Source organism: Crassostrea angulata, chromosome 9 (assembly GCF_025612915.1).
Source record: "Crassostrea angulata isolate pt1a10 chromosome 9, ASM2561291v2, whole genome shotgun sequence".
NCBI classification, from domain to species: domain Eukaryota; kingdom Metazoa; phylum Mollusca; class Bivalvia; order Ostreida; family Ostreidae; genus Magallana; species Magallana angulata.
Genome location: NC_069119.1, coordinates 32,888,685 through 33,171,561, shown reverse-complemented (window position 1 = coordinate 33,171,561; position 282,877 = coordinate 32,888,685). Strand labels below are relative to the sequence as shown.

Here is a 282,877-nt window from a genome sequence, read left to right as displayed (position 1 = left end):
ATGTTCATTTAACTGTTTGAGTTGAAAGCTTTTGAGATTTCATTAAATTGACATTACGTGTCTAACAAACCTGACGTATTTATGTAACTCAATTTTTGGCCTCAAATTGAACATAAAAGATAAATATAAAACAAAGAAGTCATTACTTTTGTTTGATTTTGCATTTAAGAGAGTCGGTGTAAATATTAAAGAAAACAAATAATCTGTATTATTTTGATTTGATATATATAATAGTTTTTTTCCCAGTTTCTGTGTACAGACTTGTCAGTCCAAACTAAGAAGGCTGTTTAAACCCCATCATTCTCTCAATTTTGACGATAATTGAGTCATCATTGGGCTAAAATGGGAAAGAAATGATATTCATTATAAAATAGCAATTTAGGCAAAACATGTAAAACAAAGCAGCTCACATATCTATACATTACAAAATAGAGAGATATTTATTCTCAATAATTTTTTGATAAGTGACACACTATGCATTACAAAATAGAAAAAAATGTTTTACAAAGGTTATAAGATTTTTCTTCAAAAGAAACAAAAGAAAAGCTTAATGAAAAAGTCAAAAGAAATCGTTGTATAATGGTGGAAATTAAATGCCAACGTGCCTTATGATAAACTAAGATAAGATAAAACTAATGAATGAGTCATTATTGTTTACGGATTTTGATAATATACTCTTATTAGTAAGGTCTATAAACAAAATTTGCAATAACTTTATTTCTCCATATTTAAAGTGCTAAGCATATCTCAGTGCTTTATTGTCGTTAGACTTCTACTTCTGGTGCATCGAATAACTGCCCCCTATGAGCAGAAATATATACATTTAAACTGGTTAAGGGGGCCAGTTCCAGGGGTTTATGCAAATAAATGCACGAGTTAATCAAATGTACGGGCTATTGTGAATTTAATGCATGGGGCTTAAATACATCACTGCAGGGACTGTCATGGGACTTTGTAATGCATTTTCGCTTACCACGATAAAAGTGTTGTTTGGGTCTATTTCACGACGATCTCCATCGAAGCTTACGGTGTAGCTGTACAACCTTCCATTTAAAGGCAGATTCACTCCCACATACCTAGAAGTATTATTTCAAATAAAACAAAAGTTTTCTAACATATTTCTTGATCTATATCTGATGAATGATTTATATTATAGATTTTAAAAATTAATAACGTAACACTTTCAAAGTAAACTGAACATACTAGTAAATGGGTTTTTTCTCAAAAAGCATGCTTATAAAGATTAAAAAATGTAATAATATAAATATTTTTTATATAATATATATATAATTTTAAATAAAATAAAATATAAAAATAAATTTTATATTACATGTATCAATATATATAATTTTATATATATAATTTTAAACACAATTATTAGCAGATGTTTTCAAATTATTGTATCTTTCACTTCAATTTTTTACAATAGCTTTGTTTGTTATGGTTTACCTGAGCTTAAAGTTTTGGTAAACACAATGCAATATAATGTTTAATACTGTCATTTTCGAAAAAGTATAAAGGAAAATTAACAAATCTTGGAGTTTTACCCATTTATGAAATATACCAAGAATGCCCACAGTGTCTTAAAAAACATTGAACAAGCTCTTGACCTCCTCTTACAAGTGCTGTAAAATTGAATATAGGTATTGGGATCACCCTTCTCATTATTTGATATAGACTGACAAGAAACAGTGTAATTAAGGTTTTCCGCTCTCAGCGGAAAACCTTACTATTATTCTGAAAATTTTTCAAATTTCTTATTATTTTTTTTTTCTTCTAGACGCCAACTTTGATCCTTAATATCTCGCTCGTTTGTTCACCGATTGTTTTGAAATTTTCAGGACTGATAACATGCCACGTGATGTTGTCGTTGCATATTTTAGTTGAGGAAAATTCCTATCCAGTTTTGAGTTATTCCCCTTTTAGTAAAATTCAACGACTTCTTTTGTCCAGGGGGTTTAGCTTTAACGATGACTGGCAGAGTCTCAAAGATGGGCTGGTTTGGAAGCTAATACATATAATTTGTGCGAGATATATTTTATTTATTATTTAAATGCAAATAAAAGGGGTGGTATAGATGTTGAAACAAAGGTAAGAAAAAAAATCAAAAAAATTCTCGTATTTTCCGTGTTAGTTTTCTACCTGATAAAAATTTGCTATAACATGTTTTTTAAAAGTTCTTGGTCTTACCCAGACCTTTCATTCGGTATACCAAAAAAGGGGCTGGCCCTTATAATTAGGGAGTTAGAGGCGTCCAAAGTTTCTTGTCAATAACTTAAAAAGGAATAAATATTTCTAAAGCATTATTGAAGCAAAGTTGTAAAGAAATTAATTTTGAATCCTTCTATAGTATTCAATTTAATGTTTTCGTAATTTATAGTCAGTATTTGCAGAAACAATTGTTGTCGGTTCGGTCCATTATTGTGGGGGTGCGCACGTTTATGAGGTTATGAAAGGGCTTCTTGTAATGCACTAACTGATACATGTAGCGCGCAAAAATAATTCCACATAAAATTCCCAAATGTTTTTATACATATGTACATTTTCATTTCATATAGATAAACCTCTTTGACCTTATTTTTTTGTTTATTTCATAACTGTGCCCCTGTCTATATTTAGATGCATTACGAGACTCAGGTAACCGATCGATAGGAGAGTCGCTAGCTGTATTCAGGCCGTCGCCTAGACGACAGTGCATGTGCTTGTAGAGCTGGACGTACACGATTAACGCCCCACTGTGTTACTGTAACAGAGACATTTTGAATTGTTTCAGTACTGGGAGATGTGTTAATAAAATGGTTCCAATGCATGGTAATTAAACTCAACTTTTCTACAATACGTATACACGGCCGTCATATAAAGCACAATGTGTATTACTGACATGACAATTTAAACGAACGCGGGATTGCTCAATTCTTTGAACAATTCTTTTAAAGCAAAAAAAAAAAAATACTGATTTGCAATGGATATAATATAATTATCATCGTGGAGATGATTTTAAAAAGTGAACTTAATATTCGTATACGATAATATTTGAATCCAAAGCCGCTAGTTTTAAGTTACGGTTATTAGGGATATTAATTATGACTTGCCCTGCGTTTCATGTTTTTTACTTGCAAAGCATCTACAAACGAAAATACCAAACAACCTTCAGCAGCAACTTATAAATTATTTATTCCATACACAATTCTAAAGAGGTAATTAAATAAATTTTATAAATGCTTTATACTTGTATTCGCTCTCTTCCATGGAAAAAAGTGGCATGGAAAAAATGTTGTTCATTGTTCATCAAATACGCTGTAGCCTTAGCAATCGAAAATAATTAACAAACTGTATATTGATAGATTGACATATCAACAAACATTCAGACCCGCATTGTGTTTTCTTACAAGTTCTATAAAACGTAGACTCAATGACTGAATTCTTTACCGTTTTCCGTCTGGGTTATTTGAATCACGTGTGTACGTTATGTGTAGCCATATAGATGAACACTTTAAGTGTTTAAATTTTAAAAGAAATTGTGTACATGCAGAGCATTGCAATGCTAGGACAATAAAATTCCAACAATGTATATGATGAGGCCGGTCAGACTGATACTGGTTCTGCTTGTTCTACAAATAGCGAATGTAAGACGAAGTATTTGGGTGTTATATTTTAAACAAATGTAAGTATTGCTTTCTTAAAAGCTTGCATTACTCAACAAAGTATTTTATTTGGATCATTCTTAGTTATCTTAGCTGCATATATGTACCGCTCTGTCTGTATCCCGGAAAAATTGACTACCATCCGAAAATTTTCATACAAGGTCTACAGACTTGCAGCTAACATTACCTTTAAAAATACATTTTAGAATTTGCCGTTGTTTATAAATTCATTAAAAAGACGCGCAGAATCAAGTGGTTATATGGCGTTTGATATGGGATTTATGACGTCTATTTATATTGTTTTCATTAAAATTATTTTATTATTTCAAGCTTGTGGGTGGAATGAAATCAGTTTCACATGTTATATGACATAAAGATGTCCTCTCCCCACTTTTTCTCGAAGCAACTATTTTTATAAAATTTACATTAAAAAATTGAATTATCATGGAGTTGCCCCCCCCCCCCCCCCCCACCCCATTTTGGTAGCATTAAAAAAAATGGTATGAAAATCATGAAATTATGAGTGAAATTTTGAAAATTTTGGAAAATTCAATTATTTTTCTTTTTTTGCTTGTCAAGATTTCTTGGATGAGTTTGCCCCCCCCCCCCCCCCCCACTTTCAAAAACGATGCTACGTGCTTGGAAATTACTCATTTCTTTATTCCCCTCTTTAATAATCAAAACAAACTAACAAACATAACCGATCCAGATAAATATAATTACATGTATCAAAAATAAACTTAAAAAACAAACTACATATTCATCCTTTACCCACAATATTGCCTTTTCGATATTTGTCATCGTTGTAGACCCGTGTAACAATCTGTTAAGTAGGTGCTTGCACGAAAACGAACCCCTTGCTGATCTACATTTTCATTAACGCATACAAAGAAAAAATATATATTTTGATTTATTTTTGAATTTCTTTTGATGTAAAAAAAAAAAAAGAGAAGGAATTGGTTCTCAGTCTCTCTTTATGCCTGTTTGTTAGCGGTTAATCCAAGTTCATTTTGAATATCCTTTTGTAATTTAAAAAATGCGATGTAAATTTTTTTCATGCAATATTTCGGATAAAGCAATGAAGAGTTGTTTCTTGAAATTTTATTAGACCATAAAATTGTAAAATGCTAACATTGAAAATTGTGCCCGATTTCTTTCTTTTTTTTAAGGTAAAAATTTATTGATTCTTTGAGACAAACAAATTGACATAATCAATAAGAGTTTGAAAATCTCTAACTGCAGGTCTGTAGCTTTTAGTCAGAAAAAGAATCGAATGGACGACCTAGGACACAGATCGTCCATCCGAATTTCTTGAAAATTGCCATTATTTTCGTACGCGGACGCAATACTCACCGAGACTAAATGGTTCGTATCTTAAGTTTTAAGTTTTAACTGCTTTGAAAGGTAATATTGGTTTTCTGATAATCATGAACATGAATAATTAAATAAAAATGGTTAAAATAACAGTAAAATTACCGGCATCGGTCTTCTCCGTGCGCGGATCTAGAAGGGGAAGGGTTCCAGACCGCCCCCCCCCCCCAGCGAAATTTCTTTCAATTACATGTACATTATAAACTTACCAAATATGCCTCGGACATCCCTTGGCAAACTCAAATAACCGTCTGACTTTTCAACCCCCACCCCGGAAAAATGTTCTGATCCGCGCATGTTCCCCCTCCTCGAAATACAAAATTATTCTTCAAAACCCCTTGTAAAATTTCCAGGATCTCTGCATATATACTAATAGATTCATTGGCGCTTGCGTTCGATAAAAATGAGTGTAAAACGTTTGCCAGTGGTCTTTTTACCATCGTACCGGGCATAACCACAGTCCTACTCTGTGAATAAAATGCGGCGAATCAAACTAGAGACAACGTGTTAAGATCTGTATTTGCTTATAAACATGTAGTATCATCGTGCAAAATGCACTGTTTAATTATAATTTTTTTTTTTACTTTACTTGTAAAATTCAACATCTGTTTCGTAATTTTTTCTCACAGTTTATTTCTTACATAGTTACTTTTTTTTATTTAGTGATTGACACTTATTAGACTTTATAGAGACAGAGTGTCATGTCTCAAGGACTGTTAATCTCTTAAAACAACATTGTGCAATTATCAGATTTTCATTTCTTGGACATCAAAGACTCATTGAGTTTATTTAATTATTTTATATCTGTGAACCTTTCACTCAGCTTACTTATATCATTACCTGTTAATTGCAATTTATTCTCATTGTTAAGATTCTTATGAATAGTTATGTACAATTGTCAATGCGCAGTCTGGAATACGGCGGCCAGCCCCGGCCACGTCCGACTCTCCCAGAGTCTTGAGTCCAGAGGCCACTTCTGGCCATATCCGACTTGTTTGTAACATGTCTGTCTGTTAAATTGTTATAATGTTGCCATCGTTGAGTCTCGTCCAATAATATGGAATCCTGCATCAATTGCCTGTTTATTTCTTTGGAACTGTATACTGGTGGACCTTCGGGAATACGGCAAACCTACCCTTCGTTTTAGCTTACGGCCCACAGCGCGCCCCAACCTTTTACCTTATACACTTTACGCCAACATTCCCTCACCCGGTTCGTACTGCACACGACCGATGCAGATCCAGACGAATTCTCTATCACCGTAAAATCTACACGGTCACAGAAATATAATACTTTGTTTTTCAGTGTTTACACATCTAATATTGTACGATGGTCAGCTATCAATTTTTTGTAATGCGTCACAAGTATGACGCAGCTACGACGGAAAACCTAATCGTTGCTTGCAACGAGCTCGTCTCTAGTTTTCTATATAATTCTTATAATGCCGTTAAGTACGTGAAAAGGATTCAACAATCCAATTTAATTGTTCTAGCTATAGAAAGACACTCTGGAATCATTTATTAGATCTTGACCTTAATAAATATATATCACAACATCTGGCATGTTGTTCAAATCAATACAGTTTCATCAAGTATAAAAAATGAGCAACTCATTCTTATACTCCAAAAATATATACAGTACCTACAAATAATTCAAATAATGCAAATTGAGTAGAATACGAGCTAATGATTCGAAACGTTATAAAGGGACTGTCGAAAAATTAAAACCAAACCATCTAATTTTTTTAGCGGATTTTAAGGATGGACGAGGAGAGACAAAAGTGACGTTGTCAAAGACAAGATCGCAGCAGGATGGACCTTTAAGGAAGGAGTCTTTTCTGGTTTTCGACTTGTCAAACGTAAATTTGATTAATTGTTCATTAAATCAAGATGAAAGGAAATTGAAATAGTATATTTTTCTTTCTCTTTTACTATCATACAACTTGGCATAGAAAAATGTAATCAATGTTTAGAATGGAACAAGGACTATATTTTTGGCGTAATATTGGCGTAGGAAAATATCACATGTTGCGCAATTCAGAATTGCTGCAGATGATGTATATATATTGAGTCTGTTTTAGCATTTTAAAAACAATAACAATAATGTTGGATTTTTTTTACTAATGTGAACTAATAATATGATACTTGGGTTTTAGAATATGTTTTTAAAATATGATTTGCCTATCAAATAACATTTTTATAAGCTTTTTAAAGCGCCCATTCTATACATTGATTTTTGTGAAAAAATCACTAAAATCAGTTTTTCTCTCTTATGAAACGGTCAATATATTAGCTTTTCTGTCAATTTATATCTTTATATAAAGTCTTCATAATACATAAAAATTAGAAATATTTTATTATTGGAAGCATAAAAAAAATAATCAAAATTTCTTCAAAATTTAAGAAAATTAGAGGAAATGCGGGCTAAGCGATATCAATTTTAGTATAAATATTTATTCCAATTTAGTAGTATAAGCTGATAGACACTCTCATGGTCTATGATTTCATTGAAGATTTGAATCTTCAAATCTTAAACAAATGTCTACAGAACTATAAAGAGCTACACTTATTTTTATCACTCTTTACGTTGAGGAAAAAGGTAGTGACCTTGACCTGACCTTTATCCGAAAACAAAAAGGTCAAATTTAATTAAACTGATAGAATCATTAAGTAATATGATCCGTTTGACTGTGTCAAAATTTCATGCATTTCTTATTATAAGAAGTATATTTGATAATAAAAAGACTCCTTCCTTAAAGGGAGAAAAATTCTCAACTCACAGCAGCACCATTAAAGCAAACTCTACGATCACGTCTACGTGAGTAACCACGTGAACAATGCACGTAGTTCTCACCTTATATCCGCCTTATATTCGCGTATGGTATTATAAATGGCCTTCAGCTCTTAGTGCACAAATGAACAAAATAAAAAACATGACTTTTTTTGAAAGTGTATATTATGTATACATGTACATGTACATATTGTTACACATGATACCTTCAAAATATATATCAGACGCATTACAAGTTTAAATGTTCTGCATATGCGACAAAGCATGTGATATCTCACATCTATCTGATATCTTTATACGCAAACATCACATGGTCTATGTGAGATTTGGGTTTCGTTCCACGACTTATGCCAAAGATATCATCATGTATGATTGATGTACTTGGACAGGTTTCTTCTATATGTATTAATTTGTGATGCCACAGTATAAAATTTCTGTAAGAGTAAATTTTTGTTTCGGCAATGAATTTCAGATGTGTAAGAGTGCGACTGCCACTGAATGGAGAGTTGTACGGCTATGACGTTGAAATCCCGGATGGTCATCAAATAGACGTCAACAAGACTGTTATCACGGTGAGCTGACATAAATATATATAAGTACAACTAGAACGTGCTGAAAAACAAATCTTCATTGGTTAAATTAAAATTATACATTGATATTCGCTCCCCTGCCATACGCTTGTATAGTGTATTAAGTATATTCACTGAAAAATACATGCACAATTCCCCACTGTACCAAACTATTTTTTCAAACATTTAAAAAAAATACACTAATGTATCTGCTATTGTAAATAATAAGAGAGATGTATTTTATTCACATTAGTCTATCCAGTACTTTTTCTAACGCAAGTTGTTAACATGTAATAACTTTAACTAATTCTATGTTCCATTGTTTTAATCTAAATATGTATTATATTTTGCTAGCCTAAGAGTGACGTCATTGAAATCAAGATTGTCAAAATTGGAGAATTTACTCTACCTGCCTAGGTTGGAATGTCAAGTCCGTACACAGAGGCTCTAAAAGAACGATCAGACTGATATGCTTCTATATATCATTGTTTAATTTTTTAATGGTTTTTTTTATATACTGAAAAGTGTTTGTACCGCCGTTTTAAGCTTAGAATGAGTATTTACACAGAAACTATCAAACATATTATGACGTATTCACTTCATACTGTCGTGGAAAATTTTTATTTATCATTTTGAAAATATTCATGATCTCTCTTGTCAATTTAATAATAAATAATTAAATAATAATTTAATCATTAATTTAATAATAAATTTAATAAAATAAATCACTTTATATCTGTTATTCATCTTTTATAATCATATGCATTTTAGGTAAATCATCGAATGAAGATTTCATGTATTTGAGAGAGTATTATATGAAAAAATCCTTTTCAATCTTGGAAAATTTAATGCATTTGGGCTATTGTTTTATGTTTTTTTAAAAATCCTTTTGCATAAAAATTTGCATATAGTAACACTATTATAAACAATCTGCAATCTCATAGGAGAGTTTCTTTTATTGGAAAACTGGGGAAATTCGGGTAAATTTTAAGATTGCTTTAACAGTTGAAAAAAAAAGAATTAAAAAAAATATTTATAGATAACCTTTACGATGCCTCAATGAATTAAGACCCATATAGCATATACAGAGAAACAATACACAGTTTTTGACTGTGTCTCGGGCAACAGTTGATCTGTCGGACCGGCTTGCAAACTGTTGCCCGCGGCCTTCAGCCTTGGGCAGATCAACTGTTGCCCGCGACACAGTCAATTACTGTATTGTTATACCCCTACTAATCAATAACTCGTTTTTCGCGGAATGTGACGTCACCAGTGTACAGACTTTTTTAATAATCAATTTTAACACTTCCAATCAAACAGTTTCAGTCCAACAGTCAAAATGCTAGAATTTTTTTCGTATAGAGTTACATAGTAACTGTTTTACAGGGTGTAAAAATTCCGTTTATTACCAAAAGAAAATAGTTAATTTAGTTATACCAGTGATTAGGTGTAAAATCACACATTAAATAGGACTGTTTTTTACATTCCCTTTTAGCTATTGTCTATTTTCTCGGGTCACTCTTTAAGTCCAGCAAGTTTTACTTTTGCAATCAAAACAAAGGTAAATGGTGATTTTGAATAAAACCTGCCTGAAGTACAGTAGAAACACATATTTTCGTTGGGTCAAAATTTCGTTGTTTTTAAACGAAATAAGATTTCGTTGGCATTTAATTTCGTCATATAGTATTATCTTTGTATGCATTAATACTTGGTTTAAAAATTCGTCATGGATTTAATTTCGTTGATTGATACTGCCAACGAAAATAACGAAATTTATACCTCAACGAATATTTCTGTTTCTACAGTAATATGGCAGCACCTTTATTTTTTTTCTTAAAAAAGGCATGGCGTTTCAAAAAAGGACATGGCGCTAATAAAAGGGGGACTACACTGCGCCACGCTAGTTTGCTTTAGATTTAACAATAATTCTAGTATATTGAGTCTGGTTTTAAAAGAAGCATGGTCAGATTGTGGTAAACTTTTTTTGTTTTTATTATTTAAAATGCTTTAGGAATGCATTTCTAGCGATCGATGAAATGAAATTTGAGGGTCAGTTGTAGAGTTACAAGCAAAATACAGGGGTCACAATTCTTTGTCATGTAAACAAAGCTTGTGCCCTGTTTTATTTACATAGGTTCAAAATATATTTATCTCCTTATTCAAAAGTTTGACAAAATCTTGACCATGCCCCTTTTAGATAGAAGGAAGATTGAGCAGGGATGTTATCGTTTTGTTTAGAAGTGAGGTACAAGAAAGGAGAGAATTGGTAGTAGGTTAATTACTATTGAGGTGATTTATAAGGCAATTTTTTCCAAGCATACTTAGTGTCATTTTTCCCCTGTATTATTTGCTACGTTCAGATTGGTAAATTTCTATTTAATTTTAATTTCTATTCAATCTTAATCGAAACTAAAAAAAAATACTAGTTAACTGGCAAGTAAAATTTCACTCTTTAATTGAGTGCTTTTTAATTAGTTATTAATTGTAATTAAGTGCTTTGCATGGACAAACAAAGTTTTTTTTTGTAATATGAAATATGAAAATGACAATAACAAACTGTCAACCATCTCAAATATCCATTAAGCGAAATACGAATTTAAGGCAGAGCATCACGGACTCCTAAAAAGAGGAGTAAGCATTCCCTGTTGACCGGTCGCACCCGTTATGTGCTCCTTGTTACAATCGTACAAGTGATCATGATCGAGGTAAATGTTAAAATCGGGAAAATGTCATAAGAGGGAAAAAACGAAACATTGATGATTAGGTTGCTTGTAACGGGTGTAAACGTATGCATTAAACTTGGTGTGAGTATATTTATTTATCTTTTTTTTTTAAAAAATAATTCCTTGAACATCATAGTGGGCAAAGCTCAAACAGCAAAGCGTAGGTTTCCAACGACGGTTACGAATTTGAAAACCTTGCCTCTAGTATATGGTATTAGTTTATTAGATGTAAAAGATTTATCTTCGTACAACAATTTTAGACCCTGATTGAAAAAGCAGTCTTTTTAGCTCTGTGCATGTTATTAGAAGAAACAGATTGTGTTCATATTTTTTTTCTTCAAAATATGTATGCATTTCAAGCTTTCATAGAAAGTCTTTTTAGGATAGATCTTATACTTTTTCAGAATATATATTGATTTGAAGTCTTTGGTAAATATTGCCATTTCCGGGTTACATTAATAGTTGACAAACTAGAGAATGTCAATGAGAAAATGATTAAAGTTTGCATATAATTAATGAATATTTAAATGAATGTGTAATACATGAGTGATTTGGAAAAATTAAAGAAATTGAATTCTCAATGAATCCATTACAAACTCAATGACGATAAAACTTTTATTGATAAAATACAATATTGTAAAATATTAAATTCAGTTCAGTGTCAATGTTAATCAATATGATAAGTACCGATTAAATTTCGCTAAAAAAAGAAAAACCGAGGCGTGCTCTTTCCGGTGAAAGGTTTGGATTTCCCAATTCAAATAAAAACACTTTACTAAAGTCCTTCTCAGTCTTAAAAATTATGTTAAGTACTCAATTGGATGATGTGTCAGAATTTGATACTAGTTTATCTATTTTTTAATTATCTTTAAAGTATACACATAGAAAAAATGTGATTTAGATTTTTTAAAATAATATGCTCTATAAAAGAAAAGAATAACCTTCCAAAATTGCCCTTACATATGTATGGTATTAAAAGATTGTTTTTCTTTTTTAATGGAGGCGGGTTGCAGAAGTTTTTTATATAAAAACATGACATAAACATGACATAAATGTGAATTGATTATCAAATTAATTTTGAATTATATCAAATTGTTTTTTACCATAAAATAGTAACATAATCACGACAATGATAAAGAAGTTTGTTTAAATATAAAAATTTCTCTTTTCTTAGACGTCGGACTTCGATGAAAAAGTATTTAAGGGTCTCGATGATCGTGGAATTTTAAAGACTGTTTTAGTATCCTTTTAAAAAAGAAAATACTCAAATTAATTGGTAAGATATAAAAATTTATTTCTTTACTAAATAATTTATAGCTTAAAGGAGCATGGTCACGATTTTCGTCAAATTTTGTTTTTATGTTCTTATTATTTATAATGCTTTAGAATTGCATTTCTAATAAGCAAATTAGATTTGAGAGTCATTCGTAGAGTTATAAGCAAGATACAGAGCTCACAATTCTTTGTCATGAAAACAAGGCTCGTGCACTCTTTTTGCGTACATAGGTTCAATATACCAGTAAAAAATCTTTTTCCAGCTTATTTGTCTATCTTTTTATTTATTTCAAGCATAGATAAACAAATAGATAAACAAAACGCTTTGTTTACATAGCAAAGAATTTCAAGCTCTGTGATTCGCTTATAATTCAACAAATGACACTCAAACTTCGGTTGCTTATTAACAATGCCTTTCTGAAGCATTTGTAAATATTAAAATCGGAAAAATAATTTTTGACCAAAATCGTAACCATGCCCCTCTAACCATTCACATTTTAACATTTTAAACACATCTGATGGTAGTTTTGTTGACCTTACAGTCTCCTTAAATATCTTATGAATAAAATACATTATTGTAGTTGAATGATTTATTCTCATGTCAAAATCATTGACCAAATGAGCTTTTTAACATTGGAAACAAAACCCGATTATATGATTCGGAGGAAATTCTGTAACAAATACGGCTACATGTACGTTTGAGTAACCTCAGACAAAATTGCTATAATATATAATTTAAAATCTGTTTATTCACCTTTTGAGTTTGGACAATTTTTCACACAATAACCGTCAAACTAGTTTACACAGACAATTGACGTTACGTATGTTTCTTATAATGAATATATATATTCCCTTAATTAGGCAGGGATGTGCATATTTTATATATTCAACTTACATGTACCTTTTTAGACTATATTTTAATATCGTTCAATCACATATTAATCAAGGGAGAGTTTTATTTCATAAATATTGGTTTGATTAAATATGCATGAATGTAAAAACTAAAGAATTTGAATTCTTAATGAGTGCATTATAGATTTAATGACAATAAAATAAATAAAAGAAAATTTATTAATAAAATATATTGTATCAAAGCGACGGTAATTTAGTTCTCCCTGTACTTTATTATGATTAGTGTTAATTAAAGTTTGCTGCAGAAAAAGGAATTCAGGGGCGTATTGTTTCCGGTGTAATGTCTAAACTTTCTAATTCAGATAAAAACACTTTACCAAAGTCCTTTCCTGCCTAAATTATCAATGTTAAGTACTCAATTAAATGAACTTTCAGTATTTGATATTAGTCTAATGTATTATTAATATTTTTAAAAAAAATACATGTAACTAAACACAGACTTTAAAATAAATTGAGAAATACATACATCCTGTAAAAAGAAATTTAAACATTCATAAATTTCCCTTTAAGATTCACGAGTTTTTAAAAATGTTCTTTTAACGAGTTTTAAACATAACAAGTCAAGTTTTGTAAATACTGGTGTTTTTTCGTATAAAGCTACAGTTAAGAAAAAGATGTAGTGACAATCGGACAAACTGTTACCTATCAATCGAAATACAATTATTTCACAATATACTATTGTAATATAAGTCTAAAACACAATTAATTTTCAATAGTGTGAAGGTCATTGACACCCACAGAATTCTTCTGTCCTTCATTGCTATAAAATATTATTCATATTCTTCTTTTGCTTTACTCGCGCAATTTTCTGTCTTGATAGAAAAATATCTTAAAATAAACAATACATTAATTAGGATAAAACAAAAAAAAATATTTTGAAAACTGTGAACGATATGAGGATTGTCTAGTTAGATTTCGTTGTATTTATTTTATGCACACATGTGAAATTTATAGCGGATGAGTTCTTGGAATATAAAGGAGATAATTCTATTTTTATTTTAAGTTGAAGAATCAGATTTGACAAAAGAATTTATTTTGTTTCCTTGAAGGGGGTGCAAATCGTTATAAATCAAAACATGGCATAAATGTAAATTTTTAAAATTATTTTTAAATTTACATATCAAATTAACTAATGGAGTATATTGAATATAGTTTTATTTTACTTTAAACTGATAATACAAACAAGCCAATGATAAAGTAATTTGTTCATAACAAATTATTTCACATATAAATATCTTCTTACATCTCTTTATTTGGGCGCCAGGCTTTACGGTAATAGTCTTTACACCCCCTTATGAATTATTAGTGGACATGCACTGCTGATTAGCATGCTTATTTGCACTTTTATCTAAAAGCAAAAAATTGGTTATACTAATTTTATATATTCTTTGTCATGAATTTAGAAAAACGCAAACACAAAAAGGTGTTTTTCTCTTTCTAACCATGAGTGCTTGTTTGTTTATCGATGAATACACAATTACCATTAAATGGAAAACAATAGACAAACATGCAATGACTACGTATAAGGTTTGTTAAAATTGGGCGTCCGCATTATCCTATTGAGATTTAAGAAAATGCAATGACACTTATCTATCAAACGATTTCGAATTTCGAACACGAACTTTCAGTTTTGTAATTACATAAAGGTGCCGATAAGACGATGTCTATTCCTAAAATTTAAATAAATATCCCAATTTAAATTGTAAACTTTATTTTGTTGCAATTTTAAGATGTGTAGACTTCCTTTTCGAACAATCTTATAACCTTCTTGAAACAAGAATTTAGCTTCCCAATGCTTTTGCTTCTATTTAAAGATATCGCTCGTATGCTGATCTAGCCAGATCAACTGCCTTCGTGTGTTCTATTAAACGAGTCTTAAGATACATTTACCTAAAGAACAATTTGAAAACCTTCCATCTATTGACAACAAGTTTCTTATCTTACAGCATTTTGAAAATAAAAACATGCAAAATTTTCAGTTACAATATTAGATTTTGTCATGTAAAATGTACCAATTTGGTATGATTTTTATTGATGCATCATACTTTGCCCTGAGGATAAAATTCACACAGCACCAACAAATGACAATGATAAAACTATATGTACAACCAAGTTTGAACTTTAGAGTAAGCTTTATTTGCCTTTAACCTCCAACTACTGCCATACTAGATTTCGATTTCTATTTTTTCGCTTATTGCTTCAGACACCCTATAAATGGACGGGAGCATTATTCATGTTTCAGCGCATTAAGGCGCATTTTTTTCATTAATCTGAACACGTTACTTTGAAAGCAAAGATTTGTATAAATGCATTTATAGCCACTGCACTGGTAAGGAATATCCAATGAAAGGCTAAACAAAACAGACTCAAACACCGATACAAGTATTTCAATAATCATTTTTCATTGTAAAACGTTTTCCAGTATGCATGTTGTAATATTAAATTATCGCACATGCGCAAACCAGACACTGTAGATGATATTGCTGCGACTGCATTGACTTCAGAAAACAGAATGCTTATTTTTACAAACTAAACACAACATGTAAAGAAAATGACCAGACTTTATTACTTTCTTTTTTTATTGCGTATTTAGTATGTTGAATATAATGTCGGTGACTACTACATGATGCAGACCTACTGCACTTTTTATAAACGAAACACGTGTTTGATGTCCACGCAAAGTAATGCAGCACAGCACTATTTGTGCATTTTAAATCTAATACTTTGGTAAAAATTTGCAAATTAATGTCATATTTTTTATATTACGATGATTTGTTTGGGTGTCGTCATGGGAATTGTCAACTACCGAAGAATATTTCTAATGTTCATGACTTCATTTTAAATTTTGAATATCATTATATTAATGACTATTTATCATATTTTAGTATGAGCATAAGTTAATCATTTTATGTGGATATAGTATTTCCAAAACAGACTCTAATTAGTTAATTACTTTTTTTTGCTTTTCCTGATTTCACTATATACTTATTTTTAAACATCCTGTCCACTTACACCCTAATTAATTTTTTTTGTTTTCCTAATATTCCTTTGAGTTATGTGACATGCAATCCATAATCAGATTTTAATTAGTCATCTGTTATCATCCTTCACTCGTTTCTCATAATTAACTTTCTCCACAAACAAGGAAGTGAAAAACAATGTAATTGAATGGGATGTGATATCGACCATTTTTTTAAATAAATTTAAAATAAAATTTTAAATACATGTAACAGTTTGTTTGGCTGTATAAGGATGGATAAGCTATAAGAAAATGTCGTTTATAAAATTCAAATGAAAAGACACAAACAAATGCACTGAGAAATTGACAACAATTTTAATTTTCGCATTCATCAACAACTTTTCTTTATTGCTGTCATTAGAATGACACATACAAATCAAAGTACTGAAGTACTGAAAGCCGGGCTCTTATGGTGTGTCTTTATGCATACTTTGTAGTAAAGACTAAATATCTCTCTCTCTCTCTCTCTCTCTCTCTCTCTCTCTCTATCTCTCTCTCTCCCTCTCTCTCTCTCTCTCATGCTTTTAATATTGGCAAAGCGTCAGATAGCGACCAAATTTTGTAAGCGGCTATAAACAAAAATATGTTCAAGGCAGTTGCTGCCTTGAATTTTGCAACAAGCGTTATATACTTCTACGCGCAGCAAAGTAGTTCATATAAATTCATGCGCAATGTATATCTCCAAAATGCATAGTCTTGTTTTTAAAACACGTTATTAATAAGAAAACTAAAAAAGATAGACAATTCTCTCAAAATAAAAAAAAAGAAACAAAATGCCAACACTTTTGACAAAACTTTGTGTAACTATTTGGTTTAACGGAAGCTTTTACTTTGATGTTGTTTAGGTTTTTTTGTTTACTTTTGAAGTTGTGCTATTTATGGTAACATTTGCGATTTTCCTGACTACAGCCAGGACTCTGCTTTCAGCAGAGCCCGGCTAATAAAAAGTTGCTCTTTTATATGAAATGCATTGCACTTTAAAAATCTCATAAAGCATTCTGTTATTATGAAATAGAAGTTTTGATATGTTCAACTCAATCTAAAAACCTGTATTAAAGCTTATATAAAATATGATGAGGACAAGTTAATAAGCAGTTTCTGCAGTTGTTGGGAAAACGATTTACTTTGGAACAAAATAATTTAGCTATAGCAATACAATTAATGTCAATCAGTTAAAAAATTGTACATCAACGCGTATAAAACTGTTTTACACACTTTACATTTATAGTATATGTTGTAACCAGCTTATTGTAATGCATAATATTATATGATTTATGATGTAAGAATATAATGCAAGCCTACTGTCTGTTTTGCTTCTGATCCAGTCCAGAACATGGCTAAATCAAATTTGGTGTTAAACAGTGATTTTTTTCAGACTGTTCATATAGTTCTTACGGTGTGTACCGTTTTGCACACATTTGATTATTGGGTATAGACCAATATGTGTGATTTGTGTTGTGAAAGCAATTATAATTTGCTTTCAAAGATTTTATCTGGATTTTTACCTGGGTTTTATTTGCGACTTTACGATGAAACCAAAAAATAAATATATATTGATGTGTGTTAGGTTTTATAACTAATAACTATCACCATTTCTTTCTTTGATAAATTACAGATCATAATAATTTTCGTCTTAAATTTCGCCTACTGATAAGAACAATAATTATTACATAATTAGACTCTTAACTGTTTGCTTTACCTTAAATATAAAATTAAACTAAATAAACTGAGGGGGAAATTGCTAGTTCAAAGCCAATTGGAAGCTGATTCAATTGATAAATGTGTAATGAAGGGGAAAACTACATGTACAGTCAGATGGGGTACTTTGTGTCTCTTTTTACAACTTGGTTGCAAATATGTAAAATGCATGTTTATAAGTGGTTGTTTGGTATCAACAGAAAGAATATTATGAAAGGAAAAAAATCTTTATCACAAAATATTTCAATCTTTAAAGTAGCGTCTAATTGAATATCAAGGATTTCTCTCCAAATTTGCAAAAAGTACACATACTTCCTATAGACAGCAAGTTAAAAACAAGTCCTACATTTTTGCAATAATCTTTCTTGTTTAAAAAAATTAATGAAATTCTAAATGACCATATTGATGTTTGGAATTAAATTCAAGAATATGGATGTCAATTATTATGTGAATGTGCTATAATGCAAGTTACATTGTAACATAAAATAAATGTAAATATCAATTGCGAGTAGATATGTTTTATTTATTTTATTGTCAATTGCCTTCACAGGCACTGTGATTTAGACTATAGCAATTAAGCAATTATTTCACCTCGTCAGATTCCCGTTTTGCACACATTTTTTTCGATACATAATTTTCAAATGTGTGCAAAACGGGAATAAACCGTTCTCACAAAGCAACTCTCAGATATTCCCATTTCTTAGTTTAAATTCTAAGCCTAATTTTCCCAGCTTAATATTAACATTTATTAACATGGGCTGATACACGTTTATGTAAACAAAGAGAGAATTAAGATTGATTCTGTTTATCTGGTACAATATATAATCGCTGATAATAACCTAATAATTAAAAGCAATTTACAATTCACATTGAGATTGTACAGTGTACTTAACCTATTGCGACATTTATATAGATTAGCTCCGCAGCTATTACCCACTGATTTATTATCATAGCCAATATTCTATTTGACCAAAACAAATTAAGTATTTATCATTATTTAATGTAAATTATAATGTTGTCGATGCGCAGAACATAAATTATCTAACTCAATTTCAGCCTCCCAATACTGACTTCTAAACTGGTGATAATTTTTGCAAACAATAAATGATCAGAATTTATACGGAAATCTATTGTTCGCCAGCTTTTCAACTACGCTGATTCATTAATGTATAGTTCCCGTACCGCGAACTATGGGTTACTATTAATCTGTGTTGCTCTTTCTCTGCATTAGAAAAAAAATCATTGAATCATCAGTTTTTCAATGCTACTTTTTCATATGGTAATATTTTTTTCCGTACTGGAAACTATATTCTAACTTCCTTGTTTCAATCTATAAAATGTGTGATGCCAAAATTTCATTTATTTTGTTTACCTGTCGTATACGAAGAATGTTATAAGTATATAATGATGCATGTATTGATTTTATGCTATGGATTGTCGATGATCACTTATGGTGAGTTAAGCAATTGATAGTGGTAACAATCTTGATTTACTTTTTAGGGACACCCGTGCATTTATAAAATGTGCAATAGGTGTCATTTTTAAATTTAATAACTTTTCGAATGCTGGAATACTATATTGACTATTTATTTTCGTTTTTAAACAATCTGACATTTTTTTTTTTACAATAGAATGTTATTCATTGAAGGTAGCTAAAATTGGCAGAAAAATACAAAACCCGCGTTAGCAGGTTATTTGGTCTATGTAGGATTAGGCCCCCTAAGATGAACATCATTTTACTTTCATTCTTGTTTTTTTTTCTCGTACAGATATTCATGTGAAGTATTTTTATAGTTTTCATTTTGATCCAACAAGTTTTAAATACTAGAGTCGAGCTCGTTGCAAAGCAACGAGTAGGTCTTCCGTTGCAACTTCCTGTCGCGAAAGGATTGTCCATCAGTCTGATTAAAACACCTCCTTCTCACACTTGTCAGAGCCTGACAGATCCTGTATTGATAAAAGGTCATCTTTACATGACCATTTTTTCTAACCAATTAGAGCTTTAGAAAAGTGAATGGAACTCTTCAAATGGAGACAAATTAATTAATGCCTTTTTTTCTGTAACCTCTAGACTGAGTATTGAAAAGTTGCGCCACTCAATAATGATTAAAGGCATATCTTCGGTAATTAGAAGTATATTTAGATTATATGCAAATGTGGAAGTCAAATGGAAATGATCTGTTATTGTTACAGGTCTATCAGACCATGACGAGTGTAAGGAGAAGGGAAATGGTTTAAATGAGACTGGATTATCAATATGATAATAATAAGTTCAAAAAAACCAAAACGAGACTCAATTTCAAAATATATTTTTTTATACCAGGCAAGTTCTTCGTTTAATTTACTTCACGTTTAGGATAACTTTAAAAAGAACATCATATATGTATATGTATATAATTAATTTAATTATAATAAAATATGTGTGGCGGTGGGGGAGGGGGGGTGCCCCAAAAATCAATTTTCTAAACGTTAACTTAAGGGAAATTTTGGTTGCGAGAAAGGGGGCGGGGGCAGTGCTCCCACTGGACCATCTAAAAGGCACTGTTAGCAAGCTCACAAATGATACCCCCGCTAAGAAAAAAATCATAACTCACGTATTTTTCTATTAGAGAATAATGGATGCATCTTTTTCTTATAGTGAGTCAGACAAGACATGGTATATTTACAGGTCACAAGCAATTTTTATGTCAAACTTTAGATTTTACTCATTTCCATTAATACAAGATATGACACAGACAGGAATAAAGCATTTTTTAATATGACTTTGAACTTGCGCAACTGACCCTGGATCAAGTTCATGACACATCATCGGTCATAAGGAATCTTTTATTTTTATGAAATAGAAACTCCCTTAATGACTTAGGGACAAATCATTATATAATCTCAGGTGGTCATAAGCAATCTTTGTGTGAAGTAAGAAATTCAAAGGTGGACCGGAAACAAATTTTTCACTTTTACTGCCAGTGACCTTGTCCTTTGTCCTAATGACCTTGGGTTAATGTCATGACGGTAATAAGGTAATAAGTAATATTTTCTATGAAGTATTAACTTCCAATGTTTCTCTATCAGAAAGATAAAGACCGGACTCGAACGGACACAGACGGACGGACGGACAAGGTGATTTTTATTTTACCCCGCCCCAAATTAATTTTCGTGGGGTATAAAAATCCTTTTCGCCCGTTTTGTGCGGCAGAAAAACGACCTATATACTTGTATTTCAATTATTTCTATCATATCACATATAAATATATTCATGTAAATGTATGAGTTGTATGCACATTTGAGTTCTTCTCATCATCGTCGGAAAGGATAGGAAACCCTTGTGTTCCAATGATGTCTTTTCATTGGCATTTGTCAATTTGCATCAATAAATGATTTCCAAGTGGTAAGGTATCAAAGCTTTTAAGAAGTTATATGCTGAATTTCTATAGATCTAAATTTTGGGTTAAGAAAAACAACACTTTTTATATAGTGAATTAAAATCTAAAATAGCTTTATGTATTCGTACACATAAATAAGAAGATGTAGCGAAGGCCATAAAGACTTTATTTCTTCTGTTCTAGACTTTTTCAAAGTTAACAAGCTACAAGTTAACAATCTCCCATTTCGACAAGCCATATTTAAAATAAAATATTCAGCTGAGTTTTAAGTCAATTAATTTGCATTACAACCTTATACTACACAACTTTAATGATTTTTTTTTATCAATGTGCATATGGCAGTTAGTATTATCCCCAAGAACACATATCTACCGCAATTAAGTGCATACATTTTTGGGAGGCAAAAAGTCTGCAAGTCAATTGAACTATGGTCTTTCAAAGAAATAACAAACTGTCGACACTTGCAGTACTCTGATGATTTCTATGAAGACCAACTTCATTGCATTATGTAGTCGTATATCTGAGAACAAATTTTATTTAAAACTTTTAACTTATAATATCAGAGACATAAATAACTTCTTAAAAGTTATTTATGTCTCTGGTAATAATATTGATATATTTTATTCTGTTTATAACTATAGAAGTTTATTTAGCGTGTTCAACAGGTTAATTGTTTAGCCACATTCTCAGATTCCGATATCACACCTTAATGTGACGATGATTGACATCCAATATTTAGATACTTATTGTTTAACAATTGACCACTGCAGTGAAAGCACCTTTCAATATGTTACTCAATTATATAACAATTGCTGATCTGCAGCCCGGGGGCAATATTCTGAGCTCATGTGCGCTGAAGCGACACGATATTTTCGGTCGCACGTGGAGCGGATTGAATTAGCATAGACTGTCCGAATAAACACACGGGTGGGAAAGTGACACACATTGCGGAGTACACATGTTAAGTAATCGCCAAAAAATTGATTTTCGCCACATTTTGAAAAAAAATTAAGCCGTTGTACTGTGATCATGTAACCGATAAAATCTAAACAAAACTTATTTAAAAACTCATGTGAACATTCTTAAAATAATCACTGAATCCCTCAATCTGGACAATGCTTTTATCGTCAGCCTCTATCGCATGTGTTAATTCGATATTTGATTTGATAAACGCTTGGAGAGTGTTTTATTTTCTAAATTCTGCTTCCAATGTTGATCTCTCTCTCTCTCTCTCTCTCTCTCTCTCTCTCTCTCTCTCTCTCTCTCTCTCTCTCTCTCTCTCTCATTTTGTGCAACCCTATGAAAACGTCAAATTTTAATCTACTTTCTACGATATCTGTAAAACCTATCAGCAGTATTATAAAGCGGAAATATTCGTGGGTAAATAAAAAAAATCTAAGTTGAAACACAAGTCAGTCTTACATGTACCGGTCAAAATCTCGACTAAACAAATAGTTTAGATCGTACAAAATATCAATAAACATGCACGTGTGATAACGTACATGTAGAAGAACACGAAGCTACCGCAGAACCTGTCAGCTCGCGCAGGATCTCCTTGGCTATGTGCGAGGGGTGATCATTATTTTAAGGGTTAATCTTTGTGGTTTTTCGTTGTTTATCTAAAACATTATTAGTATAATTTGTAAAACATTTTAGACTTAAAAATTCACCATTGATTTACGTCTGACGATTTTTCTGATTTGGAATAATATCGCTTTTATCAATTTTTAGAACGACTCCTAAATTTATTTTTTTTCTATATGTTTAATTAAATAAATTGAAGATGAACAAACTTTTAGAACATAAAATAAAAACAGTTCTTGTATATAAACTCAAACAAGTCTATCTTGTTATTAGATAACCGCTGACCTTTAGGTAGTGCGGCCGCGACCAATCTCCTCGGCCGCAGATGAAGGATTGGATAGCTTACGTAAATGGTAAAACACACATAGAGAGCTCAGAACCCAGAAAAGTTTGCAGTATGATGACTAAACTCTAATAAATAAAGTGTTTTTCCCCTTAAATCCCGCAGCTGATCTACCTGTCTGAGAGTCGCATTGCTTTTATAAATTAACAGAGCGATTTCTTAATTGACACTCTATCGTTAAATTCAAATTAAGAAGTGTAAGCTTTAATGTGTAGTCAATATTAAAACGATTCTTGTTTGCGGCTAAATAAAATCACATAAGACAGACGCGTCTTTTGTGTAATAGATACCCGCTGACCGCTAGGTAGTCAAGCCGCGACCATGGCGACCGATTTTCTCGGCAGCGGGCGAGGGATGAGATACGTAATGACGCACACAACTAAGAATTGAGGTCGATTTAAAATGCTTGCAGCAAAATGACCCAAATCTATTTCATGGAAGTTATTCTTTTTTAAATCCATTTTACGTATTTCACTAGATAAGAAAAGGAACGTTTATATTTACTCGTTTTTGTTTTTCTTAACGGTTGTCCACTATAAGAACTAAACAGAGGTGACTCCAAAAAAAGGCTGTAAGAAAAACATGTACACATATACTTTCAAGACACTTTTTCTAATGAATAAAAGTATCCAGTATATGCTGGTACACTTCCAGCTGTTAATTTATGCCCGTTATACGCACGAAGACTATTCACTTACTTGCCAAATGAAAACAGGTACATGTTAACAAGACAAGCTTTTTACACTCATATTATGCATTACCGGTACAAACTAATTTTATAACGACATTGATAACACAATAATAAACAAATTTTCTATCGACAGCTATGACAAAATATTAACCATTTTTGAGTCATAAAGCGAAGACTTTTAAGGGCTCTAGACCCCTAATGTAAAGGGTCAGCCCTTTTTCAATGGTGTCAAGTAAAAGTCCTTGATATTTTGCACATATTTTGTTCTATATGTGTTAAGAGAAAATTTTAAACTAAAGAGCTACGAGACAAAAACATAACCAAAAATCATCATTTTTGAAGCACAAAATTCAAATTAATTTTTTGAAACTTTAAAGGGGGGAAATTGTAAAAATAAAACTCGGAGGACAACGTTCAAAGTATCTATTTTCAGGATTTGTGACTTTGTAATACATGCTATGGGCGGTTTCAGAGCCTTTGCGTGCACAGGAATGCCTATATTTTCTTGAAAAAGGGAAATAACTCGGTACCGGAAGCATTGATTTCAACGATTTTCCCTCGATATTGAGAAGTAGTAATTACAAATAAGCCCTGGAAATTTGAACTTTATGGAACAACAAACAAGCAAGATATTCGAGTTTTAAAAAACGTCTAGAAGAAAAAAAAGAATAAAAAGAATTATCAACAGAATCAGTACAAGGTCTTCCGTTGAAAACGGAAGACCTTAATGACATTATATAGTTAATCTTTTCCCGCCATGTTCGAATTTTAATTAAAAAAGGCTTGATTTCTTTTTGAAACCATTGCCTGAACAAACTTTTTTTTCATCAGAGTTGTATCCATCCAAGACTAATAAGTGACAAAAATTTCCTTGTTCAACGTGTCACTCTATATTTAATATTCGAAAAAAAATGTCAATTTCATAATTGATTTTGATTGAATTATCAAAATAGCGTCACTTCTGACGTAATGTAATGCAAGTGAGTGTAAAAAATACGTGAAAAATATATCATATATCAACTGTTATAAACGATAATATAGCAATTTAATGAACCTGAAACACTTTAAAAATGGTGAGTTATGGGGACCAAATTTAAATCATATCATATATACATGAAGGTTTTTTTGCGATGCTATCTCCATAGCCCTAATGAAGTACCAAAGAAAGAATCTTATCATTTATAATTACATTAACCTTTCATTCATTAAATAACATATCTATAAAAATTGGTAAAATCACGTAAGTTAAAATCATTGTCTATTAAAACGTTTTCACATATGTGTAAAGGTTGCATTGGTAACTACAGTCTATTTGAAAGTCGGACTTTAGTTCATGCAAGTCTGTAGAAACCGTGCTCTCAATGTAGCTTTAGTTTTGATCGATTTAGAAATAATCCAATTAACATTAGCAGTAAAGTATAAAGATGTAACGATTAAAAAAAAAATTATAGCTTTTTGAATTACAATTGGCATTTGAAATGAAACACATATATTAATGTATCTATAATTATAGTTTTTCAAGTTAGAAGAATCAGTTTATTTATTATATGCCGACAGCTAGGTCGTGCTTTGGATTGCCAAGTCATACATGTATGAATTACAATTAATTTCCGTAAGAAATAGAGGGACATATACTTACTAATGAATGCAAGTATAATCAGGTTAACGTTTAATTTAAAATTTGGATCTCCTATCTACAGAAGATAGCTTGAAAAATAATGTTATGTGTTTGCATGTCAGGCAAATCAAGTAAGCTGACATCAAGTCTTTGCTTAAAATTGCACAAAACAAAAGAGAGAGAAAAAAAAGTTTACAAATTTAAAAAAAAACCAAACAAGCCCCTAGTTTTCGCTAAAATTATTTTTATCCATTTCCTAATTCATTGTGCACATTCTTCATTATTCATTAGAATACGCACGCTGTTTCCCTTAAAGTAAATCCACCCTGCTGTGACGTCATACATTTTACATAAACCATGAATTTATTAAGATTCTTGCAAGTAGATTTGTAATTTCTATGTTATCATAGGTGCACATCAAAACTCAAATCATTGTTTACTTGGAGATATTTAATAAGCGTTTTTCATCCTTATATTCGACATAATTCAATAATGACAAAGGGAAATAACTCTTTTCTACTTTTCTCTAAGTGATATATCTAAATGCTATAATTTTTCTAATGTTTTAAATTTTTTCTTTTTTTTTAAATTAATTTTAGTTTTATGGCAAAGTAAGCAATACAATTTAAATAGACAAACAAGTATCCATCCACTTATATTTAAGTTTTAAACAAAATAAGTGTGATTTTCATATGATAATTTCAGCCTTTGGTTTTTATTACCTTACATCTTAAATAGTATGGAAATATATATATATATATATATATATATATATATATATATATATATATATATATGAAATTCAAGTCCAATAAGTTAAAAAAAAGTTGTTTTTAACTTTGAACCCATGATTTTATAGATAAGGAGTTACCTTAAATTGATATTACAGTTTAATATACATATTCATATTAAGTTTTTTGTTCTCAGAAGTCCTGTGGAAAAAAAGGTTTCTGATTATATCATTAATACTTAAATAATTTAAGTTGTATATCAGTTGTGAATATTTTGATGCTTTTTTTTAATTTAACGTATATATTTACCGGGATTGAATAAACAGAATGAATGTTAAAAATTCATTCATTTGCCTAAATTAGAAAAAAATCCTTAAAGATAGGACACTGTACACCTGAGTTGAACAACAGTCCTTAAAAAAATTATAAACTATGTGAAAGGTATCTACAGTTGTTAATATTTTGATTATTATTCAAAATCCCAATGACCAATGTTTTTAAATGAATATTGAAATACATCTAGTTCTCAAAACTGCTTAAATTTTTTGGCTTGTAATATACAAGAGGAAAATAAGGGGGAAAATGTTTCAATATATTTTTTTTGTCTTGAACATTGTAGATTTTGCTTTTTTGACCAGGTGACGCCAATAAAGTTCGATACAACAACCGAATGGGTAGGAAATTGTATGAAGGTTTTTGTCAACGTGCAGTAAGTTACCATTATGAGACCATCTGGACTGTTCAATTGAACAGCATCTTCAGTATCCATTACATAATCTTCCACTTAAGGAAAGGTACGACAAATCATTTTGGAATATAGCTATGGTCATTAAGTCTCCATCAAAGTACGGTTATTTGTATACAATATTATAAATAACTAAAGATAATATTAAAATAATATTGAATCAAGTGTTTGTGTGATGACTGTTCGTTATTACTATTTACAGCAACTCTGTGCCTTAATAACGTTTTTTATTTTTCATGACTTGTACAGATTTATTTGGTACGTACGTTTTCTAACCAACACTCCTACAATTCATTTTTAGGGTCTTCCGTCTTCAGCGGAAGACCCTACTATTATTCTATTGTTTCTTTTTCACTTTTCTTATTATTCTTTTTATTCTTTTTTTGTCTTACAAATTTTGTGCAGGCGATTTCTCGAAGATGGCTCATTCGATTTTCTTCAAATTTTGAGGGTTGATGTGGCGGTATCTGAAGTTTGTACCGCCGATTCAATTTTTTGATAATTACTTCCGGTCGGAAGTTATCGTCCGTTTACGATTTTTAAAAGTCAATTTTGTCGGCTAGAGATCAAAAAAACGAATAAAGATATAGGGCTGAAATTTTCAGTGAAGATAGACATTCACTTTACCTGTTGCAACATGGTCATAAAAACGTCCGCCGTCACTTCCGGTCGTCACCTGAAGGAAAGATAAAAAATCGGTTTTGTAAACTTTTTGCTTTTTATATATTTTTCTAACGGGTTGATAGAGATTCTTTTACTGATTAAGAATATGTAAAAAAATTTAAAATCAATTGATGCGTTCCCGAGATATTAAGCATCAAAGTCCTGAAGCGAGAGTCCGATTAGCTCATTCGTTAGAGTGGTGGACATGTGCCCAGGCGACCTGGGTTCAAGCCTTGGGTGCCGAAATTTTTTTTCCCTATTTTTTTGCGTTGATTAACAATTTAGTCTTAAAGGTGAAGGATTTTATCTCATTTACTCAAAAATCGGACGGAAGACCCACTCGTTGCTCGCAACGAGAACGATCTAGTTATAGATATATTTACTACATATGCATATTGCAGTTTCCTCCGTTAACACTTCATATAAAATTTTAAATTGCACTTGCATGCTTTACGTGTATATCGTATACTGTAAAATTGAATTTCTTGTTCACAACATTTAGTGTAAATGAGATAATATCGCATAAAATATTGTAATGTAAAGAGAAAGTCTTTACATGTAGAATTAACGATGAATTACAGTCATTAAGACATTAATAATACCAAAATTAAAATCATTTAATAATATGTTTTACGGTGTAACCGTTTGGAGAGCGAAGCCAATAATGGGGCTAGATCAGTAGATTACCTTTTATCATCCGAAATGTCATCTCATATATTGTTTGTTTTGTTTAGACTCTTATCTTATTGCTGGCCCAAGAGCATTGCATCCTTGTCAAATTTGTTTAAGCCCTAATATACTTAAGAAATAAAGTTCTTGTTTTCGTGAATGTTGCAGAATAATCTCCGAGGTCGAGAAATGTTGTTTTGAAATATAAAAGCTGAGGCTTTTATATTTCAATCAACATTTCGAGACCGAGGAGGTTATCATACAACATTCACCAAAACAAGAACTTTATTTGTATTCTACTAACAGCCCCCAGTATTTCTACAGATCGTTTCTCTTATAGAGAGACGATTTAGGTCATTTTGACGGCTGTTCCGTGTAACCCCAACGGTTTTGTTAGTAATGTTTACATGTGTATCGATCAAATGAATCACATGCAGACGACAGACTTTTTCTGAGGATTTTAATACTCTTCACTTATTTATAAAATATCTTTGAATCACATTATTTAATATCTTAAGGGAAATTTAATACGATTATTACTACTATACGTTATATATTTTATGTAAAAACACGCAGTGAAAATGTGCTTGGGAAGTCCTAGGAACAGCCACATTGATCTCTTAAAAAATACACATTGTTTTGACTGGAACTAACACGTGAAATTAACATGGTTTTAAATCTTTTTACGGTTTGAAGTTGTACATATACTTCCATGATCAGTGCGAGACAAATAGATATTTCTGATCTGATAATTTACTGATGACGTTCGTGGTATATCGGAGAATAATGTCCGCGACATCTCTTTGATCTCGGCAATAACTGTAGTAGAATATATACTATAGTCTGTCTCAAGTCTGACTGTTTACATCACATTTTGATTTTTGACGTTACACAGCTAAAAGAAATGCAACTGAAATACAAATTCAATATCATGTAAATAAATATTGTTTAAAGTAAACCCCAAGATATTTCATCTCTGCTAGCCAAAGGTTTCTGATCCGCGTCGCTCCTGAGGATCACAAACCCTTGGCTAGCAAAGGTACATGTAGGGGTATTTATGAATAACTAATAATAAAGTAAAAAATCTTGAGACAGACTTAGCTGCATTTTTTTGTTATTTTAATTCTATCAATATACATGCATATTGTTTTTTTGGTCGTCACTTCCGGTACCGAGATATTAAAGATTTTATGTTTTTGCTTGTTCACGATATTTCTCAAAAAGTATTCAAGATAGGACTTTCAAATTTTCAGAGAAGGTAGAAAGTGAACGGCCGCAGTGCCCTTTGTATATCCGACGTCCGCCGTCACTTCCGGTTGTCACCGGAAGGAAATGAAAAACCTTAATTTTTTAATTTTTTGGATTTGAATTTTTTCTATTTTTTCATTAGACAGAGACGCTTTCAAAACTTCTTAATATGAAATTTGTTTTAAAATCGATCCACGCATTATTGAGATTTTTTACTCCAAAATTCTGAAGCGAGGGTCCGCGTAGCTCAGTCGTTAGAGTGGTGGACTTGTGCCCTGGCGATCCGGGTTCATTCCCTGAGTGCCGAATCTTTTTTCTCTCTTATTTGTGTTTTGATTAATGGTTTTATCTTTAAAATGATGGATTTGAATGTTTATCGTTTTATTTTTGTCATAAATAAATAATGTTCGACCGCATTAGAGTTTACTGGGTCGCTTTGCCGGTGTAATGAAGAATAATGAAGAATAATGACCCCCGTAGAATAATGACCGGGGGTCGTTTTTCGGCGTAGAATAATGACCCCCCTAGCTGAGGAATAAGTTGATTTTTCTGAAGAAAAAAGAACCAGGGGTTATTTTTCTTCACGTTAAACGTGAAGAAAAATGACCCCCTATAGTAAAAAATGACCCCTGAAAATAAAAAAAAACCACTGAACTTGTAAATAAAACACTGTATGTTGTTTTTCATATCCGTAGCAAGCACACGCAAAACATTAAAACACTCTGATATTGCCACAAATTGATTGTTAACAGTTACCTGACTTCTCTCGTCTGCATACGGCGGGAAATGACGCAAATAAAGAAAAATTCATACGCAATGAGGATATTGTGTGAAAATTAACGAACAATAAACATGAAAGAATAATTGTTGTAATAATATATTAAGCAATATTCATTGGTGAATGAATTGTCAATTGAAGAATGATACATGTATATATCTTTATGGAAAAAGACGAAGGGGGCAGGTAACGTAGGAATATGAATATTTCTTATTTACATTTCTTGGGGAAAGTGATTTTTAAAAAATCATTTTGCGTTAGTTTTGTTTTCTTCTACGTAATACACGAACATCATAATTCTAAACATTTGTTGTAATGTTGTATTTGTGATCATGAATAGACTTTATTCTTTTAGAGCAAATGTGTGAAGAGTACCTGACTATAGTAAATCTAAATAGATAATAAACACTGATCGATTATAATAAGAAAAGATTCTTTCTAATGGCGTTGATAAGAGGTTAGGGTCCATGTTAAGGGTTTATATCCCCCTTGATTTTAATCACACGACCTTTATTGTATCTAAAGTTACCAATGCTCATACAAACTATTGATGCTTTAATGATCTTGATATTAACTACTTACTAAATTATGCCGATGATAAAGTAAAATATATTTTCTGTACGAGTACTTTCAGTACTTTGACGATTTTCCTTATTGGCCGTTCACCACTACTGGCGTAATGGCTCCTGTCAGTGCCTACTAACTTCAGCTTGGTTATAATGCCTAACAGTGGAGTAAACTTTTCATAATTTTGGTTTCATCATTAATTCTGGCGAAAGTGCTAAGTTGCGAAGGCGAAGAAGTGATACTACTATCGCTCCTTCGCCTTCGCAACTTCGCACTCTCGCCTTCAAATCTTCGCACTTTTGCCTTTTTAGTTCACCGAGACAAAGTCAACTTCATCAAACTTGCATGGATGATGCCTCTGGACCTACTGAATCTGGTTCCTAACTTTCAGATGCTGGAGGAGGTTAAGATTGTTGGACCAGGTTAAAGTCTTTGTTGCAGGTGCCCCTTGATAGCAATATCTAAGTTACTGCTAGTCCGTACTTCACCAAACTTGCATGGATGATGCGTCTTATGTTACTGATGCACCTGACAGGCTTGAATGCTGAATCTGAGCCATAGGTTTATGATTCTTGATGAGGTTTAGGTTTTTAAAACAGGTCACATGTTTGTAGATGATAGCTTGCATATTTGATTTAACTATGTTATAAATGAAACGCAGAGGTTAGGTTGCTTCAGATGCAGATCCTGATCTCCATAATCAGGGATGCTAAAGAAATCTCCTACCTCCCCAAACCTGCTTGATGGATAGATGTGGTTGTTGTTAAATGATATATCATGATTCCTATAATATAGTATTGTATGATATGAAACACTATTGTTTAATATGATACAATATAATACCATATGTAATATTGTAAAACGTTACATGTATATGATATGATATGATATTGTATCATTTTTTTTTATATTTAATGATATGATTTTGTATCATGATATGATTATGTATAGTATTGTATATTATGATACAATATTGAATAATATTATATTGTATTATTAATTTATTATTTAATCATATGATTCTTTAACATATGATATTGCAATATATAATATTGTATCCTATGATAAAATATTATATATTCTATGATATTGTTTCATACATAATTGTATAATATGATATTGGTTTCTGTAATATAGAATTATATCATATAAAAATTGTATATATGATATTGTAATATTATAAAATATCGTATCATACGATTTTGTATAATATGATATTGGTTTATATGATATGTTATCATATGACATGAAATTATATTTTATGATGTTGTAATATATATTATTTTATCATATAATACAATATGTATAATATAACTATATTATGTAATATTTTACTTTTTCCCATGATATTGTAGCATTTGATATGTTTACAATGTTAAATCAAATTATATTGTATCATATGATGCAATATCATATTATGTATCAAATATGATACAGTATCATACAATACAATATCATGCTATATTATACAATATAATATCAAATGTTTCAATGTTATGATGTATTATTGCAATATGATATTGTTTCATTTAATACTATATTGTATTATGTTTATGACAATAATGAATAACGCAATACAATGTCATATCATACGTTACAATATCATATCTCACTATTTTTAAACGTTTTTTATGGTATTATATAATATATATTGTAAGTATGAAAGGATGCAATTTTAATTTCATATTATTGTATTGATAAACGTATGAACATATGATTATCATACAATTTTTTAACAGATTATATACGATATTGTGTCAAAACAGAATCCATGAATATCCAAGATTATTAAGGATGATTTTTATATGATATGATAAAGTGGTCTCATTAAGGTGATGCCTCATAAAGGTGATGCCTCGTCTCGGTGAGCTTTGTAATTTGTGCTTACCTATGTTTTATAATTGCGGAGCTCTCTATCGTTTAAAGGGTTCCGAGGCATATTTTGGAAATTTTCTTTTTATAAAATTAATAAAATCAAATTATCCAGGGAGAATAGGATCCGGCCCTCCTCTCCCCTTTTACTGCGTGAAATTATTCATATTGAATTTTCCAGGTGGACCGACCCCCTCCCCCCTCTAGATCCATGCATGAGCAAGGAGTGTCGCATAATGAAATTAGAATGTTACTGTGTTTGGTCCACGGTAAACAGACGGCTGGTAAGCAACAGGAGTCTGGAAGTGCATATGTACACATTATGGCGGACATTACATTTTATGTGGATTATATAATGATTAGGCATGGCCAGCACTAGTAAACATATATGTCACATGTACACATTAAAATATTTATAAACATTCATAGTAAGCACGATGGCCTAGCGCATGCGCACCAATAATAGCATTGATTAATTTGAAAACCGTGGCGAGTACGGTGCCTGCATTAAATTCTATGTAATCGACCGAGACTTGCGGAATGCAATCAAAAAAAGCGAAGGCGAAATTGCAAAGATGCGAAGGCCAGAGAGTGAAGTAGGGAAGGAGCGATAGTAATATCGCTCCTTCGCCTTCGCACCTTTGCATTTTAGGCATCACATCTTCGCGCTTCGTCGTCGCTTCTTTTGCTCCATCGCCTTTGAAACTTCGCATCTTCGTCCTAAGGTCGAAGTGGCCCTATCGGAACACCATAGATATATGTAAATGTAATTGTTAAAGGGGAATGGTCACGATTTTGGTCAAATTCTATTTTTCTGTTGGCATTATTTGCAATGCTTTATGAAAGCACTTCTACTGATCAAATGAGATTTGAGGGTCAGTTGTAAAGTTACAGGCAAGATACAGAGCTCGCAATTCTTTGTCATGTAAACAATGCTCGTGCCCTGTTGTTGTTTACATAGGTTCAATATACCGGTAAAAATCTTTTGCAAGTTGATTTGTCGATATTCTTATTCATTTTAAGCATAAATAAACAGTTTCTTACGTTTAACACATTCATTAGGTCTAGAATTGGAATTTTCGCTTCAATATTCAAAATGTAAAGAAAAGCTTTGTTTACATAGCAAAAAATTGTAAGCTCTGTAACTTGCTAATAACTCAATGAATGACACTCAAATTTGGGTTGCCTATTAAAAATGCCTTACTTAAGCATTGTGAACATTAAAATCGGAAAAATAATTTTTGACTAAAATAGTGACCATGCCCCTTTAAGATGACAACCATGCCCCGATGCAATATGTCAATATTTTGTTATAACTGAAGGATTTTTATTTTCTAAGATATAACCCTTCTTTCACTTTAAGTTTGTTTGAATATGAATTATAATTTCTGTTGCTTTCTGTAAACTGCAGCAGTAAAAATTACAATAGTGTAAAGACTATTTCACAAATAATAAAAAAAATATACTGAAAAACTTTAATCTACAAGGGGGTCATTATTCTACAGGGGTCACTTTTCTTCATGTGGATTGTGCCCATTTTTATGAAAATAACTTATTCTTCAGGCAAAGGGGTCATTTTTCTACGTAGAATAATGACCGGGGGGTCATTATTCTACGTCGAAAAATGACCCCCGGTCATTATTCTACGGGGGTCGTTTTTCTTCATTACACCGGCATCAAAGAAATGCCGCCATCTCAATGACTGTATGCACACAACATTTAGCAATGCACCCACGTTATTCTACTCGGCTTAAAAAGGAGGACTGCTTAGTATTTAATCCCATGTATATATATACACACATGCATGTATACATGCGTTTATTCACATAGGTTGCTTGTACATTGATTTCCTGAACATTATAAAACACTATGTTCTCTCTCTCTCTCTCTCTCTCTCTCTCTCTCTCTCTCTCTCTGTCTCTCTCTCTCTCTGTCTCTCTCTCTCTCTATCTATCTCTCTCTTTCTCTCTCTCTCTCTTTCTCTCTCTCTCTCTCTTTCTCTCTCTCTCTCTCTCTCTCTCACTCTCTCTCTCTCTCTCTCTCTCTCTCTCTCTCTCTCTCTCTCTCTCTCTCTCTAAAGTACAAATGTTTTAGCATTTGAATAAGAACTAGTACAGGTAACATGGAGTAAATTAGATAGAAGCTAAAGTACATTGGCGTCCAAAAATTATACATATTTTATATCAAGTTACGGGATATGTCTATGGATTCAAATAATTTGAAATTCATTGTTTAATGATTGTATTCTTATTGATTGGAAGTCAACGCTAAAAGGTCATTTTTATTAAAGATGGTGTACTTTTTCCTTTTTTTTTGTGCATGTCTATATACTGATACAAATCTGTTACCTGTCGGGATTAAGAAAAACCTCCGAAGTTTATACACGTAACTATACAAACGAACGGGTGACTGCGCCAAGGTTTAAAAACTGACCAGCCGTTTATGAGTGTTTAGGCCTAAGAATAAATAGATGTAAAAAAAAAAATCAGTAGTTACATCTTTCAAACAACGCTTATACATTGTCCTAACATATGTAATTTATTTAGAAATTGTGTAATATGTGATATTTAGAATTTGATATTCTACGTTTAATATAGAAGTCACTGACCGACCCCCCCCCTCCCAATTCATAAAATCATTTAGTTTTTCTGGCCCGATTTTACTTGATCTTTGATCTTGGGCCTTTAATTTCAACTAATTGCCATTCTAGATTACTGTACTAATTACCAGACCAATTCGTTCATTAAGAACAGAGTTATGAAGTTTTTGGCATTTGAGTTTCAATTGTCGTGTTGACATGTACTAAAAAAAAAATTCTAACTCCCAAGCCCTTCACTCAATCCTAAAGAAAGTTCGTGAACACGAACCTCGGACCCCATTCTTATTGGCTGTGAAATATGCAGCGGATTAAACAATTAAGACAAAATTCCTGAGATTAAACGGCGCTTATTGCCTATACATGGAAATTAAATTTACACAGAACACCCACCAACCCCCCCCCCTACCTATTTACAAAATCATTTAGTTTTTAGCTCACCGAGACGAAGTCAGGGGGAGCTTATGCTATACCCTCGGCGTCGGTGTCGGCGTCGGTGTCCGGACCTGGTTAAAGTTTTTGTTGCATGTCCTGTATCTAAGCTATTACTTGTCCTATCTTCACCAAACTTGCATGGATGATGCATCTGGACCTACTTATGGACTTGGAAGACTTGGATGCTGAATCTGAGTCCTAAATTTCAGATGCTGGAGGAGGTTAAGGTTGTTGGACCAGGTTAAAGTTTTTGTTGCAGGTGCCATTTTGATAGCAATATCTAAGTTACTGCAGGTCCGTACTTCACCAAACTTGCATGGATGGTCTGTCTTATGATAGTGATGCACCAGACAGTCTTGAGTGCAGAATCTGAGCTATAGGTTTTGGATGCTGGAGGAGGTTAAGGTTTTTGGAGCAGGTTAAAGTTTTTGTTGCAGGTGCCCTTTGATAGCAATATCTAAGTTACTGCTGGTCCATACTTCACCAAACTTGCATTGTTGGTGTGTCTTATGATACTGATGCCCCAGACAGTCTTGAGTGGTGAATCTGAGCTATAGGTTTCGGATGCTGGAGAAGGTTAAGGTTTTTTGAGCAGGTTAAAGTTTTTGTTGCAGGTGCCCTTTGATAGCAATATCTAAGTTACTGCTGGTCCATACTTCACCAAACTTGCATTGTTGGTGTGTCTTATGATACTGATGCCCCAGACAGTCTTGAGTGGTGAATCTGAGCTATAGGTTTCGGATGCTGGAGAAGGTTAAGGTTTTTGGAGCAGGTTAAAGTTTTTGTTGCAGGTGCCCTTTGATAGCAATATCTAAGTTACTGCTGGTCCATACTTCACCAAACTTGCATTGTTTGTGTGTCTTATGATACTGATGCACCAGGCAGGCTTGGATGCTGAATCTGAGCTATAGGTTACAGATGCTGAAGGAGGTTAAGGTTTTTAGAGCTGGTTAAAGTTTTTGAAACAGGTGCCCTCTGAAGATTATATCTTAGTATAATATCGTATCATACGATATATTGTATAATATGATATTGGTTTATAATATGATATATTATCACATCACATGAAATTGTATTGTATGATATTGTAAAATATATTATTGTATCATATGATACAAAGTGTATAATATAATGTTGTATTATATATTTTACTTTATCACATAATATTGTATCATTTGATATGATACAATGTTGTATTAAATTATATTGTATCATATGATACAATATCATATTATATTTCAAAAATGATACAGTATCATACAATATCATACTATATTATACAATATAATATCATATGTTTCAATGTTATGATGTTTTATGTAATATGATATTGTAATATAATACTATATTGTTTTATTTTAATATATTATGATATTGTATTATGTGATCAAATACAATAACGTATAACACAATACAATGTCATATCATACGTTACAATATCATATCTCATCATTGTTTATTATGGTATTTTATTGTATTATATGATATATGTTGTAAATATGATAGGATGCAATATTTAATTTTATATTATTGTATTGATTAACATATGAACATATGATTATCATACAATTTTTTAACAGATGATATACGATATTGTGTCAAAACAGAATCCATGAATATCCAAGATCATAAAGTATGATTTTTATTTAATATGATAAAGGTGGTCTCATAAAGGTGAAGTCTCATAAGGGTGATGTCTCGTCTCGGTGAGCTTTGTAATCTGTGATTACCTATGTTTCTGACCTGATTTTACTGGATCTTTCATCTTGAACCTTTATTTACAACCTAGTTCAAGTCTAGATTACTGTACTAATGACCAGACCTATTCGTTCATTTTTAAGAGAGATATGAATTTTTGGGCATTCGAGTTTCGATTGGCGTGCTTGACATGTACTGTAGAAAAAAATTCTAACTCCCGAACCCCTTACTCAATCCTAATGAAATTTTGTGTAAATGTACCTCGGATCCCATTCTTAATGTCTGGCAAATACGCAGCGGATTGAACAATTAAGAAGAAATTCCTGAGATCAAACTGCGAGTATAGCCTGTACGGGGACTTAAAATTTACAGAGTACAAGGGATGTAAGCAGCCACGTAATATTTCTGTTGCATGTATATTTCTTGTGTATCTACGATAGCGTGTGAACTACTTATGAATGTTAGAACTGTGGAAATTACTGTCATCAAATTTTTACCGAATAAATTTACATGTACGTGTTACTGATTTCGTTATTTCTACATTTATAAAGATTTTATCAATCCTGCTGAAATAAAACAGTCAAACATTCTCAACACTGAAATACATGGGTAAAATGCATCAGTCATTGTTTTAGGACTTCCCCTAATTGTTGTTAACCGAATCCGAGATCCACACCTCAAAATTCTATTTTCGATTTATTTACGACGAAAATCAAGCTCGGGTCTTTTCACCCCCCTCCAGACACAAACACGCATCAATATTTCAAATAACCCTGCACCAAACCTAAATAGTCCGACATCTTACACGTTGTTTTTCATCTCATACAAAAACTAAGCTCCTCTCCCGCGCGGAAACGCCCCAAATTCAAACACAAATTCGGGAATTATTTCGCATCAGCCATGTTTTGAGAAACCTGCAAAGGCTGTGTGTTCTAATCTCGCCGGAGCCAAGATTTGTTCTTTCTCTCTATTTCCTTCTCTCCTTTTTATTTAATTTTTTAACTAAAATATTCAACTTTAAAGGGTTGTTATATAGACTGTAGTACAAGTGGAAAAACACTCTTCAATTAAGATTTAGACAAAAACAGTCTTTTATTATTAGGGTCTTCCGTCTTCAGCGGAAGACCCTTCTATTCTTATTGTTATTAGGGTCTTCCGTTTACAAAGGCAGACCCTCTTTTTTTTTTATTACAGGTCATTAGACCTGTTATTAGGTCAAAAGACCTCTTATTTAATATGAAATAAAATGGGGCTGGTCCTTTAAATCAGGGATCCAACGGGGTGTATAATCCTTCATCCATCGCTCTTTTAGATCACATCTGCATTTCCTGATATGTTTCGTTGATGAAGATAAAAGGCAAGGTCATTTCCTCTTCTAAAAATCGAACGGAAGACCTCCTCGTTGCTCGCAACGAGATCGTGTCTAGTTTTTTTTCCGTTTGTTCAATGAATGGGAAGAGTAGATGTCAACAAATCTAAAACATTAAATGGATTCGAATAGTGATTTTGTAGAGGGTAAAATAAACTTACATCTGTTAATATAAATAAACCTTTTTGCTAACAATATCAATAGATTAAGTGTTCTATACAATACAGGGATGGCATGTTTACATCCAAAAATTACTGTTTGTTCATTTAAACACATCAATACTGCACAAGTTCTTTAATTTTTCCTGCATTGTAATCCAAATGTTTCGTGCATGCAGACAACCATAAAAAAGATGACTTATTGACTCCTTAATTTCATGGCAAAATGAACACATTTTGAATATAAATAAACGAGAGTTAGTGCACAGAATTCTATTTAAAATTTGGAATTGGAAACTTATCAATTTTGTGTTCATTGTGACATTATGAGGAATCATAAAATATTGCCCCCATTCGTTTTCTACGATATCTATAGACATTTTCTCTTCCCATTTGTGTTTTACATTTACAGGGGTTTCGGCGACAGATGATAAAAATATAGGGTAAAAAAGTTTTGATACCTTTTGAGCCTTTCTTAATTTTTCAATATTGCCATCAGATATTTCTTCTCTCGGGACATTCTTTATCAATTCTTTCCAATGTTTTGGGATGGCTGATATTAACCCATTATAAGTTAAAAAATTAGTATGAACATTGAATTTGTCTTGAAAGTTTTCGAGAGAAAGAAAATTACCGTCGTCATTGATAAGATCATTGATAAAGAAAATCTCCTTTTTGATCCAATGAGATTTACAAACATGTTATTTATTAATTTATATTTCATTATTGTGCCATAGTGACTGGCGTAGAATTTCTGATGGGGCTGTGGTAGGATGCTGCATAATTTCGGTCCAAGCTTGCATTACGCTTTGCCAAAAAATATTAAAAACTTGCATGGCAGTCGACAACCCTTCAAATCTTAACTTTTAATATCAAAGTACTGCCAAAAATTGTCTCAAGTCGTCGCAAAAATGGTATTTATCTTTTATCTTAATATTTAATGCAAATTGCTACGGCATTCGTTTGATGATTTAAAAAAAAGGGACTATAAGTTGTGTAAACCATTTAAAATATATATTTCAAATCTTGCTTTTAAATGATCAGTATTTTGTAATACACTAAAAGGCTTAGTAAATTTTACCTTAGCAACTATAATTGACAAATATTTCCTTGTATATTATATATTTTAGAATTTTAAATAGTCAGGTAAAAAAATCCTTATACTTTTATATTTTTGAAAAAAAAGATTATTTCTAAATATAAAAAACCCAATCTTTTAAAAAGCAGTATTTATCATCACTGCTAGAATTTTGTTCCAAACAATAAGTCAGTGTTTTTGCAAAACGACCCAATAAGATCATGGGTCGGCACACTAAATGTCCTTGTAGATATATTAGATTTTTAATGTTCTTACCAGATGTATTAAAAAATATCATTGGTATTAGCATTTGACCTTTGAGCTCTCTAAATCTATAGCTCTTTCAAGACAGATATTTCGTTTATCATTTTGATTGACGCTAAGTTGGTTTTAATCTTATCTCTATTGCTCCTCTTGAACTGCGGAGATTTTTTTTCTTTTCACAATTACTTTTAAATATTTACACTTGCAAATGTTTTCCCTTATATAACACTGTTTGCGCAATCCGCTGTTATTTCTGCATAACATCATTATGGGTCAAGAGGTCACGCTACGTGCGTGTAGGAATACAATGACCTCGTGAGAACTAGGTTACTACTTTTACTACGAAAACAAATCCGACTGAAATCAACAGGAAGGCGTTTAAAACATACTTGCACATAAAAACCACGATAATTTTAGTACACAGAATAAAATCTTTTCAAAATACATTTATTTTTCAATTTATTAAATAACTAATTTGCATTTTAAAATATCCGTCTGCTTTTGGCATTCACTTCTCAAAACATGGCAGAATATGGCGATTTCAATATTAGTGAAAACGAGCCAGAACTATATCTATTGTTAGATAATGATATCTTGGCCTCATTGGATCTCCCATTTATGGCTCCTGTAAGTGTAGAAGAAACTAAAGAAGTCGAGGCTGCGCTCGAAATTTCAGATATGGAGGGCCTTCCTAGACCTGGGGTACCTGCCCCCCCAAAGAGATTTAAATCTATGACTGAGGAACAGATTCAAATGTTTGAGGACTCCCGACAGTCTAATTCCACCAAACGAAATACGAAATGGGGAGTGAAACTCTTCCAAGGTATATGTTTGGCTCATTTAAAAATTATATCAGGAAACTTAACATGTCTAAAATTAAATGTAAAAAAACAACAACACAAATTTATTTACAGAAACTGATGATTAAAATTAACAATTTGAAAATAATTAACAAAAAAAGAATAAAACATACAATGATGATGTAGATATATTCTTGAAAATAAGGCAAATGTATGTTCTACAGATTTAATTCATGTATAACAAAACATTGACCAGCACAAAGGCATATCATTTTCTTTGATTGTACTACCTTACAGTAACAGATATAAAAATTCAAACCAAATCAAACAACGTTAATACAAACAAAACCAACAAATGAAAAACAATTTCAAAAATGTAAACAAAATAATAAACAGTAAAAATTAAACAACATTTAAAACAATATTAAGAATTAATTCATTTAAAATTTATAGATTGGCACTTGGGGGCTTTTTCTGATGTCCTTGATTTCAAAACTGTCAGTCCAGAGGTCCTCGCGACAAAATTAAGGAGATTTTATTGTGAAGCCAAACCGAAATCAACTTCCAAAAGATCAGAAGAACTGACGGATGTACAAGCTGAAAATTACCACAAAAATTCTTTGAAATCTATCCGTTCGGCAATCAATCGGTACCTCCAAGACCTTAAAAGGTCCATGGATATTGTTCGAGACAAGTAATTCAAATCAGCAAACCATACATTGGATGGAATGCTCAAAGACATGACGAAAACTGGTGCATCAAGAGCTACCAACCACAAATCTGTCATTCATCCTGAAGACCTTGAACGAATTTCTTCTTACTTCCTTTCCGCTCCTTACAATCCAATTGTTCTTCGACAATGTGTGTGGTATCACTTGTCTATACATCTTGTTACGCGTGGATTAGAGTTCCACCATCAACTGCGTACAGACTCGTTTCTTTTTCAAAAGGATGAGAACAATCGCCAGTATGAAACTCTTTGCCACGAAACACAACAGAAAAACTTCCAGGGGGGTATTCGATCAGAAGAAGCTCCATCTGGAAAGAGAATCTATGAGGTTCCTGAGAGTGAGATCTGTCCAGTTAAAATGCTACGTCTGCTTCTCTCTAAGACAGACAGCAGTGCTCTTAGTTTGTTCAACTCTTGTTTCAAAGATGCACTGCATAATCCTAGTGCAGATCTCTGGTACACATCAAAACCTCTAGCAAAGAGATCATTCAGTGGCTTCATGTCCGACATTTGCAAGTCATCCAAATGCATGAACACTTACACACCTCACTGTCTGCGCGCAACATCAATAACAGCCATGAGTGATCAGGGATTCGAGTCACGTCAGATAATGTATATGAGTGGCCACCGTTGTGAAGCTTCTCTTAAGACATACAATCGTCACCTGTCAGATGAACAAAAACGCTCAGTAAGTTCATGTCTGTCAAATGTTACTAACCCTAATCATGACAATCGCAAAATCACCAACCTTTCGTGTAGCTCATCCACTATGTCAATCGCCACAACACGAGCTCCATCTGCATCTCTCTCTGTTGTTCCACGAGAAGAACTCGAAGGTAACCCGACAGAAATGCCATCCTATGACGCTTCATGCAATTCTTCGGTCAGAACCACAATGTCTTCAGAAATTCTCGCCAAGTCCGTCTTCAATCACTGTGTTTTCAACTTTAACAAGTAATGACCGACCGGATTACTTTAACGGAAGTAGTGATGTTCCGCGTTAATCCCAACCGTCATTTAATGAGTGGACGTTAATAATCTTTTTAAAATTTCTACTTGTTGTTAAGAATTGAATTGTTTGCACACAATATTGTTAAATTCATTCCTATTGTTGATTAAATTTATTACAACCGGCAGAACAATTTTTTGTGACGCCATTTTAAACGAAGCGGCTATCTAGGTCAACACTGGAAATGAAGTATGGAGCAATGTTGGTGTCATAACATTGCAACAAATATAAATATAAGAAATAAGGTATCATTTTTTGATGTCTATCGGGATATAAATACGGGTTGGTACGTGACCAAATCTATCATAAAGCCCTTCGGGCTTTATGAGATTTGATCACGTGACCAACCCGTATTTATATCCCGATAGACATCAAAAAATGATACCTTATTTCTTAATCATAATCAAAGGCATGAATGGTGTATAATGTTGATCGTCTTCCTTTATGCAAAACTGTTCCTAAAAATACTAAAAAGATTTGATTCATATCACCTTCGATAATTATTTCAGGGAATGAAATAGCTCTGCTGGGCAGAACTATTTTTTCAAGCTGTGAACAACATTTTATTCTTATTTATATATTGATATATTTATTATGTTGATATATTGTATTTTATCTAGATGATAGTCCTTTTCATAGAACCTCTTTTCGTGGAACATCTGTATACGTTTCAAATACCACAAACATATTAGATGGAACCTTATTATACGAGAACAACAACATTATAATACACGATATGCCGTTTAACATCAGAACGACATGCCATTTACAGGGAAAATATATAATGTTATACAGCAGAGCAATGCAATGTGCTGGATCCCCATGTTCGTTTCCTCATTGTGCAGCTTTGGTATATGGTAATATGTTTTATTGTTATTATTTATTTTGGCATTCTTTTTAGCTCACCTGAGTTAAAAGCTCAAGTGAGTTTTTCTGATCACATTTTGTCCGTCTGTCTTTAAATATTTTCAATATCACTTCCAGAACCACGTGGCCAATTTCAACCAAAATTAACACAAAGCACCCTTTGGCAAAGGGGATTCAATTCTGTGAAAATTAAGGACCATGTTTTTTAAGGGGAATTAATTAGGAATTGTTGAAAATTTTGAGAAACTTCTAAAAACCCATTTGGCCAGGGAAGCTGAAACTTATATAGAACCATCCTCAGGTATTGTAGACTCAAAGTTGTAAAAATGAAGACCACCAGGGGTAGGGTGGGGGCCACAATGGGGTCGAATTTTACATAGGAATATATAGAGTAAAATATTAAAAATCTTCTTCACCGAAACCAATCAGCCAGAAAAGCTACAACTTATTTGGGACCATCCTCTGATAGTGTAAATTTAACGTTGTTAAATTTATGACAACCCCCCTCCCATCGGAGTAGGTTGGGACATAATGGGGTGTCATATTTTTACATAGAAATATATAGAGTAAATCTTTTAAAATCTTCTTCCCAGACACTAATAAGCTAAAAAAGCTGAAACTTATATGAAAGCATTATCAGGGAAAGTTTATTCAAAGTTGTGAAAATCATGACCCCCAGCAGCAAAGTTGGACCATAATGGGGTATCGACGTTTTACATATATATATATATATATAGAGAGAGAGAGTAAATATATAGAGTAAATCTTTAAAAGTCACCTTCTCAGAAACGAACTAACCAGGAAAGCTAAAGCCTATTTGGAACCATCCTCAGGGAGAGTTGATTTAAAGTTGTTCAAATCATGACCCCTGGGGTAGGGTGAGGGTCACAATGGGGGATCGAATTTTTACGTAGGTAGATATAGTAATTCTTGAAAAATCTTCTATGAAACCAATCAGCCCGGAAAGCTGAAACTTTTGTTTAAGGCAAAGTAGAATCAAGTTTGTTCATTTCAAGATCCTTAGGGGTAGGGTTGAGCTGAAATGGGGGGGGGGGTCGAATTTTTACTTCTTAGGAATATATAAAGAAAATCTTTAAAAAAAATTCTTTTCAGAAACCGATCAGCCAGGAAAGCTAAAACTTTTATGGAAGCATCCTCAACTAGTGTAGATAAAAAAGTTTTGAAAATCATGGCATCCAGACTTAAGGGTGGGGCCACAGTGGGCGGGGTCGAATGTTTATTTAGGAATATAAAGGGTAAATCTTTAAAAATCAACTTCTAAAAAAAAACCAACTGGCCAGAGAAGCTGAAACTTGCGTGAAAGTATCTTTAGTTATGGTAGATTGGAATCTGTTCAAATCATGATCCCCAGTGGTAGGGTGGAATGTTATAATATATGGTTGTACTTAAATGCGAGCATTTTGACAAATTGCTAATTTTTTAAATTGTTTAGACTTTTGCCCCTTGGTGATTTTTGGGCCCCACAAATGTTCAGTGTTCATTGTTTGATGCAAGTTGATATCCTATATATAAACATTTGTTTAGGATCTTGTTGAGAATTGCATTGCCCATCATGTGATATGACTAAAAAACCATCCTGTTAGAAAAGGAACTTGATTAAAACATAAGAATTAATGATTAGGAATGGATTTGGGGGACCAAAGCGACCAAGCCCCTTCCCCTTCTTAAGGGTTAAAATTTTACTAAATTTCATCAAACCTAGTTACAGGTAGAACGTAACCTTTTTTAATTGGCTGATCTTCTTCAAGTTGTCAATAAAAAATTTGGCGCCGCCGTGAAATTGTAGGAATTTTTTAAAGCATCACCTTATTGAGTATTTAGCGACTGCTGATTAGATGAAAATTTGAGTTATTTTCTAAACTTACGTACATATATTTCAATTTAAAACACACGTTGTACACAAAAAATCGTGGAAAGACATAAGGTACAATGAAGCGCATTGAAGTGGTAAAAATGTTCGTTTGAATGGAATGTTCTAAACTTTGTATCGAACGTCAATTGTTACACAAGACACACCCATTTCTTTTGAAACGAGGAAAACAGTAATCGTCACAATGCTTTCGGAACCGCCCCTCTTCTAAACAACACAAGCTGGAATTTCACACACGTACATTATACACAAAAACAAGAACACAAACTTTCTTTCTTTCTTTCCAACTATGTTCAGAAACAGTGATATTGTTCAAAATAAGAATATTTTTTAGTAACTTATTTGTGTTTTGAACTTCCTGTTACATGTACTGGATTGCAAATAAAGAAAAGGGTTTTTTTACAACATATATGCACATGTTTAAGTTTTTCGTTTTAGAGGGGTAAGCTAGGTTCTTCGTCTTCTTCGATCTTCTGCATTTGTTGCTGTGTTCGCAGCTTGTTGAGGGGACTGGGATATGCGCGGGGCATGGAAAACATATACGGAGAAAATATCAGCTTGTGTCCACATCTCGGTCCGCAGCCCTGTTTGTGTTGTTTAGAAGATGAGCGGTTCCGAAAGCATCGTTACGAATACTGTTTTCCTCGTTATAAAAGAAATGGGCGTGTCTCATGTAACAATTGACGTTCGATACAAAGTTTAGAATATTCCATTCAAACGAACATTTTTACCACTTCAGTGCGCATCATTGTATGTTTAAATCTATAAAAATGCACGTTTCCGATATATTCTTGATCAATCCTTATTATGCATTTGATATTAACAATGGAATTAATATATTTATATATTAACAATGTTTATATTTATATATTAACAATGGAATTAATATATTTATATATAGGATGCCAAACAGCTGGTTATTTCAATGGACCTGAATGCTGTCCATTTGATAAATGTCAGCGGTGCAACATAGGACAGGGGACGTGTCTGGAATGTCAACCAGGATATAAAGGACTACAATGTGAACAATGTAATACAATGCAAATATGTTACATATAAAATAATGTGCATTAAAACTATACTTAATGAACTAATTGCAATTGATATCAGATACGTAGGCAAATTATCCGAAGGCGACAGCGCAATAGTCAGTAGTACTCATTCGAGTTGGATACTTAGTATGAATACGTTTGTGCGTGATTTATTAGTCCCCTACCGGTTTTCACCGGAGGGAACTATAGCTTTCCTCTGCCTCTGTCAGTCCGTCTGTCCGTCCGTCCGTCTGTCTGTCTGTCCGTCCGTCTGTCTGTCCCACTTCAGTTTTCCACTGTTTTTTTTTCTTTATGCGTTTGACGAATGATATGAAACTTGCTGGGCAGCTTCAAAATATCAAATTACAGATCAAGTTTACACTTTTGTAGCGTCTGGTTGACATATTTTTGAGAAAAATAATTTTTTATATTCCAATTTTTTAATGTTCGGGTTCGTTTTCGGGCTCGGTGTGTATCAAATAAACTAAGAAAGTATGTTGTCAGTAATAATATCGTTCATTACTTGGACCATTCCTTTTATTGTTTCTAACAAACAAATACGTTCTGTAAAATAGTGTCAAGCATTGTGTTGTAAATTTAATCGACAGGTATTTTTTTTGTATTATTACAATCGGGTTCGTTATCGGGTTGGTCTGTTGAGACGGTTAGAAATGATATTATGCATAACAGTGCATTGTTTTCACAAATTTCTACAAAACGATAGGGGACGTGTATTGCTTATGCAATACTCTCAAAATGCTTGTTTACCATTAGAAATGTTCTTACGGATGTATTTTTTAATTCGGGGTTTTTAATTTTACGGAAAATTTATTTCTGGCGCTAAACTCGGAAATTTGATAAACAAATTGTATTTATAGGCAAAGCATGCATTCAGCTTGAACAATGAATGGTATTGGTCCTAAAATCCCCTCGCCACCCATTTGGTTCTAGGTTTTCTATCTAGTTGCGCAGACAACTCACGGAATCAATACTATGAGTTCGAGAAATATTGAATACGGGTTTTTTTTTAATGGGGATGTGAGGCACGTTTGGACTTGATTGAATAAAAATAACCTTTGTTAATCTTTTCCTCTCCCGAATGTACAGAATTAAAAAAGGACTTAAATGAAATTTTACCATGTCTCTATCCCAAAGCCCGTTTATATATATATATATATATATATATATATATATATATATATATATATATATATATATATATATATATATATATATATATATATATATATATATATATATATATATATATATATATATATAAGAAGCACTAGCAAACCAACAACATATATATATATATATATATATATATATATATATATATATATATATATATATATATATATATATATATATATATATATATATATATACACTCATGTTCGTCTATAGAATGTGACATGCGGACACTGTGGTGACGGAAACTAGTGTTCCAAAATAAACAGGACATGCTTGACTGGATGTACTGTGGGTTATTAGGAGGACTTGTGTAAAACATATAACATCAGCCACGTTCGTTTATCTTCTAATATTTGATGATTATTAATTCGTTATTTGTAAAAGAGTAATAGCGCTTTTTTGCTATGTTGGAAACCCGACCCAAACTTTGTCACTGTGATGATCTCTATTAAAAACACTGTGATGAATGCAAAAGGTTATTTATTGGTATTAATTGAATATTCCATTTTTTATGTAAGGAAAAATGAAAATGTGCTATGCGTATTTAAAAACGATTCACGTATGAGTGCGAGAAAAGTAATCAAGAACAACAGCGTGGGGGGTAAATGAATGACAAAACAATTGTTTACAAATTTAAATAATGAAATACTTTTTTGACGTTGAAAAAAATTATTCCTTTAAAACTTTTGTTAGAAAGAATAACCATTGTGAATAAAACTATAGACCACCATTTTAATTCAAGCCTGATCAGAGAAATTGAAAAAAAAACCCACCCAAAACGTCGATCAGTACAACCACTTTCGGGGCCCATTGACTCAAAAAATTATTGTCTATAATTGTTTTTCCTTCTATTGTCTATGAATGCGTTAGCCTTCTACCAGCATGCTGACCACGTTTTTAAGTTATGTGGATCACCACACTGACAAATTACGGGTCGGTTTTCTAACATACTAAAACACAGCGTTATAAACACGTATATTACTTCAAATAAATCTGCGTTGTTTGTGAAGAAATTATATTAACGGTACATGATATTATATAGAGTGTAAAATAGCCTCGCGTCCCTGATTACATATCGTTTTAGGAGTTTTCTGACAAGGACTGAATGTTGTTAAAGAGATTTTAAAAAAAGTTTAATGCCCGGTTTTCCCACTTTTGTAACCATACGAGGTTACTTGAATTTTTCTTGTCTGTTGTTTCGGAAAAGGGATGAAAAGGCCTGGTATCGATTTGAAGCACATGTAATGTAAACAAAATCTCTGGCATTCGTGCATAGGTTTGTTTCTAATTGTTTGCTTTTAATTAAATTGCCTCGGGAGTATTTTTTTTAAAAGATGAAAAGAGGGATTCCTTCAGACGATTGTTCTAAACTCATACCTTGCACCTATCGGTATATATCTTAAGTTACGCAATTTTGGTAAGAATACATAGTACAATTAAAACTGGTGTACATCCTGAATATAACATATCCATGTGTATATGATTAAAAGGGTTACAAGACTTTTTTTTCTCATATGCACGTGAGTAGATTATCCTTGTAATAGAATATTCTCTTTTGAGAAGTGGACAGGCATAGCCTACATCCACTTCTCTTTGCAAGCCCTAATATTTTTATTCTGGAAAACGTGTAAATGTCGGAACCAAAGACGGTTTACGCTTCGACCCATGTTTCGACTCCAGTTTTCCTGAAGTTTCGTAACAGACATACTATTTCTACATTTTAAACATTATTGCATCCATGTATCACAAAAAAATCAACACTAACCCGCTGTCATATCATGTTCGCAACTTCTACATCCCGGCTTTAAATTTTGTGTATCACATTGTTTATCTAGGTCAGCGCAGATCAAATCTTTGTGTTTCGGATTCAATTGGAAAACTATTTAACACAATTATGTCGAAACCGTTACTTGGTCAACTTAATCTTGCAATGTACAAACCAATACTGAGACACAAAATCACAAAGTGGTATTTCTTCCCGTTTTAAGCATCTCTTATCTTGACAAATTTTGCTTAACAACTGTTTTTAAACATTAAAACGAACTTTGATTAACATAGCATACACGAGAGATTAAATTAAAGGGTTTTATTGTTTTATGTGACACTATTACTTATTAGGTTTGCTACTGACTGTGTACAGAAATGTGTGGGGTCGGTAAAGTCCATAGAAGGCGAGGCGGGGCCGAGCCTTCTATGGACTTTACCGATCCCACAAATTTCTGTACACAGTCAGTAACAAACTTAATAAGTGTTTTGTTTTGTCGAGGACCTAAAGTTTGATAAATTAAACAAACAAAAGATAATACATAACATTAAAATTCATAGCTTAATTCTCTATAATTTTTTTACCTTCCTCGTCAGTCGTCTGTGCAAACCTGGATGCCATATTGTAGGATCATAATATTACGTCACGGGCAAAGGGGGGTCACTTTAAATATTTTGGGGCTTAAAAACCGTTTGTGTAAAAAATCAGCTCAAATAACGTTACGTCCGCCACGTTGCCGTATAAATTTTGACGCTTGCCGTGTAAAGAAATTTACAAGGCATTCAGGTGACGCTCTTCATCCAATGACGTCGAGACATTCTAGTCCGAAGCAAAACAAAGTTACTTATATAATTTATGTATTTTGTCAATTTGTCTTAGATTGTAAAACCATTCTTTATACCTCTTTAAATTATAATAAAACACCTTTAATCTAATGTTTACAATCAGAACATTATTTTCCGTTTTATCTGACTCTAAATTTTCTACTTTTTAAACCTCCTATAGCGAGCGATCTCATAATTTAAACCCGGAATGCAGAAGTTGGGAAAATGATTTGACAGCGGGATAGTGTTGATTTTTATGTGGTATATGGATGCCTTAATGTTTAAAATGTAGAAATAATAGGTTTGTTACGAAACTTCAGGGAAACTGGAGTCGAAACATGGGTCGAAGCGTAAACAGTCTTTGGATCTGACATTTACACGTTTTCCAGAATCAAAATATGAGGGCTTTGCGAAGAGAAGTGGATGTAGGCTATGCCTGTCCACTTCTCAAAAGAGAATAGTAATAGAATAGCTCGATGTCTTATAACTCTCATCTACGTTTGGTAGACAGCGTTTGGTTCAAAATGAACGAAATGATGGTTTGTGGGCGTTCTTATGACACTTTCGTCAGTTTGTTTCATATGTGGGGTTTTTTTCGCGTTGTATTTTTAGATTGTGACAAAGGAATGTATGGACATGAATGCAACGAAACATGTGGACACTGTGATGACGTAGATCGATGTTCTCCGATCAACGGAACATGTTTAAATGGATGTGACGCTGGATATCTGGGGTACTTTTGTAACACCAGTGAGTTCAATCAAGTTCTCGTTACAAGACATCTTTCGCTCGTTTTAGGTTGTAAAAATAAACATTCACATGTGATTTGTAAATGATGTTTTAATTATAGGTAAAACACAAAAAATAAATAATTATTTTAAAATGTTTAAATCTGCATTAAAACAAAGTTTTATTTGTAATTGAAGTACTATAAAAGTACTATAAAAAGAAAAATCACAATGTTTTACAAAGTAGTCCCCCCCCCCAAATAAGGGAAAATTTGCAAAATCCTACAAATATTCATTTAATTTAATAGAGTGTGACAAAGGTAGGTATGGTGATGGCTGCAATGAAACATGTGGACACTGTCGTGATGTAAACCAGTGTTCTAATATCAATGGAACATGTTTAACTGGATGCAGTGCTGGTTATCAAGGGGAAATGTGCAAAGAAGGTGTGAAAACTGATTAAATATACGCAAATTAAAACTTATTTGTTCTGAATGAACAACTGTAATCGGTTTGCGGCTGTTCTTTTGATACTTACATCAATTTGTTTCAAATTTTTCATATGTAAAACAAATGTTTTATTGCTTTTTAGATTGTGACAAAGGAATGTATGGTCATGAATGCAATGAAACATGTGGACACTGTGATGACGCAGATCGATGTTCTCCGATCAATGGAACATGTTTAAATGGATGTGACGCTGGATATCTGGGAGAATTTTGTAACACCAGTGAGTTCAATCAAGTTCTCGTTACTAGAAATCGTTTCGTTCCTTTTAGGTTTTAAAAATAAACATTCACATGTGATTGGTAAATGATGTTTTAATTATAGGTAAAACACAAAAAATAAATAATTATTTTAAAATGTTTAAATCTGCATTAAAACAAAGGTTTATTTGTAATTGAAGTACTATAAAAGTACTATAAAAAGAAAAATCACAACGTTTTACAAAGTAGTCCCCCCCCCAAATAAGGGAAAATTTGCAAAATCCTACAATGTTCATTTAATTTGATAGAGTGTGACAAAGGAATGTATGGTGATGGCTGCAATGAAACATGTGGACACTGTCGTGACGTAGACAAGTGTTCTAATAGCAACGGGACATGTTTGACTGGATGTGATGCAGGTTATCAAGGGGAAATGTGCAATGCAGGTGGATTAACTGATTTAATAAATCAAAAATGAAATTCTATCAAATGAAACCTATTTTTTCTAAATGAACATTCACAATTGGTTTGCGGACTTTCTTTTGTTTTGACACTTGCCTCAATTTATTTTACATATTTTTTTGTTTTGCGTCAAAGGTATAAAACATTTTGGTTTAATGTTTAGATTGTGACAAAGGAATGTATGGTCATGAATGCAACGAAACATGTGGACACTGTGATGACGTAGATCGATGTTCTCCGATCAACGGAACATGTTTAACTGGGTGTGATGCTGGTTATCAGGGAGAATTTTGTATCACCGGTGAGTTCAATTAATGTCTTAAAACAAGACATCGTTTCCCTGGTTTTATGTTTTAAGAGTAAACAATACCATTTTTAATGTCAAATTGATATGTTTTTCTTAAAGGTAAAACAGTTTACGACAAAAGAATATTGATAATCAGTTTTTTGCGTTTTAATTTCGTTTAAAAAGTTATCCTAACAATCCTACAAATGTCTGATTTGAATCATTCTAATCAATAGAGTGTGACAAAGGTACGTATGGTGATGGCTGCAATGAAGCATGTGGACACTGTCGTGACGTAAACCAGTGTTCCAATATCAACGGGACATGTTTGGCTGGTTGTGCTGTCGGTTATCGGGGTTATTTGTGTAAAACAGGTGATATTGCATATCCAGCTAGTCCGTTTATCTAGTAATATTTGTTGAGGAAAAATCTTTGTGTGTGAAACAGTCAAATATATCTAGTTTGTTTGAAAAACAGTTTTTTTAACAATTATTGTAATTTTCAGTCTGACACACAAAGCATACATGAAAAAAAGGTTATTTATTAAAGTACTCTAAAAAATTTGCAAAACCTTACAAATATCCGTTTTCAATCATATTGCTCGATAGAGTGTAGCAAAGGTACGTATGGTGATGACTGCAATGAAACATGTGGACACTGTCGTGACGTAAACCAGTGTTTTAATATCAACGGGACATGTTTGGCTGGTTGTGATGCTGGTTATCAAGGTGAATTATGCAATACAGGTGGGTAAACTGATTCAATATACGCAAAAATGAAATTCTGCCATTTCAAGATCAGCTGCATGTTGCTTAAAAATGAATGCCTATAAACACGTATACTAATATCAAAATATGAACGGTGTTACGTGATTCTGCTACAATGCTTATTTTATCAATACATGGGATTAATTTAAAAGATTATCACTTAATGTAACGATTGGTTTTAAGAATGATACATACATAATCTATTTATTGGAAAAAAGCATATCATAAACAGAAGCACTAAGCTTTATATTGTATCAAACAAACAAAATCAAGTGATGAGGTAAAACAATATGATTAATATTGTTTCTAAATGTCGTGGTAATAATGCATTTAATGCTTTTCATCTTTAAGAAGCATCATGATAAATATTTGATGTGAAATGTGATGTTCAAATACTGTTTCAGTGTTTGTCTTTTAAAATCGGCCACTTACTTTATATGCTTCGTGTAGCCTTCTGTATTTATACATTGCTATTTTGAGAAAAGAGAGTCAATGTTATTACATGTATTCATAAAAGTATTTTCCCTTTCATTGGGAAATATGACTCTTTAAATGATATTTCACGTCATAATCAAAATATTGACAATAAAGTTCTTAATGAAAAACACCAGAGAAATGTTTGGATGACCATTACCAAATTGACCAAAAAACAAAGGTATGGACGCATAAATAATTCAAATGGTAAGTTGTTTTAAGTTTCTGTGTATTGTCTATTTTTAATGTTATGCTCTTTGTGTAAAAACATATAACGTTTATTTTTTTTTTTTATCAAGGTTTAAGAATTTGCTTTGAAGAATTTAGAAATTGTTATTACACCATCTTATTGATTTGGAATGCTGGGACATGGTACCGATGATTTAATTTGACTTTGCTTTTAACTTTGAACAGTGTGTCATCACTATTAATAAAATTATTTATAGATATAATTTTTCTTTAAATTATAATTTTAAATTTGTTTATTTTTTTTTATCAAGTAACGTTAATGATTAAATATGTAAAACTGTTTTAGCGTTGCTGTTTTCCTCGCAAAAAAAATATTCTATGCGCTCTGTGTTTTTCGTTACGAAGACTAGTTAGTTTTGCTTATTTATATACTAAGTTATATATAGGCATCTCCGAAAAATCAAACGCTTAATTGAAATTTCATTAAAAAAAATGTTAAATTGCTTTTCATTCCATTATAACCTTTAATATTTTAAACCCCTTTAACAATGGGAATTGAAAATCACGCTAGGTGGGGTCATTATTTTGCTGTCATAGTTCTAACCCCCTCTCAAAGGCACCGAAAGTCAAAGGGAGGTTCGAATTCAATATTTTGCACCATAATATTTTGAACCCCGGGTTAAATATTTTTAAAGGACGTTGGGTTTCAATATTTTGCAGCGAAATACCAGTAATAAATGAAAATCAAATTAAATGCGTTATGCGCGGTTAAGAGGGGGTCGCTTTTAAGCATGTTGTTGCGGAAGCAGAAAAAAAACATTTTCTATTGTCACAATCATTCCTGTAGTCATTGTTTACCAATTTAAAATAGATAATGTTGAATTAAGGAATAAGAAATCATTCTTTGAGTAATATGAGGTGATAAAATATGGTCGGGGAGTTCGATACAGTAAAGCCCGAAGACCAAACGGTTTAGGATAGATTTGATCATGACCGACCGTATTTGATCATCTCATAATGTTCGAAGACAAAGACATTGGAAAATGTAAATTAAATTTAATTAAAATCAATAACAGTCTAAATTTATATCCGACTACAAGTACATAGACTTAATTCTATGCAAATCACCATAACCACGAGGCAAATTTTCTTGCGATTTTTTATGCGATTCTGATAGAGTCAAAGAAACCACGTGATCTAGATTCAAATGAAAGTAACATTCTCAGGAGTGTAAAAATTCGGCATTGGGTAATGAGGATTTTGACCATCAAAGATGCAGCAAAATATGACTGACCTGCGACGGTAACAGGCAATGCAAATGACTCCAAAGTGAGAGAAATAATTGAAACTGATGTCAGAGAAATAATTGAAACTGATGTCAGATACACGATTTGTGATGTTACAAAACCTGTTTGCATATTGCTATTGCATTTCATTTTGAAGCATATTTTGAAAGTACAAAAGATTTTTGCCAGATGGATACCGCATTCATTGATAGATGACCAAAAACGGACACTAGTATTAGCCTCTATGCAACTGCTAAAATTAATTCCCAAACTAAATCAAAGCAGTAAGAAAAAAAGGTAATTAAATATGGCCAACTAAACACAGCAAGCATGTAGTTGCCCAAAGAATAATAAGCAAAAAGAAAGTTCTTTATTGCATATTCTTATCACGTGATGGTATAGCCGTACACATTCCGGTGCCGAAGGTCGAAAATGTTATGGGTTGTAATACCGAGAAGTTCAATTAAAATAGCTAAGACGTATGATCAATATGGCCATGTTTCAGGATTTAGGCATAGAATGTTCGTCTACTGCATGTCAATGCTCCATCACATACATCCGAGGATGTGAAGCAATTTTTGAAGTCGAAGAAGGTTACCGTCTTGGCACACCCACCATGCCCTCAACACCTAGCTAGTTCCATGCGACTTTCCTTTTTCCAAAATTTAAAAAGTTATCTGGCCGTCGTTATAAATCCCGATAAGCCCTTGGCCCAGCCATCAGACAGTGCCTTTGGGGTCTACATAAACTAACGTAACTTGACGCATTTCAGAAATGGATTAAGTGATGGAAATTATGTATGCCAAACCGTGGTAAATACTTTGAAGGGATTTAATGTTCATTTAACTGTTTGAGTTGAAAGCTTTTGAGATTTCATTAAATTGACATTACGTGTCTAACAAACCTGACGTATTTATGTAACTCAATTTTTGGCCTCAAATTGAACATAAAAGATATATATAAAACAAAGAAGTCATTACTTTTGTTTGATTTTGCATTTAAGAGAGTCGGTGTAAATAATAAAGAATACAAATAATCTGTATTACTTTGATTTGATATATATAATAGTTTTTTTTCCCAGTTTCTGTGTACAGACTTGTCAGTCCAAATTAAGAAGGCTGTTTAAACCCCATCATTCTCTCAATTTTGACGATAATTGGGTCATCATTGGGCTAAAATGGGAAAGAAATGATATTCATTATAAAATAGCAATTTATGCAACACATGTAAAACAAAGCAGCTCACATATCTACAATCTATACATTACAAAATAGAGAGATATTTATTCTCAATAATTTTTTGATAAGCGGCACACTATGCATTACAAAATAGAAAAAATACTTGAGTAAGTGACATGTTTTACAAAGGTTATAAGATTTTTCTTCAAAAGAAACAAAAGAAAAGCTTAATGAAAAAGTCAAAAGAAATCGTTGAATAATGGTGGAAATTAAAGCTCAACGTGCTTTATAATAAACTAAGAAAAGATAAAACTAATGAATGAGTCATTATTGTTTACTGACATTTTGTTAATATACTCTAATTCGTAAGGTCTGTAAACACAATTTGCAATAACTTTATTTCTCCATGTTTAAAGCGCTAAGCATAGCTCAGCGCTTTATTGTCGTTAGACTTCTACTTCCGGTACATCGAATAACCGCCCCCTATGAACAGAAATATACATCATTTAAACTGGTTAGGAAACCAGTTCCAGGGGTTTATGCACATAACTGTACGGGCTATTGTGAATCAAATGTACGGGCTTTAATGTATAAGGCTAACATAGATCACTGCAGGGACTGTCATGGGACTTTGTAATGCATTTTCGCTTACCACGATAAAAGTGTTGTTCGGGTCTATTTAACGACGATCGCCGTCGAAACTTACAGTGTGGCTGTACAACCTTCCATTCAAAGGCAGATTCACTCTCACTTACCTAGAAGTTTTATTTCAAGAAAAACAAAAGTTAAGTTTTCTAACATATTTCTTAATTAATATCTGAGGAATGATTTATATTATACATTATAAAAATTAATAACGTAACACTTTAAAAGTACACTGAACAAACTAGTGAATGGGTTTTTTTTCTCAAAAAGCATGCTTATAAAGATTAAAAAATGTAATAATAATTTTTTAGCAATTGTAAACACAATTATTAGCAGATGTTTTTAGATGTTTCTAGCTTTCACTTCAATTTTTTACAATAGCTTTGTTTGTTATGGTTTACCGGAGCTTAAAAATTTGGTAAACACAATGCAATATAATGTTTAATACTGTCATTTTCGAAAAAGTATAAAGGAAAATTAACAAATCTTGGAGTTTTACCTATTTATGAAATATATCAAGAATGCCCACAGTGTCTTCAAAAAACATTAAACAAGCTCTTGACCTCCTCTTTCAAGTGCTGTAAAATTGAATATAGGTATTGGGATCACCCTTCTCATTATTCGATATAGACTGACAAGAAACTGTGTAATTTTCTATATAATTCTTATAAAGCCGTTAAGTACGTGAAAAGGATTCAACAATTCAAATATAACTGTTCTAGCTCCAGAAAGACACTCTGAAATCATTTATTAGATCTTGACCTTAATAAATATATATCACAACATCTGGCATGTTGTTCAAATCAATACAGTTTCATCAAGTATAAAAAATGAGCAACTCATTCTTATACTCCAAAAATATATACCGTACCTACAATTAATTCAAATAATGCAAATTGAGTAGAATACGAGCTAATGATTCGAAACGTTATAAAGGTACTGTCGAAAAATTAAAACCAAACCATCTAATTTTTTTAGCGGATTTTAAGGATGGAAGAGGAGAGACAAAAGTGACGTTGTCAAAGACAAGATTGCAGCAGGATGGACCTTTAAAGGGAGAAAAAATTCTCAAATCACAGCAGCACCATTAAAGCAAACTCCACGATCACGTCTACGTGAGTAAGGACGTGAACTGAACAATGTACGTAGTTCTCACCTTATATCCGCCTTATATCCGCGTATGATATTATAAATGGCCTTCAGCTCTTAGTGCACAAATGAACAAAATAAATAACATGACTTTTTCTGATAGAAAACTTCAAAAGTGTATATTATGTATATATGTACATGTATAAATTGTTACACATCATACCTTTAAAATAGATATCAGACGCATTACAAGTTTAAATGTTCTACATATGCGACAGAGCAGGTGATATCTCATATCTATCTGCTATCTTTATAAGCAAACATCACGTGGTCTATGTCAGGTTTGGGTTTCGTTCCACGACTTATGCCAAAAATATCATCATGTATGATTGATGTACTTGGACAGGTTTCTTCTATATGTATTCATTTGTAATGCCACAATATAAAATTTCTGTAAGAGTACATTTGTGTTTCGGCAATGAATTTCAGATGTGTAAGAGTGCGGCTGCCACTGAATGGGGGGTTGTACGGCTATGATGTTGAAATCCCGGATTGTTGTCAAATAGACGTACTGCTATCACGGTACTGTTAATTCGTGCTATCGGGACGAATAATTATTAAATAGCTGTGACGATCAAACATGCGTTTATTCAATACACATACAACATAATTCAATCATACACCAAACCCGACCTGAATTCCGAACCCGTTCCAAATATAGTATACAGCATTTCATCAACATCCCCTTTTCTTAAGAAAATTTGTCAAAATTTCATCAAAACTTCATCAAAACATCAAATTTCATCAAACAAAATAGACTTTCATCATGTTACAAACATAAAATGAATAGTGCACTTATCTAGCACAAAATGTCACTGAAAATGGTGAAGTATCTGACCTATAGACACAAAATGATCATTTGAAAATTACATGTACAACAAGTGACTAGAAAATCAATTAATTTCATAAGACAAAGTCCATTAACCAGTAATATAGTCTTTCAGATAGGCTGGTTTTCTCCTTTCGCGAACAGGTCTTTCTTCACGGAGTGGTTCATTTTGCGTTAATACGGTAAGTTCAACGGACGGTGTTTCTGGTGCTCTTCCGCTAACAGTAGAGTTCGGATTGTTCATTGGCTTAGAGTCTGTTACAAAGTGTCTCTGTATGCCCTCTGTATCATCATCTGGGACTGAACGCATCGGTGAGCGGTCACGACTGTAGAAGTTAACTGTGGTAGGTCGCAAATGAATTCTGTTTCTACGATAAGTGGTTCCGTTCTGGTCCTTGACGATGTATGTCTTTGGTCCAAGAATACCATTGATTTTTCCGCGTTTCCAGTTGCGTCCCTCTAGATACTGGAAGAATACTGCTTGACCAACGTCCAATTCACTCTACTCGCGAGACTTCTTGTCAAACGATTTCTTTACTGTCTGTCTGCGCTGATTCCTCTTCCTGATGAATGCATCACTTTCTGGTTTCTCCAGTTTCTGTGGAAAATGTGGAATCATGCCACGCACTTTTCTGTTAAACATGATTTCTGCAGGACTTATACCAGTATCTTGTTTTGGTGTATTTCTTTGTTCAAGAATTGCTTCATAAGGATCAGTCTTCTCCGCTTCACATTTTATTAACAAAGTCTTCATGATTTTTACAGCGGACTCGGCCTTGCCATTGGCTTGTTGATGCATAGGCGATGATGTCATGCGAGTGATACCCCACTTCTTTGCAAAATCTTGGAATTCTTGGCTTACGAACTGTGGTCCTCCATCAGACATGATTACATTTGGAATTCCAAATCGAGCAAATTGTTTCTTGAGTAAAGATATTACTCTGGAGCTTGTCAAAGATGTTAGCAAGTCGATTTCGATGAAACTAGAAAAATAGTCAACTGCAATCAAATAATGCTTTCCATTTAGCTCAAACAGGTCAAGTCCTATTTTCTGCCATGGAGTAGATCCTTCTGCATGATGCATCAATGGAGCATTTTGGTTCATTGGTTTTCTCTCTTGACATATTGAGCAACAATCAGCCAACTGCTTGATGTCTGAATTCATTCCTGGCCAAAATATTGTTCCTCTTGCCCTTCTCAGCATGCTATCATATCCAAAATGAGCCTTGTGAAGTCTGGCCTTCATTTCACTCCTCAAAGATTTAGGGATTATTACAGCTTCCCCTTTGAGCATAAGTCCATCACTGTATGATATAGTGTCTCTAAAGTCAAAGTAATGGCGAATTCTCTGTGGCGTTTCTTGTTTCTGCTCCAGCCACCCGTTCATCACAGTTTCCTTGAGAATTTGCATATCCTCGTCACTCTCTGTTGCTTCTTTTATTTCACTAAGTCGAGCATCAGGAATGTCACATGGTTCGTCACTTTTCAATGCCATTATTCTTAGTCTCTCACTAAAATTACCTTCCTCACTCTTCAGATATGCGCGACTCAATGTATCTGCGATTGTAAGGTTAGTTCCCTTGACATACACAAAGTTAAAATCGTACCGGTTCCATCTCATCATGATGTCCTGTAGTCGCTTCGGTGCCATTGCAAGAGGTTTCTTCAGGATGGCCTCTAATGGTTTATGGTCATTCTGTATCGTCACATTATGGCCATATGTATATTGGTCAAAACGTTCAAGACCGTATAACACAGATAACGCTTCTTTCTCGATCTGCGCCCAGTTTCTCTCTGACACTGTCAGTGATCTAGATGCATACTCCACTGGTCTACCGTCTTGAAGGAGAATTGCACCAATGCCGTCTTTACTACTGTCCACTTGTACTACTACTTCCTTCCCAGGGTCAAAGTAAGCTAGTACAGGAGTTTCTGTCAGCATCATCTTGATCCTCTGAAATGCTGCTTCACAGTCTTTAGACCAATGCCATGCCTTATCTTTGCGAGTAAGTTCTCTGAGCGGCTCCATTATGGTAGAAAGGTCTGGAAGGAACTTCGCCATGTACTGAACCATGCCGCACAGTCTCTTACTTCCTGAAACATCAGCAGGAGGTTGCATGTCATTAATGGCTTTTACTTTCTTGTCATCAATTTTCACTCCATCTCTGGAAATAATATGTCCATGAAATGAGATTTCTTCCAGTCCAATCTCCTGTTTTTCTTTATTCAAGATGATGTGTCTCTCCTCACATCTCTCCAACACTTTTCTCAATTTTAAAGCGTGGTCTTGCTCAGCTTCTACATCGTTTTCTCCACAGCCGGCTATTATGATATCGTCCACCACGCTGAAAACACCTGTCATGTTTCCGAACACATCATCCAGTTTCCTCTGGAATATTTCACTTGATACCTTTAGTCCAAAAGGTAGTCTTGCCCATCTGTACCTCCCAAAAGGGGTTATCATTGTCGTTAGTCTGCTGGATTCCTCATCCAACTTCACATGCCAAAAAGCCTCCTTGACATCAAGTTTTGTGAAGGTTCTGGCCTTACTGAGCTGCGGTAGAATGTCATCAAGAACAGGTAGGCGATAATGTTCTCTCATCAACGCTGTGTTGAGTGCTTGCGTGTCAATACACAATCTTAGCTTGCCGTTGGCTTTATGAGCAATAGCCATTTGGCTGACTCATGGAGTAGGCTCTGTAATTGGAATAAGTACTCCTCTATCTTCAAGCTTCTGAAGTTCCTCATGTACCAAGCTCTGGAGTGCGATAGGGATCTTCCTGCAGGGAAGAGCTTTGGGTTTCACATTTGGGTCGACATGTAGATGGGCTGTTCCCAAATCACCTAAGTCACTGCTTGATACACTGGATATGAATTTCTCGTTATTTATGGTAATCAACTTCAATTTCTGTACCGCCTCAAGTCCAAGTAAACATGTGTAATGATTTGGAACAACAATGAAACTGAGTTGGTGCTTCTCATTTGTACGTGGATTGACGACTGTCAGATCTGCCTCACCAAGTGGTTTCATGTTTGTCTTATTCCACATGTTCAAGTGGATTTTGGTAGGCTTGCATTGCTCCTTGCGGACATAACGCTGAGAAATTGTATTCACATCTGCGGCACTGTCAAGTTGAAATCTAATGTCACACTCATTGATACGCATTATTGCAGTCACTTCTTTGCCACCAGAACTAACAGCTTTCAACCATTGGTCCTCGTTGAATTCTTCTTCCTGACTGACTGAATGTATCTTCTTGCACTTTGCTTTGAAGTGATTCCTTCCACCACACTGTTCACAACATTTTCCCCATGCTGGACACTTTTGTCTCCCTGGTTCGTGTTTGTACCCACAGAATTCATAGTCTTTCTTCTTATACTGAGTGTGTTTAGTCTTTGGAATTTCCTTCTTTTTCTCTGTTTTCGGTTTGCTGTGCATGTACTTTTCAGATTTCTGTAGTTTGTTCACTTGCAGAGTGGCTTCACGTAGCTCCTTTACTTGTCTGTTAGTTTGTTCATACGCTCTACAAATTTAAACTTGTATGGTTCTTTCGAGTGTAAGTTTGTCCTCTCTGAGTAGAAGTTCCTGTAACTTTCCGGTAACTGTGAACACTATTTTGTCTCTCATCATTCTGTCAGGTTCTTTGAAATTGCAAGATGCTGCACGGGTCTTCAGATCTGTGAGAAAACTATCAAATGGATCTTGGTATGGGAGCTTCCAAAATCTGTGTGATTCGAGTACTTCATTTGATCTGGGGTTACAATAAGATTGTAATTTCTGAAACAGTTTATCAGGGTCATTCTTGTCATTACCATCGTCCCGCTGGAATTGGTCATAAATTTCAACCACGTGGGGGCCTCCACAACTTAGTATTATGGCTACCTGCACTTCTTTGGCCTTCTCTGTGCCACCGGAAGCTGCGAGATACACCTCGACCTGTCTTTTCCATTTCTTGAAATTTTCTGACACATTTCCTGTTGTTAATTCTAACTCAGGGGGTAATCGAAAAGGACAGTTATATACCTGCACTGGGGTTGGTTCTGCTTCGCCCATGTTTCATATATGCAAATGGCGGATGCACGTGGTTGCACAAAAAGTCAAACTTTGGCTTTCTTTGCTCTTACAAATATCAGTTTGTAATGTTCAAAATCACCTTAAGAATGCCGATATGGAGCGTTGAGACGTTATCAGAGTCCACACATCGCTGCCACCATGTTAATTCGTGCTATCGGGACGAATAATTATTAAATAGCTGTGACGATCAAACATGCGTTTATTCAATACACATACAACATAATTCAATCATACACCAAACCCGACCTGAATTCCGAACCCGTTCCAAATATAGTATACAGCATTTCATCAACAGGTACGTTGATATAAATATATATAATAATTAGAACGTGCTGAGGAACACGTCTTCATTGATGTTTTACTTAACAAAACGATCTAATTAAAATTAAACCTTTATATCCGCTCCCCTGCGATAGGCTTGTATAGCGTATTAAGTATATTGACTGAAAAATACATGCACATTTCTTCACTGTATCAAAAAAAAAATGTCAAACATTTTTGAAAATTGAAAAGAAATACACTAATGTATATACCAACGTATATAATAAACGAGGTGTATTTTTATTCACATTAGTATATATATTCAGTACTTTTTGTAACGCAAGTTGTTAACAAGTAATAGCCTAACATAGTTCTATGTTCCATTGTTCTAATTTAATGATGTATTATATTTTGCTAGCCCAAGAATGACGTCATTGAAATCAAGATTGTCAAAATTGGAGAATTTACTCTTCCTGCCTAGTCTGGAATGATAATTCCAGAGTACACAGAGGTTCTAAAAGAACTGATTTACTTCTATATATCATTGTTTAATATTTCAATGTCTTTTTTTATACTGCAAAGTGTTTGTAGCAACGTTTTAAGCTTGGAAGGAGTATTTACACGGAAACTATCAAACATACTCTGGCGTATTCACTTTATAATGTCGTGTAAAATGTTTGTTTTTTTTAAATTTTAATTGATATTATTCATGATCTCTCCTGTTAATTCTATTATTCTATTTTCAAAATAAAAGGAATCACTTATGTCTGTTATTCATCTTATATAATCATATGCAATTTAGGTAAATCATTGAATGAATATATCATGTATTTCATGGGGTTTTACATGAAAAAAAAATCCTTTTTAATCTTGAAAATTTAATGCATTTTGGCTATTGTTTTATGATTAAAAAAAAAATCTATCTGCATAAGAATTTGCTTTGCATAGCAATCAACTATTATAAAAACTGTCTCTGCAATATCCAAGGACAGTTAACAAGGTGGAAAACTGGGAAAATTCTAGTTAATTTTAAGGTTGCTTTAACAGTTGAAAAAAAGATACGGTTAAAAAAAAACTATTAATAGATAACCCTTACGATGCCTCAATGAATTAAGATCCATATGGCATATACAGGGAAATAATACACAGTTGTTGACTGTGTCTCAGGGAACAGTTGATCTGTTTTGACAGGTTCGCAAACTGTTGCCCGCGTCCTTCAGCCTTGGGAGATCAACTTTTGCCCGAGACACAATCAATTAATGTTTTGTTATACCCCTACTAATCAACAACTCGTGTTTGCAGAATGTGACGTCACCAGTGTACATACTTTTTTAATAATCAAATTTAACATTTCCAATCTAACAGTTCCAGTCAAACAGTCAAAATGCTAGACTTTTTTTTCGTATAGAGGTACATCGTAACTGTTTTACAGGGTGTAAAAATTTCGTTTATTACCAAAAGAAAATAGTTAATCTAGTTATACCAGTGATTAGGTGTAAAATCACACATAAATAGGACTGTTTTTTACATTCCCTTTTAGCTATTGTCTATTGTCTCGGGACACTCTTTAAGTCCAGCAAGTTTTACTTTTGCAATCAAAACAAAGGTAAATGGTGATTTTGAATAAAACCTGCCTGAAGTAAAATGGCAGCACCTTTATTTTTTTCTTTAAAAAGGCATGGCGTTTCAAAAAAAGGACATGGCGCTAATAAAAGGGCCATTGCACTGCGCCACGCTAGTTTGCTTTATATTTAACAATTATTCTAGTATATTAAGTCTGGTTTTAAAAGACGCATGGTCAGATTGTGGAAAACTTTTTTTGTTTTTATTATTTAAAATGCTTTAGGAATGCATTTCTAGCGATCGATGAAATGAAATTTGAGGGTCAGTTGAAGAGTTACAAGCAAAATACAGGGATCAAAATTCTTTGTCATGTAAACAAGGCTTGTGCCCTGTTTTTATTTAAATAGGTTCAAAATATATATATCTCCTTATTCAAAGGTTTGACAAAAATCGCAATTATTTCCAAGCATACTTAGTGTCATTTTTTTACCCGTATTTTTTGGTACGTTCACGGTTTAACAGATGAGTTAATTTCTGTTCAATCTTAATTTTTAATTCAATCTTAATCGAAACCGAAAAAAAACTACATTTAGTTAACTGGCAAGTAAAATTTCACTCTTTGAGTGTTTTTTAATTAATGATTAATTTAATTAAGTGCTTTGCATGTACAAACAAAGTTTTTTGGTAATATGAAATATGAAAATGACAATAACAAACTGTCAACCATTTCAAATATCCATAAAGCGAAGTACGAATTTAAGGCAGAGCATCACGGACTCCTAAAAAGAGGAGTAAGCATTCCCTGTTGACTGGTCGCACCCGTCGTGCACTCCTTGTCACAATCGTGCAAGTGACCATGATCGAGGTACAGGGTAAAATCGGGAAAATGTCATAATAAGGAAAAAACGAAACGTTGATGATCAGGTTGCTTGTAACGGGTGTAAACATTTACATTAAACTTGGCGTGAGTATATTTATTCATCTTTTTTTAATAAAAAAAATCATTCCTTGGACATCATTGTAGGCAAACCTCGAATAGCAAAGCGTAGGTTTCCAACGACGGTTACGAATTTGAAAACCTTGCCTCTAGTATATGGTATCATTTTATTAGATGTAAAGGATTTATCTTCGTACATCCATTTTAGACCCTGATTGAGAAAGCAGTCAGTCTTTTTTGCTCTGTACATGTAATAAAAAGAAACAAAATGTGTTCATATTTTTTTCTTCCAAATGTGTATGAATTCCAAGCTTTCATAGAAAGTCTTTTTATGGTATGTCTTATACTTTTTCAGAATATATATATTGATTTGAAGTCTTTGGTTAATGTTGCCATTTCCGGGTTACATTAATAGTTAACAAACTCGAGAATGTCACTGAGAAAATGATTAAAGTTTGCACATAATAAATGAATATTTATTTGAAAGTGTATTGCATGAGTGAATTGTACAAATTAAAGAATTTGAATTCTCAATAATTCCATTACAAACTCAATGACGATAAAACTTTTATTGATAAAATACAATATTGTAAAGTATTAAATTCAGTTCAGTGTCAGTGTTCATCAATATGATAAGTACCGATTAAATTTCGCTGAAAAAGAAAAAACCGAGGCGTGCTCTTTCCGGTGTAAGGTTTAGATTTCCCAATTCAAATAAAATCACTTTACCAAAGTCCTTCTCAGTCTTAAAAATTATGTTAAGTACTCAGTTGGATGATATGTCAGTATTTGATACTAGTTTATCTTATTTTTCAATTATCTTTAAAGTATACACATAGAAGAAAATGTAAATTTTTTGTATATGCTCTATAAAAGAAAAGTATAACCTTCCAAAATTTCCCTTACAGATGTATGATATTAAAAGATTGTTTTTCTATTTTTAATGGAGGTGGAGTACAAAAGTTTATATTATAAAAGACATGACATAAACATAGCATAAATGTAAATTGATTATCAATTAAACTTTGAATTATATTAATTTGTTTTTTTTACCATAAAATAATTACATAATTACGTCAATAATTAAGAAGTTTGTCTGAATATAAACATCTTTTTTTTTCTTAGACGTTGGACTTTGATGAAAAAGTATTTAAGGGTCTCGATGAACGTGGCTTTTTCAGACTGTTTTAGTATATTTTTTAAAAAGAAAATACTCAAATTAATTGGTAAAATATAAATATTTAATTCCTTACTAAAGAGTTTATAGCTTAACCATTCACATCTTAACATTTTAAACACATCTGATGGTAGATTTTTTGACCATCCAGTCTCCTTAAATCTCTTATGAATAAAATAGTTACATTATTGTAGTTAAATGATTTATTCTCGTGTCAAAATTATTGACCAAATGAGCTTTTTAACATTGGAAACAAAACCCAGTTATAAGATTCGTAGGAAATTCTGTAACAAATACGGCTACTTGTACGTTTGAGTAACTCCAGACCAAATTGCTATAATATATCATTAAAAAGTATGTTTATCTACCTTTTATGTTGGACAATTTTTTTCACACAAAAACTGTCAAACAGATTTACACAGACATGTGACGTTATGTATGTTTCTTATAATAAAAAATGTACCCTTTATTAGGCAGAGATGTGTTTATTTTATATATTCAACTTACATGTACCTTTTTAGACTATATTTTTATATCGTCCAACTACATATTAATCAAGCGAGAGTTTTATCTAATTAATATTGGTTTGATTAAATATTCATAAATGTATCGTTAAAAATCGTTAAAAGGGTTTCATTTCTCAATAAGTGCTTATAGACGTATTAACAATAAAACAGTTTAATAATGAAATATATTGTTACAAAGTATCAAAACGACGGACATTCCGTTCAAACTGTACTTCATTATGTTAAGTGTCAAGTAAATTTCGCTGCAGAAAAGGGGAATATTTTTTCCAGTTTAAGGTTAACATTTTGAAATTGAAATAAAACACTTACTTAAGTCCTTTCCTGCCTAAATTATCAATGTTAAGTACTCAATTAAATGATTTTTCAGTATTTGATATAAGTCTAATGTGTTTTTAATATTTTTTAAGAATACATGTTACTGAACATAGACTTTAGATTTAATTGATAAATAAAAGAAATTTATAAAAAGAAATTATAACTTTCATAAATTCCCTTTAAGATGCATGAGTTTTTTAAAATGTTCTTTTAACGAGTTTTAAACATAACAAGTCAAGTTTTGTAAATACTGGTGTTTTTCTTGAATAGCTACAGTTAAGAAAAAACGGGGTAGCTGTATATGATTTGATATATGGATATGTTGGTATATATTTACGATTATGATTAACATATTTTTTTTAAAATATCGTATACTTATTAACAATGGTCAAAATATAATCCATAATTGTAATTAGATTCCAGTTAAGGATAAAAAGAAATGGTCAATAATTTTTTTCCATCAATGTTCATTTATCGATGTGATACAATTATATTTTGTATTGGTAGTTTTTGTACATGTAGTATCGTACGCTGATATATAAGGGAGGTAAATACACTTCAGGTATTAATACATGTAGGAAAGACATGTAGTAATTGCTTATCTAAAATGCACCACCTCTTTTCCCCAAATTTCAAAGCCCCAATGGCTGTGGTCATTATTACATTATAAAATCTCCTTGAGGCAAAATTCTGTGTACTGTATAATGATATAGGAAATACTAAATAGCCAGAACTATCACATTCAATTTTTTTAATTTGTCGGGTATTTCTTAACCATTCCGCCTCCTTAAGTGTTCTTTTATTATAAGAGTAATGCTATTTAACCTCTGCTGCAACATAGCCATTTTTTTTGTAAAGCCCGATATTTTATGGTTTATTTATGTTACAATGTATTGATGTCGTTCCTTTTTCATCAGATTCTGAAGACCAATAGAATAATGATATTTAGACAATATTTTGATAGAGGTATATTAAATTATCGGTGAATAAAATAAGAATTGATTGCAATATGTAGAACAACAATGCATTACATGTATAGCATTCAAACTTAATACATGTATTCAAGTCAGCATGTTACTTAATACCCAAGTCAGTATTTAACTTAATGTTCAAATCAGCATTTAACTATATACTCTAAATACTATAAATTCCCTAATTTACGCGAGTACTTTATTCCGCGATTCCACTGTTTTGTATTAAATCGCAAATATAAAGTCGTAACCACCAATATTTAGGTCACCTGAGTAAACTCAGCTCAGCTATACTCAGCTATCCCTTTTCGTTTTTTTCGTCGTGCGACGTGCGTCGTCCGTCGTGCGTGAACAATTTTACAATTTTAACTTCTTAAAACTACAAAGCTAATTGTTACCATTTTTGGTGTGAGGCATCTCTATGGTAAGAGGAATCTAAATTGTGAAATTCGTGGCTCTACCACCTTGTGCACCACAAGTGGGGCCAAATATACAAAAAAGCCAAATTTTGTAAAATCTTCTCTTCTTCCATACATGTGAAGAAAAACTGTTTGCATGGTTATGATGTCCATGAAGCCATCTACCAATATTATGAAATTCATGGCCCCTGGGTCAGGGGCTCTGGCTCTAGGGTGGGGCCAATATGGCCATATAGAAAAATGTATTGAATCTTAGAAAATATTCCTCTCTACTCCCATATATATTTGTTAAAAACTAAATGCATGATTATGATGTCCATGAAGCCCTCTACCAAAATTGTGAAATTCATGACCCCTGTGTCAGGGGTTCGGGCTCTTGGGGAGAGCCAATATGGCTTCATAGTAAAAATGTATTAAATCTTTAAAAGAAATTCTTTACCGGCAAAAAAACTGAATAAATGGTTATGATGTCCACTAACTCCTCTACCTAAATTGTGAAATTCTTGGCCCCTGGGTCAGGGGTTCAGGACATGGGGGGGGGGGGCAATATGGCAATATAGTGGTAATGCATATAATGTTATAAAATCTTCTTCTCTATTCTCACACATCTGTATGAAAAACTGACTTCATAATTATGTTTACCAGGAAGCCCTCTACTATAATTTAAAATTGTATGTCCCCTAGAGTATGGGTTTTGACTCTATGACAGGGCCAAAATGGATGTATAAGTGTAAATGCATATATTGTTTAAACATTATCTTCTTTACTCCCACACACCTGAAAGGAAAACTGAATTCATGATTTTGTAGAAGTGAATTTCAAGTTTTTCGCCAAAATTATAGGTTTCATAGTTCTTTTTGAAAGATTTCAGGCAGGGAGGTAGTCGCCATTACAAATTTATAATTTTTCTACTCCATAATGAAACCAAATTAAATGAATATATGAGATTCCTCGACATGTTTTTGTATGGGTTATATGCTACTTGGGTGACCGTTAAGGCCTATTGGCCTCGTGTTTTAAAATTATATTTTCATGTTATATGATATTTTTCTATTTGGATATATAGTTTCAATTGAAAATATATTCTGTGACTTTATAAATAAGTCTCTAGTTGCTTTTGGCATGCAATTAAAAGAAAATAAATCAAAATATTCTACCTGGTATGCACCCTTAGTTTTTTTAAGGCATTAACAGTTTAAATGCAAATAAAGAGAAAATAATCTATCAATGAAAGTTTTCTCCAGTTACATTGGTCTGGCGTAAGCATTTCTTTACGCATATCATGTTTATGAACTGCATTTTTCCATCCGTGGTTTAGTTGTTGGTATTGTATGATGAAGATTACTTGAACAGGAAAAACAAAATCTTTACTTACCTTTGACGTCATACAGTTTCTGTTCTTGAGAATATGTTGTGCATTTGATGACCCCTTTTGTAGCAAATCACATATTTCGTGTTTTCATATACATGTATTTCATTTTCACACCATGACTGCTTTCCTACAAATTTCAGAATAAAAATAAGAAATCAAAGTTAACTATAACATAGATATGCGGTTAATTTGGGTTTGTTTTAATTGTTCGTGTAAAAGAAAGTTGCTACTTTAAAAAATACTCTTTTCATTTTTAAATAAAATGCAAAAATAACACTAATTGTGTTTTTAAAATATGATTGATTGAAAATTGATTGTATCTCTAACACACTGACAAAAAAAATGAATGTTTTCAAAATCAAACTCGTATCAACTGGATTGGAACAGTTTACACTTTCTTTTTAAACCGTAACAAGCTAAAATGAAATTTATTCTCGTATATAAGGTATTTAATGATCAAATTTCTTCTGAAATCAAAGGAGATTTAAACTTTTGGTCAGTTCATTGCATGATGTGTGAAAGAAAAATGAAATTTAATCATCTAATGTAAATTAAGCCGCTACATACAACATGTCTCTTGTTTAAAAAAAAAAACAGTGATTACATCACATGACAAATATCAATTGAAATTTATATTAAATGAACATTATGTAACGTTGTCATGGTATACCCATTGAGTTGAATAGAATGTATACGAATGTAAATAGCAATTACCTTCGAAATCTTTAATGTGAGTTTGAATGTGTAGGATCTATATGAACGTTCTCTTTTTTGTGGCTTTAAATCGTAAATCGAGTTCTCTCAGAATTAACATGCACAAAGTTTTATAGTGATTACTGATTTTTACTGTTGTTTTGACTAGCTCTTACTTTAGACGATATATACTTTTCCTGTGGTAAACAAAAAAATACTATTTTGCTTTTGTTTGTTTTCAGAAAAATATATTAACATTGTAAATTAACGCTTATGTAACAATAAGGTATTTCAATGGTGAATTATAATTTGAGTGTCAAAGCTCACAATTCTTTGTTATGTACAGAAAAAAAAGAAGTTCAGACAAGTTTTTTTGCTAACATGTTAAATGGTGAATAGAAAAGATAAAGACCAGGCCCCAATGTCTCAATAATTTTCAAATCACTTAACTCCATTTTCACCTCAAAATTAAAAACAGTACTTAAATTTAATTTGAAGTATATACTCAGACTTGAAGTTGAGTATTAACTTGAGGAGAGTTGATGAGTGTGGGGCCTGGTTTTACACAGAATGAACCTGTGCCATTCAGTCAACCGAATGTTAACTGAAAGGTCTGAAAAGTAACTGAATGGCAAAGCTCTTTCAGTCACTTTATGTCAACTTAATGTAAAATGGAAAGTCTTGAGCGGTGATTGAAAGGCATTGTTCTGCCATTCAGTCACATTCAGCCACCTTTCAGTTGACAGAATGGCACATCTTCGTCCTGTGTCAAATATAATTGAATTTCACAAATGCTAGAAACTCTAACAGTTTCCTTCCTTTTTGTATGACAAACAAGCAGTTTGAAACTGAAGTTTTACCAAATGCATCAATGTAATCAAGACATGTTTAAACAATTTATTTTCTTATATTGCATGAGGTTAGTAATTTTGTAACTTAAGTTAAATTTATACAACCGAATATAGAGAATTTTATTTCCTAAATTTTGATTGACTGAACATTGCTTTAAGATGTCTGCAATTTAATTTTCTCTGGACTCAGACAATTGCAATGTTATCAAAGAAAAACAATCCGACCAAGTAAGATTTTCAAAAGTTTTCCAAAAAAGACAATTATTCAGAAACAAACGCTGAGCATGCTTCGGAACTGCACGGAATGTAACGTTATATCTGCCCAGTCAATAATCAACCTCTCCCCAATGTCTGATTTCTTTATAGAAGTTCGACATTTCACACCTCGTTGTATATCTGATGAAAGGAGTCTCATGTGCATAAAAGGCAGCGATAATTACAATTACCACGTCTTTATACCTGTAAAGTATTACTGGGGCCATCGCATGCAGCTTATAGTGTTTGTTTTACAAAAAAATGTATATTTATACCTACATCTTTTATTGGGCTGGTACATGTACTCTTATTGCATGACATATATTATGCTCAAATAATATTTCTATGCAGTACTTATGGATAACACTTGTTGGCCGACCTCATGATATTTGTAGATCCGTAAGAGTAAATGTACCTAATATTTCTTTGAATGCAAAAAATTCTTTTATATAACTGAATACCGTAGAATGTTCTTAAACTACAGAGCATACATTCCAAAGAATCGTTCAAGATAATTAAAAAAAAAGCAGGGTTTCTCGAAGCATAAGTAAAACTATATGCACGGATTTCGAACATTATATGTTTAGTGAATTCGTGCATAAATAGATAAACGCTTCTTTTAAATGATTACCATATAGTGTAAACCAGTCAAGACCACAGCAGAAAAATATGGCTAACAAGAATTGGTATTATTATGGTGTCCAAGTAGCGTTGTGGACAATTCACTCGCTTGTCATTTCTGCGACTCGAGTTCGACAGTGGCTGTATGTGATAGGGTACGGCGGTCGCCCGCTTGCACACGTGGGTTCTCTCTGAGTACTCCGGCTTCTTCCGACACCAATGACCCCCTCCTGCCAATATCGGTGCCAACGAGATATACTAATATAAATTTAAGAACTTGCATACCAATCGTTGTAAAATAGATAAAGTTCAGTTTTTTAAAACATTATCATTTTTGTTTCTGAAATGATAGCATAAATTAACCAGTATGTCGTAAAAAATAAACAAAATCAGACAGCCTTTCAGTAATTAAAGATCTTTCCGTCCCTAATTGTAGCAAAAGTCTCAGTGACAGATTTAAAATGAAATATTCACCATCATATCACACAAGAAAACTTATAGACCTGGCATTGAGAGCCTATTTGAACAACAAACTGAATTGCTCAATGATTGCATCAATAACTTGGTCTGATGCCAGAATTCTTTTGTGAAACAGTATTGAAGACTTGGCCTAATGCCAGATATCTTTTGTGCAACTTCAGCTTTCGAATAGACAACGTTGCAACCTTCATTACGTAGTGGGACTACATTTTTAGGTTACACGCGTCGTCTTGCTGCATACATATTCCGCCATCTTAACAACACAGCTTCTGTTTTGTTCTTAAGACCGAGAAAAATCACAAGCCTGTCTGAAACATTTTAACTTATAAACACCTCAATGTAAGGATAAGATAATAGGTTTTTCTTCTGTGAACAGAAAAGAAAAGTTAACGACCTATTTGTTTTCACTTTTATCTGTTATGCAATTTTTCTATGTCAGCGTAAAGGGACTTCTGTAGGTAAAGATGACAATACTTCACAAACTTGTGGACATTTTTGTTGCGATAATACAAGTATATACTGTGGAATCACTCAAATTCGTGGAGGCCAATTTTCGTGGATTATGGGATTTTTGCTTACTCATGGGGATGCAATTTCATGGTTGTGCCGTTTTTAAGTTTAAGTAAGAAAATTAACTTAATCCAAATTATGCTTGGTCGATGAGGTAAAATCTCAGGGAGGGCTACTCACAAATACCACAAACACTGGGCCACCACGAATTATAATGATTGCTCTCTCTCTCTCTCTCTCTCTCTCTCTCTCTCTCTCTCTCTCTCTCTCTCTCTCTCTCTCTTACAGTTAAATGTCATCAAGACAAAACTTTTGCAACAAAATTAACTGTCACCAGCGGGTTTAAACAAGGAGGAGTTCTCTTCACTATTTTATTCGATATAATTCACATAACGATTTCGATAAGGTTAACAGCAATCTAGGCGGGCTTTCGATCTTCATGCTAAGACTTGCTTGGTTCTAAAACAGAGAACATGCGCGCGTTTCTATTTTTCTTTTATATTCTTGCATTTGTACATTCTAAATACATCACTCATTATAGAAATAAATTGATTCGTGTCATATGATATGTTTGTTTAACCCCTTTCTTGTCTTTTTTCAACGTTTATTTTGAATGTAATCAAAATATTATGTTGTTTCTATGGTCATTAAGGCGTACTTGGCAACCTATATTTTGATTGGTTACTTTTTGCATTGAATTTTTAAATTGAAAGGAGGTATACCCCAAACTTCCATGTAAAATCCCCAAACTAGAATAATTGGTGTTATTGGATAGTTGCAAAGCAACTTTCTTTACACAATCAGTAAGTAATTCTTTGCAATTAAAAGTAATCTTGCGGATAAAATTGTAAATAATAATACACTAAAGATAAAATATTTTGAAAAAATTAGGTTCTGCTTACAAAATTTAAAAAAAGGTATTTAATCAACGTAAAAAATAATTTAACCCACTCTTTTAAATTTCATAGCGATTAGAGGTTTTTTTTATATACATTAGAATTATTTAATTATGATCATTCTTTATACGACGAATGAGATTTATGATCCTTTTTGCAAAAAAACTGTTTTTGACATGTAATTAAACTCATTTTAAGAATATTTTGAGTCTATTTAAAAAAAAAAAAATTCACCTTTTCAAGGAAGATGAGACTTCCCTGACATTTTCTTTTATTAACGCCTGTCATGTAGTGTTATCACAAAGAAAAAAAAAGCAACAAAAGTCAGATCTACTTGTAATATATATATATATATATATATATATATATACTGGGCCAGCAAATTTTATAGATAAAAGAAAGTAGTGGCCAACGACAGAAAAATGCAAATTTTCATAATTTTAGAACCAAGAAGCCATTATACAGGCCACAAAAATCACATGATAAAATTTATTTTTTAAAAGCTACAAACACTCACCTCTCCAAAACGACACCCCTATAAAACCCTTTTGTTCCACAATTAAAACTATCAAAAAAATTATTGTTTTACTCTTTTAATAGTCGATGAACTTGGATTAATATACATGTAATAACTACGCGTTTACCTCAGAGGCTATTCATATAGGTGTTTAAGATAATAATATACACATTTGTTTATTTTTAATAAGACATTTGAAAGTTTATTGGCAGTATTTAACTTGCTTTACAGCGCTGACCTCTTTTCTTTTCTTTTAAGCAAGGATAGCTATTTTTATAATTGCACAGCAAAGCATGGTTACTTTTATGTTTCCACAAATGCAAATAGATTTTGAATTCTGTTTTCACATACTCAGCTATGTTAAGGGCGTCCTTAAAAAAATAGCGATATTTATCACATGAAATGTTAGCCTTTGAACAATCTTGGTATTCTACTCCAAAAAATTGTAAACAAAGTGATATTTTATCGATTATACAAATTAAATAATTTGTTATCGCATGAGCAATTTTTGAGTCTCTTGGGAATACCCTGTCACGTGATACTGCTAAAAATAGATGAACCAGGAATAATACGAAAAAATGCAAAGTGCAAGGGCATAAGATAAACAAATATCGTTATTTCTGTTTCTAACTTGTAAAATGAACCTTCAAAATTTCGAAAAGTACTGGGAGCTTAAAATATTCAAGTAAGAACAATTATTAAATTCAATGTAAACAGTGTATGAACAGCAATTTACAGGGATTTCCCGCAATTAACGCTTATTTATATCAAATGCGTAGCTATTTCATACAGCTCCCAGCACTTTTTGATATAATGGGGATACAATGGTAAGACATGGAAATTTTCAATATACTTGATCAAGTGTATGCCCTTGCACTACTGCATTTTATCTGACCCATTTCACTTTCAGCGTCATTTGCGTGAAATTCAAACGCAACACTGACAAAGATCATGATTTTAATTTTCATTCTTAAAATAATTAAACACTGTGAATTTCACTAAAATAATGTTAAAATGTTGTTTCTGTTCACACCAATCATCATTACAAAATTGTTGAAATTGGAAAAAAATAATTTCATCAGTTGCCTTTATTGGGGGGGGGGGGGGGGTGTAAGTGATGTTTCATAATAATTTATGTTACTATGCTGGTGAATAAATTCTTTTAATGTATAATCAGGTTTACTTGTATTATAATTGATATTTTAGTACTAATTAAAGAAAACAAGAAGAAACATTATATCAATATAATCAAGAATTTATTTTAATAATCAACTTTACAAATACTATAGAGATTGCTTTTCTGTGACAAACTGTTCAACACGACTAGTGTTTTCTGATTTTTAGTATTTTTCAGTCATAATGTGGAATTTATGGAAATTGACAATTCTTCTTGCACACTACATGTTCTTCTCTTCTGTCTTTTTGATATTAGGAGGTAGTCCAGTTGATCAGAAAACCAATACCTGAAATGATGAATATATAATATCAATTTCAAATTTCATTTCAATAGAGTAGATATCAATGCAAATTATTATAATAGGTTACATTAGTATCATTATCAAAATGATATTTAAAAACAACAAACTATACATGAAGTTGAAGTTAGTGAGTAAAAGAAATATTTATATAGTACCTACTTTTTATCAACATCCCAACAAGTGTTTTCAGTGGACCATCTACTGCCTAAGTAACCCTGAAAAGGAATAATTTGTCATAAATAGCTAGCTATTGTGTTAAAGATAACATGAAAATGAAACATTTCTTTATTATTGGGCTTTTTAATGGCGGTTTCAATTTCAGTGATATTACAACAGGCATAATCAAATGTTTATTCTTTAAAATGTGTGGAAATTCAGTTTGAACACACTTTAATTTTGTCTTAAATAAAATTAATTAGTATAGATTTTCATAAAAGAAAACTGAATAAAATAACACATTTCGATTTACTTAAACAACATTACAATCTTGTCTATAATCATCATATTATCATTCCAGATCCTCACAGTAATCTTTGTAGTGCTAGCACATACAGTGTTTGGCCATGGACTTTTTATTGTGTACTTTGAACATGGAGGAAATGCGATCTAATATTATCGCGATATGAGACCAGTAAAAAGCTACAATGAGCCTCAATGCTCTTTATGATCAAAACTAGCGAAACGCAGAACAATTACTTTGCCTGACTGAGTCACCAAACTGATGTTTGAACACAATATTACATGAAAACAAATGTAAACAAATAAAATCGAAGCCGACGAATTTCACTTCGTTTCCGTTCCATCCAACAATATTAAATAATATAAAACAATATCTAGGGGAAGTACATATAAATCCTACCTTGTTCAGTTGAATCCTATGCCGATATCTGTCCACGCTGGTTGTAAACGAGTTAAATTCCGAGATGTATCACTGAATTCCACATGTTTATTCTGATCACAGCTGCAAGCGCCGATGTGACGTAGTCAGCCTTGACACGTCATCAGACGACTTAGTAATTTCATGATTTCGTGAGATATAAAGAATAGTTTATGATTTTATTTCAGTACACCTTTCTTGAACCATTCAAACCCAATAATTAATCATATTCATTTTGGTAGATGTTTGTTAATTACCGAAATACCCATATCTGGTAAAATCTCATGAATAAGGGGCGGGGCTTATGCAAATTATTCTAAATCACACGTGGTAGAATTCTTAGACCTTCCTTAACATAGCTGAGTAATTGTATTTGTTATTAAATAATTCAAGTACCATGTTAATATTTAATGCATGTTCATGCTAATTACCAAAGCATGTTATATTTTAATACGTTTATATTTCAACTATGTTGTTTGTTTTTTTGTTTTTTATCATTTAATACCCATTTTACACTGACAGTGCATTGTAGTAATCTTAAATAATTATTTAAGGGCTTTATACATTTGAATTAAGGAATAAGGAATCATTCTTTCAGTATTTTGAGATGATCAAATATGGCTGGGTTATTAAATCCAATAAAGCCTGAAGGGATTTATGATACCGTTTATCACCCTTAACCGAATTTAATCACCTCGTATTATTCAAGAAATGATTTCTTAGTACTTATATTTATAAAATGTTCACCCAGGGATCAATCAAATATTAAATTATTTTGACGTTATTTTCATTTTTCATTTTTATGCAAACCCCGTCTTGCACCCCAACCGCGCATTGAATATGAACTGTTTTGAACTATACGATACAAAATCGATTCGTAGCGATATCACAGAGAAATTTAAGACACTGGAAAATGTAAAAGTGATGATATGTTTTATTATATTAATTTTTAGCGTTTAAGTAAGATCAATAGTATAGCAAAGTAAACATTTTCAAGTAATGTCTTGTTTTAGAAGACAGTGCCTATTCTTTCGATGTATGCGTCATAGATTTGTCATGAGCTTTAAACATGATAAAAACTATTGAATTTCCATTTACAAAGGTTTGAAAGGAGGCCTGCTTTTCATAAAAAAAAATCGTTAGGAAACAGCCAAACAGTGCATTTTTAAATTAATACAAGTCCATACATATTGCATACCATTTAAATAGCCTCAATGGCTCAGTGGTTAGGCTTTCAGACGTAGCAATACTTTAAGGCATAGATGTCTTGGTGATTCAACGCAGCCACAATTATGGACACCTTACTGAATATCGTTTAAAATTGAGCAGCTGCATGGTTTTGTTATCAAATAAAGCAGGCAATTTAAAAAGAATTGTCTAGTATTTTACATACCATTTTAATGAAAACCTTACATTTTATCTATGTTAACATGAGTGTTAAATTACAGATTAATTAATATGAATTACAACTGAATAAGATGGAATTCATCAAAACAATCTTAAATTTAAATAATCCAAGACCCTAGTTACAAAATCATTACAAAAGAAATCTTATTAAAAATGGTTGGACCAACAAGTGAATAAAAAACATGCTATTAAGCAAATAAAATATAAAAAGTATGCTGCAAATAAAACATCAAAATAAGATAAAATGAATTGAGTTATCATTATTTTTAAATTCTAGAAATGGCCGATGGAGCAATGAGCGAATTCAGAGGTGCGTATGCAACTTATATGTATAGATATGTCATGAATAAAATTCAGTTAAATAAATATATAGTCTTTTTTCATTGCGATATTGGGGTGTGCATAGTTTCATTGCCAACGAAATGACTGTAATATTAACGAAACAATTGATACACTTTCATTAATGCTGGACATATCGAACGCTTGTGAAGGTTAATTTGGCATCTCTTTGCCGATCTATAATTAATTTAAAAGGAATGATTTAAAAAAAAAAATGACATTTTGTATTTCATTTTGTTGTGTCGTTGTTAGTTGCGAAATATATCATACATAATAGTTTAAAAAGAACTTCCAGAAATTCTGGAAAACAGCAAAACTGTTGCTCTAAGTGTGTGTTGGTAAAATTTTTGTGATCGGCTTCGGCCGATCACTGTTGTGTCCATATGAGGCAACCGACAAACGCTTTCACGTGCGCACACATTCCGCTTGCATAAGTCGTTCTTATAAAAACTTGAAGCTTTGGTTTAATATTTATATAACATTTTACTCAGTTTTATTTCAATTCATTTACCTTAAGAGATGCAAACATACATTAAATACAGTTCGACCTGTTAATTCAAGAATGCACATTTTGTCTCACGCGTAAGAATTTTGATCGAAAGATTCACTCAGTAATGCAGTTGACCTCGATGAACTGACCTCGATCACAAGAAGATGCTCCATGAACTGCATGACCTCGATCTATTGATGTTACATAATAGTAGCTAGGAAGAAGGCTTGATTTATAAACAAAGTTACGTTATAATGCGACCTCAATAGCAAGTTATGATGGCATTCAATGTTTTTCGGTCGCATTAAATTATTTTAATACAACTCTTTCTTTGTATACGTGTTAATGCTCTTTGAAGAGCCCTACCTAGTAACCTGAAGAAGAAGAAGAAGAAGAAGAAGAAGAAGAAGAAGATACATTAGCATTTAATAATTACGTTAAAAATTTTAAAACTAGACAGAGAGTTTACGAACGGCTTTCCCCAAATTTATTTCAAAATTGAATTTGTTGACGGTTTATAATGATGAAATTATGGTTTACAGATTCAAAATATTCTATATTTTGTAAAAATACAGTATTTTTTAATTATTTTACATCAAACTGATCACATTGATTGCTTCTAGCTATCTATATATCATTATTGCCGATCATCCCTTTAAAAGGAATACTTGTCTCGAGTGCCATGGGATTTGGTGACGAGCGAAGCAACGAACTAAACATATAGGCGAGGAAACTGTTGAATAACATACTACATGTTTAACATGAGAAAAGAAACTCTGTGATTCTATTGTGACTCACGGAAAATGTATAAGTCGATCGGTTTTCGTTTGACAAGATTTATAACAATATTCCGCGAGGTCGGGAGTCGGTGGTACGAGCGCTTTGACTGTCGCTCTCCAACTGCCGAATAATTGAACATGGCAACCAATTACATATAGATAACAAAACATTTTTAACAATAGATAATAATAGAAAAGTAAATATACAGCGTTACTTCAATTAACGGATTACTAAGATAAACTGTGAGTCAATTAAGGGTGTTCGGATAAAAGTCACTCAACGCCAGTGACAGGGGAAAAGGTGTCATGTCCAAGGGGAACATTTCACACGGTGATACTATCTTTACTTTTACAATTATCATGTTTTAGTTATTATTAGATCAAAATTCATTAAGTTTAAAGAATGGCAATTTTGTATGGTAATTGTGATTATCAAACAATTCCCTCTGGTGTATTTACTTGTATTTAAAAACAGATTAACACCTGTATTTAAAAATAGTTTAACACACTTGATATTCAAACTGAATTGAAATACAATGTTGAGATTTGATCATTTGCATTTTGACTGGTCTCTCGAATTAGAGGGTAAGAGATGTGAAAATGCACTAAGGATAAACTCGTATTGACAGACCGTAAATTTACGTTTACTTAAAATTTTGATTTAATAGCGCGAAACTGTAAACTAATAGAAGACATGTAAATAATATGTGTTAGAGTTCTTTGAATTTTTTGGCTTTTTATTTGGAAAAAAAAGAAATATCTCAGGACCAAGTGCTGAAATCATTTTATTTGAGAATAAATCAAAGAAATAACTGCAAAGAAATATGTACTTTTGTGACAATTTCTTTATTTTCTTTTATGCTTCTAAAAAACTAAATGAATATTTATAAATACTTGTTTTATGACCTTAGAGAAGAGTAAAAATTATTATTGGTTTGTTTTTAGAAAAGATACACAGGGAATACAAGAAATCTCTTGGAGCTAAATTATTCCTATCCCCTTTCATTAAAAAAATCATACGATTTGGAACAAAGATTTATAAGGATCAACAAAAAGAAGAAGTGAAATTGTTGTTTTTTTTTAAATCAATATGTGTTACTAGTTTGGGATATTTTACGAATCAGTAATAAACGCTTACAATTGTTAAATAAATGTACAACTCAATCCAAAAAATTATACATAATTATATACGTAAAATTTAAAATCAAATAACTCATCTTTCGTACAATACTAGGTCATAATAAGCAATTTGAATTTTGAAATGATCCAAATGAGCTGCCAACAATTATAACTAAACAATTTTCTATTAAATTATTTTTCTAGCGGATTTTATAAAGGATGAAAAAGTAGAGTCAAAAGTGACGTTGTCAAAGACGAGGGCGCAGCAGGATGGACCTTTGAAGGGACAAAAATTCTCAAATCACAGCAGCACCATTAAAGCGAACTCCACCATCACGTCTACGTGAGTAACCACGTTAATAATGCATGTCATTGTCACGTTATACATAAACACATTGTGCATGGTGTTTGTTTATATAGACGGCATCCCACTCTTTGTGCACGCGTCAATATTTTTTTTTTCTACATGAGAGAGCCTCATAATTTCAGGAGAAGTTTTAAAGTTGAACTTTAGATTGCTATGGATCTTTTTACCTGTATAAATCGTTTAACATAAAATCTTACATATATATGTATCAGACGAATCACACGAATTAATCTACATATGCTAAAGAGCGTGCGCATTCAAGTATCTTTGTGATATCTATACACTCATGAATGCATCACACGGACTTTGTGCGGGTTAAGTTCTCGCTGCACAACTCATGCCAACAATATCGTCATTAATGTTTTATACACTTGGATAGGTTTAATCTTATTTTTATTTGTGATGACACAATATATGTTTTCTGTAAGAATATTATTAATCTTTTTGTGGAAATAAAATTTTAGATGTGTGAGCGTGCGACTGCCACTAAATGGAGAGTTGTTCGGCTATGACGTTGAAATCCCGGATGGTCATCAAATAGACACCAACAAAACTGTTATCACGGTGAGCTGAAAAAATATATTCAACTTAGAACATGCTGAAAAACAGGTCTTCATTGGTTAACTTGAAATTATACATTTAAATTCGCTCCCCTGCCATACACTTTAATAGTGTATTAAGTAAATAGACTAAAAAATACATGCACAGTTCCCCACTGTGCCAAAATGTTTTTTCAAACATTTAAACAAAAAATAGACTAATGTATCTACCATAAAAACGCATAATATAAATACATGTATATGCAACTCAGAGCTTGCTTGAATTCAAACTTTTTCGGTGTTTTAATGAAAAATACATAACAATTTAATACTGTACCTAAATTAGTAATTTGCATTTCACTAACTCAATAAAAATATAGTGAAAACTAGATATTGTCTTATTTTGATATATGAAGTATGTACCATAAATACTTTGTATTGCAAGTTGCCAATGTGTACTAACTTTGATATTTTTGTGTTTCATTTTTCTAATTCAAAGATGTTTTATATTTTGCTAGCCTAAGAATGACGTCATCGAAATCAAAATTGTCAAAATTGGTGAATTTACCCTTCCTGCTTAGTTTGGAATGCCAAGACCGGATACAGAAACTCTAAAAGAACATTCATTCTGATAAGCTTTTAAATATCGTTCTTTAGTTTTTGTTGCTGCCTTGCTATGAATTTTTATTAGCAGAGCCATGATGTACCATGTCAATTAAACGTTTTAATACAAAATAAAAGAAATCATGTTATGTCTGTTCTTTATCTTTTACATAGAATTTAAGGTAAATCGAATGAATAGTGCATATTCTTCATATAGTATTTTGAGATTGGTTTTAAAAAAATTAAAAAAATGGAGTAGAAATGAAATAGGTATTATTAAGAATTATGGTAAAAGAGACAGTGTATGATTATTAGTTAGTAGCCATTTGGGTTTTAAACAATCCTTGAAGGCCACAGTTGGAAAGACAGACCCTCTACTATAAATGTCAAAATGAAACCTTTTCTCATGAGGAAGAAACTTCAATAGTTTATGCAAAATGTTTTTAAATCTGAAATTTTTATAGAAAGTTTTTCTGAACAGGTCCCGTTTTTATTTAGAACACACATCGGTAAGGATTTTATGATCAGATAAATTAATTTTGAAAAGCTTGGTTGATATTTCTGTGTTACATTAATTAACATTTAAAAAAAAGAGAATGACAATTTAAAAACCTAATTAAATATCAGTACAAAATTTGATTTTGAATCCTTTGGAAATCAAAAATTCAACGTTTCCCTGTATCCTTATGTTTTAACGTCTATTTTTGGTGGAATAATATTAACGTCGATTAGTTGATATCGTTGCAGAAAATCAGTCTGTTTTTAACTTACCTCAAAAATGTATTTAAAAAAAATAATTGCATGTCGTAATCGAGGTAAATGTCAAAATTATATTAAATACATGGTTTAATTGATGTGTATTACATAAATTTATCTTTTACGAATAAGATATTGTAAATGACGTCCTGTAGATTTGTCAATTTAAGGAGATTGCCAACAAATAATCATAAAATTTTTCTTAAATTTTAAGACTTGTTTAAGCCGTAAGCTATTGCTTAGTAAAGAAAGTCCTAATATTTTAGTTTTAAGATTTGAATAATTTTTTCTTAATCTTTATTCAAAGATCTTGTGTCATAGGAGATTAATATATTTTTAAAAAAGCCACTTCCATATAGCTCTCTTAATTTCGCTGAGAAAAAAAATGTAGAAGTTTGATCTGACATGTTTCGTAGTGTTTGTTATCAAAGTACTTTATTTACATCCTTGAACATTAAGGGTTTGCAATACTTCATGAATATCCTTGAACACTAAGTATGTTTTTGACAATTTATGGAAGATGCTCTCTCCAACACAGACCGATATATTGACTTATTTTATGCAGAAAAGCACGTATACACATGCACTTACCCACAATTGTGCAATCGAGGAAGAAATAAAACACCAGGTCATCAATATTTACTTGTTGTACTGGAAGAATTCACAAAAATGCTATTATCAAGCAGCATTGTCAACAGGTTTACTTAATAATATCCATTTATTCAACAAAAAGGCCATGTTTTAAGTCTCAAACTACCCATTCTGTGATATTAGGATTTGATCTTTACCCTACTGAGCTCGGTCATTTCTTTCTTTCACTGAATAATAAGATGTATTGTTATGTTCTAGGCATACACCAGATAAGTACAACTTTTGTAATATACATGGTGTTCAGATGTAAATATAACTTTTATTTGACTGTGTTCCATTGTTCTTATTTAATTTTTTTAGATTTCCTAGCAAGGAGACGTCATCGAAATCAAGATTGTCAAAATTGATAACCTCGATAATATTGATAATTCTCTTCATCGACGTAATAAGCTCGTAATGAAAAGTATTTCAACACAAAAAAACTGTCAAAGAACCTGCAGACTAATTTACTACGTAAAATCTTGTTTAATAATTTTTAAGAATATCCATAATCAATTTTGTTAATTACATGTTTCATTTCAACAGAAAAGAAAGCACTTGTCTGATATATGTCTCTTATTAACAATTTTGCTTATATTGGAATGTCAAGTACACAAACTGTCAAAGTACATCTAGACTAATATTATATTAGAAAATATGACTGTTATAGTATTTTCTATAATTTTTACTCGGTATATATTGCAATTTCAAAATTCATGTATCAAAATAAGGAAATCACCGCTTGTCACTTATCTATTATGTCCAATTAAAGAGGTCTGGATGGTCGTGGCCATTTTTAGGGTATATTGATCTTCTTTAAAAGAAGAGCTCTATATAAGAAGAGCCCTTAATATATGGACTTTTTCTTATCAAAGAAAAAATTATAGCTTTAAGGTAGCCAAGGACACCTGACCCCAAAAAAACTATCCAATAGATTTTTTTAAAATTTACATATTTCATATATTGGTGTGTACTGAGCAATATGTGAAAATATGAGCATGGCATTGAGGGTTCGTTACTGAGCTGTGATGTGATGAGTTACCCCCCTTTCTTTGCACTCTATAAATCATAAAGAAATGTATAAAATGACAAATAAAAAATTTATTTTGCAACATGCACTCAAAATCAAATGAGATTTGTCATCTAGGTTCTTAGCTTAAACTTATATGAACAGTTAATTACTTCAGCATTATTAGAATTTAAAAACCAAGCTCAAATAAGTCTTAAAATTCCAAAAAATTGACAAACTTGACACACACAAATCGACTTTTATTTGGTTGTAAAAAATTATCTGTTCAATAGAATTTTTATTTTTTATTATAATAAGAATTATTTGACCAATACCATTTCTCACTAAAAAAATCATGGCCACATTGAGGGCAAATAAAGGCAGCAGATGGTCATTAACAACACCCCCCCCCCCCTTTAAAAATTTGAAAAACTTGATGCACACAAATTGACACTAATTTAGTTGTAAAAATTATCTGTTAATTATAATATTTTTTTTTTATTATAATGATAATTATTTGACCAATACTATTTCTCACTGAAAAAAAAATCCATGGCCACATTGAGAGTTAAAAAAAAACATAGGGGCAGCAGATGGTCATTAACACCCCCCCCCCCCCCTTCTTTAAAAATAAATAAGTGACAAACTTAACAAACACACAAATCGACGCTAATTATTTGGTTGTAAAAAAATTATCTGCTCAAAAAAAACATTTATTTTTTATTGTAATGAGAATTATTCCAACAATACTATTTCTCACTAAAAAATTCATGGCCACATTGAGAGCAAATAAAGGCAGCAAATGCCCCCCCCCCCCCCCCCACCCACCCACACACACACCTTTTTAAAATTCAAAATAAATTAACAAACTTGACACACACAAATTGACACTTATTTGTTTGTTAAAAATCATCTGCTCAATATAGTTTTTATTTCATATTATAATAAGTATATTTTGACCAATACATTTCCTCACACTGTATTTCATGGCCACATTAATAAAATGAAACAATATTCACACGTTTGCCAAGAAGAATGAACATGTACATGTATGTCGATCAAACAAATTTGACATGAATACACTTTGATAAGGTAAACAGATGATTTAAAAATCAAATACAGTTTCAAATACACATAATGATTATTACATATAATCATGTTCCTTACCTTAGACATATGACAATATTTGTCCTATACGACATAACTACAAAAGGTACAATTATGTCACAACCTGAGACATTGAGTATTTCTGACATGAAAACACCCAACACGATGAGCAAATAAAGCAAGGTAAAGTTACAATGTAAAAAGTATGATTGCATGTATGTCCCTGACTTTAAACATGTTAAACAATGTGCACATAAAAAAAAAAAACAATTCATTTAATATTAATTTAGAAATTCAATGTACCGGTAAATAAAGAACTGCAGTATTACTTGTAATAGTATAGCTATGTTGCATACTTCATCAATACAATATTGATGTTTACAAAATATTACAATTATATACATACTTTAAAGATAGACAAGAAATGCACTTTTATGACACTGTCCTTTTTAACAATGCTTATTCTTCCTGTTTCTCAAAGTACAAATTGATGCCTTTCGATGTTTTTGCATTGAAACCATGTTCTGACAAAATAAACTTAACCCCCTCTTGGTTGTCTCGTTGGTACGCTAGACTAAGGTGTCCAAGTCCTAGACCAGAATTTGCCAGTTTTCTTGAATTTGCACTCGAAATAAGCTTCCTTTCAACAAGTGGTACGAATGACTTCTGAAGGACATGGAAATTGAAAGGAAAAGCATCTGTTTCTTTGAATGTGAACTTGGATACAAAAAGTTCGTAAAGATTTTTAACATCTGCAAGAGCATCATGTGCTTGATAGGATTTTCCTAGGAGAACTTGTACCAGTGTCTGCTGTTTGTAGTTGCCCACAGTTTCCTTACTGAATAACTTACGTGCTAGCCTGAGTGTGTCCAAACAACCACTGACATGCCGCAAAAATTCTTGAAGAAGACCATGCTCTTGAAGTTTCTTGCTTAGAATTGGAATGTCAAAGGACAATACATTGTGGCCTACAAGAATTGGCTTTTCTCGCTTGCTAACATAATCTATAAGTTTAAGGAGAGCAAGTCTAATATCAATGCATTCTACTTTCTGTCCCCCAGAAAACATGCATCCAGATTCAAAATCATATTTCAGTCCTGTAATTTCACTTGCTTTCTTCGTTATTTCCTGGGATGGGGATATGTAAATATTTAACTCTTCTTTCCCATCAAAAGCTGCTAATTGGATTATGTCACTGTTGCGGGACAGTCCTGTTGTTTCCAAGTCAAAGACGACCATATTTTCGTCACCAGTGAAGTTGCGCTTTCCTGGTAAAGCTTCTATATCACATGGGTTTACATCTGCTGATGAAATGCCTTGTTCGTAAGTTTTCCCTTCTTTGACATAATTTGCTGACTCCCTCCAGTGTTGTCTTTTCTTTCAAGAAAAATAGAAATTTAAAAAATTTAGTAAAACAAGTTTGACAATGTGTGCTGCATTGTACCTACCCTTTTGAAACTCATTTGTAGCCTAAATATAGAAAATTATACTAACAATAAAAAAAAATCATACAGATTCTGTTCAAGCTAACAAAGCATGAAGACTAAGGTTCAGTTTATCTACTGCACAGAGCACACATACTGATCTTGACCAACTGGTTCTTCCATTGAAATTGGTTAATTTTGTGATTAGTTATGCAAAATATGTAGCTCTGCCATTGAAACGAATGGTGAACATATCATTTTGTTATAAAAGTATAATGTATAAAACAATACCTTCAATAACAGGCGTCTCCTTTTGAAGGAAACTGATGCATGCTTTTTTTTATGCCACAACTTCTTCTTATCCATGCTAATTCCATGCTTCTTAGAAACCTCTCCTGGAGATAAGAGGATGTCTTTGTTTACCTGGAACAAAAAATAGTTACAGTACCAAACAGACACATATCTGCAACTCTAAATTGTTGATATGGTACTCAACTTTTGGTAAAGAAAGAAAAAGGTCAAAGACCTATAAAGGTTGAGCTTTGACCATAATTTATGATTTTAGAAAAAAAGCTCAGGTCACAAACTGCACATATATATTACCCAAGAACATTCTTTTGCAGTTGTGAGGTTTGAGCCAGTTTTGACTAAGGAGAGCAAGAGAAACTACATAGTTACAATATCTTTAAATAAACAAGTACCTCTTCAATGTATGTGTATCCAACATTCTTCTGTAAGACTGCTGCTGAGACTCTAGTGACTAGGGATGCTGTGCTGCCATATGACCTTAATTGTAAAGAAAATTAAATCATTTACACATTTATACTTAAACACCTTACACACCCTGCTTTTGTCAAGTTCTACTTGGTCAAAAAATGATAACATTTCTTTTTCCTCTCATTTATCTCAATTTTACATTGAACGTGACAGAAACTGGAACCTTGGGCTGAGTATAACAGGTTTACATAATAACGTGGTTGTCAAAATTTATTATTTTATGAAAATAAATACATGTACTCGTATCTTCAGTATAAAATTTAGCTACATTACCTAATGGAAATTCCATTTCACAAAACAACATGATTACATCATACCTATTCTTTGGGGCCTTGCTTGCCACAATGTTGTTAAAGTTTTCATTGCTTTGTGTGGATCCAAGCTTTTGCAGCTGAGAGGCCATGCCTTTGAAATTCTCCGTTATGTTATCCAGTGCTGCTCTTAGCTGATCACCTGACAATGGTTGGCCTTTTGGAAGGTGCTTGAATCTGAAATAAGTAAAGAAAGAATCATAAACCAAGGTATACCATAGATCAGAAATTTCCACTATAATCCTCTTATGATTAAGATGCTGCACTAAATCTACACACTGTGTTTACAGTTATTTCAGCAAAGACATAAGTTTGTCAAAACTACATGAATCTAAACAAGTCTCTGAAATGTGGTTCACACCAGTACATGTACTTAGGTCATTCCTGTTTACAAAAATATCTAACCTGTGAAACCATACCATACCCTGGTCTAGCTTCATTGATGGTTTAAAGACTTCTTATCATACAAGTACAAACATATATTTTTATCCACTGAGTACCAGTATGTTTTTCTCTACAAAGTCAATGTGACTGATGATTCATGCAGGCTATGAAGGTAGCTATCATTGCAGAATTTTTTTTTATCACCATCAGCTGATGCAAGTTGTGCATTTATCTATTTTTTCTGTAATGTTGTCTACATTTATATCATCATGAATCACCAAAGAATGCATATAATTGTTTAAATACATGTAAGTCCTATTCTTTTAGCATCAAATAAACCATCTTCTTGTCTGTTCTAATGATATGAAATTTTAAAAGTACCTGAATGTCTTTGGATTTTTCTGATATGTACACCATGCAGCCTCTGCACAAAGACTGTGGTCTCCAAACATGTGAGGGACAACCCTCTCCAATTTTGATGTCAGCTCTTCTTCAGAATTATGTTTTGAGGAGATTGCGTACATAAAGCATCTGGTCACATATGAAATTGTACCAGTTGGTTTCAGTTGCTTGTGATCTTTGGCTAGTTTATACAGCTGTTTTGTCAAGTTCTTTTTCAGATGATTCTTGTCCTGTTTTTTTTGAAGGGATGGAAAGTCATTTCTTAGTCGAGCGGCAGTGGTGGAATCATTATCAGCATGTATGGTCTGAACCTCACATCCATCTTCCTTCATCCGATATAGCATTGCTGAAGCCATATCTGGCTCCATGGCCTTACTAGAACCTAAAACACAAAAATTAATTCATATTAATTATGTTAATACTGATAAATTAAAAGTGCTATGACTTTACCTCAAGAAAATCATTCATTTTCTTTTCTTTAATGTTGGTCTTGACTTAGTGACACTTACCAGTATTTACATTAAAAATATCATTTATAGTAGCTCTTTGCTAGCATATATACTTACACTAAATTAACATATAAACAATTTCAAGATATACAAACCTGACCAATTACTGGTGCAGTTGTGATTTGGTACTGTTTCATTTCTATCAAAATGATACTGACAAACTCTACATGTCTTTGACCTCACATCAAACTCAAGGACCTTTCCACTTTGAGCACCTATAATACTGGCATGGCCTGTTGATTTATAAGACAAAAATTTTAACTAACAAATGCTTACTGGAGTCCACACCTATTAATTTATTAAAGATATTCAATAAAATGTCTACCCTACATGTATATAATATTGTCATTTTTATAATTTTGAATTTATCACTTATGTATGTAGGGCATGATGTATTTTAATCTCCATAATAATTTTATGCTTTCTACACTAAATAAATCTAGCTTTATAACAATCAATGACAGGCAGTAATGTTCATACCAGTGCTACTATTGTACTGACAGCCAGATCCTCTGGTCTGCCATCCAGCATCAAAACTGCACTCCAATTGGTCTGATATAGCATCCATTTCTTCCTCTCTAGCTCTACGACAAGACTCTTTGGCCTGTTTTACAATTGATGCTGAGATCTCTTTTTCTTTTTTCTTTAATGTGGTGGTATCAATTGGTGGAATGTTACAGGTACTGAGAAAATTGATGACATGAGTTGGTCCCATACCAGAATGTATCATAGCTGAAGATATTAAATAATACAATTATAAGATATATATCAGTAAAAAAAAATTAATAAAACAATACATGAACTTTTTACATGAGCACTGTATGTTCATGTGATTTAGTATGCATGTGAAAAGTCAATTCTCCATTGGAAACTTGAAGTGCCTCTGGTGTACTGACTGTACCAGTGCTCAAAACACAGAGCTACAGCTGAGTTTGATATTTAGACAGTCAGATACTTGTTAACCCAATGACATATCACATAAATATGTTAAGAAAATGTTACCTTAACAATCTCAGATCCTCAACAATGTTTGATAACTCTAAACTATCCATATTTTTTTTTATTCCTGTCATAAATCTGCCTTTCATATTTTCACATTTACTTAGTATTGAAGTTTAAAGGGACTTAGACACAATTTGAACTAAAAAAATTATATTTTGGTTTTCTAATTTTAATGTTTAGAATGGTTAATTTGGGTATTTTTGATGCTTTGTCAAAATTTGAAAGTCAAATATTGAGTTATAAGCAAAATGTAGAGTTTGAAAATTGATCGAAGAACCTTTAACTTTAAAGAACTTAATATTTCAATCCAACTAACTTCAAGGCTCAAAATTAAAAAAAGAATTACAGCGGGACAGCATAAAACATCAAAAATAACAAATGACTCGCATAGCTGTTTAAGATAGCATTTATAATTGCTAAAAATTGACTGATTTAAAAAGTTTTTGTATGTGCACACACACACACACACACACACACACACACACACACATATCTGCAATTTTTTGCTCATTATGGGTAAATGAGATGCATTTAACTAGGCCTGTCCCGAGACACAGTTAAATTATTCTAACTAAGCAGTGTAGTGAAATAATTAGCATTATTGTAGGCTTGGTTATGTTAATGTCAACAATATGGTGTGTTGATGTATCTATTTCGTAAATGTCCGATATCATATGCAATGTCCACCCGTGCAGGCACGGGTCAAAGTCTAGAATATATATATATACAACTGGTAATACCTGGTATATACACACACTACTATAGTCTGTCCCAAGCTATTGTTTCCATCACAGTTTTAATGATTTTTAATAAAAATACACATACATGTGAAAGAAATACAGTTGAAATTGATAAAAAGGAATAAATCCAAGATATCTTCATTGAACAATTATCATTTTCACTCATAAAACTTCACAGGAACAAAAATAAATTTCTTACGGAAATTTATAATGGGAAAAGTTTACATCTTTTCTCCATTCGGGAGTACTAGGGATACCTTGGGCGATTTTTCAACATTATCATTAGGGCTTGTTAATGGCTAATGCAATGCAAAATCCCCGTACTGCTGTAGACTTTCCAATTTGGGATGTGTATTGAAACCTGAGGCGGTAGAGGTGGCATTTCAAAACAGATAATCTGGACATTTTTCATATAAATGGATGAACATAGTTTGAGCATAAAGATATTCATGATTATCGAAATATCAAGCAAAAAGTTGTGGTGGCAAAAACTCGGGACAGAGTATAATAATAAAGAGAGAGAGAGAGAGAGAGAGAGAGAGAGAGCAATCATGTCAAATTAAACTTACCAAGTGTAACTTTTGAATTGATATCAAAGGCACCTTTACTGTTTCTTTTTCCCGTGGAAACTGTGTTAGTAAATCCACAAGTAGTGCTATCACATTTGATGTATAGCAAGCTACCGAGCCCGTAACGCTTTTCACTATCAATATTCGACAAATGCAGCCGATTGTTACAGTGTACACATACAAGCTGATCGGCAAGGTGCTTAAGTTCCACAACCCTTCGGCCTTCATTCCACTGAATACCGTCCACACTTTGAACACATACGTTTTCCAGTACATCGAAATCGTCAAGATTGACAGATGTGTCGTCTGCCTGGGAATATGGCGCCGAGTCGTTTGCATATGAATGTTCAATGTTAGTGGGGATATTATCGTTGTCGTTCTTATGAACGCTATTAAATTGTTTCATACGCGATGCTTTTTTATATTTACCTCTACTACAAAATTTCCCTTTGACTTTTAGCGGCAAATGTTGACAGTCCGCCATATTGATTACTGCATTTCCGGATTAAATGGACCGAGAAGTTCTTTTTTTAGAATTCACATGCTTTGTCACGTGATCGCTATCTATAGCTACGTTAAAAAACATTAAAGAATTTATAGTAGATATCATTGTTAATTTATATACCACATAGCCTCCTTAAGGCCAAAATAAAGAGTTATATAGATATGTATCACTTTAAATGTATAAGATTTGGTTTTGGGAATCAAAAGAGGAAAAGATTTGATATTGGAATAGTCAAAGACGGAGATCCAAAGGACGATATATAATTAAGTGTATGAACACTAGTGGGATTTTTTGCCATTCTTTGAAATAAGCTTGAGATTTATCATAAACATACCAAATAATGCTTGGAGGATAGAACATTGTATTATTTATCGGCTCTACTTAGAGTACATTTATCATATGGCATACCATTTAATATCCTGGTCATAATCATAAACGCAATTCAATTCAAACTGGTAAGGAAATTGTATCAGTAAAGTGAAGGCAATTTTATGTAACTTATATTCTGAAACTGAAAACTAGAACTGAAACTGAAAAGTTTGTCAATTAAGTGGGAGCAATTTTGTGAAAGAACAAGATACAGTATTGGCATTATTTGGCCGCAAAATTTACGATTCTTTCAACGTCTTTGTCTGCGTTATTGAAGTTGTGCATTGTACTGTTTATGTTATTAGCGAAATCCTACAGGCACTAAAATGACGTCATTTTTCATTATGACGTCACTAATGTGCGCTAAACATGGAATGCTCGTTTAAATGCGTTACAATTTGATGTTTTATGAGTAGTTTTCGTTAAAATTAGATACTTTCACATGCGACAACCACTTTTATAGTTTACGTGCCGGCTCATGATTTCATCATTTATTCTTACACTTAAAATGGTGTTGGTTGTCACGTGTGAACAATATGAATTTTTAAGAAAATGAATACAAAAAATGATATCTTACTGATGTCAATAACATTTTTATCTATTGTTATCGACGTCAAAAACGCTATCGACGCTGAGTGAGAAGCTGATTAGTAGAATGCATTTAAAATTGACAAGTTACTATTTAGCCCTAAATATTATTCCACTGATTCTTAAATCATGCACACAGTACAGCTTACGAATACGGACGGTGCGACACGGCTCAACAATGTGTAACACCCGGTGTATACATATATATGTAAAAAAAAAAATATGGAGGATTCAAGAGCAATACTTTTTGGTTTATTTAGTCTTTTTTTAACAAACTTGACTATGTATTAATTTACTAATTAAAGAGAAACTAAAGGGGAAAAATAGAAAACAACAACAACAGCAAATTACAACACAAACAACGCTTAAACCTATACGAGGGTCAATAAAAAAAATTCCAAGACTTTTGACATAGCTATGTTACTTAACGTCATATCAATACTAAATTTAGTAGACTGTTAATTATGACTTTCATAAAAAATATATGATAGACAGCCACATTGTCTTCGCATTTTTTGATTGACCCTCGTACAATTGTTCCGGTGGATATCGCCGACATATTGAAAGGCTTAATCAAAACACTAATAATTTCTTTTTTGTTTAAATTATGTTTAAGTCACTTTATAACTATAAGATCGTATACGCAGTAGTCTGATCAATTTAAATGGCGCGTAGAATTATAACGGTAGAACATATATTGTCTCCTGTAATATTTTCTCACGAACTCTTTTCAACGAAATCAACTCTAAGGGCGGATGAAAACAATTGTACTTTCTCAAAAAGAAAAACGTAGTTTTATATTTTGTGTTATTTTTCTTTTCTATAATGCATGTTTGTGATGTACATTCAAATGTCACATTGTAGGAACAGAAGTGTACAATTTTAGGTAGTGATGTTTGTCGAAGCGAGAGAACAAATAGCGCTGCGAACAATATTTTGATCGTACAATGTACATTATAGACGGAAAATACGTAAATGACTAATATCTGGAGGGACAGTATCGCGATTTTTATATGGTTAATTGTTAACTAGAAAAAGTTAATCTTTATGCTCGTCATTTCAATCTTAAAATATATCTTCGGAAAATATTTTTATTGGATCAAAACAGTGCAAACATTCAATAAAAAATCGAATCAAAATTTCAAGAGAAGTGTTTCTCATTTCTTTCACAAAACATGTTGTTTCTTGTTTTGAAAATATTTCCCCAATACGATATCTTTCAGAAAAAAACCTACATATATGAAGGAAGCAATGCATTCTTTAAATTTGAAGGTTTTTCGGGGGGGGGGGGGGGGGGGGTTACCATGCCTCGATATTGCTCACTATACGCGTAGCTCTTATAAGTATGTACGGGTAGGTCTGATTTGCAGATGAACATCTGTATGCGTAGCTTCGAACATTACAATGAGCTATATTATTTTTGTTGACTGAAATTACGTTTTGTAAGACTCGTTTTTTTTTTAAAAAAAAAGTAAAAAAAAAGAACAATTAAGAAAAAAATCGGACGCAAATGTATACAAAAAAAAAACAAGGCCCATTGATTTGTAAAATTATTTCCCGCGCTTGCGTGGGATGTCATCTAGTTATCTATACTACTATATTAAAATAATAGACTCGAGTTTTTTGGGCTTTAATACCGAGAATTCCGAATAGAACTGTCTTTTGTTTTAAATATTTTAAACATCATTGGTACTTGATGATTGCCAATTTGTTTTTATATCTTCCCAATCAAGCTTGATAATCAACGAAAAGTCCTTTTAAAAACCCGGAAATCATCTGGATTTTTTTGGATTTTACAATCTTGTGCATGCACATTACATTTACGCTAAATCATGGGAGGCTCCTTACTTTATGTTTCCACAATATCACATTTGCATGGAGAAACTCAAACGATTACAAATACATGTAAATTTTCATTGAAGCTTTTTCATATACTGTAGATTCCTTATTTTACGCGAGTACTTAATTCCGCGATTCAACGATTCTCCATCAAATTGCGAGAACATAAAATAGTGAATGCCGAAATTTTATCATAGTTTCATGTAGTTTACATATGTCGGAATATTCAAAGCGAGATATTAGAATTCGCGAGACGAGTTTCTCGCGATTTTATGCTGATATAAATTCGTAGCGTTTAATTAGGAATTTATAGTATACTGTTCATCAAAGGAAATACGGGAGATAATTCTAGCTCAGTGCATTTAATATGAAAAATCCCGAGAGTTCCGAGTGTCAACATGGTGTGGAGATTCGAAGCCAGTAAAATACGTTTGTGAAAAAGTGTTGAATTCTTCATTAATATAAATAAAGTTTTAGAAGAAAGGTATTTACAGCCTCAAAATGGTTTGTTATGAATAATTTGACTGTTATTTTTAATGCAGCTTCATTAATTTTCTCAAAAAATCGTTTTGGAGCGATTCTGCAATTTGTTGCTACATTACAGGTATATGGGAGGCGTTTTAACTGTGGTGATGGCCTCTTCCGAGACACAGTTAGATTATTCTTACTAAGTAGAGTGTAGTGAAATTAATAGTATTATTGTAGGCTAAAAGCTTGTTTATGTACATGCCAACAATACGTTAATGTCCGATATCACATGCAATGTCAACCCGTGCACGCACGGGTCTAAGTCTAGTTTATATATTAAAGGTTTTGATATCAATTGCGTATACTGTAAGTATATTATAGATAAAGTTTCTAGTTCCACTTGTCAATATAAATACTTGAATGAAAATACTTGTGCTAGGACTCCGTTTTTAAATCTTATTAATCCAAAACCTATGTAGTTATTTTCAAAATAGCACTCGTGTACATATGGTAGCTATGTAAAAGGATGTGCAATGTCGATTAAAAAACTATTAATTACAAAATACTGCAGCAAAACTATTTGTTTTCATCATTGAAATTTTTTGAAGTGGTGAGTTCATTCATACAATGGTCATTCTATTGAGTTAACTTACCATTACATGATAATATGATTCTTACACACTCTATGTGTGAAAGTTGATTTGTTTACATACTACGTTATGTAAGCAGAAAACTACACGTGTAAACCCCCCCCCCCTCTCTCTCTCTCTCTCTCTCTCTCTCTCTCTCTCTCTCTCTCTCTCTCTCTCTCTCTCTCTCTCTCTCTCTCTCTCTGAGTGTAGATTTGGGTGCGAACAATATTGTGAAACATGAACAGATCTAATTTGTTTAACATCTTTCAAGTCCAGTCCAATCATTCCCATTTCCATTTCTTTTTCATCCAATGATAGTTTTTAATTGAGATTGCTTATCAAACTTTCAGAGACTCGAAGACCCCCCTCCCCCTTTTCCCCTACCTTCTTCGAGTTCATTGTTCATGCATTTAAAATTAAGACTTGTTATCAAAAATATAATGACAGCTTTTGCTCTCTGTACTTTAGTGAATAACCAATGGAAGCCGTAAGGTACTTGTATTTACATGTAACTGACTCACTACACCTTGAAATAGTGTCTCAAATCAACAGAAATTTTCTTGATTAGAAAAGATGCAATGTTTCATAATGCATTATAAGTATGTACATGTAAGTCATATAGGCGAAAATATATACAATTTTGTATTTAAACACTTATAATTCAAAAGTTCGATGAAATTGAAATGAAACGCATGCAAATTTAAACTTGTTATTTGCGGTTCACAAGCCCGAAACTCATGCACAGATACCGGTATGTTTTACAACACAGAAAGAGTTACTTCTCCCGTAAATATGCATGACGTCGCGTTTAGAATTTCAACGTCTTGCTAAAAATGGAACAGTTTTCAATATAAATTTCATGATATATATGTTTAAGTCACATATATAAGTTATATACCATTGGATTTGATAAATTCAAGGCTTTTTAAAATGTTTGGTGCTGTGCATATTTGAAACACGGCAAATTTCGGCCAATAACGTCCCTTGTTCTTTATATTCTGAGACTGACAAAACTAAAATACATGTTCTTAAATTACGATATCAATACATCATACAATGTTAATAAGATATTTCTTTGTTCACATTTTCTGATTCCAATTATGTATTGGCATAAACCTATCTCCAATCATTTCGGCGATCTTATATCATAAATAATAGCAATGATATTTTTAAATGAAGAGAAAATAAGGTTTTGCAATCAATCAGTTTTAACAGAGAAACATTGAGGAATAAAAATTTGATCATGATATTTCAAATGCATTACTGATTATGCCTCTTAGTCACAATTCAAACAAAGACCTTATTTATTTAACTTGGTATATAGGGTGAACTATATCTGGTTAATAGGTATAATAATACGTTCTTTTAAACATTTTTTTTTATTTCAAATGCTTAGAATTAATCTTACAGATCAGTATTTTATGAAATAGGAAATAAATTGTATTAAGAGATATTAGAAATGCACCTACACTATGCTATTGGTAATGAATTGCATGCTTGTGCAGTTGAAAATGAAAAATACCACTGATCAAAATAGATAATTCAATAGCGTCATTTCTGCTGTCCATATGGCGAGTATGTATTGGACACGCCTAAAGTTAGTACTGGCCAATAGGCAAGCACATTTGTGGTTGGAATGATGAAACAAAACACTATCAATAAAGCAGGCTTGGGGCGAATTACATTGTAAAGTAATGCATTACATTACCATTACTTCATGAAATTGGGCATTAAATTACCATTACCATTACTTGATTTTCTTGAAGTAATGCATTACATTACCATTACATGAGTAAAGTAATGCATTACCATTAATATTACTTTTTTTTTTAAAGTAAAGCTAATAAAGAGTTTTTGCAAATGTTTCAAATATACAACACTCTTTAACATATCTACAGCTTCATGCTCAGTATCAGGTTTAAATTCAATGAATAAACAAGAGTCATTCTTTATTTTCTCAATATATAATCATATTGTGGCAATATGAACAAACATATTACATAAGTAAAATGATATTTATAGACATTTGGCATGATACAATATAGAATATGAAATAGAGACACAGGATAACATGCGTAACAAAAAACAATTTATGAAATAATGTTGCGGTTTTTAAAAGCTAAATATAGATATATCCCCAGATTACACAAATCTTTATAATTTTGGACACTTAATTTTATTAATTTATAAACAGATGATTTTCCCCAGTTATATTTCTTAATATATTATAATCGTATTTCTTTTTACGAAGGACACTTTAAGACAAAAGATTACTGTTGCACTTTATGATCGAAGTTAAAATGCATCCATCTTCCGGGCTATACTAAATAAATGTTTTGCAGGAGCAGTCAAAGCTTGGACAGGAAAATACTGTTTGACGATCTTTATCTTAGGATATATTAAGTGCAATAATAGATTAAATACATAAATCTTGTATTTTCTATCAGTCCAAACTAATGTACAGTGTAATTAATATACAAGAGAGAGAGAGAGAGAGAGAGAGAGAGACAGAGAGAGAGAGAGAGAGACAGAGACAGACAGACAGAGGCAGACAGACAGAGACAGACAGAGAGAAAGAGAGAGAAAATTATGTAAGATTTTTTTCAAATGGGTTATAATATTGGAAGTGATATTGATTTTCATCATGGATGGACAGTGCGTTCATTTTGCTTTTAAAGGTGCATGTCTGTCTCTTACTCTATTGTGACATAGCGAAGGGAAGGGGATTGGGGTGTTTAGCACTTCTTATTACAATAGATTGTTTTGATACTTAGATTTTCCTGGGGGCATAGCGTGTTGTTGACACATTTCTTATTGAAGTGCAAACTAATTGGAGTAAATTGTTTAAATGATTAAAAACTCTTAGTAACAACACTCTTTAAAATGTTATGAAATTGTGCTGTTATCTTTAGTATTATAAACAATTCAAAAATGAATTTTAAAAAACCTTTTTTAATAAAACATGTACAATTAAAACATTTTTTTCTTACCAGGGGTAATTAGAATTATTTCTTTCCTCTTTAAAAATAAATTTAATCAAATTCAATTTCAACTATTCATTTATTCATCACATTTTTAAAAGTGAACATGCATAAATATGCATAGTAATGCAAAGTAATGCCATGTAATGCCAGCATTACACTAGATTTTGGAAAGTAATGCATTACATTAGCATTACTTGTAATGCTAATTTTGAGGCATTACACATTACTAGCATTACTTTGGAAACATGTAATGCATTGCAATGCATTACCATTACATTTAGCATTACCCCAAGCCTGCAATAAAGCATATGATCATGTTAGTTCTAGACATAGCGAGGTGATGAGACTTCACACATCCTTCTTTGTCCTATACATTCCCTAAGAAAAAAAAATAATTTTAGACAACTTCTTTAATATTAGTAAAAGAAAATCTAGATGGATAAAAAAAGAAATAATTTTATTCATTGATTTTTTCATGTACATCTTACTTACTGAAAAGAAAGATAATACATCCATACCCTTTTTTATTAAAATGAAATTAAGAACTTTTTGAATGTTGGTAGCTTTAAATTTTAATCAAACCTTTTTACGGTAGTTTTTGAAGGATAAAAATAAGATGTCTCTTTCAGACTCTTCATGGCATGTTTACTAGATCTCTCTCTCTCTCTCTCTCTCTCTCTCTCTCTCTCTCTCTCCTGAAACATCTCATAGCGGAATTATAACTACAGAAAGCGGGGTCGGTTATTTGATATCAAGTGAATAGTAGATGCACGTTTGTTTTGTGTCGCTATGATTAGAGATAATTAAAATTTTAACGGCAGTAATTCTTAGACTGTAATGCTAAACAAATTTTTAAAGAAATGCAAAATTAATTGTGAGACCAAGAACTTCCATGAAGGTTTTGTGTCCAAGAAGCGATAATGTGTTGCACGCACTCGTACATATTCCGGGAAAGTTCGGTATTTCCAAGACGCAGTACCAAATAGCCTAAATATATTTTGGTAAACCTTTTTTCAAGTACCCTTATCCACATCAGTTGACTGGAGTGAGTAATATTCAAATCCCCAGTAGCATAACTTTGTAGAAGTTGGTCATTTTAAAGTCTTCATATCTTTTGGGATAGAAAAATTGAAGATCGTTCATATTTTTCAGATCGTGACCATGTTCCTATATTGCTCAAAACATTCTTTTAGAATTTAATGAAATTATATCGGTTAGAGTAATTTATGTAGTTTGTTTTTAATATCAATATGTATATAAAGTTTTGTCATTGATTGAGAACCATTTCGAAAGGGACTTGTATGTTGTTTATTCTTATTTTTGGTTTTGCTGATTCTTTGTCGATTGGATATGGTTAAAAAAACATCACACATATTTAATTTTGTTAATTGTTGTACAGAAAATTACCTTTTGAATAAAAAATAATTAATTAAGATAAAATATAATGAAATAAAATTTCTTTTATTTTGACAAACATTTCAATTTCTTTTTCACGTCGACCAAGATTCCTTCCATCAGTTTCAAATTATTCCCCTTTCTTCTGCTGACCTTGAACTTGCCAAAATGACCTTGATTCCAAATCATGACACACCTTTAGGTCATAAGCAATGTTTGTGTGAGGTAAAAACTTTAAATGTTACTCCGTAAGAAAGATACAGACTATGCACAAATTACCTACATTTATTTTAGTGTCATTAAACTTGAACAAATGACCAAAGCTTATATTCAGGACATATTTTTTAGTCTTAACTTCTAATCATAATTCAGAAGATAATATGGCATAGACAGGAATTACGTATTTTTGACAATGACCATGAACTACGCACAAAATACTTTGGATCAAAATAATGTAACACAATCATTGTGTGAAGTAGGGAGTTCCAATATTTCTCCATAAGGAAGACTTTGACCGGACACAAATCATGCACATTTCCTTTCCTAGTCTTTGAACCTACCCAAATGATTTTGGGTTTAAAAATGAAACACCCTCATATCATAAGCAATGTTTGTGTGAAGTAAAAACTTCCAATGTTTCTCCATAAAAAAGATATACACCAGCCACAAATTATGCGCCTTTCCTTTCAATGACCTTGAACTGGCCACAATGATCATGGGTCAATATTGTTTCTCCATAAGAAAGATATGCACCGGACCGATTGCAAAGACAGACGGACAGACGGAAAAGTTGATTCCTATATGCCCCAAAAACTTTACTCGCAGTAGTTATATAGAAAAAGAGTGTAATTCAAAACGAGGCAATCATCACGGAAAGTTAAAAATATTCTGGGACAATCTTCCTAAATTGTTTAGTCTTTGGAGAGGTTTCATACTCTATAACTCGATCTATATATGTTGAAATAGTCGTCTATTTTCAAGAAAAATCGTTGAATATGCGTAAAGTTCAACATGTTACCTTATCAAATTGAAAGAAAAAAGCTTTATCAAATATGTAAAATATAAAAAGCTGATTAATATAGAATTCTTGTTATAATGTATCTTTACGTAAAATTAAATGATTGTACTAAATGTATGTCAATGAAGTTAGGTTAAGCCACAGTTTTGTAATACATGTACTTACTTTGTGGATGTTACTTCTTTTGCTTCACTTTGCCTCGTTCACATTGCTACGAGGCTTCCACGAACCTCACAAAAATATCTCGCTCGCGAATAAAAGTTGGTTTTCAGTGGCAAGTCAGCATGATTAATTTAAAATATTAATCTTCAAACCAGATACAATGCTCGGTGTGGCGGTGTATGTGTCTCAACGGGTGGCGACATGATTAAAAATAAATACTTTTGTACACTGTTTTGTCTTGGTCTATATTTGGTAGGTTAAGAAACCTATGTCATTAAGAAGTATTTATGGTTAAGGCACGGTTCGATGCTGCTTTAGTTTGTGTTTGTTTGTGCTATACTTTAAAAAGAGCTATTTCTTTAAATTTCAGACTTGAATGATAATGAAATTGGCATTAAAAATTGATATAAAGTATATTATTTAAATGCACACTACTTTATACATATCCGGCTGTTTGGTTCTAAACAAAATTAAGCAAATTATTAAATTATCAAGAGAATTAGAATCAAAATTTATTAACTTGTCATATGAGCCTATTTTCTATCCCTGCTTTTGTTTCCAAAACTGTTGGTTGTGGCTTGATCGTATAGTTTTTACAACAGAGGTCTAAGCTTAAAGTTAAGAATCCCTTATCTCTCTTTGTCTCTCTCTCAATCCTTTGTCAAAGAGCCTTTACATACATTTAAGTACATAAAGGAAACACTTCTGGTATGATCGTGAGAAATTATAAAACAATTATAAACAATTGACATTTCGAAAGTGCGAAGCATGTTAAACATGATCACTATAATAAGTATGTGCTTATTGTTAGTAAAAATAATCCATATTTATGCTGGTTTATGTAACTTGCTTTATGTAACTTTATGTAATAGCTTGCTGTGACATATATGAGTCAAGAGACTGTGATGAGCAATAATTATTACTTATTGTTTAATCAGAAATCTGAGGGATAAAAGGGGTTCAGTCATGCTAAGTTCCGTGAGGATATTAAATAAGATTTAATTTGATGAGTAATCAATCTGTGTGAAAACAGCATTTTGAAAGTGTCAATATGACACAGGCGGAACCATTCACGGGGCTATATAGCTAAGGATGACACTAGTATATATACTGTGAAAATGTATCAAATGAAACCAAACGTTTGCTCTTTCATGTAGAATGTAATATTTTCAAATTTTTAATAAGTTCTACAAGACCTCTTCATGCAAGAAATGATCGAGTGATATGAAATACTGCTGAAAAAATTCCTTTTCTACCACTCTTCCTCTCCAATAGATGTTTTACATTTGAAAAAATAGACGGAAACCATGTAAGTGCCCCCGTACACCTCCACGATTTTTTTCATGTTGTATTAATGGTGAATTTTTGTGTGAATGTGGAATATTTTTTCCCTCTTGAACCGATTTTATTCAAAGTTTACACTTTCCAAACTTTAATATTTTTTCCTACAATTTATCAAAAGTAGTTTCATTTCTTTGAATAAACTTTTCAGCCCCCTTTCAAATAATCTATTGACATTATTGTTTATACAAAGTACGCCTCTGCAACCATTGAAAGGAAGACTGCGATATGCACAGATTGGTTTTATGTTTAAAATGTATATTTGTTAAAACACTCTAAACAAGATCCTTTGAAACACTTCCACACTTTTTAAAAACGTAAATAGCGGATCTCTTCATGTTTTGAAATACACTCACGCGCCAAAAGTATGTCAATTTTTATTGCTTTTTTCTCTGTATATTTCATAGAAAAACAAGACTTAATTTTAAAAGGTTTCCTGGTGTTAATTTTTGCCAGATTTTGGAAGAAATTCATATTGATTACAGTAGATTCAATTGTCACTTTTTGACATACATTGAAAACTTTTTTTTACAACTCATTTGTAAAATTTTAAATTTAAAAACAACTCTAAGATAGTTTTAAGGGCTCTACTATATATTATTTGCAATGTGCGAGCCAAAAAAAATCTTACTTTGGATTGTTAATACCAAATCTCTGGAACAAAAGGTTTGAAAAATACGTAAATATGGTGAAAAAAGCTAGAGATTATGAAAGTATTTTTAAAATCAGTCAAGGGGTTTCCATTTAACAATTTTTTAAAAAATGTTGTTTTCAATTAAATATATCGTGAAAAGAAAAAAAATTGACATACTTTCTTCCTGAGTGTATGTAAAGCAGAATCTCAAGTCTTAACGATTGCAAAATTAAAATTTATTCTTATTCAAACTCCAGGATTTTGAGGATTTATTTTTGCCAATGATTGATTAATTATAACGGTTACAAAAAAATAGTTCCGAAATAAAAAATTAAACTACGTACAATGTTTATCATATATGAAACATAAACTTATTTCTCTTATAATTCACTTGTATTATAGCACAAAAGAAAGAGATCATAATTTTCATATAGTTGTAATGTTACGTAATGTGTTCTTTTGTCCCCCCTCTAAAAAAACTTCATGTAAAAAAGAGTCCACTTTCATAAACAAAGCACCCACTCCGTGCAAAAACCACCACTCCGAGCGTCGTATCTGGTCTGAAGCATAAATCTACTTAATATTGAAAAAAGTTATCACAAAAACATTTAACCACAAATGTTTGTTCGTTTTATAGAATATATTATTTTGGAGCAAACATGAAGACACATATTTAGACAATTATCAGTTTTAATCGCTCTGGTTGTGTTTTCCCCGATTTGATGTCACCACCCTATGCCACGCATAGCCGCTACTTTAAATGCATGGTTCTAGCCGATGAAAGAGGCATTTTTGAAATCGAGGTATTCTGAGAAAATAACAATGACTTGCATTCCTCACCAGATTGGCTTGAGCATCTGAACGGGTAATTTCAAAGAACATTGTAAATTGGACGCTTAAGAGGGTTGGATGGTCATCAGACATGCCCTAAGATTTCAAGTGCGATATGTTTAGCCGTAAGTTTACATCAGGTAAAAAACCCAAATATTTTAATCTTAATTTCAAAAAGTTTTTTTTTTTTTTAACTTTTAATACACAGCCCTCCTTCTCAAGGAGATTAAACAAGTATTCCTTTTAAAGGAATGATCAGCAATAAAGATATATAGATATCTAGAAGCAATCAACATGCTCAGTTTGATGTAAAATGATGAAAAAAGTACTGTATTTTTACAAAATATAGAATATTTTGAATCTGTACACCGTAATTTCATCATATTATAAACCGTCAACAAATTTAATTTTGAAATAAATTTGCAGAAAGCCGTTCGTAAACTCCTTGTCTTGTTTTATATTCTAACGTTATTATTAAATGTAAATGTATTTTCTTCTTCAGAATACTGAGTAGGGCTCTTCACGTAACACGTATACAAAGAAAGAATTGTATTAAAATAATTTAATGCGACTGAAAAAAATTGGTGCCATCATAACTTGCTATTGAGGTCGCATTATAACGTAACCTTGTTTATAAATCAAGCCGTCTTCCTAGCTACTATCATGCAACATCAGTAGATCGAGGTCAGTTCATGGAGAATCTTCTTATGATCGAGGTCAGTTCATCGAAGTCAACTGCATTACTGAATGAATCTTTCGATCGAAATTCTTACGCGTGAGACAAAATGTGCATTCTTGAATTAACAGGTCGAACTGTATTTAATGTATGTTTGCATCTCTTAAGCTAAATGAATTGAAATAACACTTAGTAAAATGTTATATAAATACTAAATAAAAGCTTCAAGTTTTTATAAGAACTACTTATGCAAGCGGAATGTGTGCGCACGTTGAAGCATTTGCCGGATGCCTCATATGGACACAACAGTGATCGGCTGAAGCCGATCACAAAAAGTCTAAAATTCAGTCCTCCTAGTAGCAACCACCGTTTTGCCCTAATGACCTCAAATCATTTGCCTGTCTGAAACATTTCACCTCAAAAGTAATCGATGGTGGGATAAGACAACAATGCCGGATGGCCATATCCTCGTTGAACTGAGATGAATGGTAAAGTTTTAGATGCACGTGAACGGACTCAAATTATGTTACTCATTGCTTGTTATACATCATCATAAAACAATTATGCTTTATGATATTTTTGACAAACTCATCAAGCTTACCAAAACCTCAGCAATATCTCTTGTAGATTTGTTCTGTATTCCGCTTAAGTAGAATGCTATCTATGCTTTACATTATTTTTTTTTTTACACACAATGAACCTTTGCTTGGCACATAGTCACCGGCGGGTTTAATTTACAAATTTATCCTCGCTTAGATATTCAATCTGATTTATGCTCAAAATTGGAAAAGCTAAATAAATTTCAAAGCAGATTTACATTCTAAATCTTGCATTGTTTAATGATATTGTAATGTGCTAGCGCTTCTAATGTCTTTTGTATGTATGTGTGTAGAAAAGAATTATATTTTACTGGATTTTTTTTAATGTATATATTATCACGATTAAAAAAATGTTGTTTTTATGGCATTTGAACCATAGTTGGCAATCTTTATTTTGATTGGTTGGTTCACATATTGACACTTGACCTGAGGGAGGTCTTACCCCTTTTTCTATATAAACTCCGCAAATGTAGATTTGGGGTGTAATTGGATCGTTGCAACGCAAGTTTTTTTTTTTACATAAGTAAGTATATTTTTTGCAATGAAAAATTGTGCAGATTTTAATTTTTTAAATATGGATTATATTTTAAAAATAGTCACTTTTCAAAAAACTTTTATGTAGGTTTATGTGTGAACGCTGAAGTTGATAGTTAAAACGTAATTTTGTTAAAATTTGTCTATTTTTTCAATAAACATGTGTACATTTGTGTGTATTTGTGTAAACGTTGAAATTGATCATTAAACGTTAATTTTTTGTTGATTTTTGTCTATTTTAATATAACTGTGCACACTCATATGCTTTAAAAAGTTATTACCATTAAATACACACACCTGCTCAAACATAATTTAAATTATAACGTTAAACAAACAGCAATATTTCAAAAGATAAATACGTAGTTTAAATATCCATTTAAATTCAACATCACATCTATTTATGTAATGAAAAAAATACTGTTTAGCGTACATGTATATTCACCGAATTCGTCAAATAATATCTTCTTTTTTAAGTCAATGGTTATTATTTTATAAAAGGGGTATGTCGTTCATTTTTATATCATGGTATAATTAATGAACATTCGTATTCAAAATGATTTAATATATAAATGTGCCCACTTTATATTAAAAATATCATGTTAAATTTTATAAATTTTTTGACCATCCTTAAAAAAAACTTTAAAAAATCTAAATTCTTACTAACAAATTAAATGTTTTCCAGAATGGTGAATTTAAACAAAAATTAACATTGGCAATGGCAAATGAAAAATTTAAAAAAGTCATATAATAGAGCTATCAACGTTTTATATTTCAGAAATGGCTGCGATGAGTGAATTAAATGGTACGTTAAAAACTATTTAAAACATTTTTTGAACAGATTCCGAACAAGTCCGATAAGCATTTACTTTGAAATGTAATTCTGACAACCGTTTGAAACTCAGAGTAATTCAGCCTTTCTCGTATCAATGTACCTGCATGATGTTGAATTATTCACATTCCACATATCATCTGCATGCATCAGATTTGCAGACAAGGCAAGAAGTTCAATAAAAATAAATCTAAGCATTGAATACTTATTTTTGAACATCGTTCTTACAACACACCAGGCCGCAAATGATCTATCATATTGCGCTAACGCCCGGTATTCATTTTAACTGCATGGCCTATCTTATTATATTATTAAAACATTAGATGATTAAGTAATATACAATTAAATAATGAGTACATCAAATCATGTATTATCAAAGTTTAAAAAAAAAAGTTTTTTCAACGTATGTGGTAATACAAATTTGAAGAGCGGTGTAATAAATGTTAAACCCAATTTGATATTCCAAAAATAAATACCGTACATTCAAATAATGCATATTACGTAGTGTTCAAGCTTACATCTTAAAACAACGTTATAAAAATTATGACTAAACTACTGAAATTCTTTTTAGCGGATTTTGAAGATGTAAATGGAGAGACAATCGTGACGTTGTCAAAAAAAAAAGAGCAGAAGGACGGACCTTTGAAGGGAGTGAATTTCATAAATCACAATGATACTATTAGAACGAACTCTACGATCACTACTACGTGAGTAGCCCCGTGAGCAATGCCCTCTTTCTCACTTTATACATATGCACTGTGCAAAACATCCGACTCATTGTGCTCATGTCAACATATCATACAATTGCCTTTCCTCTCTAAACGAAATAGTTTTACAACTTCTTGATAGTGTATCTAGAGGAGCACCGAATCTTCTCTCTTGTACACTTTATTTCACATGAAATATTAATCAAAGAAGCACACGCTTTGCAGAGTCATAACAGTATTTCACTGAAGGTTCACGTCGAACATGGCTGAGGCAAAATAATCCTGAATTTTCCATTGAATTTGGGGCGTTTCCGCACGCGACAGGACCCGACTTTTTTATGAGATGAAAAATAATGTGTAAGAGGTCTTACTATCCCAGTTTTGTAATAATGCGAGGTCATTTGAATTTTTGATGCGTGTTGTTTCCGGAGATCGGTGAAAAGGTCTGGGCTTGATTTTCAAGCACATGTGTAACTTCGAAGTAAACAAAGTATCACGCCTTGCTGGATGCACGTGTGTATTTTGCTAGAAAGTTGTAAATGAAGCGTTGTTTAAAAAGATGTCAAAAGTTTTTTTTTTCTAGAAGTTAGAAGTTCCATAGAAATGTGTCCAAAATTCAATCAAGGACAATTTGCTAACATTGTTAATTATTCGTGAAGAACCATGGGTTCACTATTTCGAAAATGGAAACAAAATATGGCTACTTAATCACGGTAGAAGGTATGTAGTTGCCAAGAGAACCATGATCACGAAAGATTATTTCATGTGATAGTATGGCCTTACAAATTTTGATGCCGAAAAGCAAGTGTTACAGGTTGGTATTTCCAAGATGTTATACTAACTGTTCAAGTGATATTCTCATAAACGATGTCATTATCGAACAACTTTTGTACGCACACAACACACGGCCCAAGTGGTGTTAAGCTATCGATGCCCGATACATGCCAAAAAATATCGTTATTTATTAAAATATGCTCAGATAAGTTTGAACTATTGGTATTTTTTCTTTTTTTTTTCTTTGATGCCATAATATGAAATAATTGTAGGAGTAATTCAACTTTATTCCCTCTGTAATAAAATTTTAGATGTGTAAGTGTGCGGCTGCCATTTAATGGAGAGTTGTACGGCTATGACGTAGAAATTCCGAATGGTCATCAGATAGACGTCAACCAGACTGTTATCACGGTGAGTGTATATAATCAAAAGTGTAGATACAGTACCGATCAGACCGAACGTAACACCAGAGCAGACCCCAGCTAAAACCCGGGTTTACTTTCAGGGTTTACCCGGGGTTTACTCTGGGTCTGCTATTTGAACAATTTTGGTTCACTCGGGGTTTACTTTGAGTCCATTCAGGGTTTATTTTGGATTTGCGTTTTGGGTCCACTTCACGCACTTAAGTGTGAAACAACTCCGTCTTTTAATTTTACCATCTCACTGCCTGTAATTCCTGCCCCATGTATATTCCAAATACACATGTAGCGTCTGCTTTCAGGGGTATACTAATGATCGGAGTTTACTCCCAGGATCCAGTATGGGTTTACTTAAGGTTTACTCGGGGTTTACTCGGGGTTTACTCGCGTTCTCCTCCAGTGAACCCCGAAAGTTAACTCGGGGTTTTGTTGGGTTTACCTTCTGTTAAACTAGGTCTGGTCGGTACTGTACAACCCAATCTTTTTATTGTTTTACTGAAAAACATTCAAATTCGAATTTGACTTTTATATTTGCTCCTCTTTGATACGCTTGTTTAACATATTAGATAGATTCTCTAAAAATACAATTTCAGTAAGATATTTTTATTTGTATAAGTATATACCACAAACCAGATACATGCACCTTTTGTAATAAAAGCAGTAAACATGTACTTAGTTTGTTACTCCGGTGTTAAATTATTCTAACTCAAAGATGTTTTATATTTTGCTAGCCCATGAGAGACGAGATTAGAATCAGGATTGTCAAAATTGGTCAATTTACCCTTCATGGATAGTTTGAATCAAGTTCATATGCAGACACCCTCAGAAAATCCAGCCTACTGTGCTTTAAATATCGTTGTTTTTTTTTTACTGCCTTGCTATGACTAAAAAGTGTTTTCTTCGACTTCAAGAACAGTCTCGCGGATTTTGCAAACGGCTTCCTTATTCTTATTGCTATTTACTCTATCAATAAAATGTTTGATTTCAAAATAAAAGAAATCACGCTTTTGTTTGTTATATATCTTTTATACATGTAAATAAATTTAGGTAAAACTTCTAATGAAGTGTGCATCTATTTCAAATAATATATTGAGTTTGTTTTTAAAAATAAACAAGGCGCTTAAGGGTCTGACATTCAACCGAGTACCAAAGCCCTTAAGGTTCTCCGATCCTCAGGTACCAAAATTGAAAGTGTAAATTTTAAAGCAAATGACATTTTACTGTCTCATACTAATGATTATTATAATAAATCAAACATTTTTATGCAATGTTTCCATGCGTCTTTCAAAGATAATGCATTATCACCCATAAAGATTTATATAAGGAAAGAGAAGTGACTTCAAGGTTTTGCTAATTTGTATTAAGGAGAGTATGATAACACTTGATTCCTGCACATGAAAACATTCAATAGATATATATATATGTAAAATAAATAAATTAAAATGTGCTGTATCCAGTATTAAAATTATTGAAATAAAAGAAAATATCTTTACATTATGTATGAGAAATTGTTATCTTTCTTTCAATAAGTCAACAACAGAAATGTTAATGTCCCTGTGTTTGGTTACCTCTGGGTTTTTTTTTCATTCAGTACACGTTGTACTCCATCAAAGCCTCCTCGTTGGTACGCTAACTGTAGATGATGCATTGAAAGCCCAGAGAGAGACATCCTTTTCATCATGCTCTCAGGCACTGTTTTTTGTTTACAAGGGCATAAAAGTTTGCAAGTTAGATTTAGAGTCTTCCATTTGGAGTACAACTTGCATCATATAATCCATACTGAAAGTATAGTTTAAATAATAGGAATATGTACTGTGATGTTCCACAAGTTTCTGTAGATATGTACAGTCTGTCTTCAAGTACATCGTGTGCCTCGAATGTACAGCCTAGAATTTCCAGCACAAGGGTCGCTAGAGTTGAATTTGTGGTATTACAAGACGCATGATTCTTCAACATAGACAGGGTATCACAGAATCCAACAATGCAGTCTTGCAATGTCATATCAGAGCATTTTCTCATTGATCTGCCTAGAACAACACTATCGAATTTTCTGCAGTTATGAGCAAATAGTGTTGGTTTATGTATATTCGGTGTATTATTTAGCCATTCATGAAATGATGTCAAACACTCCAGTATAGAGCAGTTTTTTTTTTAAAGTTGAATCATCACATGTAAGTCCCCTTATCCTTGAAGCTGTCTCCTGTATGGCAATTGATGGTAATACATACCGACAGAAAGAAGAATCTCCACACCTTGCACGCATTTGTGTTATTTCACATGATGAATCTGAAATAAAAGAAGAAAAAATATCATGTGTTTGTAGGAAAATATCATATTTTATACATGTTCATGTATTTATCAGGATAGTCACAATTTTACACAGACCTAAGCCAGTTGTCTCTAGATCAAAGTAGACTCTAATGTATTCATCAGGAGGCAATGCAACTTGGTGAAGTTGTTCTGGACGGAATGGTACAGTCTCGAGTCTGTCATTAGGGATACCACCAGTCTGCGAAAGAACTGTGCTCTCATGTGTTACGCCCTCTCTTATTTCATATAAAGTTGTTGCAGATGATGACTTTTTCTTCAATTCTACTCTTATATCTGATCCAAATTCATTTTTAATTTCTTCATTCTTTCAGCATCTTTGACAGTGCATGATCCAGAGGCCAAAGCTAGCTCTTCATGTATGTGTAATAATAAAACATATAAATTGAAAATTAGATTGCTATTTCAACCAGTTGTGTCAAAGACAATAAATGGTACAACCTCTTTTATGAATTTACCTGAAGTACATATGGAGCTTCAATATTCTTCTCGCACACTGCTGCGGCAACTCTAACACTGATACTCTCAGATCCAGAGCAGAAATTGTTTTTGGGATTTTTCCTGGAAATAACATGATTGAAGTTCTCTTCATGTTGAGTGCTTTCAAGAAAAGAAAGTTTCTCTGACTTATTAGCATACGACGTAAAGAGTTGCAGAAGATCTTAAAACAGATTAGAGTCGGTGAGATATTACCCGTAGGAGAGACGTTTCGGTGTGCACGTTTCCTCATTTTATAGATATCAACACCATTTGGCCCGACATGAAGAACAATTGCCATACAGCTGGTGTGGAATAGCTAGTAGATTCTCTTTCAGAGACACAGGATCTTCCTTGTGAGATGACATAGCATATGCCAAGCTTTTTTTATGTGACGCACTCAGTATCCTCTTATATTTTCTTTTTGTTAGGCATGCAGATTATTTGTAACGTTCTTGAATGAATGATTCTTGTCACTACATATCTATTTGTCAGCATTTACTTCCATTTTCACTTTAGGTATGGTACTGGTATCATCATCCAGAGCTAAAGTTTTCGCTTGTGTCCTTTGTTTTCAATACCTTTGAGGATTCTTACGGCCATTGATTGTTCCATTGATTTTGAGCTTCCTTCCTTTCTGCAGTCATGTTCTTTTTTTCACGCCCATGGAACTCAGCACTTTTACATATTCTGCAGGTCTTTGCCATAACAGCATAGCCTACCACCTGTGTAAGATTTCTTTGGAAACATAACTGAAAACTTTTACCGATACTGTGATAAATGAAACTATCATATAAAATGTATGCATTTATAACATTATTATGCTATTATATTCTATGATTTACGTATTGAAACAAATATACAAATATTACGCAAATTTGAATTTTACAATATCAAACTTTACCCCGATTCGTGTGCCTCCTTCTCCAGTGCGTCACTGCATGTGGTTTTAACAAGGGACTCAAATACAGGGTCTCTCTCTCAAAAAAATAAAATGTGAGCCGGGCAACGGATGTTTAATGTAGAAAACAGCTTTGTAATAACAAGTCTTTCATGGGCTAAAGCTACAATAGACATTATATATTTAGGAAATCTTTGGAAACTTATTAGGGTCTTCCGTCTTCAGCGGAAGACCCTTCTATTATTGTAATGTTTCTTTTTCACTTTTTTTTTTCTTTACAATTTTTGTGCAGAAGATTTCTCGGAGATGCGTGGTCCGATTTTTGTCAAATTTTCAGCATTTATCTATTATCATCTAAAGCTTATATACATTTTTTTATTTTGTAAAAATCACTTCCGGTTCGGACTTATCCGCCATTTTGTAATTTTTAAAAAAGTTCTTGTCCACGTATCTCCTCAAAAACGAGCAATGATAGAAAGCTGAAATTATCAGGAATGAAAAAGGACATGAATGTCTAGCCTCACGAGGAAAATCATTGTCCGGAAATTCCGACTACGGAAGCTAACTGGGGTCAAAATATAGGACACGTTTTTTACGAGAACTCCTTGTCCACGCATCTCCTCAAAAACAAGCAAAGATAGAAAGCTGAAATTTTCGGGAATGATAGAGGACACAATAGGCTAGCCTCACGGGGAAAATGATTGTCCGGAAATTCCGAGTACAGAAGCTAACTGGGGTCAAAATATAGGACACGTTTTAGACGAAAACTCCTTGTCCACGCATTTCCTCAAGAACAAGCAATGATAGAAAGCTGAAATTGTTCGAAATGATAGATGACATGAACGTCTAGCCTCACGAGGAAAATCATTGTCTGGAAATTCCGAGTACGGAAGCTAGCCAGGGTCAATATATAGGACACGTTTTCGACGAAATTTTTTGTCCACGCATTTCCTCAAAAATGAGTAAAGATGGAAAGCTGAAATTTTACAGATTGGTAGAAGATATACAAATCTAGCCGCACAAGGTAAATTACGGTTCGGAAATTCCGAAAGCGGAAGCTAGCCGGGATCAAGATATATAACACATTTTCGAAGGGTTTTCATTGTCCACACATGTATTTTAAAGCGAAAAAAGATAGAAAGCTGAAATTTTCAGGAATGATAGAGGACATGATAGACTAGCATTACGAGAAAAATCATTGTCTGGAAATTCCGAGTAGGGACACTAAATTTTAAAATTCATAATAAATGTGTTATAATGACCTCAGACTAGTTTTAAAACATAATATCTAAGTTGCACACACAATTCTGCGTCTAATGAAATCTTTTTCAAATTGATGGGATGAAATTTGAATTTTTTGAAAATTTTAAATTTAATTAAATCGTGTTAAAACTTCCTGAGACTAATTTTAAAACGTGATATCTAAATTGCACTTACAATTCTGCGTCAAATGACATCTTTTTCGAATTGGACGGATGAAATTTAAATTTTTCAAAAAATTTAAAGTCATTTAAATTGTGTTAAAATGACATTAGACCAACTTTAGTACATGATATCTAAGTTTCACTTACAATTCTGCATCTGGTGACATCTTTCTCGAATTGATTGGATGAATTTTTAATTTTTCAAAAATTTTAAACTCATTTAAATCGCATTAAAATGACCTCAGACTAATTTTAAAACATGATACCTCAGTTGCGCTTACAATTCTGCATCTGATGACATCTTTCTCGAATTGATTGGATAAATTTTAAATTTTTCAAAATTTTTAAACTCATTTAAATTGCGTTAAAATGACATCAGACTGATTTTAAAACATGATACCTCAGTTGAGCTTACAATTCTGCATCTAATGACATCTTTCTCGAATTGATTGGATGAATTTTAAATTGTTGGAAAATTTTAAAATCGATTAAATCGTGTTAAAATGAGCTGAGACTAGTTTTAAATTATAATATTTAGGTTGTGCTTTAAATTCTGCGTCTAATGACATCTTTCTCGAATTGAATAGATGAATTTTAACTTTTTCAAAAATTTTAATTTCATTTAAATCGCGTTAAAATGATCTCAAACTAATTTTCAAACATAACATCTAAGTTGCGCTTACAATTCCGCGTCTAATGACATCTTTCTCGAATTGATTGGATGATTTTTAATTTTTTTGAAAATTTTAAATTTAAATTAATCGTGTTTAAATGACATCAGACTAATTTTAAAACATGATATCAAACTTTTGCTTACAATTTCGCGTCTAATGACATCTTTTTCGAAATGATTGGATGATTCTTAAATTTTTGGAACAATTTAAATTTTAGTAAATCGTGTTAAAATGACCTCAGGCTAATTTCAAAACATTATATGTAAGTTACACTTACAATTCTGCGTCTGATGACATCTTCCTCGAATTGATTCGATGAATTTTATATTTTTATCTCATTTAAATCGCGTTAAAATGACCTCAAACTAATTTTCAAACATGATATCTAAGTTGCGCTTACAATTCTGCGTCTGATGTCATCTTTCTTGAATTGATTGGATGAATTTTAAATTCTTCAAAAATTTTAATCTCATTTAAATCGCGTTAAAATGACCTCAGCCATTGTGTGCAATGGACATAAATTCACCGGTTTAATTCATTCGAAAAAGTTTCATAACAGCATACATTATTTTCTTCAAGTTTTTGCGTGACGGTTATATGTCAGCCTTATTAAGTTCTGCAAGCATTAACCTGGTTTTTGATCTCTGTACCATTACGTAACTGATCCATAGCTCGCGGCCGAGAAAATCGGTCACTTTGGTCGCGGCCGGACTATCTAGTGGTCAGCGGTTATCTCATACACAAGATTTGCGTCTCTCATATATGGGTTCACAAAGAAGTTCTATAACATATAAATGTTTATATTTTCAATCATAAGAATTGCCAGACAAAAAATTAATGGTGGGTAAGTAAATCTAAATAATTGTAAGAAAAAAAAAATGCACACAAAACACGAACACAAAAAATGATGAAATCTTTAAATGATGAAATTAATCTGCTTTAGCTTCATAATTAAAAACGGTAGATATTTCAGTAAATACATGTATGACATTGTGACATGTGTCATTGAAAAGGGGGCTCTTTGTATATTTTCAAAGTTCTTAAATAGTTATATATTGTTTAAATAAAATAAGTTATTAAACTGCAAATATTTTAAGCGAACATGGCCACGGAGCTCTGTGTACACATTTATATAATCCATATCCCGCATATGGCCGTGAAGATCCCGGCAAAATTGACATGCATGCGATCCGCGGAAGTCTAATAACACTCGCTTCATGTGCTTCTACTTTATCACATACATGTTCATTGATCCTTTGTACGTTCATCATTCAATCTAGATAATAACTACAGTATTTATTTTGTTTACATATATTGTTTCAAGAACACACTCTTTTATCTTACACAACAGATGTAATTTTAATTTATTTAGCATTGAATAAGTTATTGTCAGATACGCAAGGCCAATTGTGTATTCAAAATATTAAATACAATACAGAATTTAATAGAAATAAATCGGCTTACAAAAATAGTGTAGTTCTTAATCTTATCAGTTGTAAAATAGAATAAGAAAGAGGTGGTGGCGAACCAGAAAATGAACGCACTAATTTAGCATGGTGTTTAAAGTTAAATTAAATACTCTCAATTAAAGCATTGAAAGAAAATGCAGTTCCAGTAAAACAATACGTGTGGTAGGTGTTGCACGATAGCGCAATAAATAAATGAAAACCCTCGCTGTGTGAAATTGAAAAGTCCGGTGACTATTTATATAGGTATGTAACGTTCACGTGAACTTTTGAAAAACTTTTGTTAAGATTCAGGCTGTAAAACGCAACGGTCATACATTACGTAACAGGCAATGCAGAGTCCGCGTAGCTCATTCGTTAGAATAATGCACATTGAATTCCATAGATAAATATTAATACTGAAATAGTTTTTTTTTTTAATGTTACAACGTTTTACAGTATGCATGTTTTTCTTAAAGTTTTTACGCGTGGACGATAAGACATTTCTGTTAAGTTCTGCAAGCATTAACTGCGATTCTGAGCTCTGTGTATTTGCCATTACGTAAGCGATCCCTCGCTTGCGGCCGAGGAATCGATTCCCACGGTCGGTGCTGGACAGGGTTATCTGATACACAATATTCGTATAAACTTTGATAATAATAAATGTTTATATTCCAAATCTTAAGCATCGTCAGACAAAAGATTAATGGTGTATTAGTAACTCTAAATAGTTATAAAAGGAATAGTTATAACTATTTAACATCAACACAGAAATTGATTAAATTTTTAAATGATGAACATGTCACGGTTTGAAATTCAATCATTCGGACTATTTTTAATTATTGTGTAAATTATTTTTTCTGATTTTGTGTTTTTGATACAAAAACTTTTCCCATATTTCGACATTTGTTTTAAAAACGTTCTAAATTTCGCGCAGCCTTTATTTCACCTGAGGCAGTCAGAGATGGACAGTTAATCTTTTAAATGACTTCTGCGCTTATTGAAACTCTGTTATTAATCCTGTTATGAAATGTCATGATTTATACTCAATTGTTGTTTGATAAATGATTTCATTACATTTCTGCATAATATGTTATTTAAACCTTGATTGTGTTATTCATTAATTGCTCTATGTATAATTTCGAATTGTAAATTATGGTCAATTGGAATCAGACTTTCGGTGCTGATGCATACCAAACTCATGCAAAGACTATAAGAAATCTGAAAGCTAAAGTGCATGTTGGCTTGTTGGAAGTTTTTTGAGGCTGTGTCCAACAACAATGGAATAATTTCAGGCTTGGCCCAGTATAAGTCATGTACGGAAGAGAGTGCTCCGTAATATTTGGTTGGAGAATCCTAGTCAGATCCTGAACGACTACATCATTTTAAATAGCGAGTTTCCATAGATTCAGAATTTACAGATGATGAAGACGATTTAATGTAGATTCTTTTCAACCGCAGTGAAGACGGAGGAAGGTCAGCTTCACTTCATGTCAGCGTCCAGTGAGCGGAAGGTGCGGAAACGTGCATCCCAACGTTTTGATGAAAAATAAATCATGCGCGAATCTAGAGCGGGGTCAAGGGGGGGGGGGGGGGGGGGGTTCGACCCTTTTTCACTGTAGGACTTCCAGGACCGTGAGAAAATATAATTATGTAAGATGGTATGGGTCACGTGTAAATATTAATGTAGATTAAAGTATATTATAATCAGAAGGATTTCGCCATTATTATAAACGCTGAAATACATGTGTTAAACATAAGCGCTTCCAAGCTAATTTTATAAATGACGAACGATATCTATTTAAATATGTCTACCCTATATACTGTTAAATCAACTAGTAATAGCTTTTTAAAAAGCTTGCCTGACTGAATAAAGTTGTTCATTGAAAGCATGCATCAATTAGTTGATTAATTTTATCTTATAGGAAGTTAATTTCAATTTAACTGCTGATCGTAAATTCATAAACGGAAAGTGCAGATTTAAAAAGAAATTTCAGGGTTGTCTTCCATCATGTGCATTTACATGTATATCATTTGAAACTAAAATAATCCATTAAATGAAAATTATTTTACGAATGTACATGTATCAAATAATTTCATGTAAAGATAAAACAGTCAATTTTTAGTTGTATTTGTCATATTAAGATGCAAATTCGAAGGAGGGAAGAAGAAAGAATTATTCAAGCATGTAACATTGTTTTGAAAGTGTGTGGGGGCAGCTTCTTCTAAAATATTTTGACAAGCAACTTTAAAGAGGATGAATTCTCAAAACCATTAACTTCAATTCATTTTTATTAAAATTCACTATTTTCAGTTTCATTTATTACATGCTGCGGCAAAAGTGCAAGGGGGGCAAATCTATGATATTCCATTTCTGATATTTAAAATTAAGTGTCTGTTCCCTCCCCCCTCCCCATCCTGATGCTACGTGCCTGTGATGTGTTCACACGGAGCGTTTTTATCTTGAAACTCCAGTCTTTACTCTACGGCCATATTCGCTAGCCAAGGGTTTTTGGTTCACTCCCCTCCCATTTAAGGGGAGCGGAGTGAACCGAAAAGCCTTGGCTGATAGGTACGGTGTGCTCTGATCCCAATTTAGACTCGTACATTAATCGCCGCGAAAGAAACTTTGACTGACACATATAATGGCGCGAAGTCCCGTTTTACCATTCACGCAACGGCTGACGGTTTGAATGAACTCATCCATTGGAATAGGGAGGGTCTCAAATGATTTTTTGATATTTGTTTTGTATCAGCTACGTTTATTATACTTTGGATCTAATGTTTTAGAAGAAATCTATCGAGTTAACATAAACACTTGACTAGTACTTGTTTAAATGTACATTTAGTAAGACAGGCGAATTATGTACCCCTTTCAAGATGAATGAAATCGCCCAATGATCGAAAATCGGGTCACACCCCGCTATACAGCGATTTAGTTCCTCCAGTACATATTCCAGCTTTATGAATATATATTTTTTAAATCAAAACTGATGATTCTTTGGTAATGATGATAATCCACCTCCAATTATTACTTATATTGTACCGTGATATGTATAGAATATCACACTTTTGTTTTGATCTCGGCCCTGGTATCAGCCCGAGCGGTTGGTATCGGCCCAAGCCCGAAGGGCGCGGGCCGATACCATCCGAGGGCTGATACCAGGGACGAGATCAAAACAAAAGTGTGATGTTGTTTATATCATATAACTTTAATTCAAATTTAAATTCCAAATAAGGAATATAATTTATCATGAAGAAGCTATAGATTTTTTTCGGATTTACAAAACTTGTTCGTTTTTATTTCTTTTTATATGTGTTAAAACTGTAAAGAGTTGTCGTACTTTGTTGACAAACCATCGTCATTTAAAATACAGTAGAAGAGAGTCTATCGTCTGAAATGAAGGACTATCTTCTAGAATTCAAAATTAACGCGAGATAAACTTCCCTCCTACGCAGCTTCGTTATGAGTCAAATTCTTTCACTGGGATTTCGTAAGTTTCCCGTCAGATTCCATTCATAAAGATCTATACTGTTATATAGAAAGTTATTGGAGAACGTTCATAAGCGCGTCCATTACTTTAACCCCTTAATTTTTACAGTCTAATCTCTGATTTTCTAAGATTAAGTCTCGTTCCATCCTTCTCTATATCCTCCATAATTTAAACGTTGATTGATATTAAATAAATCGTGCTATTGTTCTAAATACACAACCGTTGTGTAGGTTACCTCCCCTTACTTAGATACACATCACTCTTTGGCGCTATTTTTGAATTATTATTTTTCAATTTTCGGTAATACATCAAAATATTCAGACGTGTAAGGTGATAATTTGTATTATATATTCGTTATTCTATCGTTTTTTCACAAACTAGTCTTAATTTAAAGCAGAGATATATGGAAATTATCAATTTCAAATTTGAGGGCAATACACCCCCTTGACGACGGGCTGAGACAGAGAAATATCAGCCCCGAGGGCGATACAGCCCTAGCTTCCGGTTGCTGTCTCACCTAGTCCAAAACACGTGTATCAGGGCTGATACACTACTAGGTATATGATATACATATGTAACAACTTGTTGCGATGACCCCCCCCCCCCTTTCCGCCGTACAAATATCGCTTATCTATTTTTTAATCAGGATTACGCACGTGCATGGTGAACAACCCTTTTTCTTAAAAATTCTTGCTCATTGTTGCTTATTACATCCCATATAGCATTTTCATCAATTATGTTTTAGCTTGGGAGTATAGAGGATACGACATATGACTGCCGTCATGAGAAAAGGGCCCCTATCTTTTGACGCTACAATGTTCCCTTTTACTGCCCGCGCATTGTACAACGCGAAGCGAGCCAAATATCATCCGGTGAATACTTGTTCAGACAATAATTATCAAATTACTGAACCACTTGATCACTAATTTCTCTATACATACAGACTCTCTCTCTCTCTTTCTCTCTCTCTCTCTCTCTCTCTCTCTCTCTCTCTCTCTCTCTCTCTCTCTCTCTCTCTCTCTCTCTCTCTCTCTCTCTCTCTCTCTTTTGTTACAATGGTTTCGTGTTTTTGACCAAATAAACTAAACCTCAAATGACTGTATTAAGCGTTAGACATTATTTCTTATCTTTCTTAAAATGCCTGGCACATAAAACGATAATATCCCTGTGAATTATACAAAGAGAAAATATATATGACGACATTAAAAAAATACACAACAAGCGTAAGCTGGTTATGTAAATTTCATCTCCTAGCATCATGTTCCATCATATTCCGCATAAATCATTAAAGAGACCTTTTAACTGTGTAAGGTCGCTGTAGGTTTCGACCAATGGATAAACAGGGCGTGTCAATTTCACATCTAACAATTTCAACCGCAATCGATTAACGGGTCGTGTACATATCAGCCTGGTTGTTTCTATAGAGCTATGAATTAACTATAAATTTCTGTAAGAAATAAAAGGAATAATACATAATAGATGTAAAATATATAACTAATAGACTAATTGTTAACGGAACAATTATAGAGACCTTTCCACCTTTCAAAATGGTTTAATTGTAATAATTAAAGAGTGAAAATAAAAAAAAATCAATTTCCAACTCAATATAAAAAGGAAACAAAAGTCGGCCAAGACAGATGTCGAACCTGCGACCATTAGCATTGCATTCCAGTCACTAACCACTCTTAAAAGGTGCGTGTTTCAAATTCTATAGGCTGTCAATTAAATGAATGTGATGCGATGCAAAACAATACACACCCGTATGGTTTAGATCCGCCGTGTTTACATTCCGTAAAATGTTTAAAAAAAGAATTGAGAAGCATTATGAATACATATACGCTTAGCGATTGGTTCAGATGCTTATCAATTTGTTAATAAAAATCAGTGCTGCTTGTAAACAATGTGCCGGATAGCATTGACTAAGATATAAACAGCCCAGGTCAAACTCTTGTCGCGACTAACTACATAGAAATCGGGGTCTGGGAAGGAAGAGTTACCTTACCTGGATCTTCAACAAATATCGTCACAGACTGCTGATAAAAATATAAACAAAAATTTTCAGTGAAATTTGAGCATGAATTTATTAGATAAAAATATCGAAGCGTTGAAATTTCGTTTCTCTGTATGATAGCGTGATGGATTACTTTCTTCAATATGGTTCCTTTCGTTTTATATTTGGAAAACACTTAGATTCAAGTGTGAGGAACAATCCCATGAATTTTCGCCTAGTTCTACAGAGTTTTACTGGAGCTACAATTTTTATTCGGAGGCGTAGTCTAAAACGCGGTCTGGGGTAAAAAGCAGACAAGGTTTCAAACTTTTGAAAAGTTTTGACAAACGGTTATAACACTTTGTTAGGTATTATTTTAAACAGAAATATACAATTTCCTGTCCAAATATCGAGGGTCATTTTCATATTAGAAATCAATTCTTGTACAAAAGAAAGGATAAATTGGGGGGGGGGGGGGTGCTAATTGTACATATAACTGAATTTGATATATATGTTGCATATACTTATAATACATCAGTTCTTAGAGGTCAAAGGTCAAGGTCAAACCTAAAAATAGGGAGAAAGGGGATCGAAAGAGCTAATTGTACATATAAATGAATCTGATATATATCTTGCAGATACTTATAACACATCAGTTCTAAGAGGTCAAGATCAAACGACCAAGGTCAAAGTCTAAGGGCACACATAAAAAAGGGGGAGGATTTATTTCGAATGTGTTTGTGAAATCAATGAAATTCAAAGGATAATTGCTGCTAGAAGCGAGAGTCCGAGAAGCTCAGTCGTTAAATCATGCAAAAGTACTCAAGCGACCCGGGATCAAGCCCCGAGTGCCCAATTTTATTTCCATATTTTTTGATGTCAATTAACAATTTCATCCTAAAACTTGTCTTATTTACTCAAAAAACGGACGGAAGACCCACTCGTTGCTCGCAACGAGATCGAATCTAGTTATCATTATTATTGTCGTTAGTTTTGTGGTGAATCTAATATCTTGTAAATAAAAAGTTGTGATGTATTCACATTTTAATTTATAATAATTCAATGTAAATTATCTTTGAGAAATATACACATGTGCTTCTCATATATCTTAGATACAAATATTTCTAAATACATGTGTATAAATTTTTAAATACATACCAACGCCAAGTTTAGTATTCACATCAAATGTGTCTCTGTTGGTACAATAGTCAACTCCTTGCAGCAGATACACTCTATGTACAATAGGCTCGCAAGGCCATACTGTTTTTCTTTTACACAATTTGCTAAATTTAGTGGTTTATGGCACACAACACATCCTCGCTCTCGATGATCAACCAGGACTGAAAACTCTACGATCCTTCGCCCATCAAAAATATTGTTATATGTAGATCGAGAAAATTCTTCATTATCATTTTTATAGTGATCCAATTCTAAACCAGAATTTAGATCATGTACGTATGTCTGAGTTTCATTATTGTTCACATCAATGCTGTTATTTATGTCACAGCTAGTGGAAAAACTAGTAAACCCTTTCTTGAATCTACCTTTCCTGTTTCTATTTTGTTGACGATTTCCCTCCATGATGGATTGTTTACTAGTAACATATTCTCCTTTTTTGACAAAAGATTTCCGAAAAATATAAATGCCAAACTTCATGGTACGAATAAACTATTTCCGAATATGAGAACGAATTATCTCGCTTTGCTGAGGATCGGAGATCGTTAAGCTTTATTTTGGAAATTTAATCTTGTTCCACGACTCCATGACTGCTATTACTTGATTTTTACGGAAAGATTATGCATAGAAGAGGGCAGGAGTCGGAAAAATCTGGAATTATTTACAACCTTTGAGCAAAGCAGTGTAATCTTTGAGTTCAAAAACCCTGAAGCCTTTGACTGTCAAATTTTATAATATTCAGTTTAATTTATTGTGCTTACATTAACAATTCCAGAAACTCTGGAAAACAGCAAAATTATTGCTCTAAGTATAAGTTTGTAAATTTGTCTCGAATTCCATGGGAATTGGTGCCAAGCGAAGCAACGAACCAAATACATAGGAGAGGACTTGGTTTTGAACATACTTAGTACATTTTTCAAAAGAGAAAGGAAACTTTGTGATTCTATCTTTATTTTTATAATTACTATGTGTTAATTATCATTAGATCAAAATCATCTCATTATGTTTTAAAGAAGGCAATTTAGTATGTTAATTGTGTTTGCTAAACAAGCCTTTCTGATGTAATATACCTGTATTTAAAAAAGTTTGACACACTGAAGTGAGTAGTATTCAAACTGAATTAAATTATTATCGAATGTTGAGATTTGATCATTTGAAGTTGACTGGTTTCTCGGAATAGAGGGTAAGAAAATACAACATTTGTTCAATATCTTTTTATTCTGGAAGGAAGTAATGCAAGGATGGGGCAAGCTGTTGCATCTCAAAATTATTTATAATATTATAGAATAGACAGTTCAGGTTTGTTATATATGTGATCAGATACATAGGTGGGGTTTATGTAAATTCATTGGTAAAGGCTTCCCACGAATACCACGAAAATTGAGCCACCACGAATTCTAATGATTCCACAGTATGTACTGATTATTGTCGTTCTAAGAAGCAAGTACACGGCTAATATATGTATCAAGATCCGGTTGTAATAATAGTTTCCCCCCTTTGATCAAGTATGTATACAAGGATGAATTGCATGTTTAATATTTCATAGGCAATTCTAATAATAAGTTTTATTTCAAGGAACTTATTTTCATGTCAATCGCTAGATATTGTCCGTACGGGCAGGCACTGGCGGGTTTTTCCTTTCACTCCAAGATGAGTCAATGATTTGTCAATTACCAATAACTGCCAATTATAATCAAACTGCTTATGAATGCAATGCCAGACAATGCCATTGAATAATGAAGTTTAGGCGGGGTGTGTATGTCCAACAATCGTTTGTTTGAGATGTGAAAATGTTTTAAGGATAAACTTGTATTGACAGACCGTAAATTTACGTTTACTTAAAATTTTGATTTAATGGCGCAAAACTGTTAACTAACAGAAGACGTGTAAGTAATAGGTGTTAGAGGTCTTTGAATTATTTTGGCTTTTTATTTGGAAAAAAAATTATCTCAGGACCAAGTGCGGAAATGATTTCATTTGAGAATAAATCAAAGAAAAAACTGCAAAGAAATATGTACTTTTGTGACAATTTCTTTAATTTCTTTTATGCTTCTAAAAAAACTAAATAAATATTCAGAAATACTTGTTTTATGACCTTAGAGAAAAGTAAAAATTATTATTGGCTTGTTTTTAGAAAAAATACACAGGGAATACAAGAAATCTCTTGGAGCTAAATTATTCCCATCCCCTTTCATTAAAAAAAAATCATACGATTTGGAATAAAGATTTATAAGGATTAACAATAAGAAGAAGTGAAATTTTTTTTGTTTAATCAATATGTGTTACTAGTATGGGATATTTTACGAATCAGTAATAAACGTTTACAATTGTTTAATAAATGTACAACTCATCCAAAAAATTATACATAGTTATATATGTAAAATTTAAAATCAAATAACTCATCTTTCGTAGAATACTAGGTCATAATAAGCAATTTGTATTTTGAAATGATCCAAATGAGCTGCCAACAATTATAACTAAACCATTTCTATTAAATTATTTTTCTAGCGGATTTTAAGGATGGGAAAGTCGAGACAAAAGTGACGTTGTCAAAGACGAGAGCGCAGCAGGATGGACCTTTGAAGAGAGAAAAATTCTGAAAGCACAGCAGCACAATTATAGCGAAATCCCCGACACGGCCACGTGAGTAACTGTGCACGGTGTTTGTTTTTATTGACGGCATCCCACTTTTTGTGCACGCATCAACATCTACAAAAATGAGTTTTATCGTCTCACAAATTGTATAAAAGTAAACATTAGAATCGCAATGGATCCTTTTACTTGTATAAATCGTTTTATATAAAATCTTAGTATATTTATTAAATTCATCACACGATTTGAATGTTCTACATATGCTAAAGAGCGTGTGCATTCTGGTATCTTTCTGATATCTAAACACTCGTGCATCACACGGACTTTGTGAGGGTTAAGTTCTCGCTGCACAACTCATGCCAACAATATCGTCATTAATGTTTTATACACTTGGATAAGTTAACACAATGTATTTTCATTTGTGATGACACAATTTATGTTTTCTGTAAGAATATTATTAATCTTTTTTGTGAAAACAAAATTTTAGATGTGTGAGCGTGCGGCTGCCACTAAAAGGAGAGTTGTTCGGCTACGACGTTGAAATCCTGGATGGTCATCAAATAGACCCCAAAAAAAAACTGTTATCACGGTAAAGGCATAATATAAATACATGTATATGCAACTCAGAGCTTGCTTGAATTCAAATTTTTTCGGTGTTTTAATGAAAAATATATAGCAATTTATTACCCTACCTAAATTAGTAATTTGCATTTCACTAACTCAATAAAAATTTAGTGAAAACTAGATATTGTCTTATTTTGATATATGAAGTATGTACCATAAATACTTTGTATTGCAAGTTGCCAGTGTGTACTAACTTTGATATTTTTGTGTCGCATTTTTCTAATTCAAAGATATTTTATATTTTGCTAGCCTAGGAATGACGACATCGCAATCAAAATTGTCAAAATTGGTGAATTTACCCTTCCTGCTTAGTTTGGAATGGCAAGTCCGGATACAGGAAACTCTAAAAGAACATTCATTCTGATAAGCTTCTAAATATCGTTCTTTAGTTTTTGTTGCTGCCTTGCAATAAATTTTTATTAGAAGAGCCACGATGATGTACCATGTCAATTAAACGTTTTAATACAAAATAAAAGAAATCATTTTTTGTCTGTTCTTTATCTTTTACATAGAATTTAAGGTAAATCGAATGAATAGTGCATATTCTTCATATAGTATTTTGAGATTGGTTTAAAAAAAAATTAAAAAAATGGAGTAGAAATGAAATAGGTATTATTAAGAATTATGGTAAAAGAGACAGTGTATGATTATTAGGTTTGTAGCAATTTGGGTTTAAACAACCCTTGAAGGCGACAATTGGAAAGACAGACCCTCTACTATAAGTGTCAAAATGAAACCTTTTCTCATGAGGAAGAAACTTTAATAGTTTATGCACAATGTTTTTACATCTGAAATTTTTATGGAAAGTTTTTTTCTGAACAGGTCCCGTTTTTATTTAGAACACACATCGGTAAAGACTTTATGATCAGAGAAATTACTTTTGAAAAGCTTGGTTGATATTTCTGTGTTACATTGATTAACAGTTAAAAACAAGAGAATGACAAAATAAATCAAAGTACAGAAGTACTGACGGGAGTTGATTTTATCGATTATTATTTATCTTAAAATCAACGATATATTATTTTGCTTGGCAAGTAGTTTATAATCTCTATTTGAATTACGCACTGTTTTTATAATATAGATTCTCGTACTTTTCCGACAAGAATTTCGAGAAAACCTCTTATGAATCATGTTGTGTAATATTTGAAAATAGAATTGATTTTATAAAACTATGTATTGGTATTCGAAATCTTTCAAAAAGTATATGGATCCAACCAATAATGAACTCTAGTCTCGTTCAATCTCCGAAAAGTAAGAGATACCATGTCACGTGATAGCTTGATGATGCGACCTCTAAATATGACTGCCTCTCTGCTCGTCGGAGATGTACGGAGACAGCCGATGGTTGAACGAGACTATATTGAACTCTGGCGCAGGAATACAAACGTCTGCAAAAAACTTCTAAATTGTTCGTACTATTTAAAATCTGACTATTTCTTAGGTATTTATAAATAAGTTTCCTTTAAAAAAATGCTTCAGCGAACATTACATCAAATTAACGATTATTTTCAAGAACTAACTCTTGTCAGCGGTGATGATTTGTGCTTAGGTCCAAACACTGTTTCAGTTTCGGTTTGCCAGAGTAACTGCATAGGAGAGTTGATTAAAATCAACTCGCAAAAAACCCAGTTAAATATCAGTACAAAATTTGATTTTGAATCCTTTGGAAATCAAAAATTAAACGTTTCCCTGTATCCTTATGTTTAACGTTTATTTTTGTTGGAATAAAATTAACGTCGATTAGTTAATATCGTTGCAGAAAATCTGACTGTTTATTAACTTACCTCAAAAATGTGTTTAAAAAATGTAATTGCATGTCGTAATCGAGGTAAATGTCAAAATTATATTCAATACATGGTTTAATTGATGTATATAACATAATTTATCTTTAAGGAATAAAATATTGTAAATGACGCCCTGAAGATTTGTCAATCTAAGGAGATTGCCAACAAGTAATCATAAAATTTTCATAAATTTTAAGACTTGTTTAAGCCGTAAGCTATTTCTTAAAGTCCTAATATCTTAGTTTTAAGATTTGGATAATTTTTTCTTAATCTTAATACAAAGATCTTGTGTTAAAGGAGATAAATATATTTTTAAAAAAGCCACTTCCATATAGCTCTCTTAATTTCGCCGAGTAAAAAAAGTAGAAGTTTGATTTGACATGTTTCGTAGTGTTTGTTATCAAAGTACTTTATTTACATCCTTGAACATTAAGTGTTTGCAGTACTTCATGAATATCCTTGAAAACTAAGTATGTTTTAGGCAATTAATAGAAGATGCTCTCTCCAACACAGACCGATATATTGACTTATTTTATGCAGACAAGCACGTACACACATGCACTTACCCAAAATTATGCAATCGAGGAAGAAGCAAAACACCAGGGCATTGCAATATTTAGTGGTTTTACTGGCAGAATTTACAAAAATGCTATTATCAAGCAACATTGTCAACAGGTTTACTTTATACTATCCATTTATTCAACAAATTGACAATGTTTTAAGTCTCAAACTACCCATTCTGTGATATTAGGATTTTATCTTTACCCTATTGAGCTCGGTCATTTCTTTCTTTCACTGAATAACAAGATGTATTGTTATGTTCTAGGCATACATCAAATAAGCACAACTTTTGTTATACATGGTATTCAGGTGTACTTTTATATAACTGTGTTCCATTGTTCTTATTCAATTATATTTTTAGCTCTATATACAGATAAAGAGGAATGTTCATGTCTAAAGCCTAAATGAATGGACTTTATCTCTCTCTGTGTCTCGCCCAAACATCTATCGAAGTGGCTTTATATACATTTTAAGTACATTAAAGAAGCAATTATGGAATGATCGTGAGAAATTATAAAACAATTATAATCAATTGAAATTTCGAAAGTGCGAAGCATGTTACATATGATCGGTGTATCAAGTGTGTGCTCATTGTTACGCCTCTGTAAGTGGTCGTTCAAACGTTATACTGGTAACTGTAACCAGATGGCTTGCTGTGACGTGTATGAATCAAAAGACTGTGATGAACAATAATTGTGTTTAATAGTTTAATCAGAAATTGGGAGGGTGAAATTGGTTTATTTATGCTCAGCACCGTGAGAATATCAAATGACATTAAAGTATGATGAGTAATCAATTTGTGTGAAAACAGCATTTTGAAAGTGTCAATATGACCCAGGCAGAACCATTCGTTGGCCTGTTAAGCTATGGATGACACTAGTACATATACTGTGAAAATAAAACAAATCAAACCATATGTTTACTCTCTTCACGAATAATGTAATATTTTCTAACCTTGATGAACAAGTTCTAAAATAATTTAACATATACGCGTAGATTGATTGAGCTTAACAAAATATTGCTGAAACAATTTTTCCTCTCGAAAAGTTGTTTCTACTTGAAAAAATTAACGAAAATCATGTATGATAGTGCCTCCTCCCTGGGTTGGATAGTCTACACCTCCACAATTTTTTTTCATATGGAATGAATGGTGAATTTTTGTGTGTGAATGTGGAATATTTTTCCTTTTTAACCGCTTTTACCTAAAATTTACATTTTCCAAACTAAAATAATTTTACCTGAAATTTATAAAAAGTAGTTTTATTTCTTTTAATAAATTTTTCAGCCCCCTTTCAAATGATCTGTTCACATTTTTGTCTACACAAAGTATGCCGCTGCAACCATTAAAGGAAGACTGCGATATGAACGGAATAATTTTATGTTTAAAATGTATATCTGTTGAAACACTGTTGTTGCCCTGTCATGGTAATTATTTCATTCTCCCGGCCCTATGTGTTCTTTCAAAATCTTTAATTTTTCCTATTCTTAATACGCTGTAAACAAGATCTTTTAAAACACTTCCACATTCCTTTAAAACCGTAAATTGCGGATTTCTTCATATTTCGAAATACACTCACGCGCCAAAAGTATGTCAAATTTTATTGTTTTTCTCTGTATATTTCAATGAAAGCAAGGCTTAATTTTAAAAGGTTTTCTGGTGTTTTTGTCAGATTTTGAGAAACTTATTTTTTTATTACAATAGATTCAATTTTACCTTTTGGACATGCGTTGAAATAGTTTTTTGAAAACTTTCTGTAAAAATTGGTATTTTAGACACAACACTAAGACATTTTTAGATCTAATTTCAGGAGCAAAATTTTTATAGAAATTCTGAGATTATCAAAGTATATTTAAAATCTGTCAAGGGGTTACAATTAAAAATTCATTGATTTTGTTTTTCAATTAAATATATAGTGAAATAAAAAAATCGTCATACTCTTCCAGAGTGTATGTAAAGCAGAAGCTCAAGTCTTCACGATTGCAAAGTTAAAATTTATTCTTATTCAAACTTAAGGTTTTTGAAGATTTATTTTTGCTAATAATTGATTAACGGTTAAAAAAATTTATAAATAAGCGAAATAAAAAAATAAGCTACGTACAATGTCAATCAGATATAAAACAAAAACAAAAAACAATTCTCTTTTATTTTACTGGTAATGTAGCACTACAAGAGTTCATAATTTTCATATAATTGTAAAGTTCTGTAATGTGTCATTTTGTCATTTGCCACTTTAAATGCATGGTTCTAGCCGGTGTATGCAGCATTATTAAATTCGATGTGCTCTGAAAAAATAACTTTGAGTTGCATTGCTCACCAGATTGGCTTGAAAATCTGAACGGGTAATTTAAAAGAACATTGTAAATTGAGGGCTGGATTGTCGAAGGCATTTTTATACCATGTCAATCTCGTAAGAAGAAGAGCTTTGTAAAAAGAGATAGAAATATATTCGAATTGTAAATCTAAAATATTAGAATTTTTTCCTTTATGATATTTTTGACAAATTCAGCAAGCTTAACAAAACCTAAGCAATATATCTTCCAGTTTTTTTCTGTATTCCGCTTAAGTAGAATGCCATCTATGCAATACTTTTGTTACACACAATAAACCTTTGCTTGGCACATTTTTTACCAGCGGGTTTCATTTACAAATTTATCTTAATTATTCAATCTGATTTATGCTCAAAATTGGAAAAACTAAACAAATATCAAAGCAAGTTTACATGCTAAGAATTGCATTGTTTAATGATATTGTGATTTGCTACTGCTTCTAATGTCTTTTGTATGAAGGCGTGTAGAATTTTTTTTATATTTTTCTGGATTTTTTTTTAAATGTATACATTATTATGATTATAAAAAATGTTGTTTCTATGGACTTTAACCCATTCTTGGTAACCTTTATTTTTATTGGTTAGTTTACATATTGACATTTGACATGATGTAGGTCTTACCCTTTTTTTCTATATAAACTCCGCAAATGTAGAGTTGAGGTGTTATTGGATCGTTGTAACGCAAGTTTCTGTGTATAGGTAAGTATTCCATTGCAATAAAAAGTGTGCAGAGTTTATATTAATTTTTAAATGTGGATTTTAATATAAGAATGAGTAACTGTTCACAAAAACTTTTAAGTAGGATAATGTGTGAACGCTAATAGTTGAAAGTGATTTGGTTAAATTTTTGTCTATTTCACAAACTTGTGTATATTTTTTGATGTGAAAATATTAGTCTAAATAGGATAATTTCTTTTCTCTTATTACGACTATAAGGTATAATTTATTTGTTTCCTTATACAGTGTCTTGTTTAATCTAGATGTATCTGTTCATTTTAAATAAAGCAAATATAAAATTATAGCTTTTGTGAAGACTATTATCACATCAAAAAATTAAATTGCTTAATGAAAATTAAAAGCTTTTTTTGAAATATAGTTTTAACATTTTTCTTGTACTTTTTTCATGTACATTGTATTTATAAACTTTCACTTTTTCTTGCCAACAAGAAGTGCTCTCTCTCTCTCTCTCTCTCTCTCTCTCTCTCTCTCTCTCTCTCTCTCTCTCTCTCTCTCTCTCTCTCTCTCTCTCTCTTACTTCAGTTAATGTCATCCAGGCAAAACTTTTGAAAGAAGAAAAAAAAATTCAGTAATGTTTGAGACATATACATGTAATGTCACCGGTGGATTTATTATTCGATTTAATTAACATAATTTTTTTTTAGAAATGTTAACAGCAATCAAAGCGGACTTTGGATCTACATATATGGCCATAAGCGAGTCATCAAAATGGCCGCCGTTATAAGCCACTGGTGCACGCTTACCTGACTTCTAAGTAAAATATCTCACAAAGTAACTAAGTAACTTACCTCAAATTTATTATCAAATTGCATGACCTTTTGACCTAATGACCTGTCGTACACGTTTTGGAATGGACGCATATGATCCTTGAATGTAGGGCCGTGGAAGTGAACTCCATATTTCTTTCACTTTTTCAATCAGATCTCCTCTGTTTTTGATGTTGTTTATTTCTCTTTGTAAACGGATTTTAATTGTTCGCCATACGTTTTCTATAATATTGAGATCCGGTGATTAGGATGGCCAATAAGATTTGATATTGTTTTGTTCTTTCCATCGTTTTGTTTTGTTTGAAGTATTTACGGGGGCATTGTCTTCTTGGAACAAATAATCGTTGTTAGGGAAATGCTGAGCTAAATCCGGCCACAAAATTTCATCTTAAATGTCGATATATTTTCGGGAATTTATATTGCCCATTTACTTGAGTGAATGTTCCGATCCCTTTATAGGAAATGCAACCCCAAAACATGGCAGAAAACTTACGGTTGCTTCGTAGCCCCAGGCACTCCGGTTACCAGATTTCGTCAGCTCTCCTCCATACATATACTAGTTTATTTCGGTCAATTACAACTTGTGTTTCGTCACTAAAAATTACTTTTTTCCAGTGTCTTTCCAAAGTCCATCCAAGTTTTGATATACACCAATTTATCCGGCGACTTCTATTCTCTTTCCGAATTGTTAATGTTTTACGAATTTTCCTCCTTGTATAGCCAGGAAAACGTAATCTTCTTCTAACAGTTCGGCTAGAAACAGAAGAGGGTAATACATTGTTTGCTTCATTCGTTATTTCTGCTAAAGTTTGTCGTCTGTCCGTTTTAACACAGCGTAAAATTTTCCTATCCCCCCTTTCATCCGTTTTTCGAGGCCGTCCGCTTCGAGATAGATTTTCGATGTTTCCACTTCGATTAAATTTACGAAGAAACTTACTTATGCACGATTGACTTACTCCAGTAATGTCAGCAATTTTATATTGACTGAATCCATCCGACCTAAAGATATAACTAACTGTTTCTGTGGTGTTGACATTTCCTTTCGTTTATCGGCCATTTTTTAGCAGACGATGTTTACAGGGACATTTGACGTCAAATATAAATATAGATTAGCTTTATTAAAAGGCTATGATCTATTTTGTTTTTCTCTGGCTATGTCATAAAGACCAAAACATCTCAGACATTTGTGAAAATGAAAAAAAACGACGGCCATTTTGATAACTCACTTATGGCCATATACTGTACATGCTTGGACTTGAATGGTTTTAAAACAGAGAACATGCTACGTCTCTAACTTATTTTGTATATGAACAATTATAGATTCTTAGTATATCACGCGTTATAAAAATGTAATTGACTTGTGTTTGCTATATAATATGCTTATCCAACCACTTTCTTGACTCTTACTAAGTTTTGTCAACGTTTTTTATGTATGTTACTAAAATATTATGTTGTTTTGAAGGTCATTTGGACGTAGTTGACAAACTGTATTTTGATAGGTAAGTTTTTGCATTGAATTTTATTTTGAAGGGAAGTATATCCCAACTATATAACTTCTATCTAAACTTTACAAACTAGCATTGGTGATGTTATTGGATAGCTGCAAGGAACAAGACTATTCCTGCAATTATTTATTAACGCTTTTTATCACTGAAAACTTAAACAAGAGATCTACTTGTAATATATGGACACTAAGCCAGCGAATTTCATAGATAAAACACAAGAAATGGCCAACGACAGAAAACTATTTTTTTTTTTAATTTTGGGAGAACAAGTCCTTTATATAGGTCACAAAATAACATAATATGAAAAACAACGAATAAAGCAACAACAACCCCCCCCCCCAAAAGAAAATACATTACACTGTTACCTCTGCGGCTGATCATTTGGATGATTAAATAATATACACCCTTGAGGGTATTTTTTTTTTTCCAAAAAAATAAATTTGAAAGTTCATTATTAACATTTCACTTGCTTTCTCTAGCGTTAATTTATTAGCTTATATTTTAAACATGAATATATTTTCTTATAATTTGTCGCTGTTATGTTTCCACACAAGCAAACAATTTTTAAATTCTGTTATAACATAATAGTAACTGTTATAAATAATTTGATTTTAATGCTAAAACCTAATGCATATTCTATTTTTATACGTTTATCTGTTCAATATATTGATCATTCTTTGTTTTAAAGGCTTTTGTTATCATTTCATACCCATATTTCAATGACAATGCATTGTTGTAATTCTATAGTTATTTTTAGCACTTTATAAATTTGATATATATTTTACTATATAAATTTTTAGTGTGTAAGTAAAATCAATACTTAAATATTGATACAAATGGTATATGCGTATCGACATCTTGAAGTTACGACATGTGTTATTAGTAGGTGTATACCATTTAATATTTGGATCTATACGTCATGGGTTTGTACTGAGCTTTAGGAATGATAAAAACGATTGAATTTCAATATAGATGGTTTGGAGTAAGGCTTACCTTTTATTAAAAACTTCATTAAGAAAACAGCCGAACAGTGATTTAAAATAATAATAATAATAATAATAATAATAATAATAATAATAATAATAATAATAATAATAATAATAGTCCTTACATAGTAAATACCATTTAAATACCCTAAATAACTCAGTGGTTAGACTCGCAGACAAAGCAGGACTTTCAATCACAGCTATGTCTTGATGACTCAACGCAAGTACAATTATGGAAACCTCACTGAATATTGTTTAAAATTACATGTAGTATGATTTCGTTATTTGATAAGCAGACAACAAAATATTATTTAAAGATCTTAGATAGTATTTATCATACTATTTAATGAAACACGTGTATTTATTTATGTTAACATAACAGTGAAAATAGAGAATAGCTAAAAAATACGACTGAGTAAAATGGGATTCATCAAAACAGTCTTAAAATGAAATCATCCAAGACACTTCGACACTTAGTAACAAAGTCATTGCAAAACAATCTGATGAGAAAAATGGTTAGACTAATTACTAGTTGTAAATAAAAAAGCATTTTGATCATAAGCAAATAAAAGATAATAATAAGATTAAGTGAATCATTTTATTCAACGTCGTCATTTTTCAAAATTTAATTTTAGAAATGGCTGATGTAGCAATGAGCGAATTAAACCGTGAGTATACAAGAATTATGTATTGATCTTTCACAAATAAAATTCAGTTAAATAAATAAATATTCTGCTACCTTTTATTGCCATACAGAATTTCTGCATGTTTTCCTGCACAAAAATGACCGTTACATCGACGAAATAACTGGTAACTTTCATCTATGGCGGACATATCAAATGTTTACTTCCCAATTCAGTTCAAGAGGTTCAATGAAAAAAAATATATTGCTTAATATTTCTTAAGATGTTGATTAACTTTCTTTCCCTTAAACTTTTGAGAACGATCCAATAAAAGTAAAACTAGAGACATGTTGTATACTTAGCGAGAAACGTAATACTTTGTTTTGTTCAACGCTTAAGTTCATTTGAGAACACAAGCAGTTATGCATGATTTTTTAATCATGATAGGGTTTGGGTATTATGTTTTGAAATAATTTGAATATATTCTTAATTTCTAATGGCACTTTTAAGAAATTCTCATAAACATCAGCTTTGATCACATCAAAAGAAGGAGAAAATAAACACCGCCTTCAAATTTACCTAGTCAGTGTACCCCTGTCAATCAACTGCATTGAGGGCCCAGATTAGATGTTAGAAAATGATTGACATTCGTTTAGTCGTCCTGTTTATACCATGTCTAGCGCTCGCATCCATCTTACATTTAACTTTAGTCTTTAAATTTTCTACTATATGACTTAAAATTAACACATACTTAGTTTATGTAACAAAATTGTAGAAAACATTAATTTTAGTAACGTTTTTATAAAAAAAATATTAATTTTAATAACGTTTTTTTTATTTTCTTTAAGACTTCTAAACACACCATAAAATTTAGAAATATTTAATTCTTATATGACTAATACAATAATGAAAATCATTTTAGGCTTTTTCATTTAAACTTTGTAACATAAATTTCTCCGGTTAAAACATACACAAGGACATACAACATTTTTCGAAGCTTAAATATACCTAAAGATCTCCTGTGTCGATAAGTTAAAATGGCCCTTTAAAAAATCATACGAATCAGAAGCGTGGTTTATAAAGATTGATAATCAGAAAAAAACAAAATATTATTTGATCAATATCTTTTACTAACTATTTAATGTTTCACGTGGTTTTTATGAAGGTAATCAAAAAATTATAATTAATCCATTTCTATTCTCTTTCTAGCGAATATTGTAAGTGATGAACAAGTGGCACTGGTAACACTGTCAAAGACGACAACGCAACAAGAAGGACCTTTGGCGGCAGTAATGTTCACAAATCACAATAATGTCATTCAGCAAAACTCACAGATCACGCCCAGGTGAGTAATCAATGTTCGTCGTTGGCACGCTATGCAGGTAAATACTTTGCACGGTGTATGATGTTATAAATGTCATTCGACTCTTCGTGCACGAGGGTTGTTCGATAATTATTGAGAGAACATAAATATTTCTTTTCTAAGTGACAAGTATCGGTGAAAATTGGCATAAACATGGAAGAAACCTACACAAAAAATGAACCAAAGTATTGTTTACGACGGTACATAAACATGTCGCTGGTCGGGGTACACGGCTCATGCATAAACTCGGAGATTTAAAAAACTTACACAATTACTTACTAAGTGTCGGTTGTGCAACAATTAATAGTAAAGGAAATCAAATTAAATATATTATTTTGCTGTTTATCGTCACTAACTTGTTTGCAAATTTCACTAGTGTTCGAGTTGAAATACGGAGATAGTACAAATGTATTTACCAAGCAATCGGAATCTGACTACGACGGTTTATTGAATTTTGACGTCAAGGTGGCGCAACGAATATACTTCAGATTGGTTGGAAACACTGAAGAAAAACTCTACAGGCCAAGTAATTGCTTAAATAAGAACTATAGAATATAAAGGAGTCAAGTGCCTACTTTTACCGAATATTTTTAACTTACTTTTTAACTAGAATTAAAAAGTGGACTAAATATCTACTACCATTTACTCAAAAACTGATGGCAACAGTTCTTAAATATGTACAGAATGACTTTAACAAACGTTTTACAGAAAGCTGACTTTTGGGTAAAAATAACTCGATTTTTTTCACAAAAAAAATCAAGAATGGAAATGATACGTAAACGTTTTAATATCTTAAAATGAAAAAAAAAGAGAAATAAAAAAAAAGTTCATGTTTTACATTTAATTTTAAGGCGTATAAAACATAGGAGCAAGGAAACGCGGTAAAATGACGTTGCGATGGGTTTGAGGTTGGCCGGGTCACTGGACGTAAGGAAGTTTTGTCAGCTTACCAGAAATGATATAATGATGTCCTTGACTGATAAATTTTCACATAATTAAATGGTATCCTGGTTAACTTTTTTGTGAAATTCGATGGCTTATTTTTTTCTCAAAGGAGTAAGAGTAAATGTCTCAATAATTTCCGAACAACTCTCGTATTTTTCGGGTGTATTTCTTTTTGAACGAAAACTATTATCGTGTATATTAGATTCTCTTACTTGTATAAATCGTTCCACATGATACCTTTAAAATATATATCAGACGTAGCACTCGTTTAAATGTTCTATATATGCGACAAAGCATATATCATATCTATCTGAAATATAAATACGCGCACATCACACAGTCCGGTCTATGTGAGGGTTAAATTTGTTGCATCATTTTTGACGAGAAAATGGTATGGTTTTATTATCAAAGGGAATGGTCACCATTTCGGTCAAATTTTATTTTTCTATTTCATTGTTTAAAATACATTTCTAAAGATGAACCAAAATTTGAGTGCCAGTCTTCGAGCTATAAGCAAGATGCAGAGCTCGCAATTCTTTGTTATGTAAACAAGGCTCGTGCCATGTTTTTCTTTTCATTGGTTCAATATACGGGTAATCTGATATTTCTATCCGCTAATTCGTTTTGAGAACTAAATAAATATTTCCTAGCGATTGTCATTTTCGTTTTAGGTCATAATCTCGAGTTTTCTTTTTAACATTCAAAATGTATGTTTGCATAACAAAGACTTGTAAGCTACATGCATGTATCTTGCTTATAACTCGACTACTGATGTTACATTAAAGTTTTAAAATTCAGAGAATTTAAAACTATCTATGACAATTTAATAGTTATAGTTTAAAATTCTCTGAATTTTACATTTTTAATATATGTAACGCTGACACTCAAATTTTGGTTGGCCTTTTGAAATGCCTTATTGAAGCAATACTTGTATTCATTAAAAACGCAAAGATGAATTTTATCCAAAATCGTGACCAAGCCCCTAAAATGTTTTTTTTTTAAATATTTCAATTGTGATGCCATAATATAGAATTTCTGCATATTTTCCTTCTGGCAATGAATTTCAGTTGTGTGAGCGTGCGGCTGCCACTGAATGGAGAGTTGTTCGGCTACGACGTTGAAATCCCGGAGGGTCATCAGTTAGATGTCAATAGAACTGTTATCAGGGTGAGTGCATGGTATAAATACAGGACATTGTATATACATATCACAGTTTGGCTGAAATCTACCTCTTTCTTGGTGGGTTTTTTTCCGAAAAAGACAAGACAATTTTTCTGTATCAAAATTGCACTTACACACTCCAAATAAAAAAAAATGTAATTAAAAAATAGATATAATAGATAGATATAATTTTTTTAATTTTATATAAGTACATGCTATGTTTATACTGCATACTATTTGTAATGCAAGTTGTTAACATGTACTAGCTTTGATATTTCTATGTTTTACTGTTCTAATTCAAAAATGTTTGTATTTTGCTAGCCCAGAGCAGACATCATCGAAATCGAGATTTTCAAAATTGGTAACTTTAAACTACTCTAAGGCGCCTAGCTTAGATTGCCAAGTCCGTATACGGAACCTATAAAAGAATATTTCGACTACTATGCTTTTAAATATCGTAGTTTAGTTTTTATAACTTAAAAGTGTTTTCTTTGACATTTTAAGCTTGTAATGGGTATTTACCCAGAAATTATTGAAGAACAATTGACGTACTTACTACATGATATCGTATAAAAGGTTTTATTATTAGAAAATCCATAATGTACCCTTCAATTAAATGTTTTATTTCAAAATAAAAGAAATCACTCTTGTCTGTTATTTATCCTTTTAATTAATTATCATTCGAGTGAAGAGTGCATGTATTTAATAGTATATTGCGTTTGATTTTAAAAAAAATATTGGAGCAGAAATGATATCGGTATTGTTAAGGAATAAACTATAGAATTCAGGAGAGAATTTGTATTGGGTTTTTAAACATTCGGGTGAATGTTAAGGCAATTCTTTTTCAGCATAACAAATATCATTTTATTATTTGTCTTAATGGCTAATTTCACAGTATAACATATTAGTATCAATGTACCTAATCTAAATCGAAAGTGAAAATATACCTATTAACGAGTATATAAAATTGACTATTGAATCGTGTTTTTCATGACCAAACAAAATTTGATTTTGTAATATGATGCATTTAATGAGTGCATACTTTGCGTGTATGTATTTCTTTATCTATTTTTTTTAAATTAAGATCTTCCGCTTCCGAGCGAAAGACCTTACTATTATTCTGAAAAATTGTCAGATTTCTTAATTATTTTTTTCAAGACGCCAACTTTGGTCCTTAATATCTCGCTCGTTTGTTCATCGATTGTTTTGAAATGTTCAGGTCTGATAACATGCTGCGCCAGGTTGTTGTTTTATTTTTTTTACTTAATGAAAATCCCCATACGGTTTTGAACTATCCCCCTTATAGTAAAATTTAACGACTTCTTTTGTCAGATGGGTTTAGCTTTAACGATGACTGACAGGGTCTCAAAGATGGGCTGGTATGAAAGCAGATACATTGATTTGGTGCAAGACATATTTATATTTGTTATCTAAATGTAAATAAAAGGAGTGGTATATGTGTTGAAACAAAGGTTAGAAGAAAAAAAATGCAAAAAATTTCACGTATTTTCCGTTTTTAGTTTTCTACCTGATAATATTTTGTTATAAGATGTATTTTAAAAGTTTTTGGTCTTACCGATACCTTACATTCGGTATACATAAAAAAGGGAGTTAGAGGCGTCAAAATTTTTTTGTCAATAACTTGTAAAAGAATAAAAATTTCTAATGCATTATTGAAACAAATTTGTAAAGGAATTAATTCCGAATCCTTCAATAGTATTCAATTTGATGGTTTCGTAATTTATAGTCAGTACTTGCAGAAACGATTTTTGTAAGTTTGGTCCATTTTTGTGGGGGTGTGCACGTTTAGGAAGTTATGAAAGGGCTTCTTGTAATGCACTAACTGATACATGCAGAGCGTAAAAATGATTCTACATAAAGTTCCCAAATGTTTTATTCATATGTACATTTTCATTTCATAAAGATGAACGTCTTTGACCTTATTTTTGTTGTTTGTTTAAAACTGTGCTCCTCTCTATATTTAGATGCATTACGAGACTCAGGAAACCTGCTGGCAATTTAAACGAACACGAGATTGTTTCCGATAGAACTTTTCTTTTAAAGCAAAACAAAATACTGATTTACGATGAAGATGATATTATCATCGTGGAGATGATTTTAAAAAGTAAAATTTATATTTGTATTCGATAATATTTGAATCTAAAGCCGCTTATTTTAAGTTACGGTTATTAGGGATATTAAGGTACTTTACTACACCTAGACTTATACTTTTTAAGACACTACGTCACAAGATGGCAATTTAAATGTTTTTTTAAACTGTTTGTATCGATCGATTTAGATGTACATGTATATCGTCATAGCTCAGTGGTTAAAGTATTAGGCTTGTGAACCGCAGATCATGAGTTCGAATCCGCCCGAGCTTTTGTTTATGTTTACTGAATGAAATTTTTGAAAATATCATTTTTTTTTCAAAATTGCAATTTTTTCCGCCTATTTGACATATATATTTCTTATCCATCATGCTTTCTATCATAATCAAGTAATTTTCTGCTGATTTTAAAATATTTCAAGGTGTGGTGAGGAACCTTAATTATGACTTGGCCCGCGTTTCGCGGTTTTTTTTTGCAAAACATCTACAAACGAAAATATCAAACAACCTTCAGCAGCAATTTATAAATTATTTTTTACATACACAATTTTAAAAAGGTAATAAAATAAATTGTGCTTTATAATTGTACTCGCTATCTTCCGTGGAAAAAAATTGCATGGAAAAAATATTGTTCAATGTTCATCAAATACGCTGTAGCCTTAGCAATCGAAAATAATTAACAAACTGTATATTGGTAGATTGACATATTAACAAACATTCAGACCCGCAATGTGTTTTTTACAAATTCTATAAAATGTAGACTCAATGACTGAATTCTTTACCGTTTTCCGTTTTGGGTATTTTTAATCACGTGTGTACGCTTTGTGTACATATAGATTAATAGCCATATGATATAGATAAACACTTTAAGTGTTGAATTTTTGAAAGGTATTGTGTACATGCAAAGCAATGCAATGCTAGGGCTATTAAATTCGAACAATGTATATGGTGAGGGTCGGACTCATCATGGTTCTGCTTGTTCTACAAATAGCGAATATAAGACGAAGTATCGGGGTGTTATTTTTTAAACAAATAAGTATTGCTTTCTTAAAAGCTTGCATTACTAAACAAAGTATTTCACTGGAAGCAGTATTAGTTACCTTAACTGCATATATGTAGCTCTTGGTCTGGAAAAATTGACTACCATCCGAAATTTTTCATACAAAGGCTACAAACTTGCAGCTTACATAACCTTTAAAAATACATTTGAGAATTTGCCGCTGTTCATAAATTCATTAAAAAGGCGCGCAGATTCAAATGGTAATATGTCGTTTGATATTGGACTAATGACGCCTATTTATATTGTTTTCATTAATATTATATTATTATTTCAAGCTTGTGGGTGGAATGAAAACAGATTCACATGCTAAATGACATAAAGATAACAACATTCAAGGCCTTTCTTTATTTTCAAGCAATGATGAAAAGGACTCTCAAAATAAGAAAATAGGCGCAAAGTAAAATGCATTCACGGTACAAGTTCAGATTGTATAAAGTGTCTTAAAAATTCCTATTTTTGAATCGTTTACTACAACTGCGAAGAAATTAATGAATAAGACATTCTGGCGCGGAGTCTTGTAAAAGAATTTCCAATGGTCAGAATTAATTCTTCCGTGAGGGTCGGGGTAGGTGTAAAAACTAATTTAATCGTTCAAAGTTTTTAATTGCTAACAACGATATATCAGATCGATTGTTTTAGAACGATTTATAAATCCAAAATGCAGTCATTTTTAATCGGTTGACGTGTGAACATGTGTATTACACCCTATTAATTTAAGACGAATGAAATTGTCCAGCAGATAGAGAAAACAAAACTCCCTGGCATTTTAGTTCTTCCAGTTAACTTTCCAGACTGCATGTTATTATAAATGTATGATCTTGTTTGTTAATAATAATTCAAAATCAATTATTTATTCACAATGTACACTCTAGTACGCTAGTACACAAATTTGCTGCGGTGACCCCCCCCCCCCCCCCGGCCATGAAGCCTACTTTAAATCAGGATTACACACGTGCTTGCATGTGACAAAAGACAACATGGAACTTAACTGTTAACTATAAGTTACCGATATCATCTCTTTGGAAATGTATTTCTCCGTTAGTAAATACGTGTAGTAACAGATAAATGTAATTGTGAAAACCAAAAGGGAATGCATAATAACTGCTTGATACAATATTTCTTTTTTCCAACAAGCTTTAAGTTAATAATAATATGAAAAAAATATGCCTGACTTCATATCTGAAATTACTTATTTTCTTTATTCCCTTTTTCAATAAACAAAACAAACCAACAAACAAAATTGATCCAAATAAATATAATCATCAAAAATAAACCTAAAAAACAAACTACACATTCATCATTCACCCCAAATATTGCTTTTTCGATATTTGTCATCGTTGTAGACCCGTGTACAATCTATTAAGTAGATGCTTCCACGACATAGAACCCCTTGCTGATGAACGTTTTCATAAACGCATATAGAGAAAAAATACATTTGGATTTTTTCTTGAATTTCTTTTGATGTAAAAAAGGAAGAAATTCGTTCTCGGTCTCTCTTTATGCTTGTTTGTTAGCGGTTAATCTAAGTTAATTTTGCATATCCTTTTGTAATTTAAAAATCTGCGATGTGAATCTTTTTTCCATGCAATATTTCGAAGAAAGCAATGACGAGTAGTATCTTGAAACTTTACAAAATTTTATTAGACCATATAGACCCGCTGTAAAATTTCCAGGATCTCCGCATATATACTAAAATATTCATTGGCGCTTGCGTTCGATAAAAAATTCGTGTAAAATGTTTAGTCTGTTTACCTTCATACCGTGCATACCCACTGTGTGAGTATAATCGTCGTCCATATTCTTTCTATATTAAGTCAATTATGATAATTAAATAAGTTTTTCAAAATAAAATGCACATGCAAAAAACAATATGCGGCGAATCAAACTTTTTTCTGTATTTGCTTATATACATGTAGTATAGTACTTTGTTTCTTTTACTCAGTGTTTATACATCAAATATTGTACCTTGGTCAGGTATCAATTTTTGTATTACGTCACATGTATGACGCATCTACGACGGAAGACCTAATCGTTGCTTGAAACGAGCTCGTCTCTAGTTCAAAAACTATTTCTTTAATATTGATAAAAATCCAATATAGGCAAATCTCGTCGGTTGAATCGCAAAGAGTAGGCCTTACATGACGGTTACAAATTTGAAAAACTTCTCTTCGCAGCACTGTTAAGTTTTATTATGAAAATATCAGCGGATTTGAACGTTTATAAAACGATGCATCTTTTGTTTCAAAACATTTATGTAAAGTTATTTTATCATGATGTAAATGTGATATTAAATGAAACAGTATAGTAAATGCTACATTGTATGACACTTAGTGTGTTCCCCTGAATTGATAGTCACGTGACATTTGTTGATAATTCTCCCGAATGGAGGTCATAAACAAAGTTCAATATTATGAGGGCATACCCTTATTCGAATTAAAAATTTAAATGATAATTAAATTCTACTTTTCTGGTAGATTCTGAAAAGTGCTGCTGCTTTGTATAGAGTTCACCTTTTATTACAATAAATATCAAAGAAATTGAAGCAGCAGCACTTTTTTTTTATAAATTAAACATTCCCTTAATTTATATCCAAAAGATCGTAACGATCTGTTTAGCGTATGCCCTTGTAAAAAGCGAATTTAGATAGGCTTACCAGTGTCAAACACCTAGAACTTGTACATTCAACACTAGAAAAGAAAAAATACATGCTCTAAAAAAAGATTAAATGCCAAATCAAAACAAGCATAATAAATAGGATTTAATGGTATAATAAATGTTTTAAGATTATGCTCTCTTAATTTATAAAATGGATTTTTCCATGTTTAAAATTGATTAATCCGCCTCTCTCTACACAAAATGACGTCACATCGACAAGTGCACCGCGATCAGTCGGTTGTTTATATTTTTGGTTGTTGGACTTATTTGACTTCAAAGCTGCACGCATAACTTATAATGTAGTTTAATATTTTCGTCCGCATTACAATAGGAAATTACTTTATTTACTTGCATTTTTGACGACTTGTTATTTTGTATGATGTCATAGTTAACATTTCCCGTACTTTCTGGTCGGTGTGACCACAAAGTATATGGCACGCCAAATTCACAAAAATGAGCTAAACATAGTTTCACAGTCGATTAACTAGGTTTATCAGCTGTTAACTATAGTTTACGGATCCTAAACTATAGTTAACGATTCGTTAACTATGGTTTACATCTGTGAAACTATATTTCACGAAAGTAAACTATAGTTTACGAATGATAATCATAGTTTATATATCTGTAAAAAACGTTAACAATAGATTTTGCTGATAAACATAGATTCACATTTGTTAATTATTATTTACAATCGTAGACTATATTTCAGAGTTGTTAAATATAGTTACACAAATCGTGAAACTACATTTATCAGACAAATTCACAAAAATGAGCTAAACATAGTTTCACAGTCGATCAACTAGGTTTATCGACTGTTAACTATAGTTTACGGATCGAAAACTATAGTTAACGACGTTATTCTATATTTCACGTCTGTAAACTATAGTTAACGAGATAATTTATGTTTCACATCTGTTAACTATAGTTAACACTGAAAACAATCATTTGCGATTGCTAAACATAGTTTATCTGATAAATATAGTTTCACCATTGTGAAAGTATGATTAACAACTCTAAACTGTAATTTACGAATGCAAATTGTATTAATCACAATCGTGAAACTGTATTTATCAACTCTAAACTATAGTTTACGAATGTAAACTATAGTTTACAGATGTGAATCTATATCTATCATCTATTGTTAACGTGTATTTCCAGACATAAAATATAGATTTGCTTTCTTAACTATAGTTTACAGATGTGAAATATAGATTAACGTCGGTAACTATGGTTTAGGATCCGTAAACTATAGTTAACAGCCGTTAAACCTAGTTTATCGACTGTGAAACTATGTTCTGCTAATTTATGTGAATTTGGCGTGCTCTAGATTTGTAAACCGTAGTTTACTGATTATAAACCCTATTTATCAGATAAACTATGTTTAACAACCGCAAATGATTGTTTTTGGTGTAAAGTATAGTTTACAGATGTGAAATATAGATTAACGTTGGTAACTATAGTTTACGATCCGTAAACTATAGTTAACAGTTGATTAACCTAGTTTATCGACTGTGAAACTATGTTTAGCTCATTTTTGTGAATTTGGCGTGCCATAAAAGTAAACCTTAACAGTGCTGCGTTCAATGTTTAGTTTCATATGATCAAATATTTGATGTAAAGGAGTATATATGTGCAACCTTTTAAGCCCACAGCTAAAAAGTCAGACTCTTTAAGGGCAGGTCCAATACTTTGTTTAGAACACATGTTGGTAAGAATTTGATAGGAACTTATTTCAAAATCTTTGGTTGATATTTCTGATTTACATAAACAGTTAAAAAAGCAAGAGAGTGACACTAAAAAAAACAATTAAATATAAGTTCAAACTTTATTCTTGAATCCTTTTGAAATCAATTATTCAATCGTTGTTGACATGTATCTTTATGTATAAATGTTTATTTTTTCAATAGAATAAAGTTAAAGTCGACAAGTCAATATCGTTGCAGAACATCTGACTTTTTATTAACGTACCCTTGAAATGTAAAAAAACCCAACATTTTTTAAATATTTCTAACACAGGATATATGAAAATTTTTAAGTTCTCCTTAAAGATAGCTTAAAGGTAGCTCAAAGGCAAGGCGATTTTTAAGCCACCTTTAAGCAATATATGTTGCTCAAAGGTGTCTTAAAGAGGGCTTAAAGAAAGCGTAAAGATGGTTTAAAGGTGCTAAAAGGCAGCTTCAAGACTATCTTGAAGCGACCTTTTAGCTACCTTTAAGGACAACTCATTGGTCCTTAATGTCCTAATTTCTTAAAGCCACCTTTAAGCCACCTTTAATATGGAGGGTAATCGTGTTCAAAAACCCAGAAATGTAAACTTGTAAATCTGAATATACAATCGTGTTTGTGTGTGAGCCTGAGTATAAAAGTGTTCTGATCGTGTAACCTATAAAACTCGGGTATAAATACATGTAAGATTTGACTCAGTTCCTTCGTATGATGCAAATTTTGCAGCTTTATTGTTCAACTTTTCACACTCTCAATTCGTAGTTTCTGTATTTGTATCTTCAGAATCGGCAATAGCACATCTGACATGATACAAATTGACAAATGTAAAGTCTACAAGTTTGTCAAACTTTGACATGACCTTATATGGCAACTGCCTTGCTGCGGGAAAAGGCATGCCGCAATCGCCAGAATGTACGAAAATAAACATAAGATTCAGCTAAACTGTTGCATTAAAAAATTTTAATGAACGACACTTTTTTCTATCAAAAATACCCGTATTATTTTTAGAAAAAATGTTGAGGTATGATTGAAACGGAACCAAACAGGAAGAGGTTCATGCATTTATATATATAAATCGTTGCCTATGTGATGAATGCGCTATTTCTGTAATATAATTCTCATGGTATTATACAATAAGGGTTTTAAAAAAATGCCCAATATCTTATTTCTCTAAAATAATTTGACATTTAACTAAAACTGGAATATAATTTGTACTCTTTTCCAGAAATGAGGCGGATCAAGAAATTTCCTGAGGGGGGCCCGGGTGAATATATTGCATGAGTGGCATGGGGTTCGGAGACCGCCGTGAGTTCCCATGCATGTAGCACTATTGCTTCTCAGTTCTAAGAATTTTGGAAGAACTTTTAACCGGGTTTTTCAAACGGTTATTGAAATAGTGAAAATGCCGGGCAAGAGCGGGCGGGTGGCTGCCAAAAGGGTACCCTTATTGTACCGATAACTTATCGTTCAGTTTTCAAGATAGGTAGCTGTCCTTTTGCAGGTCAATCATACTTATATATTTACATTTTCCAGTGTCTTTGCCTGTGATAACACTAGGGATCGATTTTGTACTTTCAAAAGACGCGAAATTGAGGCGCGGACAGGGTTTCCTTATTTATATTTAAGTATTTAATCGTACGTTGGCTTAAAATTATATAAATATATGTAATAATTAAGGAATCATTCTTCGAATATTATGAGGTGATCATTTCGGTCTGGGCGTATTCAAATTATTCCTCAAATCAGAGGTATATAATTTGCTAGGATTCTGATTTCTGATAATTTATGAAAAACATCAACTGCAAAACTAAGTCATTTTTGACAAAAATATTGCATATAGAGTATCCCATGTCTCGCGATAAGTAGTGTACATCAATTCAGAGTTGGCAAATGGATAATTGATCATGTTCACTCAAAAGAAAACCCGGTTTGCTGTCACATTGACAGCTTTCCTCTTTGTCATTTTTTCTGTATTAGTTAGAATTAGAGGACTTTCAAAGATATGGTAATTTTTCGCGGAAAAATGCAAGTAACTATACATGTATCAAGACTTCTTTAAAATATCGTAATGATTTTGTTGTGCAAATGCAAGATAAAAATAAAACAATCTCTAAAACTGTTATAAATAGAAGTTTTATAATTATTAATTAAAGCACAAAGTTTTTTTTTAAATTGAAATACTGGTATGTTTATGTTTTTGTAATTATATTTTTTCTTCAGAAATTGGATTTCTGAAATTAAGGAACGGTGTAGGTAAGAAAAATTTGATCGTTTTTGAACTGGTAGAGTTTTAATCATAAAATATTTGAAAATTTACACTCTACTATTGACGACAATTTTACAATGTTCACATTGCAAGTGGATGTAAAGGTGTATTATAATAGCACTCCGGAAAATTTCTATCAACCAACTTCATTAATTGAACCGTCATTCAGGACGTCATACTCATATCCCGTAATCATTGCTTGAAATAAAAAAAAATTGCCGATTTTCACCTGCATGATAGGCTTTTTTCCTATATATTGTTGACAATGCAAAAATGAAACGTTTTAAAAAAAATAATTTACACACAATTTAATTTTACGACGGTTAACCTTTAATCATTGGAATTTTTTTTAAGAAGGGGGGGGGGTCGTTTCTTGTGTATAACTTTGCAACTCGGTTTTTTAATTGACCAGCTGGCCACGTGCCCCCGTGTAATTTTTTCGCCGGAGGATTGGAGAGGGGTCTTGTCCCAACTTTGTGGTAGCGATAAGGATATGTTTGGAGATATTTTCTTTATTTAGCCAAGCTCTATACTTTAACAATTTGTTTCATGTACTCTTATAAAAATGCATGTATAGCTATGTATATTCAAACATGTCTTTGAATGTATTTTTCCCCAGTTCTAAGACGATATTTTGCACTCACATCATTTATACATTCCCTTTATAAAATATACACAAACCGCATAATTTATTTTTTCCGAAAAATCATACTTGCTAAGAAAGATTGTTATCCAAAGATACATGTATTATGATTAAAGGCCTTCCTAATATTTTTTCTTTATTTATTCCGTCCCCATTCCGGCGAGTACGACATGCCTTTACCTGCAGCTAGCCTTTTCTATCGGTGACGTCACTATTTCCATATATGGTCATGTCAAAATTCGACATACTTGTAGACTTTACATTTGTCGCAGAAAACGGAGATACAAATACATAGACTACAGATGAAAAGTTTGTATTATAGTAGCAAGTTATATGTAGATAACAAACAGCATTTCACAGCTACAATTGTGCATCTGTGGGAAAAATTAGATAGAAGGTCTGCGGGGTCAACTCTAAAGTGTTTATGCCTGATTATTATAGGTTATACGATCAAAACTACACTCATTCATACTCGGGTTTATCCACCAACACGATTGCATATTCGGAATTACATGTCTGGATTTTTGAACACGATTACCCTCCAGTCACGATTTTGGTCAAAAAATATTTTTTTCGATTTAAATGTTTACAATGCTTCTGTAAGGCATTTTAAGTAGGCAATGAAAATTTAAGTGCCATTTGTTGAGTTGTAAGCAAGTTACAGAGCTCACAATTCTTTGTTATTTCAACAAAGCTTTTCTTTACATTTTGAATAATGAAGTTAAAATTCGCGTTTTAGACCTAAAATGAATGTGTTAAACATTAAAAAACTGTTTATTTATGCTTAGAATTAATAAGAAGATCAACAAATCAGCAAAGAACTGTGAGTCCTATATCTTGTGGTTAACTCAACGACCTACTCTCAATTTTCATTTGCTCATTAGATATGCATTCCTTAATCATTGTAAATAATAACTAGTAGACTAATTGTTCTCGAACAATTAGAGGTCTTTCCACCTTATTGTGTTTTATGTTTGAAATAAGATTGCTTCAATAGAATAAAGTATTTTTTAATCTGCATTATTTCATAAAAAAAAGTGTCAAAAGATTGTCATTTTGATCTGACAAGGTAGACGCTTCAATACCAAGTGGTCCAATGTAACTATGATAATTGATTCAAAAGTTATTATGTTTTTATTGAATGTTCTTAACTTTCAGGGGCAATAACTGCTAAAAAGGTACCTTGAATCCTTTCGGTATGAATTGATTGAAGGAACGTCCAAGTGTACTGAATACATTAATGAAAGTTTTGAGTCTCTATCTTTAACGGTTAATGAGGAGTAGCGATAACAAGCATTTTGTACAATAGGGGCAATAACTCTATAATTGTTTCATGGTAAGGGTCAAAGGGTTATATTTTGAAATGTCATATGATGTCCTACTACATCATTATCATTAATTACGATTAGCTGTAGCTAGTTTTCATCGTGGTCCTGCATTAAAACATATTTACAATCATACATATTATAATGATACAATTAGCATCTAAATATAAACACACACATATATAAGAAATGCAAGCACATTACTGTCTTAGTACATGGTAATATACATTTTACTGTTACAATATACATGTATTAAAAAGTGATTTATAAAAGGACTATAATAGCTAAATATTAGCTCTGTTGAAAATACTCCTGAAGATACAGATTTAAAATTACTTACTGAAGTAGAGTTTCGGACATTTTGGGAAAGTTTGTTGCAAAGAAATGCCGACGAGTAACTATAGGAACGTGTGTAATTTTCTGTTTAGGACGTGGTAAATATGAAATATTTGACATAAAATCATTTGATCTGGTTTGGCGACAATTAACATCTCTTGTATATCGAAACACACTAAGATAAGCGGGCATTTGGTTGTGTAAAACCTTGTACAAAAAGATCAATTCTTTAAACATAAAATAATCCTTAATTGGCATTCATAATAAACAAGAAAATTATGTATAATAGAATCATTTATCACATTTCGGCTAAGCTTAAAGTACATTTATCATATGGCATACTATTTGATATCCTGTTCATAAGTATAAACGCAATTCCATTCAAACTGGTAAGAAAAGTTTATCAGTTAAGAGAAGGCAATTTTATAAAACTTATATTCTGAAACTGAAATCCAAAACTGAAACTGAAAAGTGTGTCAGTTAAGTGGGGGCAATTTTATGAAATTTATATTCTGAGGCTGACAAAACTGAGATATGTATCAATGCATCAAACAATGTTAATAAGATATTTCTTTTTTCACATTTTCCGATTCCAATTATGTATTGGTATAAACCTATTTCAAATCATATCGGCGATCTTATATCATAATTTATAGTAATGATTTTTTTAATGAAAAGAAAATAAGGTTTTGCAATAAATCAGTTTAAACAGAGAAACATTTAAGAATTAAAAATTTGATCATGATATTTCAAATGCACTAAATATATATTACTAAATATGCCTCTTAGTCACAATTCAAACAAAGACCTGATTTATATCACTTGTTACATAGTCTTAAGGTGAACTATATCTGGTTAATAAGAATGATAACAAGTTCTTTCAAAAAAATTTTTATTTCGAATGCTTGGCATTTATTGAACAGACCAGTATTTAATGAAAAAAGGAAATAGATTGTATTAAGAGATATTAAAAATGCACGTACAGTATGCTATTGGTAATATATCGCATTTTTGCAGTTGAAAATGAAAGATATTACTGATCAAAATGGATAAGCCCATAGCGTCATTTCAGCTATCTATACGGCGAGTATGTACTGGACACGCCTACAGCTAGTACTGGCCAAAAGATAGGCACACTTGTGGTTAAAATGAGGATACAACACACTATGAATAAAGCATATAATCATGTTAGTTCTAAACGTAACGAGGTGATAAGACTTCACATATCCTTCTTGATCCTATCCAGTCCCATCGAAATCATTTTAGACATTCTATATAATATTTGTAAAAAATTATCTATATTGATAAATAGAAAAAAGGAATACTTTTATTCACTGATTTTTTTCATGTACATCGTTACATATGTCTTACTAAAAGAAAGATTATACAACCATACCTTTTTAGATGAAATTTAATGAAGAATTTTTTAAAAATTGATAGTTTTATATTTTAATCAAACCTTTTTACAGTAATTGTTTTCGGAGGATAAATAAGATGTCTGTTAGACTCTTTTTGGCATGTTTACGAGATGTTTTTTTCTCGTAAATCTCTCTCTCTCTCTCTCTGTCTTTCTTTCTCTCTGTATCTCTCAGTGATAAACAATTATGGTATGCTCGTGAGAATTTACACAATAATTATAAACAATTGACATTTCATTCAAAGCATGTATAATATGATCAGTATATCTGGTATGTGCTCATTTGTTTTGAGTTTATCTTTCTGTTATGTTATACTGGTAACTGTTACCAGATAGCTTGCTATAACGTGTATGAGTCAAGAGACTGTGATGAAGAATAATGTTGACTAATAATTGTTTAATCAGAAATTGGCTGGCTGAAAGTGGTTCAGTTGTGCTAAGTTCCGTGAGAATAATAAATAAGATTTTGATGAGTAATCAATTTGTGTTAAAACAACACTTAGATAGTGTAAATATGACCCAGGCGGAACCATACGCAGGGCTATATAGCTAAAGATGACACTAGTACATATACTGTGAAAATGTATCAAATGAAACCAAACGTTTGCTCTTTTCATGTAGAATGTAATATTTTCAAATTTTTAATAAGTTCTACAAGACCTCTTCATGCATGAAATGATCGAGTGAGATGAAATACTACTGAAAAATTCCGTTTCTACCACTCTTCCTCTCCGAAAGATGTTTTACATTTGAAAAAATAGACGGAAACCATGTAAGATAGTGCCCCCTGTACACCTCCACGATTTTTTTCATGTTGTATAAATGGTGAAGTTTTGTGTGGATGTGGAATATTTTTTCCCTCTTAAACCGATTTTATTCAAAGTTTACACTTTCCAAACTTAAATATTTTTTCCTACAATTTATCAAAAGTAGTTTCATTTCTTTGAATAAACTTTCATCCCCCTTTCAAACAATCTATTGACATTATTGTTTATACAAAGTACGCCTCTGCAACCATTGAAAGGAAGACTGCGATATGCACAGATTGGTTTTATGTTTAAAATGTATATTTGTTAAAACACTCTAAACAAGATCCTTTGAAACTCCCACACTTTTTAAAAACGTAGATAGCGGATCTCTTCATGTTTTGAAATACACTCACGCGCCAAAAGCTTAAGTATGTCAATTTTTATTGCTTTTTTCTCTGTATATTTCATAGAAAAACAAGACTTAATTTTAAAAGGTTTCCTGGTGTTAATTTTTGCCAGATTTTGGAAGAAATTCATATTGATTACAGTAGATTCAATTGTCACTTTTTGACATACATTGAAAACTTTTTTTTACAACTCATTTGTAAAATTTTATATTTAAAACACAACTCTAAGATAATTTTAAGAGCTCTACTATATATTATGTGCAATGTGCGAGCCAAAAAAATCTTACTTTGGATTGTTAATACCAAATCTCTGGAACAAAAGGTTTGGAAAATACGTAAATATGGTGCAAAAAAGCTACAGATTATGAAAGTCTTTTTAAAATCAGTCAAGGGGTTTCCATTTAACAATTTAAAAAAAAAATGTTGTTTTCAAATTAATATATAGTGAAAAGAAAAAAATTGACATACTTTCTTCCTGAGTGTATGTAAAGCAGAATCTCAAGTCTTAACGATTGCAAAATTAAAATTTATTCTTATTCAGGATTTTGAGGATTTATTTTTGCCAATGATTGATAAATTATTACAGTAACAAAAAAATAGTTCCGAAATCAAAAATTAAACTACGTACAATGTTTATCATATATGAAACGTTACGTAATGTGTTCTTTTGTCCACCCCCCTAAAAAAACTTCATGTAAAAACGAGTCCAGTTTCATAAACAAAGCACACACTCCGAGCAAAAACCGCCACTCCGAGCGTCGTATCTGGTCTGAAGCATAAATTTACTTAATTAAAAAAAAAGTTTCCATAAAAACATTTAACCCCAAATGTTTGTTCGTTTTATAGAATATATTATTTTAGAGCAAACATGTAGACACATATTTAGACAATTATCAGTTTTAATCGCTCTGGTTGTGTTTTCCCCGATTTGATGTCACCACCCTATGCCACGCATAGCCGCTACTTTAAATGCATGGTTCTAGCCGGTGAAAGAGACATTTTTGAAATCGAGGTATTCTGAGAAAATAACAATGACTTGCATTCCTCACCAGATTGGCTTGAGCATCTGAACGGGTAATTTCAAAGAACATTGTAAATTAGACGCTTAAGAGGGTTGGATGGTCATCAGACATGCCCTAAGATTTCAAGTGCGATATGTTTAGCCGTAAGTTTACATCAGGTAAAAAACCCAAATATTTTAATCTTAATTTCAAAAAGTTTTTTTTAACTTTTAATACACAGCCCTCCTTCTCAAGGAGATTAAACAAGTATTCCTTTTAAAGGAATGATCAGCAATAAAGATATATAGATAGCTAGAAGCAATCAACATGCTCAGTTTGATGTAAAATGATGAAAAAAGTACTGTATTTTTACAAGATATAGAATATTTTGAATCTGTACACCGTAATTTCATCATATTATAAACCGTCAACAAATTTAATTTTGAAATAAATTTGCAGAAAGCCGTTCGTAAGCTCCTTGTCTAGTTTTATATTTTAACGTAATTATTAAATGTAAATGTATCTTCTTCTTCAGAATACTGAGTAGGGCTCTTCACGTAACACGTATACAAAGAAAGAGTTGTATTAAAATAATTTAATGCGACTGAAAAACATTGGTGCCATCATAACTTGCTATTGAGGTCGCATTATAACGTAACCTTGTTTATAAATCAAGCCGTCTTCCTAGCTATTATCATGCAACATCAGTAGATCGAGGTCAGTTCATGGAGAATCTTCTTATGATCGAGGTCAGTTCATCGAAGTCAACTGCATTACTGAATGAATCTTTCGATCGAAATTCTTACGCGTGAGACAAAATGTGCATTCTTGAATTAACAGGTCGAACTGTATTTAATGTATGTTTGCATCTCTTAAGCTAAATCAATTGAAATAACACTTAGTAAAATGTTATATAAATACTAAATCAGAGCTTCAAGTTTTTGGGAGTTGATTTTAATCAACTCTTCTATGCAGTTACTCAGACAAACCGAAAGTGAAACAGTGTTTGGACCTCAGCACAAATCATTGCTGCTGACAAGACTTAGTTCTTGAAAATAATTGATAAATTTGATGTAATGTATGCTAAAGCATTGTTTTTCAAGGAAATTACTTATTTATAGATACCTTGAAAATAGTCAGATTTTAAATGGTACGAACAATTTAAATATTTTTTGTAGTCGTATGTATCCCTACGCCAGAGTTCAATATAGTCTCGTTCGACTCGACGCTCGGCTGTCTCCGTAAATCCTTGTCGGAGATTTACGGTGTCAGCCGAGCGTTTGGTTGAACGAGACTAGAGTTAAATATTGCTTGGATCCATACAATTTTCGAGAAATAGTTCTATTACTGATACATAGTTTGATTGAATTAATTTTATCTTTAAATATTATTTAACATGATTCATATGAGGGGTTTCTCAACATTCTTGTCGAAAAAGTCAAAAAAATTCATTTTATAAAAATGAGCGTAATTCAATTGCAAATTAGACACTACATGTACTTCTCATGCAAAATAACATATCATTGATTTTGAAATAAATAGACATCGACAAAATCAACTCCCGTCAGTTCTTCAGTACTTTGATTATAAGAACTACTTATGCAAGCGGAATGTGTGCGCACGTTGAAGCATTTGCCGGATGCCTCATATGGACACAACAGTGATCGGCCGAAGCCGATCACAAAAAGTCTAAAATTCAGTCCTCCTAGTAGCAACCACCGTTTTGCCCTAATGACCTCAAATCATTTGCCTGTCTGAAACATTTCACCTCAAAAGTAATCGATGGTGGGATAAGACAACAATGCCGGATGGCCATATCCTCGTTGAACTGAGATGAATGGTAAAGTTTTAGATGCACGTGAACGGACTCAAATTATGTTACTCATTGCTTGTTATACATCATCATAAAACAATTATGCTTTATGATATTTTTGACAAACTCATCAAGCTTACCAAAACCTCAGCAATATCTCTTGTAGATTTGTTCTGTATTCCGCTTAAGTAGAATGCTATCTATGCTTTACATTATTTTTTTTTTACACACAATGAACCTTTGCTTGGCACATAGTCACCGGCGGGTTTAATTTACAAATTTATCCTCGCTTAGATATTCAATCTGATTTATGCTCAAAATTGGAAAAGCTACATAAATTTCAAAGCAGATTTACATTCTAAATCTTGCATTGTTTAATGATATTGTAATGTGCTAGCGCTTCTAATGTCTTTTGTATGTATTGTGTGTAGAAAAGAATTATATTTTACTGGAATTTTTTTAATGTATATATTATCACGATTAAAACAATGTTGTTTCTATGGCATTTGAACCATACTTGGCAATCTTTATTTTGATTGGTTGGTTCACATATTGACACTTGACCTGAGGGAGGTCTTACCCCTCTTTCTATATAAACTCCGCAAATGTAGATTTGGGGTGTAATTGGATCGTTGCAACGCAAGTTTCTTTACATAAGTAAGTATATTTTTTTTGCAATAAAAAATTGTGCAGATTTTAATTTTTTAAATATGGATTTTATTTTAAAAATGAGGCACTTTTCATAAAACTTTTAAGTAGGTTTATGTGTGAACGCTGAAGTTGATAGTTAAACGTAATTTTGTTAAAATTTGTCTATTTTTTAATAAACATGTGTACATTTGTGTGTATTTGTGTAAACGTTGAAATTGATCATTAAACGTTAATTTTTTGTTGATTTTTGTCTATTTAAATATATATGTGCACACTCATATGCTTTAAAAAGTTATTACCATTAAATACACACACCTGCTCAAACATAATTTAAATTATAACGTTAAACAAACAGCAATATTTCAAAAGATAAATACGTAGTTTAAATATCCATTTAAATTCAACATCACATCTATTTATGTAATGAAAAAATACTGTTTAGCGTACATGTATATTCACCGAATTCGTCAAATAATATCTTCTTTTTTAAGTCAATGGTTATTATTTTATAAAAGGGGTATGTCGTTCATTTTTATATCATGGTATAATTAATGAACATTCGTATTCAAAATGATTTAATATATAAATGTGCCCACTTTATATTAAAAATATATTCTTACTAACAAATTAAATGTTTTGCAGAATGGTGAAATTAAACAAAAATTAACATTGGCAATGGCAAATGAAAAATTTAAAAAAGTCATATAATAGAGCTATCAACGTTTTATATTTCAGAAATGGCTGCGATGAGTGAATTCAATGGTACGTTAAAAACTATTTAAAACATTTTTTGAACAGGATCCGAACAAGTCCGATAAGCATTTACTTTGCAATGTAATTCTGACAACCGTTTGAAACTCAGAGTAATTCAGCCTTTCTCGTATCAATGTACCTGCATGATGTTGAATTATTTACATTCTACATATCATCTGCATGCGTCAGATTTGCAGACAAGGCAAGAAGTTCAATAAAAATAAATCTAAGCATTGAATACTTATTTTTGAACATCGTTCTTACAACACACCAGGCCGTGCAAATGACCTATCATATTGCGCTAACGCCCGGTATTCATTTTAACTGCATGGCCTATCTTATTATATTATTAAAACATTAGATGATTAAGTAATATACAATTAAATAATGAGTATATCAAATAATGTATTATCAAAGTTTAAATTTTTTTTTTTCAACGTATGTGGTAATACAAATTTGAAGAGCGGTGTAATAAATGTTAAACCCAATTTGATATTCCAAAAATAAATACCGTACATTCAAATAATGCATATTACGTAGTATTCAAGCTTACATCTTAAAACGTTATAAAGATTATTTACTACTAAACTACTGAAATTCTTTTTAGCGAATTTTAGCGATGGAAAGAGAGAGACAAACGTGACGTTGTCAAAAACAAGAGAGCAACAGGACGGACCTTTGGGGGGAGTGAATTTCACACACCACGATGGAACTATTAGAATGAACTCGACGATCACTGCTACGTGAGTAGCCCCGTGAGCAATGCCCTCTTTCTCACTTTATACATATGCACTGTGCACAACATCCGACTCATTGTGCTCATGTCAACATATCATACAATTGCCTTTCCTCTCTAAACGAAATAGTTCTACAACGTCTTGATAGTGTATCTAGAGGAGCACCGAATCTTCTCTCTTGTACACTTTATTTCACATGAAATATTAATCAAAGAAGCACACGCTTTGCAGAGTCATAACTGTATTTCACTGAAGGTTCACGTCGAACATGGCTGAGGCAAAATAATCCTGAATTTTCCATTAAATTTGGGGCGTTTCCGCACGCGACAGGACCTGACTTTTTTATGAGATGAAAAACAATGTGTAAGAGGTCTTACTATCCCAGTTTTGTAATAATGCGAGGCCATTTGAATTTTTGATGCGTGTTGTTTCCGGAGATCGGTGAAAAGGTCTGGGCTTGATTTTCAAGCACATGTGTAACTTTGAAGTAAACAAAGTATCACGCCTTGCTGGATGCACGTGTGTATTTTGCTAGGAAATTGTAAATGAAGCGTTGTTTAAAAAGATGTCAAAAGGTTTTTTTTCTAGAAGTTAGAAGTTCCATAGAAATGTGTCCAAAATTCAATCAAGGACAATTTGCTTACATTGTTAATTATTCGTGAAGAACCATGGGTTCACTATTTCGAAAATGGAAACAAAATATGGCTACTTAATCACGGTAGAAGGTATGTAGTTGCCAAGAGAACCATGATCACGAAAGATTATTTCATGTGATAGTATGGCCTCACAAATTTTGATGCCGAAAAGCAAGTGTTACAGGTTGGTATTTCCAAGATGTTATACTAACTGTTCAAGTGATATTCTCATAAACGACGTCATTATCGAACAACTTTTGTACGCACACAACACACGGTCCAAGTGGTGTTAAGCTATCGATGCCCGATACATGTCAAAAAACATCGTTATTTATTAAAATATGCTCAGATAAGTTTGAACTATTGGTATTTTAATTTTTTTTTCTTTGATGCCATAATATGAAATAATTGTAGGAGTAATTCAACTTTATTCCCTCTGTAATGAAATTTTAGATGTGTAAGTGTGCGGCTGCCATTTAATGGAGAGTTGTACGGCTTTGACGTAGAAATTCCGGATGGTCATCAGATAGACGTCAACGGGACTGTTATCACGGTGAGTGTATATAATCAAAAGTGTAGATACAGTACCGATCAGACCGAACGTAACACCAGAGCAGACCCAAGCTAAAACCCGGGTTTACTTTCAGGGTTTACCTGGGGTTTACTCTGAGTCTGCTTTTTGAACAATTTTGGTTCACTCGGGGTTTACTTTGAGTCCATTCAGGGTTTATTTTGGATTTGCGTTTTGGGTCCAATTTACGCACTTAAGGATGACGTTTACTCAGAATGAAAAAAAAAATCCACTGATGATAATGAAAAACCATCTATTGTATGTTATAGACCTTTGATTGTAGTGTTGTTTCTCACTTTCAGAAAAGTAGGTCAATGACCTACTTTTTGAGTTAATGGCCATTGAATATTTTTTGAAAAATCAAGAAAAATCACGTAAAATTTTACACTACGATTGAGATTTTCTTAATTGTTAAAATATTACAAATAATAAAACACTTTAAAAAATAAAATACAGTTTATGAATGGTAGTGGCACTAAAAAGATACAATGCATGAAGATTTCAGCAACAATTTTAAAAAATATTCTAGTCCGAATTTCCTCTATCAGTTTTAAAATTCATACCCATTATTGATCTGATTTTACAAAAAATTGAATGATGATAATACAAAAACATTTATAGCATTGAACAACTTATATTGACCTTATTCTGTTGGCTTAAAATCTATATGAGGTCAATGATCAAAATTTTGAGATATGGTGTCTTTTATCGTTTTTAAGCATTTTTCAATATTCGTGAAAGTCGTGTCATAAGATTATTTTAATGAATAAGTGAGGTTAGAACTAACAGAAAATATGCAAAATGATAAATACTAAAATATAAAATCTTAACTTTCAATATTAGAGTACTACCAAAAAAAAATTAGCGGAAAACAAAATCTGCAAAATTTAGTCCGAATTTCCTCTGTTTGGCTAAAAGTCTATTTTTGTTTGAGCCTAATTTCATAATATAGTAAAAATATCGATTGTTTTGTCAATAATAATTCATTTTATAAATACTTTTTGTGTTTACAAAAAATTTGACTCATTAAATTGCATTTTATAACAATCCGAATTTGAGAACTCAAACCCTGAGTAAACAACACCCTTAAGTGTGAAACAACTCCGTCTTTTAATTTTACCATCTCACTGCCTGTAATTCCTGCCCCATGTATATTCCAAATACACATGTAGCGTCTGCTTTCAGGGGTATACTTATGATCGGAGTTTACTCTCAGGATCCAGTATGGGTTTACTTAAGGTTTACTCGGGGTTTACTCGGGGTTTACTCGCGTTCTCCTCCAGTGAACCCCGAAAGTAAACTCGGGGTTTTGTTGGGTTTACCTTCTGTTAAACTAGGTCTGGTCGGTACTGTACAACCCAATCTTTTTATTGTTTTACTGAAAAACATTCAAATTCGATTTTGACTTTTATATTTGCTCCTCTTTGATACGCTTGTTTAACATATTAGATAAATTCTCTAAAAATACAATTTCAGTAAGATATTTTTATTTGTATAAGTATATATCACATACCAGATACATGCACCTTTTGTAATAAAAGCAGTAAACATGTACTTAGTTTGTTACTCCGGTGTTAAATTATTCTAACTCAAAGATGTTTTATATTTTGCTAGCCCATGATAAACGAGATTGGAATCAAGATTGTCAAAATTGGTGAATTTACCCTTCCTTAGTGGATAGTTTGAATCAAGTTCATATGCAGACACCCTAAGAAAATCCAGCCTACTGTGCTTTAAATATCTTTTTTTTTTTTTACTGCCTTGCTATGACTAAAAAGTGTTTTCTTCGACTTCAAGAACAGTCTCGCAGATTTTGCAAACGGCTTCCTTATTCTTATTGCTATTTACTCTATCAATAATATGTTTGATTTCAAAATAAAAGAAATCACGCTTTTGTTTGTTTTATATCTTTTATACTTGTAAATAAATTTAGGTAAAACTTCTAATGAAGTGTGCAACTATTTCAAATAATATATTGAGTTTGTTTTTAAAAATAAACAAGGCGCTTAAGGGTCTGCCATTCAACCGAGTACCAAAGCCCTTAAGGTTCTCCGATCCTCAGGTACCAAAATTGAAAGTGTAAATTTTAAAGCAAATGACATTTTACTGTCTCATACTAATGATTATTATGATAAATCAAACATTTTTATGCAATGTTTCCATGCGTCTTTCAAAGATAATGCATTATCACCCATAAAGATTTATATAAGGAAAGAGAAGTGACTTCAAGGTTTTGCTAATTTGTATTCAGTAGAGTATGATAACACTTGATTCCTGAACATGAAAACATTCAATAGATATATATATATATATATATATATATATATATATATATATATATATATATATATATATATATATATATATATATTTATATATATATATATATATATATATATATATATATATATATATATATATATATATATATATATATATAAAACTTCAAGGTTTTGCTAATTTGTATTCAGTAGAGTATGATAACACTTGATTCCTGCATATGAAAACATTCAATAGATATATATATATATATATATATATATATATATATATATATATATATATATATATATATATATATATATATATATATATATATATATATATATATATATATATGTAAAATAAATAAATTAAAATGTGCTGTATCAAGTATTAAAATTATTGAAATAAAAGAAAATATCTTTACATTATGTATGAAAAATTGTTATCTTTCTTTCAATAAGTCAACAACAGAAATGTTAATGTCCCTGCGTTTGGTTACCTCTGCTTTTCAAAGCCTCCTCGTTGGTACGCTAACTGTAGATGATGCATTGAAAGCCCAGAGAGAGACATCCATTTCACCATGCTCTCAGGCACTGTTTTTTGTCAACAAGGGCATACAATTTTGCAAGTTAGATTTAGAGTCTTCCATTTGGAGTACAACTTGCATCTTATAATCCATACTGAAAGTATAGTTTAAATAATAGGAATATGTACTGTGATGTTCCACAAGTTTCTGTAGATATGTACAGTCTGTCTTCAAGTACATCATGTGCCTCGAATGTACAGCCTAGAATTTCCAGCACAAGGGTCGCTAGAGTTGAATTTGTGGTATTACAAGACGCATGATTCTTCAACATAGACAGGGTATCACAGAATCCAACAATGCAGTCTTGCAATGTTATATCAGAGCATTTTCTCATTGATCTGCCTAGAACAACACTATCGAATTTTCTGCAGTTATGAGCAAATAGTGTTGGTTTATGTATATTCGGTGTATTATTTAGCCATTCATGAAATGATGTCAAACACTCCAGTATAGAGCCGTTTTTAACTAATAATTTTGTTAACATATGTGAGTCGCCACGACAAAACCAGGCTTGTTGAGTGTACGTCATAATCAAGGAAAAAGGCGCCGAAACACAATGTCAATCATGTTGCTTCTTTTTTTAAAGAATAGCACATTTTGTTGGAAAAACTCAATAAACATGGTTTTCTGGTGGCTAATTACATATATCACATAGTAATTTTACATACTAATATTTACACTTGCAAGTGTGTTGCCTTATATAACACTGTTTGCGCAATCCGATGTTATTTCTGCATAACATCATTATGGGTCAAGAGGTCAAAGTAGCGCATGAATTATCTAGGTTACTTCTTTTTCTATATGCTCAAACTAACCAACTTGTGCTGAAACACACCTATCAAATAATATATCGTAATGAAAACATAATTTTGGTATTAAAAAATAAATGTATTTGTACTTTGTTATCCGAAGTTTTATTCATTTATTTCTAAAAAAATATAACATTAATTACGGGGGATAGATGATTCAGGGAAGATAGGCCTGTAAACAGAATAATGTTTTATGTTTTGACATCGAAACGAGGTGTTCTTGATAATTACAATCACAATTTGAAAGGAGTTAATTCAGTAAAATTTATTTCTGATGTTTTTACAAGCCTTGACCAAGATCGCAAACGCAATATCAGAACCTTTCGTGTTTAGTCCATTCACGGATCACGGTCAAATTTAACTCTTCGTCCTTCTCTGTCCGTTTTGTTCCGTAAAAAGAACGTTGAAGTTAAAATAGCTTTTCTATATAATGTCGGAGGAAAATCATATTGCTTTTCAATCTGATTCTGCGACAGAGTTTCCCCTGAAAATGCCTAAGTAGACTCTAACTCAACTTTCGATCGCTTGGTTTTCAAATTTTCAACCGCTCTGCGACTTCCACAAAAGTGGTACTATTTCGCCAAGCTTCAATCGTATTTTCAGTCGTGCAAGTGGATTTTCTTTTCTGTTTCACGTTATTATAATAAGAAAGGATTGTCTTGTCAAAAGTATTGTCATATTTTTCTTTCATGATAATCAAATACTTGCAACATTGTTGTACTATTTTTTTTTACGTCATCTTAATCGAAGCGGCTCCCTAGGTCATCTCCAAAAAGAAAGTATGGAGCATTGTAATTGTCATTATTTGCCTTCGTGCTTAATGGGATTTGATCACGTGACCAACCCGTATTAATATCCCGATATACATCCACAAATGATACCTTATTTTTTAAATAAGGGCATCATCGAAGCGTTTACACATAAAGAGATAATCAAGATTTAAAATTTCTAACTTGAATTCAGACGGAATCATGTATATGCTTAATTATATTTCTTAAAATATTTGTTGATATGATGGATTTTAAGTCATATAGCGTATTCATTACAATTATTCCAGGGCAATGCTTTTCAATATCATCGATTTCCTTCAAGGTCGATAAAACCAGTATTCACACGCAATGTTATTTTCAACTACAGTTATTTCTTTTTTTTTACTTACTCGTCCAGTTTTCTGAAATGAAAGTGTCATTAAATACATATGTGAAAACAAGGTATTAAAAAACTTTATGCCAGCAGAATAACTTGCTGTGATTATTTGAATTTTTACGGAAAATAAAACTCCCTGAACATATCAGTTTTATTAGATAAATTGAGAACTTCGATAAAATTACTTTAAACTGCATCAACAATAAATTTGTTTTTGTTTTGATATTAAAGTCTGAATGCGAAAAATATGGCCATTCTCCTTAAGTGGTTTTGCTGTTGAAGTTGACACGGAATGTATACGTCTTTTTTTCGTAAAAAGGAGAGGGGATAATGTGATCTCTAATGTGTTACACACATATTACGATTTATTTGTTTACCACTAATAATTGATTCCTGTCGTGTCGTAATAATTTGACATAGTGCATCTGACACGTCAATTATCTGCTGTCCTTTTTAGCAGTAAAACCACAAAGAGTGGGTCTTTTCCTGATGATTTGATACACTGTTTTTGATAAGTTAACAGGACCGGGTCTAATTTAGTCCGCCATATATTCTTAAAAGGAATTCCTTTACATAATTCATGCTGCTATAATTCATATTTCAAAAAAAAAGCCCAGACATTTACCACGTCGTTTGTTTTTTAAGGGCCTGTCACACCAAGCTGCATCACCACGGCGTGTTCACGGCGTTGTAAAAGTTATGGAATCGCCGTAGGATCGCAAGGAAAATTCCGAAAAAATATACAGTTTTATTTGAAAATTTTACAAGTGGAGATGTCACGGCGTCCTGACGGCGACCAAGGCGTTCTTACGGAGCTCCCACGACGTGTAACTGCGTTTCCACGGAGTTCTACTTGGCGATTAACTGCACTCTCACTGAGTCTCCGCCGAGCGCTCATGACGTGCTAGGAGTTTTTACCGCGCGTCCACGGCGTGCTCTGCGCGCTGACTGCGCTCACAAGACTTTCTTTACTTCTTGGTAGTTTAATATTAATTTATACAATTGTATGGGAAACAAACAAGAATTTACAACTAGTAAATAAATGATTAAAAAATTGTGTTGATGTTATGAAAAGGTACATTGTAATTGAAACATAGTTACTTCTAAACAATTTGTGAAGGACTAGGATTAAACTATTAGTATTCAGGTCTACAAAAAAGATCCATTATTAGTTGTTAGAAAACATAGAAAAGATGTGAATACATCAGAACCAAATGGCATGAATTCCATCTACGTCCATTGATTGGTCTTGGAATATTAGCAAATGCTACTTTTTACATAGTCATCTACATCCAGTTTGATAATATTATTACATCGCTTGCTATTGTACAACAGCCATTTTTCGAGTTTTCGTGGTCTTGATAACAACGCACTAGAAACGCCGTTGGAGCGCGGTATAAACGCAGAAGAAACGTCACGAGAGCGCGATGAACACAGCAACAGCTCTTTGGCGTCGCTGTGTGAAAGCCAAATGGAAAACAAAAAAATTGTTCAAACGCTGTGGATGCGCAGTGAGAGCGCAGTGAGAGCGCAGTGAGAGCGCGATAGAGACGCAGTGAGCTCCCAAAGGAGTCCGTGAGGTCTCCGTGCAAGTGCAATTGATTTATCACTGCGTCTACACTGCGATTAGCTGCGTTCCTTGAGCGCGCCGACGGAGCTCTCGTGGCGCTGTTGGAGATCTTACGGCGCTGTCACAGCGACCTCACTACGCTTCTACGGCGTGTTTATCAGAACGCCAAGCCACGGCGCGTACTTTGTGCATGTTCAAAGTGCGTGCCGTCGCATGGCGTTCTTAAATGTTCAAGGCGATCCCACCGCGACGGACGAAGATGCCGTTGCGTTGTTACGGCACTGTAGGAGACTCTACTGCGTTTACCTTGGCGTTTTCCAATATTTAAGGACGGGATCGCCGTGAGAACGCAGCTCCGGTGTGACAGGGGTTTTACACAAGATCCCTAAGGATTTTGATTCAGATACATGTAAATCAATTTTGCTCATTTTTACGTCATTTTTAAGTTCCACATATGAAAGCAATAGATAAAAAGCATCAAATTAAAAAAATACATTTTACCTCCTAGGTCTGTCCAGGGATCTTTTCTTTTTTTAATTTTCCTTATTTCCCATATATGTCAGATAATGGACATTCTTTTTTATTTAACAGAGGCTGAAATTGTGATTTTTATAGTATATTATCAAAACATCCAGACACAGTTAAGTAATAGAAATAGATATAACATCACATTTAAGGTCCATAAATATATAATACTTGGTAACTGTTCTAAAATGCGTTTATTAAGTTATGATTAGGCGGGTAAGGACGTGATTAAAGGCTGGGCTTGCTTAAATCAATTCTCCTTTTCCCAAAGGCCCAGATATAGCTTATACTTAAGAACATTAATGTTTATTTCATAATTTAACATTTTTTTTCCTCAAACGAGCTTTTTTTGACAAATGTTGCTAATGTTTGTAGTTAAAACCAACAGGTCATAGCGTCATCCAACAGAAAGATAATACAATGCAAATGAAACATTGCTCGAAAGCGTGCTTACATGTACTCAAACTGTACTCCGCCCTCTTAATTATCTGATGACCTCTGACCCCCTTTAAACACAATACTTGCCGTTTTGTTTTTTGTGGTATCAATATTTTTATAGCGCGAGCGTTTTTGTGGTGTCCATGATATGGAGAAAATCAACAAGAGAAAAAATATATTCAGGTACATATTGAAAACATATTTTAGAATATTCAATGTACAAAAATATAGAATTTGACGTGGATCTCAGCTGAATATATATTGGGTATTGGGCTGTTTCTTAAACAAGTGTTTTCTTTTCACATAAAAATAACCTTTGCAAAACGGCAGACATTTACTCCTTAAAAATGTGTACTTGTTAGAAAAGCTATGAACAAACTGTCTCACAGTATTAAATTGAGAACTATAACTTTAAAAGCTTAGCTATTACAGTAATGATTAGGGGTTCATCTTAAATATATATAAGGTCAAGATCTAGGAAATGATTCCAGAGAGTCTTTTTGGTGCCAGAACCATTATGACGTCATAATTGATTTGAAGAATCTTTTCCATATTTTACGGCTTTATAGGAATTATGTAGAAAATAAAACAATATTTTGACATTCTATATTTAATCACGGAAAAAAGTAATCCCGGTACCTAGGTTCTATTTGACATCATTTTAAAGAGGGGGTCAAGAGATTGTTTAACGCCGTTTTTGGAGAGACTGTAGGCAATCTAGATATATTTGATTAGTCAAAAAATTGACAAAACTCCGAGATTTGTTACTTTTATCCTTCATATTTTATAGAAAATAGTTGTTTAAAACATTATTTTTCTTGTACACCATATGAAACAAAGATATTGTTATGAAGCATCATTGCAATAATTCATATCTTGAATTTCATAAACCTGTAGGCACCTTTCATTTACTAGATTTTGACCTTATTTATTAGCCCTAACCACCACAATGTTTCAATGTTTAAAAAACCACAAAACACCCGCACTCACTTAAAAAAAACGGCTGTGTATGTGCTTTATTGGTGTAATTTGATGCATATATAAAGTTAACATAATTGATTTTAGAATTAAAAATATGGTCATAGAAACGCGCGGTCACTCTCGAATATGCTTACAAACCGTAGACGAAGTCCACACCCACTTGACATTTAAAGTTTTGTCACAATAAATACATTATTTACCCTCTACAAAATAAGAAAAGACGTTCACATAGCCGCTATCTTGAATTTGTTTCATACTGTAATAACAGATAGTTTTTGCTCGGTTAAATTTATGTTGCAACTCCTTTAGCTTACCACCTATTCAGCCAAACGGCGCATTACATCTGACATTAAAACACCACCCAACATTCAATCTGTATCTACTGAATTATACATCTAGGTAATGTCTATATGGAGGACAAAAGGTTTAACCTATATATAGATTGGATTTCCCTGCACCGAGTGTTAATGTAAATATTTTAAAAAGTATTCATTTTTAGCACGTTTTAATAAATTGTGTGAGATAGAAAATACCATTGACAGCCTTAATTTATCACCTTTTTTGGTAATTCTAACCAATATGTGAATCAGCGCAATGTTTGAAAGGGATTATCAAAAGTATGCTGCAGTCGTGTCAACTTCTATCCTCCCTAGAGCCCTTTGTCGCATATCTAAGGCAGTAGAAGCAAACTGAGGGTGATAATTTTCAATGAGAGGTGAAATGCGCCAGTTTGGTTAAATGGATTTGTAAGCTTAGATGTTGAATGACCGATCGGGAGTGAGGGGGGATCGCAAAAAAAAACGTGCCGATGAGTTTTAAATAAACTTTTAGATGAAATTAATGTTTTAAATAAATCGAAGATGTCACTAAAATTTACCATGTTTATGATTAGGTAGATGGCATTATTACTTTTTGACTGCCGTCATGAGAAAAGGGCCCTTATCTTTTGACGTCACAATGCTCAGAAAACGACGTCAAAATAGCGGCATTAAAAACGCAGTTTTTTTTTTCCGCGTCTTTGTTGTGCTTTTTGAATGACTAGAGTCTGGTCTTGTTTTAATACCGCGATTAATATTTTTTCAATCAAATATTACATGTTGATTTAAAAAATAAACATTTAATGAATGAAATATAAACATGTAACGTCAATATCTACACATTTCGAACGCGTAAAATTGCACACAAGTTGATTCTGAAATATCATAAAAATGCTGCTTTTGCATCAGCCATGAAACTTAAACACTACATTTCCATTCTAGTGTGTGATGAAAATATATATGTTCTAATTGGGATATCACTGTTTTTATAAATCATCTTTGGAAACCAAAGGTCGGTCTCGCATATGCTTGTGGGTATGATTGAATGCGACTGATCGTTGATTTACGATGATGATTTATAAAGTATTCTACGAAAGCCGAGAAGGATCATTCGAGATTCGAGATTCGAAATACGAGATTCGAAATACGAGATTCGAGATTCGAAATTCGAGATTCAATATCTAAATTAACCAATCAAATCATGGATCTGAAACCTGTATCCTAGCAACATCAAACTGTTCTAAATAAAGATAATTCGTACATGCTCTTTCCTACAAATAAAGTCTTAATAGCTCTTATATAGTGGTTATAAAATGTTTAAATTAACATTGATGAATTAACCCCACACAGTATAAACAATTAAATTAGAAATAACATTGTTGGCTTTGCGAATCTAAGTCGAAGTGTATTCGCCCCAACTGTGTAAAAATCGGCTCGCGAAAAAAGATCTGTTTAATCTTAATGTTTTAGCTATGAAACGAAACTCAATGAAATAATCGACATGTCAAAATATAGGTTATGATAAAGTTTTAAACCATAGAAGATATAATGATTTAAAACCTCAAAGAGAGAGAGAGAGAGAAACAGACAGACAGACACAGAGAGAGTTTTGTAGTGTCAAATTCAGTTTAATTTAGAATTTGAAATTGATTTGATTTGTTACAAGCATATATAGACAATAATTAAGCCTCTAAAACGAGAAAAGAGAGGAGGTAGCTAGGGTAGGGCAGACCAACTAGCAAGCTTTAATTTTAACGGTGTTAGCGCACCTGTGATTTACATCGACTCTCTCTCTCTCTCTCTCTCTCTCTCTCTCTCTCTCTCTCTCTCTCTCTCTCTCTCTCTCTCTCATCACCTAGCATTTCCTTTTCCGTGAGGGGGTTTGGGGTATTTGTGATGTCTTACATTACCTAGCGAAAATGATAAAAAAAACATGAAATTTTCTTTAAATTGTGTGCGGATGTTCTACGCCAATAATCTGTTTTCAGTATATACATTTCAAGAGGGGGGGGGGGGGGAGGCTATATAGTCCTAATTAATTTGTCAGTTATTCTGTCCCCACTTTGTTTTCTCTTCGTTTTCCAGGTTTTTTTTTATTTGGCTCGGCAAATTAATATAAATCTTTCTGTATAGCTCCATAACGAATTATGAGTAGTTTTACTTTTGATAAACAGGTACATATTCGTACTTGAATTTTAATTTGACTCTTATAATCGGATTTAATATTCCAATAATTATAGGGTAGGAAAGAGTAGACGGGACTTTTTTGCGCATATCCTACTGTACCATTCATTCAACACAGGTATTAGCACTCATCGAGTTCGACTTGCTTTCCTTTTCTTTCATCCACTGGATTAAGAGCTATTAATTTTTGAAAATATTTTGAATTTATGGCCTGATTATATATAAATTAGAGCTGCGCTGGTGCATATATTACCCAAATGGACCAAAATATAACCAAATGAATCTAAAAATTTTGACAAAATTAGTTTTAAACGTACGACTCTTTTTCAATTCTAATCGGGTATGTTCTTTAGAAAAATCTTGAACCACACATTTTAGCAAATAAAACGGCAATTGTTTCATTTTTTAAGGGGAGGGAGGTGGTGCCGGTAAAGGACATGCATTGCTTGTGGCAGTTGTGCTATACTCTCATTTGTTATAATAGGTAATACTACATATTGATATAAAATGAAAGTTTCCAATTACACTGTACATAGCTTCTATCACGCATTTTGACCCGTGCGATAGTTTAAAACAATTTTCAAAGCATTTAATGTAATTCAACCGATCATTTTTGAAATTTAATTTTCTGGATCCCCGCCTGATACGTCCGCCTTCTTGCATATTAGAATTACATGTACGTTGACCATATGTACACATTAAATTAATCGGCTATGTTATGGGACGATAACATTTTTTATCAATGTTTTTGCAGGATATGTAACAAATAACAGCCTTTTTGTGGGTTTTTGCACTGATTATTTGAGATGATTTGCCGCCATCTTTTATGCATTCCACACACCACTCACAGTTTCTTTATTTGGTGTTCTGTGTGTATCGCGACAAATTGGTAAATTTGCACCACTCACCCCTTGTAGCTTCATCCTGATTACATTTTATCTGGCTAAGTGTAATGTAGTAGTATATTAAATACACACATCTTTGTTTGCAGTGCTTATTTACATCTTTAGAGATTTACTTACAAAAAAGTAAACATTTGTATGACTTATATGTAATTATTGTCAATTTTGGTGCGGTGGGGGGTAGGGGGTAGGAAACTACAGAGAAACTTAACTTGGCTGTGAAACATATGCTTTTATTCTTTCTTGTTGATATATCAATGAATGAATTATAACAAAATATATGTACAACAATTAATTTTGAAATATTCATGCACAATCAAATAAAAGGTTTTACTGTTCTCTGCACAAGAAATCGGCAATGTGAACAAACTGGCACCCTATCATCCCTACCTTTAATTGTAGAGAGTAGGTATCCTTCTATATTGAAAACAATTCCAAAAGTAAGACTCATAATAAGTTGTTTACTGAGGAAAAGGAAAAAAAAATGTATTTATTAATAATTCCGTATGAAGTGATAATATCTCAATGATTTGTTCATAATCATAGTACTAGTGTATCACTGTATGCATACATAAAAACGATAAGTATACTTATATTTATTAGTGAAACAGGACAGATTATTTATATTTAGATTATTTATAAACATGTACTAATCTTCATGCGGGGATCTAGAAAGGAGGGGGTCAGGGGATCTGGACCCCCTCCTCGGGAAAATTGGAGCTTATTAAATTTACATAGTAAAATTTTTTAAAATTGGCCAAGGACCCCCTACAGAAAAAATTAGCTACGCTTATGAAGTTCTCTACCATAACCGCTTTTTTACACAAAAGAGGTGAATAAACACGGGTTTTAAACTTTTACTGGTGGTGAAATACCTTATGGTTCAAACGCATCAGGTGGAAATGCACCAGGGCAAACAAAATCACTTTAGATCCGCGAAGCACACTGCATTATTACTAGTCTACTTAGATATTCTGTGTAAAAGTAAATACAAATAATTATTTAGTTAGGTAGGGAGAAGTGAACATAGCATTTATTTGTATATAAGAGCATGTACGTATGATTTTTATTTAGAACAGTTTGATGTCGCTAGGATACATATTTTCAGATCCTTGATTTGATTGGTTAATTTAGATATTGAATCTCGAATTTCGAATCTCGAATCTCGTATTTCGAATCTCGTATTTCGAATCTCGAATCTCGAATGATCTTTCTCGGCTTTCGTAGTATTCTGAGTAAAATTGTATAACTTTAGTTTGCATTAGCAATACATGTGTGATTTATTAAAGTGAAAATACAAAAACTACAATGCATATTCGTTGTTGATAAGAGGGGTTGAAGGCTAAGACGTACCGAATCGATGCAGAGCAGTATTTTTCAAATCAAACAGTTATTTGCGCAGTAATTACTGTGAAAAAATAGAAGTCAAATTTTTCAAAAGACTGATTTAAATAGTTCACCTCACGGGAGACGATTCTCATCACTTCTTAAACAAGTCAGATGGAACACGAGAGAATCGGCTATATCTCAATTATAGTGCTACGACCAATATAAAAAATAAATTCTCGCATAATTCTATTACTTAAGAATTTGCGATCAAATTTTGAAATTATTTCACGAATTAAAACGCATGTAACTAACGGATTCGAAAAGTTTGAGAATTTTTTTCATAGCGTAAAAATCACTGATATATCGCATTTGATTTCATGGGAATACCTGATAAATGGTGACATTTTCATTTAAAGTGCGTTTAATGAAACAACATAAAATTATATCTGCCTGTACGAATGAAAAACTCGTGTATTATTTGAGTGCAACAAATTTTATTTTGTTGTGCAATTGAACAACCTAAATTCATGTGTTGTGTGTCCTTTTTGAGCTATTTTACGTAAAATTAAAAAACAAATCAATCATAACATGCCTGAAAACTCACCACATTTTCATGAATTTATAGAACTTTTATATGATTATTCATATACATCTCAAATCAGTTACGTACATGATTCAAAATTCCATAAACTAAACAGGTTTGTAAATGCAGTCATTATACTACTATACATGTACTTTTATCAAGTCGATAAAATTGCCGTTTTATAAATAAACAATTCATGTTTATCGATAAGTATAATTAAAACACTAGATGTGCGACACTTACAATTAATAACATGCATGGACGTAAAATTCATCTCATAGATGATGGTTTCTCATCTTTTCTTGTTTATACAAGAAACAAATTTCGATGATACTGAAGTCAATGTTTATGTGTGCATGTATGTTACAATGTACAGCAATAAAAAAATCCGATAATCGCGACATTTCTTAAAATTTCGGAATACCGTATGCAACTGTATGCATTTAATTTTTATCTTTTTTTTAAAATTGATAATCACTCGGCCGATATTTGTATTTGAGAGAGAGAGAGAGAGAGAGAGAGAGAGAGAGAGAGAGAGAGAGAGAGAGAGAGAGGAATAAATTAATGCAGAGATACATATATTCCAGAAAATTAAATGAAGTCAACATGTAAAATGTTACTACTCGCTGAATATAAGCTACGTCTATCGACACTGAACTATCGATTAGTGTAAAAAGAATGGACATAATAAATGCAGAAGTCTTATTGAAAGTTACATGCAATCTTGCATTATGAAAAAAATGTAAATAATGCTTATGTATAATTAATTATTTCAACGATTATGGTTTATAAAAATAGCATCACAAAAATACAACGGTACGCATGAACTTACAAAGCGATTGAATAGAATTGTAGATTCAGTACGGGGGGGGGGGGGTCTGCCGTATATGATACACTTATTTTTTTTTAATGTATGTACTAGTATGTTTAAACTATAAACATAAACAAAGACCCGTGTAAAGGAGGGATCAATACCGAAAAAATTAACGTAACTAACGTTCTGTAATGTTGCTATCTTTATAGCCCGCATGTATCACCGAAGAAGGCATTTTATTGTTTATATTTACATCTTTCTCTTAATTAATTAATGAATTGAATTGATCGTAATAGGTAAGTAAAAGTCACTAAAATTGTTAATGTACACCATGCAGTACGTTAGATAAAAGTTGTAGCCAAAGTGTCTTATATGGGAATTTGAGTTTGGCATCATCATGATTACTTCGTGCAATCTGTGATATTTCTTAGGTTGCTGAAGATCGATAAACTGCATGGTTAGAACTGGACCGAGGAGATTTCAGTCCTCTCAGTTTCTATACAGCTGTGAATTACGTCAATTTTCATAAGAAATAGAGGGAATAGTACTAAGTGGATGTAAATTTAAATATATAAATATATGTTGCCATTTTTAAAAAAATCTTTTCTCCAGATTTTTTTGTAGTTGGAACTTTTCAGTGAGACAGTCAAAGCCGATTTTTTTTCACCGATATTTTCATAAGAATTAAGTATTGATAACGTATTAAAGAGAAAAGAAATCGGGAAAATAATTTAACACCATATAACTTCCGAGTTAAAAAAAAACCAGCTATTAATTTTAAACTTGCTTCAGAACTATCAAGATACTTAAAAAATAATATAAGTAAATATGCGATAAAATTTCCGTGTAAAAGGTTGATAAAAAAGAATAAATATTTCTCTTTTTGAAGAGAAAACTTGTGTATGCCCCAAAATTGTGGAAACATAGGCATCGAATTTGACAATCTTTATCTTTGTTTGATACATGTTTGCTAATTTGCCTTACTCTGCAGCTTAAATAACTTTGATGCATTTAAAGGTTGGGGAGAAGTTGATATTTGTTTTATTTAAATATCCTTTATCTATATATTTATCCTTTATCTATATATCTATCTTATTTTCGGGGGGGGGGGGGGTTGGGGGTTGCATTTTGGATTTATCGGAAGTGTATCTGGATTAGCTGCAGAACTTTAACTATATCTGGATTTCAAAATGTTACCTTTCTTTTGTTAAAATTGTAAGAAATCTAGAATTGTAGAAAATTATTAATTAGTTTTACCTTAAAATTAAGACGATGTGAAAGGAAGTATAGAAGAAAACAAATTAATGCAAAACAAAATTTGACGTTCGTGACGTCGTGACGTTTTCGACCAGCTACGTCAAAGTCGTATTAACATGTCTTACTAAAATTGTCATAAAATGCTTAAAACACACAGGATCTTGGATATCTTTGCATATTTGTATTCAGAAAGAGTTAACTAATCGGAATTGACAAAAAAGTAAATTTGTGAAATTTTGACCTTTAGGGCCCTTTTCTCGTGACGGCAGTCTTTTATTATGAGAAAAATATATTTCCCCAAGTACCTATGGCAAACTACTATTAGTTTTCTCTAATGTATTTATATATTTGAAGAAAAAAAATTGTTATTCTCAATTTTCCATTTAAAAAGCTAAAACGTTTTTTGGTAAGATTTTAAAATGACAATCGCTTTATGAAATATCTTCTTGTTGATAAATGAATGGATATACATTTACATTATTGATGCGATTTCTGTCACGAAAATGTGAAGGAGCCAATCAGATAAGAACATGAATTATTCACGAGATCAAAAAATTTCTACGATTTGATCCACGTTTAGCGAGTGCTGACTGATTATGAGTTAAAGGCGTTTGGGTAATTGATGCTTAACTTACTGAATGTTTGGGCTAGTGAGCAGACAGAACACAGAATATGCCATTTTAAAAAAAAAACCAATTAAACCAAACACCACATTTAGTGGTTTACTATGAAAATATCCAGTGTTATTAGATACATTCAAACTTAGCGACATACCCAAGCACGTTTCATTTATAAATACATGCACTTCTTGATATAAATATTTCATTCCACGGGAACACATTTTTAGTGAAAATCATTTTGTCTTACTTAAATCCTCTAGTTATAAATTTTATGTCTCGTTTTACAAAAAGAAAGTTCTTTAAGATGTTTTTGAAGATCAAGCTATTCGTTGAAACGCTAAAATGGCACGCTATGTAGAATGCATTTTTTCTGAAACAACAGCAGAAAATTCTCCAGGTATTGATTTTGATGAAAATAAATACGATTTAAAAATATATATATATGGCAATATTATTTAGAGAGGGATATTACAACTGAAAAATAATTATAACATGTAACTGTTACAAAGATGTTGTGATTTTAAATCATAATAATTAAATGTTCTTAATGTTCTATCATCACACAAAAGTTAGCAGTTTTTTAATATTAAAATTTACATTATCTCAATTTTAGAGACTTCACTGAGAAGATTGAGAGAAGCCTCGGGAATAACAATGAACAGTGATGTTTCGTAGGAAGGGAAGAACAGAAGATAATAGTAAATATCTGTTGTTTATGTTGTTTAATATATGCTTGCATCAGTCTTAGAGGAAATGTGTTTTCTCACAGGTACGTCCAATTTTTTGCTGTTTTATAAACCAATGTTTCTTGTGGAGTTTGATAATTACATGCTTGAGTTGACTCCTACTTATAATACACATAAGAAAAATATAAACAAAATCGCTTATTATCCTATTAATAGAATGTTATATCGCCTTAAGAATGTTTAATAGTAAAAAAATGATTAAATAATGAAAAATAGCCGCTGGAAAAAAACAAAAAAACTTCTATCCATAACTTTAAAAAAGTCACATCATTTCGGTGTGAATGACCTCACTAAGAACAAACGCACACTTTTCTTAGTATACTAAATATACACCGGTTCAATCTTTTGTCAAACGTTCTTAACATAAGGCTTTGAAGTACAATTGTGAATTATCCCTTTTAAGTGTATTGGTGCTTTTTAAGAAATTATGAATGGCGTCGGAAGAAGATATAATTTTTAATGAACCCTGGTGAGTAGACAATGAACTATCTGTTACTTTGATGACAGCAAACACCTGTTTAACATAGGCTTAATTTAGTCTTAGCAGGAATGTCTTCTCCGACAGTTGTTTTCGACTGTTCGACGGAGATAAACATGTTATAACATGTATTTTGTGTTTTGCCTTTTGAAGGTTGATATTTTTAAACTTGAAAAGACTCTTAATATGTTTATATGATTGTGTGCATGGTTTCCTAATCTGCCCGCAACTAAGCTATACATACATATGTAAACATGTAACATTTACTAACAGTGTGATGCGTAGTTGTCTTTGGTAAAGTTCCAATCCATAATTTACAGTAGTCTTTATGAGTTTATTTTAAATGAAGAAGACCAATGTCTTATCGTCATTTAAACTAAAAGTTTTATGTGATAGTTGCACTATAGTGACACAATCGAAAATATATGATTCATATACTACAGTTAAGAAAGGTAGAACATATAAGTATAATATATCACATATAATATTTAAAGCTGCTTGGTCCGATTTATTTGTTATTACCGTATCAAATTTGTGTCCATAAAACCATTTATCTTAGAAAGTTATGGACTTTCTCCTATTTACACAAGCAGAATCAGTCTCCTTTCAAAGTTAGATATATTCAAAGTAAATAAAAATAATTTCTTTTTGGGCAAAAAAAAACCCCAAAAAAACCAAAAATGCATCCCGGGAATGTTTAGAAAAAGAAACTGTTTAGTTTCGTCCCCGGAATGATTGGGGTTATTCAACCCACATGCTTTGCATTGATTGTAAAGAAAGCAAACTTCAGACATATAAGCAAACAAAGCGCACACATGTATAAACACTATAAACCTAAACTCGAACTAGTTTTTGATAAATAAATTCGCCCTTATTAATCGAATTTATTTATCAAAAACTAGTTCGAGTTTAGGTTTATGGTTAGATAATAGTTTCATATCTGTTTGAAACCAGTTCGATGGTTTGAATGTTTAGAACTAAATGGAAAGTAAGTTTAGAAAAATGGCTATCATTGCACTCGCATACCTACTGGATTTGTTCTTGGAATTCGAAGAAGATAATCTTAAGACTCATCTGCATTTGCATGAAAGTCTTTAAATTCTAGTAAACAGTGCAGACATTTTTTTCTTCTAGCAAATCTCACATATTAGGGTATTTGCGAACTCATGGCAAATTGGCTTTTAACACCACATAAATATTATTGAAAAGTGAATGCTGCTATGAAAAAACTATTAATATTCATTTTTCTACACGTATATCAATAGATATCATTTGGTTCACTCAAGGCGTTTGAAAGAAGTTAAAAATGACACTGGTTTCAATTGAAATATGCACCAATTACGTGGTCTTAGCTCAAAAGCCAGACAAATCTTGTTGATTTCAAAGAGCCGTGGTTGAGTGGCCAGCAATGAAATAGACAGGCGATCTTATTACATGCATTACAATGTGTACTAAAACAAAATGTTACGAGCAGATTTTTCAATGAATTTTTTTTTTATCAACCACTTTGAAAAAGTTTCCTTTGACTGTTGTAAATTGCAAAGGGTATTTCTCAGTGTTAGTATTAATGGAATCGCTCCATCTCTTCCACATCATTATTTTGGTCAGTACTATATGTACTATCATAGATCCTTTGAGACACATATGTTTAACAATAGGACGATACCCATATGCTTTGCTGAGTTCAAACGTTGACTAATGTGCCACACTTAAGTATCAACAACTCTCTTTCGAACACCCCTCTTTCCGCCATCTTGAAAGGATTTAAAACCCCTGAAACCGCACTCGGAGGTGGTTTTAGGTTTCCTGGAAAGTTGTTTCAGTTTAAAGCCAATAAATACAAAAACTAGTTTTAGTTTCAAACTAGTTCAAAACCAGTTTTGCAAATAAATGAAAAGTTTGCAAAACCAAATTTAAACCTAAACTAGTTTTTGATCAATAAATTCGCCCTTTGTTATCAAAATTTTGTACGTATTTTTCTTCATTAAAATTTGGCTTAATTGACAGGGAAAACTACTGCAATGTCTATTATTATTCATATACGTAGCATAACCATCGTTTAAAAGCGTGCATAAAATTTGATATAAAATCGGACCAAACAGCTTTAACAGTTTAACAGCAATATTGAAAATTAACATGTATGTATGCTTCATATATTACTTCAACACGTTTAAGAACAACATATATGATGTTGTTTTCACCTATCACTTGGCAACTTCATCATTTTTCAAAGACGTTTTATTTTAACACGCGCACAACTAAAAACTTCCCTTCAAAGAAATATTTAACTGTTAAAACGATGTAAAGAAATGTACTTTCATTGACATATTTTCTCGTCACATTGTAAATATAATATTTAGTTTAAATTTTATATCTGAATATTCTAGTTAGTGCACAGCACGGGATGCCAAGCATTATCGTCTATAAAACAATGGTTTACGTTTAAGTTATCCTAATCATCAGTGTCTTGAAAAGTTTAAACATTATATAATGTCCCAAGATATCAATGCAGCACATTAAATTAATTCTTTAATTATTAAATGTGTAAAAAAAATACAACGAAGCTTTTATGCTGCTCATTTAATAGTATAAACATATCCAAAGCTTTCTTCTTTTAGATATTCATTCTACCTCGTATTGTTTCAATCTATGTGTATTAATAAAATGTCTACGGGAATTTTGAATTGCAAGCGGGATGGAAATATCTGGATATAAAGGTTGAAAAATTGTGCGAAGTATTTGGAGTTAGTACAGAATAAGAAAAAACGTCAATATTTCCCATTAAAAATATTTGTGAGAAATCTATTCGGTTCGCACACTTTTCTTAGTATACTAAATATACACCGTCTCAATCATTTGTCAAACGTTCTTAACATAAGGCTTTGATGTATAATTGTGAATTATTCCTCTTAAGTGTATTGATGCTCTTTAAAGAATGTACTAGAAATTATGAAAGGCGTCGGAAGAAGATATCATTTTAAATGAACCCTGGTGAGTAGACAATGAACTATCTGTTACTTTGATGACAGCAAACACCTGTTTAACATAGGCTTAATTTAGTCTTAGCAGGAATGTCTTCTCCCACAGTTGTTTTCGACTGTTCGACGGAGATAAACATGTTATAACATGTATGTTGTGTTCTGCTTTTTGAAAGTTGATATTTTTAAACTTGAAAAGACTTTTGATATGTTTATATGATTGTGTGCATGGTTTCCTAACCTGCCCGCAACTAAGCTATACATACATATATAAACATGTAACATTTACTTACAGTGTGTTGCGTGGATGTCTTTGGTTAAATTCCAATCAATAATATACAGTAGACTTTATGAGTTTATTTTAAATGACAAAAACAATGTCCTATCGTCATTTGAGCTAGAAGGCTTATGTGATATTTGCACTATAGTGACATAATCGAATAATATATGATTCATATACTACAGTTAAGAAAGCTAGAACATATAAGTATAAACTATCCCATATAATATTTAACAGTTTTAACAGCAATACTGAAAATGAATATATAGGTATGCTTCATATATTACTTCAACACGTTGAAGAACAACATATAATATGATGTTGTTTTCACCTATCATTGACAACTTCATCATATTCCAAAGACGTTTTATTCTAACACGCGCACAACTAAAAACTTCCCTTCAAAGAAATTTTAACGGTTAAGTCGATGTAAAGAAATGTACATTTTCTACTTTCACTGACACATTTTCTCGTCACTTTGTAAATATAATATTTAGTTTAAATTTTATATCTGAATATTCTAGTTAGTGCACAGCACGGGATGCCAAGCATTATCGTCTATAAAAACAATAGTTTAAGGTTAAGTAGTCCTAATCATCAATGCTTTGAAAAGTTTAAACATTATATAATGTCGAAGGATATCAATGCAGCACATGACATGCAGCACATGCAACAATTTAATTTTTTAATTATTAAATGTTAAATAAATACCACAAAGCTTTCATGCTGCTCATTCAATAGTATAAAAAAATCCAAAGCTTTCTTCTTTGAGATATCCATTCTACCTTGTCTCCTTTCAATCCATGTTTATTAATAAGATGTCTACGGGAATTTTGTATTGCAAGCATTTTTCAATTGCAAGCATTTTTCATGCTATCGTATATTAATGCATGAAACATGTATGCGTGTATATATTATATGAAACGATCTTTAACACTATGGTTTTCTTTCATTAATAAAAAGACTTGTATGAAAGAATGTTAAACTACGTGTACTTTAAATATTCACTTTTGCGTGTTGAGAATAACCACGAACACTCGGAACCTCTGTTCCCAGCTTATCGTTCCTGATATTTGTGGATTATTAATATGACACTCAGATTTACTGATGTAAACAATGCAATAAAAACGACTGTAATTCTACAACCGTTTATAAGGTTAGTCTTAGCTTTTTCTGAATGTGAATTATGAATGTGTCTTTACTTTAAGGTGAATTATCTGCCTTTAGAGTTCGTATGACTTGGTTTGACCAGGTCGTTAACGATGAAATTTTTTAGCTTTTTCACAGAATGATATCAAGATGAGTATCAGATGTGAACGAGAACTATCAGTTATCTTTTAAAGAATGTACTGTAGTAAATATTCTAATTAAAGCATCATTGAATCAGATAATTTCCTCTGTGTTTGGTTATTAGATAAAACGTTACGATGATACCGAGTCACGTGACGGATAGGGATTTTTTTAGAGGCTATAAAATGCCGGCGCGCTATTGAACGGAGTTCAGTTGGCGGATAGCTGCAGAAGCGAAAGGAACTCTACGGGTAAGAATTATAGGTCTCATTTGCGGTGTCTCAAATTAATGCAGACGGACCATTTGAGATTTATATATTCTTCGGTACTATACTAGTAAATAATATAAAGCCGAGAGGGTGATTTTAGGCACTAGGTTTCAGACTGCGGTCTGAGATGCTTTGGTTCACCTCACTTGCTGGAACGTAGAGTTTCAGACAAATAAAGGTTTCAAGCACAGAGGGTTAAAAGGAAGATATATTATCTCATTTAATCATATTTGTGATCAAAGTGAAGTGATCTTTATTTAATTATGATAATCAAACTAAACGTAAAGTAACGTGAAGAGAAATTTATATCATTCGTGGTTAGAACCCACAAACCACATTACAGTACCAACATCTTGTACATTTGAGGATCAGAATGTAAATATTTCTCGAATGGCCTGTTTCTGTCAAACAAGACCAAATGTGATGCTAAATGATTTCAGATGGTTGACAGTTTGTTATTGTCATTTGATCATGATTAAAACAATAATAAATATGATGTTTTCATCTTGTTTTATATGCAAATAACGCTTATGAATAACGGGTGTTTAGTAACCTTGAACCAATTGTTAAGATCGAATGTGAAATTCATAGTAGAGTTATATAAAAAAACATTTGTCCGGAGGATATTATCTCTCTCTTTGCTCCAACCTGGTTCATATTTTACCCACACAGTACCTTTGATATCTCTCTCTCTCTCTCTCTCTCTCTCTCTCTCTCTCTCTCTCTCTCTCTCTCTCTCTCTATCTCTCTCTCTCTCTCTCACTAATTTTGCATTCTAAGTCTGCAAAAGGTGAGAAATAAACAATAATCTTATTTGAATAAAAAAGGTATTATTTTTTTTTTAATTCATTAAACAACAGTAAGCTATAACATAACAATAATTTTAATATTATATTGTAAATAACTATATATTATAAATATTATAATGAATATCTGCGACGTTCAATTTCTTGTAAACACAGTCACTTAGCCTTTTTACTGCGTATGAGTAAAAATATTAACCGTCACAACACGTTTTGAATTTATTTTTATTGTAAAAATTAAAGGAAATATTCAGTCTTACATAAGCAATTTGATATGTACTTTTAAAAAAACAATCGTGAAATCATACATATATTTGGTAATAACAAAATCGACACACTTACGGCACTATACCTTTAGGTCCCAAAGTTAACTAAACAAGATGTTGAAATGACTGTTGCATGCATTGCCTCGAGAGAAAAAAAAGCATTTTTCAAATTGTGCTCGCTATTAAATCCTAATAGCTGACGTTTGAGATGCGGGAACGGCGGAAAAATTACGAGGAGAGGGGGCGATATGTCGGCTATGAAAAGGGGATCATAGGGGCGATTTTCCCTGTTTAAAGAGATCAATGGTATTGTGTGGTCAGTCATTGTCGGAATTGAGAATGCAGCTACTAAGGTTTTTTAAAAAAAAGTGTTATCTCTTCTTCCTTGGTTTAAACATTAGATGCCTTGAGAGAATCTGCAATGAAATAAAGAACATGCTAGTCAAGCTTCAATAAACGTGACATGTTGTATGAAGGAGTGAACTCAGCGTCTGGTTATTTAATAGCACTAAACATAAATCATTATAAATGGTCTTGGAATTTATTGATACGGGTGTTCCAATGACGCCATTACATTGTTTTACTTGGGATCAACATACATGTTCTTCGTTTCATCAGTTACATGGCGCTAAAAGACGCTCTTCATCTCCCTTTTTCTCATCTTTTTCTTATTCTCTCATGTTTGCGAACATGCACCAACCTTTTTTTAAAGATTGTGCAAACCAACCCTGTACATAATCGTTTCATATTTAGGTTCTCTATTAAAATAATATTAATGAGGCAATTAATGAATTAAAATTATGATTTAAACAGAATCAATTAAATAAAATAAATGTTTCACACATAGATATTATACATGTAGTAACATGTCTGTGGTTTAAAGGTGACACATTTCCCTCTCAAACAATTTGAACTACCTGTAAACAAGTATTTTGTTTACTTTTATTGCACTGCATGTCTCTAATGGTGATGTTTCCTATTCAAACCAAAACTCCATCACAGCTCGGTCTGATGTTAGGACAATTACGCAGCTTCTTATAACACCTTAACGCTCGATGTAAATTATCCTAAACCACTGTCATTCAATTCTAACATATGCACGTAAAAAATGTAATTCTAAATACTGAAAACATCGAGTAGTTTTGCGCATTTTCACTTATTATTATCTTGTTTTTGCTAACACCCCGACTGACTGTGCAGAAGAGCTTCTCAGATCGCCTCCTGTACGTCGTTTGTCCATCTGTATCAATTCTTTTAGCAATTATTAACATTCTAGTATAATTATTCTGCAATACGGTACTCATTGTTTTTTACGGGCATTTAAGCATTTATTATATAATAATTGATTAAAATAAGTCCTAAAAATCCTGAAGTTAGTCTTGAATAAATTTGAATTTGAACTAATCTACATGCAATGGTTTTAAAATGATATTTAACAAAGATCTTGTTTTTTTTTACAAAGTATAATCAAAAGAAATGTTATATTTGTGCAATATTTGTGCGCCTTAAATATCAAGTCTCATTTCAGAAATGATAATCAATACCTTTCTTATATATTGTGTTACAAAATCAATAAAAAAATTAACTAATCATTTTGCATAAAACATTATATGTACCCATAGCTTGTGAAGGGGAAACATATGGTTTTGGTTGTAAAGAAACGTGGACACTGCCGTGACGTGAACCAGTGCTCCATCAAAAATGGGACTTGCTTAACTGGATGTGATGCTGGTTTTATAGGAGACTTGTGTAAAACTGGTGAGTGAATAGAAAATAAAATTATATTCATTCGTGTTTAAACAATACATTGAAACTGTTGTGTTTAGCAGGAACTACACAAAACTCGCACCATTATCATCCACCCCCCCCCCCATCGACCAGGATTTAGCATCAATGTATTTATTCCACATTTGTTAAAGACAACTCGTCACAACGTGCGTGTCCTAGGCCCTTTAAAACATTTAGGTACAAAACGGCACATGGTGTACTAGCTGTTGTTTGAGTTGTAATTATAGTTTTTGGTTTTGTCTGTTTCCATTCAATGCAACTTATATACTGACCAGAAGAAAAGCAGCTTAGTGTGCATTTATTTTTTTTTTTTGCTTTCTCAGATGAACGTTTTTATTAAGAAACTCCGCAATTTATAAATTATATAAAAAATTAAATACGCAATTCTTTACCCCATGATCCGTTTATAAGTTTTTAAAAATATTTAATATTTAAAGAAAACATAATTCATTGATACACTATTTTTTTTAAATATCTAAATTATATATGTAGCATGTGACAGAGGGTCGTAAGTTGACGACTGCAAAGAAATATGTGGATACTGTCGTGACGTAAACCAGTGTTCAAATATAAATGGGACATGTTTGAATGGGTGCGATGCTGGTTATCTAGGGGACTTGTGTAAAACAAGTACGTGTTTTGTTTTATTATATACATTTAAATACAAAAATATACGTATGTTGTGATCATCATTTTATATTTACTTCTACCAAGCATAATTTCCTCTATTTCTTACGGAAACTTATAGTTAATTCATAGCTCTATAGAAACAGCCAGACTGAAATATACACGCCCTTTTTATCGATTGGTCGAAATCTACAGCGGCTGAAAGTGACAGGACTGAAATTGATACGCCCTATTTATCGATTGGTCTGAACCTACAGCGACCTTAGTAAAATACGGGACTGTACAAAATAATCATGACGATGCCAGACTCAAAGTCTCGCCGGAGACAAGTTGGCTGTTTCTTTTAGCTAACGTACTTTTGTACATTAACAGTAATTAGTGAATTTTACTAACTTTTCATAATAAGTTTATTAATTAGTTAAAGAAAGATGTTAATATGAACAATAAAATGCTTTCTTTGATGATTCATGCAGGTTATGAAGGAAGCGATCATTACAGGAAAAATTTACATAACCCACTAACGCGGGTTATGTATTTTTCCTGCAATGTCGCTACCTTCATATCCCGAATGAATGACCAAAGAAAGCATTTTAATGTTTAAATTATAATACTGATCGCAGTTTAATTTGATATCTATATCAACATTTAGAGGTGTTCTAAATGCATATTACTGATGACGTTTTAAGCTAATGAAGAGTTTGTATGGGTTTCTTAAATTGTGTTTGGGAAGGAAAAAATATTTGAAATATCGTTGTTCTTGCTGAATCAACATTGTCTGTTAACTTTCTCCAATAAACATGTAGTTATTTACAAATAAGTATAGCATTATATGTAAATGTATATACTTAACTTAATCCAAAATTATGGACCACTTTGGTACTTTGTTGATCCAACATTTTCTCATTTTCCATTGTCCTTCTGATAAAAATTGCAGACTATTAAGATCACCTTACATGTACTGTTGATATGAAATATACAATTCAAATGTGATTATCCATGGTTGAGTTCAAACGAATGTCATTGAATAACATTTAACACATTAACTTAATGAGCGTGAACATTTTATACATAGCATAAAATAGAGGGTCGTATGGTTCTGAATGCAATGAAACCTGTGGACATTGTCGTGTCTTAAGCCAGTGTTCCAATATCGATGGTACGTGTTTGACAGGGTGTGGTGCTGATTTTCAAGAGGACTTGTGTAAAACTCGTGTGTTCATAGATAGATCTATATAAAATATATTGCATAAAAATAGATATATGGTACATTCATGTCATATGTAAATGGACTGACTTAGTATGTTGTGATTTGTACTTAGTCTAATTATTTTCATATTTCTGCATGTCAGTTTGCCTTGTTGGATATTTGGACAAGACTGTTCTGAGACTTGTATCAACAGTTACACGTGTGATGGCTGTAACGATGTCAGTGGTTCGTGTGATTATGGCTGCTGTCCTGGCTGGATAGGATACTTCTGTCAAAAAAGTACATATTCTATTTGTTATTTTTGTCCGTGGTATGGTAATCAAAGATTTAATAATTGATTATTAATTATAGAAATAGTATTCAAAGCATTACATAACACTTTTGTTTTGAAATATGACGCTTGGCTCATAAATCGTATATTTACCTCAAAGCAACAATAAGCCATATAAATTATAAAATGTGCCAAGGTATGACTACGTTGATCATTTAATGTGTACCAAGTTGTATTAATGTGGGTACATCGGACGCCAACAAATTGTTCATAGGTTAGTGTTTGCATTTATCTTGTAAAATAAGTAAAGAATTATTTAACACAACAAACACAGCCAAGATAACAGTCAAACATATATTTATTTTTAAGAAAATCACAAACTTAATTCGCGTAAAAATAGATATACAATCGGCTAAGTCAATTTCTGAAGAGAGAAGAAATGGCAACGCAAGTAAGTATGAATATGTGATGTTTTGCAGTTGTTTCTTAAAATTACACACCTATTATTTTAATGTATAGGTAATATTTTTTTCTCTAAAAGTAAGTATTGAATATGATTGTTATATAAAATTTGTATATATGTGAAATACAACCCTGTCATCGCGTTGGTGTTTAACGAAATTCGGCTATTGTAAAACAACGTGGAATAATGCACTCGGTGTACCAGGGTAAGTAGTCACTTTGCTTATCGAATCTATATCATATAGTATTGCCATTTATTGAAATTGTAATTTTATGGAATTTTCACAAATACGACTGTTCTAATGCATGTCAAATAAAGCAAAACGTATAAGTGTGTTGATACTTTGAAGTTGTTTCTTTAATATAAATGAAATAAAAATGTTTGAAAGTCATCCAATGTTTATTAGTTATAACCTAAATGTAAATACGTTTTGAAACTTTGTAAATGTATTGTATTTTTAATTCTATTTGTTTATCATGGGTTTTTTCTTCTCTAACGTTAGATATATTACAATTAAACTATTTGTCAAAACAGGAATAGGATCGGAAAGGGGATATGTCAACTACTTGTCAGAACAGGAATATGACATGAGAGGAGAGAACGGCTAATAGGGTCTAATGTCGTGAAGAAGACAGAAAATGGTGTGAAAAGTGAATTTATCCGATTTGCTACATATTGTACGACTTGTAAACTTTGTGTAGTATTTTTTTTTTAAATAAAATGTGTGAAAGTGTTGAACTAAGTTATTGAAATGTTTAAGACGGAAAATATGGAGCTCCAGCAGTCAGAAAACATTTTAGGTGATTTATGTTTTTGAAAGAATACCGTAACGTGACTATTATAAACATCCCGTAAGAAGATTCAGAGACAGGTGTTCCCCAAAATACAGAGAAATGCTTACTGAAGTATAGATATCTTCTTGTTGACCTTTTTTTTTAGCTTTCACTGTCTTTTGTCTATGAATAAAACAAGGCAATGGAGGTCAGATAATATCAGATACAATCTGGAGAAAGAAAGATGACTGGAAAGAATTGAATTGACATTGTCGTTGCCATTGATCATCATAAGGGGCGTCTTCTGTTGCAAGGCCAAATGCATTGACCGGGGCATGGAGAGGGCAAATGAGTGAGTAAGAGCGCTGTGTCTTAAGTGTATCTTGTATTTTCAGCATTTAACCCTATTACAGGATGAATAACCATCTTTAAATTCTCCTTAAAGATAGCTTAAATGTGGCTTAAAGAGAGCGTAAAGATGGCTTAAAGGCAGCTTAAGACTATCTTTAAGCCACCTTTAAGGACAACTTATAAGTCTTGTAGGTAACTTATATGTTATAGAATTTCGCCCTGTGTATCTTTTTTAAATTTAAAGGAATGCAAGAAAGAAGTAAAGTTCGAAGACTTGGAGTAGACAAAATTGGACGTTAACGAAAAACAAAACCTTACAAAAGGAGTGAGGCAGCTTGTTCTTTTTGAACAACAACGAGTGTTTATGGTTTTGTATTGTATGAATATCATGATTAACACACTATTTCTTTCATTAATTTAAATTTGTCTGCTACTGATGACATATAAGTGGTTCTTTTTTGTTTTGTTTTCTTTTGTTTTTTATTTGTTTAGTTTTTGTTCTCTAAAATCAAATAGAACTTAACACATGATTGTATCAAATAATAACCGGGTGTCATTCTCGAAATTCAACTGGAATAAAGACCTGACTGTTAAATGTATTAACCGCCGACAGATGCACCCCAATCATTTGCATGTAAAATATATTTTTACGACCGAAGTTCTTTAGTATTTTATGCTCTTCCTTTTTTGGGGTTTTAATTTACGTTTTTACTTTTAGCTTTCATTTAGGAATCCTTCTTGTACTCAAAGAACCAATGCCTTTACCTGGACACAACTACTGAACTGTGAACTTATGAAGTTTTCAAAGCAATTACAAAAAAAAATCTATGATTGTGCAATAACGTACAGAATATTTCCTAATCGATGTAGACATTACATTGTATTTCTTTCATCATGATTAGTTTAAGATTAGCTGTAAATAATCTTCGAAAACGACGTTGCACCAGTAACAATTGCAGACTTCCCATTTTTATGTCATCCTCGTAATGCAATGAATGATTGTACAAAAAAGTGTTTATCTGTATATAAAACACGTCATTAAAACCCCTGTCACACCGGAGCGGCGTCTTCATGGCGACCCCGATGCGTCCCTAAATAATGTAAAACACCAAAGTACACGCAGTGGACCTTTTTGGTTAGTTGCGACTACAATGATTTTTTTAAAGAGGCATTATTTAATCATTTCCTGCCCAGAAACTACAAACTTTAGAATTACGTGGTCCAATCTCAAATTTCGATTAAGCCCAATTTGTGTTTTTGAAAATTTATATAATTATGTGAATGTTATTTGATGGAAATTATTAAGGAAATTTTGACAGATTCATGATGGTTTATATGCATAACGTCTTTGTTTCTTCGTGAAAAAAAAGTCTGCATTCAAGTTTGTTCTTAAAGTAACGTGTAAAACAATTTTAAAAAAGTTTTTATGTATAGAATGTGACAAAGGTGGTTATGGTCCTGCGTGCAATGAAACATGCGGACACTGTCGTGACGTACACCAGTGTTCCAATATTGACGGTACATGTTTAACTGGATGTTCTGCTGGTTATCGGGGATACTTGTGTAAAACAGGTGAGTTTGCAAATCAAACTATTCCGTTTATCTACAAATATTCCTTGATAAATAGTTCTTTGTTTTTATCATACACAGATTACCTGTTCCGCAAAATATATGAACAGTTACAGTGTTCGGTAGAAGTACTTATTATACCGACCGCGAGAACGCGGTCATTTACACGGTGGGAGAGTATTGAGAATCTGAGAAGCTATTATGATGCACCACCAATATTAGAAGTATTTATTTACTTTAAACGTTGTCAAGAGAATTTCTCCAGACATTTGTTTAAAACAATATTAGTCGCACCTAAAATTGCTACTACCCTGCATCCAGAAAATAACATGTGTAGATAGAAAAAAAAATTAGATTTACACCACTTTTTTATATGCATGTGAATAAAATATCCTCTCAATGCAATAGTTCGATATCATCTTTCATTCACGTACGAATTGTATTCAACGTTTTGTTCAAAATGAACAATTGGTCATTCTATTGACGCTTGTGTTAATTTATTTCATGTGTTTTATCGCGTCATATGTAAAACTAATTTTTTCCTATATCTTTACAAGACATATTTAACCTGGGTTTAGGTTTAAAGAATATTTTTCGAATGTTTAATTGATAATTTTTTCTTAAACGTAAATATTAGTACCAAAAAAAATTGATAATTGATTATCAGGGGTCTTTTTTGTTTTAAAATCTACACTTCAAAGGGTTTATTTATCAAAGTCCCTCCCCTTCCCCTCTTAAAAAAGGGAAAATTTGCAAAATCCTACAAATGTCCGTTTATCATCTTTTGATTCAATAGAGTGTGACAAAGGAATGCATGGTGATGGCTGCAATGAAACATGTGGACACTGTCGTGATGTAGACTAGTGTTCCAATATCAATGGAACATGTTTAACTGGATGCAGTGGTTGGTTATCAAGGGGAATTGTGCAATGAAGGTGGGTTAACTGATTTAATATAACAAAAATGAAATTCGGTCAAATGAAACCTAATTGTTCTAAATGAGCATTCGCAATTGGATTGCGGACGTTCTTTTCTTTTGACACTTGCCTCAATTTATTTCACATATTTTTTGTTTTGCGTCAAAGGTATTAAACATTTTCGTTTAATTTTTAGACTGTGACAAAGGTATGTATGGTCATGAATGCAATGAAACATGTGGACACTGTAATGTAGACCGATGTTCTCCGATCAACGGAACATGCTTAACTGGATGCGATGCTGGTTATCAGGGAGAATTTTGCATCACCAGTGAGTTCAATTAATGTCTTAAAACAAGAAATCGTTTCCCTGGTTTTATGTTTGAAGAGTAAACAATAACATTTTAAATGTTAAAATTATATGTTTTTCTTAAATGTAAAACAGTTTACAACAACAGATTATTGATAATCAGTTTATTGCTTTTTGATTTCGTTTAAAAATTTATCCTAACAATCCTACAAATGTCTGATTTGAATCATTCTTATCTATAGAGTTTGGCAAAGGAATGTATGGTGATGGCTGCAATGAAACATGTGGACACCGTCGTGATGTAAACAAGTGTTCCAATATCAATGGAACATGTTTAACCGGATGCAGTGTTGGTTATCGGGGATACTTGTGTAAAACAGGTGAGATTGCATGTCAAGCTAGTCCGTTTATCTACTAATATTCGTTGAGGAAAAATCTTTGTTGTGAAACAGTCAAATATATCTGCTTTGTTTGAAAAACAGTTTTTCAAACAATTTGGTAATTTTCAGTCTGACATACAAAACATACATGAATAGTTATAAGCAAAGAATCTTAGTAATTAAAAATTGAAAAAAAGAAATAGGTTATTTATTGAAGTATCACTAAAAAAATTGCAAAACCTCACAAATATCCGTTTTGAATCATTTTAATCAATAGAGTGTGGCAAAGGTACGTTTGGTGATGGCTGTAATGAAACATGTGGACACTGTAGTGACGTAAATCAATGTTCCAATATCAACGGGATATGTTTGACTGGTTGTGATGCTGGTTATCAAGGGGAAATGTGCAATGCAGGTGGGTAAACTTATTCGATATACGCAAAAAAGAAATTCTGCAATCTCAAGATCAGTTGCATATTACTTAAATATCATGATAAACACGTATATTAATATCAAAATATGAACAGTGTTACGTGAATCTGCTACAATGCTTATTTTATCAATACATGGGATTAATTTAAATTTTCACGTAATGTTACGATTGGTTTTAAGAATGATACATACATAATCTGTTTACTGGAAAGAAGCATGTCGTAAATAGAAGCACGAAGCTGAATATTATATCAAAGAAACAAAAATGATCAGGTAAAACAATTAATAATTTTGTATCAATGTCTTTGTAACAATGTGTTTATTGATTTTTTCTTTAAGAAGCATCTTGATAAATACTTGATGTGAAATGTGATGTTCAACATTATTTCAGTGTTTGAGTATTTGTCTTTTAAAATCGGTCAATTACTCTATATGCTTCGTGTAGCCTTCTGTGTTTATACATTGCTAATTTGAGAAAAGAGAGCTAATGTTAATACATGTATTCAAAGAGGTGATTCTTTTTCAATGGGAAATATCACTCTTTAAACGATTTTTCACGTCACTATGACAATATTGACAATAAAGTTCATAATGAAAAACACCGGAGATATGTTTGGTGGACCATCACCATTAAACTGACTTAAAGGAAAAACAAAGGTATGGACACATTTATATTTCCAAAGGTAAGTTGTTTTAAGTTTCTAAGTATTGTCTATTTTGATTGTAATGCTCTTTGTGTAAAAACATTTTACGTTTAAAGTATATTTTTTTTCATCAAGGCTTAAGAAATTAGAAAGTGTTATTACACCATCTTATTGATTTGGAATGCTGGGACACGGTACCGATGATTTAATTTGACCTTGGTTTGACTTTGAACAGTGTGTCATCAATATTCATAAAGTTATTTACAGAAGTATTTTCTCTCAACTATAATTTTGAAATTTGTTTATTTTTTTTTATCAAGTAACGTAAAAAATGATTACATGTGTAAAACTGTTTTTGCGTTGCTGTTTTCCTCGCAAAAAATATTCTATCGCTCTGTGTTTTGCTTTAAAATTTACGAAGACGAGTTTCTTTAAATATATACTAAGTTAATCTAGGCATCTACGAAAAATCAAACGCTAAATTGAAATTTCATTCAAAAATATGTTATATTGCTTTTCATTCCAATATAAGCTTAAATATTTTAAACCCCTTAAACAATGGGAATTGAAAATTACGGGTGGTGGGGTCAATATTTTGCGGCCATATTTCGAACCCCCTCTCTGATAGCACTGAAAATCAGCGGGAGGTTCGAATTCAATAGCCATAATATTTTGAACCACGGGTTTAATATTTTTTAAGGGCGTTGGGGTTCAATATTTTGCAGCGAAATATTTAACCCTGGTTCAAGATATCGCATACTATTTCAAATCCGGGTGCAAAATTGTCAAAATATAAGATGCCACCCGTAATAAATGAAAATCAAATAAAATGCGCTACGCGCGGTTCGGAAGGGGGGGGGGGGTCGCTTCTAAGCATGATGTTGCAGAAGAAGAAAAAAACATTTTCTATTGTCACAATTATTTCCTGAAGTTATTTTTAACCAAGTAAAAATAGATAATGTTGAATTAAGGAATAAGGAATCATTCTTTGAGTAATATGAGGTGATATGGTCGGGGTGTTCAATCCAATAAAGCCCGAAGTTCAAACGGTTTAGAATAGATTTGATCATGACTGACTGCATTTGATCACCTCATAATATTCGAAGACAAAGGCATTGAAAAATGTAAATTTAATTTAATTAAAATCAATAACAGTGTAAATGACATGTAATATTCGACTACAAGTCCCAAGACTCAATTCTATGGAAATGACTATAACCACGAAGCAAATTTTCTTGCGATTTTTACTGCGAACCTGATAGAGTCAAAGAAACCACGTAATCTAGATTCAGATGATAATAACACTCTCAGGGGTGTAAAAGTTCGTACAAAATTTGGAATTGGGTAATGAAGATTTTTCTGAATTGGGTCCGTCAAAGATGCAGCAAAATATGACCGACCTGTGACAGTAACATGCGATGCAAATAACTCAAAAGTAAGAGAAATAGTTGAAACTGATGTCAGATACACGATTTGTGATGTTATCAAAACTGTTGGCAAATCGCTATTGCGAGTGCATTTCATTTTGAAGCATATTTTAAAAGTCAGAAAGATTTTTACCAGAAAGATATGGATACCATATTTATTGATAGATGACCAAAAACGGACACTAGTATTAGCCTCAATGCAACTGCTAAAATTAATTCTAAACTAAATCAAAGCAATAAGAAAAAAGGGAAATTAAATATGGCCAACTAAACACAGAAAGCATGTAGTTGCCAAAAGAATTATAAGCAATTAAAAAGCTCTTTATTGCATATTCTTATCATGTGATGGTATAGCCGTACACATTCCGGTGCATGCCGAAGGTCGAAAGTGTTATAGGTTGTAAAACCGAGAAGTTAAATTAAAATGGCTAAGACGTGTGATCAATATGGCCATGTTTCAGGATTTATGCATAAAATGTTCTACATACTTTATGACAATGCTCCATCTCATACATCCGAGGATGTGAAGCAGTTTTGAAGTCGAAGAAGGTTACCGTCTTGCCACACCTACCATGCCCTCAACACCTAGTTCCATGGGACTTTCCTTTTTCCAAAATTTAAAAAGTTATCTGGTCGTCGTTATAAATCCCGATAAGCCCTTGACCCAGCCATCAGTCAGTGCCTTGGGGGTCTACATAAACTAACGAACCTTGACGCATTTCAGAAATGGATTAAGTGTTTGAAATTATGTATGTCAAACCGTGGTAAATACTTTGAAGGGATTTAATGTTCATGTAACTGTTTACGTGTCTAACAAACCATTTATGTAACTCAATTTTTGGCCTCAAATTGAACATAAAAGATAAATATTAAACAAAAAAGTCATAATTTTTATTTGATTTTGCATTTAAGAGACTTGGAGTAAACAAATAATCTGTATAATTTTGATTTGATGTTTATAATAGTTTTCTTTCCCAGATTCTGTGTACAGACTCGTCAGTCCTAATTAAGCAGGCTGTTTAAACCCCATCATTCTCTCAATTTTGACGACAATTGAGTCATTATTGGGCTAAAATGGAAAAAAATAATATTCATGATAAATAGCAATTTATGCAACACATGTAAAACAAAGCAGCTCACATATATAAATGCTATACATTACAAAATAGAGAGATATTTACTATCAATAATTTTTGGATAAGCGACACACTATGCATTACAAAATAGAAAAAATACTTGAGTAAGCGACATGTTTTAAAGAAGGTTATAAGATTTTTCTTCAAAAGAAACAAAAGAAAGCTTAATGAAGAAGTCAAAAGAAATCGTTGTATAATGGTGGAAATTAAATGTCAACGTGCCTTATGATAAACTAAGATAAGATAAAACTAACGAATGAGTCATTATTGTTTACGGACATTTTGTTAATATACTCTAATTTGTAAGGTCTATAAACAAAATTTGCAATAACTTTATTTCTCCATGTTTAAAGCGCTAAGCCAATGCTCAGAGCTTTATTGTCGTTAGACTTCTACTTCCAGTGCATCGAATAACCACCCCCTATGAGCAGATATATACATCATTTAAACTGGTTAGGGAGCCAGTCCCAGGTGTTTATGCACGTAACTGCACGAGCTATTGTGAATCAAATGTACGGGCTATTGTGAATTTAATATATGGGGCTTACATGGATCACTACAGGGACTGTCATGGGACTTTGTAATGCATTTTCGCTTACCACGATAAAAGTGTTGTTCGGGTCTATTTCACGACGATCTCCATCGAAACTTACAGTGTAGCTGTACAACCTTCCATTCAAAGGCAGATTCACTCTCACATACCTAGACGTATTATTTCAAATAAAACAAAAGTTAAGTTTTCTAACATATTTCATAATCTATATCTGAGGAATGATTTATATCATACATTATTTAAATTAATAACGTAACACTTTCAAAGTAAACTGAACAAACTAGTAAATGGTTTTTTCTCTAAAAGCATGCTTATGAAGATTAAAAATGACAATTAAAAACCGTCAACAATCTTAAAAATCCATAAAACGAAAAACAAATTGATAGCAGAGCAACAAGCATCTCTAAAAATATAGAGGTTGGATCAAGTGTCTCGGAGGAGTGAGCATCTTGTGCTGACCGGTCACACCCAACGTGAGCTCTTGGTCGTAATCGGGAAAACGAATTAAAAGTTCGTAGACAATTAGGTGATTAATTATGGTCCAACAATTAGTATGAAAAACTTCAGTCAGCATGCGACCCAGTGGAAGATTGTATTTGCTGACAAGGTCGTTGTATCGACTATAGAACTTACGAAAAGATGACTTTCAACGAAACCGTTGATCGTGTTGTTTTTTCAACTTGTTTATCAGTATCTTACCTCGCCTTAGAAACTGTTCATACGAAGAGCAAGCCCTTGCGTATCGAATAAACTTAGAGACAAAACACCATATGCAGGTGATGAAGGTATATTGCTACATAAGTAAGGAAAGTTTACAACAGAAAAAAGTCAACGCATTTTTCATAAAGTTTTGTTGTAAGGTTACCATCAAACAATATCAGACATTACGTGCCACATGTTTGTCACCTACATGACTATACATGTAAGAAAACTATATTCTGTCTCAAGATTTCCTCGATTCACATTTTGCTTTATTACTCAAAAGATTTCTCCTGAAACGCCTTTTCTAGCTTAATGGGTTTCGATGTAAGGCTAAAAAGGAAGGAGTCAACGAGGATTTCGCATTGGAACAGACCCGGATGATAACGTTAAAATATTGTTAGAGGTAATCTGAGTATTCTAAGTAATAGAGAAATAATGTCAACATTTCCCATGATACATTTTCTTAAGAAATCTGTTTTTGTTCATGTGAATTTTTCCGAGTGAAAAATAATAATGTGTGAATGCAGTATGTTTGATTTTTTCCTCCTATCGATTTCAATTGCTCTTCTTTCAAAGTTATGTGCCTTCTCATTAAAAATTACCAAATGCGCTGCATATACATGTATATCTGGCTTGACTATAGCATATGTATTATGAGTATCATGCAATGTACACAAGAAAATGTATAAGATCCTAAAAAAAATTAAAAAGATATGGAGATAGATGGCATAGTATAAACATGATAACTATTCATGTCCAACAAAATGTTGTGCATAAAATCATATGCCGTGCATAGCATCATACGCGGTACAAAGGTAGAATCCTACAGCTTATATTACATATATTTTATGCATAAGTGTAACAACTGACACTTTATATAGTACCTAAGCCATGCATACATTTATACGTCTTGCATAAAAAATAAGCTATTTATAGCATCTTATCCCGTGTATAACCTTATACATCGTGCAAAGCACAATATTCCATGCATGACATCAAACGGCGGACATAGAATCATACACCGATAAAATCATAGGTCTAGCTTAAAAAAATGTTACCTCATGTATAACATGATACGGCATACACAGTATCTTTAGTATTATATACTTTGTAATAAATACAGGGTTTTTGCATATTTGATACAGCATACTTTGAAATACCCGTATCAACCTCAAAGGTTGAAAGGGATTCTGCAGGGCTTATATTGATCTGTGGGGCTAATACGGATCCGTATCTCATCCCTCTCTGAACTCCTCTGATTTTTTCCACTTTAAAATTAGAAAGAAATTAAAGCCAATGATCTATACTTCCCAAAGTATGAAGTAATTTAAAGGTTATATTACGTCTTCATTGAACTTAAGCGTACATGTAGAACATATCTTAGATTTGTTTAATTACTATAAATTTGTAAAAAATATAATGCATACAATATCTCATAGTACACACTGTATCAGTCCTCGACCAATATCAACCCTAGGGCCTTCGGTCCTCTGGCTGACATGTCTGTCTCGGGCTGATGCAGGGTGTAATTTGGAAATGGTATGTATTATTCTCTATGTATAGTGTGACATTGTGCATCACCCAGGTTCGATCGTCGAGTTCCTTTTAATGGCGCTACTGTGATCTGAGAACTTCACTCCTTTCAATGGTCCATTCTGCTGCGCCTCTGTCTTTGACAACTTCACCCATGTGGATCGTGTACTTTCATTTCCATTAATGAATCGCGCTAGAATATAAATGAAATTATTGGTTATTTTTCTTCAACCTACTTTACAACCGTTTATCGCAGATATAACTCGATTTTCTAGTACCCTGCTATAAAGATTGTTTTATTCAAAAAACTTGCTATCTTGATTGGTAATTTTCATTAAATGCTTTTCTGGTCACTTGTTTATTTTTTTATTTTTTTATCTTTTGGTCGACTTTAAAATATACATGTATACGTGCCTTTAAAAGTGCTTATATCATTGTTAGTCATCCCTGAAATTAGAAAAAAAAACATGCTCTATAAATGGTACCTATATAACATAAAACTGAATAAAGGGGCATGGTCACGATTTTGGTCAAATTCTATTTTTCTGCTTTTATTATTTATAATGCTTTATGAATGCATTTCTAGTGATAAAGTGAAATTTGAGAGTCAGTCGTACATGTAGAGTTATGAGCAAGACACAGCTAGGGCTCACAATTTCTTGTCATGTAAACAAGGCTCGTGCCCTGGTTTTGTTTACATAGGTTCAGTATACCAGTAAAAAATCTTTTTCAAGTTGATTTGTCTATCATATTATTCATTTTAAGCATGAATAAACAGTTCCTAACGTTTAACACATACATTTTAGGTCAACAACTGGAATTTTTACTTCAACATTCAAAACGTAAACAAAAGCTTTGTTTACATAGCAAAAAATTGTAAGCTTTGTAACTCGCTTATAACTCAACGAACTTAAACTCCAATTTAAAATGACTATTAAAAATGCCTTAGTGAAGCATTGTAAACATTAATATAGGGGAAATAATTTTTGACCCAAATCGTGACCATTCCCCTTTAATCGGTTTTATGTAAAGCATTTTACCTAAAACATAGCTTTTTGTTACACATTACGGTGATCATATTTTTCTTTATTTTCTACAACTCTTCAACTTGGCATTTAAATATTCATCACATTTTAGAATCTAACAAGAACTTTTTTTGCAGAATATTGGCGTAGAAAAATGTCGGATGATTTGCAATTCAGAATTAATGTAGACTTCTGAGCTTAATTTTCATTTTTTCTTAAAGCAATTACATTAATTCTGGATTTTTCAACTAGTTTGAGCTAACAAAAAGTACTTGGGTTTTGAAACGTGTTTTTTGAATTATGATTTTTCAATACAATTACCTTTTTTGGCCTTTTAGGAGCTTTCTATAAATAGATTTGTGTTAAGAAATCACAAAAACTGGATTATCTCTCATTCTAAATGGTAATTATATAAACTTTTCTGTCAATTTATCTTCATTTTGAATAACAATCAGAAATATTTGCAGGAAGCATAGAGAAAATATCACAATACCTTCAAAATTGAGAAAAATAAGAGAAAATGCAGGCTAAAAAATTTCATATCAATGTAAATTTCAGTTTAAATATTAATCTCATTTAAGCTACATACACGTCGTTGTTTTCATTTATTGTCTCTTTATCTACTGTCATTATTTTAAACATTACGTAATATAATTTTTACATGTATTTATTACCCTTTGATACTTTTGTGTTTAATATTAAATATCACTTTGTGTAATCACTAATTATGTAAAATTAAACAATTTGTGCCTTATCCCCTCTTCAAACATGAAAGCAATAAATTATTTTCAAATAAAATATGGTAAATCATAGCACATTTTTTTCTATTTATTATATGGTTGAATGCTTTATCTTCTAAACATGGACTAATAGATCATTAAAATATGTATTCAATTAAATACTATGTTAAGCCTAAAGTTATGCAATTGCTCATGTATGTACAATACAAACATGTGCAGCTTACTATGTGTTTAACACACGTGTTTTCACGAATGTGCAACGTTAAAATGAAACGCCCTGTATGTTTTACATACATGTACGTATTCAAACACTTGTTTTGCATATGTTTTACCTTTTCTTTTCATGTGTTTAACACATGTGACCAATTAAAAGCATTTGCTAATATTAAGGATGATGCATGCATCTTTATGTCTCACATGTGTATTACATATAAGTTTCATGCACTATTTCAAATGTCAAGATTAACTTTACTCATTTACATGTATACATGTATGTACTACTAATGGGAATAGATGAAAGATATTTGCATATTATTACTTAAGGTGGAATGTCCCTCTGATAAGAGAGATAACTTCTGTAGAAAATAATATCACTGTTTCTGTTAAGGTAGCTCCCTACTCGTAAAATTCTCTGAGGAAAGTTGAAAAACTGAACTGATTTCGACTTAATAGACTTAAATGTCATCAATTGTTTGAAAAAATATACATGTCATCACACTTTTTGAGATGCCAGATAAATATAAACTAAAGCATATTTTAGCATTAGAAAACCGTATTTTTTTTTTTGTTAAAAGTAAAATCTTGTATGCAGAAATTTGTTTTTCTTGTTTAATTTTAACGTCAACATTATCAGAAAACTAAAATTACAAAATCATTTTAAAATTAATCGTTGAAATAAGAAAAAAATAGCATTTAGACATACAACTGAGAGAAAAGTCAGAAAAAGAGTTATTTCCCCTTTGCATAGATAAGATATTTAAAAATTTGGAAGTTTAGGATAAAATTAAGCGCGAAAATATCTTGAACCTACCAATAATTCTAATTACATCCATGTGATAAAATTCACATAAAATAAATAAAACTATCTTGCACAATTTTTAAAGAATTCAAAGTTTTACAAAAAAGTGTGACATCACAGAACACTGGATCTACTTTAAGTCAAAATTTTTGAGGCATGTAAGAACAAGGGAGGTGGTGCTGGGTCCCAATTTATGTTGGAAGGCGATACACTTATTTAAATTCAAATATAGACAAAGAAAATTTGAATGGAAAGAACTGAACCCCAGGGCAAAAAAGTAAAGACAATTTTTACACAAAAAAAATGACATGAAATGTATCATAATGATAAAGTAATTATGAGGCAATATCTACATGACTAGTCCTCCACCTCTCCCTCCCCCCTCCCGATGGATTAATTCTTCTTTTAAATATAACTAAATTTTATGTACTTGTTTAGTACATGTACAGTACATGTTTGATGTTTTAGGCCAGAAAATATTTTGATGGAATAGTTTTATTTCTTTATCTATAGCTCGTTCACAGAGCTGAATGAATTATAATTGAGAAAAATGGGACCAAGACAATTACAAATTTTAGACTTAGTTATAATCGTTTAATACTTATAACATTTCAAATGTTTTAAAATGAATAAGGCTTTACTATTCTGAGGGAGCAGATACGGGAAAACAAATTGAAAAAACAACACCTAATATCTCATTTGATTGAAGACAATATATCCATAAATTGATATCATAACAATTACTTGAAGATTCCCTTTTTTGTTACATAAAAAAATGCTCTGGTTTACATAATTAGGATTTCTTTAATATATATCCATTTTGTACTATTATCTTATCCAAATTTAAAAACAGAAAACCTTGTCTGAAAAGTTAGAAACTGTGGCAATTTATCATGCACTGTATGTAAAACATGTATGTAACACCTTCAATAGTCTATGATAAAGAAAGATAACTTTGTTTCAAACCTATACAACAAACTGCTATTCTGAACTAAAATGCAGCGCTTCAATATGTTTTGTAATATGAATTGAAAATGTATATTACTATATATCATTTTCATATGCATTTTAGATTTTTAATTTTATGCTGCGATGGTAAAATTTTGCTATTTATAATCATTATGTCTAGTTTTCTTCATATCATGATTTAACATATTATGAATTTTTGAAAAATCTAGCAGCGCTTCATCGCTTAAACTTTGTTTCATATGAATCGATTGATATTGACTTTGATGATAATCAATATGCGATTTTTTAAAAAATACGAGGGTTGTCCCAAAATAGCGTAAACAAGTGGCGTTATTCAATTAATCGAAGACAAAAGAAGATGAAATTTGTGCCACAAAGGGTTTAAGAAATTAGATTTCAAATAATGTTTTAAGATCAAATATTGTTTGAGATTAAATTAGTGAAATGAAAGCATGTTAGATCAGAAATTCGAAATGTGGCGCAATGTCAAAAACAAAAAGTTAAAATCAACATAATGAAATGAAAATTGCGAGGAAAAGTACTTTTTGAATGAAAAAATTCATATAAAACATACATTGATATTTGATAATAATTCTATTAATTACAAAGAAAATGTTTTGACTATAACAAAACTTTTAAATATTTTATAGCGCGTTTTGTGACAAGTTGAAAAGTTAACTTGTAATAAAATGACGATGTCAACGTTTAAGGGGCGCAGCAGTAACTGATAAAATTTTGTAAAGACCATGAAATAAATCCTAAGCGGCTTTGGAAGTAAATGAAATGAAATTAACAAAATCGATGAGAAATGCGTTTTGTGATTAGGTAGTTAATCAACATTGAAAATATTTGAACAAGTATGATTACATTAAGTGGGAAAAAGAAACTCCGAACGATATCAATGGACGTCAAAATGTTGAACGACACATTTCGGCAAGACGGACGTTAGACAACAAGTAATACAGGGCAAGTTTGGAGCCGACAGATCGTTTGTACTTAAAAAATATTAAAAAAAACAAAAACTAGAAATTTATGTTGAATGTGCACTCAGGGTATATGTTCAAAGATAATATTTTTTCTAAGACATTTTCAGAAATAAAACGTAAATGTTATCGTAAAGGATGTGGAGGGTTTAGCAACAACGTAAAACTGGAAATTTTCGACGTCGCACATTGCACCGCCTGACAAAACTTGTTGTTACTAATTATTCATTTTCTCGAGAAAAAAATAAAGTACAGACTTGAAATTTTCAGCATTGTTTACCAAAGGGTCATTGAAGAAAAAATAGAAGTCTAATGAAATTGCAGTGAACAGATTATAAATTATGTGTCCTGTCTACATTATTTTGGGACAACCCTCGTATATGACAAAATTAGTAGCAGAGGGATGTTACACCTTAGGTATCAAAATTTAAAAAAAACAAATAACAAGGAACTACGATAACACACGTTTGGGTCTCATTGAATTTAAAGGGACTTAGACACGATTCGAGATCAAAAATGTTATTTTTATTTTTTATATATAAAATGGTTTACTGACGCATTTTAAATGATTGACCAAAATATTGAATGTTAAAATCAAGTTACAAGCGCGATACAGAGGTGAGTAATCATTGTAATGTTAACGAAGCTTATGGTTTTTTACAAAAAATATAATGTAGAGAATACCATTTCTGAGAGAAAATGACTTGTAAAAAACAATTTAAACTATTTCAATATCTTCATAAATACCTTTATCAACAAAAGAAAGTTATGTTTTATTGAAACTTACACCAATATGACACATATGTAAACAATGACAATAATCGAGCTTTGTTTACAAAACAAAGAATTATGAACTCTGTATCTTGCTTATAACTTGATATTTGACTTTCAAATTTTAACATAGCATTATTAACTTCTATATCTATCATTATAAACAGTGAAAATGGAAAAATAAAATTTAAAGATTTTAAACCAAATCGTGTCTAAGTTCCTTTAATTCCATTCTGCTCCATTACGAGAACAATCTTTAACTGAGTATAAGTCCTCAGAATATCATTATTTTATACAAATATAGCAACTACATTGCAGATATCTTTCAATTCATTATGAAAGTCTGGATCCTAGATTGTTAGATTGTTCTTCGTTCAATGTTTTTAGAAAAAAAAACCAAATAAATCTTAGAAATCCCTAATTTAAATCCATTTGATTAACAATTTATATGAAATATTTGAATACTTGTGTACATCAAAATGAGTTGCAGTTTTAAGTATTTCTCTTTTATTAAAGCATAGTTAAAAGATGACCTACATATTTGATGCAACCACATGAACATTAATTTAACAAATTATACACTTTATCACTGTCATAATGAATTTAAAGATGAACTTAGAAATTGATGTTTGAATTGAAATCCAATCAAAGTGCATTTACATTTTAAGGATGTTGTTTACTTAAGGTTTGAGTTCTCAAATTAGGATTTATAAAGTTCAATGCCATGAGTTCAAATTTGTTCTAAACACAAATTAAAAGTATTTGTGAAATGAATTATTATTGACATAACATTCGATATTTCTACTATATTATGGAATAAGGCTCAAACAAAAATAGACTTTTAGACAAACAGAAAAAAATCGGACTAAATTTTGCAGATTTTGTTTTCCGCTAAAACATTTTTGGCAGTACTCTAATATTAAAAGTGAAGATCTCTATTTTAGTCTATACAATTTTGCATATTTTCTATTAGTTTTACTTCTCTAATTCATTAAAATAATCGTATGGCACGAATTTTTAAAAAATTGAAGAATATTTAAAAAACAAACCAAAAAACATCATATCTCAAAAATTTCATCATTGACCTCATATAAATTATATTCCAACAGAATAAGATCAATATAAGTAGTTTTTTTTGTAAAATTGGAAAAATGGGTAGGCATTTGAAGAGTGAAAGAGGAAATTCAGACTAGAATATCTATAAAAATTGCGAACGAAAATTTAATGTTTTGTATGTAATTACTATCACTGCCATCCATAAACTGTATTTTATTTTTAAAAGTGTTAAACAAGTTTGATTTATTTATTTTCACAATTAAGAAAATCGCAATCATAGTGTAATATTTTTAGGGATTTTCCTTTAATTTTCCGAAAATATTCAATGAGCATTAACTCAAAAAGTAGGTCATTGACCTTCTTTTTTAAAAGTGAAAAATAACACTACAATAAAAGTCGATAACACACAATAGATGGTTTTTCATTCTCACCAGTGGAATTTAAAAAAAAGTCATAATGAGTAATTAAAACGTATACCTTAACAATTTAGAGACACATTTGTCAATGACTTTGTTAAAGTTGATGTCCTTTTTTTTTTGTCAAGGATGGTGTGCGACCATCCTGTACATATGAGGATAAAAATGTAAACAATTTTTTAACTGGCTTGTTTCTTCCCAAAACTGTTATTAATTGGTGTAAAGCAATAAATATTAGACTCTACATTTTTAAATTTTGTATGCAAATTACGCACACATGACCAGAACAATGCCTTTTTTTAAACATTTAAAACAGCAAACCGCAGTTGCATACTTATTTTATAAATTTAAAAATATATGAGAGAGGATAATTGGTGTTCTCTCTACAACTATTTGCTGAGAAAAATGTTGAATCTTGTATACTATTAATGTTGTAACTTTGTCTCATTATAAGTAGGATTATATAACCGTTTATAAATTCTGATATATTTTAAAAGTGTGCATGATTTAACAAATTACTGTATTTGACTCGTTGGAATTTCTTTTAATACACTTTTATCAACATTAGATGAATCGTTCTTTTTTTAAATTACAACGATGGCCTCCAATTGTTTATCGTCTTTCTACCCGAATTTTCCTGGAGGACATAGGTACAGCACTGTGCTAAACTGTAGCAACTGTTTCTCTCTCGAGTCATTTCATTATTTGCATTTAAAAGATTTAAGCTTCAAAGCTGCTTGGTCCGATTTTTTTGTTATTACAGTATAAAAATTTTAGAAAGTTATGGACTTTCTCCTATTTACACGAACAGAATCAGTCTCCTTTCAAAGTTAGAAATATTCAAAGTAAATAAAAATAATTTCTTTCTAAGCAAACGAAAAAACAAACCAAAGTGCATCACAGGAATTCTTAGAAAAGGAAACCGTTTGGTTTCGTCCCCCAAATGATTTTGGTTATTCAACCCACATGTTAAAAATCGATTGTCAAGAAAAGAAAACTTCAGAAATATTAGCGAACAAAACGTACACATGTTTATTTTTAATTTGTCTGATTATTTCGACCTTCAATTAATGCGATGTCAAAGTCGTAATATAACAATACCCGTCTCGTCGTCAGGGGTGAAATTTAACATGAGGCAAAATAACGCGGTACCCTTTTATGTCGTTTGTTTGTTAGCAAATTTTGTACGTATTTTTCTTCATTGAAATTTGGCTGAATTGACTAGAAAAAACTACTGCAATGTCTATTATTATACATATACTAAGTATAACCATCGTTTAAAAGCGTGCATAAAATTTGATATAAAATTGGACCAAGCAGCTTTAAGAAACAAATATTTAGAAATCAAACATACATGGTACTGTACATGTGGTTTCATCAATATTTGATGAATGCTAATTTTCGTGAATTTCGTTGTTAAGTTTATCCATAAACTTTCTACTATTAATTTGTATTGGTAGGGTCATTGGCCACGAATTTACGTATCCTTGAAACTGTGATTTTCACTTCATCCACTTTATAACCTTGAATATTAATGAAACCACAGTACCTTTTGTATTTTTGTAGTAATACTTAACATTGGAACAGCTATTTCATTTCCGAAAAGACGTAAATAATATCTTTCAAGAATAAAAAAGCATATCAAAGTTTATCTGACAAGAAACATTCCACATTGAAGTTTGTTGTATGGGCAAGTTAACAATATCTGCATAATACACCGTTCCGTTATCAATAAAGGTGTAGAAAAACTAGTCCATGTCAATTTATGGATTGTCTCAAATGAAACCGTGTGAGTTTAATAAAACACCATTGGTTGTGTGATTCTACATTTATTTTTAATCATACTAAAACTTTTGCTTGACAAGCCTCGGGAATATAGACACCATTTTCAATTTGCTCACATATTTAAAAAAGCACATTTCGAAAATAAAACCACAATAAATAACTACAATATAATATCTAATTATATCCACATTTAAAGACTTAACCTTTTTATAAAAAAAATGCTTATGAAATTACTTACTTAAAAGACGAACTACCTCTGCACTTTTCACTTATAGCTTCAGATATGTATATTTTGCAAAATTTAAAGAGAAACCTGTGGGATACCCTACCTTATGTAACAAATAAGACACTTCAACGAGCCAATCAAATTGTAGGTTTCAAAGCATCATTTAAAGGTCACAATGAACAACATAGTTAAGATAATATTCATTGATAAACATGAAAGCCTGCATGGTTATCAGATGTTAACCGGTAATATTTACAGTGACAAATATTTTAAGTTACATTAAAAATATGTTCTAATTAATTTTCTATTTCAGTATTTTATCTAATAGGTCCAATGATGTAGATGTAAAGCATAGCAATACCAACAAAAATAGTATTATACATTAGTTAGAAACATTTTTTTAATAATTAAATATTTTGTGAGAGAATTGATGATTTTACTCAGTCTATTATCGACTCTCATGATCTTTTACAAAAGCTGATTGATATTCGATGTCCGTTTTCAATATTAATTTTTTCAAAGTTATAAGCATAGAATATTAGAATATGATTACTTTAATGTATGATTCTTTGTTAGTTTTAAGTGTATTTTGTGTCCACTCCAATTTTAATCGACATTTGAAAGGTCGTATTTATCAGGATCACAGTGTGATGTAGCGATAAATCTTGTCTCTATATTCAATATACTATACAGTCAGAATTGAAATATTGTCAAAATTAATACACGTCAACTCTCTTTTCGTGAACATTTTTACATTTTCAACTCATCATTAAAACCAGGTTTACGGTAACTGTTTCGCTTTCGAGCCAATTCAAACTATATAGCTTCCGCAACTTTGTGTTTGTCAACAATTTCACTACTAGTATCTAAGTCTTTCATATTTTCATTTCAAGTAATTACCCTATGAGAAATATTTATTTAGAGAATAAAAGAGTATTTCAAATTTAAGTTTATTTGGGTGATACTTCAAGTCAAAACAGTTGTACTTTATTTTATTGGGCAAGGTCATGATAACCACGTAATACAGATTTGCATTATCGATAAGGTTGAAACAAAGTCTAGTTCGTTTCATTTGTTAGGGACTGTTCCAAAAGCTTTTGATAAGTCGAATCGTATGAGATAAATAAAGCATCTATGATTAGGGTCTTCCGTTTCCAACAGAAGACCCTCTTGTTTTTTCTTTATTAGTAGGGTCTTCCGTTTCCAACGGAAGTCCCTCTTGTTATTCTACGGTTTCTTTTTCTTTATTTTTATGTTGTTTTTTTTATTTTTCAGAAAGTTTGATTCCGCGTTCTTGGTTTAAAATAGAGCGTAAAGTTAAACGTAAAATTAACTCGTACCAAAAAAAATGTTAAGTCGTACTTGAACATATTCGGATTTATTATTCAATTTATTTCTTATTGTTATAGTTTCTCTTGTTATTGGCTTAAGAACTCTGCTTCTTACAGGTACTCTAGCTTTTCTCTCGACATTTACGGAAGACTCACCCGTTGCTTTGCAACGAGCTTTGCTCTAGTTACATTTTTTTCTGACTTTTTTGGAGCTTAATCTTTCAAAAACTATTCGACCGATTTACACAAAATTTTTAGGACTAATAGAGCATCATAGTTGCTACAGATCATTAAAATTTTAAATGATGACGTCACTTTCAGTTTCAGATACTGACGATTTTGTAAATTTTGAAGGGTGGTTTTGTCCTCCGTAACTAATCAAGATAAAAGCTTGAAATTTTTAGGGATTGAAGTTGAATATCTGTAGATGTCCCTTCATGCTTCTAATTATGAAAATTGCACAAGGCCGTGAAGCTAGCCAGAACCTGAAAATTAGCACCAACTTTGTTCACGAAATTTTCGCACATTTTCTTTAATATCTTTTGATGTATAAATATGTTGTTAAGACATGTAATGCAAAAGTTGTTTCAATTTCTACGGGCTTTTTTTGTTATCAAGAAAAAGGGGCTGCCCCCTCATATTACGAGCCAAGATGGGTCTAAAATCTTTTTGCAATAACTTTTCACTGAAGAATAACTTGTTATCAATCATAGAAGCAAGAAAGTTCATTAAATAGCTGTTTATCTATACAGTACCCTACCAAAGTCATATTTACGTAATTAGGGGTTTCAAGGGGCCAGAAATCCAAAACTTTGATGTTCAATATCTAGAAAAGGATAAATATTTTGATAAACATTATAGAACAAACAATGCTCAAAATAATGTTTTTAACAACATGCTACCTAAATAATTGTTGTTGGTGGCCCCAGTAAAGAGTTAAAGGGTTGGCCCCGAAAAGACATTTGTTTAGATATCTTTAGAACGGTCAACAATTTCTGAACATTTGTTGACCAAAGGTGTTTATATTTACAAGACCTTTTATTTGATCAAGAAATAACGGCTGGCCCCTCAAATAAGGGGCCAAGAGGGCTCTAAAATCTTTTTATAATAACTCTTTACTGAAAAACAAAAATGTTATTTGTTATAGGAGCAAAAATGTTCATTGTACAGTTGTTTATCTATATGGTACCATACCTAAGTCATATATTACGCAATTAGGGGCTTCAAGGGGTCCAAAACTCTAATCATTAATATCTGGAAAGGGAGAAATATTTTGAAAAGCATTGTAGAAGAAAAGTTCCTCAGAATAATGTTTTTAACAATGTGGGACCTAAAAGTTTTTTGTTGGTGGCCCCGGTACACATTTGTTTGGATATCTTTAAAACGGTTAACAATTCTTGAATACTTGTTGAACAAAAAATGTTTATATTTTCGAGAACTTTAATTTGATATCAAGAAAAAGGGACACGACCCCTCAAATTAGAGGCCGGAAGGGCTACAAAGTCTTTTTTTATAATAACTAATATTTAAGCGATAATTTGTTATTAATCATAAAGCAAAAAATAAGAGCTTATTAATCATAATTTAAAACTGAAATATATTTTAAAATCGGACAATGCATTATGGGGATATAGGGGTTTAAAAATTGATTTTTCCGGAAACTTTGATTCCACATTCTTGATTAAGAAACTATTATTTTGTTCAGAGATAAATTCGTACTTAAGATTATTCGATAATTGTTAAATCGCACTATTACACATTCGGATATGTAATTGATAAGTCGTTCTTGAAATTGATAAGGTTTTTGTTATTTTGTACTAAGAATCACTCGGGTTTTTTTTAAGTTGTACCAAGAATAATTCGATTTTTTTCTGTTTGTCTTAGTTACTTATGTTTATTGGTTTCAGAACTCTGCTTCTTACAGGAACTTTAGCTTAAATTTCGACATTAACGGAAGACACACTCATTGCTTTGCAACGAGCCTTGCTCTAGTTGTGTTTATCTTTCTTAACTTGTTGAAATGATGTTTATATTTGCTCGGCAAGCCTCTCAAAAATAAATACAATTTTAACTCGTTGAATAAAACACACATGAAATAGCATAATATGCATATTTTCTAATATCATTTTTAATCAGTAATATCAAACTCGAAATTTAACAACAAGTATTAGTGATAATGTATTGTATAATTTTATCCTCATTTTAATACTCTTCCCATTCATGCAATTACCGATTAAATAGCTTAAATAGACAAACTACCTATTTAACTATCTACTTACAGCTAGCAGAGTGTATGTTTGCATAATTTAAAGGAAAAATTAGGTTTGTCCCAATTAAAATAAAAATTAACATACCTATACTAGCTAATCAAAACGTAGGTTGCAAAGCATAATTTCAAGGCCAATTTTATTTTTTACATATGTCTTAAGCATAAGAATCGATTTAATATGTAAACTGTATCATATTTAATGAAATGTCGGTGTCTAACAACAATGCGTGTTAGGCATTTTCCTCCAATGCTACCTACTTTCATACCGACAAAAAACATTTTAAAATGTCTGAAGATTAGGGATGTCAACACGTACTCGAGTACAAGGCTATTGCTCGATCATGACAATCAACCACTTGAATGTTCTCAGTCAATTATTTGTAACAAAGTAAGAAAATTTTGAAAACTTAATCATTATATCATGTTGTGAACTTTGAATTTACCAGGAACCAGTAAATACAAAATTTACAACATGACAACTTATAGTTGTCAAATCATGACAATTATCTCAATTAACGCAGCAATTTTTAGCTTTGAATGAATTTTAAGTCAAAAGCTTTTTCTCGACATTTTTGGTCCATACGTTTGTCCGCTCTGTTGATGCATCTCTTCCTATTTTTAAGTGGCTAATTATTGGTGTCCAGGATCTCTTGATTTGGTAAATTAAATTGTTGTTTTGAATAAAAGTACGTATAGCTTATTAGCTCAAAACCACATGGTTTATAGGCATTGTATAAATACATGTAAATACATAATCAATGTGAACAAATTTTTTGGCAGTACACAGACACATCTGCCATTATGAGATATTACCACAAATGTACAATGTAATTACAATAAAAAAAAAGAAAAGAAAAAATGTACATATATATATATTATGATACTAAAATTTATTTGGACGATAATAGCGAGCGCAGCTCGCCGGTGCGCAGCGCCGGCGCGAAGCGAGCTCTACCGGCAAGGCGTGTGTGAATAGAAAATTCGGACTAGTTGCACATTCATTCAACGGATTTTTTTGGCGTCAGTAAATCGGACCAGTAATGCCTTGTTTAAATCGTCCCAGTAATTCCCTGTAAATATGGTTTCCCATTTCACACTCTCACGAGAACAAGATAAAAGACTATGTACATCATGCATTGTAAATAAAATAATTCCATTACATAAGACTAACAGAGTTGTCGTTTCTTCGAGTGACGTCACAATGGATTTCTTGCACATTGATCCCACAGAATTTTTCGGTGTCAGTAAATTTTGACCCACAATGCAATTTATCAATGTCGGACGATCTCACTAGACTTGATTCCTTCTCGCGAGAATCAAAGTAAAACTTTTGAGAAACAGATCAATTGTGTAATTTCAAGAATATCATGCTTTTTAAGTAAACAAAACAGTATATTTCACTTAGTTTTTTGTTCAGGGTTTTTTCAAAGAGACAGATGACACCATTCGGATCACGCTCGCCCTTTTCCGTAACCGATAAAAATTTGCGGTGACGGAAATGGCCGAGTAGTTACGATTGAGACGACACTTGACCGACGTGAAATTTGACGTCACAATAAGGGGAAATTACTCTAAGTAGTTATTGTAAATCTGCTAATAATATAAGTACCAAAATCTTCTCAAAATCTTGCAAAGCTAACGAATGGGAACATTTTTTTTAATAGGAAACAGTTGTAACTTGCTCTCATTTGGATGAATGCTCACATTTATTTTATTCACTATATATTTACAGTAATTAATTTCCAGGAACGTTTTTAAAAGGGGCGCGGCAGCATCATTCAAAAAATATTTACAAGCAAAATGAAAAAAAAATTCTTAAAATCAGGAAAATTCTAATCCGGGTGAGGAATGGTGAGTGCGTAGTATGCATTTAGCTCTTTAACTGCTCAATGGTATCTTTATTTTCACATTTATTACATCCTCCCGAGGGGGGGGGGGGGTCCATAACCGTTTTTCTTATATGATCAGCAATTTTTTTTTATACGTAAATTATATTTTTTTTAAACAGGGGGGGGGGGGGGGTGGGGCTCTATGATAAGTCAATTTTTTATATGTAAGTTTAAGAAAAATGTCTGCTGCAAAAAAAGAGGAAATAAACTGCAATAAACATTATGTTAAAATCTTTATTATTTAACAACATTGTAAAAACTGAGATAAATTCTATTTAAATAAATAAACAATCTCATAAATTATGAATAATGAAAATTTACTAGAAAAAATAGGCATGTTTATATTTTATTTTGCATTTAAATTCATTTACGTTACGTTGATACTTTTATTTTTATTGATTTATCATAACTTATTATTTGATCACATGCTGCGCTCGCCCCAACGGTCGCACCGTAAAACATATTATATGTATTACTTAAAGCAAAATTCTTTCTATACTCTGTGGCTTTCTTAAAAAAAATACATAGTATGTTTAATTGTTTCTTATTTTTCGAACTCAGCAACTGAACAAGCTTGAATCAAGAAGGCTGTGAGCAGTAATAATTTTTTATATTAAAACACCGTAAATGACTGTACTTTGGACATTCTAGAATGAAGCGATGTTCATCTTCAATCATATTAAGAGTACAAAATCTACAAATGCGACGCGAGTGTACAGTTTGATTATACCGACCTTGTTCTATTACTAGTCTATGTGCAGAAAATCTATATCTTGTCAAATAGTGAACAAAAGTTTCTGATATACATTTTTAAGATAATACTGGAGACCAAAAGGGTCTTACAAATATTTGTATACGTAACATTTAGAGGAACATGCAAAGAAGGCGTCTCTTTCCTGGATAAAGACATCACATAGTCTTTGCTTAATATCTAAAAACAGTTTTCTTTGATTTAGAACGTTTTGTGCATACCAAACATTGCCAAAGCCAGCAGAGCACAAGAAATCGTTTACCATAAAAATCTAAGAATTTTCACATTGGGTGGAATACATATCCTCATGTATGTTTTTTAATATATAATTTTGCGTATTTAATATTTTCACCCAATATTTCAGTAATTTTAACTTTCTGAAATAATTGAAGGCAAACGACCCAGTTCCGGATATATCATAAAATTGGGCGTGGAACTGAACACTCTTAGTATTAATTTACAAAATCGAGTATGGACACCTTTAACGTCCTTTCCTGTATGAAAACCACGTATACCAAACATGCATTTGCTACGTTGTTGAGCCAGTATCTACTGTGTTAGATTAAATTTACCATTAAAACTCAAGGTCATGCCTAAATAATTGAAACTATTTACAAGCTCGACCGGTTGCTTATTATAAAACCATCTGTAACTTTTAGGTAGTGTTGATCCTTTTCGGAACACAACAACTTTTGTTTTAGTCACATTTACATTAATATTCCAACTTTCACAATAAACATGCAAATTACCTAAGATATTTTGAAGACCCTCATTAGACTCAGACAGTAAAACAGTGTCGTCTGCGAACATCAAAAGAAACATTGAGATGTCGTTAAGTTGAATAGGTTCACATACACTCTTAACGTAGCTCGCGGGTTTGCTGACGTCATAATAGGAATCGACGTAAAGAGTTGACCGTCATAGTAAACTCATAATTCTTTTTTAAAATGACAAATGAGATATTTAGAAGCATAAAAGAAAAATATTTTAAAAAGCTTATATGCGGTTTATGACTGTTTATACAAAGATTTATAATATCAAGTGCTGAAAATTTAAAGATGTCACATACATTGTCACATTTTGTTCTATAAAGATTAAGAATGAGTGTGCGTTAGAACTCTTCCATTTAAAGTCATGTTTTAAAATAGAATGTATACATGCATGAACTTCACTTTTTTTTTTTACAATTATAACTTTCCGTAATCTGTACTACCGATTAAATTCTTAAATTTCTTTTGGCTTGAGATAACTGTTTTATTCGATTACTTACTTATAATGTCAGTAGTTGCCTGGCATTTTATTTTTGCATTGATTGACTCAGAGTTTCATAAAAACAAAAATAGCAATTTTCTGTATCTTTACAGCCTTACATTAATTGCATTTGATAACATTCACAATAATGTCTAATAAGCATTTACATGTTCTTGGCAATAAATGCATTTCAATTTTGGTGTTCTAAGAAGTAAGGAAATGATTACGTCAGGCTAACGTCGTAATGAAAATATAAGGTTTTGAGAAATCTTTTAAATCTTCGAAGTTTTTTTGCCAAAAATTGGCCGAGAACACATACTGATATTTTTTAATGAATTGATTCATAATTATCTCCTCTGTTTTTGTGTTGAGTATGATTAATTTCGTCTGAATCGTTTAAAAGTTTGGAGCATAGTTTTGTAATGCGTTTCTCGGTTAAAATGTGCATTTTGCTATATATTTCATTGAAATGGCGTTGCTTAATTTTATTAATGACACTGTATTTGAAACACGATAACATTATTACCGCGCAGACGAATCTTAAATAAATTTTAGAAATAAAACTATAAAACCTATGGATCACGTGGACAAATTTTCAAGGTAGGTTTTCTCACAAGCAAGTAAACCCGCGAGCTACCTTAAGGAGATCAGATTCGAAGTCGTTAATGAATAAGGAGAATAAGAATGGAGAAAGTGCCTCGTCCTGCATTACTCCCCTTGTGGAAGAAAAGAACTCAGAGAGATCTGATTTGAACTTCACACATGATTGAACATCACTGTAGAGTTTACGAATAACACTAAGACATTTTCCCGTGACTCCGCTTCTGGCAACTTTACAAACATTTTTCTTTATCGACACGGTCAAAAGCTTTTTTATATTCTATAAAGCAACAATATAACTTTTCCCCCTTATTAATCTGATGTGAAATCATTCTGTGTAGTGCGAATACAGTACCAAACCCTGGTTTAAATCCAAACTGTGCGTCAGATATAACATTACTAGCAGAGGACCAATCTATTATTTAAGACAGATGAAAAAATCCTTAAATTTGACAAAGTACTCATTAAATAAATTATCCAGCTGGCTTTGTCACATTTTAAACCATTCAAAACACGTACAACTTCGTCATCAGAAATATAACTATCTAGTTCAAGGAATACCGACTCTTCTGTTACCAAACTATCAGTAATTAGATTGGGTTCATGCCTATTAGTATCGTTACACACATCTTTAAAATACTGGAAGAAATCGTCGGTAGTTCGCTCCTAGTACACTTCTTACGTTTAAATACTATATACTATACTATATAACCCACAACTTCAAATGAAGCCAAATTTAGGCGCCAGCGGGGTTTGCTTATTTATATTTTAAAAATATTGTAGGATGGTTTAAGATTGTATAAAGATAAGTAATAAGGAATCCATCATAAAGCCCTTCGGGCTTTATTGGATTTGATCACACCCCGACCAAAATTATCACCTCATAATTAATTTGTGGATAAAATGTGTTCTAGAAATAAATGCGACAATATCAAACATAGTTTTTGTCTCCTGTTTCAACAATTAAAATACTTGTAGAGATCCTCCCTGAGGATTAATTTTCGATCAGCGCCCGACCTTGTGATAGCATTAATAGTGAAACAGACTAAACTATTTTATGCAGAATGTTCCTTGAAAATGGCTCGATCTACGAAGTTTTTATGCAAAACAGACACCCATTATATTTCTAAAAAACGTGGTATTACACACAACAAGCATCAACCATGGCTATGATTTCATTAAGCAGCCCAATGTTTATATTTTCAACCACTCTACACGTGGTTGAACACGAACGATAGCTCTGTACTGAATATCATCGTTTAATATAAAATATAACTGCTCGATGGTGAAATAAGATATACATCTTAAAAGATTTACATGTTTTAACATAAATCCAACTAGGATATGATATGAAAAACGACCAGTACTAACGTATTTTGAGAACATTATCCGAGCACTTTAACTTCCGCTCAAAATTTCACAGGAAATGAAAAAATATCGGTGAAGTCTCGTGAACTTTTATTCGAGCACCTCTGGATTAATTACATATAATTAATAAGAAAAAAATAAATGAAGATGCATTGAAAATAAGTCATATTATTCATAACAAACCATTTTGAGGCTGTAAATACCTTTCATCTAAAGATTTAATTGAAAATAATAATATAAAAACGGGTTTAAAGGGACTTGGACACGATTTAAGATCAAAAATTTCGTTTTTTTATGTATAAAATGGTTCACTAGTGCATTTTAAATGGTTGACCAAAATACTGAATGTTAAAGTCAAGCTACAAGTGAGATAGAGAGGTAAGAATTGGTTGTTATGTAAACAAAGCTCGTCTTATAGTTGTTTACAAAAAATGCAATGTAGAGACTTACCATTTCTTTGACAAAATAACAAGTAAAAACAATTTAAACTAATTCAGTATCTTCATAAATACTATTATCAACAAAAGAAAGATACATTTGATTGAAACTAACACCAATACAACACATATGTAAAAAATGACAATATTCGAGTTTGTTTACAAAACATAGAATTATGAACTCTGTATCTTGCCTATAACTTGATATTTGACTTTCAAATTTTGACATAGCATTATAAACTTCTATATGTATCGGGTGCGTCTTTTTACCACAATGAACCCCAATGATACCCCAATGAACTTTGAAATACCCAAATGATACTAAGTATGTTCATAATTGATACACTTAATGAATTTTATGTAACAACATGTTAAACAAATGAAATTTCAACTACGTGCCTTTTTTTACACCGATTGGGCCATATCTTGTGATGGGAAATTATTATAATTTTTTAAGCTAAAATTTGACTCAAAGATTGTTTGTGACCTGTAATTATGTCCTGATGGGAGCTTTGGTCATTTGTGCTAGTTCAACATAACTTTAAAAAAAAGAGACATATTGATTCTTTTCCATTAGAGAAAGACTTCAGTTTTTACTTCTACGTCTTAAAGAATAAATGATGTATGCAGAAAAAGGAAAGTTGAATGAGATAACCCCCTCTCTCCCCAATTGCTTTTTAATTTTGCTCCCAAATTGCTTTAAATTCTTATTTGGGACAGTAATAAAAAATTATATGGATTTTTTATTTTAATTTTAAAGAATAGTTTTCAAAACAAGAGGCCCAGGGGCCACATCGCTCACCTGAACAACAATTGCCTTAATTCTGATCAAATTAGCATTACAGTATCAAAATATCTTGGCAACTAAGTACAATAGATCTTGCTAAAAAAAAATTCAAAATCTGCCAATTTTTATCCACCTCTTTTTTTCGTAAATACCAAGCCCTTTTTGTTGTTGTACCTGTAAGAAGATTTTTCTCTATTCCTATATACTGTGGTTTCATTAATTTTCGTGGGTATCAGTTTTCGTGGATTTTCTGAAAACCACAGTTTCAAGGATACATAATTTCGTGGCCAATGATCCTATCAATACAAAATGTTTGTTGAAAGTGAATTTCAATGAACATTTAATTTCATGGATCAACTTAACAACGAAATCCACGAAAATTGGTATTCAACGAATATTGATGAAATCACAGAACCCCCCCCCCCATTTCGTGGCCCCACTTTTCTCTAGGGAATCATGGTTTCATCAAACTTTAATCTGCATAACCTGTGCTTTCACACTAAGTACTGAGTTTTGGACCGAAAACTTTCCCAGAATATTTTTAAAGATTTTCTCTATATATTCCTATGTAAAAATTCAAACCGCCATCACGGCCCTGCCCTACCACTAGGGACTGTAATTTTGCAAACTTGAATTTACACTACCCGAGGATGCCTCTACACAAGTTTAAGCTTTTTCTGGCCAGATAGTCTTTAAAAAGAAGATTTTTAAAGATTCTCTCTATATATTCCTATGTAAAAAGTCATCCCCCATTGTGGCCTCACCATAACCCCTGGACTATTATTCAAACAAACTTGAATCTATACGATCTGGGGATGCATCCACTCAAATTTGGGCTTTTCTGGCCTAATAGAGAAGAATATTTTTAAAGATTTTCTCTATATATAAAAATTTATCCCCCATTGTGGCCCCACCCTACCCCCAGGGACCATGATTGGAACAAACTTGAATCTACATTATCTGAGGATGGTTACACGCCAATTTGAGCTTTCTTGGCCAAATTGTTTTTAGAAGAATTTTTTTTAAAGATTTTCTCTATATACTCCTATGTAAAACTTGATCCCCCAATTTTGGCCCCACCCTTCCCCCGAGGACCATGATTTGAACAAACTTGAATCTACACTACCTGAGAATGCTTCCACTCAAATTTGATCTTTCCTGGCTTAATAGATTTTGAGAAGAAGATTTTTAAAGATTTTCTCTATATATTCCTATGTAAAACTTGATCCCCCTCTTGTGGCCCCACCCTACCCCAGTTACCATGATTAAACAAAAGTGAATCTACACTGCCTGAGGATATTTCCATTTTAATTTGAGCTTTCCTGGCCTAATAGTTTTTGAGAAGAAGATTTTTAAAGATTTTCTCTATATATTCTTATGTAAAACTTGATCCCCAAATTGTGGCCCCACCCTACTCCCGGGGACCATGATTTGAACAAACTTGAATCTACACTATCTGAGGATGCCTCCACACAACTTTAATCTTTTCAGGCCGAATAGTTTTTGAGAAGAAGATTTTTGAAAAATATCAACAAAATTTTCAATAATTCTCAATTATCTCCCCTTTAAAGAGGGCGTGGCCATTTATTTGAACAAATTTGAATCTCCCTCACCTAGTGGTGCTCTGTGCCAAATTTGGTTGAAATCTGCCCAGTGGTTCTTGAGAAGAAGATGAAAATGTGAAAAGTTTACAACGACGACGACAACGACAACGACGACAGACAACGGACAAATTGTGATCAGAAAAGCTCACTTGAGCCTTTGGCTCAGGTGAGCTAAAAAGAATTAAGAAAACTTTCGGTCAAAAGTGAACAAAAACAAAAAGGAAAAAACACCTTGATATTAATTATATACATGTACGGTGTTTATTCACATGCTTGCGCGGAAGATCTTTTAACTATGCACACATTTAGTTTCACTGGGGTATTAATATTTCAAAGTTCATTAGGGTATCATTGGGATATCATTTGGTATCATAGGGGTATCATTAGGTGTATTTGGGTATCATTAGGGTAACATTGGGGTTCATTGGGGTATCATTGGGGTTCATTGGGGTATCATTGGGGTTTATTGGGGTATCATTGGGGTAGCATTGGGGTTCATTGGGGTATCATTGGGGTTCATTGGGGTAAAAAGACGCACCGATATGTATCAGTATAAACATTGAAAATGGAAAAATAAATTTTGAAAATTTTAAGTCAAATCGTGTCCAAGTCCCTTTAAGTCATATCGAGAAAGAAATGTTGACAAACAAATGTATACATTATAGGTATATTGACATAAATATGTTTTCATTTCTTGAAAAAAATATTGCGAAAATATTGTTATCAAATGAATTTCGCGGAGGCGGGAGTTCTGATGGTATGTCACCTCACCCATAATCTATCTCTAGGAAACACATGCAGACTGACATTTGTGGAATCATTGGAATTCGTGTATGCTCAATTTTCATGAATTTTGTTGATCCTATCATCCATGAATTAAGATCCACAACGAATTGTGTGTAATAGTACTGAGCAGTCCTACCCTAAAATTATGTGATCATGATACAATAAACACTTTGTTACAACGGTCTCTCATCGACAAGGCTTGTTTCAGACATCTGTCTTCAAATTGATATTACACGATCTTGAAGCAATATTATTGGATGATAACCAACCCTCTCAACTACAATGTTATCTAACTATGATATCAAATGATATTATGCATAAACTAATTGCATAAGCGTTGCATTTTCTCATAATGTTCATTCAATGCGTGTTTTTTTTTTTCGCATGGTGAAATGACTCGCGTCAAATCATCAACATGAAAAAATCCAACGTCCATACGATCAGTTCATGCACAACTCAAAACTATTATCACATGTTTAATGGAGAGTAACCCAAACATAGAAGATCATGACAAACTGCTAATATATAGATCATGTAGCAGCCCTCTAACTACGATATCAAACACTGATACGAATTGCAATCAATATAAAGTAATTACTGTTCTTTGTTTTTGAATTACATCAAACTGTCAAATGCAGTCTACGTGTTCCGTCTACAGCTAGATTCAGAGTGAGGCGACGTAAACGTACCATCAGAATTCCCGCGCCGGCGAAGTTCATTCGATAACAACATTTTCAAATATATATTGGTAAGTCGATAACGTAGATGGCAATTAAACTGGTAAAATTCATTAAGGTGACTTTTATTATATAGAAATCACAAGATACAATTCAATACAGTTGCATAAATAAGAGGTCACATTACTTTATATGTTCACAATTCAATAAAAAAGAAGGACAGCTTATAAGTTGAAACTCAACAAGTGTAGGCCCCGATACGCTTCCATAGTCTACAGATATATTCAGAATTCAGTGACGTCACTTTCATCACTCTTGCGCCCGCAAAGTTCATTCGATAATATTTTCGCAATATGTTCCTTAAAAATGAAATCATATTGATATCGACATGGCTATAAAGCGTTTATTTCATTGTACTTTGTCTAATTTTCTCTCTCAATATAATAAGTTCATAAATCATCATTGCAAATTTCATATTTTTTTAAAATCGAAACCGCAGATAGCAATAAAACTAGTAAAATTCAACAAAGTGATTTTAATTATGTAGAAATAACAAGATACAATTCAATTTATCTGCATAAATAAAGAGTCACAATACTTTATGTGTTGATAATACAATAAAAAGAAGGACAGTTAATAAGTTGAAACACAACCAGTGTAGGCCCCGACACGCTTCCGTAGTAGACGGCACATGTAGACTGACATTGACAGTTTGAAATTGTATGTGTCCAAAATGAATAGTAATTATTAGTAGTTATTAATAAGAAAACTAAAAAAGATAGACAATTCATTCGAAATTAAAAAAAAAAACCACCAAAATAACAACACTTTTGACAAAACATGGCTCTTTGGGTAACTATTTGGTATAGCGGAAGCTTTACCTTGACGCTGTTTGGTTTTTTGTTTATTTGTGCTATTTATAGTAACATTTGCGATTTGTCTGCCTATAGCCAGGACTCTGCTTTCAGCAGAGCCCGGTTAAAAAATGAAGAAAAAAAATTACATCATAGTGTTTGCGTTTTTCATTAAATGTTACAGTGGAATTATTGTTTTCTTATTGGTGTAAAATATTTTTTTTTTTCAGGAGCTAGAAAATTTCTTTTCTCAGCACTTTGGATGGACTCCAAACAGCACTCCTGCAGCTTCCCAGGTCACTGATCATGAAGATTCATCAGATGACGCGGACGACGATGGACCGGCTGATGACACTATTGATTTAGATCGACGGGTTATGCAGTTTCTTGATGATGCTGTCGTGTCGGATCCGAATTCAGATGATAGAGATGGGGACGATGACGAAAATGAATACCAGAGAAGCTCAGCGTCCATTGAGAATTTACCTCTACCCCATGATGATTCTGATCTGTTCAAAATCAGAGAGGTAAAGATTCGTGGCTGCGGCTGTAAGAACAAGTGCGTTTCTATCTTCAGTGATGATACATTGTACTCGCACATCCTAAACATGAGAGAAATGTCAAAGGAAGAAAAAGACATGTACATCATGGGATCGCTTGTGGACAGCTGCAAAGAAACGACAAAACGGGGAAAGAAAAGAATACGTTCCAGGCAGACTTTCATGTTTTCCGGGAAAAAGGTTTGCAGAAATACGTTCCTGCCTGTCTATGATATAGGGAAGCATTTTCTTCATAATATCATCACCCATAAGAATACACATGGAGTAACACCACGCAAGCATGGGAACCTTGGAAAGAAACCTAGTCATTCGCTACAATATGAAGACATAAAGTTAGTTGCACAGTTCATCTCTAGTTATGCAGATGACTTTGGGTTACCACAACCAGCTGCCCCAAGAGGAAGAGATGACACTCCTCCCATATACATTCCATCCGGTACAACGAAGAAGGACGTCCACGAGACATATGTTGAAAGCTGTCCAAACGACCGACATGTGCGGTATTCCACATTTTGCAACATCTGGAACCAGTGTCTTCCGCATATTAAAATAGCTAAACCAAGGGACGATGTATGTGCTACTTGTGAAAAACTTCGAAAAAGTATTTTAGATGCAGTTTCAGAGGAGGAAAAGTTGGAGGCAGCAAGAAAGATGCAGGAACACATCACACATGCACAGGCTGAAAGGAAAGTATACAACGATTGTGTGAAAAGGTCCCAAGACACATACCATTCACAAGACAGATTCGTCCATTACACGTTTGACTTCAGTCAGAATGTATGCATTCCTCATCATTCGCGGCAAATGGGTCCCCTGTACTTTCAGACACTTCGAAAAGTCCATATATTTGGTGTCCGTTCCGATGGAGAACCAAAACAACTGAACTTTCTTATAAATGAAAATGAAACTATCGGACTAGATGGAACCAAAGTGCATGGACCAGACTCTGTGATTTCTATGTTGGACTGGGCCTTACAAAACCACAATTCGGACGAAACATCATGCACAATACACGCTGATAACTGCTGTGGCCAGAATAAGAACCAGTATGTTATTGGATATTTCATGTGGCGAGTAATGACAAAGCAACACAACAGAATAGAGTTCAAGATGCAGATCCCCGGACACGCACGGTGCCTCATCGATGGAGGATTTGCTCTTCTCAAGAAGTTGTATAGGCGGTGTGATTGTGATAGCATTGGCCAACTTGAAGATGTTGTTAACAGATCATCTACTACTAACACTGCTGTGCGATATCCAGCGTGGCAATTGAGATCCTGGAAAAAGTATCTAGGGCAGTTTTTCAAACCAGTGAAGGGTATCCGCCATTATCAACACTTTTCGTTCGATTCTAACGAGCCAGGCATTGTAACAGCGAAGAAGACTTGTGACGGAACCGAGGAGAATATTGAGATTTTGAAAGATCAGGGATTTCAGTTCAGGGAAATAAGAAGACCGGGTGTACTTCCCGCTGGTGGACTGTCTGAATCTAGAGTGCGTTATCTCTACTCGCATGTGAGACCATTTGTGAGATCTGCTTTCCAGGAGGAGACGTGCCCCTCTCCAGTCCAGTAGTAAACTAACTGAACTGAAAATTTACTTTGACACATTTTGATGTAAGCATATTTTTCAAGAGATGGTGGACTTTTTATTGTATAAATCTAATTTTTATAATAGAATTCATATATTAATTACACCATTGAATATGAATATGAATTTGAAGAATGATTTAAAGTGAAGAATAATTAAAATCAATTTCCTATTTTATGCTATGATTATTTGTGTATATTTTTTTTTATTCCTACGTAGAGAAAAAAAATGATCAAATATGATTAACTACCGCATAATTAACTAAAGCTTTTAAAAAGATATTATCTAGTTCTATAAATTATACAACTTAAAAAAATTAACTTAGCACATATCTGAATGAAAAAAATGTGCGTAATGTGCGCAACATCAAGTTATTTTAAATGACGTCATGACGTCCCAGTTATGAAGGATATAAAAACAACGTTTTTCAAAAGCTTGTAACAAGAAAACTAGATGGAGTACATGTTTCAAATTTGGAAATATTATTCTGTAGACCAATTCCGTCACTTTCCAATAAAAAAACAAATTTTGATAAAAATGTCATTAAGACCCCTTTTTCCAGAGCGCGGTCCATATTGTTTTAAACATTTTTTGAAAAAAAGTAACAGATTTGTTGATTTATATACTTTTACAATATTTATCAGTAAAAATATAGGGATTTTACACGCCATCTTCTTGAGGTGGTATCAGCATCTACCTAAGCATCGTTCAAAATGTTTATTATCATATCTACATTATATGAAAACTTTATTTCTAACAGAAAGATGTTTGCTGTTTTCCAGTCAAATTTTCACTGTGAATGATGAAAATTTCCCTTTGTTTTATTTTTGCTTCTATCAAGAATATGTCGGTCTTTAGAGAGTTATAACGTTCTAAAAAAATCTGTAAAATCAAACACTTACTTAAACGAAATATTGTTAAAAAAATTGTGATAGGCATCCTCCTTTTAATTATGGAGTAAGTCGTTTATTCGAACAAAATAAGAAACTAGCGTAATCAGAATTTGAAACTTTTAGTACCTAAACGCAAAACACTACCCAATTATCCACTTTCCTTTCAAAGACCCAATAATGTTTACAAATATTTACATAAGTTTACCCTTTAAAACACACACGTAGAATAAAGAAAAATTAACCAAGAGTCCCAATGGGCCACATCGCTCACCTGAGCAACACTGGCTTTATATGGGCCTTCAATAAAGAAATAAACGGCAATTTAAAAAGTTCACTGGATATGAAGTTGGTTGATCACGTGATCGAATCCTGTGAAGCCCGAAGGGCTTTTCAGTAAATTTGATCACGTACCAATCAATTTTATATACCAGTGAACTTTTTACCATTGCTGTTTATTACTTATATTTACGTTTAAAAAAGACCAATCGTTCAGAACTGTTAAAGTTACCGATATTTTAAGTTTACAATAATCCAAGTGATAAGTGCGTGCTATGATCATTGTGACGTCATGACAGATTTCGTACAGAATTGAACGTTTTCACTATTCTATAGGTTCATTTAAGGAAACTTATTTGCAAATGTAAATATTTAAACAATAAAATGCTTTTTTGTGATTCATTCGGGATACATGTATGAAGGTAGCGACACTGCAGGAAAAATACATAACCCGCGTCAGCGGGTTATGTAAAAAAATTTCCTGCAATGATCGCTACTTTCATAACCCGCATGAATCATAAAAGAAAGGATTTTATTGTTCATATTTACATCTTTCTTTAACTAAAAAATAAATTGATTATGAGAAGTAAAATTCACTAAATAACTGTTAATATACATAAATACGTTAGCTAAAAGAAACAGCCAAATTGTCTCAGTCTGGCATCATCAAGATTATTTCGTGCAGTCCGTGATTTTACTTAGGTCGCTGCAGCTTCAGACTAATCGATAAACAGGGCGTGTCAATTTCAGTCCTGTCACTTTCAGCCGCTGTAGATTTCGACCAATCGATAAATGGGGCGTGTAGCTTTCAGTCTGGCTGTTTTTATACAGCTTTGAATTAACTATAATTTTTCGTAAGAAATAGAGGACATTATACTTGGTAGATGTAAATTTACAGAATTGAACGTTTTTCGCTTTTCTATAGGTTCATATAAGGAAAAATATTTGCAATTGTAAATATAGGAAACTGTGAAATGTGGCCCCTCAGCAGACTAACCAAAAATGAATATCAGAATTTTACACTTATTTTTGCACAAACTTAATCTTTGACATATTTACCTTTATGGAATACCATTTTTACCGAAAATAAGATCATATGCAATATAAATATCTAAATTGTCAGTTGTTCAAGGTTAACTTCAAGTTCCTTTTATTATAGCCCCCCCCCCCCCCCATCACTATATAAAACAATTAAAATACACGAGAGCATAATGGTACATTTTCTCCCTTCTCACTATACTATGTCCCGATCTTTTGCTTCCACAACTTTTCGCTTGATATTTCGATAATAATAAATACTTTGTGCTCAAACTATGTTCGTCCACTAATATGAAAAATGTCCAAATTATCTGTTTTAAAACGCCCCCTCTACCGCTTTAGGTTTCAATACACATCCCAAAATTGAAAGTCTACGGAGATTTTGCATTGCATCGGCGATTATGAAGCCTGGATGAAAAATTGCACTAGGTGTCCCGAGTACTTCCGAATGGAGAAAAGATGTAAACATTCCCCATTATAAATCTCTGTAAGAAATTTGTTTTCGTCCCTGTAAATTTTTATGAGAAAAAGGGATAATTTGTCAATGAAGATCTCTTATATATTTTTAATTTCATCGATTACAACTGTACTTCTTTCACAGGTATGTGTATTTTTATTAAAAATCATCAACAAGTGATAGAAGCAATACCTCGGGAAAGACTATAGTTACATGTATTGTATTTTATCTTAAAAAATCCTATATGTGAAAGAAGAGAAGTGTGCCTCAATGCACAAGAATGAATGCGCTCAATTCCTCAAATTAAAAACATTGAAAAATTTAATAGGCCTTTTCCATTATAAACGATTCTCGTTTACTAGGCATGAATTCTTTTCGTATGACGTTTCATATCCTTACTCACTTGATTGATGAATAAACTTAACTGAAAAATGTTGTCACATATGTTAATAAAGAGTTATAATTCAAATTTATGTATTTGCAGGCATGTCGCTCTATTGTACCAAGGCCTACCCATTATTTTCATTTTATTGCTGAAAAAACAACAAACGTCTACGAACAAAGATGAGTTTTCGTTGCAATAATTTTGAAGAACACAGATAATGCTTTTATCCTCATAATAATAATTTGTCAGGACTATGAAAACTGTTTAAAAAACGTCGTTTTTATTTACTTGTTCGAAAAACTATCAAATATCTGTGTAGATTTTATGCAAATCATCGTTGAAGAAGGGGCACCAGAAAGTAGTTACAGTGTACAGCATATCATCCTTTTAGCAAGAAATTTCTATTGATCAACCACAATTTCAGAGGCAATCGTAGAATTATAAGAAAGATACATAGCTTGGTTCGAGTCATGTTTTTGTTCACGAGTTTATTATATTCAACTTTAAGTTTAAACTTGGTATTTCCTATTCTGCATAACTGCATTTAAAATATAAACGAACTAAAGCATGACAACAGCATTGTGTACAAACATACAGTAGCATTGTGCGCAAAGATTGACTCTCAGGTTAGTAAATAGAAATTTATAAACAAAGAAAAAACACAATTTATTTTTCATTATATATATACTTATAATTTTCTAGCCGCGAGAATAACCTCCGTTTAGATTGAAATTGCTGAGCATCTTAATAAAACATGGTGCATTAATTAACCATTCCGTAGAGATCGAATTACATGTACCAACATAATGAAAAGTATTCTATAATATGTTGTTAGTGCATCAGATTTTGTGCAGGTACATGTAAACAATCAGCTGTCGGATTAACCGGTCTACACGTAAAAATTTTAAATTCGAATAAAAGACGGTTCCTCTCAAGTAAAACTAAATATGCTAAACGAAAATCAAAGCAAGCTAAAACCGCCGTCACATATCAAAATGTCAACGCATTGAAATATTTAACCTCAATTTACTTCACATAAACGGAACAAATATATTTTGGATGTTTCAAATATTCCCTTCGCACGTAAACTGTTGCACAACAACCAAATTCATCTCCGTTCAACTTCAAGATGGCTGCTTCTAACATAGACTGGTTTTCGATATATGAAATATCGAACCCGAAGTTAAACTGATTTTTTTAACGGTTTTAGAGAAGAAGTTCAAAATGTAAAAAATTAAGACGGACAGACGGACGGCGGTAAAATTGTGATCAGAATAGCTCACTTGAGCTTTCAGCTCAGGTGAACTAAAAAATAACATTGCAAATTGAAAAATATGAAATGATCTTTAATGAACAAAATTAATATAAAACCATTTATTTACAACTATTTTTATTTCCCTAATTACATTTTACAGGTATTAAAATAAAACATTGATTAGTTTTTTATTAAATATAATTAACATTGATTAAATAAGTTGTAAGTTTATTTTAGTTTAATTGTCTGGGTCTATACTGAACTGTTTATTTTCCCAACTCAAGGGACATGGATTCAGGTAAATAATCACTTGCTGCACTTTAAGAAAGATTTTCTATCAATGATGGCCATTCTGTTAAAAAAAATGTTTCCAAAATCTTTTGAAAATCAAACCGTATGAAAGAAATCAAAGATCTACGATTCTGTTGTTTTTATTTGCTTTATTAAAATCATTTATAATTAACTAAATAGTGTTAATGTTTTATTGGCTATCATAGTTAATGTATCTATTATATATATCAACCAAACAAATAACGAGACCGAGTACAGTTTGAGTGCGCATGACTTTGCGCATCTTTATATTTTCAGAGTAGGTGCAAAGTAATCATTTTCAAGTTGAATTGTATTTCTATACAACATTAACATCACTAGTAACATTTGGTAACAGTTGGTAAATTGGGATTTTATAAATTTTATAGGGTAAAATGCTAGATGGCTCCTACATGTCATCGTTTCCCAGTATTTTTACCTATGCATATAACTAAAGAAAAAGGTTATTATTACCTCATTTATTCGAGGTGACGATGGATTTTAAATATAAGAAATGATTGTGTGTAAAAATTATAAGCGTTTTTAAACAAATACTCATAAAGTCCCATGGAAAAAAGTGTTACCTTTCGAGACGATCCCCTAGGAAATCGGGGTGGCAAATAAACTTTGTTTTTTTATCTAAAATAATTGACAAAGTAGTAAAACTATATGCAAGAATTTCCAAAATATCTATAGGGTAGAAACACATCGCCTCGGTCTCGTTAAATGGGATTAGAATAACATAAAAAATTACAACTTTCACTGCAATCAAACTTACATGGAAATATCTCTACAAAAAATGGCAATCAGTTCGCCAATTGACAAGTTGGCTAATTGTAAATAGTTCAAACCAATAAACAAGTTACTTGTATTAAGATACAAGTTATGTCATATTATACTTGTTTTCTTATTAACTATTAAATGTCATACAAACTACATGTATATAGCTACAAAAATCGTGATAAGAACATTCACTTTAAGTTGATTAAAAACAAGAAGAGTTCTATAAGAAAACATAGGAAATTATTCAAATTTAAAAGTCAAAATTTCTAGATGTAATCTTTAGTTATTAATTCGTTTAGTTATCAATACGTTGCTTGTTATGCAGCAATGTTTCAAATATGGTACTGCTTAGTTGCCCTTTTTTCAATGTGTTTATTAAAATATCACAGAAATGGATAGACAATATTTATATTTACAAAATACATAATAATTAAAAAATCATAAGATATTCACCTATGTTACTGGGTCGTCATAAAGAGTGCATTTTCCAATAGGATCCTCAAAACTCAGCTGACGACATACATTGTAGGTGTCCAGTGATTTTTAACAACAGAAAAACGTGTCAGCAGGCTTATATAGCGCCGTCGAGGGGGTAACGGCAGAATTAATCCAATAAATCCTTTGTATCTAAGAATTTGTACCCTAATAGAAAACACCTTGTTATCCTTTTAAAATTTACTTAAATGGCATTGTTTTAAGTATAATCCATCACGAATCACAAAGTTTGAGAGACTTGAATGGAAAAAAGAACCCAACAACACCTAGTTCCATCTAAACTCGCTACGTGGGAGCATTACCCCAGGAATTAAAGTGAAATTAAATAAAATAAAAAGTAAAATGAAATCAAATAAAAAATGACAATTTAAAGTAAATTTATAAAAAGTCTTTTTTCAGAGATACGAAGTTAGCATAAGAAACTTAATGAATACTAATTTGTTATACTACATGCATTTCATTTAAACATTAAATGCTTACTTTGGATGTTGTACCAGTATGAAAATTTGTCGGCACCGCTTGGTGAGTTATAGGACCGACGAAATTAATTCAAAAATAAGCATTCAATGCTTATATTTATATTTTCATACTGATGTCTCTTTGTATGAAATATTGTGTATCATCGCTAATAAGTCAATATTAGCTCTTGGTCAGGGATATGAAACATATATGAAACAGCCGCATTCACATTGTATTTAGATCGCTTCTGCAACTTTAAGCATAATGCCAGAAACTTTGTAAAAATTTCTTTTTTATTGATGAAAAGATATAATTTAAGTATTTCCCATTAGTACATATCAAATTGGTCATGTAAGTTTAAACGTTTCAATTAATCTTATATTAAGAAATAGACTTTAATCAAAACGCGTAATGATTTATCTATTTGTGCTCCTAGCGAATGAATTAACTAACTTTGTTCACAGAAAATTCAACGTCGCATAATTCCAATACGAACATAACGAGAAATATACACTGAATGTAAATATCTTTACGTACTGTATTTATTTCAAGTTGATTTGATTTGTAATTAAATTTGCTGGAATGTTGCATAAAAAAGCCATGCTATTTATGCAAAATGTTATTTATTGTTAACATTATGTTTATAGAATCCGAGCAAAAATGATAATTAAAACACTTATATGAGAATAAGGATTATATACTACACAAAATAAAGATTCTTTGTCACCACTTAATTAACAAACTACATGCCATTTTGATTTAATTTTGATCAATTTGGTTCAGGATTTCATATACACGTAAGTTAAAGGCTTCTGCAATTTGATTAATTCTGCAGACAAATGTTATCGGCTCGTAATCAAGTTTTGCAAACGCTATACCTAGAGGTTTTGTTGGGTTTAAGTTTTCCGTGAGGAAGACCCCCGAGCCAGAATCACCAAGATCAAAAAATTGGTCATTCATATCCTCAATTGCAAAGCAACTTTCAAAAAAATAAAATCCACCAATTCTCCATGCAATATCGTCCACACGAGGATTTACGCAAGGGGACCAGGAACCATCGAGTAAACGGCCGAATGTTTCACCAGTTGTTCCTCCTCTTTTTAATACTATCAGTTGGTCATCATAATTAAGTTCGTTTTCTTCGGCAAGACGAAGTTCCCTAAATTCTACAACAAATTGAAATCAGTAATTTAAAAGAGAAACAAAATCCAGGGAAAAAAATAATGAAGAATGTTTTCCCTCATATTTGCATCTGAGGAATTTCGAGTGATTATTAATGTACTAGTTTTTAAACATCTGTCGATAAAATTAGAATGAATTCAGCGGAGTTAAAGAAGCATTTCTAAAAGGCCAGGGGTAATCGTAATTGAGTAATCATAATCATTGTAATCGACTGTAATCTGTTTTCGAAGTAATTTTTGATTACTTGTAATCGTAATCTAATCTATTACAGCTAAAAATTTCAGTGTAATTATAATTATTATTTTGTGATTACTTTTGATTTCTCTTCAAATAAATATTTTGATGCTCTTATTGTATCCAAAAATACTTTACAAATGTTGTTTATTAAATAATTTATAGAATAAAATGTGAGTATTTATTGATCAATAATTTTCAACTTTCACTTGAGATATTTATATTGGTTTACATGAGTACATAATCAGATAATCAGTTGATCACTCTCTTTTCACTTTTCTTCACAGACTTTTTGACTCTTAGAAAAACCACAATCAATTACTTAGCTCTAGTGATTGTTAATCTCTCTATATTGATTGTAATTTGACATTTAATAAAGCAGTAGAAATTATAAAACGTTATCTTACTGAGATTAAAATGTGCTGTTAAATTCTCAGATCATTCATAATAAGAAAAACCTTTTCTTTAAAGGTATTGGCAATGAAGTGCTCCGGATTTAAAAAATCCGCACCTGCATTTTCTCTTTTATACAATGAATTAGAGTTACCCCTCTTGAATTGTTTTCCAACTGGGAGTGATCTCCCGTAATATGAGCTATTTTTTAATATTATGGTAAAAAAGCAGCGTTTCCAAGGTAAAAAAAAATATGCCATGTGTAAAGATGAAGCGATATTTATATATCGCTCTGCGTCAACAAGCAGGTTACATTGGCCTCAGAAAAGAGACGAGCAAATTCCTATATCGCAAACATTGTGAGAAAGATTTTAAATAACCTCTCGTTTTCTTATTTACTATTGACAATTGTCAGACAGACGACTGAGGAAGGGGGGAGGGAGGGTCAGATCTACCGCAACATCTTCAACATGTTGACAAGAAAAATTAAAACAAAGAGTAAACCAAACATTGATTAACTCCAATACTCTTTAACAAAAGACAATAGACCGAAAGTCTTTCATTCATTTATTTTCATACCTATTGTTTTTATATCATAGTAAAATACGCACATATATATGCATGAAGTTATTATATACAAATAAACTATTCATAGCTTCTTTATTTTGTGGACAATGAAATTATTTCCAAAATAAACTGACCTCATTCCTAAGTCAGAATTATTAATGTCTTGCATTTTAATTATTAATTTGTAAAAAAGACATTTCTGACAATAAATAATTTTGTGTTACTTTTGCTCTCTTAGAGCATGCCTGAAGGTTAACTAGGAATTCAATCAAAGTACTGAGAGTACTGAAAGACGGGGTCTTGAAAGTTTGAATTTGTAATTGTCCTGGATTTCCTCGAATATGCTTCCAAAATTTATGAGTTTGAATTATTTGTTACAATCTATGTTAATTCGGCTTTTTTGCAATTGTCTGATACTTCATGTAAATTTTACTCTATCCCGGCCTTCATAATTGTAGAAAATTGACACAACGGTATATTATGAAAAATAAGACTCCAAGGAAAAAATTTTAAAATTACTATTAACGGGGAAAATCAAACAACTATATAATAGTTCATAATTTCAATCATTAGATTTATTCAATTTTGTGATCCAAGGGAAAATCCACAAGTCGGACGGTATCCGTAATAAAAGTTTTATGAAACCCCGAAAACTCTAAAACTGCTGAATTAACAAACAAAGCGAACATTTGTATACCGATAACAAACACAGGCATCTGACGTTAGAAATATTTTTTTACAATAAAATTCCAAGAACATTGACAATAAAAAGATTTGTCACGGTCGCCATTTTGATTTTTAAGACCGACTTATTTGACACGATTTTCTTCATTTGCGATTCATGCAAAATTAATAAGTAAAAATAAATCCGTTCGCCACGTGCTACTTTTTTGTGTAAACTCGTGCATCACCTACACGAATTACGATACAACCGTTCCTTTCATTAAAAATCATACTCCGAAAATCAGAGACCTAAATAACAGAGATTGTCAACTCCGCCATTAGCAAGCAAATGTTACGTGACCAACCTTACTTTAAGAACTACAAGTGCAGCAACAATCTTGTATAAGTCATTAAATTTGAACCTGATAGTGAACATGAACATGAGCCTGTAAATATTTTAAGCATATTTTATTAATGAAATATTTACAAAAACTCTTTATTTAGTTTTTAAATTACTTTTTAAAAAACTTATTGACTTTTCAAAAAGTAATGGTAATGCATTACTTTACGCATGTAATGGTAATGTAATGCATTACTTCAAGAAAATTAAGTAATGGTAATGGTAATTAAATGCCCTAATTCATGAAGTAATGGTAATGTAATGCATTATTTTACAATGTAATTCACCCCAAGCTGATTCCAACTAAGCCGAAAAACATGAACATTAACATTTAACTTGGTTCTTCAATCGATAAGATTGTATATATTATATGATGTACACATGTAAGTCTTCCAAAATGTATAATCTATGATAGATTTTGCTTTCAACGCATTGTTTAAATTTTAAATTCAGTTTTATCAACTAAAGAGCCAACGAACGAGAAGGAAAATTCAGACTTGTTTTTATTTTCTTTGTACAAAATTCCTTTAGAGACGAACAGAAGTCATACTGCAAGTAGACTGGAAGCCAATGAAACACCTATTTAATTTGTAAAACATCTTTTATAACCCGTCCCAATTTTAACTTCGGCTTGCGCATGAAGTTTGGTAGTATTAAGGTGAAGGATTGTCTAAATAAAATTCACAACTTTTCAAAAATGGCACATTGCGTTTGGGAACTTTAATTTCGATTCCATCATCAACCTCTTCTATTGATTAATGAGCTCGTACACCAACTGAATCGTCAACGGCGCTGTGCATTCAGTTACGTAACTCATTCCACATTTGAACCCGAGCAAGAATATTTTGATCACTAAAACTATTTGTTTATTTTCTAAATAGAATTTTGTTTATGTTTACACAGAGGATTTAAAAAGATTTAATGCTTGTTTTTATAATACATATTTACTGAAATGCTTAAAAAAACCTTTCTGCACTATTTTCTTGCGCGTATACTCAATTCATGTGTTCTACGCGTGCCTTCCGGTTTGAGACTTCGGCTGACAGTAAACCAATAGACGGGGTCACGTGACCCCGTCTAAAAATATTAGAACCTTCTTCTTTCTTGATACCTCAAAGATAAGTATAAATAATTTTTAATGATCTTTATTATCTACTGTGTGTGTAAGGTGACAAAATCAAGGACGGTAACTCTTGATTAGGAAAGAGGAAATTGAGGTTCACACTTTTCTGAAAATATTAGCCCTATATTTCATTATCAGTAGGATATCATATACAATCGACTTACAATAATAGGTATCATTTAATTTATAATCACATATCTCACTCATCAAAATATTGCTCCTTTAAAAAATTAATTATTGCAATTTGTTCCTTGAATTACATTGAAATCAATGTTGAATGCGAAATTAATATCTTTGGAAATATTTTTAATAAGGATGAAAAGAGGGGTCTGTAGTGTTTGTTGTTGTCTATATAGACACATATAAATTCATTTAAGAATCTATGAAAAATTTTGTCCCGAAACCAGAAACGTTGGCAATGTCCTTGATTCAATATCAATTTAAAGAGTTGACACAATATGATCTGCAGAAGTGTCATTCAAATGTTATTGAAATACAACAACATTGAAGCAATCAATTGTTAATCAACAGCATGTTATAAAAAACCGATTATTGGACAAAAATAAATGTAAGCTTATTTCAAGCCATCAACAATTTCTTATCAAAGTTATGCCAGCTCAATCATTCTAGTTTATTCTAGTTTAATGATTATTCTACTACCTACCAAAAAGTTTGCAACATTATAATGTAAACGATTCCATATATGTAAAGGAATAATAGATGTGTTCCCTGTCAAATATACAGGGTGCAAGCACTCTTAATTATGATCACTGACTGACTATAATCCTATAATAACCCTTTCCCCCAACCGTGTCATACAAACCCACAGCGTAACATGTAAAAAAATACTTTTAAACTGAGAAATTACAAAAGTTTGCCTTTCTTTACATTCTTAAGAATTTCTTGACCGTTCTCTGAATTAGAAACTTCAATATAAAAGTTTAAGGGTCCGTTCCTCTATATCTTTATAGTGACCGTTAATTGAAAATTTTTGGCGTATTGTAGGGAACATTATTTTAAGCATCTCCTCCTCTATATTTGCTTTTTGAATTTTTTTTCTTATTTTTGAAATATTAAAAATCAAAGACTTGATCTTTTTGTCCCTTAAAATCTCTTATTAAGTACCATAACAGAAAAGAAGTTTTCTATTTAAGCAAATAGCTGTAATTTGAACATATTTGCTAATGCTTAACACAACGAATAATACCTAAGTAAAGGGCTATGGATAAAAGACTCTAGATTTAAATGGCTCCAAATTTAAAGGCTCGTCCACTTTTTCTTAAAGTGGATTAAAAAATTAAAACAAATTTAGTTGAACGAGTGTTAAGAAGTTTTCCGTTTTCTAAATTTCTGAAAAAGAAACTTTAAGGCGTTTACGGAGTCAATACTTTGTCTTCTTATTGGGGCGTTTCGGAATTGTTTATGGGTGTACTGTATTATTTTTAGCATTTCCTTTTCTATTTTCCTTCTTTTTTAAAGAAGAAATAAGAAAATAAAAGTAGGTTTTTCCGTTTAAAACAGAGAAACCTAATAGAATATAAGAAAGAAAGACAATACAATAACAGTAAGGCCTTCTGCGGAAGACAAAAGCTCTTAACCAGTTCAAATGTCTTCTTATCTCCCGCAAACAGAGTAGATTTTACTCTTGATACAAGACATTTCCAATGTCGATATTGAAAAATTAAAGAAAAATATGGTTTAAAAATATTTACCTGCTTCTTTTGGCTTGTGGTTTTGAACAAAGGCTGCGTCTATTCCGATTTCTTCAGGTCCCCAATTCCCGCAAAATGATTCTTGTACTATTCCAATGCCTTGCCCATTGGTATCATTGGGTAACAGTGGGTGGACTATTTCCTGTCTAGAATCGCCAGTATCATACTCTGATAATAAAGTTTTTTTGAAGTATAAATCTCCTAAATTTTCTGCTGCAACATGCGCGGCTGTGAGGAACCCCGAAGCTTCTTTATCAGATCCGATGGTCTTCACAAAAAATCCGGCAGAGCCATAGCCATTTGAAGGTAGCCCAATACAACAACCATAATTCGGATGATCGACTCCGTGACAGTCAAAGCAAGCTCCGAACATGATGTTGTCCTCTCGAATATCACAAATGCATCCTTCTAACATTTTTGGTATTGGCTTTTCTCCAAATGGGATCAAATTTTCATCTAGGCAATAAATGATAATGCAGGGTATTTTACCAGGGTCCATGTTACCTATTCCAAGTCCAACGATACTTGAATGACTTGCAAAAAGCCTTTCTCCCTGAAGTTTTATTATTTTACCTATTTTTTCTCGCTCATTCTGGTCAATGCGATAAGAACTGTGGTTTTTCTTTTCCCTTGCTTTCTTTTTAGATATGCTAGAAACCACAACGAAATCAACTTTTTCAGGAATACCGGGTCTATTCCTGAAAATCCTTTTAGCTTCTTCGTCATCATGGCTTAAAATGACCTTCAGTGTTGGTTTTTTGTCCTTTAAACCAGCAATAAGGTTCAAAACTGATGGGCAACTGCTAAGATCATTTATGTTCTTCACTTCTTCCCGTTTTTTCCATATTGAAACCACTATAGAAAAATCAAAATGAGACAATGTACAAAAGTAAACCTTCTTTGAACAAAAGGTCCATGGGCCACATTGTTCATCCAAACAATAGTTCTTGTATCATTTAATTTTGAAAAGTTAAGATGTGAAACTTTTTTAAAGTATCGAAAACCCTCGTATATTCCAAAATTTGACAATACATTTAACAACATATAAGAAGAAGCCTACTAGTGTTGGTGATCATATCCTAAGATTTAAGATGCATCAACTATATATAGCCAATCTAAATGACATAGGCCTCAACGAATTGAAGGTAACAAAATTGTAAAATTAATTTTTCTTGATTTTCACAAATGTAAGAAAGTAACTGTGACCTTGATATAAGGATATGAAGATATGAGTATGTTAAACGTAGTAAAATACCGTAACTAAACGTAGCATTGTTTTTCTTGAAAAGAAGTTTTTCTATAAACTTCTTTTTGGAACTTTGAATCTTTTATCATTGGTCTGAGGGTCATGGTTTTAACAAAGTAGAATCTAATAGTTAGCTATCTTAGAATGCTTGCCTGATAATCTTACAAATCGTATTTAAACCAATTTTCTATATCTTTGAATTTTTAACTTTGAATACAGTGTACCTATATGGGCCATAGTATTGACCTGAGGATCATGATTTAACAATCTAAACTATCTACAGACGCATGTATCGTATTTTCACAAAATATAGCGTTGTAGATCTTAAGAAGAAGAGTTTTAAACGTGTTTCATATATATTTCTATTTTCAAATTTAAAAATTTCATGGGGTCCCTGTATTGTCCTCAAGATCCCAATTTTAACAATTGAAATTACATTTTTGAGAATTTTTGAAAAGGAATCTAACAAGTTGTAGCATTGTTATTCTTAATAATAAGATTTTTTAAACAGTTTCCCCATATATTTCTATGTACACTTTGAATCCCTTCTGGGGCTCTGGTATTGATCTGGGGGTCATAATTGACCAATTCAGAATCTAAACTATCTTAGGCTGTTTGTATAGTAATCTCACAAATTGTAGTATTGTAGTTCTAGAAAAGAAGATTTTTAAAGCATTTTCCTTTTCGTTTGTATGTTTAACTTTGAACCCTTTTTGACGCCTCGGTATTTGTCTGGGGTTACGGTTTCAACAATTTATAATCTACACTATCTGATAACAAATTGTAGCAATGTAGCAATATCTGGAAAACATTTTTTTGCGGACATTTCGATAAGGAATGTCAATTTTACTCGGTTAGCACAGTCGAGGTCTCCAGTCGATAGAGTCAAGTCTGGCTAAAATTGTTGGCCACCCTTGGGGCCCCAGTGTCACGGTTTCAACAATTTAAGATCTTAACAGGTTTAGGATGCTCTATCATCACAAATTATCGCATTGTAGTTTTTGAGGAAAATATTTTTAAACAATTTCCCTATACATTTCTATGTGTAACAATGACATCCCCCTCCTCTGGGGCCTGAGTATTGGTTTGGGGGTCATTATTTAAAGAATTTAGAATTTTCATTATATATTTTTAAGCTATGATGTAAATATTGGCATTTTTGGTGCAGTGATTTTCGAAAGCAGATTTTTGAAGACACATAACCCATTTTTACTGTTACATAACTAACTCTCTTTTAAAATGTTTACGCCCCGTTTTTACCAATTAAGAATATCCATCCCATCAGGATACTCTGTAAAATGTTTTACGGTGCGACCGTTGGGGCGAGCGCAGCAGGTGATCAAAAATTAATTATGATATTTTTCCAGTAAATGTTCATTATGCATGTCATAATTCATAAGATTTTTTATTTATTTATATACCAATCTGATTAAAATCAGATCTTTGTAACGCTCCGAAATTCTGATAGTCGCTGAACAAAGTGTAGCGACACCAAAATTTGTCGGAGCGGATCAAAGATCTGATTTTAATCAGACTGTTTATATACTGGTCGCACGCCAGTATAGAATTTATCTCGGAAAAAAACGTTGAATAATAAAGATTTTAAAAAAATGTACATTGCAGTTTATTTCCTCTTTTCTTGCAGCAGACATTTTTCTTAAACTTACAAATAAAAATTTACCTATCACAGATCCCCCCCCCCCCCCCCGTTTAAAAATGATCAAATTTACGTATAAAAAATATTGTTGATCACATAAGAAAAATGGATCCCCCGGGAGCATATAATACCGTAAATAGTAGTGAAAATAAAGACACCTTTGAGCAACTAAAGAGCTAAAGGCATACCACGCACTCCCCATTCCTCACCCCGATTAGAATTTTCCTGATTTTGAGAATTTTATTTTTCTTTTTGCTTGTGAAGATTTTTTGAATGATGTTGCCACGCCCCATTTAAAAAAGGTTCCTGGAAATTACCGTAAATATAGTGAATAAAATAAATGTGAGCATTCATCCAAATGAGAGCGAGTTACAGTTGTTTCCTGTCGCTGGAGAAATGTCCCGATTCGTTAGCTTTGCAAGATTTTGAGAAGATTTTAGTATTCATATTTCAGCAGATTTACAATAGCTACTTAGAGTAGTTTCCCCTTATTGTGACGTCAAAGTTCACGTCGGTCAAGTGTAGTCTGTCTCTTTGAAAACACACTAGAAAAAACTAAAAATTTAACACATTTGAAAAATAAATCCTGTACAAATTTTATGAGGAATTTTCTTAACAATTTCGGTTGTCCTGAAGAGTACGACCAGAATTTCAATCATTTCTAAATAGTCCTAGTGTGCTAAATGAATTGGGCGTTGTGTTTTTTTTAGACGTGAAAGAAATTAGAAAAAAACATAAAAGTCGTAGAAATAAACTTGATATACATATTTCGTGCAGTTCATATATTTCTTATGTTAAAAAAAACTTTCGCTAATACATGTAAATAGTATGACGAATAATCATTAAATTTGAATTAAATTAAATATCTCCTTTGCTGAAAATTTAAACATTAGCATGCACACTTATTTACTTTCGTTTATATCCATGCACTCAGTTTTCTGTGTCCATTCCTCGAGCTTTTTGGATACATTCTTCAGATCCCCAGTTGTTGTTCTGCATGTTTTCTCTACCATCGGCAATATTTTGCTCACGAGAGTATCTTTATTTTTAGAAACTGTCTTAAAAATTTCATCTGCAACTTGTCCCCGCCAGCTTTCAGAGTTAACATCTACCGAAAACACGAAATGCATAACTAAGGATACAACAGCAGCAGCTGCACCAACAACCGGATTGATAACTGAAGCGATGACAAACAACAATACAACCGTGACAGTTGCAAAGATATCATCAGAAATATTGAATCGAAGTCTTATTAGATCATGTCTTAACGCACTCTGGATTTTTGATTCGATATGACGAAGTATCCCCTTGCATATTTCAGATGCAAATGCTTTGCCTACTGAGCGCAAAGTATTTGTCACTAATTCAGCTTTGATTCGTCTAACAGTTACAAAGAATCGACATACGTAACTGTTACTGTAAACTGTTCCAACATCCTCCCCATCTGTGATAAATTCGTTGAAACAAATGTTTCTTATGTTTTCTCTCGAATAAGCCTTTTTTGCAGCTTCATCAATAATGGAAAAAAGTTCTTTAGAAGGAATGCTTTGTATTAAAGACTGGATAGTTCTCTGAATTGACATTACTTTTGCATTTGCGCTCATTTTTGCAATATCAGAAAAATCCTCATATTCGTGTTGTATATGCAGCATTTTTGAGCAAAATAGACTTTCATATTCTCTGTAAACGCGGAGTTTTGTTTCGATAACACGAAGAGATTTGCTGTGCACAAGAATTACTTTGAGAATTCTTTCGTTTTTTAGGTGAGCGGTCTTGATCCATAAGTCAGGATCCTAAACCAAAAAAAAAGAATGAATAAACTTTATTTAAATTTTCATAATTTTATTAATGTTCAACAATTAAAATTTTATCAAAACATACCCGTTTTACTACTTGAAGATCATCTTTTTCAAAGAAAACGTCAACATCAAAAACACAAATAGTTCCTGAATCTTCTTTTCCAGACACATTATCGAGTTTTGTTAGAATAAGTTTTTCTGATAGAAGTTTAATTTGCGACACGGTTTCTTCAAGATGTGAAGCTAACAATAAACTCTTGGCAAAAGACTCTTGATCTTCTGGGACACGGAGAGCTGTTTCCACGGAGTCAAAGAGGACTTTAAGTTCAGGTGATCTAATTACCCGAGGGAATGCACCAGTATCCATATTTTCTACTTTGTACCAGTGCTACAATGACACACAATCATTTATATTAGAATTATATAATAAAAATCCATGCACTATTCACAAAACTTTCTTATGATTTAGATATATCTTAAGAACATAAACTGCCATAGGATATCGTATAATTTTTTATACAATTCGCAATAAAGGTATATGCCAGCATGAGTTATGCATTGAGGATTACATTATACTAAACTTAATTTATTTCGTGCCTTGTGAAACGAAAATGATAGTTCTTATGATTGCCATTCTTATGTCAATCTAAAGAAAATCTTAAGATATGCCTTACATAAATCTTACGATAGATTTGCAAAATCAAGCCCAGGCATTATACATGTATATAGATGGAATATGTGCCATTAAAAAACTCCGGTTATTTAATTAAACAAACTTTTCAAAACTAAAACCTAATGTAAACTTTCCAATCTCATTTGTTAACTATAATCATCATTATCAAGGGTGTTGTTTACTCAGGGTCGAGTTCTCGAAATCGAATTGTTATAAAGTTCAATCGATGAGTAAAATTTGTTCTAAACACAAAAAGTACTTATGAAATGAATTATTATTGACATAACATTCGATACTTTTATTCTATTATGGAATTAGGCTCAAACAAAAATAGACTCTTAGCCAAACAGAGGAAATTTGAACTAAATTTTACAGATTTTTTTTCGGCTAAACATTTTTGGCAGTACTCTAATATTAAAAAAATGATTTTTTATTTTATTGTATATAATTTGGCATATCTCCTGTTGGTTTTACCTCACTTATTCATTAAAATAATCCTACGGCACGAATTGCAAAACTATTACAAAAATATTCAATGGCCATTAACTCAAAAAGAAGGTCATTGACCTAATTTTTTGAAAGTGAACAATAACACTACAATCAAAGGTCTATGACATACAATATATTGTTTTTCATTATCATCAGTGGATTTTTTTTCATTATAAGTAAACGTCATCCTTAACTTGCTTACATCTATCAATATAATAATAAAGGTATTCCAATTTTAACTTTTATTAGTAATATTACTGTTATTGCATTGTTAAATTTCACTTGATTTAGATGAATATGTGAAACAAAATTTTAAAAAATCAAGAGGCCCATGGGGCCACATCGCTCACCTGAGCAACAATGGCTTTATATGGGTGTTCAAAGGATATTGTGCCATATGGCCCCGCGGTAGAAAAACAAATAAATGAATACCATAAAATAAACTGAATCAAAATTTTACACTTATTTTCCTACACTTAATCTTTGACATTTGTACCCTTAGGAAATACCATTTTTTTCCCCAAAAATAAGATCCTTTGCAAGATATAAAACTAAATTTTTTGTGAGGGTACACTGTTAACTTCCAATTCCCTTTATTTTAGTTCTGCCCCCTTACTTTATAAAACGATCAAATTATATATGAGAATATGCATATAGGTACATATTCATTTTCAACTACATTGTACTAGCTAGTTATTGTATTTTATTTTAAAAATTCCTGTATGTGAAAGAAGAAAATTGTAACTCAAGGCGCTCAAAATTTAAAACATTCAAAAATTTAATTGGTCTTCCGCATTATAAACCATTGTTGTTTACCAGGCGTGAACTCGTGCGCCATTTTATAGCCTTACTCACTTGATCGATGAATACACTCGAATGAAAAATGTTGTCATGTTATATGTTAAAGAGCTAATACATATATAATCAATGCATAGGCGTCGGAACTGGGTGGAAGGGGGAATCCCCACTTTCTTTTGCAAAGTTAGACATAGCAATACTCAAAATCTTTTTTTCTTTGCTTGTCAAGATTTCTGATAAGGTCTATCCCCCAACCCTCTCAATGAGCCTCAGACTACAATGTATTGACAGTCATATTGCTCTTTTTACTAAGGCCCACTCATTATTTTCATCTCTATTCAAAATCAACGATAACAAATACCTTCAAATCAAGATGATTTTCTTAAAATTTTCTTAAGAATAGCGATAATACATTTAACCCTGTAAAAATAATGTTTTAAACTGTTTTAAAGAGGTCGTTTTAATTTAATTGTGTCTGAAAAACCAACAAAGTTGGTGTAGTTTCATCGTATAAGGAGCGGGCCCAAAAAAGTTATTACAGCATATCATCCTTCAAATTTTCTGTACAAGTATTTAACGTTTAGTGAGACATTTCTAGTGATAAATCAAAATTTCAGTGTCAATCGTAGAATTATAAGCAAGATACAGAACTCACAATTCTGCTTGGTTTGAGTCAATGTTTTTGTTCACAAGAGTTAATTACATTGAAGTTAAGATTTTTAAACTTGGTATTTCCTATTCAGAATGAACAAAAGAATGGCCTCAGTTCCGTGAGCAAAGCTCTGTATCTTGCATATAATTCGAAACTCGACACAGCTGAATATGGTTAGTAAAGAGAAAATTGTAATCAATTACCAGTAAAACAGAGGAAACATGCACTAAAACAAAGAAAGAGCACAATTTTTTTTCATAATATATATATACCTATATATTTCCAGCAGCAAAAACAATCACCGTAACCCTAACCGTTTAGACTGAAAATGCAGAGTACAAAACACATTGCATTATACCGGTAATCAACCATAACGTAGAGATTGTACCGAATTACCAATAGAATGTATAGTATTTATAATATAATACGTTGTTAGTGCATCAGATTTTGCTAATTTGGCACAGGTAAAGAATTAACCGTCTGATTTACCGAAGTCTATATTTGATTCGATACGTAAAAATTCCAAAATACAGGCAATATTTCCCCTCAAGTTAAAAAGCATTAACGAAATTCAAAACAACGTAAAACCACGGTCACGAGTGAAATGTCAACGCATTGAAAGTTTGAACCTCAATTCACTTCACGAAATCGGCACAAATATATTTAGCATGTTTCAAGTATCCCTTCGCACATAAATTGTTGCACAACAAGCAAATTCATCTTTGTCAGTCTGTAGAATTACAATAGAACAATAGAATTGTTGATAATGTAAATAGAATCGCGTGTACATGTAGACTCCGTTATCGAGTTATTTGCTCATACCAATTTCATTTGTAATTTTATGTAGGAATTAATGCAGTACATCTGTGAACACCGTGCAGGAACGAAATTGAGTATAGTGTGTAACCTTACACAGAGCTCTTAATATTTCCTCTACGTTTATATTATCTAATCAACGATAAAGAATATTGTTAAGAAATATGATTTCACAAACGAAACACCAATATTGGCTTTTAATTTTTTTAAAAACAATTTAATATTATACAATTTTAGCCTTTTGATGAGGTCGATACATTGTTTTTATTATAGACCTGATGATAGTATAGCAACTGAGGACGAAGATGCAAGTATTAATCCGCCTGACGTTACGTTTGATTTTGTACAATTTGGTGTCATTTTAAAATCAAATGACTGTTTTAATCTACAGTTTATGGCAAAAAAATTTAGATGTTATTATATATATATAATAATAAGCAGTGAAATCATTATCTATAAGATTGTATACGATGTAAAATGCTTCAGGACAAATTACGCTTTTTATAAGCCGCTTCGTGGTTTATAAATCGTTAACTCCCCAAAATAAAATGGCCAAAATATTCATTTAATACCAATGAATTATCTTGCATATTCATCAGGGTGTTTTCAACACAGATAATTACACTAACAAGGTTTGGGTCCGACCCAAACCTTGTTAGTGTAATTATCTGTGTTGAAAACACCCTGATGAATGTGCAAGATAATTCATTGGTATTAAATGAATATTTTGGCCATTTTATGAAAGGGAAAACTACTTTAGACCAACATTAAACCTGATCAGAGAATAAATAAAACAGAACGTCAGTATTACTAATTTCGGCGTCGCTCGACTGAAAACATTAGTGTTTCTTTCTCTTTCTTTTGTGTATTAATGCGTTTGCAGCATGCAGACCACGCTTCTGTTTTATTTAAGGAATGAATCTAATATTTATTAGTGTTTTACGATATAAAATGGCTTTGGGGAGTTAACGATTTATAAACCACGAAGCGGCTTATAAAAAGCGTAATTTGTCCTGAAGCATTTTACATCGTATACAATCTTATAGATAATGATTTCACTGCTTATTATTATATATATATAATAACATCTAAATTTTTTTGCCATAAACTGTAGATTAAAACAGTCATTTGATTTTAAAATGACACCAAATTGTACAAAATCAAACGTAACGTCAGGCGGATTAATACTTGCATCTTCGTCCTCAGTTGCTATACTATCATCAGGTCTATAATAAAAACAATGTATCGACCTCATCAAAAGGCTAAAATTGTATAATATTAAATTGTTTTTAAAAAAATTAAAAGCCAATATTGGTGTTTCGTTTGTGAAATCATATTTCTTAACAATATTCTTTATCGTTGATTAGATAATATAAACGTAGAGGAAATATTAAGAGCTCTGTGTAAGGTTACACACTATACTCAATTTCGTTCCTGCACGGTGTTCACAGATGTACTGCATTAATTCCTACATAAAATTACAAATGAAATTGGTATGAGCAAATAACTCGATAACGGAGTCTACATGTACACGCGATTCTATTTACATTATCAACAATTCTATTGTTCTATTGTAATTCTACAGACTGACAAAGATGAATTTGCTTGTTGTGCAACAATTTATGTGCGAAGGGATACTTGAAACATGCTAAATATATTTGTGCCGATTTCGTGAAGTGAATTGAGGTTCAAACTTTCAATGCGTTGACATTTCACTCGTGACCGTGGTTTTACGTTGTTTTGAATTTCGTTAATGCTTTTTAACTTGAGGGGAAATATTGCCTGTATTTTGGAATTTTTACGTATCGAATCAAATATAGACTTCGGTAAATCAGACGGTTAATTCTTTACCTGTGCCAAATTAGCAAAATCTGATGCACTAACAACGTATTATATTATAAATACTATACATTCTATTGGTAATTCGGTACAATCTCTACGTTATGGTTGATTACCGGTATAATGCAATGTGTTTTGTACTCTGCATTTTCAGTCTAAACGGTTAGGGTTACGGTGATTGTTTTTGCTGCTGGAAATATATAGGTATATATATATTATGAAAAAAAATTGTGCTCTTTCTTTGTTTTAGTGCATGTTTCCTCTGTTTTACTTGTAATTGATTACAATTTTCTCTTTACTAACCATATTCAGCTGTGTCGAGTTTCGAATTATATGCAAGATACAGAGCTTTGCTCACGGAACTGAGGCCATTCTTTTGTTCATTCTGAATAGGAAATACCAAGTTTAAAAATCTTAACTTCAATGTAATTAACTCTTGTGAACAAAAACATTGACTCAAACCAAGCAGAATTGTGAGTTCTGTATCTTGCTTATAATTCTACGATTGACACTGAAATTTTGATTTATCACTAGAAATGTCTCACTAAACGTTAAATACTTGTACAGAAAATTTGAAGGATGATATGCTGTAATAACTTTTTTGGGCCCGCTCCTTATACGATGAAACTACACCAACTTTGTTGGTTTTTCAGACACAATTAAATTAAAACGACCTCTTTAAAACAGTTTAAAACATTATTTTTACAGGGTTAAATGTATTATCGCTATTCTTAAGAAAATTTTAAGAAAATCATCTTGATTTGAAGGTATTTGTTATCGTTGATTTTGAATAGAGATGAAAATAATGAGTGGGCCTTAGTAAAAAGAGCAATATGACTGTCAATACATTGTAGTCTGAGGCTCATTGAGAGGGTTGGGGGATAGACCTTATCAGAAATCTTGACAAGCAAAGAAAAAAAGATTTTGAGTATTGCTATGTCTAACTTTGCAAAAGAAAGTGGGGATTCCCCCTTCCACCCAGTTCCGACGCCTATGCATTGATTATATATGTATTAGCTCTTTGACATATAACATGACAACATTTTTCATTCGAGTGTATTCATCGATCAAGTGAGTAAGGCTATAAAATGGCGCACGAGTTCACGCCTGGTAAACAACAATGGTTTATAATGCGGAAGACCAATTAAATTTTTGAATGTTTTAAATTTGAGCGCCTTGAGTTACAATTTTCTTCTTTCACATACAGGAATTTTTAAAATAAAATACAATAACTAGCTAGTACAATGTAGTTGAAAATGAATATGTACCTATATGCATATTCTCATATATAATTTGATCGTTTTATAAAGTAAGGGGGCAGAACTAAAATAAAGGGAATTGGAAGTTAACAGTGTACCCTCACAAAAAATTTAGTTTTATATCTTGCAAAGGATCTTATTTTTTGGGAAAAAAATGGTATTTCCTAAGGGTACAAATGTCAAAGATTAAGTGTAGGAAAATAAGTGTAAAATTTTGATTCAGTTTATTTTATGGTATTCATTTATTTGTTTTTCTACCGCGGGGCCATATGGCACAATATCCTTTGAACACCCATATAAAGCCATTGTTGCTCAGGTGAGCGATGTGGCCCCATGGGCCTCTTGATTTTTTAAAATTTTGTTTCACATATTCATCTAAATCAAGTGAAATTTAACAATGCAATAACAGTAATATTACTAATAAAAGTTAAAATTGGAATACCTTTATTATTATATTGATAGATGTAAGCAAGTTAAGGATGACGTTTACTTATAATGAAAAAAAATCCACTGATGATAATGAAAAACAATATATTGTATGTCATAGACCTTTGATTGTAGTGTTATTTTTCACTTTCAAAAAATTAGGTCAATGACCTTCTTTTTGAGTTAATGGCCATTGAATATTTTATGAAAAATCAAGAAAAATCTCATAAAATTTTACATTATGATTGAGATTTTCTTAATTGCAAAAATTTTACAAATAATAAAACAATTTAAAAAAATGGAATACAGTTTATGAATAGAAGTGGCACTAAATAAATATTAAGCATTAAGATTTCAGGAACAATTTTTGAAAAAATATCCAAGTCTGAATTTCAGTTTTCAAATCCCGATCCATTTTTGATCCATTTTTTTTTACAAAAAATTGAATGATGATAATACAAAAACTTATATAGTATTTAACTTCTTATATTAACCTTATTCTGTTCGCATAAAATTTAAGGTCAATGATCAAAATTTTGAGATAAGGTGTTTTTTATCATTTTTTAATTTTTGTAATAGTTTTGCAATTCGTGCCGTAGGATTATTTTAATGAATAAGTGAGGTAAAACCAACAGGAGATATGCCAAATTATATACAATAAAATAAAAAATCATTTTTTTAATATTAGAGTACTGCCAAAAATGTTTAGCCGAAAAAAAATCTGTAAAATTTAGTTCAAATTTCCTCTGTTTGGCTAAGAGTCTATTTTTGTTTGAGCCTAATTCCATAATAGAATAAAAGTATCGAATGTTATGGCAATAATAATTCATTTCATAAGTACTTTTTGTGTTTAGAACAAATTTTACTCATCGATTGAACTTTATAACAATTCGATTTCGAGAACTCGACCCTGAGTAAACAACACCCTTGATAATGATGATTATAGTTAACAAATGAGATTGGAAAGTTTACATTAGGTTTTAGTTTTGAAAAGTTTGTTTAATTAAATAACCGGAGTTTTTTAATGGCACATATTCCATCTATATACATGTATAATGCCTGGGCTTGATTTTGCAAATCTATCGTAAGATTTATGTAAGGCATATCTTAAGATTTTCTTTAGATTGACATAAGAATGGCAATCATAAGAACTATCATTTTCGTTTCACAAGGCACGAAATAAATTAAGTTTAGTATAATGTAATCCTCAATGCATAACTCATGCTGGCATATACCTTTATTGCGAATTGTATAAAAAATTATACGATATCCTATGGCAGTTTATGTTCTTAAGATATATCTAAATCATAAGAAAGTTTTGTGAATAGTGCATGGATTTTTATTATATAATTCTAACATAAATGATTGTGTGTCATTGTAGCACTGGTACAAAGTAGAAAATATGGATACTGGTGCATTCCCTCGGGTAATTAGATCACCTGAACTTAAAGTCCTCTTTGACTCCGTGGAAACAGCTCTCCGTGTCCCAGAAGATCCAGAGTCTTTTGCCAAGAGTTTATTGTTAGCTTCACATCTTGAAGAAACCGTGTCGCAAATTAAACTTCTATCAGAAAAACTTAATCTAACAAAACTCGATAATGTGTCTGGAAAAGAAGATTCAGGAACTATTTGTGTTTTTGATGTTGACGTTTTCTTTGAAAAAGATGATCTTCAAGTAGTAAAACGGGTATGTTTTGATAAAATTTTAATTGTTGAACATTAATAAAATTATGAAAATTTAAATAAAGTTTATTCATTCTTTTTTTTTTGGTTTAGGATCCTGACTTATGGATCAAGACCGCTCACCTAAAAAACGAAAGAATTCTCAAAGTAATTCTTGTGCACAGCAAATCTCTTCGTGTTATCGAAACAAAACTCCGCGTTTACAGAGAATATGAAAGTCTATTTTGCTCAAAAATGCTGCATATACAACACGAATATGAGGATTTTTCTGATATTGCAAAAATGAGCGCAAATGCAAAAGTAATGTCAATTCAGAGAACTATCCAGTCTTTAATACAAAGCATTCCTTCTAAAGAACTTTTTTCCATTATTGATGAAGCTGCAAAAAAGGCTTATTCGAGAGAAAACATAAGAAACATTTGTTTCAACGAATTTATCACAGATGGGGAGGATGTTGGAACAGTTTACAGTAACAGTTACGTATGTCGATTCTTTGTAACTGTTAGACGAATCAAAGCTGAATTAGTGACAAATACTTTGCGCTCAGTAGGCAAAGCATTTGCATCTGAAATATGCAAGGGGATACTTCGTCATATCGAATCAAAAATCCAGAGTGCGTTAAGACATGATCTAATAAGACTTCGATTCAATATTTCTGATGATATCTTTGCAACTGTCACGGTTGTATTGTTGTTTGTCATCGCTTCAGTTATCAATCCGGTTGTTGGTGCAGCTGCTGCTGTTGTATCCTTAGTTATGCATTTCGTGTTTTCGGTAGATGTTAACTCTGAAAGCTGGCGGGGACAAGTTGCAGATGAAATTTTTAAGACAGTTTCTAAAAATAAAGATACTCTCGTGAGCAAAATATTGCCGATGGTAGAGAAAACATGCAGAACAACAACTGGGGATCTGAAGAATGTATCCAAAAAGCTCGAGGAATGGACACAGAAAACTGAGTGCATGGATATAAACGAAAGTAAATAAGTGTGCATGCTAATGTTTAAATTTTCAGCAAAGGAGATATTTAATTTAATTCAAATTTAATGATTATTCGTCATACTATTTACATGTATTAGCGAAAGTTTTTTTTAACATAAGAAATATATGAACTGCACGAAATATGTATATCAAGTTTATTTCTACGACTTTTATGTTTTTTTCTAATTTCTTTCACGTCTAAAAAAAACACAACGCCCAATTCATTTAGCACACTAGGACTATTTAGAAATGATTGAAATTCTGGTCGTACTCTTCAGGACAACCGAAATTGTTAAGAAAATTCCTCATAAAATTTGTACAGGATTTATTTTTCAAATGTGTTAAATTTTTAGTTTTTTCTAGTGTGTTTTCAAAGAGACAGACTACACTTGACCGACGTGAACTTTGACGTCACAATAAGGGGAAACTACTCTAAGTAGCTATTGTAAATCTGCTGAAATATGAATACTAAAATCTTCTCAAAATCTTGCAAAGCTAACGAATCGGGACATTTCTCCAGCGACAGGAAACAACTGTAACTCGCTCTCATTTGGATGAATGCTCACATTTATTTTATTCACTATATTTACGGTAATTTCCAGGAACCTTTTTTAAATGGGGCGTGGCAACATCATTCAAAAAATCTTCACAAGCAAAAAGAAAAATAAAATTCTCAAAATCAGGAAAATTCTAATCGGGGTGAGGAATGGGGAGTGCGTGGTATGCCTTTAGCTCTTTAGTTGCTCAAAGGTGTCTTTATTTTCACTACTATTTACGGTATTATATGCTCCCGGGGGATCCATTTTTCTTATGTGATCAACAATATTTTTTATACGTAAATTTGATCATTTTTAAACGGGGGGGGGGGGATCTGTGATAGGTAAATTTTTATTTGTAAGTTTAAGAAAAATGTCTGCTGCAAGAAAAGAGGAAATAAACTGCAATGTACATTTTTTTAAAATCTTTATTATTCAACATTTTTTTCCGAGATAAATTCTATACTGGCGTGCGACCAGTATATAAACAGTCTGATTAAAATCAGATCTTTGATCCGCTCCGACAAATTTTGGTGTCGCTACACTTTGTTCAGCGACTATCAGAATTTCGGAGCGTTACAAAGATCTGATTTTAATCAGATTGGTATATAAATAAATAAAAAATCTTATGAATTATGACATGCATAATGAACATTTACTGGAAAAATATCATAATTAATTTTTGATCACCTGCTGCGCTCGCCCCAACGGTCGCACCGTAAAACATATTACAGAGTATCCTGATGGGATGGATATTCTTAATTGGTAAAAACGGGGCGTAAACATTTTAAAAGAGAGTTAGTTATGTAACAGTAAAAATGGGTTATGTGTCTTCAAAAATCTGCTTTCGAAAATCACTGCACCAAAAATGCCAATATTTACATCATAGCTTAAAAATATATAATGAAAATTCTAAATTCTTTAAATAATGACCCCCAAACCAATACTCAGGCCCCAGAGGAGGGGGATGTCAATGCTAAACATAGAAATGTATAGGGAAATTGTTTAAAAATATTTTCCTCAAAAACTACAATGCGATAATTTGTGATGATAGAGCATCCTAAACCTGTTAAGATCTTAAATTGTTGAAACCGTGACACTGGGGCCCCAAGGGTGGCCAACAATTTTAGCCAGACTTGACTCTATCGACTGGAGACCTCGACTGTGCTAACCGAGTAAAATTGACATTCCTTATCGAAATGTCCGCAAAAAAATGTTTTCCAGATATTGCTACATTGCTACAATTTGTTATCAGATAGTGTAGATTATAAATTGTTGAAACCGTAACCCCAGACAAATACCGAGGCGTCAAAAAGGGTTCAAAGTTAAACATACAAACGAAAAGGAAAATGCTTTAAAAATCTTCTTTTCTAGAACTACAATACTACAATTTGTGAGATTACTATACAAACAGCCTAAGATAGTTTAGATTCTGAATTGGTCAATTATGACCCCCAGATCAATACCAGAGCCCCAGAAGGGATTCAAAGTGTACATAGAAATATATGGGGAAACTGTTTAAAAAATCTTATTATTAAGAATAACAATGCTACAACTTGTTAGATTCCTTTTCAAAAATTCTCAAAAATGTAATTTCAATTGTTAAAATTGGGATCTTGAGGACAATACAGGGACCCCATGAAATTTTTAAATTTGAAAATAGAAATATATATGAAACACGTTTAAAACTCTTCTTCTTAAGATCTACAACGCTATATTTTGTGAAAATACGATACATGCGTCTGTAGATAGTTTAGATTGTTAAATCATGATCCTCAGGTCAATACTATGGCCCATATAGGTACACTGTATTCAAAGTTAAAAATTCAAAGATATAGAAAATTGGTTTAAATACGATTTGTAAGATTATCAGGCAAGCATTCTAAGATAGCTAACTATTAGATTCTACTTTGTTAAAACCATGACCCTCAGACCAATGATTAAAGATTCAAAGTTCCAAAAAGAAGTTTATAGAAAAACTTCTTTTCAAGAAAAACAATGCTACGTTTAGTTACGGTATTTTACTACGTTTAACATACTCATATCTTCATATCCTTATATCAAGGTCACAGTTACTTTCTTACATTTGTGAAAATCAAGAAAAATTAATTTTACAATTTTGTTACCTTCAATTCGTTGAGGCCTATGTCATTTAGATTGGCTATATATAGTTGATGCATCTTAAATCTTAGGATATGATCACCAACACTAGTAGGCTTCTTCTTATATGTTGTTAAATGTATTGTCAAATTTTGGAATATACGAGGGTTTTCGATACTTTAAAAAAGTTTCACATCTTAACTTTTCAAAATTAAATGATACAAGAACTATTGTTTGGATGAACAATGTGGCCCATGGACCTTTTGTTCAAAGAAGGTTTACTTTTGTACATTGTCTCATTTTGATTTTTCTATAGTGGTTTCAATATGGAAAAAACGGGAAGAAGTGAAGAACATAAATGATCTTAGCAGTTGCCCATCAGTTTTGAACCTTATTGCTGGTTTAAAGGACAAAAAACCAACACTGAAGGTCATTTTAAGCCATGATGACGAAGAAGCTAAAAGGATTTTCAGGAATAGACCCGGTATTCCTGAAAAAGTTGATTTCGTTGTGGTTTCTAGCATATCTAAAAAGAAAGCAAGGGAAAAGAAAAACCACAGTTCTTATCGCATTGACCAGAATGAGCGAGAAAAAATAGGTAAAATAATAAAACTTCAGGGAGAAAGGCTTTTTGCAAGTCATTCAAGTATCGTTGGACTTGGAATAGGTAACATGGACCCTGGTAAAATACCCTGCATTATCATTTATTGCCTAGATGAAAATTTGATCCCATTTGGAGAAAAGCCAATACCAAAAATGTTAGAAGGATGCATTTGTGATATTCGAGAGGACAACATCATGTTCGGAGCTTGCTTTGACTGTCACGGAGTCGATCATCCGAATTATGGTTGTTGTATTGGGCTACCTTCAAATGGCTATGGCTCTGCCGGATTTTTTGTGAAGACCATCGGATCTGATAAAGAAGCTTCGGGGTTCCTCACAGCCGCGCATGTTGCAGCAGAAAATTTAGGAGATTTATACTTCAAAAAAACTTTATTATCAGAGTATGATACTGGCGATTCTAGACAGGAAATAGTCCACCCACTGTTACCCAATAATACCAATGGGCAAGGCATTGGAATAGTACAAGAATCATTTTGCGGGAATTGGGGACCTGAAGAAATCGGAATAGACGCAGCCTTTGTTCAAAACCACAAGCCAAAAGAAGCAGGTAAATATTTTTAAACCATATTTTTCTTTAATTTTTCAATATCGACATTGGAAATGTCTTGTATCAAGAGTAAAATCTACTCTGTTTGCGGGAGATAAGAAGACATTTGAACTGGTTAAGAGCTTTTGTCTTCCGCAGAAGGCCTTACTGTTATTGTATTGTCTTTCTTTCTTATATTCTATTAGGTTTCTCTGTTTTAAACGGAAAACCCTACTTTTATTTTCTTATTTCTTCTTTAAAAAAGAAGGAAAATAGAAAAGGAAATGCTAAAAATAATACAGTACACCCATAAACAATTCCGAAACGCCCCAATAAGAAGACAAAGTATTGACTCCGTAAACGCCTTAAAGTTTCTTTTTCAGAAATTTAGAAAACGGAAAACTTCTTAACACTCGTTCAACTAAATTTGTTTTAATTTTTTAATCCACTTTAAGAAAAAGTGGACGAGCCTTTAAATTTGGAGCCATTTAAATCTAGAGTCTTTTATCCATAGCCCTTTACTTAGGTATTATTCGTTGTGTTAAGCATTAGCAAATATGTTCAAATTACAGCTATTTGCTTAAATAGAAAACTTCTTTTCTGTTATGGTACTTAATAAGAGATTTTAAGGGACAAAAAGATCAAGTCTTTGATTTTTAATATTTCAAAAATAAGAAAAAAAATTCAAAAAGCAAATATAGAGGAGGAGATGCTTAAAATAATGTTCCCTACAATACGCCAAAAATTTTCAATTAACGGTCACTATAAAGATATAGAGGAACGGACCCTTAAACTTTTATATTGAAGTTTCTAATTCAGAGAACGGTCAAGAAATTCTTAAGAATGTAAAGAAAGGCAAACTTTTGTAATTTCTCAGTTTAAAAGTATTTTTTTACATGTTACGCTGTGGGTTTGTATGACACGGTTGGGGGAAAGGGTTATTATAGGATTATAGTCAGTCAGTGATCATAATTAAGAGTGCTTGCACCCTGTATATTTGACAGGGAACACATCTATTATTCCTTTACATATATGGAATCGTTTACATTATAATGTTGCAAACTTTTTGGTAGGTAGTAGAATAATCATTAAACTAGAATAAACTAGAATGATTGAGCTGGCATAACTTTGATAAGAAATTGTTGATGGCTTGAAATAAGCTTACATTTATTTTTGTCCTATAATCGGTTTTTTATAACATGCTGTTGATTAACAATTGATTGCTTCAATGTTGTTGTATTTCAATAACATTTGAATGACACTTCTGCAGATCATATTGTGTCAACTCTTTAAATTGATATTGAATCAAGGACATTGCCAACGTTTCTGGTTTCGGGACAAAATTTTTCATAGATTCTTAAATGAATTTATATGTGTCTATATAGACAACAACAAACACTACAGACCCCTCTTTTCATCCTTATTAAAAATATTTCCAAAGATATTAATTTCGCATTCAACATTGATTTCAATGTAATTCAAGGAACAAATTGCAATAATTAATTTTTTAAAGGAGCAATATTTTGATGAGTGAGATATGTGATTATAAATTAAATGATACCTATTATTGTAAGTCGATTGTATATGATATCCTACTGATAATGAAATATAGGGCTAATATTTTCAGAAAAGTGTGAACCTCAATTTCCTCTTTCCTAATCAAGAGTTACCGTCCTTGATTTTGTCACCTTACACACACAGTAGATAATAAAGATCATTAAAAATTATTTATACTTATCTTTGAGGTATCAAGAAAGAAGAAGGTTCTAATATTTTTAGACGGGGTCACGTGACCCCGTCTATTGGTTTACTGTCAGCCGAAGTCTCAAACCGGAAGGCACGCGTAGAACACATGAATTGAGTATACGCGCAAGAAAATAGTGCAGAAAGGTTTTTTTAAGCATTTCAGTAAATATGTATTATAAAAACAAGCATTAAATCTTTTTAAATCCTCTGTGTAAACATAAACAAAATTCTATTTAGAAAATAAACAAATAGTTTTAGTGATCAAAATATTCTTGCTCGGGTTCAAATGTGGAATGAGTTACGTAACTGAATGCACAGCGCCGTTGACGATTCAGTTGGTGTACGAGCTCATTAATCAATAGAAGAGGTTGATGATGGAATCGAAATTAAAGTTCCCAAACGCAATGTGCCATTTTTGAAAAGTTGTGAATTTTATTTAGACAATCCTTCACCTTAATACTACCAAACTTCATGCGCAAGCCGAAGTTAAAATTGGGACGGGTTATAAAAGATGTTTTACAAATTAAATAGGTGTTTCATTGGCTTCCAGTCTACTTGCAGTATGACTTCTGTTCGTCTCTAAAGGAATTTTGTACAAAGAAAATAAAAACAAGTCTGAATTTTCCTTCTCGTTCGTTGGCTCTTTAGTTGATAAAACTGAATTTAAAATTTAAACAATGCGTTGAAAGCAAAATCTATCATAGATTATACATTTTGGAAGACTTACATGTGTACATCATATAATATATACAATCTTATCGATTGAAGAACCAAGTTAAATGTTAATGTTCATGTTTTTCGGCTTAGTTGGAATCAGCTTGGGGTGAATTACATTGTAAAAAAATGCATTACATTACCATTACTTCATGAATTAGGGCATTTAATTACCATTACCATTACTTAATTTTCTTGAAGTAATGCATTACATTACCATTACATGCATAAAGTAATGCATTACCATTACTTTTTGAAAAGTCAATAAGTTTTTTAAAAAGTAATTTAAAAACTAAATAAAGAGTTTTTGTAAATATTTCATTAATAAAATATGCTTAAAATATTTACAGGCTCATGTTCATGTTCACTATCAGGTTCAAATTTAATGACTTATACAAGATTGTTGCTGCACTTGTAGTTCTTAAAGTAAGGTTGGTCACGTAACATTTGCTTGCTAATGGCGGAGTTGACAATCTCTGTTATTTAGGTCTCTGATTTTCGGAGTATGATTTTTAATGAAAGGAACGGTTGTATCGTAATTCGTGTAGGTGATGCACGAGTTTACACAAAAAAGTAGCACGTGGCGAACGGATTTATTTTTACTTATTAATTTTGCATGAATCGCAAATGAAGAAAATCGTGTCAAATAAGTCGGTCTTAAAAATCAAAATGGCGACCGTGACAAATCTTTTTATTGTCAATGTTCTTGGAATTTTATTGTAAAAAAATATTTCTAACGTCAGATGCCTGTGTTTGTTATCGGTATACAAATGTTCGCTTTGTTTGTTAATTCAGCAGTTTTAGAGTTTTCGGGGTTTCATAAAACTTTTATTACGGATACCGTCCGACTTGTGGATTTTCCCTTGGATCACAAAATTGAATAAATCTAATGATTGAAATTATGAACTATTATATAGTTGTTTGATTTTCCCCGTTAATAGTAATTTTAAAATTTTTTCCTTGGAGTCTTATTTTTCATAATATACCGTTGTGTCAATTTTCTACAATTATGAAGGCCGGGATAGAGTAAAATTTACATGAAGTATCAGACAATTGCAAAAAAGCCGAATTAACATAGATTGTAACAAATAATTCAAACTCATAAATTTTGGAAGCATATTCGAGGAAATCCAGGACAATTACAAATTCAAACTTTCAAGACCCCGTCTTTCAGTACTCTCAGTACTTTGATTGAATTCCTAGTTAACCTTCAGGCATGCTCTAAGAGAGCAAAAGTAACACAAAATTATTTATTGTCAGAAATGTCTTTTTTACAAATTAATAATTAAAATGCAAGACATTAATAATTCTGACTTAGGAATGAGGTCAGTTTATTTTGGAAATAATTTCATTGTCCACAAAATAAAGAAGCTATGAATAGTTTATTTGTATATAATAACTTCATGCATATATATGTGCGTATTTTACTATGATATAAAAACAATAGGTATGAAAATAAATGAATGAAAGACTTTCGGTCTATTGTCTTTTGTTAAAGAGTATTGGAGTTAATCAATGTTTGGTTTACTCTTTGTTTTAATTTTTCTTGTCAACATGTTGAAGATGTTGCGGTAGATCTGACCCTCCCTCCCCCCTTCCTCAGTCGTCTGTCTGACAATTGTCAATAGTAAATAAGAAAACGAGAGGTTATTTAAAATCTTTCTCACAATGTTTGCGATATAGGAATTTGCTCGTCTCTTTTCTGAGGCCAATGTAACCTGCTTGTTGACGCAGAGCGATATATAAATATCGCTTCATCTTTACACATGGCATATTTTTTTTTACCTTGGAAACGCTGCTTTTTTACCATAATATTAAAAAATAGCTCATATTACGGGAGATCACTCCCAGTTGGAAAACAATTCAAGAGGGGTAACTCTAATTCATTGTATAAAAGAGAAAATGCAGGTGCGGATTTTTTAAATCCGGAGCACTTCATTGCCAATACCTTTAAAGAAAAGGTTTTTCTTATTATGAATGATCTGAGAATTTAACAGCACATTTTAATCTCAGTAAGATAACGTTTTATAATTTCTACTGCTTTATTAAATGTCAAATTACAATCAATATAGAGAGATTAACAATCACTAGAGCTAAGTAATTGATTGTGGTTTTTCTAAAAGTCAAAAAGTCTGTGAAGAAAAGTGAAAAGAGAGTGATCAACTGATTATCTGATTATGTACTCATGTAAACCAATATAAATATCTCAAGTGAAAGTTGAAAATTATTGATCAATAAATACTCACATTTTATTCTATAAATTATTTAATAAACAACATTTGTAAAGTATTTTTGGATACAATAAGAGCATCAAAATATTTATTTGAAGAGAAATCAAAAGTAATCACAAAATAATAATTATAATTACACTGAAATTTTTAGCTGTAATAGATTAGATTACGATTACAAGTAATCAAAAATTACTTCGAAAACAGATTACAGTCGATTACAATGATTATGATTACTCAATTACGATTACCCCTGGCCTTTTAGAAATGCTTCTTTAACTCCGCTGAATTCATTCTAATTTTATCGACAGATGTTTAAAAACTAGTACATTAATAATCACTCGAAATTCCTCAGATGCAAATATGAGGGAAAACATTCTTCATTATTTTTTTCCCTGGATTTTGTTTCTCTTTTAAATTACTGATTTCAATTTGTTGTAGAATTTAGGGAACTTCGTCTTGCCGAAGAAAACGAACTTAATTATGATGACCAACTGATAGTATTAAAAAGAGGAGGAACAACTGGTGAAACATTCGGCCGTTTACTCGATGGTTCCTGGTCCCCTTGCGTAAATCCTCGTGTGGACGATATTGCATGGAGAATTGGTGGATTTTATTTTTTTGAAAGTTGCTTTGCAATTGAGGATATGAATGACCAATTTTTTGATCTTGGTGATTCTGGCTCGGGGGTCTTCCTCACGGAAAACTTAAACCCAACAAAACCTCTAGGTATAGCGTTTGCAAAACTTGATTACGAGCCGATAACATTTGTCTGCAGAATTAATCAAATTGCAGAAGCCTTTAACTTACGTGTATATGAAATCCTGAACCAAATTGATCAAAATTAAATCAAAATGGCATGTAGTTTGTTAATTAAGTGGTGACAAAGAATCTTTATTTTGTGTAGTATATAATCCTTATTCTCATATAAGTGTTTTAATTATCATTTTTGCTCGGATTCTATAAACATAATGTTAACAATAAATAACATTATGCATAAATAGCATGGCTTTTTTATGCAACATTCCAGCAAATTTAATTACAAATCAAATCAACTTGAAATAAATACAGTACGTAAAGATATTTACATTCAGTGTATATTTCTCGTTATGTTCGTATTGGAATTATGCGACGTTGAATTTTCTGTGAACAAAGTTAGTTAATTCATTCGCTAGGAGCACAAATAGATAAATCATTACGCGTTTTGATTAAAGTCTATTTCTTAATATAAGATTAATTGAAACGTTTAAACTTACATGACCAATTTGATATGTACTAATGGGAAATACTTAAATTATATCTTTTCATCAATAAAAAAGAAATTTTTACAAAGTTTCTGGCATTATGCTTAAAGTTGCAGAAGCGATCTAAATACAATGTGAATGCGGCTGTTTCATATATGTTTCATATCCCTGACCAAGAGCTAATATTGACTTATTAGCGATGATACACAATATTTCATACAAAGAGACATCAGTATGAAAATATAAATATAAGCATTGAATGCTTATTTTTGAATTAATTTCGTCGGTCCTACAACTCACCAAGCGGTGCCGACAAATTTTCATACTGGTACAACATCCAAAGTAAGCATTTAATGTTTAAATGAAATGCATGTAGTATAACAAATTAGTATTCATTAAGTTTCTTATGCTAACTTCGTATCTCTGAAAAAAGACTTTTTATAAATTTACTTTAAATTGTCATTTTTTATTTGATTTCATTTTACTTTTTATTTTATTTAATTTCACTTTAATTCCTGGGGTAATGCTCCCACGTAGCGAGTTTAGATGGAACTAGGTGTTGTTGGGTTCTTTTTTCCATTCAAGTCTCTCAAACTTTGTGATTCGTGATGGATTATACTTAAAACAATGCCATTTAAGTAAATTTTAAAAGGATAACAAGGTGTTTTCTATTAGGGTACAAATTCTTAGATACAAAGGATTTATTGGATTAATTCTGCCGTTACCCCCTCGACGGCGCTATATAAGCCTGCTGACACGTTTTTCTGTTGTTAAAAATCACTGGACACCTACAATGTATGTCGTCAGCTGAGTTTTGAGGATCCTATTGGAAAATGCACTCTTTATGACGACCCAGTAACATAGGTGAATATCTTATGATTTTTTAATTATTATGTATTTTGTAAATATAAATATTGTCTATCCATTTCTGTGATATTTTAATAAACACATTGAAAAAAGGGCAACTAAGCAGTACCATATTTGAAACATTGCTGCATAACAAGCAACGTATTGATAACTAAACGAATTAATAACTAAAGATTACATCTAGAAATTTTGACTTTTAAATTTGAATAATTTCCTATGTTTTCTTATAGAACTCTTCTTGTTTTTAATCAACTTAAAGTGAATGTTCTTATCACGATTTTTGTAGCTATATACATGTAGTTTGTATGACATTTAATAGTTAATAAGAAAACAAGTATAATATGACATAACTTGTATCTTAATACAAGTAACTTGTTTATTGGTTTGAACTATTTACAATTAGCCAACTTGTCAATTGGCGAACTGATTGCCATTTTTTGTAGAGATATTTCCATGTAAGTTTGATTGCAGTGAAAGTTGTAATTTTTTATGTTATTCTAATCCCATTTAACGAGACCGAGGCGATGTGTTTCTACCCTATAGATATTTTGGAAATTCTTGCATATAGTTTTACTACTTTGTCAATTATTTTAGATAAAAAAAACAAAGTTTATTTGCCACCCCGATTTCCTAGGGGATCGTCTCGAAAGGTAACACTTTTTTCCATGGGACTTTATGAGTATTTGTTTAAAAACGCTTATAATTTTTACACACAATCATTTCTTATATTTAAAATCCATCGTCACCTCGAATAAATGAGGTAATAATAACCTTTTTCTTTAGTTATATGCATAGGTAAAAATACTGGGAAACGATGACATGTAGGAGCCATCTAGCATTTTACCCTATAAAATTTATAAAATCCCAATTTACCAACTGTTACCAAATGTTACTAGTGATGTTAATGTTGTATAGAAATACAATTCAACTTGAAAATGATTACTTTGCACCTACTCTGAAAATATAAAGATGCGCAAAGTCATGCGCACTCAAACTGTACTCGGTCTCGTTATTTGTTTGGTTGATATATATAATAGATACATTAACTATGATAGCCAATAAAACATTAACACTATTTAGTTAATTATAAATGATTTTAATAAAGCAAATAAAAACAACAGAATCGTAGATCTTTGATTTCTTTCATACGGTTTGATTTTCAAAAGATTTTGGAAACATTTTTTTTAACAGAATGGCCATCATTGATAGAAAATCTTTCTTAAAGTGCAGCAAGTGATTATTTACCTGAATCCATGTCCCTTGAGTTGGGAAAATAAACAGTTCAGTATAGACCCAGACAATTAAACTAAAATAAACTTACAACTTATTTAATCAATGTTAATTATATTTAATAAAAAACTAATCAATGTTTTATTTTAATACCTGTAAAATGTAATTAGGGAAATAAAAATAGTTGTAAATAAATGGTTTTATATTAATTTTGTTCATTAAAGATCATTTCATATTTTTCAATTTGCAATGTTATTTTTTAGTTCACCTGAGCTGAAAGCTCAAGTGAGCTATTCTGATCACAATTTTACCGCCGTCCGTCTGTCCGTCTTAATTTTTTACATTTTGAACTTCTTCTCTAAAACCGTTAAAAAAATCAGTTTAACTTCGGGTTCGATATTTCATATATCGAAAACCAGTCTATGTTAGAAGCAGCCATCTTGAAGTTGAACGGAGATGAATTTGGTTGTTGTGCAACAGTTTACGTGCGAAGGGAATATTTGAAACATCCAAAATATATTTGTTCCGTTTATGTGAAGTAAATTGAGGTTAAATATTTCAATGCGTTGACATTTTGATATGTGACGGCGGTTTTAGCTTGCTTTGATTTTCGTTTAGCATATTTAGTTTTACTTGAGAGGAACCGTCTTTTATTCGAATTTAAAATTTTTACGTGTAGACCGGTTAATCCGACAGCTGATTGTTTACATGTACCTGCACAAAATCTGATGCACTAACAACATATTATAGAATACTTTTCATTATGTTGGTACATGTAATTCGATCTCTACGTAATGGTTAATTAATGCACCATGTTTTATTAAGATGCTCAGCAATTTCAATCTAAACGGAGGTTATTCTCGCGGCTAGAAAATTATAAGTATATATATAATGAAAAATAAATTGTGTTTTTTCTTTGTTTATAAATTTCTATTTACTAACCTGAGAGTCAATCTTTGCGCACAATGCTACTGTATGTTTGTACACAATGCTGTTGTCATGCTTTAGTTCGTTTATATTTTAAATGCAGTTATGCAGAATAGGAAATACCAAGTTTAAACTTAAAGTTGAATATAATAAACTCGTGAACAAAAACATGACTCGAACCAAGCTATGTATCTTTCTTATAATTCTACGATTGCCTCTGAAATTGTGGTTGATCAATAGAAATTTCTTGCTAAAAGGATGATATGCTGTACACTGTAACTACTTTCTGGTGCCCCTTCTTCAACGATGATTTGCATAAAATCTACACAGATATTTGATAGTTTTTCGAACAAGTAAATAAAAACGACGTTTTTTAAACAGTTTTCATAGTCCTGACAAATTATTATTATGAGGATAAAAGCATTATCTGTGTTCTTCAAAATTATTGCAACGAAAACTCATCTTTGTTCGTAGACGTTTGTTGTTTTTTCAGCAATAAAATGAAAATAATGGGTAGGCCTTGGTACAATAGAGCGACATGCCTGCAAATACATAAATTTGAATTATAACTCTTTATTAACATATGTGACAACATTTTTCAGTTAAGTTTATTCATCAATCAAGTGAGTAAGGATATGAAACGTCATACGAAAAGAATTCATGCCTAGTAAACGAGAATCGTTTATAATGGAAAAGGCCTATTAAATTTTTCAATGTTTTTAATTTGAGGAATTGAGCGCATTCATTCTTGTGCATTGAGGCACACTTCTCTTCTTTCACATATAGGATTTTTTAAGATAAAATACAATACATGTAACTATAGTCTTTCCCGAGGTATTGCTTCTATCACTTGTTGATGATTTTTAATAAAAATACACATACCTGTGAAAGAAGTACAGTTGTAATCGATGAAATTAAAAATATATAAGAGATCTTCATTGACAAATTATCCCTTTTTCTCATAAAAATTTACAGGGACGAAAACAAATTTCTTACAGAGATTTATAATGGGGAATGTTTACATCTTTTCTCCATTCGGAAGTACTCGGGACACCTAGTGCAATTTTTCATCCAGGCTTCATAATCGCCGATGCAATGCAAAATCTCCGTAGACTTTCAATTTTGGGATGTGTATTGAAACCTAAAGCGGTAGAGGGGGCGTTTTAAAACAGATAATTTGGACATTTTTCATATTAGTGGACGAACATAGTTTGAGCACAAAGTATTTATTATTATCGAAATATCAAGCGAAAAGTTGTGGAAGCAAAAGATCGGGACATAGTATAGTGAGAAGGGAGAAAATGTACCATTATGCTCTCGTGTATTTTAATTGTTTTATATAGTGATGGGGGGGGGGGGCTATAATAAAAGGAACTTGAAGTTAACCTTGAACAACTGACAATTTAGATATTTATATTGCATATGATCTTATTTTCGGTAAAAATGGTATTCCATAAAGGTAAATATGTCAAAGATTAAGTTTGTGCAAAAATAAGTGTAAAATTCTGATATTCATTTTTGGTTAGTCTGCTGAGGGGCCACATTTCACAGTTTCCTATATTTACAATTGCAAATATTTTTCCTTATATGAACCTATAGAAAAGCGAAAAACGTTCAATTCTGTAAATTTACATCTACCAAGTATAATGTCCTCTATTTCTTACGAAAAATTATAGTTAATTCAAAGCTGTATAAAAACAGCCAGACTGAAAGCTACACGCCCCATTTATCGATTGGTCGAAATCTACAGCGGCTGAAAGTGACAGGACTGAAATTGACACGCCCTGTTTATCGATTAGTCTGAAGCTGCAGCGACCTAAGTAAAATCACGGACTGCACGAAATAATCTTGATGATGCCAGACTGAGACAATTTGGCTGTTTCTTTTAGCTAACGTATTTATGTATATTAACAGTTATTTAGTGAATTTTACTTCTCATAATCAATTTATTTTTTAGTTAAAGAAAGATGTAAATATGAACAATAAAATCCTTTCTTTTATGATTCATGCGGGTTATGAAAGTAGCGATCATTGCAGGAAATTTTTTTACATAACCCGCTGACGCGGGTTATGTATTTTTCCTGCAGTGTCGCTACCTTCATACATGTATCCCGAATGAATCACAAAAAAGCATTTTATTGTTTAAATATTTACATTTGCAAATAAGTTTCCTTAAATGAACCTATAGAATAGTGAAAACGTTCAATTCTGTACGAAATCTGTCATGACGTCACAATGATCATAGCACGCACTTATCACTTGGATTATTGTAAACTTAAAATATCGGTAACTTTAACAGTTCTGAACGATTGGTCTTTTTTAAACGTAAATATAAGTAATAAACAGCAATGGTAAAAAGTTCACTGGTATATAAAATTGATTGGTACGTGATCAAATTTACTGAAAAGCCCTTCGGGCTTCACAGGATTCGATCACGTGATCAACCAACTTCATATCCAGTGAACTTTTTAAATTGCCGTTTATTTCTTTATTGAAGGCCCATATAAAGCCAGTGTTGCTCAGGTGAGCGATGTGGCCCATTGGGACTCTTGGTTAATTTTTCTTTATTCTACGTGTGTGTTTTAAAGGGTAAACTTATGTAAATATTTGTAAACATTATTGGGTCTTTGAAAGGAAAGTGGATAATTGGGTAGTGTTTTGCGTTTAGGTACTAAAAGTTTCAAATTCTGATTACGCTAGTTTCTTATTTTGTTCGAATAAACGACTTACTCCATAATTAAAAGGAGGATGCCTATCACAATTTTTTTAACAATATTTCGTTTAAGTAAGTGTTTGATTTTACAGATTTTTTTAGAACGTTATAACTCTCTAAAGACCGACATATTCTTGATAGAAGCAAAAATAAAACAAAGGGAAATTTTCATCATTCACAGTGAAAATTTGACTGGAAAACAGCAAACATCTTTCTGTTAGAAATAAAGTTTTCATATAATGTAGATATGATAATAAACATTTTGAACGATGCTTAGGTAGATGCTGATACCACCTCAAGAAGATGGCGTGTAAAATCCCTATATTTTTACTGATAAATATTGTAAAAGTATATAAATCAACAAATCTGTTACTTTTTTTCAAAAAATGTTTAAAACAATATGGACCGCGCTCTGGAAAAAGGGGTCTTAATGACATTTTTATCAAAATTTGTTTTTTTATTGGAAAGTGACGGAATTGGTCTACAGAATAATATTTCCAAATTTGAAACATGTACTCCATCTAGTTTTCTTGTTACAAGCTTTTGAAAAACGTTGTTTTTATATCCTTCATAACTGGGACGTCATGACGTCATTTAAAATAACTTGATGTTGCGCACATTACGCACATTTTTTTCATTCAGATATGTGCTAAGTTAATTTTTTTAAGTTGTATAATTTATAGAACTAGATAATATCTTTTTAAAAGCTTTAGTTAATTATGCGGTAGTTAATCATATTTGATCATTTTTTTTCTCTACGTAGGAATAAAAAAAAATATACACAAACAATCATAGCATAAAATAGGAAATTGATTTTAATTATTCTTCACTTTAAATCATTCTTCAAATTCATATTCATATTCAATGGTGTAATTAATATATGAATTCTATTATAAAAATTAGATTTATACAATAAAAAGTCCACCATCTCTTGAAAAATATGCTTACATCAAAATGTGTCAAAGTAAATTTTCAGTTCAGTTAGTTTACTACTGGACTGGAGAGGGGCACGTCTCCTCCTGGAAAGCAGATCTCACAAATGGTCTCACATGCGAGTAGAGATAACGCACTCTAGATTCAGACAGTCCACCAGCGGGAAGTACACCCGGTCTTCTTATTTCCCTGAACTGAAATCCCTGATCTTTCAAAATCTCAATATTCTCCTCGGTTCCGTCACAAGTCTTCTTCGCTGTTACAATGCCTGGCTCGTTAGAATCGAACGAAAAGTGTTGATAATGGCGGATACCCTTCACTGGTTTGAAAAACTGCCCTAGATACTTTTTCCAGGATCTCAATTGCCACGCTGGATATCGCACAGCAGTGTTAGTAGTAGATGATCTGTTAACAACATCTTCAAGTTGGCCAATGCTATCACAATCACACCGCCTATACAACTTCTTGAGAAGAGCAAATCCTCCATCGATGAGGCACCGTGCGTGTCCGGGGATCTGCATCTTGAACTCTATTCTGTTGTGTTGCTTTGTCATTACTCGCCACATGAAATATCCAATAACATACTGGTTCTTATTCTGGCCACAGCAGTTATCAGCGTGTATTGTGCATGATGTTTCGTCCGAATTGTGGTTTTGTAAGGCCCAGTCCAACATAGAAATCACAGAGTCTGGTCCATGCACTTTGGTTCCATCTAGTCCGATAGTTTCATTTTCATTTATAAGAAAGTTCAGTTGTTTTGGTTCTCCATCGGAACGGACACCAAATATATGGACTTTTCGAAGTGTCTGAAAGTACAGGGGACCCATTTGCCGCGAATGATGAGGAATGCATACATTCTGACTGAAGTCAAACGTGTAATGGACGAATCTGTCTTGTGAATGGTATGTGTCTTGGGACCTTTTCACACAATCGTTGTATACTTTCCTTTCAGCCTGTGCATGTGTGATGTGTTCCTGCATCTTTCTTGCTGCCTCCAACTTTTCCTCCTCTGAAACTGCATCTAAAATACTTTTTCGAAGTTTTTCACAAGTAGCACATACATCGTCCCTTGGTTTAGCTATTTTAATATGCGGAAGACACTGGTTCCAGATGTTGCAAAATGTGGAATACCGCACATGTCGGTCGTTTGGACAGCTTTCAACATATGTCTCGTGGACGTCCTTCTTCGTTGTACCGGATGGAATGTATATGGGAGGAGTGTCATCTCTTCCTCTTGGGGCAGCTGGTTGTGGTAACCCAAAGTCATCTGCATAACTAGAGATGAACTGTGCAACTAACTTTATGTCTTCATATTGTAGCGAATGACTAGGTTTCTTTCCAAGGTTCCCATGCTTGCGTGGTGTTACTCCATGTGTATTCTTATGGGTGATGATATTATGAAGAAAATGCTTCCCTATATCATAGACAGGCAGGAACGTATTTCTGCAAACCTTTTTCCCGGAAAACATGAAAGTCTGCCTGGAACGTATTCTTTTCTTTCCCCGTTTTGTCGTTTCTTTGCAGCTGTCCACAAGCGATCCCATGATGTACATGTCTTTTTCTTCCTTTGACATTTCTCTCATGTTTAGGATGTGCGAGTACAATGTATCATCACTGAAGATAGAAACGCACTTGTTCTTACAGCCGCAGCCACGAATCTTTACCTCTCTGATTTTGAACAGATCAGAATCATCATGGGGTAGAGGTAAATTCTCAATGGACGCTGAGCTTCTCTGGTATTCATTTTCGTCATCGTCCCCATCTCTATCATCTGAATTCGGATCCGACACGACAGCATCATCAAGAAACTGCATAACCCGTCGATCTAAATCAATAGTGTCATCAGCCGGTCCATCGTCGTCCGCGTCATCTGATGAATCTTCATGATCAGTGACCTGGGAAGCTGCAGGAGTGCTGTTTGGAGTCCATCCAAAGTGCTGAGAAAAGAAATTTTCTAGCTCCTGAAAAAAAAAATATTTTACACCAATAAGAAAACAATAATTCCACTGTAACATTTAATGAAAAACGCAAACACTATGATGTAATTTTTTTTCTTCATTTTTTAACCGGGCTCTGCTGAAAGCAGAGTCCTGGCTATAGGCAGACAAATCGCAAATGTTACTATAAATAGCACAAATAAACAAAAAACCAAACAGCGTCAAGGTAAAGCTTCCGCTATACCAAATAGTTACCCAAAGAGCCATGTTTTGTCAAAAGTGTTGTTATTTTGGTGGTTTTTTTTTTTAATTTCGAATGAATTGTCTATCTTTTTTAGTTTTCTTATTAATAACTACTAATAATTACTATTCATTTTGGACACATACAATTTCAAACTGTCAATGTCAGTCTACATGTGCCGTCTACTACGGAAGCGTGTCGGGGCCTACACTGGTTGTGTTTCAACTTATTAACTGTCCTTCTTTTTATTGTATTATCAACACATAAAGTATTGTGACTCTTTATTTATGCAGATAAATTGAATTGTATCTTGTTATTTCTACATAATTAAAATCACTTTGTTGAATTTTACTAGTTTTATTGCTATCTGCGGTTTCGATTTTAAAAAAATATGAAATTTGCAATGATGATTTATGAACTTATTATATTGAGAGAGAAAATTAGACAAAGTACAATGAAATAAACGCTTTATAGCCATGTCGATATCAATATGATTTCATTTTTAAGGAACATATTGCGAAAATATTATCGAATGAACTTTGCGGGCGCAAGAGTGATGAAAGTGACGTCACTGAATTCTGAATATATCTGTAGACTATGGAAGCGTATCGGGGCCTACACTTGTTGAGTTTCAACTTATAAGCTGGCCTTCTTTTTTATTGAATTGTGAACATATAAAGTAATGTGACCTCTTATTTATGCAACTGTATTGAATTGTATCTTGTGATTTCTATATAATAAAAGTCACCTTAATGAATTTTACCAGTTTAATTGCCATCTACGTTATCGACTTACCAATATATATTTGAAAATGTTGTTATCGAATGAACTTCGCCGGCGCGGGAATTCTGATGGTACGTTTACGTCGCCTCACTCTGAATCTAGCTGTAGACGGAACACGTAGACTGCATTTGACAGTTTGATGTAATTCAAAAACAAAGAACAGTAATTACTTTATATTGATTGCAATTCGTATCAGTGTTTGATATCGTAGTTAGAGGGCTGCTACATGATCTATATATTAGCAGTTTGTCATGATCTTCTATGTTTGGGTTACTCTCCATTAAACATGTGATAATAGTTTTGAGTTGTGCATGAACTGATCGTATGGACGTTGGATTTTTTCATGTTGATGATTTGACGCGAGTCATTTCACCATGCGAAAAAAAAAAACACGCATTGAATGAACATTATGAGAAAATGCAACGCTTATGCAATTAGTTTATGCATAATATCATTTGATATCATAGTTAGATAACATTGTAGTTGAGAGGGTTGGTTATCATCCAATAATATTGCTTCAAGATCGTGTAATATCAATTTGAAGACAGATGTCTGAAACAAGCCTTGTCGATGAGAGACCGTTGTAACAAAGTGTTTATTGTATCATGATCACATAATTTTAGGGTAGGACTGCTCAGTACTATTACACACAATTCGTTGTGGATCTTAATTCATGGATGATAGGATCAACAAAATTCATGAAAATTGAGCATACACGAATTCCAATGATTCCACAAATGTCAGTCTGCATGTGTTTCCTAGAGATAGATTATGGGTGAGGTGACATACCATCAGAACTCCCGCCTCCGCGAAATTCATTTGATAACAATATTTTCGCAATATTTTTTTCAAGAAATGAAAACATATTTATGTCAATATACCTATAATGTATACATTTGTTTGTCAACATTTCTTTCTCGATATGACTTAAAGGGACTTGGACACGATTTGACTTAAAATTTTCAAAATTTATTTTTCCATTTTCAATGTTTATACTGATACATATCGGTGCGTCTTTTTACCCCAATGAACCCCAATGATACCCCAATGAACCCCAATGCTACCCCAATGATACCCCAATAAACCCCAATGATACCCCAATGAACCCCAATGATACCCCAATGAACCCCAATGTTACCCTAATGATACCCAAATACACCTAATGATACCCCTATGATACCAAATGATATCCCAATGATACCCTAATGAACTTTGAAATATTAATACCCCAGTGAAACTAAATGTGTGCATAGTTAAAAGATCTTCCGCGCAAGCATGTGAATAAACACCGTACATGTATATAATTAATATCAAGGTGTTTTTTCCTTTTTGTTTTTGTTCACTTTTGACCGAAAGTTTTCTTAATTCTTTTTAGCTCACCTGAGCCAAAGGCTCAAGTGAGCTTTTCTGATCACAATTTGTCCGTTGTCTGTCGTCGTTGTCGTTGTCGTCGTCGTTGTAAACTTTTCACATTTTCATCTTCTTCTCAAGAACCACTGGGCAGATTTCAACCAAATTTGGCACAGAGCACCACTAGGTGAGGGAGATTCAAATTTGTTCAAATAAATGGCCACGCCCTCTTTAAAGGGGAGATAATTGAGAATTATTGAAAATTTGTTGATATTTTTCAAAAATCTTCTTCTCAAAAACTATTCGGCCTGAAAAGATTAAAGTTGTGTGGAGGCATCCTCAGATAGTGTAGATTCAAGTTTGTTCAAATCATGGTCCCCGGGAGTAGGGTGGGGCCACAATTTGGGGATCAAGTTTTACATAAGAATATATAGAGAAAATCTTTAAAAATCTTCTTCTCAAAAACTATTAGGCCAGGAAAGCTCAAATTAAAATGGAAATATCCTCAGGCAGTGTAGATTCACTTTTGTTTAATCATGGTAACTGGGGTAGGGTGGGGCCACAAGAGGGGGATCAAGTTTTACATAGGAATATATAGAGAAAATCTTTAAAAATCTTCTTCTCAAAATCTATTAAGCCAGGAAAGATCAAATTTGAGTGGAAGCATTCTCAGGTAGTGTAGATTCAAGTTTGTTCAAATCATGGTCCTCGGGGGAAGGGTGGGGCCAAAATTGGGGGATCAAGTTTTACATAGGAGTATATAGAGAAAATCTTTAAAAAAAATTCTTCTAAAAACAATTTGGCCAAGAAAGCTCAAATTGGCGTGTAACCATCCTCAGATAATGTAGATTCAAGTTTGTTCCAATCATGGTCCCTGGGGGTAGGGTGGGGCCACAATGGGGGATAAATTTTTATATATAGAGAAAATCTTTAAAAATATTCTTCTCAAAACTATTAGGCCAGAAAAGCCCAAATTTGAGTGGATGCATCCCCAGATCGTATAGATTCAAGTTTGTTTGAATAATAGTCCAGGGGTTATGGTGAGGCCACAATGGGGGATGACTTTTTACATAGGAATATATAGAGAGAATCTTTAAAAATCTTCTTTTTAAAGACTATCTGGCCAGAAAAAGCTTAAACTTGTGTAGAGGCATCCTCGGGTAGTGTAAATTCAAGTTTGCAAAATTACAGTCCCTAGTGGTAGGGCAGGGCCGTGATGGCGGTTTGAATTTTTACATAGGAATATATAGAGAAAATCTTTAAAAATATTCTGGGAAAGTTTTCGGTCCAAAACTCAGTACTTAGTGTGAAAGCACAGGTTATGCAGATTAAAGTTTGATGAAACCATGATTCCCTAGAGAAAAGTGGGGCCACGAAATGGGGGGGGGGGGTTCTGTGATTTCATCAATATTCGTTGAATACCAATTTTCGTGGATTTCGTTGTTAAGTTGATCCATGAAATTAAATGTTCATTGAAATTCACTTTCAACAAACATTTTGTATTGATAGGATCATTGGCCACGAAATTATGTATCCTTGAAACTGTGGTTTTCAGAAAATCCACGAAAACTGATACCCACGAAAATTAATGAAACCACAGTATATAGGAATAGAGAAAAATCTTCTTACAGGTACAACAACAAAAAGGGCTTGGTATTTACGAAAAAAAGAGGTGGATAAAAATTGGCAGATTTTGAATCTTTTTTTAGCAAGATCTATTGTACTTAGTTGCCAAGATATTTTGATACTGTAATGCTAATTTGATCAGAATTAAGGCAATTGTTGTTCAGGTGAGCGATGTGGCCCCTGGGCCTCTTGTTTTGAAAACTATTCTTTAAAATTAAAATAAAAAATCCATATAATTTTTTATTACTGTCCCAAATAAGAATTTAAAGCAATTTGGGAGCAAAATTAAAAAGCAATTGGGGAGAGAGGGGGTTATCTCATTCAACTTTCCTTTTTCTGCATACATCATTTATTCTTTAAGACGTAGAAGTAAAAACTGAAGTCTTTCTCTAATGGAAAAGAATCAATATGTCTCTTTTTTTTAAAGTTATGTTGAACTAGCACAAATGACCAAAGCTCCCATCAGGACATAATTACAGGTCACAAACAATCTTTGAGTCAAATTTTAGCTTAAAAAATTATAATAATTTCCCATCACAAGATATGGCCCAATCGGTGTAAAAAAAGGCACGTAGTTGAAATTTCATTTGTTTAACATGTTGTTACATAAAATTCATTAAGTGTATCAATTATGAACATACTTAGTATCATTTGGGTATTTCAAAGTTCATTGGGGTATCATTGGGGTTCATTGTGGTAAAAAGACGCACCCGATACATATAGAAGTTTATAATGCTATGTCAAAATTTGAAAGTCAAATATCAAGTTATAGGCAAGATACAGAGTTCATAATTCTATGTTTTGTAAACAAACTCGAATATTGTCATTTTTTACATATGTGTTGTATTGGTGTTAGTTTCAATCAAATGTATCTTTCTTTTGTTGATAATAGTATTTATGAAGATACTGAATTAGTTTAAATTGTTTTTACTTGTTATTTTGTCAAAGAAATGGTAAGTCTCTACATTGCATTTTTTGTAAACAACTATAAGACTCGAGCTTTGTTTACATAACAACCAATTCTTACCTCTCTATCTCACTTGTAGCTTGACTTTAACATTCAGTATTTTGGTCAACCATTTAAAATGCACTAGTGAACCATTTTATACATAAAAAAACGAAATTTTTGATCTTAAATCGTGTCCAAGTCCCTTTAAACCCGTTTTTATATTATTATTTTCAATTAAATCTTTAGATGAAAGGTATTTACAGCCTCAAAATGGTTTGTTATGAATAATATGACTTATTTTCAATGCATCTTCATTTTTTTTCTTATTAATTATATGTAATTAATCCAGAGGTGCTCGAATAAAAGTTCACGATACTTCACCGATATTTTTTCATTTCCTGTGAAATTTTGAGCGGAAGTTAAAGTGCTCGGATAATGTTCTCAAAATACGTTAGTACTGGTCGTTTTTCATATCATATCCTAGTTGGATTTATGTTAAAACATGTAAATCTTTTAAGATGTATATCTTATTTCACCATCGAGCAGTTATATTTTATATTAAACGATGATATTCAGTACAGAGCTATCGTTCGTGTTCAACCACGTGTAGAGTGGTTGAAAATATAAACATTGGGCTGCTTAATGAAATCATAGCCATGGTTGATGCTTGTTGTGTGTAATACCACGTTTTTTAGAAATATAATGGGTGTCTGTTTTGCATAAAAACTTCGTAGATCGAGCCATTTTCAAGGAACATTCTGCATAAAATAGTTTAGTCTGTTTCACTATTAATGCTATCACAAGGTCGGGCGCTGATCGAAAATTAATCCTCAGGGAGGATCTCTACAAGTATTTTAATTGTTGAAACAGGAGACAAAAACTATGTTTGATATTGTCGCATTTATTTCTAGAACACATTTTATCCACAAATTAATTATGAGGTGATAATTTTGGTCGGGGTGTGATCAAATCCAATAAAGCCCGAAGGGCTTTATGATGGATTCCTTATTACTTATCTTTATACAATCTTAAACCATCCTACAATATTTTTAAAATATAAATAAGCAAACCCCGCTGGCGCCTAAATTTGGCTTCATTTGAAGTTGTGGGTTATATAGTATAGTATATAGTATTTAAACGTAAGAAGTGTACTAGGAGCGAACTACCGACGATTTCTTCCAGTATTTTAAAGATGTGTGTAACGATACTAATAGGCATGAACCCAATCTAATTACTGATAGTTTGGTAACAGAAGAGTCGGTATTCCTTGAACTAGATAGTTATATTTCTGATGACGAAGTTGTACGTGTTTTGAATGGTTTAAAATGTGACAAAGCCAGCTGGATAATTTATTTAATGAGTACTTTGTCAAATTTAAGGATTTTTTCATCTGTCTTAAATAATAGATTGGTCCTCTGCTAGTAATGTTATATCTGACGCACAGTTTGGATTTAAACCAGGGTTTGGTACTGTATTCGCACTACACAGAATGATTTCACATCAGATTAATAAGGGGGAAAAGTTATATTGTTGCTTTATAGAATATAAAAAAGCTTTTGACCGTGTCGATAAAGAAAAATGTTTGTAAAGTTGCCAGAAGCGGAGTCACGGGAAAATGTCTTAGTGTTATTCGTAAACTCTACAGTGATGTTCAATCATGTGTGAAGTTCAAATCAGATCTCTCTGAGTTCTTTTCTTCCACAAGGGGAGTAATGCAGGACGAGGCACTTTCTCCATTCTTATTCTCCTTATTCATTAACGACTTCGAATCTGATCTCCTTAAGGTAGCTCGCGGGTTTACTTGCTTGTGAGAAAACCTACCTTGAAAATTTGTCCACGTGATCCATAGGTTTTATAGTTTTATTTCTAAAATTTATTTAAGATTCGTCTGCGCGGTAATAATGTTATCGTGTTTCAAATACAGTGTCATTAATAAAATTAAGCAACGCCATTTCAATGAAATATATAGCAAAATGCACATTTTAACCGAGAAACGCATTACAAAACTATGCTCCAAACTTTTAAACGATTCAGACGAAATTAATCATACTCAACACAAAAACAGAGGAGATAATTATGAATCAATTCATTAAAAAATATCAGTATGTGTTCTCGGCCAATTTTTGGCAAAAAAACTTCGAAGATTTAAAAGATTTCTCAAAACCTTATATTTTCATTACGACGTTAGCCTGACGTAATCATTTCCTTACTTCTTAGAACACCAAAATTGAAATGCATTTATTGCCAAGAACATGTAAATGCTTATTAGACATTATTGTGAATGTTATCAAATGCAATTAATGTAAGGCTGTAAAGATACAGAAAATTGCTATTTTTGTTTTTATGAAACTCTGAGTCAATCAATGCAAAAATAAAATGCCAGGCAACTACTGACATTATAAGTAAGTAATCGAATAAAACAGTTATCTCAAGCCAAAAGAAATTTAAGAATTTAATCGGTAGTACAGATTACGGAAAGTTATAATTGTAAAAAAAAAAAGTGAAGTTCATGCATGTATACATTCTATTTTAAAACATGACTTTAAATGGAAGAGTTCTAACGCACACTCATTCTTTATCTTTATAGAACAAAATGTGACAATGTATGTGACATCTTTAAATTTTCAGCACTTGATATTATAAATCTTTGTATAAACAGTCATAAACCGCATATAAGCTTTTTAAAATATTTTTCTTTTATGCTTCTAAATATCTCATTTGTCATTTTAAAAAAGAATTATGAGTTTACTATGACGGTCAACTCTTTACGTCGATTCCTATTATGACGTCAGCAAACCCGCGAGCTACGTTAAGAGTGTATGTGAACCTATTCAACTTAACGACATCTCAATGTTTCTTTTGATGTTCGCAGACGACACTGTTTTACTGTCTGAGTCTAATGAGGGTCTTCAAAATATCTTAGGTAATTTGCATGTTTATTGTGAAAGTTGGAATATTAATGTAAATGTGACTAAAACAAAAGTTGTTGTGTTCCGAAAAGGATCAACACTACCTAAAAGTTACAGATGGTTTTATAATAAGCAACCGGTCGAGCTTGTAAATAGTTTCAATTATTTAGGCATGACCTTGAGTTTTAATGGTAAATTTAATCTAACACAGTAGATACTGGCTCAACAACGTAGCAAATGCATGTTTGGTATACGTGGTTTTCATACAGGAAAGGACGTTAAAGGTGTCCATACTCGATTTTGTAAATTAATACTAAGAGTGTTCAGTTCCACGCCCAATTTTATGATATATCCGGAACTGGGTCGTTTGCCTTCAATTATTTCAGAAAGTTAAAATTACTGAAATATTGGGTGAAAATATTAAATACGCAAAATTATATATTAAAAAACATACATGAGGATATGTATTCCACCCAATGTGAAAATTCTTAGATTTTTATGGTAAACGATTTCTTGTGCTCTGCTGGCTTTGGCAATGTTTGGTATGCACAAAACGTTCTAAATCAAAGAAAACTGTTTTTAGATATTAAGCAAAGACTATGTGATGTCTTTATCCAGGAAAGAGACGCCTTCTTTGCATGTTCCTCTAAATGTTACGTATACAAATATTTGTAAGACCCTTTTGGTCTCCAGTATTATCTTAAAAATGTATATCAGAAACTTTTGTTCACTATTTGACAAGATATAGATTTTCTGCACATAGACTAGTAATAGAACAAGGTCGGTATAATCAAACTGTACACTCGCGTCGCATTTGTAGATTTTGTACTCTTAATATGATTGAAGATGAACATCGCTTCATTCTAGAATGTCCAAAGTACAGTCATTTACGGTGTTTTAATATAAAAAATTATTACTGCTCACAGCCTTCTTGATTCAAGCTTGTTCAGTTGCTGAGTTCGAAAAATAAGAAACAATTAAACATATTATGTATTTTTTTTAAGAAAGCCACAGAGTATAGAAAGAATTTTGCTTTAAGTAATACATATAATATGTTTTACGGTGCGACCGTTGGGGCGAGCGCAGCATGTGATCAAATAATAAGTTATGATAAATCAATAAAAATAAAAGTATCAACGTAACGTAAATGAATTTAAATGCAAAATAAAATATAAACATGCCTATTTTTTCTAGTAAATTTTCATTATTCATAATTTATGAGATTGTTTATTTATTTAAATAGAATTTATCTCAGTTTTTACAATGTTGTTAAATAATAAAGATTTTAACATAATGTTTATTGCAGTTTATTTCCTCTGTTTTTGCAGCAGACATTTTTCTTAAACTTACATATAAAAAATTGACTTATCATAGAGCCCCACCCCCCCCCCCCCTGTTTAAAAAAAATATAATTTACGTATAAAAAAAAATTGCTGATCATATAAGAAAAACGGTTATGGACCCCCCCCCCCTCGGGAGGATGTAATAAATGTGAAAATAAAGATACCATTGAGCAGTTAAAGAGCTAAATGCATACTACGCACTCACCATTCCTCACCCGGATTAGAATTTTCCTGATTTTAAGAATTTTTTTTTCATTTTGCTTGTAAATATTTTTTGAATGATGCTGCCGCGCCCCTTTTAAAAACGTTCCTGGAAATTAATTACTGTAAATATATAGTGAATAAAATAAATGTGAGCATTCATCCAAATGAGAGCAAGTTACAACTGTTTCCTATTAAAAAAAATGTTCCCATTCGTTAGCTTTGCAAGATTTTGAGAAGATTTTGGTACTTATATTATTAGCAGATTTACAATAACTACTTAGAGTAATTTCCCCTTATTGTGACGTCAAATTTCACGTCGGTCAAGTGTCGTCTCAATCGTAACTACTCGGCCATTTCCGTCACCGCAAATTTTTATCGGTTACGGAAAAGGGCGAGCGTGATCCGAATGGTGTCATCTGTCTCTTTGAAAAAACCCTGAACAAAAAACTAAGTGAAATATACTGTTTTGTTTACTTAAAAAGCATGATATTCTTGAAATTACACAATTGATCTGTTTCTCAAAAGTTTTACTTTGATTCTCGCGAGAAGGAATCAAGTCTAGTGAGATCGTCCGACATTGATAAATTGCATTGTGGGTCAAAATTTACTGACACCGAAAAATTCTGTGGGATCAATGTGCAAGAAATCCATTGTGACGTCACTCGAAGAAACGACAACTCTGTTAGTCTTATGTAATGGAATTATTTTATTTACAATGCATGATGTACATAGTCTTTTATCTTGTTCTCGTGAGAGTGTGAAATGGGAAACCATATTTACAGGGAATTACTGGGACGATTTAAACAAGGCATTACTGGTCCGATTTACTGACGCCAAAAAAATCCGTTGAATGAATGTGCAACTAGTCCGAATTTTCTATTCACACACGCCTTGCCGGTAGAGCTCGCTTCGCGCCGGCGCTGCGCACCGGCGAGCTGCGCTCGCTATTATCGTCCAAATAAATTTAAGTATCATAATATATATATATGTACATTTTTTCTTTTCTTTTTTTTTATTGTAATTACATTGTACATTTGTGGTAATATCTCATAATGGCAGATGTGTCTGTGTACTGCCAAAAAATTTGTTCACATTGATTATGTATTTACATGTATTTATACAATGCCTATAAACCATGTGGTTTTGAGCTAATAAGCTATACGTACTTTTATTCAAAACAACAATTTAATTTACCAAATCAAGAGATCCTGGACACCAATAATTAGCCACTTAAAAATAGGAAGAGATGCATCAACAGAGCGGACAAACGTATGGACCAAAAATGTCGAGAAAAAGCTTTTGACTTAAAATTCATTCAAAGCTAAAAATTGCTGCGTTAATTGAGATAATTGTCATGATTTGACAACTATAAGTTGTCATGTTGTAAATTTTGTATTTACTGGTTCCTGGTAAATTCAAAGTTCACAACATGATATAATGATTAAGTTTTCAAAATTTTCTTACTTTGTTACAAATAATTGACTGAGAACATTCAAGTGGTTGATTGTCATGATCGAGCAATAGCCTTGTACTCGAGTACGTGTTGACATCCCTAATCTTCAGACATTTTAAAATGTTTTTTGTCGGTATGAAAGTAGGTAGCATTGGAGGAAAATGCCTAACACGCATTGTTGTTAGACACCGACATTTCATTAAATATGATACAGTTTACATATTAAATCGATTCTTATGCTTAAGACATATGTAAAAAATAAAATTGGCCTTGAAATTATGCTTTGCAACCTACGTTTTGATTAGCTAGTATAGGTATGTTAATTTTTATTTTAATTGGGACAAACCTAATTTTTCCTTTAAATTATGCAAACATACACTCTGCTAGCTGTAAGTAGATAGTTAAATAGGTAGTTTGTCTATTTAAGCTATTTAATCGGTAATTGCATGAATGGGAAGAGTATTAAAATGAGGATAAAATTATACAATACATTATCACTAATACTTGTTGTTAAATTTCGAGTTTGATATTACTGATTAAAAATGATATTAGAAAATATGCATATTATGCTATTTCATGTGTGTTTTATTCAACGAGTTAAAATTGTATTTATTTTTGAGAGGCTTGCCGAGCAAATATAAACATCATTTCAACAAGTTAAGAAAGATAAACACAACTAGAGCAAGGCTCGTTGCAAAGCAATGAGTGTGTCTTCCGTTAATGTCGAAATTTAAGCTAAAGTTCCTGTAAGAAGCAGAGTTCTGAAACCAATAAACATAAGTAACTAAGACAAACAGAAAAAAATCGAATTATTCTTGGTACAACTTAAAAAAACCCGAGTGATTCTTAGTACAAAATAACAAAAACCTTATCAATTTCAAGAACGACTTATCAATTACATATCCGAATGTGTAATAGTGCGATTTAACAATTATCGAATAATCTTAAGTACGAATTTATCTCTGAACAAAATAATAGTTTCTTAATCAAGAATGTGGAATCAAAGTTTCCGGAAAAATCAATTTTTAAACCCCTATATCCCCATAATGCATTGTCCGATTTTAAAATATATTTCAGTTTTAAATTATGA

General features: G+C 32.1%; 9 protein-coding genes, 2 long non-coding RNA genes and 3 pseudogenes across 11 annotated transcripts; 8 read left to right on the top strand and 6 right to left on the bottom strand.

The window, feature by feature from the left end:
• The first annotated feature begins 6,456 nt into the window (after positions 1 to 6,456).
• Positions 6,457 to 9,020, top strand: LOC128162293 (uncharacterized). Its single transcript, XM_052825448.1, has 5 exons — positions 6,457 to 6,466; positions 6,764 to 6,855; positions 7,774 to 7,832; positions 8,278 to 8,377; positions 8,729 to 9,020. The coding sequence occupies exons 1-5, from the start codon at positions 6,457 to 6,459 to the stop codon at positions 8,789 to 8,791; spliced, it is 324 nt and encodes a 107-aa protein (XP_052681408.1). The 3' UTR covers positions 8,792 to 9,020.
• A 37,725-nt stretch (positions 9,021 to 46,745) lies between these two features.
• Positions 46,746 to 190,619, top strand: LOC128162435 (multiple epidermal growth factor-like domains protein 10; annotated as a pseudogene).
• LOC128162437 (uncharacterized) lies at positions 75,030 to 83,883 on the top strand. The gene is made up of 5 exons (XM_052825652.1): positions 75,030 to 75,132; positions 79,782 to 79,814; positions 82,436 to 82,574; positions 83,063 to 83,162; positions 83,656 to 83,883. Exons 2-5 carry the CDS (start codon positions 79,784 to 79,786, stop codon positions 83,716 to 83,718), a joined length of 333 nt encoding a protein of 110 aa, XP_052681612.1. The 5' UTR covers positions 75,030 to 75,132; positions 79,782 to 79,783; the 3' UTR covers positions 83,719 to 83,883.
• Positions 76,977 to 78,215, bottom strand: LOC128162444 (uncharacterized). Its single transcript, XR_008240666.1, has 3 exons — positions 78,080 to 78,215; positions 77,380 to 77,435; positions 76,977 to 77,205 (listed from the first exon to the last, which is right to left on the bottom strand). It is a non-coding gene; the product is annotated as an uncharacterized LOC128162444 (long non-coding RNA).
• On the bottom strand, positions 86,973 to 93,933 carry LOC128162434 (uncharacterized). The gene is made up of 8 exons (XM_052825649.1): positions 93,361 to 93,933; positions 91,530 to 91,781; positions 91,145 to 91,282; positions 90,520 to 90,922; positions 89,761 to 89,931; positions 89,368 to 89,452; positions 88,958 to 89,089; positions 86,973 to 88,619 (listed from the first exon to the last, which is right to left on the bottom strand). Exons 1-8 carry the CDS (start codon positions 93,842 to 93,844, stop codon positions 87,702 to 87,704), a joined length of 2,583 nt encoding a protein of 860 aa, XP_052681609.1. The 5' UTR covers positions 93,845 to 93,933; the 3' UTR covers positions 86,973 to 87,701.
• On the top strand, positions 107,893 to 111,673 carry LOC128162439 (uncharacterized). The gene is made up of 5 exons (XM_052825654.1): positions 107,893 to 107,924; positions 108,711 to 108,737; positions 109,336 to 109,471; positions 110,557 to 110,656; positions 111,396 to 111,673. The coding sequence occupies exons 2-5, from the start codon at positions 108,713 to 108,715 to the stop codon at positions 111,456 to 111,458; spliced, it is 324 nt and encodes a 107-aa protein (XP_052681614.1). The 5' UTR covers positions 107,893 to 107,924; positions 108,711 to 108,712; the 3' UTR covers positions 111,459 to 111,673.
• Positions 111,830 to 113,556, bottom strand: LOC128162445 (uncharacterized). Its single transcript, XR_008240667.1, has 3 exons — positions 113,451 to 113,556; positions 113,050 to 113,345; positions 111,830 to 112,950 (listed from the first exon to the last, which is right to left on the bottom strand). It is a non-coding gene; the product is annotated as an uncharacterized LOC128162445 (long non-coding RNA).
• LOC128162438 (uncharacterized) lies at positions 133,143 to 141,206 on the top strand. Its single transcript, XM_052825653.1, has 6 exons — positions 133,143 to 133,160; positions 135,429 to 135,465; positions 137,093 to 137,125; positions 138,290 to 138,425; positions 140,456 to 140,555; positions 140,871 to 141,206. Exons 3-6 carry the CDS (start codon positions 137,095 to 137,097, stop codon positions 140,928 to 140,930), a joined length of 327 nt encoding a protein of 108 aa, XP_052681613.1. The 5' UTR covers positions 133,143 to 133,160; positions 135,429 to 135,465; positions 137,093 to 137,094; the 3' UTR covers positions 140,931 to 141,206.
• LOC128162442 (uncharacterized) lies at positions 158,695 to 163,298 on the top strand. The gene is made up of 5 exons (XM_052825656.1): positions 158,695 to 158,713; positions 159,443 to 159,469; positions 160,068 to 160,203; positions 161,286 to 161,385; positions 163,018 to 163,298. The coding sequence occupies exons 2-5, from the start codon at positions 159,445 to 159,447 to the stop codon at positions 163,075 to 163,077; spliced, it is 321 nt and encodes a 106-aa protein (XP_052681616.1). The 5' UTR covers positions 158,695 to 158,713; positions 159,443 to 159,444; the 3' UTR covers positions 163,078 to 163,298.
• Positions 190,620 to 196,867: 6,248 nt separating the features above from the next.
• Positions 196,868 to 209,017, bottom strand: LOC128163658 (uncharacterized). The gene is made up of 5 exons (XM_052827283.1): positions 208,924 to 209,017; positions 200,337 to 200,369; positions 199,971 to 200,115; positions 197,734 to 197,836; positions 196,868 to 197,067 (listed from the first exon to the last, which is right to left on the bottom strand). Exons 2-5 carry the CDS (start codon positions 200,365 to 200,367, stop codon positions 197,005 to 197,007), a joined length of 342 nt encoding a protein of 113 aa, XP_052683243.1. The 5' UTR covers positions 200,368 to 200,369; positions 208,924 to 209,017; the 3' UTR covers positions 196,868 to 197,004.
• Positions 209,018 to 223,736: 14,719 nt separating this feature from the next.
• Positions 223,737 to 224,287, top strand: LOC128162292 (uncharacterized; annotated as a pseudogene).
• Positions 224,288 to 232,737: 8,450 nt separating this feature from the next.
• Positions 232,738 to 243,358, bottom strand: LOC128162291 (uncharacterized). The gene is made up of 4 exons (XM_052825447.1): positions 243,074 to 243,358; positions 242,103 to 242,985; positions 238,290 to 239,144; positions 232,738 to 233,181 (listed from the first exon to the last, which is right to left on the bottom strand). The coding sequence occupies exons 1-4, from the start codon at positions 243,356 to 243,358 to the stop codon at positions 232,775 to 232,777; spliced, it is 2,430 nt and encodes an 809-aa protein (XP_052681407.1). The 3' UTR covers positions 232,738 to 232,774.
• Positions 243,359 to 251,332: 7,974 nt separating this feature from the next.
• Positions 251,333 to 262,603, top strand: LOC128163656 (uncharacterized). The gene is made up of 4 exons (XM_052827281.1): positions 251,333 to 251,630; positions 251,720 to 252,602; positions 255,557 to 256,411; positions 261,520 to 262,603. Exons 1-4 carry the CDS (start codon positions 251,346 to 251,348, stop codon positions 261,924 to 261,926), a joined length of 2,430 nt encoding a protein of 809 aa, XP_052683241.1. The 5' UTR covers positions 251,333 to 251,345; the 3' UTR covers positions 261,927 to 262,603.
• A 7,808-nt stretch (positions 262,604 to 270,411) lies between these two features.
• LOC128162290 (uncharacterized) lies at positions 270,412 to 271,007 on the bottom strand (annotated as a pseudogene).
• Between the last annotated feature and the right edge of the window lie 11,870 nt (positions 271,008 to 282,877).

Bases quoted from the DNA above. Each gene is read 5' to 3' on its own strand.
- LOC128162291 (XM_052825447.1), bottom strand. From the start codon at position 243,358: ATGGATACTGGTGCATTCCCTCGGGTAATTAGATCACCTGAACTTAAA. The intron at 239,145-242,102 runs GTAAATAAGTGT...ATTTTTCTATAG, and splicing joins GTGCATGGATATAAACGAAA to TGGTTTCAATATGGAAAAAA. The intron at 233,182-238,289 runs GTAAATATTTTT...AATTTGTTGTAG, and splicing joins CCACAAGCCAAAAGAAGCAG to AATTTAGGGAACTTCGTCTT.
- LOC128162293 (XM_052825448.1), top strand. The intron at 7,833-8,277 runs GTGAGTAACCAC...AATGAATTTCAG, and splicing joins AACTCTACGATCACGTCTAC to ATGTGTAAGAGTGCGACTGC. The intron at 8,378-8,728 runs GTGAGCTGACAT...ATATTTTGCTAG, and splicing joins TCAACAAGACTGTTATCACG to CCTAAGAGTGACGTCATTGA.
- LOC128162434 (XM_052825649.1), bottom strand. From the start codon at position 93,844: ATGGCGGACTGTCAACATTTGCCGCTAAAAGTCAAAGGGAAATTTTGT. The intron at 89,932-90,519 runs GTACTTTTAAAA...TACTTATTTCAG, and splicing joins AAAAATCCAAAGACATTCAG to ATTCAAGCACCTTCCAAAAG. The intron at 89,453-89,760 runs GTATGATGTAAT...TTTACAATTAAG, and splicing joins AGCAAGGCCCCAAAGAATAG to GTCATATGGCAGCACAGCAT.
- LOC128163656 (XM_052827281.1), top strand. From the start codon at position 251,346: ATGGATACTGGTGCATTCCCTCGGGTAATTAGATCACCTGAACTTAAA. The intron at 251,631-251,719 runs GTATGTTTTGAT...TTTTTGGTTTAG, and splicing joins ATCTTCAAGTAGTAAAACGG to GATCCTGACTTATGGATCAA. The intron at 252,603-255,556 runs GTAAATAAGTGT...ATTTTTCTATAG, and splicing joins GTGCATGGATATAAACGAAA to TGGTTTCAATATGGAAAAAA.
- LOC128162442 (XM_052825656.1), top strand. From the start codon at position 159,445: ATGGCTGCGATGAGTGAATTCAATG. The intron at 159,470-160,067 runs GTACGTTAAAAA...AATTCTTTTTAG, and splicing joins TGCGATGAGTGAATTCAATG to CGAATTTTAGCGATGGAAAG. The intron at 160,204-161,285 runs GTGAGTAGCCCC...ATGAAATTTTAG, and splicing joins AACTCGACGATCACTGCTAC to ATGTGTAAGTGTGCGGCTGC.
- LOC128163658 (XM_052827283.1), bottom strand. From the start codon at position 200,367: ATGACTAACAATGATATAAGCACTTTTAAAG. The intron at 200,116-200,336 runs GCACGTATACAT...TTTATATTCTAG, and splicing joins TGATATAAGCACTTTTAAAG to CGCGATTCATTAATGGAAAT. The intron at 197,837-199,970 runs GTGATGCACAAT...TAATACGTCTAG, and splicing joins AACTCGACGATCGAACCTGG to GTATGTGAGAGTGAATCTGC.
- LOC128162438 (XM_052825653.1), top strand. From the start codon at position 137,095: ATGGCTGATGTAGCAATGAGCGAATTAAACC. The intron at 138,426-140,455 runs GTGAGTAATCAA...AATGAATTTCAG, and splicing joins AACTCACAGATCACGCCCAG to TTGTGTGAGCGTGCGGCTGC. The intron at 140,556-140,870 runs GTGAGTGCATGG...GTATTTTGCTAG, and splicing joins TCAATAGAACTGTTATCAGG to CCCAGAGCAGACATCATCGA.
- LOC128162437 (XM_052825652.1), top strand. From the start codon at position 79,784: ATGGCCGATGGAGCAATGAGCGAATTCAGAG. The intron at 79,815-82,435 runs GTGCGTATGCAA...TTATTTTTCTAG, and splicing joins AGCAATGAGCGAATTCAGAG to CGGATTTTATAAAGGATGAA. The intron at 82,575-83,062 runs GTGAGTAACCAC...ATAAAATTTTAG, and splicing joins AACTCCACCATCACGTCTAC to ATGTGTGAGCGTGCGACTGC.
- LOC128162439 (XM_052825654.1), top strand. From the start codon at position 108,713: ATGGCTGCGATGAGTGAATTAAATG. The intron at 108,738-109,335 runs GTACGTTAAAAA...AATTCTTTTTAG, and splicing joins TGCGATGAGTGAATTAAATG to CGGATTTTGAAGATGTAAAT. The intron at 109,472-110,556 runs GTGAGTAGCCCC...ATAAAATTTTAG, and splicing joins AACTCTACGATCACTACTAC to ATGTGTAAGTGTGCGGCTGC.